Source organism: Somniosus microcephalus, chromosome 22, assembly GCF_052327205.1.
Source record: "Somniosus microcephalus isolate GS21.2 chromosome 22, FLI_Smic_1.0, whole genome shotgun sequence".
Lineage (NCBI taxonomy): Eukaryota > Metazoa > Chordata > Chondrichthyes > Squaliformes > Somniosidae > Somniosus > Somniosus microcephalus.
In genome coordinates this window covers 58335733-58579525 of record NC_141008.1, presented here as the reverse complement: position 1 = coordinate 58579525, position 243793 = coordinate 58335733, and the positions used below count along the sequence as shown (strand labels likewise).

The 243793-nt window shown below is 46.8% G+C and overlaps 2 protein-coding genes across 4 annotated transcripts in view; one reads left to right on the top strand and one right to left on the bottom strand.

Annotated features, from left to right (window-relative positions):
• Nucleotides 1-17984: 17984 nt before the first annotated feature.
• On the top strand, nt 17985-168217 carry mnta (MAX network transcriptional repressor a). The gene is made up of 6 exons (XM_085964843.1): nt 17985-19222; nt 37154-37664; nt 44139-44180; nt 44294-44405; nt 157149-157341; nt 161424-168217. Exons 1-6 carry the CDS (start codon nt 19153-19155, stop codon nt 162143-162145), a joined length of 1650 nt encoding a protein of 549 aa, XP_085820969.1. The 5' UTR covers nt 17985-19152; the 3' UTR covers nt 162146-168217.
• Nucleotides 168218-212460: 44243 nt separating this feature from the next.
• Nucleotides 212461-243793, bottom strand: part of sgsm2 (small G protein signaling modulator 2) — a 290127-nt gene continuing 258794 nt past the window's right edge. For all 3 annotated transcript variants that reach the window (XM_085964840.1, XM_085964841.1, XM_085964842.1), the window contains 12 exons: nt 242614-242767; nt 239947-240011; nt 239442-239587; nt 238158-238286; nt 236641-236823; nt 234588-235022; nt 231395-231519; nt 231194-231276; nt 229889-229998; nt 226145-226241; nt 223880-224047; nt 212461-220442 (listed from right to left, as the gene is read on the bottom strand). In XM_085964840.1, the coding sequence (XP_085820966.1) occupies nt 220354-220442; nt 223880-224047; nt 226145-226241; nt 229889-229998; nt 231194-231276; nt 231395-231519; nt 234588-235022; nt 236641-236823; nt 238158-238286; nt 239442-239587; nt 239947-240011; nt 242614-242767 (1784 nt within the window). In that variant the 3' untranslated portion in view covers nt 212461-220353. The remainder of the gene's footprint in view (nt 220443-223879; nt 224048-226144; nt 226242-229888; nt 229999-231193; nt 231277-231394; nt 231520-234587; nt 235023-236640; nt 236824-238157; nt 238287-239441; nt 239588-239946; nt 240012-242613; nt 242768-243793) is intronic.

Genomic DNA, 243793 nt, shown 5'->3' with positions numbered 1-243793 from the left:
TTTTCCCACAACTCCCTGTTTGAATCGTACCCATTCGTAACCTAAAGTCACAAATGACATCCTCTGTGACTGTGTGGAAATATAAAATATCCTGTATAGTTTTGTGTCAATTTCGTAAAGCATGATGGACTAGTTGACATGGGTTAAAAGTTCAAGTATTGAAATAGCTGATGCAAGACTGTTGGAACACAGCCAGAACAGAATGTGTTAAGTACAAAAGCCGCTCCCAAGGTACAGCCTGTAGATAAAAGGAACTGAAGAATGTAAGAAGAACAGGAGTAAGTCTGTGGTGACAGATGTCTTTGTGTATGTAGCAATGATTAACTATGTGTACGTACAGGAATGTGATAAGATGTTCTATTCATTGTTCTTGTGCATGAAACGGTTTGATGTATGATAATGATGTGTCAATCAAGAGTTGTTTGTTACACTGTATAAATATAGAGTCCGAAAGAGTGCTCGTTGAAGCTGTTGCCTCAGCCATTGACTGAGACACGCTTTCCTTGTGCAAGTAAAACATTAAAGTGTTACTTTTCTGACGGAACCCGGTGTCTAGAGTCTTACTCGGAGTCGAGATTTCGACAACTGTGACCATGGTACATTATCTTTCCTTGCCCTCCTCAACCCCACTGCAGCCTTTGTCCTGGTCAACCACATCAACCCCTTCCAATGCTTCTCCTCCATTCCAGCTCGATGGGACTGTCCTTGCTTGGGTCCACTTTTACCTTTCCATTCATATCCAGAGCATGGCTCCTCTTCCACCCCCAGCATAATCATGTTGATCCACTCCTCTTCATCCACATGTTGCCCCTTGCCAAGATCATACGCAGACATGGGTCAGCTTCCACGTGTGCACTCATGACACCCATCTGTGCCTCGACACTATCTCTCTCAACACCTCTGTGCTGTCAGACTTTTTGTCCAATGTCCAGTTCTGAATGGGCTGCAATTTCCTCCAGCTAAACTATGGGAAAACTGAAACTATTGGCCCAGATTTTGCCGTCAGCAGCAAAAGAACCTCACTGACAGCTGCCCACAGAGTTTTCATGAACCTTTGAGCAGAGACTTAGGGGTAGAGTTTCCCGAACCTGTCGGGAAGAAGGCGGGACTTCCCCTTTTGGGTTTTAGACCCGCCTACTTCGACGTCCGGCCAATCCGCGCGATTTTCCCTTGATTGACCTTGTTGAGCCCGCCCAGCGGGCTCAGCAGGCCAATTAAGGGCCACCCGGCAACAGGTGACATCACAGACTGCAATTTCATCTGTCAAGAGTTCTTGACAGATGAAATATCAGTGTCTCACAGCTGTTTGAAGCTGTGAAACACTGACACTCTGAGTTCTAACATGAGTCCTTCTGCACAGACTCAGTTAGAACTCTCACCAGCACTCAAAGCTGAAGGCTGTCACTTTTGACAGATCGCAGCCATTCAGCTTCCAGTTCCGGCTGAGTGAAGCGCTCCCGACGGCTACAGGAAGAAAGGCTGTTAAGGTAAGTACAGGTAAGTAAAACTTCTTTACACACTTTAGACACACCAAACACACTTACCTTTACACTCATGCACCCATCACTCACCTGAGCACCGACATCGCGACCCCTCCAACTCCTTCAACCCGACGGCCCGCCTGCTCTAACCTGGCGTAGTTTGGAGCCGTCAGGAAACCCACACGAAACCCCTCAAAATAGGGATTAGGCTAAAAACTGCCTGTTAACTACCTGTTAACAGGCAGTTAATTGGCACTAATCCCTTCCCACCTGGTTTCAGCGGGTCCCAGTGTGGGGCGGGTACCCGCCGCCCCTGAAACTTACATGGGGCGGGGTTTTGGGCGGGATGGTGTCGGGACCCCCAAATTCGGGATTTCCCCCCCCCCACACGCCTGAAAGCCCGCCTGTCGGCTCCACGAAAATCTAGCCCTTACTGTCGTAAGGCGTCAGTTTCAGCGTGGTGCCCTCTACAGGGAATCTGTGGCATATGTAAGCAGGGAAAGAAACAGTGAGCCTCTTCAGCCAATCAGATTGAAGAATCCTCATTGAGACTCGCAGAGTCGAAACCAGGAAGTATAAAGCAGGAAATATAAATTAGATTTAAATGATATACAGAAGGCAAAATAAAGATCGGGAAATACAGCTGGGATTAAGGGAGAGAGATAAAAGAGACACAGAAAAAGTAAAAAATAAATTATTTCACTTTTTTTTCACATCTCCAACATTAATTTTCTTCTGAGGGAATGAGACTCCACACTTGTAAAATTAAATTTTCAGGGCCAGAGAGGTTGTTCAGCAGTAATTATCATTTATCACACGTTAAAAACTGACTTACTCCTGAATGCACCAGCCCTATAACTTTTCCAGCCGTTTTTATCATAGAATCATAGAATAGTACAGCACAGAAGGATGCCATTCGGCCCATCGAGTCTGCACAAAAGTAGTGGGCAAGTACCCCAAGTTCATGCCATTGCTTTCGTTTCAGTGCTGAGCCTATCGGCGAGGACTACAACAACGCACCCTGTGAAGGAGCAGGGTATCTCTGACAGCAACTTCCGGATTTGCACGTTTAACTGTGCATGTGCGGATGCCAGAAGTTGCTGTCCGATTTACCCCGTTATAATAGTGAGCACTATTAGCCTCACCATTATTCTAATCGCAAAATAGGGCCCATTGTCTTCAGCCCCTGCCACTAACTCCAGCCCCCTCCCTGACCACTGTCTCGGGTTGAACCAGACTCTTTTCACAAACTTCACCTCAACCTAAACTCTACTGCCTCAATCCTTGCCTATTACTCCTGTTCTGGCTGATCTATATTGGCCCTCGGGTTCCCCCAAAGTTTAATATTCATTCTTGCGTTTAAATTCCTCCATGGCCTTGCCCTTCCCTATCTCTGTAAACTCTTCCAGCATTACAGCCCCCATCCCTGAACTTTCCATTCCTCTGACTCTGGTTTCTTGTGCATTCCTTTGTTTCACCCTTGGCGTTGTGTCTTTACCTGCCTAATCCCTGCACCACTCTGTCTCTCCACCGCCCTCTCTTTTTTTAAGATCCTCCTTAAAACCCACCTCTGACCTAGCTTCTTTAGCTGGTCATCCATTTTTTTTTATTACGCCTCTGTGAAGCACCTTGGGATGTTTTTCTACATTAAAGACGCTACATAAATACAAGTTGTTGGACGTGTATACATTGCACCAATGAAACATGAGTGTAAGGTTTTGAAAGAAAGACTTGCATTTATATAGTGCCTTTCATGACCACCGGATGTCTCAAAGCGCTTTACAGCCAATGAAGTACTTTTGGAATGTGAGAAACCTAACAGCCAATTTGCACACAGCAAGCTCCCACAAACCGCAAGGTGATAATGGCCAGATAATCTGTTTTTGTTATGTTGATTGAGGGATAAACATTGGCCAGGACACCGGGTATAACTCCCCTGCTCTTCTTCGAAATAGTGCCGTGGGATCTTTTACATCCACCCAAGAGAGGAGACGGGGCCTCGGTTTAACATCTCATCCGAAAGACGGCACCTCCGACAGTGCAGCTCTCCCTCAGCACTGCACTGGAGCATCAGCCTGGATTCATGTGCTCAAGTCCCTGGAGTGGGACTTGAACCCACAACCTTCTGACTCAGAGGTGAGAGCGCTACCAACTGAGCCACGACTGACACTGTGAAATGCAAGTGTACAACAGTATAGCAATAGAATGAAATATTAGGCAGAACAAGCAATGGAACTGAAGTATATGAAGGTGCAGCAGTGGAATGGATGTATAAGATGGTACAACACTGCAATGTAAGTGTTCGACAGTGCAGCAATGTAAAGTGAGTGTAAGACAATAGAGGAAATATAGAACAATGCACCAATGGAGTGGAAGTGTTTGGTAGTACAGCAAAGGGGTAGAGTAATGGGACAGTGCAGCAATGTAAAGTGAGTGTAAGACAATAGAGGAAATATAGAACAATGCACCAATGGAGTGGAAGTGTTTGGTAGTACAGCAAAGGGGTAGAGTAATGGGACAGTGCAGCAATGGAATGGAAGTGCAGGATAGTGAAGCTTTGAAATGCAAGTGTAAGACCGGACAGCATTGGAATGGAATATAGGGCAGGGGAACAGCAGCATTAAAGTATACAAAGATGCACGGTGGAATGTGAGTGTAAGACAATGCAGCAATGTGATGGAAGTGTTAAACAGTATGGCTATGAAATGAAAGTGTGATATGTTGAAATCACAGTGTAATACAGTACAGCAACAGAATGGAAGTGTAGCACAGAGAGGAATGAGGTGAAACTGTTGGGCAATGCAGAAATTGAATGAAAGCATTGGACAGAGCAGCAGTGGTGTGTGGGTGTAGGGATCATAGAATCATAGAAAGTTACAGCACGGAAGGAGGCCATGTCGGCCCATCTTGTCCGTGCCGGCCCACAAAGAGCTCTCCAGCCTAATCCCACTTCCCAGCTCTTGGTCCGTAGCCTTATAGGTTACAACACTTCAAGTGCATATCCAAGCACTTTTTAAATGTGGTGAGGGTTTCTGCCTCTACCACCCTTTCAGGCAGTGAGTTCCAGACCCCCACCACCCCCAGGGTGAAGAAATTTCCCCTCAAATCCCCTCTAAACCTCCTACCAATTACTTTAAATCTATGCCCCCTGGTTGTTGTCCCCTCTGCTAAGGGAAATAGGTCCTTCCTGTCCACTCTATCTAGGCCCCTCATAATTTTATATACTTCAGTAAGGTCTCCCCTCCGCCTCCTCTGTTCCAAAGAAAACAACCCCAGCCGATCCAATCTTTCCTCGTAGCTAAAATTCTCCAGTCCAGGCAAGTGTAGTAATGGAAAAGAAGTGTAAGGCAGTGCAGTAATAGAACACAAGTGTATAGTGCAATAAAGGAACAGAATTATAGGACAGTGCTGTAATGGAACTGAAATGTAGGACAATTCAGTAATGGAACAGAAGTGTAGGACAATACACTTATTGGCCGCCAAGCCAAGTAGGCCAACTGCTTGGTACTGACCAGCCAGAGTTGTTGTTAACATTCCCGATGGCTTGGTGGTAAATGTGTCTCCTAGTGTAATTACCTATCTAGTTGTAGCCAGAGAATCTCCTGCAATGGCTTCTCTTCCCGCCCCCACACCATTAGCTGTGCAGTCCAAGGATTTTTACTTGGCCTCCTCCTATTTCTCATATACACGCTGCTCTTCGCTGAAATTATCGGAAACACATCAGGTTCCACATGTACGCTGCCGACACCCAGCTCTACCTCACCAGGTTCCACATGTACGCTGCCGACACCCAGCTCTACCTCACCACCACCTCTCTCAGGACACTGTGTGACGTAAGAAAACTACTAGGCACTTGGTCTAAGCGTTAAACAAAGCTTTAATCAACTGTTTTACAACATGGAGGTCTAGTTGTGTCCTTCACTAGTTCCTGTTAAGAATGTCCTACACAAGCTGGGCCCGTGCCTGAGTATTTATACTCTCCCTGGACAGCGCCACCCGCAGGCTGCTCAGTATTATTTCATAAGTCTTTCTTTCATGAATGACTGATTCCTGTCACTGTGTTTTCAAACTGCTTGTCCGACATCCAGTCCTGGCGGAGCCACAATTTCCTCCAATTAAACATTGTCTTCGGCACCTGCCACAAAATCTGTTCCCTAGCTACCGATTCCATCGCCTTCCAGACTGTTCGCAACCTTGGTGTCCTAAACGACCTTGAGCTAAGCTTCCGACCCCAGCTCCTCTCCATCACCAAGACCACCTACACCCACCTCCGTAATCTCGCCACTGCCTCAGCCCATCTGGTGCTGGAACCTCATCCATGCTTTTGTTACCTCCAGACTCAACTATTTCAATGCCCTTCTGGCCAGCCTCTCATCTTCCACCCTCCATAAACTTAAATTCATCCAAAACTCTGCTGCCCATATCCTAACTTGCACCAAGTCCCGTTCATCCATCACTCCTGTGCTCACTAATCTACATTGGCTCCTGAGTCCCGAATGCCTCCATTTTAACATTCTCATCCTGGTGTTCAAATCCCTCCATGGCCTGATCCCTCCCTATCTCTGTAACCTCCTCCAGCTCTACAACCTTACAAGAACTCTGCGTTCCTCAAACTCTGGCCTCATGTTCATTCCCCACTTCCTTCACCTGACAATTGATGGCCGTGCCTTCAGCTGGCTAGGCCCTACGCTCTGGAATTCCTCCCTAAACCACTTTACCTCTCCACCTCTCAGACCCTCCTTTAAGACCCTCCTTAAAACCTACCTCTTTGACGAAGTTTTTTGTCGCCTGTCCTAATGGCTCCTTCTTTGGCTTGATGTCAATTTTTGTCTGATTACGCTCCTGGGAAGCGCCTTGGGACGTTTTGTTTAAGGCGCTATATAAATGCAAGTTGTTGTTGTTGGTGTGGTACTGAACCATGCAGACAAGGAAGATCCTGGTTTGATCCCTGATCTGTGATGGGGCCAGTTGACCTCGCTCAGGGTGGTAGTTGAGATGGTGCGATTGTCCTCAAAGTCCCGAGGCTAGGGTGAAGTCAAAATCTGTACATTAGCTATCCTGTGAATCCTGCTGGCAAATGGTTTTGTGTCAATGTTGAAGAACAGAATCAAGCTGAGCTGTAATACCTTTCATATGGTCTGCCGACACTGACTGTCTAGACTCACACAGGTAGAATGGCCACTTAGGCAATGTATTGGAGGATGACCTGTGCCCATGGAACTGAACCCCAGCAAGTGAGTGCTTTCAGGAGCAGAGTGGACGTAACTGAAAACTAAAGTCGATATAGTCATCTCTTATATAGGTAGGTAGTATCTACATCTTAAAATGTGTTAGACATCAGTCGATGAACATTATGCAGGAACAAGTGGGTGTAACATACGTTCCACTTGTGAAACCGACACACTTCCCATAAAAGTCTATGTGCATCAAAGAATCTCATGCAATCAGCACAATGCATTTTGACCCCATTACATTACTCAACCGTAAGTTGATTTACACAGAGCACATCCAGAGAGAACATAGATTTAACCTGCCTGTTCTTCCCTCAGTGACATGGCACTTTATACGGGTACAGGTAAAACCAGTTAAGGTCATTCTAACCCAGTTACAGCTATATTTTTAAAAATCTTACAAAGACCATAGTATTGCAAAATATCCATCACCCGTTATTCTGTGGTAGCAGCGTTGTTTGAAGAGCTGGGGGTCATAAAAGCTGCTTAAGACCAATATAATTGGGTTTACTTTTGAGCAGCTTTATCAACCATAATGTTGTTTCTTTAAATATATATGTTATTGTGATGCAATGCCAAATGCATGAGGTATAGTTTAGTTGGAGTTTTGATGCTAAAATGTCAGTCTTACTGATATAAGGGAAATTTTCCTTTAAAAAATTTATTATTTTTACTTTTTTTTTCCTCTATGGAGCAATTTTTCTGAGCAATTTTTACTTTTTCTGTAATTTTTCTCCCCTATTGTTCTTTGTTCATCTCGCCTGACACCTTACAGCCAAAAGAGTGGGCACATAGTCCACTGGTCCCAATGCCCCTCTAACCAGGGGCTGCCAGGTGAGACTCCTCTTTAACCTTCTGGCCCACCCTGCTGAGAGACACGGCTCAGATTGCCAATCTTGCTGAGTTCCCATTATCAACTGTGGCACCATGAACATCTCCCAGGCTGGTGAGTGCCTCCAAACAGGAAGGGAAATCAAGAGGGGAGCTGTTTATGACGCATTCCCTTTGGTGTATTTTTCAAAAGTGCCATTCTGCTCTCTCAACTCAGGGTGATGTGTGGCCTGGGGAGAATAATTAGAGGGTAATCACCCAAAAAGACAGATGTGTTAGTATACTGACTTAACCAATGCTGTCCTTCAGCCAGCTATGCGTGAGAGCAACCTGAGTTTTGTCTATCAGTTCCTTCCTGCCTCCCTGGCTGTGGTCAGCCTTGGCTCAGTGGGTAGCACTCTTGCCTCAGGAGGTTGTGGGTTCAAGTCCCACTCCAGAGACTTGAGCACAGAATCTAGGCTGACACTTTTGGTGCAGTGCTGAGGGAGTGCTGCACTGTCGGAGGTGCCGTCTTTCGGATGAGACGTTAAACAGAGGGCCCGTCTGCTCTCTCAGGTGGACGTAAAAGATCCCACGGCACTATTTCGAAGAAGAGCAGGGCAGTTATCCCCAGTGTCCTGGGCCAATATTTCTCCCTCACTTGACATCACTAAAAACAGATTGTCTGGTCATTATCGCATTGTTGTTTGTGGGACCTTGCTATGTGCAAATTGGCTGCTGCATTTCCTACTTTACAACAGTGACTTCAAACACTTCAGAAGTACTTCATTGGTTGTATTGCACTGATGTTATGAAAGGCGTTAAATAAATGCAAGTCATCTTTCTTTTCTGTGATTGGAAACTCATTTGAACGACTAAGGCTCCAGTTGCATGCAGCCCTTCTGCTGTTTTCATCTGCAGACACCCAAATGTGCTCACATGGCATTTCAGACATGAACTTTCTTTTTCCCCTCACCTATTTCTTCCCCTCCCGTCCTCTCCTGAAATCACTGACACGTTGCTCTGCTATAGTTTCACAGCAGCAAGTTGCCCCCCACCCCACCAAGGTAACTTCGCCCAACTAAACTTTAAAAAAAAAATCATGTTTGAGCCTAAACAGTATCAGCGGGCTATTCTATTGCAGTAGTCATCACAATGGAGTCTGATCCTGTCCCCTCATTCGGCATGCAAACACACACACACACACACACACAATCAGGAGTGGGAACCTTGGTTGATTTTCCCTTCCAAAACCCTGGGGCTCTGGGGCAAATTGTAGTGATTGGAGCCTCAGGCTGAGATCAGCTGTCACAAATTGTTAAATTTGTGCTGTTTTTATTTGACAAACGGTCTTCTTCCTAAGCAAGGGTGAAATACATGACAGTGTTTTTCGCTGCTTCAAAAGGAGGTTACTTGACTTTGTTTTGGGAAACAAGCGTTGCTAATTACGTTAATGTGCGACGTGTAAGTGCTAGCTCCTGGGTTTTTGCAAGTGTTAACAGGATGTGATTCTGCCAATTAGTCCCTGGCATTAAAATAAAAAGGAAACACTGCGAATATTGGAAATCTGAACTAAATTAATCGGTGCTGGAAATAACAAAGCAGGCCCATCAGTACCTATGAAAAGATAGGTTATGACATTTTAGGTGTCCTGCTGAAAAAAAACACAACTGTCTTTTCACTTTACAGTTACTACCTGATCTCCTGTGCATTTTTTAAATTTTTATTCCTGGCATTAAATCCAGAATTATTTACAGGAAATTCGCCATAAGAGACATAAATGTGTTATTGTTTTGTGAGATAATTGGTAGTTATGTGCGAAAGCAGCCAGATGAGATGTTCCAAATCAACCTAATGTGTCATTGGTATTAAGGGTGTAACGTTGTACTTTTAAGATGAAAAAGATTCAGAACAGAAAGAATGCTGCACTGTTGTATTTGAACTAACTCGTTGTTAGTTTAGTACAAGCTTTCTTTAGCTCAGCAATCATTAGATACAATCATTAGAGTATAGCTTCATGGATATTTTAAGATTCATTGAAATCCAACATCAAATGGAATTGGAGTATAGGTCTGATCCTTGCGCCCCCCGACCCACCCTTCTACAGATTCTTTAGTTCCTGGTGAATTCTGAAGGATGTTCAGATTAAAGTGCTCGGTGAACATTAGGCGTACATATTCCATGACCAACTGTCTACGGCTTGAGACAATGTTCTGTAAGCAAGGGGTACGAGAACAGTAGCCAGTTAAGTCATCAAGGCATTACTAAGGACTTTGTCTATTTTATTCCAAAAGACTGTTTTAACTGGTGGAGAAGGACTTGAGAGAGCTTGGATGAACTTTGTTTGAAATCCTAACATAAGATACAGGAGCAGGAGTCGGCCATTCAGCCCCTCGAGCCTGCTCCCCCATTCAATAAGATCATGGCTGATCCAATCTTGGCCTCAACACCACTTTCCCGCTCTCTCCCCACACCCCTTGACTCTCCTGTAGTTCAAATGTCTGTCAATCTCCGCCTTGAATATATTCAATGACTCCGCCTCCACAGCTCTCTGGGGTAGAGAATTCCAAAGATTCACGACCCTCAGAGAAGAAATTCCTCCTCATCTCCGTTTTAAATGGGCGACCCCTTATTCTGAGACTATGCCCCCTAGTTCTAGATTCCCCCATGAGGGGAAACATCCTCTCAGCATCTACCCTGTCAAGCCCCTTCAGAATCTTATATGTTTCAATAAGATCCCCTCTCATTCTTCTAAACTCCAATGAGTATAGGCCCAACCTGCTCAACCTTTCATCATACATCAACCCCTTCATCTCCGGAATCAACCTAGTGAACCTTCTCTGAACTCCCTCCAATGCAAGTATATCCTTCCTTAAATATGGAGACCAAAACTGTACACAGTACTCCAGGTGTGGTCTCACCAGCGCCCTGTGAAGTTGCATCAAAACTTCCCTACTTTTATTCTCCATACCCCTTGCAATAAAGGCCAACATTCCATTAGCCTTCCTAATTACTTGCTGTACCTGCATGCTAACTTACTGTGTTTCATGTACTCGGAGCCCCCGATCCCTTTGTACCACAGCATTTTGTAGTCTCACTCCATTTAAATAATAATTTGCTTTTTCATTCTTCCTTCCAAAGTGGATAACCTCACATTTTCCCACATTATACTCCATCTGCCAAATTTTTGCCCACTCAACCTATCTATATCCCTTTGCAGACTCTGTGTCCTCCTCACAACTTGCTTTCCCACCTATCTTTGTATCATCAGCAAATTTGGCTATGGTACACTCGGTCCCTTCATCCAAGTCATTAATATCGATTGTAAATAGTTGAGGCCCCAGCACTGATCCCTGTGGCACCCCACTAGTTACTGATTGCCAACCGGAAAATGACCCGTTTATCCCGACTCTCTGTTTTCTGTTAGTTAGCCAATCCCCTATCCATGCCAATATATTACCCCAACCCCGTGCGCTGTTATCTTGTGCAGTAACCTTTTATGTGGCACCTTATCGAATGCCTTCTGGAAATCCAAATATACTACATCTACTGGTTCCCCTTTATCCACCCTGTTTGTTACATCCTCAAAGAACTCTAGCAAATTTGTCAAACACGATTTCCCTTTCATAAAACCATGTTGACTCTGCGTGATTGTATTATGATTTTCTAAATGTCCTGCTATTACCTCCTTAATAATGGATTCCCGCATTTTCCCAATGACAGATGTTAGGCTAACTGGCCTATAGTTTCCTGCTTTCTTTCTCCCTCCTTTCTTGAGTAGTGGCGTTACATTTGCGGTTTTCCAATCTGCTGGGACCTCTCCAGAATCCAGGGAATTTTGGTAGATTAAAACCAACGCATCCACTATCTCTGCAGCCACTTCTTTTAAGACCCTAGGATGCAGGCCATCAGATCTTGTCGGCCTTTAGCCCCATTAGTTTGTCTAGTACTTTTTCTCTAGTGATAGAGATTGTTTTAAATTCCTCCATCCCTATAGCCCCTTGATTATCTATTATTATTAGTAGTCCAATTCTCTGCATTTTACAACTCCATCTAATATTGTAAATAAATGTGTTTAGTTATTTTAACCTGTTAAATCACTATTCTGTGCGTAATATTTGCACCTATCTGAAGTGACAATCAGAGCGTCACACAAAACTACATTAAATCCAGTAGCAGTACCACAATAATCCTCAGGTCCATACACTCCGTGGCAACAGAAAGCAAAAAGATGCAGATTTCAGATCATAAAGGACAGCTCACTTAAGGAAACTGTTACATAGAATTACAGCACAGAAACAGGCCATTCAACCCAACTGGTCTATGCCAGTGTTTATGCTCCACACGAGCCTCCTTCCACCTTATTTCATCTAACCCTATCTACATATCTTGTATTCCTTTCTCCCTCATGCACTTATCTAGCTTCCCTTTAGATGTATCTATGCTATTTGCCTCAACTATTCCCTGTGGTAGTGAGTTCCACATTCTAACCATTCTCTGCGTAAAAAATGAATTCTTTATTGGATTTATTAGTGACTATCTTATATTTATGTACCTTAGTTTTGGACTACCCCAACAAGTGGAAACATTTTCTCTTTGTCTACCCTATCATAAGAAATAGGAGCAGGAGCCGGCCACACGGCCCCTCGAGCCTGCTCCGCCATTCAATAAGATCATGGCTGATCATCGACCTCAACTCCACTTTCCTGCCCGATCCCCATATCCCTTGATTCCCCTAGAGTCCAAAAATCTATCTATCTCAGCCTTGAATATACTCAAAGACTCAGCATTCGCAGCCCTCTGGGGCAGAGAATTCCAAAGATTCACAACCCTCTGAGTGAAGAAATTCCTCCTCATCTCGCTCTTAAATGGCCGACCCCTTATCCTGAGACTATGCCTCCTAGTTCTAGACACTCCAGCCAGGGGGGAACCAACCTTTCAGCATCTACCCTGTCAATCCCCCTCAGAATCTTGTACATTTCAATGAGATCACCTCTCATGCTTCTAAACTCCAGAGAGTATCGGCCCATTCTACACAATCTCTCCTCATAGGACAGCCCTTTCATCCCAGGAATCAATCTAGTGAACCTTTGTTGCACCGCCTCCAAAGCAAGTATATCCTTCCTTAGATAAGGAGACCAAAACTGTGCACAGTACTCCAGGTGTGGCCTCACCAAGGCCCTGTACAATTGTAGCAAGACTTCCTTACTCTTATACGCCAACCCCCTTGCAATAAAGGCTAACATGCCATTTACCTTCCTTATTGCTTGCTGTACCTGCATGCTAGCTTTCTGAGTTTCTTGCCCCTTCATAATTTTAAAGACCTCTATTGGGTCACACCTCAGCCTTCTCTTTTCTAGAGAAAAGAGCCCCAGCCTGTTCAATCTTTCCTGATAATTATAACCTCTCAGTTCTGGTATCATCCTTGTAAATATTTTTTGCTCCTTCTCCAGTGCCTCTATATCCTTTTTGTAATATGGAGAACAGAACTGTACACAATACTCTAAGTGTGGTCTAACCAAGGTTCGGTACAAGTTTAACATAACTTCTCTGCTTTTCAATTCTATTCCTCTAGAAATGAACCCGAGTGTTTTGTTTGCATTTTTATGTCCTTATTAACCTGCGTTGCAACTTTTAATGACTGGTGAATGTGTACCACTAGATCGCTTTGCTCCTGTATCGCATTTAGGCTCCACTTTGTACCCCATTATCTACACCTGATCTAATATTAACCAATCCTTTTGTATTCATTTTATTTATAACTTTATCCAAGTGTAAACATTAATTATTTCGGCAATGACAAGATTTTTCTTCCTAGATAATCAAAGCCAAAATTGAGCATCAAAATTGCTTAAAAGTTTAGTGATTCCAAACGGATAGAAACCGGCTTCTTTAAAATACTGCAGTACAGAGAATGGAATGGGGAAAAAAAAAGCAAATAGATGCCAAGCAAAGATTGAGTAGATTGGGCCTATACTCTGAACATAAGAACATAAGAACATAAGAAATAGGAGCATGAGTAGGCCAATCGGCCCCTCGAGCCTGCTCCGCCATTCAATAAGATCATGGCTGATCTGATCCTAACCGCCAATCTACTATCACAGAACCATCTCCTGAATCTAACAGAATTAGACACATGAAATAGGAGCAGGATCAGGCTACACGGCCCCTGGGCCCGCTCCGCTACCCACAGGGCCATGACCGATCCGAACCTAGACTCATGTCCAAATTCCTGCCCGCTCCCCATAACCCTTTATTCCCTTTACTTCTAGGAAACTGTCTATTTCTGTTTTAAATTTATGTAATGATGTAGCTTCTACAGCTTTTTGGGGCAGCATATTCCATGGACCTACCACCCTCTGAGTGAAGTAGTTCCTCCTCATCTCAGTTTTGAAAGAGCAGCCCCTTATTCTAAGACTATGCCCCCTAGTTCTAGTTTCACCCATCATCGGGAACATCCTCCCCGCATCCACCCGATCCAACCCCTTCACAATCTTATATGTTTCAATAAGATCGCCTCTCATTCTTCTGAACTCCAATGAGTAGAGTCCCAATCTACTCAACCTCTCCTCATATGTCCATCCCCTCATCCCCGGGATTAACCGAGTGAACCTTCTTTGTACTGACTCGAGAGCAAGTATGTCTTTTCTTAAGTGCGGACACCAAAATTGTATGCAGTATTCCAGGTGCGGTCTCACCAATACCTTGTACAACTGAAGCAATACCTCCCTATTTTTATATTCTATCCCCCTAGCAATGAAAGCCAACATTCCATTGGCCTTCTTAATCACTTGCTGCACCTGCATACTAACTTTTGAGTTTTGTGCACCAGGACCCCCAGATCCCTTTGTACTTCAGTACTTTCCAGTTTCTTGCCATTAAGATAATAACTTGCTCTACGATTTTTCCTGCCAAAGTGCATAACCTCACACTTTCCAGTATTGTATTCCATCTGCCAAATCTCTGCCCACTTACTTAGCCTGTCTATGTCCCCTTGCAGGTTTTTGATGTCCTCCTCACTCACTACTTTCCCTCCCATCTTAGTATCATCTGCAAACTTTGATATGTTACACTCGGTCCCCTCCTCCAAATCGTTAATATAGATTGTAAAGAGTTGGGGACGCAGCACTGACCCCTGTGGAACACCACTAGTTACTGATTGCCAGTCCGAGAATGAACCATTTATCCCAACTCTCTGCCTTCTGTTAGACAGCCAATCCTCTATCCATGCCAGAATATTACCCCCAATCCCGTGATTTTTTATCTTAAGCAATAATCTTTTGTGTGGCACCTTGTCAAATGCCTTTTGGAAGTCTAAATACACTACGTCCAGTGGTTCCCCTTTATCCACCCTATGTGTTACTTCCTCAAAGAACTCCAGCAAATTTGTCAAACATGACTTCCCCTTCATAAAATATACCTTGAATATACTCAACGATTCAGCATCCACAGCCCTCTGGGGTAGAGAATTCCAAAGATTCACAACTCTCTGAGTGAAGAAATTCCCCCTCATCTCAGTCTTAAGTGGCCGACCCCTTATCCTGAGACTGTGCCCCCTAGTTCTAGACTCTCCAGCCAGGGGAAACAACCTCTCAGCATCTACCCTGTCAATCCCCCTCAGAATCCCTTCTGGAGTTTAGAAGCATGAGAGGTGATCTCATTGAAACATACAAGATTCTGAGGGGGATTGACAGGGTAGATGCTGAGAGGTTGTTTCCCCTGGTTGGAGAGTCTAGAACTAGGGGGCATAGTCTCAGGATAAGGGGTCGGCCATTTAAGACTGAGATGAGGAGGAATTTCTTCACTCAGAGAGTTGTGAATCTTTGGAATTCTCTACCCCAGAGGGCTGTGGATGCTGAATCGTTGAGTATATTCAAGGTATATTTTTGGACTCTAGGGGAATCCAGGGATATGGAGATTGGGTAGGAAAGTGAAGTTGATGTAGAAGATCAGCCATGATCTTATTGAATGGTGGAGCAGGCTCGAGGGGCCGTACGGCCTACTCTTATTTCTTATGTAAAACCACTGCCAATTAGAGGGGTAAAACTAAAATGGGGGGGAGGGGAGTAGTAAGACAGAAGATAACGGCAAGCACCCAGAAGAGGATCAGATTTTGATCCATCTCAAGATAAACAAATTGTGATTTTGCTACTGCTGTTCAAGGAGCGCTAATAGGGTGCAAGTATTTAATAAGAAAATATGAAACAGATAAGTGAGTGGAGGAAGAGAGAGAAATCAGCAGCCGAACAAAGAAACAGATGGACCATGCCAAGGCTTCTTCGGCAGCACCTCCCAAACCTGCGACCTCTTCCACCTAGAAGGACAAGGGCAGCAGGCGCAGGGGAACACCACCACCTCCAAGTGCCCCTCCAAGTCAGACACCATCCTGACTTGGATGTATATCGCTGTTCCTTCATCGTCGCTGGATCAAAATCCTGGAACTCCCTACCTAACAGCACTGTGGAAGTACCTTCACCACATGGACTGCAGCGGTTCAAGAAGGCGGCTCACCACCACCTTCTCAAGGGCAATTAGGGATGGGCAATAAATGCTGGCCTTGCCAGTGATGCCCATATCCCATAAAGGAATTTTAAAAAAGTGAATACTTATCCCAGTGCGAGAGGCCAACAGATAAAAGCGGGAGCACTGGCGACAGAGAGTCAGTGAGAGCGGAGAGAGCGCGCCTGAGGGGAAACAGTTATCAGGCATTGAACAAGAAAATGATGCAGAACTGTAATATCAGATTCTGATCTGGAGCCTAAAGCTTTCAAGCATTTTCCAATCTGCACAGTTCCCTCACCAAATAACAATTAAACTCGGATTCTCCTGAAGCTCTGTTTACTTAACAACAATTAGACTTTGTGGCCTTAAACATAGCTCCACCTTAGCAGAATAATACATTGTACATTACACTCCCGTCCTTATAAAACTGCATCCAGTAGTGCGATGGACAACAACTTGTATTTATATAGCGCCTTTAATGTAGTAAAACGTTCCAAGGCGCTTCACAGAAGCGTTATCATGATTGAGTTACTGGGGCTATATTTGACCTTATTACCCCAGTTAGGAAGGGAGAAAAGAGCCAGGCTCCCTGCTCCTGATCACTGCTGGAACATATATTTCCCACATTACAACAGTGACTCCACTTCAAAAGTACTTCATTGGCTGTAAAGCGCTTTGAGACGTCTGGTGGTCGTGAAAGGTGCTATAGAAATGCAAGTCTTTCTTTCTATATCAACAACTTGTATTTATATAGCGCCTTTAACATAGTAAAATGTCCCAAGGTGCTTCACAGGAGCGTCATCAAACAGAATTTGACACCGAGCCACACGAGATAGGACTGGTGACCAAAAGCTCAAAGAGGTAGGTTTGAAGGAGCATCTTAAAAGGTGAGGGAGGTGGAGAGGTTTAGGGAGAGAATTCCAGAACTTGGGGCCAAGGCTTGGCTGCCAATGGTGCAGCAATTAAAAATCAGGGATGCGCAATAGGCCAGAATTGGAGGAGTGCAGAGCATATCATGGAATCATACAACACAGGAAGTAATTCGGCCCACTGTGCCTGTGCCGGCTCTTTGAAAGAGCGACCCAATTAATCCCATTCCCCTGCTCTTTCCCCATTGCCCTGCAGACATATTAAGGTTGACTGTTTGAGTCATCTGCTGGCTATGCAATCCTACCCTAAGCATGACCCCACACCTTCAGAATAAGCTTTTGGGGGGGGGGGGGGGAAAGAGACATGTTTGACAAATAATTAACAGAACCAGGGAGTAGCAGTAAATCATGAGGCCCAGATGAAGTTTCAGCCGCATGATTTGATTTAAATGGAAAAGGGGGAACTGTTATTTTGAACGACTATAGTTGAGTCACTGGATAAAATTACTACTGGAAGCATTTAATTCTGCGGGGGCTCACTTCCAGCTTTGGGAATTCGGGATTTTTTCCAAAAGCAGCCAGAATATTCCCGAACGTTTATTCCGGTCTTTCTGAATATTCGCCATGTGAAATCTGTGATTTTTGTCCAAAACTGCAATTTAATTCGCCAAGAACGGGTAATGGAGGCTATAATCTATTACTGCTTATTTACTTCTTAAAACATAACTTTCGTGCAGTCCTCCCCACGCCTTTCAGCATTGAGATTTGTTTCTGTTACTCCTCTGTCTCAATCTCCTTCAGCACCTAAAGCGTTAAGGATAAGGCGAAGTTTGTGACGTCTAGTTGTCGAGGTTAAAACCAAACCCCTCCTCTCGTGCTCCCTCGCCTGTTGCAATAATGCATTTACTGACAATGCTAACTCATCAATGCACCGTGATCGCTGTCCACCGGCCCACAGATCGGTCGGAGCCGTGCGGCGCGGCGCAATCTGAGCGTTCATTCCGCAAGTCGACCTGTAATTGACCATGGCTAGACTCCAGTACCCGGATCCCGCCCCTTTAAATATCACGCGTCCCACGAGTTTGAGCCAAGCTCCGCCTTCACCACGTTGTTCTTTTTTGCTGTTTTGTCAAACACGATTTTACACTCTTCCGCATCCTTCTGCCTCCCCGACACCACACCCTCCCCAGTCCGAGCCGCCACCATTTTGTACTTTTCTGAACAAATATGCATGATCACGGTGCGATCTTATGCACAAATAATAGCCCGCGGACCTCCTCGCGAACCCACACACAAACCTGTGGCGCGGAAGCGGGCACGCTGCGATTACCAGTCAAGTAACGTGTCCGTGTGTCTATGTTACAGACACACGTATTAATTCAAAAAGACACTAACGATCATGGCTCTTCTACAACAAGCGCCCTACAGATACGTAAAGCAGCAACTAAATCAATAGGATCGCCTGGGGCGCAACAACAGGGCTGGGGGGGGGGGGAGTTATTTTCAATAATCGTCGCTTTTATTTTTAAAAAAATAAAAAAAACCTCCCGACAGATTAACGCAGATGGGCGTCCATGTGAAAATACTACTGTGGGGCATTCTGCAGCGCGATTGGTGTGAGTGTCGGGGCGGATCAAGTGAGATGTAAATGAGCAGCACGATCAGCGCCGTGCTGGTTGTTTGGAAACACTGGTGAATTTCCACCCAACTGATACTGACTCAATTGGATACATTGCAGCCTTTGGATTGTTACTTAACGTTCGGCAGTGGGCTACTTAACCTTCGATTCTGGAACGCGGCGCTTCCGCAATGAGTTGGAACCCGATTGGAAAAACAAAACAAATAAGAGCCGCCAGGAATTCAAGACTTTTTTTCAGAAAAAACCCCAAAATTATTTTCAAACGTCTCCCGTTTCGGTGTTAAGATCTAGGACGTGGTTTGCACCGGACTGCTAGTGGGCAGTATTACCGCTTGTTGTGATTACTGGATTTTGGGGCTGTATACTGCGCCATCTTGAGACTTCTTTTTTTTTCCCCCCCCCCACCACCCCCCCTCTTCTCCCTCCCTCCCTCCTCCCTCCCTCCCTCATCTGGAAGATTCCAGGGGTTTAAAGGATATTTCGTCCTCTCTTTTGATCTGGTCTACTGGGCCTGTATAAGGCAACCAAATTAAAACTTTAACCCCCTTCCTCCCCCACCCCCCCCCTCCAAAAAAAGAAAAATCGCCCAGTTTTTTTTAAAGTGATTGATAGGATCGAGCATGAGTATCGAAACACTGCTGGAAGCTGCGAGGTTTTTGGAATGGCAGGCGCAACAACAGAAAACACGTGGTAAGAGAACGCATGGATGTAACATTTCTCTCTCTCTGACCAATGCGGATGCTTGTCTGTCTTGTTGCACTGGCTCGGGTTCCAGAAAATCCGTGTAGCCTTTCATTTATTACATGATCCTCTTTTAGAGTGTTGCACTTTCTGGGTGTTACATTTTTATTGTTACATATGATGCTGATGGTACCACAAATTGAAATAATGTTCCCTTTTCTTGCCATAAACATGATTATTTTAATGGAGTTTTTTTTTCAGTCCTCTTGTATGAAAGGTAGCTTTTTTCAGTAAAACAACGTAAACTAATTGGGATAAATTACCAGTCGGCGTCATTCTCGGAATCGGATGTAACTGACAGAGGAATGTATTTTTTCTGTGGGAAACCAGACATTAGGAATAAAATTGACACGTGGAAATGTTCGGGTGTTGGATAACGCCGTCAGATCGCAGCATTACTGTACACCAAAAGCAGCCGATTGCACTTTTTGTGTGTGTGTGCTTGAGGATTTTTTTTTTCAGGAGGCAGGGCGGAGGCAGACGTGCAAAAATACTGTAGTCTGTTTGCATAATGACGCGTCGTGGCACGGGAAGGGAAGGGGGGGGTGGTTGTCATATGATACTCTGGTTCCTTTTTTGTTGTTGCAATGTTCAACAGTCACGATTTTAGTAAATGGGATAGTCTCTGATTTGTTGAGTGTAATACACGACGGGAGGAGGGAGATACATTGTACTGAAGGATGTCGCAGAGCCGGGCTGCTGGCATCTCCCGAGCCCCATCTCCACGAGCTTTTGTTAATAATAGTATATCAGTGTATTTTGTTCAGGGTGACGTGTCTGACTCCTCCCCGCTACCACGTGCGTCGGGGGCAAGCCTGCCTCTTGTAAATTTCAGACCCACTTGTTACCTGTTTATAACCCGGCTAATAGTGTTTCGTATTATATCTGTAAATATCACGGCGCGATTTGTTTCAAGTCTTCCGTTGACGATTGATTGAGCATTCAAATCCACCTTATGATTTTTCCTTTAAATTCCAGCCTGCTGTCATACAATCACATTTCCTTCTGGACGCGCGAGCAGTGATGAGATTGGACGTCTGATTAAATCCCATTCCACCTATAATACGCCGCGTGTAGCCTGGCTTTGTAACTAGCACGCCACCCTATAAAAGCATTTTTGGTTAAATCAAATCAAATCAAATTAAACGTAGAGTGCTTTTTTTAAATGAAGGCTGAAAAATCATTGATGCTTTTTCTGAGGGGAGATGGGTTGAGACATTAAAGGGGAGAAATGAACGACCTCCATAGTTTTGTTTAACAATCGTGGGCTAAGATTTTCTCTCTGCCCCAGGTGTAGTAAAATATGAAGCCAGTTTTTCTGAATAGGTTTCTGATCTTGCAACACCCTAGGGCATAGAGGATTTCCCCTTCTTGAGACACCAAATACTTTTTATGCTTAATGGTCCTTCATTTTTTTGACACTAGTTTATGTTGTTGTTAATTCTCTTTTAAAATAGTGTGTGCTGGTGACGTAGCCGGCGGAATTGGCCAGGAGGGATTATTGAGGCCAATGTGAAGGAGTTGAATTAATCTCGGTAGATACACCGTCATTAACCAGTGACACTTTTAGACTATAGGAGATCAGCCAGAGCTGCAGATCTCCGAACATCAGCTGCACTCGTGGGTGCAAATGAGCCCGGCTCGGGGAGCATTGTAGGACAACATTGTAGGCCCATCAAAACCTGGCCAACAGATGTGTTTCTGGGGGCGAAGGCTGCCGGTGAGCTAAATATAAGGAGCCGGTCCTTTGGGTTTGCACTCCGGATTCTCTCAGGAATCTCTCTCCTAAACACATTTTTCGAGCAAGTGTAAAAACACTGAATACATACACTCTCCCCATTCTTTCCCGGCACCTCTGCACATTGCCTATTATTTTGTCTGCTGAATGCGACTGGCCACCATCAGTTTGCTGGCGCCGGAGCCTTATGTAGGGCGGTTCATTGATATTTAGGAGCAGACAGAGGGAGAACTGTGTGTGTCATGTTTGACTGCACTGCTCTGCTGCAGAAACACCTTGTGCTAATTCAGCTATTTCACCTTTTCGGGCTCTGTTCCTGCAAGGTATCCTCACCCCAATAATGCCATTGACACTTGCAGGTTGAAAATAAGTATTCAACCAAAAAAGGTGTTTTTTAACGACTTGATGGGCGACTACGCCTTACAGCGAGGTCTACAGGGCAGCAGTGATACCCGCCCTGCTGTATGCCTCAGAGACATGGACCATGTACAGCAGGCACCTCAAAGCGCTGGAGAGGTACCACCAATGCTGCCTCTGCAAGATCCTGCAAATCCATTGGCAGGATGGGCGCACCAACGTCGGTGTTCTTGCTCAGGCCAACATCCCCAGCATCGAAGCTTTGACCACGCTCAGTCAGCTCCGATGGACGGGTCACATTGTCCGCATGCCCGATACGAGACTCCCAAAACAAGCGCTCTACTTGGAGCTCCGGCACGGCAAGAGAGCCCCAGGTGGGCAGAGGAAACGCTTCAAGGACACCCTCAAAGCCTCCATGAAAAAGTGTAACATCCCCACCGACACCTGGGAATCCCTGGCCCAAGACCGCACAAAGTGGAGGAGAAGCATCCGGGAAGGTGCCGAACACCTCGAGTCTCTTCGCCGGGAGCAAGCGGAAGCCAAGTGCAAGGAGCGCACGTCAACCCAAGCACCCCACCCACCCGCCCCTTCAACCACCGTCTGCCCCACCTGTGACAGAGACTGTAGGTCCCGCATTGGACTCATCAGTCACCTTCAAACTCATTTTTAATGTGGAAGCAAGTCATCCTCGGTTCCAAGGGACTGCCTAAGAAGAGAAGCTGAGTACAGCGAGGTACTGAGCTAAGCAGATGAGGGTGCCCCCTGAGTTTAACCCAGCACTATATGACCTCAACTGAGTGGCCACAACTGGCTTTCATCTTTCTGGGATAGGGAGAGAAAGAAAGTCTTGCATTTCTATAGCGCCTTTCACGACCACCGGACGTCTCAAAGCGCTTTACAGCCAATGAAGTACTTTTTGAAGTGTAGTCACTGTTGTAATGTAGGAAACGCGGCAGCCAATTTGTGCACAGCAAGCTCCCACAAACAGCAATGTGAAAATGACCAGATAATCTGTTTTTGTTATGAACGAGAAATATTGGCCAGGACACCGGGGATAACGCCCCTACTCTTCTTCGAAATAATGCCATGGGATCTTTTACGTCCACCTGAGAGGGCAGATGGGACCTCGGTTTAACGTCTCATCCAAAAGGCGGCACCTCCGACGGTGCAGCACTCCCTCAGCACTGCACTGGAGTGTCAGCCTAGATTTATGTGCTCAAGTCCTTGGAGTGGGACTTGAGCACACGACCTTCGGTCTCCGAGGCGAGAGTGCTACCCACTGGGCCACAGCTGACACTGAGAGGGGAAGAACCCGGATGGGTTTCCACTCCTGATTGTCCAGTCACCTCTGCTGGAACGTTAGTTGGGAATAGGATGTGGTTTTGGTCTGATTCCCCCACAACCTTGATGAAATAGCCAGCAGAACTTGCTGTCTAGGCTTGTGTGATAGCTACTCGGGCACAATGTCTAAGGGTTTCTTTGGCATTCACTGAACCGTAAGCCAGTCTGACTCGTTACCTTAAGGAGAGAAGGAGTAAAGGAAGAACATTTATGGGAGGGGGGATAGAAAGCATTTTTTTAAAAAGCTCCTCAAGCATTTCAGGCAGTAAATACTTCATCTGGCTGTGCTACACCTGACCTGAAGGATAAATGGAAAACCGCTTGAAGTTGCAATGGAGAGGCACCCTTATACATGGGGTAGTATTAGCAGAATAAATAACATTCTCTGGCACTGGACGTAGTTACAACAGCATGGATATAAAGCACAGAATCCTTAAATACTACCCTGGCCTCCTGTTGAGTGGATGATGCCTTTGCCAGAAACAAAGTTGCTCATTCACTTGCACAAAATGTTGCCAAACAAACTTATTAATTAGTTCTGTAAGAGTTCCAACTTAACAGTATTACCAACTAATTCTGCTGTGCTCTTAGTTACTGAGATACAGAGCACAGTGCAACCCTTGTGCAGCAATCGCTTGTGTGCTTGGGTCCATAAAGCTCAAATACTGAAACAGAAACTGCTGGAAACACTCAGCAGGTCAGGCAGCATCTGTGGCAAGAGAAACCGAGATAACGTTTCGGGTCGATGATCTTGCGTCAGAGCAGCACCTTGCTCAAATACTGATCAGTTTGACCGAGATCAGGATCCTAAAGTTGCCTATGCATGTGCTCTCATTGAGGGAAAAAACAGTGTGTGTCTGAGGTGCAGGTGTTCAGCATGCTGTGTTTACAGAGTAGTACAACGCAGGTTTGTGTAGCATGTTGTCTGATGGAGGGAAGAAGTGGAGGCGAGTGTGAAGGAGGAAAACAGGGAATGGGGAAATACCTCGCCTCTTTGCCCCCACTCCACACCCAAAGGCATTATTGCCCACCTCTTTGTGCCTGGTTACAAAGCAGCATTTGCAAGGCCTGTAGGCAGATCCCTTACCTGAATGTGCTTTGCACTGGGGAATCATGGAGGAAGACTGGAGAAAATATCTTCTCTGACCTGCAAGAATACAGTTTAAATGAAGCATATTGCTTTAGCTATGATCACTGCTGATTTGTAGATAGTTGAAAGGAAAAAATACAGGCTTGAGCCATTGATGTTTGTATGCCAAAATTGTGTTTTAAAAAAAAAAAAAGCTGTGATATATTATTTTTAATGTTAGACAGAGGAATTGTACTCTATGCATATAATATACATGACGTGATTTTAAAATGTTCCTGCATGGCATAATGTTCTGTAAATCAGAACATCAGCCCAGAGCCTGCTCTCCATTCTAAAATGCTACACAGTACAGCAGTCTATTAATCTTTTACTTTTGAATGCAGGGCTATTGTTGACAATACCCATGAAGAATAGGCTGGAAATGGCAGTGTGGCTGGTTGTAATGCTGTTGGTCTTTCTGCCTTCCAGTGTGTTGTGACAAAAAATTGTACAGGGAGATTCCCTAAAGGGAGAAAGGATTTTTCTTCCTGTATTTTTCCTTAGATAAAAGATGTCCGAGATCCCTTCAGTTACTGTTTTTTTTTGTAAGGTGTAAAGTCTCTCTTTTCCCCTTTTCTCCCTGTTCAGGATATACATTACTTGGAGTAAGAGCGCGGCTGGGTAGAGACCTGGTTCTCATCACTTTGGGTGATGTGCAGCAGTGGTTTGGGAGTGACTCAGTCTCTCTCTTTTTTTACCACCATCCTGTGAGAGGAGGAGCTGCCTGGCCTCCACACAGCAACACAACCGAGAATGGGAGCTGGGCTGATTTGAATCTACATCCCCATTCACTCTATACTGGTACACTTCTGGTGGCAGGGGAAAAGAATGAGGTTTTAACATCACATTCTGTACCACTTTGCTATCCCCTTATTGAATGACTTTATACGTTTCAAAGACAGCTTGCAGTATATAGCATCTTGGACAAAGAAAAAAGACTTGCATTTCCACAGCACCTTTCACGACCACGGGACGTCCCAAAGCTCTTTACAGCCAATTAAGTACTTTTTTTTTGGAAGTGTAGTCACTGTTGTAATGTAGGAAATGCGGCAGCCTATTTGCGCACAGCAAGCTCCCACAAACAATGTGATAATGACCAGATAACCTGCGTTTTTAGTGATGTTGGTTGAGGGATAAGTATTGGCCAGGACACTGGGGAGAACTCCCCTGCTCTTCTTCGAAATAGTGCCGTGGGATCTTTTACGCCCATTGAGAGGGCAGACAGGGCCTCGGTTTAACGTCTCATCTGACAGTGCAGCACTCCCTCAGCACTGCACTGGGAGTGTCAGCCTAGATTTTAGTGCTCAAGTCTCTGGAGTGGGACTTGAACCCACAACCTTCTGACTAAAGGCAAGGGTGCCACCCACTGAGCCCCAGCTAACACATAGATGGAAAGAGTCACTTCGCACTGGGGCTTCTGTTTTTGCAGAATCACAGAGATTTCTGCAGCGAAAAGGGGCACTGACCCACCCTGCCTGCGCCAGGCTTTGTTCAAGCACAATTGTTTCGAAGTAGCCACCAGTTGAACCCACAACCTCCTGACTCTCAGGCGAGGGTGCTACCAACTGAGTCACGACTGACGCATATGATGTAGAAACATATGCTTCACAGAGGCTTGAGGAAAGTGGATGCTGAACCCAAGGTGATATCGGGAGGAATAACCAAAAACTTAAGTCAAAGAGTTGGGTTTTTGTTAAGTCTGTGTGTTATAGTGAGAATTACTACACAGACCACAAGAGTAAATTCAACAGGTCTTTACTGGTTGGAGGTCGGACTAAAACTGAATACAATATTATTACACTGTGCTTATATACCGGTGTGGTCACCACCGGTATTACGTATACAGCAGCCAAAGAAAGTAGTACCTTTCTTAAGGTGGACCAGGCTTAAGTTCTCTTAAGGTGGAACAGGTTACATACACCACAGTTTTAAGAAGAAAGAGGGGGAGGTGGTGGGACGGAGGGGATTCCAAGGTGTGGGACCTAAGTGGCTGATAGCACGGCCGCCGATGGTGGGGTGAAGGGACGGGGGCTTCTCGAGAGGCTGGAGACAGAGCAACAGAAAGTTCAGTAAGGGGGAGGGGGGAGATTGTAGGGCTGGAGGAGATTATTGAGATACAAAAGCAAAATACTGCGGATGCTGGAAATCTGAAATAAAAAAACCAGAAAATGCTGGAAATACTCAGCAGGTCAGGCAGCATCTGTGGAGAGAGAGAAACAGAGTTAACGTTTCAGGTCAATGACCCTTCGTCAGGGTCATCGGAAGGTCATCGGACTGGAAACGTTGGGCTCGATTTTGCCAGGCCTGAGGAGGTGGGATTGGAGGCGTGTGAGGTGGTAAAATTGCAAAAAATGGCGGGTGGGCCCGATCCCGCCTCCATCCCGCCTCCGAGCAATTTTCCCAAATGCGCGTTTTCTGACCCCGTTTCCATCCCGCCTCCAAGAGGCAGGATAGGCTCTTAAGGCCCTTAACAACCAGTTAAGTGCCTCTATAATCCCATTTTGAGAGGTCTTTCTGATTTTACCACTTTTCCCATGTCCTGCACGTCTCCTCTGGAACACGCCAGTGAATCCTGGCGGCCTCACAAGTGGACTGCTTACTAACAGCTGCAGCTCCACCATTAAAAAGGAGTTTTCAGCAATCATCATTTGCTGGTGGCAGAACTTTGTTGTCTCAGGTCTGGGGGAACTTTTAGCAAGCATACTCATTGTTGTGGAAGTTTGGAGCCTGACACCCATCTCCAGTGTGACCTCCTGGGAAACCCCTCTCGCCACCTTGACTGAGCGCTTCCTCAACTGAAGCATATACCAGAATCACAGGAACCATTTATTTCCTTTCCTCCTGGACATCAGATTCAGACGAAGACCAGCTGTGGCAACAGCAGAACCATGAACAACAGCAGCAGCAACAACAGGAGCGCCAAGCTGCTGCTCACCCACCTGAAGCTGCACAGGCCAGAAGGCGCCAGCGCGCGACCACATTGCTGCCCGGGATGCAAGGGACGCACTCATCTCTTCAGATTTGCTTAGCCTGCACAATCAAACAATTTTGACTCGCACCTTCTTATCAGACCATCGACAATAGCCAAGAACCTACGGATTCCTATCAATCTGACCACCATACTGACAATTGCAAGTCACCCTAAGCCCTCAATGTGGAAGTCCCATTAGCGAAATGACACATGCCACAACTGCAACAGTTTGCCATCAGAATTTTTTATGACAAGCATCTGATGGCTTTTCAAAATTAAACACAATATTACACCCAAGTGACTATGGTAGCCAGCCTTACCACGGAGGTAGCCAGCCTTACCACGGAGGTAGCCAGCCTTACCATGGAGGTAGCCATCCTCTCCTCTACGGTAGCCATCCTTTCCAAGGAGGTTGCCATCCTTTCCGTGGCGATGCGTTCATGCGCCAACGCCTCCACAAAGGCTCTGTTCATGTTAGCGATGGACTCCTCCATTCGCTCCACACTCGCAGCGACCCTGGAGACAAAACCTGCCGGAGACTCCTGCACCTGTTCCTGGAGTTCCAGCACCGCTCCCCTTCTGGATGGACCCGGAGGCACAGGGTCGACATGCAGCTGAGCCGATCTGGGAGTGTCCTCTCCACTGCGACGAGGACTCTCCACTGCTGTCCCTGTCTCCACAATCTGCTGACCAGGTGACAACTCTACTCTATGTCCCGAAGGTCCCACCGAAGTGTGAGTGTCTGCGCTGGTGCAGGGTGTGCTTAATTCTGCTGACGGAGCGCCCTCAGAGGTTGCAGCTTCCTCTGAGGAGTCTGGAAGCTCAGGCTCTTCCTCCTGGACAGTGGGGACGGGGGCTGTCGATGGTCCTGTGGGGGAGTAAAGGAAAGAGTTAGAGATGTGAGGTCAAGGTTACATGCACATTGAATTGTGCAGATGATCATAAGTCAATCTGTTAGAGCATCAGAATCATTATTAGTCACTCATGCAATGTCAATGACAGAGATGCCAAACTATTCTGTCACCAGCTTCCTGTGATGCGCCTGCCTGTCCGTGCCCCACTTGGGAATCGTCCTCGATCCCGGCAATTTCCAGGGCCGCCGCCTCCGAGGTGGTGAGCTGTGCTACTGAGGGTGGCCCTCCCCCTGTCCTCGCTCTTTCCCTCTTATTGTGGGCTCTCTTTTCCTGCAATGAGGGAGACAAGTGGAGTTTGAGTGAGAATGAAGGAGTGAGTGTAGAGATTCCATAACATAGATGCTTAGAAGGAGACAAAGGGCCCTCCCTGTGTGTTGTAAGTTGTTGTCATTGCGTCAGTGATGGGGAGTGTGAGGGCTGCATGGTCGAATAGTTAAGTGAATGTGACCATAGAGAGAGAGGGAATGGGTAAGGGTGCAGGAATGTCAGTGTCAAGTGGGATGTGGAGGAAGAGGTTGGCAAAGCAGAGTGCTGGGGATGAGATTGAGGGTGATGAGAAAGTCATACTCACTTTTGCTGTGCGGAGAAGGTCATGAAACCACTTCCTGCACTGCAGCCAGGTTCTGCGGCACATAGAGATTGAGTTGACCTCCTGGGCCACTTGCAGCCACACAGCTTTAGTCTGTTGTGGTGGCTTTTTTCTCCCTGAGGAAGGGAAGAGCACCTCCTTATTAGATCTTGCTCCCTGCACCAGAGCTTGGAAGGAGGGCTCATCAAATCGAGGTGCACACTTTTGCTTGCTGGTGGACATGGTCGGTAAATGAAGTCCTTCATACAATGTCCAAAGCGTTTGCAGTCTCCAGAAGAAGCAAGGCTGCTTGCAGGCCTTAAATCCAGCAGCACTGATGACGTCATCGGAGGCGACTTTCAGGATGGAAAGACTAATTGGGCCAGGGGTTCCCACACGCTGGAAATCAAGGGCCCAATTAGGGGAAAATCGTACTTTTTTCCCATTTCACATCGGAGTCGGGGTCCTGACACGAAAACCACCTGACATGCCCCAGCCCGACCCCAATGGCAAAATCAAGCCCGTTAACTCTGTTTCTCTCTCCACAGATGCTGCCTGACCTGTTGAGTATTTCCAGCATTTTTTGAGATTATAGAGATGCTGGTGTTGTGGCTATACAGAGATTTAAAGAGGGATGGAGGGAATCAAAATTCATATTTTCTATCAACAACTAGAAAAAAATAGAAGTTTTTTCCCCAAATTTCTGATGACTGATGTTATGAAGTAGAGTTAGAAATGTTTGCAAGAAAGAAAAGATTTGTTCTTAAAGGAAGTTTAACTAGGAGCACGTTAACTGGTAGAATGTGTCGACCACCTCATATTCCTCATTTGGTCAGTTTCTTAATTGTCTTTATAACTGTTGAACAAAGCTAAGTGGAAGTGCAGCTTTGTGGAGTCTGGAAGACGGACACTTGATCACTGTGCTTACAACTGGGTTTGTAGAATGCAGTTGTTATCTATCATTACTTGCCATATAATTGGTTTGCTTACAGACTAATGGGAAACATATTTTTTTTGTATCTTGGTCTGTGAGTAACCTTTAGCCAAGCATTGCTCAACAAAGATAAGCCCATTTAAAAGGATGATAATGCTCCACTTTATAGCCCAGTTGGGATGGTTTTATGGCAAGTTTTTTTTGTTCTGCGAAAGAACCAAGACAGGACTCGAACCTGCAATCGTCTGCTATCACCACAATTAGCATTGAAGTCAGATGCGTTATCCGTTAGACCACGTGGCCAGCATGGCCCAATTGGGAAATGCAATGTACGTCATGGAACTCCATCATCTGGACCAAGAACGCTCCAGGTTTGAATCTTGCTCTTTGCTGTGTTAGTTGGTTGCTGTAAAATTAGCTTAGTGCCAGGGATCCTGCTTCTGATTACTATCTAGTGATGGAAAGAGTATGTGTGTGTGGTAAGGAGAGAATTTGGGCTCGGCTGTGATGCCCTCCACTGTTGACTGTCTTGCTCACTGTCTGTAAAGGCCACTCGGGTGAGGCATTGGAGCGTGCCTCGTGTGCAGGGAAACATATTTGATCACAGGTCAGTGGAGGGGATGAATAATAAAAATTGATGACTTGGTGAATGAAAGCATCGCCTAGTGTTGTACTGAGCCATACAGGCAAAGAAGGGTCCCAGCTCTTTAATCCATTGCCTGTGCTGAGTTAGCTGGTCACAGTCAGGGTTAATAGGGGTGCTGCAATTAGTCTTCACTTCACGGAAAGAAAAAGAAAGACTTGCATTTATTTAGGGCCTTTCATGACCACCGGACGTTCCAAAGCGCTTTACAGCCAATGAAGTGTTTTTGAAGTGCAGTCACTTTTAATGTAGGAAATACGGCAGCCAATTTGTGCACAGCAAGCCCCCATAAACAGCAATGTGATAATGACCAGATAATCTGTTTTAGTGATGTTGATTGAGGAATAAATATTAGCCAGGACACCGGAGATTACTCCCCTGCTCTTCTTCAAAATAGTGCCACGAGATCTTTAACATCCACTTGAGAGCAGATGAGGCCTCGGTTTATAATGTCTCATCAGAAAGATGGCACCTCTGACAGTGCAGCACTCCCTCAGCACTGTACTGGGAGTGTCAGCCGAGATTTTTGTGCTCAGGTCCCTGGAGTGGGACTTGAACCCGCAACCTTCTGACTCGGGTGAGAGTGCTACCCACTGAGCCCCGGCTGACACTGGGCTAAGAAAGGAATGATTAATTCTTCTTGCTATCCACTTAGCCCTGCTTGGAACAACAACTGTGTGTGAACAACAGGACCAGGTTCATCTGTGATGTGGACTTTGGCCGACTAACCTGCTGATACAAATGTAAAGAATGGCTACTGGGATGGGTATTGGAGGGCTGCGGGCACGTGTGGAATGGTCCCACACTATGAGTCAGCGCCCTCCTAACATAATACATTGTCTCACTCCAGGGTCAGCGATAATACAGGTTCCACATATTTTTAATTGTACCACAATAAATATATACAATTTAAAAATGCAGGCAATTGTCTTTGGAACCACTGTGATCCATAGTCATGTGATAGTTAAAGTAAACCATTGCATCTGTAACTCTGTGTGCGGTTATAATTGGGTAATAAAACAATTAAGACTAATCCAGGTGAGGGATGGGGACAGTGGGTTGAGACACTGTACTTTACTATTCTTGTTCAACTAAGACTATTGGGAGTAAAAAGAAAAATGCTGTAAATCTGAAATAAAAATAGAAAATATTGAAAATGCACAGCAGGTCAATGTGCATTTGCAGAAAGAATGACTCTAAAACGTTAACCTCCCTTTTCTCTTTATTGCTGCTGACTGAACAGCTGTGTGTGTTTCTAGCATTGTTTGTTTCCGTGGGATGAGGTTGGGGGGGCTGTAAGAGTTTAGATGCTCTCAACCGGTAGCCATGGATACACAACAGAAAATTGTGCCCTGTTTGGCAATCTCTTGCCTCACTCCGGAGAAATGCTGGAAATATGGATGAACGACTGGAGTGAGAATTGGAACGCTTCATTCCAGTGAAAGGGATGGTCTTGTGGGACTGGAATTGAGGCCCATGCTTGGTGCAGTGTAGAGGGAATTTTACACGGCGTTTACCCTGTGAACAGGAAGGGGCTGGTGCCAATACTGCACAACAGAAGTGTGAAAGGGCTTCCTCTCCTCAGTAGAGTCACCCCTATGGGCAAGAATATAAATAGAATAATCCTATCACCAACATTTGGATGGATACTAGAGACTGGAGACTGTGATGTTCTTGTTTCACCTGTCTGAATCGACATCAAATGTCAAAAATGTGACTGAAGCGTGTAACTTATGTAAGTTGTTTGAGTGAGTTTCTGATTATTTCCCCTTTCAGCAGCCTGTTGCTATATATTCTGTTTTATGCGACAAATGTTCTGTGAATGTTGGCAGCTCTGCCACGTGAAAAAACAGAACCTTTCCAGTTAGCTTTGTGTGGATATTTTCTTCAGAGGTAGAATGGGACTGATGGCATTGAGCGTCGTGCTGGGTCTGTCTGAAATACACGTTTGTATTACTGTATGTAGGTCTTACATCTAGTGCACAACCGCCGCATTTCAGAGACATTTGAAAGTGTTAAATGTGCAGAAAAAGAAAGGCATTCATTTCATGTTGGTTTCTTCTGACGTGGATCTGGGAATTTACAAGCACCTGCCAAACTACAAACGTTCCTCACGGACAGCAGTTAACCTCTAAATAACCTTGGGTTGTGCTACTTACAGTAATTAAACTTTTATGCCCTTAAAGAGACAGGCCATATTTAAACACAGCTTTACCATAATACGTTTACATATATTGACACCACTATTCCCGACCAGAATGGAGAGGATTGGGTAATTCCCCCGTCAAACACACCTGGAGACCGCACTGCTGTAAGTTACTGGGATTGATTTTACGCACATAATTTGTATTATGTAACTATCGTCTATTCACTGCAATTTGCAGGAGAAATCACCCTGCTTTTTATGGGGAGACTTTGCGGCAGTTTCAGTCATGAGTTCTGTTTGCTGTTGTTCGTAGAGACTCTTTAAATAGACTCTGTAGACTGTTTGCTGTAGTGCGCTGTTTAAATAAACTCTGTTTGCTGAGTAAATAGGCTTTGTTTGCTATAAAATAGACAGGTTACTGTGAGTCCTGCCGTAAGTCCTGCTCCGCCTCCAACTCATTGGCTGACACAGTGGTGTCAATAGACACTCTGCAATAATACGTTGTGCATTCCATGGCATAATGCTCCTGTCATTATAAAGCATTGTGTCCTCTGACTTGATATGAGCAGTACCACGGGAGATCAGCCAGTATTATTGGATTTGTCGTCTTTATTCAGCAGCTGGGATCAACTGAGTTTTGGGGCTAAATCAATGCGATCATTATATAAAATCCTATAGTTCCAACTTGGCTCCTCCTCGCCCCTCAATGCCATCATCTCCATACAGCCTCTTTCAGCTGGCAGGGCAGTAACTGAACTGGTACAACAGTTATTCTACATCTTGGCTGCCACCATGGTGGTGACCATGCAGGTAGTTTGAATTTGGCAGCTTAATGTTGGGATTTTTTTGTGCTGTATTTACATCAGCAGTAAATATCCAAACCCAAATATAACAAGAATACTACAGTCATTCTTGCTGGTCAAAAGATGCAGTTCCTTCAGAGTGCCATAATTGATCCTACCTAACCTTCAAAAAAGGATGTTCCTGTCACCGTGAAGCGCACCACCTGTTAGCGTTGACCAAGAACTGAAGAAACTCTTCCTCTTGCGGGGGGGGGGGGGGTCTGGCAGATTGGAACAACCTACTGCACTAGCTCTTTCATTAAGACATTCGAGAGACCGCTGCGAAGGGCTAAGACCCAGAGCACCGGGATCTCCAAAGGTTGACGGGCAGGAGAGAACATGAAGCAAATTCTAGTCATAATCCTGTGACGCCAACCATGGGCTTTTTTTTTTTAAAAGGAAGGGAAGACTGAGAGCAGTAAACTAAATAAGAGTGAAAATAAGAAAATATCCCTACATTACAACCATGACTACACTTCAAAAGTACTTAATGCATGGAAAAGTGCTTTGGGATGTCCTGAAGTCATGAGAGGCGCTATATAACTGCAACTTTCCTTTATCTTCAGGAGAGTGAGCTCATAGTTTGCTACTGTTGGAAATTTGGGGACAAAATGAAACTAATTTAGTGCAGTGTGTAGATTGAATAGAAAAAGGAGAAGTTCTTGCTGTCGGGAAAGTGTCAGCACAACAGCCCAGCAGTCACATGAAGCCACACAAACAACACAGCCGCCAGATCTGAACCACATTGCCTTTCAGTTTCAGTCACTTTGCCTTCTTTATTAAGGTTGAAAAACACATCCCAACCCATGAGTTTTGATAACGTATTTTGTACCCAGCCATTTGATTCCAGTGTCCTGAACTGAGAAGCCCTGTTTTATCAGCAATTGAGGGGGGGGGGGGGGGGGGTGGGGGGGAGATGTAAAAGAGCTATTTTCTTGGCAACAAATGCCTCAACCATGGCTTCCGTGTTGCTCAGGGCTCGGTTTTTTTTAAATTTGAGAAACTCAGTGAAGAGCCAAGGCTCATTGCGCAGCCCGCCATCAAAGTTACAAAGATGAGTTAAATGAAGAAACCGTGATTATGTGACACTGAACTTGGGTTTTAAGAACCTGCAGGTTGTAGGACAGAAATTGCACTTGTATAGCACACCACGTCCTCTGGACATGGTAAAGGACTTCACATTCTATGAATTGTTTTTGAAGTTTGTTTACTCTTGTTATATAGGCAAACACGGCAGCCAATTTGCACATAGAAGGTTGCACAAACTGCTCAGGACACAAATCCGAATTAGCCTGTTTTTTTTTTGGTGGTGTGATTGAGGGAAGAATGTTGGCCAGGATACTGGGAGAACTGGAAATGAAACGGATGAAAAAGCAAGTTTGGGGGCTGGGAAATGGGGGAGGGGATGAAAGAACAAGAGGGAAGGTCTGTGAGAGGTGAAGAGACATTAAGAGATATTCAAGGCGAGACGAGATGGTAATAGGACAGGTAAAGGAACAAAGGATGGCTCTAGATGAAGTGTGAAATGCGCTGGCAGAGTGAGAGACAGCTGCCATGTGGGAGAAAGGTAAAGGAAAAGGCACAAACCAAAAGCTTGCTTTTTCATCCGTTTCATTTCCTGCTTTTTTTTCTCAGTTCTGACGAAGGGTCTTCGTCCTGAAACGTTAACTCTGTTTCTCTCTCCACCGATGCTGCCTGGCCAGCTGAGTTTTTCCAGCGTTTTCTGTTGTTATTTCGGATTTCCAGCATCCACAGTATTTTGCTATCCTACTGGGAGAACTCCCTGCTCTTCTTCAAATAGTACCATGGGATTTTTAACATAAGAAATAGGAGCAGGAGTAGGCCAGTCGGCCCCTCGAGCCTGCTCCGCCATTCAACCTGAACAGGCTGATGTGGGCCTTGGTTTAACGCTGATGATGCGGCACCTCTTCAGTACTGCAATGAAGTGTCAGCCTAGATAATGTGCTGAAGTCCAGCAGGGAGGGTTGAACCCACAACCATCTGACTTGGAGGTTCAGTTGCTACCAACTGAGCCAAGGATGGGGGGGGGTGGGATAGGAAATAAGAAGCAGTTCCAGCATTTTGAGATCCAGGGAAAGAATGAGTTACAGTAGGAGACAATTCGATGAGTCTTGATTTCAAGGCGTTTGAATGCCTTTGTGATCTCAACTCTTATTACCAAATATTCAATCTTCTTTTGAAAGCTGATGGCAGACGGATAACTCCAGTTACAAACTGAGCTCAGCTGAAGATACATTGATGTCAGAGTATTTGTCTAATACCCAGGCCAATCCACTTAAGAACATACCTACTTACAGCAGGGGGAGGGAGGGTGGTGGGTGATAAATCAGCCAAAGTTCATGTTCTTAATCACTATCCAGCCACTATAGAATAAAATAGTAAGGAGTTAATGTTGAATTTATTCCAGATCTTACAGGAAACTCTCTTTTATCCGGCACCGACGGGACCGACGTGGTGCCGGTTGATCAAAAAGTCCGGATTAAAGAGAGGTATACTTACTAAGGTACGAGAGCCCCATACATGGCCACAGCTCCAGGCGTCCCTGTTGCATGGCAACAGGTACAGGAACCCCGGTTACACGGCCACTAATATGAAGTAAAACTTACCTGAACCTACTCCTGAATTTTGCCGGTTAAGAGAGATTTCGGTTATTTAGGTGCCGGTAAAAAGAGTTTCCTGTAGTTGGGCTTCAGCTGAAGCTTTGTGCACCGTCTCAAATGTTCCTCGGTGCCTCCCCCAACGTTGCAGCACTGATTACGAAACTACAGGGGCGGACTTGTGGTACAGTGAGTTTGCCTACCTGTGCTTAAACTGAACTTGGTAGCACAGTGACTATGTTACTGGACTAGTAATCCAAGAGGCCTGGACCAATGATCCGGAGACATGGGTTCAAATCCCACCATGGCAGCTGGGGAATTTAAATTCAGTCAAATAAATCTGTGATAAAAAGCTAGTGTCAGTAATGGCGACCATGTAATGAGCGGATTGTCGTAAAAACCCGTCTGATTCATTAATGTCCTTTTTAGGGAAGGTAATCTTACCCGGTCTGGCTTGATATGTGACTCTAGACCCACTGCAATGCGGTTGACTTTTAACTGCCATCCAGTTGTCAAGAAGGTGGTTCACTACCATCTTCTCGAGGGAAATTAGGGATGGGCCAGCGATGCCCATATCCCGCAAAGGAATAAAAAAAAGACTGCACTCGATTCTGCTGTAAAATCCATACACACCCACACGACACCTCAACAGTGGAAACTGTCGCTGATTTTCCCCCTCCTCCTGGCTGCTGAGGGCAATTTTAGTCACCACTTACACCTTGGTTGAGGCCAGTCAACATATCACAAACTAAGATTCAAAACCTGCACCTTCCTGCACTGTATGGCTCATTTATATGCTGCACGGTGGCATAGTGGTCAGCACTGTTGCCTCACAGCGCCAGGGACCCGGGTTCGAATCCGGCCTCGGGCAACTGTCTGTGTGGAGTTTGCACATTCTCCCCGTGTTTGCGTGGGTTTACTCCGGGTGCTCCGGTTTCCTCCCACAGTCCAAAGATGTGCAGGTTAGGTTGATTGGTATGATAAATTGACCCTTAGTGTTAGGGGGATTAAATACGTGGGGTTACGGGGATAGGGTGGGATATGTGTTGGTGTAGGGGTTACGGGGATCGGGTGGGATATGTGTCGGTGCAGGCTCGATGGGCCGAAATGGCCTCTATCTGCACTGTGGGGTTTCTGTGATTCTGTGATTTACCAACTGAGCCATCAGGAGAGCACGAAGACAGGATGCAGCCTGGCTGTGAGCCCCTGTAGTTGAATAGCTTGCCAGTACGCTGTCTACGTGAAGAGTGGCCACTTGGCTACACTCCTGGAGAGCATCTGACATCAATGGAACTGTACCCCACCAAGAGTCTGCGCATGGGGGGGGGTGGGGAGGAAAGGGGAGGTGAGGGGAGGACGGGGGAAGGAAGGGTGGGGGGGCAGAGGGTGGGGGAAGGGAGGGTCAAATTGGAGTATTTTACAGCAATAATTCTTACCCAACTGAATAGGCAAGTGCCCCAGTAGCTGAAATAACCTATAAAAGTGTTCTTCAGGAATTTGGGCTTGAAATTATGCCGTGGATAATTACTTTGCTAAAATGATGTACAGAGCAACTATGCACTTTTATATTTTATTTCTGGTGATCAGGTAGACTATAAATATATAAAGGGGGAGAGCAATCATTGTAAGTATCATATTCAACAGGTCTTCTAATTTCTCTGTGTGCTTTTAACTTGCAGAAGAACTTGAGAAAAGCGACAAGCTCCTTTTGGAAAGAGAACCAGAGCGAAGAAAAGCAGACTTGGAAAGAGTCAACAATGTGCTCCACATAGAAGAGGTTAAACCTGAACTCCAGGCGGTTCCTGCGCTCCTGGCCCCGAAACCTTTGCCTCCTCCCGCCGCTGCTACCACAGTCGTCGTGTCTCACGTGGTCAGTCCTTCCCTGGCTCCGTCCCCGCTTCCTCCCCAGATCGTACAGCATCACCAGCAGGTCCGGAGTCCCACCAACAGCAGCAGGGAGGTTTCCAGGTCTCCGCCGGTGCTCCACCGATCTCCGATCTCTACGCACGCCGACCCACAGCCTGGTCCGCCGTTGGTGAGCAGCCCGCCCCAGCAGTTTACAAGTTCAGTGTTGGCAATCCCGCCACCTCATGTCATCCAGCAGTCGCCCCTGCCGCAGCAGCCCAGTGGCCTTAAGCCAAGCTCCATGGACGATGGGAAGCCCCAGGATCAAAAGAGAAGGCCAGGAGGGTGTGTGTCAACTAATTACTATTCCTCTAATTGTCTGTGGTAGTCCCGTCAGTTTTGAAATAATTATTTGCATTTCTAACTGATCTTTACATTTAACCTTCACGGAACTTTAAATAATCATTTGGCTTGCAAGCCATGAAATCTAAAAGTTTAAATGTGGGGAGGAGCAGAGAGTAATGAAAAATAGCAGCGGCAGTGAGAGTCTGTACAATTACCAAGCTTTTGAGCAGTTGGAGGAATTAAATCAGATTGTCCTTTTTCAAGAATAGATTCAATTTGTGGCACTGTGTAGTGGCGAGCCAGCAGAACCTCTGTTTTAATTATCTATAATTAATATATAGTTTCAGCTATCAGATACTTGGAGGCAGTAACTACTGAATGTGTTTTCCTCTTTGTTTTCCTGTATTTGCTCTGGTGAAGGTAAGTCCACGGATCGGTTTGAGTCAATTCTACAGAAGCACTTTTTGAAATGAAAATGATGTAAATGGTGGCTTTGTCACTATTTATTGAAATGGGTGTGTGGAATTTTTAAACTGAGGGTTACTTTTCAAGTACGTGCTAGCGACGGGGCACCTCAGCCGCCACCACTGATGCCGGGAAAAGGTGGGCGGTGCTCGTGACTTTCCGATGCGCGCAAGTGGCGGGTAGATTCCTTGTTGCGGCGCCTGCTCAGGAACTCTAGGCTTTAGTGTTTGCTTGAACTGTGGAAAGACAATTCTAGATTTCATCCCTCCAAACTTGGGTTGTGTCTGGAGGTAGAGAGGATTCTGAGCTGTAGAAAGAAAGACTTGCGTTTATATAGTGCCTTTCACGACTTCAGGACGTCCCAAAGCACTTTACAGCCAATGAAGTACTTTTTGAAGTGTAGTCACTGTTGTATTGTAGGAAACGAGGCAGCCAATTTGTGCACAGCAAGCTCCCACAAACGGCAATGTGATAATGACCAGATAATCTGTTTTTAGTGATGTTGATTGAGGGAGAACTTCCCTGCTCCTCTTCAAAATAGTGCTGTGGGATCTTTTACGTCCACCTGAGAGGGCAGACGGGGCCTCAGTTTAACGTCTCATCCAAAAGACGGCCCCTCCGACAGTGCAGCACTCCCTCAGTACTGCAAGGGAGTGTCAGCCTGGATTTTGTGCTCGAGTCTCTGGAGTGGGCCTTGCACCCACAACCTTCTGACTCAGAGGCGAGGGTGCTGCCCACTGAGCCACAGCTGACACTGGGGTGAAATGCTGGAGGTTACAGTGATAGCGGTAGGAACAATTAAGATGCACGGGATGTGTATTGGCACAGCATTAAAGTGTATTATACACATGTCACTTTTGTTTCCTACACTGTTTTTGGTACCAAATGCGCTTAGTGACCACACTGAAAGAGGACTTTTGGTAGGAGGAATGCAAAGAAATCTTGGAAGTGTCGATAACTAATCCTCTTCAAATTAAACGCTCTACATGTTAAATGTACTCCAGTTTTTTCTTTGTTGTAAAGCTGACACAATCTGGCTTACCTGCTTTGAATGATGTATCCTGTCAGCTACCGGCAGTGGATTTGGAGAGGTTTACCGCTTAAAATGTTGTCTGGCCCTGCCCAACTGTGCTGGGTTTAGATACTGTGATAAAGTATGGACGATTCATTCATTGGAGTGTCAATCCTGCGTTACTCCACAATTTTCTTTCATTAGGAAGGAAAGCCCAAGATAGCCATTTATATTAAAGTCGGACAGTTATATAAGGATGGTGAGGATTAAAGACTTGCTTTGTGGTCTCGGTTCCAAGCACATCTTTGATTGACAGCTTTAAAGATAAATAGCGCTTTAATACAGCATCTTAATAAATTAAAATGAGAAGGTTTTAGAAAGCATTTAGAGGTGAGCCAATGCCCTCTCGATTGCCACATAATAATGTTGTAATACTGTGTCGCACAGATGTATTTATCAGTCCACTTTTAATACAGGAACTCTGGTTGTGTCGTAGTTCAGTGTCCCCATGTTCTTTGACAAGAAAGTTCCCAAGGCTTCCAAATTGGCTTCTGTATGAGAATTAAAGGCTAGGCTATATATCCAAAATGTGTGGAGAATTCTATGTTTGGATAAAGCTTGCAAAGCACTCTTAACGCCCATTCAAAATTTAAGCCTCTTGGTTGACTTTCGGAGAGTCCAACAGTGAAGGCATTCAGTGATTTCATTATATTTGACTATGCCATAACAAAATGTTTTAAATATCCAGGAAAAAGAAACAAGGAAGGAATTAAGCTCTTGAACCATTCAGACCTACAGCCACACATGAAGAACTGCTCATCTTTCTGAATCCATTTTTATACCTCTGGCAGAAGGAGCACCACAGAAATACTTTGGCACTTTTTGGGGCGATTTCTTGAAACCAGACTCTTTCAGTCTGCTGAACGGGATGAAGACCCTCCAAAATGTTAAAGTATACACTGGCATTATTCAGTTGGGGTGATCCATGCACTCTCTATATGAGGTGCTGAAATGCATTGATAAAACCCTAAGGAAGGTACAAAAAGCAATTCAACGATTTGACGTTCTGGCTACAGTCAGTGGCCGATTTCCACATCAGTGAGGTGAACATTTCTGTTCCCACAAAAAGCCTCCAGGAATCCCTCAAATAAAATGTAGACAGCTTACGAATTTTTGTCCGTTGGGCATTTGGCTGCTGCTGTTCCGAGATCCTCGTTCTTGTGGAATACCCAAAGACTGTGTAGCACCAAAGGCCAACACTTGGTCATTCCTTAAAGGTTCATTACTGATCTGATATGTTCTTCAGCAGTAGGATGCCCAAAGCTGCATGTTGTCCATCGGTTAGAGATGCCCACCACTCTTTTAAAAAAAAACTGTTAACCTTAATCGCAAGGCTCAAAGCACTGCCGCAAATCTGAAATAGATTTCCTTTGATTGGATCACCAACTACTACTTTTCCTTGTTTTTATAAAGTCTTGACGGAATGATTCCAAGAGCTTTCTACTTCAGACAGCAGATGCCTTTACATAATGCAGCATTATGTCAAGCAACAGCTAGTCTATTGAGAATATGGATCCCAATTCTCAGCAGCGACCTTCTTGCAAGATATGGCTACAGCTGCATAGCCGACAATTGGACTCCATGGCGGAACTTAAGTTTCAACGGGTTTGCTCACAGTCACCCATTCTTCACAAAACCAGAATCACTCCATTCATCCTTCAGAGGGATAACGTTCTCGTTTCACCCAGTCTTCACTTTGTTGTTACAGCATATAATGTTCTGATAAACTAGATGCCAAGCTGTAGGAACATCAGAGTCCTGTAAGTACTCTTTCCCTCATTGGCTACCAGCATGTTGTGATTATGTGGCTCTAATTACTATTGGAACATTTTCTATTATAAAGTTTATAGATTCTCCCCTTTTTTTAGATGATCTGCCTATGTCATGCACCAGCATGGTGCAGACAGCTTGCTGGCCAGGCTTTTGTCGGTGCCACTATGAAAGCCTAGATGCTTGATCCATGAGAGCTCTCCTAGTAGCTCTCTCTCTGTGGGGAAGCACTTGGCTCTGATTGGTGTATCACTATGGTGGCACAGTGAGATTGTGTGAACCCATGTTTCACTATTTAGAGACGCATTGTGTCCAGTTTGCTGCAATGCAGCAGGGACAGTTAGTTGTCAAAGCCAATACACTGGATAGTTTATGTAGTCTTCAGAAAATACCTTTTTGTTTCCACGTGCCCAAGTAGCAGTGCATCATGTTTCCATATCTCTTCGATTCTTAATAAGTTACCTTTCTCACTTGGCTAGGTTGTTGCACTACTTGAAGAAAGATTTGTTGATGACTGTAAGCTGTAAACTCCAACCAAGATTGCACACTGCACGCTGCTGGTAATGGCTAAACCCTTCCAACAATGTGGCCCCGAAGGTTTGAATCGGGACTGGAAGCTTTCCTTGAATTCTGGCAGCTCGTCGGCAAGAGATACTAAATGACGTCTTTTTGTTGGAACGGTTTCTGCAGTGCGATCTTGCATGTCTACTCAAGCCATGCTGAAAACAAGGCGACAATTCTGCTAACCACTGAGGTGAACTGAATCCTGTAAATATCTAACCTCTCCTTCTACAGACGGAGACACCGAAACCTCCAATTGTTCCAGTGTGAAAAGAAGCCCCATCACTTCATTGACATCAATTAAAATCACCAAATCAATTCAGGCTCAGTTTTAGTCTTTGACCTCTGAATTTCTACTATGGGAATTCATCTCTGGTTACACTTCTGGAGGAATTAAATAACTGAAACATTGGTTGACTCGGCTACAGTTTACTGGCTGGCTGATGCGCTGGACTGTTCTTGGAGCGTTATCAAGTTTGTGCCTCAGCTAGGAAGCCCCTCTTGTGAAACCCATCTGTTTCCCTAAGTTCTTGTTCTGACGGTCAGGCAGTGTTGAGCAGTTAATGGAAATTCTGTGAAGTAAGATGATAACAACAGGTGACACTGATGCCTTCGCCCAATCATGTTCCTTTCTGTGTGACTTTTCTTTCCCTCTTTCTGTTTTTCTTTCTACTTCCTTTGCTTGTTCCTCTCTCTCTCCTCTGACTCTTTTTTTCTGTCTTCTTAACTCTACCCCCTTCCTAAATAAAAATTGGGAGGAAAATTCTTTGTGATCACAATAAAGAATGTGTTTATGATTTTGCTGTGAATTGCAAATAGATTTTTTTTAAATTTCACCTCGCCCCCCTCCCCCCCAGATATCAAAATTGACTTTTCCGCCTGTTTTGTTTTTGATGACTATAAGCTCTTCCTTCCCTCGACTTAGAGAATTTAATGGATTCTCCCTATTTTCCTTTTTACCTCCAGCCTAAAAATTCACGAGGAGCTCTTGACACCGTACTGCCCTCACTGATGGTTTACTTCAACACACCACTACCTGCTAAACCACGGTAGCTTTTGACATCTACTCCTAACACCAGTAGCCTGTTGTTCCCATCATTGGGATGGCATGGGTGAAGAAGAGTTGCGATTATATCAACTGCAGAGATTGTCGTTGCTGAGGTCTTCTCTTGTTGCACATCTTGCGTGGTTACCTGCCTTTTATAGTGTTCAGGGTTATGTAGGAATTCAGATATGGGAACAAAAGGAAAAATTTACAGGGCTATGGGGAAAAAGAGCAGGCGAGCGGGACTAATTGGATCGCTCTTTCAAAGAGCCGGCACAGGCACGATGGGCAGAATGGCCTCCTTCTGTACTGTATGATTCGAACAAGTCCCTGCTAGGTTATGGGGGGTGGGGAAGCTGCTTTAATGGCTGAGTGGGAAAATGGACTGCCTATTTTGGTAGTGAGCTGTACAGGTTTGATCCCTCGTCTGTGCTGAGTTAGAAAATCTCAACTAGAGGTTGTGGTTAGGTGAGCTAAAATTAGCCTCATTAGGTCTGGAGAAGGAAAATACCGGCCAGGGTTCCTGTGCCTCTTGGCTATTCAGGATCAGACATTGGAGGGGGGGGTGGGGAGTTGCTGCTGGTCCCAATGGAACTGGACCCCAGCATAAGTCATTTCGGAAGGAAGGGTAAGATTGTGGGGAGAAACACTGAGGTCATTCGGCTTTGAGAGCAATAGTCTTAAAACTCCTTGTTTGAGAGGAGCAATGTTAATATTAATATGTAAATTCATCGCGCCAAGGTATTCTGAATGAAATGGCGGTTACAGGGAATTAGGTAGGGGCACCAACAAATCTACAGTCCCGAGCAAACCGTGCAGAGTGCAGGAAGGGATCAAGAAATTGTAAAGAGTAAAAGATATTGGCGTAGAGGCCAATGAACAGCCAGCGAGATACTTGCTATGTTACCTCACTGGGATTCGCACCCTGCCTGCCTGCAGGAGCGGACTCCTGTATGTGGGCTGGTGCAGGTACAGGGGACCGCTCCTGCACAATAACTTTTGAATGTGCAGGTGTGGGGGGTGGGGAGAGGACTGTTGTCTCGAAATGTCACTCAAAGTGCATGTCTTTGGCTCGGTATTCATTTTTGTCTGATTTACATGGTGTGAAGTGTCATGGGACGTTTTTTTCTACATTCTACACTGTATAAATGCAAGTTGTTGTAGTATAAGGTACCCAGGATGCCTGACGCACCACACTGGAATTATACCCCACGCAGTGTCCTGCCCAAGTTGCCGTGAGACAGCCTTCCTGAGGGGGTCTCCCACCGCTGTGTTCCAAAGCTACCTGGGGATCTGACTCGTGGATTATGGTGCCACTCTTGTATTGATGGGCACTTGAAACTGCTGTGAACGAGTGTGGAAGTGGCACAGTTGCTTCACCCTTTGATTCATTAGATTATTTCTTGCGCCAGCTTTGTGAATTTTGGTTGGTTGACTTTTGGCATGTTGTCCTTCTCTCAAGAAGTTCCATTTTTGTGGCATTACTACGCATTCTATCTCCGAAGATGCACAATCAACCTGTAAAAACAACTTTACAATTTTTTTTTTTTTTTAATTTCAGGGCGGGGACGCGGGAAGTGCACAATAAACTGGAGAAGAACAGGTGTGTACTCACTGATACCAATTCTTCATCTGGGTGGAGGGTGGGGAAGGATTCCTTTTCTAAATTACTGGAGTTTAACAGCCTTTTTTTCTTTTACGTTTATTGGTTTGCAGGCGCGCTCATTTAAAGGAATGTTTTGAAACATTGAAAAAGAACATCCCCAATCTGGATGACAAGAAAACATCGAACCTAAGTGTTTTGCGGAGTGCCTTGCGATACATTCAGGTATGAGTAATATGGAAGGCTTCTAGCACCTTGTACTGCACGATTTAAGGAGCTGAATGGTCAGAGTACCATGTTGTCTTTCTCTTAGGAAGTTGCATTTTTCTGGCATTACTATGCATTCTATCTCAGAAGAGGCACAATCAAGTTTGTGGGTGTGGCTTTTCTCTTTGGAGGGGTTTGTTAAGAATGTTGAGTTTTGTTCTTTCATGGAGGTTGTGCTGGGAAGGTTTTGTTTTTTTATAGAACCGAGACCTTGTTGGAAAGTACATCAATCCTTTCTTGCTCCCACTCATCCCTTCACATTTGTGATCAATCTTCTGTGATTATGGAATTTTCCAAGAAGCCATTCAATGACATCCACGCAAGATTTAAAAATTTTTTAGAAAATTCTTCTAGTGCTCAACATGACCACATAGAAAGTGTGATCGGGAAAGTGTTAACCACAAGATTATTGTTTTTTGAGCGGAAGTAATACGAGGGGCGGGGGAATGGATGGGGGGGGGGGGGATAATTCACAGCACTAAATCACTCACTTGATGAGCTTAAAAAAAAGTTGTGTTTTTTTTTAAAGAGCCTAATGGTATTATGGCTTCAAACAGGAAGGCCAATTTGGCCAGCCTCTACCCAACTTGTTTATGCAGAAGTTCTAGAGTGCATAGCTTGGGACTGAAGGGCCCATTGCCTCAAGTTAAACATAAGAAAGAAAGAAATTACATTTATATAGCGCCTTTCATGACCTCGGGACATGGCAAAGCGCTTTACAGCCAATGAAGTACTTTTGAAGTGGAGTCGCTGTTGTAATGTAGGAAACGTAATGGCCCAGCTATTCCAATCGCAGGGCTGCGATCTGGAAAAAATCTGCGCCAAGACTGGAGGGGCTCCCGGGAGGCGCAGAGTTCCGATGCTGGGCCTCTCCAAACTGCCGGTGCGCAGGGCCCACGTATCCCAGAGGTGCAGGCGGTTCGCAGTGTCCCTGGGATCACGTGGGCCATGGGGAGCCATTCAGAGAAGGGAATCTCCAGTCATACATTTGACCAGAAGACCTGTCAAATATATGAATAGAGATCACCCCCAAAACATAGTAAAACTTTAAATAAATTTTTTAAAAATTAACATTTTTAAAATGATTTAAAATTACAATAAATTAAGTATTTTAAACAAAAATGTTATTTTTTGTAAAAAATAATTAAAGTTTTTAATGGGGCTAAAAATAAACTTACCTTTCTTTAAAGTATTTTTAAATGATAAATCAGTGGAAATTAAAAAAAAAAAAAAAAAACTTTTTCAACTCTTATCCTGGTAAAAGCAGGCGCAAGAATTGTAAGTGTTTTCTGCGGGCGGAGGGTCTCCAAAAAGCGGAACTCTCCCACCGCAGAGGCCCTTCTCCCGGGCAGCCGGAGGATCTGTCAAGTGCATGCCTGATACCGGCATTTCCGATGTCTCTATGGGTGTGTACACAGCGAGTACACACCTGTAGGGATCGGAATTTTTGCACCAATGTAATGTATTAAGTAGATCAGCGCCACACTGGATCTTGCTGTGTTGGAAGTGGTTGTGCTTTCCTCACGGAGAAGACTTCTTTTATTTGAGGGCATTTTTTTTTTTTACCCCGATTATGGCCAGTTTCAGATTGATTTCAAAATAATTTCAGTCTTAAGGGGTGAAAGCGAGCTGTGTGATATTTTCTAACTAACGTCTTAGTATGAAATTTCTCTGTCGGCTATTTTAACAACGGTATGAACCTATTTAAACAGATATAACCCTCATTAAAATAGTGCAGACAGGAATTTTAGCGGGGTTCAGTGGTAGCACTGTCGTCTCAGTCAGAAGGTTGTGTGTTTGAGTCCCACTCTAGGACTTGAGCATAAAATCTAGTCTATGACACTTCAGTGATGGAGTGCTGCATTGTTGAAGGTGCCGTCTCTCGAATGGCATGTAACACTAAGGCCCTCGCTGCCTGTTCAGTTGACCATAAAAGATCCCACGCCACTATTTGCAGAAGAGTTCTCCCAGCATCTTGGCCATCGTGGCTCCTTCAACCAAATGCCAAAAAACTGACTAACCGCTCATTTATCTAATTTGCTGTTGCGGGGCCTTGCTCTGTGCAAATTAGTTACTTGGAAATGTCAAAATGTGCGGCATAAGTGCAAGTTCGTTCGTTCTTTCATGCACATACTTCTGTTACTCGTATAATGCGCAATGTAATTTCAGGACATTATTGTCCTATATCTGATCTGCAAACTTCAGGTTTCTGACATGTGGTCAGTGAGATGCGTGTCAGTTACAGTAAGGATTGCAAATGGGTGGAGGTGCGTGACTATTTCCACACACTGCTCTGAGGGTTAAAAAGCTGTGATCACATTGATTCTGGCGTACTAACCGGGAGATTGCCAGGAGTGTTTTAGCCTCAGCTTGAGCCAGATGTTAATAAGTGGTGGTGTGGCTTTTTTGTGTACGAACCATCTTGGATAGGACATGGAGCATGTCGTCAGACAAAATTGAGTTTTGGACTGAATGACCTTCTCTTTGGGTCTTTACCCAGGAAAAATGCAACCAGATGAATAAAGTTTGATGACACAATGTGTGTATAGCATCAGATAAAAGTCAATTTACACCAACCTGGTATCTGGTTACATATTGTTTCATACTGTCTGTGGGTTGTTTTGGAGGACAGAAACTTGTATCAATCAACCTCAAAAAGCTTCAAACAAAATTCTGCCTTCTCGAGGTTTGAAAGGAATCAAATGTTTCTCTTCCCGCAAAAGACAAATAAGCAAAACTCTGACCCTGCTGTAAGTACTGAACATATAGTAGGACTTTGTCTCTTATCCAGGGCCTATTGGAACGAGAGGACCTATCAGAATTCAGGTCCAAGACAGCACAGCTATTGCATAAGGAACTGGCATCTTTCTAATTGTATTACTGCTTACTCTTGGATTTTTGCTGCCTGTCTTTTCAGTGGGGCCTGGCACCGTTTCCTAGTAGCCACATGTAAGCAGTTGGAAGTAGAACCTTTTTTCAATCATGTAATGAATCAATTTTTCTTTTTTCTTGCTCCCCCCCCCCCCCCCCCAGTCAAAAATAGGGTTTTGGACAATTCAAGAAATGCACAGGTGTGGCCTTAAATGCTTTAAATGAATTCAATTCACTCAAATCACAAAAGTTTATATGTAGAGAAATTGCACAGAATCCAGAGGATTTTAAAAGAAAAGTTTCTGCAGTTGGGGCATCTTCAGGGTGCTTAGATAACTAACAAATCACACAGGTTTTTTCTCAGTTTATGTTACCATGTGTAAACCTCTGTTGTAGGTCACTGCCACCCTCCTTCCAGGATCCAAAACTGATCATCCCTAAGAGACCATTACTCTTTTTAAAAAATCTTCCCCGTGTTACTCTCTCCTCTACTCCCAGATACAACCTTGGAGTATGAATTTCTCTGGTTGCTAGTTATAGTGACAATGGCCCGGATTTTCCATTGCGAATAACGGTGAAGCTAACAGCGCTCACTATTATTATTGACTAAATTGGGCAGCAACTTCTGGAGTACGCACCTGCGCAGTTAAACGTGGAAATCGGAGGTTGCGGTCCGAGTTGCCCTGCTCCTCCACAGGCTGTGCTATAACAGTACCTCGCCGATAGACTCGGCATTTAAATCGATGCAAGTGTTTGAAGTTGTGGTAGTCACCCACTAGTTAGTCATTTAAACATGGCAGAAAAAGTTAGGGCTGGTGCATTCATATGTAAGTGACTATTTAACAGCATGATCAGTTATAATTACTGCCAAACCACCTCTCTAGCCCTGAAAATTAAATTTTACAAGTGTGAAGTCTCATGCCTTCAGAATTTAATGAGTATTGGAGATTTTTTTTTAATTAATTTTTTTTAACTTTTTCTGTCCCTCTCTTATCTCTCTCTCAATCCTATCTTTCTTTCCCAATCTTTATTTTGCTTTCTGTACATGATTTAAATCTAATTTATAATTCCTGGTTTATACTTCCTGGTTTAGTTTCTGCGTGCCTGTGAGAATTCTTCAATCTGATTGGTTGAATAGCCTAGCTGTTTTTGGCCTGCTCTCTCATGCCACAGATCCCCTGTGGAGGGTGCACTGCTGGATCAGATGGCCAATGACAGCAAGCCTCGGCTCAAAAGCCTGCAAAAACTCTCTGGGAAGCTGTCAGCCTAGTGAATGGCAAGCGCCGTTCCTTCATTGCTGACCGCAAAATCCAGGCTATTGCAGATACCTTTTGGGAAGATTTCCCATTTGGTACTTTAGCAAAATTGTGCGCTTGTCCTGTTAGAACTTTGTTGGAAATACTGAAAGACAGGAAATATTCACAAACCTGTTGCGATGTTGTTTCACATAATGAGCAGAGGAATTGATATCACCTCTTCACTTCTCAAATTCCGTCAGCACTACAGTCCACTCCTGCTAATTCAAACTTAATGTTTTTTGTGCTAACAAAACCTGAGTTATGCAATAATTGAATTATTAAATGATTTGAATTGAGCAACTGTGAATGAAGAGGAGTAGATTGTATCTCCATTTTCTCCATCCAGTTCATTTGTACGAAGGTGACTTATGAATGAAGCGAATTTGAGCTTTGTTCAGTTTTAGCAGAACTCTGCATATATGTGGCAGGCAGTGACTAGTGGGATACCGCAAGGATCGGTCCTAGGACCCCAGCTGTTCACAATATATATTAATGATCTGGACGAGGGAATTGGATGTAATATCTCCAAATTTGCAGACGACACAAAGCTGGGTGGGAGGGTAAGCTGTGAGGAGGATGTCGTGAAACTCCAGTATGATTTGGACAGGTTGGGTGATTGGGCAGAAACATGGCAAATGCACTATAATGTGGATAAATATGAGGTTATCCACTTTGGTGGCAAAAACAGGAAGGCAGATTATTATTTGAATGGCAATAGATTGGGAGAAGGGGAAGTGCAAAGAGACCTGGGTGTTCTTGTGCACCAGTCGCTGAAGGTAAGCATGCAGGTGCAGCAGGCGGTTAAGAAGGCAAATGGTATGTTGGCCTTCGTAGCAAGAGGGTTCGAGTACAGGAACAAGGATGTCTTGCTACAGTTGTACAGGGCCTTGGTGAGACCGCACCTTGAGTATTGTGTGCAGTTTTGGTCACCTTACCTGAGGAAGGACGTTCTTGCCATGGAGGGAGTGCAGCGAATATTCACCAGGCTGATACCTGGGATGGCAGGAATGATGTATGAGGAGAGATTGTGTCGATTGGGCTTATACTCACTGGAGTTTAGAAGATTGAGAGGGGATCTCATCGAAACCTATAAAATTATGTCAGGTCTGGACAGACTAGATGCAGGAAGGATGTTTCGGATGGCCGGGGAGTCCAGAACCAGGGGTCATAGTCTAAGGATAAGGGGTAAGCCATTTAGGACTGAAATGAGGAGGAACTTCTTCACCCAGAGAGTGGTGAACCTGTGGAATTCTCTGCCACAGAAGGCGGTGGAGGCCAGTTCATTAAATATATTCAAGAAAGAGTTGGATATATTTCTTGAGGCTAAAGGGATCAAGGGATATGGGGAGAAGGCAGGGACAGGGTACTGAATTTGGATGATCAGCCATGATCTCATTGAATGGCGGAGCAGGCTCGAAGGGCCGAATGGCCTACTCCTGCTCCTATCTTCTATGTTTCTATGTTTATGAAAAGAATGGTAATTGTTTTGAGAGAAAATAGCTGTGCCTAATTTTTGTTCCCAGCAAGTGACCCAGTGATATTTTTTGACACAATTGGTATTGTCATTTTGTAATATGGTGTGCAGGGGATGGTTTTCTAGATGAAGAGAGTGGGCTCTTTGAAATGCTAAAGGAGAAAGTATCTTTTTTGGACACGGGGAACCACTGGTAGCACAATGCTTAACACCTTCACATAAGATCCTTTTTGTGAATTTATTTTAAACAAGTTAACAAGTGCCTTCAAGTAGTGCAGAAAGGAATGTTACGCAAGTGGTAAGCAGTGCCGTACCGGAGGAGACAAAGCTCATTGTGTGAGACTCCGATGACCAGCCTGAGAAATGGACATCACCTCTGTGCATGTTTCAACAATCTTAATAAATGACTGTGCCGTCTTGTCTAAATCGTATTTCCTCTGAAGGTTCATGTTTTTTTCTATGTGTGTAGATGCCACTATACAGTTAATGCTGCAGTGCTAACCACTGCATTAACATTCACGAATGGAGATCAGGGTGACTTTTTGGTGCAGAATTGAGATATTTTGTTCAGTGTAGAAAAGCAGCAGAGAGAACTGGGATTCAATAAAGTTCAATAAAGACTTGTATACATCTGAGTGCGGATTGTAAGCTGTGGCATTCTAGTTAATGAGAAAAGAAAAATAGCCTCAAAGACCTTCAATATAGATTAATGGATTCTGGAGATAGACTGTTGAAATCTCGGCTTATCCCAGTAAAAGGATTAGTTAGCATCTTTTTGAAAAATTCGTTTCTGAGGTATGGGATTATTCATGTAAAACTATAATAACACACTAGCTGATATCCTGGGGCATGGATCGCTGATAGTCTGAGGCACAGATGTGACTCTTAGCTGATAAAATGGAGTTGTTTTGCTCAGACTGGTCCTTTTTAAGACCACTCCCTGCCGAGAAATGGTCTAAATGGCCAAATCCTCAGCCTAATTGTTGTAGGAAGGTTTGGTAGATTTGGTGTCACTTGTAAAATCCCCTGGCTTTTGCCCTTTGGGGAGGAGCCAGTTATCAAGATCAGAAAAACCAGCAGGAAATGACTGGCTTTCTCTTTTTTTTGTTTCTAATATCTAACTTTTTGCACTTTTGAAATGTGAAATCTGAAAGATGACGGATGCACGCTAAAGGCAAGACTTTTATATAGAAAGGACTTGCATTTGTACACCATCTTTCGTGACCCCAGGGTGTCCCAAAGTGCTTTTTGAAGTGTAGTCACGGTTGTAGTTTAGGGAAACACAGCAGACAATTTGTGCACAGCCATGTCGCACAAACAGTAACGGGATACATGCTCAGATAATCTGTTTTGGTGATGTTGGTTGAGGGCTGACTGCTGGCCAGGACACCAGGAATGGTGCCATGGGATCTTTTTGTATCCACCGGAGAGGGAAGACAGGGCCATCAGTTTAACGTCTCATCCGAAAGACGGTACTTCCCTCCGACATTGAAGCATTCCCTCCGAATTGCGCTCAAGTCTCAGCCTGGATTTTGTGCTCAAGTCTCTGGAGTGGAGCTTGACCCTTCTGACTCCAAGGTGAGAGTGCTACCACCGAGCCAAGGCTCATATATAAAGTCAATAAAGAGAAGTGCAATAGCTCTGTAGTGTGTTATTTCCCAGAAAGACCAGTTGACCCCCTTATAACCCTCTCCCACCACATCACAATGTGGAGTCACACACTAAAAGCAAGAAGTTATTTGGTGGCAATACAATAGACACTCTGAAAAATTAAACACAATTAAGCGGTATATTTTTCCTATAAGATATGTTCCAGATCATGTTCAAGGCTGCTACAGACCCTTGGGGGTTTCGATGTAAATTGCGTGAGAGCTAGGTTAGTGTTGAGCTTGATAACAACTTAGCCCATTGAGTATTACATAGTATTAAATAGTATTTACAGCACAGAAACAGGCCATGTTCTGCCTTTAACATGCTCGTTAACATTGTTTAATTTCTTTCTAAAATAGGCTTAGGTACAAAGTAGTTTGGGACCAGATTTGGGCCACATAGCTCTCCCTAACTATACAATTGACAAAAGAACCAGCGGTGACATGAGGATACTTGTTTCACACCGAAATTTGTTATGATCTGGAATGCACTGCCTGATAGTGTGGTGGAACAAGATTCAATAGTAACTTTGAAAAGGGAATTGGTTAAGTATTCAAGAGGAATTATTTGCAAAGCTGTGGGTCAAAGGCAGCTCAGTGGGCCTAATTTGATAGCTCTTTCAAAGAGCTGGCACAGGCATGATGGGCGGAATTGCTTCCTTCTGTGCTGTATCATTCTATGATTCTACAACAATGAAGCTTTATTCCCTTTTATTTTATAGATTCTTATTTTTTTTCTGCTCCATATAATTAATCTCTAAGTCTTTTTCTATATATTATTTACTTAAATAGTTTTTGTCTCCCCATGGCCTCACCCCTCCCTATTTCTGTAACTTTCCCCTGCCCTATAACCACCTCCCCTCCATCTCTCTGACTCTGGCCTATTGTACATCAGCACCCCCCCCCCCACCCCACCTTTGCCCCACTATTGGCGGCTGTGCCTTCAGCTGCCTAGGTCCCACTCTCTGGAATTCCCTTGCTAACCTCTTCGCTTCTTCACCTCCCTCTCCTTTTGTCAAAACCCACCGCTTTCACCCCTTCTAATGTCTCCTCCTTTGACTCGGTCAATGTCCGTTTGCCCCATAACTGCGCAGCGTCTAAGGACGTATTTCTGAGTTAAGGAAGCTGTACGAATGCCAGTTGTTGTTGTTGTAATTCAGAGTGAAAATGAAAGCTTCTCCCGGCTTTTAGGTAGGAGAGTATCTACTAACAGAGCTCTGAATTCAGTAGTACAAATTGCAGGCTTGCCCGCTAGCATACTGAGTCAGTGACTTGTAGAACAGTGCTAACGGCACTTGTGAGGCATTAACTTTTGAACAAGATTAACTTCAGCCTCTGTGACACTGATCTATAATTCAGAACACTCTTCAGAAGATGTTTCTGCTCCCTTGGGTTAGGGTTCCATAGGTGCCTTTTGCCCTCGAGTACAGGCCCGAGTGGCTATTATTTATGCGCGAGCCTTGACTGTGAGTGATTGCAGGCTGTAGTCGACGTTGCAGCTGGGCCTAATCCAGGCCTCGCCTGACATCCGCGCTTTCGGACAGCAACTTGGAGCAGGATCCCTGGCCAACCCTAACATAGGAGCACTGAAGCCAACTGTGATCAGTCTACTGTCACCCCAGTTGAAATGAGCTAATTCAGCACTGACCTGGGACCTTCCTGGTCTATACGGCTGCTGCATAAACTCGCTGAGTAATTTATATAATTACGTTATAGAAATTAGTAATTGTTGGAAAATTATCTCTTATCTGCTAGTTAGGATGTCACTGCATTTTGCAGTTGTCAGCACCAGTGACCGGCATTGCATTGCAGTAAATGAATTTACACCCACACTGTCTGATGGAAGCATGTGCAAAAATACGGTCGCCGTCTAAAATAACATGTTCATTTTCCTATTGAATTAGACAAATATTTTTTTTCGTGGCTCTGCTAAATGAATGAGTAATTTCTGGTAGGCAGCACACCATGTCAGAATGCACTTTAACTTTCTAAAAAGAAACCAGCAAACAATCGGTTAGAAATAAAATTAAAATTAAACGTTGCTCACTGATGGATGTAAACTGTTCACCACAAACACTATGAGCGAGACAACACAGTTCCTCTCAGAAGATTTCCCATCTCCTCATCTGTGATGGTCCTTGTTCCCACACGACAGAAACACAGTGTGAGATCTCTTGGAACCAACAGTATTTTATCCTCTGCTGAAGGTTCTGACTGCTTGTTGGATATAGTTTCATGGTTACCAGCAGACCTCCAGCACCTCACCTAAGTGACCATTTTTCAAGTGTGAAGCTAGACAATGAGTGTCGGCGGGCAGCTCCATTATAGAGGTCATCGCTGCCTCATCCTGTCCTCACCTGAGGTCCACAGATGCCCTTTCCAGCAAGTGTCACTGGATAATGTGCAGAACCCTGGCCAATGTTTCCCCTCCTTTAACGCAATGACACTGAAGCCTATTGTCGTGCTCTTTACCACTGCCCCGGCTGAGGTCAGTTAGACCAGGAATCAAAGTTGGCACCTTTCGTGGCTCAGTGTTGTTTACACCAATTAAGCCATCAGAAAGCCTATTGAAGAATTTTTGAAACTCCGGATTCCAGTCCGGAACACATGTGGCCTTGGTATAACTTGAGTTACAGCCAGTAAAATAACAAATGTCTTTTTAAAAAAAAAAAACCTGGTGCATGAGTCATACCTCAATGCAGAAGCTGCAGACTCAGAACTTCAGCATTGCTGCATGCAAGCAATCTTTTACTTGTCCGCCACAAGAGTCATGGACAGTATGCAACTTTGTCATTGGTGTGACATATGATCTTACACAAAAATCTGATAAGTATAGATGTAATGCAGGAAATCAACTTTTTATCTGCAGTGTGCAGACTACCAGACTGCCTGTTTCATAAGCTGAAGTACAGCAACATTCATTAAGACGAGTGGTCCATTATGTCTTGCTGGATTTAGGGCCAACTTTGAAAGTAGGACAGAGTGGGGGATGGGCATGTGGCTGCAGACACAAGTTGCAGAGCACAGTGAAAGTACATTATTGATTGTTGGTTGTTGGTGCAGCCTTAGGGACTGCCTTTTGTTTCATAATGCTTTCAGCCCTGAATGTGCTTTAATTGTGTCAAACAGATTGATGGAGAGGGATTCTTCCAATAGTACCAAAGCTTGCAATTTAATAGCTTGAAGTCAAACATAAAGATTTTCACATTAACTCAAGCAAGACAAAGGAGGCAGGATGTTGGCCAGATGCAATACCACAAATGTATCTTTTTTTGATTAAAATGTTTTAACCTAAATCATGTTTCTATAATATATTAAAAGTCTTGCATATAGTGTGCGCTTCCTTTAATTCTCACACTTGCCTCCCATCACATTGTGTTGAGACCAGCACTATTGTTATGAAACCCTCTGACTCACCATAAACCATTCTGTGGAAAATCTGCTGCTACATTAATTATATAAAAGTTAATAAGACCTAATCCATTGAAGCAGGAACGTTGAATGATTCCCCCCCCCCCCCCACACATCCCCACTCCGCCCCCACTCTTTCTCACCCTCTCTCGAAGACACATGTGTATACACACACACACACACACACACACACACACACACACACAATCCACCAACACTGGAAATCTGTCTTCTGTTTTTACTGATTAACCAGCCTCTCTGAAAAGCACCTTTTCATCGCCCACACATTTGGAAAATGTTGGCCCTTTCCCCATTTCTGAAGCGGGCCCAATTGTTACATATTTAATGATATTTTATTTACATTATTTTTGCTGAACTTTCGTGAGGAAAGTTTCCCAAACCAGTTTTTTTTGTTTGGAGAGGGAGAAGAGCCGTTAATCATGTTTGTCACAATGCTCGTAAGTGACTGTTGTGCATTTCATTGCAATTTGTTATCGCATTGTGTGTCCATTATCAAATCAAGAAACACTTGGCAGACACTATTTCATGATTATGGTGCCCCTTTATAATTTGGAGCTGACTTTTCAAAAAAAAACTCTGCACCTGTCAGCGCCTTGGTGCCAAATACTCAGAAGATGTATGTCTGGAAACAAATTGGCTTTGACTGGTTTAAATCTGAACTATGTAAGTGTCAGACTGGCTCAGTTGGTAGTGCTATCACATCTGAGTCAAAAGAGTGGGCTAGAAATCAGTCTCGTGCGTGGTGCAAAACGGGCGGTATCGGATTGGCTGCCCGTTATACACAGCGTCTGATATTCAGTTACATTGACTGACTACAACGGAACTGAATATTTGGGCGTGTTTGGGCGGCTGGTCCGATACCTCCCGTTTTGTGCCACTGCCCAAGACGAATTTCTAGCCCTGTGGGTTCAAGCCCCACTCCATAGATTTGAGCACATAATCTAGGCTGACGCTTCAGTGCAGTACTGAGGGAGTGTCATATAGGCGGAGGTGCCATCTTTAGGATGAGATGTTAAACTGTTTATAAAAGATACCGCTGTGCTATTTGAATAAGTCTCGGCGAGTATTTACAATGTGCTGGCCTACATTTATCCCTCAACAAACACCACATTGGCCGACATTATAACAGTAAGTACACTTCAAAAGTAATTCACTGGCTTTAAAGTGTTCTGAGGATGAGAAAGGTGATCTATAAATCCAGGTCCTTTTTTTTTCTTTGCACCACCTGACAGCTTTCAGGCCAGCCATTTTCCTGTAGGTGGTACAGCCAAGTATTTCTAATGATCACAGAGCATGTGCTTCCTGTTCGAAATTGAAGATGATGTGTACGTTTTGAAATCCATATTATTATACATTGTGCAAATAATGGTCACTCATGGATGGTCATTTTGGCAGTTCGAGTATGGTTGCAGGTTTTTTTTTGTGTTGGAAGTTTTAAACGCCTGTACTGGATTTTGAAAGCCGGTTGCCAGTGATTCTGAGGGTTGCCGTAATAACCAGCAGCAAAAAAAAATGAATTAGTCATTCCCAGTAATGTGAAATCTGGCTCAATTGGCCGTGTCACTGTATGAATACAAAATGTACTTGGAATGGGTTGTACTTGATGGCTAATTATCCCGAGAGTTGCCAAATTCCGCAATTAAATTGCAGTGAACTGAAATAAAAGCAGCCCAGCATTCTCCCCATAGAGATGATGCTCACTGAAATCACTGTTTATATATTCTGCTTAAAAGGTTATTTTTGTTTGCAGTGAACTGCTTAATGTTATACACTTACAGCAGAGCGCTGTTAACTCTCACTTACCAGCGGGGACTGTTACTGTTTCTATCAAGTGCCCCAGTACAGCACCATTTAAATGGATTTGCAGATCTATTCTCTCAAAAAAACTGAGCCAATTCCAGTCTTGTGACCTTGGCAGTGTTCAGAATAGAAAATTGTTAGTCGGGCTGCCACATCCAAACATATAAAAAATTCATCGATTTGGGTTATTTTCCGTGAGGACGGCAGGCCAGGCAAAAAATAACCCAGAGATCTGACACGTTTATACCATTAACTGCTTTTATACGCCAGCCCTGTGTGACAGAAATCGAGCTCAATATTAAAATATAATTTCACTGGAAAGGAAAGATGCTTTTGTTTGTGACTTTGGCAATTGTCAGCAGGACAATCTGAATAACCTAATAAATGTAATGTATTTATGAAAGCAGTTGGTCTCCAAAGTGCACGCACTTTGGAAATCCTGATGGGGAAATAGTTAAAAAAAAATAAAGGTGGGGGGTGGGGGGGAAATTCACTGTTCCTCGATTCTTTGTCTGCATCAACGCGTCAGTTTAAAAAGAACCCAGAAATGACCTAATTGCACCTTTTACATTGCAACTGTTCTTTGTCACCGAGGAATAAAAAAAAATGCGTTTATTAACCTACGTGATCGCCTCGGTGACAGGAGAGCGATTTAAAATCGGGCCAGTCGGAGGATGCCATTTTTTTCACCCGCCCCCGCCATATCAATTTTTGCTTTTAAAAAGTCTGCCGAGCCCGGGTTTGCTTCCCAGTAAAGTGTTAACGCAGGAGATCCGCGGACGGCCATTTTGTTCCTGGAATGCTCGGGGAGTGTTGTTATTAATAAATGCATTCTTTTTCCAAAAGCGGGCTAAAAATGCGGCGGAAGGAGCGTCCACACTTGATGCTTTTTTGTCTTTACTGTCGCGCGAGGGAGGGGGGAGGTCTCATTTCCTTCTCCCGAATTAATCTACAATGCAGCATTTAAAAAAAAAATGCATTTTATTTTATATATTGTCGGTGCATGATTTTTTTTTTTTGCGTGTTTGTGTCTCTCTCTGCATTGGAAAGCAAAGCCACAAAGTGATGTGGCGGGCTAGCCGCAAGCCCCCTGCTGTAGCGCGGTGTGTGGATTTGATACAGCAGCCCATGTGCGGCGCGAGCCCCCAGCTGGCTGGCGCCGCCGCCACGTGAGCACCGAGCACATGGCTACTCCGGCCCGGCCTGACGTCACTCGCCCCGCCCCCCCAGCCGCACGTGACCCGCGCCGCACCAGCTGTCTCCGCTGACACCTTCCCCGCCTCTGTGACACACACACAGAGCAATGGGCGGAGGGAGAGTCCTGTCTCCAGGCTGCACAGGCATTGTGCTGCTTTATTTCCCCCCACCACCCACCCACTCTGCACTAAGTATTTATCCCCATTTTTTTTATTTATTTGCTAACGTGGAGCAGACGATTTACCAGAGCTCTCAAACATGCTGAGATTCCCATACCCTGGGGTATCACCTTGAACCAAAAGCAATGCTGTTGTCTTTCTTTGTGAGAAGTCACACAACACCAGGTTATAGTCCAACAGCTTTATTTGAAATCACAAGCTTTCGGAGCGCTGCTCCTTCGTCAGGCAAAGGAGCAGTGCTCCAAAAGCTTGTGATTTCAAATAAAGCTGTTGGACTATAACCTGGTGTTGTGTGACTTCTCAGATTTGTCCACCAGTCGAACACCGGCATCTCCATGTCTTTCTTTATATTTGCCTTCCAGTTTACCAATACATAAAAGAAAGATGCATTTAGGAAGACATGCATATATAAATGTAAGTCTTTCTTTATACAGCGCCTTTCACGACCACCAGACGTCCCAAAGCGCTTTACGGCCAATGAAGTACTTTTTGAAGTGAAGTCACTGTTGTAATGTAGGAAACGCGGCAGTCAACCTGCACACAGCAAGCTCCCACAAACTGCAATGTGGTAACGACCAGATATTCTGGCTGGTTTTTTTAAGTGATGTTGATTGAGGGATAAATTTCAGCCAGGACACCGGGGATAACTCCCCTGCTCTTGTTCAAAATTTACATCCACCTAAGAGAGCTGACGGGGCCTCGGTTTAACGTCTCATCCGAAAGGCGGCACCTCTGACAGTGCAGCGCTCCCTCGGTACTGCACCGGGAGTGTCAGCCTAGATTTCTGTGCTCAAGTCTCTGGAGTGGGACTTGAACCACACAACCTTCTGACTCAGGCGAGGGTGCTGCCCACTGAGCCATAGCTGACACTATACATTATGGATAAATTAATACAATTTAAAACTCTTTACTGATAGATCTTCAATGGCACTGCTCAGCGTGAATCAGAAGAGTTATTCTCTGCTCATGTGCTGTTTTGCATGTTGCTGCTTCTATCTTTATCTCCTCTTTAGCTGCTCTCTGTCTCCATTTCTGGTTCTCTGTCTTATTCTTCTGTTCCACTTTTCACTCTGGCCTTGTGCTTCTGCTGGACTCTCTCTGTTTCTCCTATATATGCTGTTTCTCTCTTTCTTTGGCTCTTTACTCCTCCTCCTCATCTCTCGCTTGCTCTCCCCTCTCTACCTCTAGATTTGTTTAATTGAGCCAGGACATCCTGGGTGGATAGTAGTCATGGGTTGGGGGATCTGGCCAGGGTCCCAGATCAGTGGGATGTGGTAGGTTGCTGGTGGGGAAGAAGCAGGTTCCAGCCAGAGCCACAAGCAAGGTTCATGGAGACATGGTACACCATGTGGTGTTGTAGAAAGGTAAGTACAATGGCAAGTATGGCTCTACAGTCGAAAATGCAACTTAAAATTACCCAAGCACAACCCCCAGGAAATAGTGTGACTGCCAAATCATGCCACAGGAAATAAGCGTGACGCAAACAGGAAGTCTCAACTTTAATATTATTGTAAATTGCCTGTGGTGTTGCCCACAGTCAGTTGATGAATCTAATTTTTTATATATATACACAAGATTGTAATGGCGTTGGGGAAAAAGTCTTCAGAAACTTGTTCCATCGCTCCACGTGTGATCAAAGCATGCACCTCTATTGTTACAGGCAACTGTTTACATAAGATTTCCATTCTAAATGTTTACATGGACAGTATCAATTTTCTCTAATATAGAAGTATTACATTAAATGAAATAGTTCATTGTTCCTATTCTGGAGCCTGGTTTTTATACTTCCAGATCAAACTGCATGTGTTTCCTCTTTTGCCAAGCCAAACAATCTGTTCCTTCTTTATCTTGTGGTGTTCCACACCAGTGGAGGGATTTTACAATAATTTGTGGATTCAATTAAAACATTGCATTACCAGCTATTAGGTATGAGTGCTCTTCTGACATCAGTCTTTTTTATAAAATATTAGTTCATCGGATGTGGGCGTCGCTGGCAAGGCCAGCATTTATTACCCATCCCTAATTGCCCTCGAGAAGGTGGTGGTGAGCCGCCTTCTTGAACCGCTGCAGTCCGTGTGGTGAAGGTACTCCCACAGTGCTGTTAGGGAGGGAGTTCCAGGATCTTGACCCAGCGACGATGAAGGAACGGCCAATATACTCCCAAGTCAGGATGGTGTGTGACTTGGAGGGGAACTTGGAGGTGGCGGTGTTCCTCTGCGCCTGCTGCCCTTGTCCTTTTAGGTGGAAGAGGTCGTGGGTTTGGGAGGTGCTGCCAAAGAAGCCTTGGCAAGTTGCTGCAGTGCATCTTGTAGATGGTACACACTGCAGCCACGGTGCGCCGGTGATGGAGGGAATTAATATTTAAGGTGGTGGATGGGGTGCCAATCAAGCAGGCTGCTTTGTCCTGGATGATGTTGAGCTTCTTGAGTGTTGTTGGAGCTGCACTCATCCAGCAAGTGGAGAGTATTCCATCACACTCCTGACTTGTGCCTTGTAGGTGGTGGAAAGTCTTTGGGGAGTCAGGAGGTGAGACACTTGCCACAGAATACCCAGCCTCTGACCTGCTCTTGTAGCCACAGTATTTATGTGGCTGGTTCAGTTGAGTTTCTGGTCAATGGTGACCCCCAGGATGTTGATGGTGGGGGATGTTGCGATGGTAATACCGTTGAATGTCAAGGGGCAGTCGTCAGACTCTCGCTTGTTGGAGATAGTTATTGCCTGGCACTTGTGTGGCGTGAATGTTAGCTGCCACTTATCAGCCCAAGCCTGAATGTCGTACAGGTCTTGCTGCATGAACATCCCCACTTCTGACCTTCTGATAAAGGGAAGGTCATTGTTGAAGCAGCTGAAGATTGTTAGGCCTAGGACACTGCCCTGAGAAACCCCTGCAGCAATGTCCTGGGGCTGTGATGATTGACCTTCAACCACCACAACCATCTTCCTTTGTGCTAGGTCTGACTCCAGCCAGTGGAGAGTTTCCCCCCGACTCCCATGACTTCAGTTTTACTAGGGCTTCTTGATGCCACACTCGGTCAAATGCTGCCTTGGTGTCAAGGGCAGTCACTCTCACCTCACCGCTGGAATTCAGCTCTTTTGTCCATGTTTGGACCAAGGCTGTAATGAGGTCTGGAGCCGAGTGGTCCTGGCGGAACCCGAACTGGGCATCTGTGAGCAGGTTATTGATGAGGAAGTGCTGCTTGATAGCACTGTCGACAACACCATCTATCACTTTGCTGCTGATTGTTAGAAGACCAATGGTGCGGTAATTGGCCGGATGAGATTTGTCCTGTTTTTTGTGGACAGGATATACCTGGGCAGTTTTCCACATTGTCGGATAGATGCCAGTGCTGTAGCTGTACTGGAACAGTTTGGCTAGAGGCGTGGCTAGTTCTGGAGCATAAGTCTTCAGCACGACAGCAGCGATGTTGTCGGGGCCCACAGCCTTTGCTGTGTCGAGTGCGCTTAGACGTTTCTTGATAGCGGGGCAATGTAGAGGGAGTATTGCTCTGCAGCAGACTGATTTATGAGTGCTTGATGCAAACACTGGAAACCCAGTGCTATTAAATGTATCCTTGATAACTCATGTATTGTGTGGATACGGTAGCATAGTGGTTATGTTACTGGGCTAGTAATCCAGAGGCCTGGATTAATGATCCGGAGATGTGAGTTCAAATCCCACTATAGGCAGCTGGGGAATTTAAATTCAATAAGTTAAATAAATTTGGAATTTAAAAACTAGTATCAGTAAGGGTGATTGTCGTAAAAACCCATCTGGCCCTTTAAGGAAGGAAATCTACTGTCCTTACCTGGCCTATGTGTGACTCTCATGGTTGATTCTTAACTGCCCTCTGCGGTTCAAGAAGGCGGCTCACCACCACTTTCTGAAGGGCAATTAGGGACGGCAATAAATGGCGGCCACATCCCATGAACGAATAGAAAGCTAGAATTAATTTGTTCAGTTGGCAGTACTCTGCAGTCTGCGTCAGAAGCATAAAAGGAATCATGACTACATAGGATATACGGCACAGAAACAGGCCATTCGGCCCAACCAGTCCATGCTGGCGTTTATTCTCCACGCGAGCCTCCTCCTGTCTTTCCTCTTCTAACTTTATCAGCGTAACCCTCTATTCCCTTCTCCTTCATATGCTTATCCTACCTTCCCTTAAATGCATCTATACTATTCGCTTCAACCACTCCCTGTGGTAGCGAGTTCCACATTCTCACCACTCTCTGGGTAAAGAAGTTTCTTCTGAATTCCCTATTGGATTTCTTGGTGACTATCTTATATTGATGGCCTCTAGTTTTGCTCTTCCCCACAAGTGGAAACACTCCCTCTGTATCCACTCTATCAAAACCTTTCATAATTTTAAAGACCTCTATTAGGTCACCCCTCAGCCTTCTCTTTGCAAGAGAAAAGAGATCCAGCCTGTTCATCCTTTCCTGATAGGTATACCCTCGCATTTCTGGTATCATCCTTGTAAATCTTCTCTGCACCCTCTCCAGTCCCTCTATATCCTTTTTATAATATGGCTACCAGAATTGTACGCAGTACTCCAAGTGTGATCTAACCAATGTTCAATACAAGTGTAGCATAACTTCACTACTTTTCAATTCTATCCCTCTAGAAATAAACCCTAGTGCTTGGTTTGCTTTTTTTTATGGCCTTGTTAACCTGTGTCGCAACTTTTAGTGATTTGTGTATTTGTATTCCGAGATCCCTTTGTTCCTCTACCCCACCCAGACTCGCACCCTCCAAGTAATAAGTGATCTCCCTATTCTTCCTACCAAAATGTAATACCTCACATTTATCTGTGATGAAATTAATTTTCCAATATGCCCATTCTGCAAGTTTATTAATGTTTTCCTGTAATTTGTTGCAGTCCTCCTCAGTATTGACTATCCCCCCCCAATTTGGTGTCATCCGCAAATTTAGAAATTGTGCTTTTGATTCCAAAGTCTTTATCGTTAATATAAATTGTGAACAGCAGTGGTCCCAGCACTGATCCTTGTGGAACACCACGACCCACCTTCTGCCGCCCTGCTTTCCCTATTCTTGTGTGGGGGACCTCAGGCTAGTATTGACGACACACCCTCGGTTTTCCCCTGCGATGCAAAGGAAAACAGTTCTATCACTCCAGAAATTATTCACAAAAATTCACAACCCAACCCCCCCTCCACCACCCCAACAGGGAAGGTAGAGTAGCGATTAGTCTCAGCTCAGCAGACATAAAAGATCCCCCCCCCCCCCACACACTTTACATTGTGGCCAGGACACCGGGGAGAACACCCCTGCTCTTCTTCGAAAAAGTGCCATGGGATCTTCCACGTCCATCCGAGAGAACAGACGGGGCTTCGATTTAACATCTCATTCGAAAGACAACACCTCCGACAGTACTGCACTGAGGTGTCAGCCTTGATTACGTGCTCAAGTCGCCGGAGTGGGACTTGAAGCCACAACCTTTTGACTCGGAGGCGAGAGTCTACCACTGAACCAAAGCTGACACCGAAGATGTGTAGCATTGCATATCATGCTCGAAAACACTGCATGCCCCCTCACTGCCTCTGTATTTTATAGGAAGCTTATCACACCTGTTGCTGTGTCGTTTGTTGGCTGGGAAATGGGGTGAGAGTGCAGGTGCACAACTGAAGTCTGCTCTTGCCACCCACAGGCAAAATGGCGTGTGTTACAACAGCAACAACTTGTATTTATATAGCGCCTTTAACGTAGTAAAACATCCCAAGGCGCTGCACAGGAGTATTCTAAGACAAAAAATTTGACACCCTGCCACATAAGGATAAATTAGGGCAGGTGACCAAAAGCTTGGTCAAAGAGGTAGGTTTTAAGGAGCGTCTTAAAGGAGGAAAGAGAGATAGAGCGGTTTAGGCAGGAAATTCCAGAGCTTAGGGCCTAGGCAACAGAAGGCACGGCCACCAGTGGTTGAGCGATCATAATCAGGGATGCTCAAGAGGGCAGAATTAGAGGAGCGCAGATATCTGTGGGCGGGGGTGGGGGGGGTGCAGCGGGGAGGGAGGGTTTATGGGGCTGATGGAGATTGCAGAGATAGGGAGGGGCGAGGCCATGGAGGGATTTGTAAACAAGGATGAGAATTTTGAAATCGAGACGTTGCTTAACCGGGAGTCAATGTAGGTCAGCGAGCACAGGGGTGATGGGTGAACGGGACTTGTCGCGAGTTAGGATACGGGCAGCCGAGTTTTGAATGATCTCCAGTTTACGTAGGGTGGAATGTGGGAGGCCAGCCAGGAGTGCGTTGGAATAGTCAAGTCTAGAGTTAACAAAGGCATGGATGAGGGTTTCAGCAGCGGATGAGCTGAGGCAAGGGCGGAGATGGGCGATGTTACGGAGGTGGAAATAGTTGGTCTTAGCTGTGCCACGGATGTGTGGTCAGAAGCTCATTTCAGGGTCAAATATGACGCCAAGGTTGCGAACAGTGTGGTTCAGCCTCAGACAGATGTTAGGGAGAGAGAGTACAGAAAGCTATGAATGATTACCCAGCAGTAATCTCTTGGAGGGGTCCAAATGATGTCAGAAACCACTCATGTGAGTCAGCTATTGAATGTTGAGGCGTAATTACTGTCTGGAAATCGCTCCCAAGCAACTTAATTTGTATCTAAAAAAGTTAATTATTACTGTCGAGTTGGGGAGAGCGGCTTTATTTAGTGTGGGGCAAGCTGGGGTGATGCCCTTAACCTCCCACCCCCTTCGGCTGCTGCATAAGGTTGACTGTTACTCTGAAGGAATATTGTGCAGTGACTGACACAATTAGTGCCCTGCTGTGTCTGTACCTTGATCTGACTCTGGCGCAACCTGCAGTCTGCTAGGATTGGCCATTTGAGAATACCATGTGCTAAGTAATTTTCTCTTTTTAACATCAATACCCGTGGGTCCCAAAGTTACCAACTACAAGCAAAGCAAAATACTGCGGATGCTGGAAATCTGAAATAAAAACAGAAGGTGCTAGAAACACTCAGCAGGTCAGGCAGCGTCCATGGAAAGAGCGAAACAGAGTCAATGTTTCAGCTCAATGAATGACCTTTCATCAGAACTGAAGACCTGGAGTTTAAAAAATAAATAAAATAATTATCAGCCTATTGAGGCTGAAACTGGGGTTCCTGGACACAAGAGAGGTCTGTTCGGTCATCAGGTTTTAGTCAGCTGTCATTGGATTTCTGTATTATTCTGCATATGTTCCAGCGGGTAGGTAGGTGTGTGTATATGCATTTCGTAGAATAGAATGATACAGCACAGAAGGAGGCCATTCGGCCCATCGTGCCTATGCTGGCTCTTTGGTAGAGCTATCCAATTAGTCCCACTCCCCCCTGCTCTTTCCCCATAGCCCTGCAAATCTTTCCTCCAAGTATTTATCCAATTCCCTTTTGAAAGTTATAATTTAATCTGCTTCCACCAGCCTTTCAGGCAGTGCGTTCCAGATCATAACTTGCTGCTTAAAAAAAAATTCCCTTCATCTCACCCCATGTTCTTTTTTTACTTTGTACTATTCTTTACTTAACATTGGCAGCGTGTGAAATTTATTTGAATGAATTTAAAGTGCATGAAATACTCGCTCCATCACCCAAAGTGTGTGTTGGTGGGTGTACAGGAAACTCTCGTTTAAACGGCACCTAAATATGTGGAATTCTCTATTAACCGGCAAAATTCACACTCCGAAAACAACACCTCAATAACCGGAAATGTTGCCGAGTTCGAGTCTCCCACGGTGGCCGAGTTAGTCAGTGGGGGTAGTTCTCCAAACTGCCACTACTCGGCTTCTTGGCGCTGTCGGAAGTCCGAACACCTCGATAACAGAAGTCTGACTCTCCCGCGCTGCCAGTAGTCTCTTCCGATCCGCCATTTTTGTTTGTTAAAAATAGCCTCGGTAGATAACCCTCTCCGTCATCCGGAATTTTTAACCAACCGGCACCATCCCGGTCCCGTCGGTGTCGGATACCAAAGAGTTTCCTGTACAGTATATGTAAAAATGATTTCTGGAGTGATGGGACTGTTTTCCTTTGCATCGCAGGGGAAACCCCAAGGGTGTGTCAACACTAGCCTGAGGTCCTTGTACACAGAAAACTTTGGTCATAAGTGAAATGAGGAAAGCCAGTCATGATTCCTTTTATGCTTTACTCAGCTATTTAGTAAATAGGCGATATTGGCTGTTGCAGTTTTATTTTTGCTCCAAATGTTTTGTCTTTAGTTGTTCGATAACTCGTGTATCGTGTAGTTTCCATGGAGACTCCGTACTCTTATTAGTCAGTGGAGCTGGGATTAACTTGCTGGGTTGGTAGTGCTCTGCAGTCTGGGTCAGAAGGTTGTGGGTTCAAGCCCCACGCCATGGAGGGAGTGCAGCGAAGATTCACCAGGCTGATACCTGGGATGGCAGGAATGACGTATGAGGAGAGATTGTGTCGATTGGGCTTATACTCACTGGAGTTTAGAAGATTGAGAGGGGATCTCATCGAAACCTATAAAATTCTGTCAGGTCTGGACAGACTAGATACAGGAAGGATGTTCCCGATGGCGGGGGAGTCCAGAACCAGGGGTCATAGTCTAAGGATAAGGGGTAAGCCATTTAGGACTGAAATGAGGAGGAATTTCTTCACCCAGAGAGTGGTGAACCTGTGGAATTCTCTGCCACAGAGCGCGGTGGAGGCTAGTTCATTAAATATATTCAAGAAAGAGTTGGATATATTTCTTGGGCTAAAGGGATCAAGGGATATGGGGAAAAGGCAGGGACAGGGTACTGAATTTGGATGATCAGCCATGATCACATTGAATGGCGGAGCAGGCTCGAAGGGCCGAATGGCCTACTCCTGCTCCTATCTTCTATGTTTCTATGCTCATAGTCTATGTTGATACTCCAGTATGGTGCTGATGGACTGCAGCGCTGATGGACTGCAGCATTGTCTGCGGTGCCGTGTTGCAGCTGAAATGGTAAGGTGAGGCCTTGTCTGCTAAGACGGTTCAGGCGCACATTCAAAGAAGAGTGGAGAGTTTTCCTGATGTTCTTTATAACCTATAACACCAAGAAACATCCATCTTGCTGGACTTTGTGGAATGTTGCTGTTGCAAAATGGTCGCCACATCTGCCTACATAACAGCAGTCACTGGACTTGTGTGAATCACTTAAGATGTTTGAAATGACAAGGTACCACATAAATACAATTACTATGATGTGTTAAAAGGCCCCGTTCTTCCAAGAAACCGCTTAAAAAAAAAACTACGTTTTTAAACTTTATTTTTTCCTCCAACCTCGAAGAGTTGATTACCTCGTTGTGTTATGGTTATCTGGGCAGCGATCGGCATCTGGCAAGCTACCCAAGCAAGATTTACTGGTCTGAGCTTTGACATTGAGCCAGCAGATTGTCTGACGGCAGTGGACACCACAGCTGAGCTTGGTCTAGTTCTCACCCAGAGGTTCACAAACTTTGAGTAGAGGTCACTATATAGCGATCAGAAGCAAGAACCCTGGTTGTGTTCCTCCCCCCTCACCGGGGATGCTGCCCTATTTCAGAACAGACTGCACATCCAACTTGGGTCATTCTTGGTTTTTGGAGCTATTGGGATGACTTGTGAGAGAACTCGTACCTGGTCTGTGTATCGCTACATTCTTGACAAGAAATTTTAAATGGCTCCTGAAGTCATTTTTTTTATGATTGATTACGAGACTTCAAGCTGCTTATAACAGTCGGCAATATGATGTAGGTTTAATCAGCTCTCTGTCCCCCTAATCAAGCATAAAACCGGCTTGAACATTAATTATAACCCTGTCAACAGATGGATACTGTTGAGATTGTTTTCACCCTAATTCAATCATCGTATTTAAAATAAGGTCAACAAGATTGACCTAGATCACGAGATTTTAAGGCATTTTTCCTGTTGAGTTTGTCGCTTTTGATTCAGAAACTTCCCCAACGTCTTGGATTGCAGTTTAGAGCGTAAAGGATACATACCCGTGCTTGTTGCTTTGGCACAGTGTGGGCTGGAGCTGATGTCTAGAAAGTTGAAAGGGCCTAGTGGCCTCAAAGATCCTGTGCGTTTTCTGTTCCTGTGCTCCAAAGCTTGAAAGCTTTCAACACCTGTGTATGTGAGCAGAAGGAGATGCCTAGACCACAACATATATATGGATGAGGAAGGTCATTCAGCCATCTTACCTCACCTATTAAGATCCCACATTTCCCACCTGTAACAGCGTCCAATTGTCTCTTCACTACTCTGGTTGGAAATCCACGCCATCTGTTAATTACTCATTGCAAGAAGAAGAATTTCCTGGCATCAGTACAACATTTTCCTTTCACCTGTTGAGCCTGTGAGTCCTGCTGTGAAAGTTCAGCTTGAAGCTCCATGAGATCACACACACTCTTAAAGCAAAGCAACTAAGAGAAAGCTCATGATATTCATTTTGTTTTTAGTCCTACCCAAGCCTTTTCTCCAGTGCTCTGAAATTGTTGACTTGAGGGCTACAACTTTTAAAATGCATGGGGTGGCTGTCTGTGAAATACTAGCGTCAAATGTGCAACACAGATGTGATTTTAGTGCAGGTGTTATCACACAGAGGGACTTAGTCCGAGCACGTTAACTATCTGTTTAGGAGCAATGCACAGTTGGAAAATATATCTTCCCTCTGCTCCGCCCACCGTGCTTTGCATACCCTCTATGCATAGAGCTTTGTTTTTCTTGTGATTATAAGCACCCGGTCACACTGCAGTTGTGAGCTGGTCACCTCACTAAACGCAAGTTATGAAAATATTAAAATGGGACAGTGCAGTGGCACAGAGGGACAGCGCGCTTGACATTTTGTGCTTTGGAAAGGGGGTGGGTTCCAGCTGCCACCCTTCGAGACTTGGGACTATACCTACCCATGCAGAGTGGCACGTGAGGAAACCCTCACTCATGCTAGAGTTTCTACTTCATTCAGTTCCTAATCTGACCAACGTTGAATGAGAAAGCACCAAACAGAAGCTGCAGCATCTCCCAGTGGGTGGGGAGCTTGGAACCTCCTTGTGCCTGGTTCGAGATGGTGTGGAGTACTGTATGGTACGCGCAGGTTGCGTGAAGAGTTTTAGAAAGAATTACGGGCCCCGTATAAATGAATGACGCGTACAGTCAGTGTTCACTTCCACTACGGTTATTGCACGTGTGCAGTTGATGTGTGTTGAAGTTATGAGATAAAGTTTGTTCCTGAGCAGTGTTTGATTACTCTGGCAGTACTAATGCACAGCAGTTGGCAACAAGGATGTCAAAAAACAATCAGACCAGTAATGAAGGGGACATTGTGTCTGTCGAATTGGGCAAGCGCCCATGTTTTGATATGATGGGGTCACCCCACAGGGCCAATGATGGACACAGTGAATTAGAGTGTTCAAGTAATATTTAATTGCCCGAGGCGTCGCCAACCATGAGCAGAAGACTCTACTTCTGCATTGTGCAGGTTTGAAAGCCCAAGCATTCAACTTCACCTGCTGTACGCTATGAGGACACCCTTGCTATCTTGCTTAGTAATTTTTGCACCTATGGTGAATCTACCATTTAAAAGGCACGTCTTGTACCAATATCCTCGGGAAGAGAGGGTAACTATAAAGCAGTTTGTGTGTCAGATGAGTCTCTGGTCACTTAACTGGGATTGTAATCCCAGTGTTGAGGGGCCAGATCGGGGATTCGGCCATTCACAAGTGCTAGTCCTCTGCGCTCACCCTTGTGGAGCGAGGGAATCGCATTGAGCCTGGCTGAATTGCTAGGAATAGCCAGGGCTCAGGAGCAAGTGGCATGAGAAACGGAGCCAGAAGTGAAGGCGGTTGACGGGGGCCAAGGAAAATGGGGCTGAGGCTGGAGAAGGAGGAGACTTGTTTTGTGTAAGACCTGAATTGTCCAGGGAGCAGAAAGAAGTTCGGAAATCGTGCCAATGTTGGTCACCTTGCTGCATGACTGTAAAGCCAACAGTAGCGATGCTTGTACAACTACTTGTATTTATCTAGCACCTTTAACGTAGTAGAATGTCCCAAGGCGCTGAGGATACGATAAGGAAAGTGCCCCCTTTTAAAGGGGCACAACTAATAGAAAACAAAATCATAAAACAGAGGCGACATAACTGAAAATAACTTAAATAATATTATTGTTCATGCTCACCAAACACTCCAGTCCCTGCGGTTCCTACCGGTCACGGAAGGCCTTAAGCGTACCGGCGAACACCGCGTGCTCCGTCTCTAGGGCCACCCGGGCGCGTGAGTGCACTATGGAAAGGGGTGTCACCTAGTTGAGGGGGTTACTCCGGCAATACCAGTACACTACAGATGGCATTGGGGAGGTGTGGGGGGGGGGGGGGTGGTCAGGCTGTGTAGCCACTGTCTTGGTTCCAGCCATTGGACAAGGAAGACAAAGAATAGGGGATGAAGATATGGGGCTGGATTTTCATTGAGGAGTCGGGTAGGAGGCGGGACTACAACTTTAGGGGTTATAGTCCCGCCTCCATCGAGTTCTAGCCAATCCACGCGATTTAGACTTGATTGACCTTGTTGAGCCCGCCCAGCGGGCTCAGCAGGCCAATTAAGGGCCACCCGGCAACAGGTGACGTCACAGATTGATATTTCATCTGTCAAGAGCTTTTGACATTAATTGGCATTAATCCCCTTCCTGCCTCGGGGAGGCGGGTCCCAGTGCGGGTCGGGTACCCGCCTCCTTTGAAACTGGCATGGAGGCGGGTTGGGTGTAGGATGGGTTCGGGTCCCACGATTTCGGGATTTTAACCCCCCACACGCCTCCAATCCCGCTTCCACGGCCCAATGAAAATCCTGCCCATAAAGTGGGAACTTGCCTGAATATCTTCGTTAAAAAAAAAAATCTACAAAAAAAAGCCTCCTGTTTGAGATGAGCGTAGAATCGATTTTCCCCTTTTTTTGTTTGAAGCCACTAAACGGTGAGGCATGATGACATATTTAGAGAAAGAGTGACGAAGCTGGGATAGTCAACCTAACCTCTGTTGCGAGTGTCTCCCAGTCAAACGATTGACATTGTTACATTTTGGAAGTGAAAACTGAAGAAGGCAGGTGGGAGTATTGGAGTGGAGAACTGCTGCACTAAAAATAAACCTGTTTTACTCGCAGTAAAAGCTAAAACGCATTTACAGACTTTATGCCACATTGGCGGACATCTGGCGAGCTTTATTTTAATCAAACGAGTGTCTTAGCAATCAGCTGTGATATTTGTGAGTGCACAAAAACACCTTTGTACAATTGATACTTTTTCAAACCAAAACTGTAGCAAACACGTAGCCTGAAATGTTCTTTGATAATGAAGAACAGAAAATGGTAAGATTAAGCCCAGTGAGGCCAGAAATTAAATCTGAAATTCCAAGCATGTGGTACAGCATATGTTTTCAAAAGAATAAAAGCATCAGCAGCCAGTCTTGCTAATTAAATGTGCATCAAACCCCTTTGCATGTAAATAAATACTTCTTTTTCACTGACCGATTTTTAAAATATTTTAGAAACTCTCATTTTGGAAAATAATTTGCAAAATCATGCCTGGCCTGGCCTGGCCTGGCCTGAGAGAATGTTTTCTAGTCCCAATAACTAGTTCTAGACTCCTCATGCAATTAAAATGTTGTTCGGATGCAAAGAACATTTCACAGACGGGCTTCCCCCTTCTCCCTCCCCTCACAATGTTGCTTCTTTCCCTACGCTAGGCAAAATCTGCTCTCTTTGTCACTGAAGGGGTAGAGTTTGGTAAAGTGGGTATGCAAAAGCGTGAGTGCATTTATCCTCCAGAACTCCGCCCCTGTTCAACTTGCAGAGCTAGAATGCTTGTCGCAAGGATTTAAATAAAGTGTACTAGAAACATAGAAACATAGAAGATAGGAGCAGGAGTAGGCCATTCGGCCCCTCGAGCCTGTTCCGCCATTCAATGTGATCATGGCTGATCATCCAAATTCAGTACCCTGTCCCTGCCTTCTCCCCATATCCCTTGATCCCTTTAGCCTTAATAGAAACATACTAGTGGCAGTGTGCAAAGTTCATACTATGCACACTTTTTTTAAAAGAAGCAACAACCTTGCATTTATATAGTGCCTTTCAGATCCTCGGGACATCCCAAATTGCTTCACGGAGAATTCATTATTTTTCAAGTGTAGTAACTGTTGTTAGGTAGGCAAATGTGGCAGCCAATTTGCACACAGCAAATGGTCAGTTAACTCGCTTTGGTGGTGTTGCTTCGGGAATAAATGTTGGCAGAAAACCAGAGAACTGCCCAGCTCCTCTTCAAATGGTGCCATGGAATCTTTTGCGCACACCTGAGCAGGCAGACAGGACCTTGGTTTATTGCATAATTTGGAAAGATGACGCCTCTGACAACGCAGCACTCCCTCAGTACTGCACTGAGCCTAGATTGAGCTCAGGACCTTGCTCTCGGGTTGTGGGCAATGCTGGCAGGGCTGCATTCATTGCCAATTCCTAGTTGGGTGGTAATGGGCTGACTTCTTGCACCACTGCACGTGCTTGCCGTAGCGATCCCACAATGGTGTTAGGTAAGCAATGGTGATATATGTCCAAGCCAGGATGACGTATGATTTGAATGAAAACTAGGAGGTGGTGATGTTCCCATGACACTGCTCTTGTCCTGGACCTGGGAGGTCAAACTGTGGAACAAGGGCAAGAAGTACAATTTACACATTTTGTCCTTCCAAGCGTGGGCTGTGTCTGGAGCATTTTGAGTTGTATAACACTAAGGAGAAGTATTGATAGTTACAGGCTTACACTGATTTTGGCAGCAATTTAAAGTGGTGAATTAAGCGGTTGATTTTTTTTTGGACAACACGTTGACGGGAAGGATGGTTGAGGATACGACGCTCGTTTAAGAAACATGGGCCTAGAAATTGGCCTGAGGCGCCCAAGCGGCGCAAAGTTCGCCTGGGCACTGGAATTTGCGCCGCAATCGCCACATTAGCGATCGCCGCAAATTCAGTTGAAGTGCCCCTAGAGGGAGACGGGGCGCGGCTCGAGGCGCTCCGCGTCCCTCTTAGGGTGCTGAAAGTGAATTTCGCAGCGCTACGTGCCGCAGCGCCACACGCTGCGGCACGGCACGCTGTGGTACTGCAGGCCTTCCTCCCACTGTTAAGGGGGAGGGGCCTGCAGCAGCGCGAGCCCCGATCGCGAGTGCCGGCAAACGAGCCCGGCACCAAGGAGAAGTGCCGGGCTCTTGGGAAACAGCCGGCAATGCCGCTGGGGGGGGGGGCACCAGGAGGCCGGGGACGGAGGTGCTGGCAAAAAAGCGGCCGCCCCGCACCTCCACCTTAACTTGCGCCTCTGCCGGCGCAGCAAGGCCCCGTGAACTGGGCGCGGGTAGTGAACGGCGCTACAGCGGCGTTCGCTACCAAATATCGTGATCGGGGCGCGAATGGGGCGCTGCGCACACCGATGACATCATCGGTGGCGGCGCAGCGCAAAAGGCTAACGCCACCATTAGCGCCCCTGCTGAATATCGCAGGAGGCGCAGCCAGTGGCGCTACAGCCACTGACTGCCTCTTTAGGCGCTAACAGGTGGCGCTACTCACCCAATTTCTCCCCCATGGTGTATTGGGGAAAAAGATAAGCTGAGCATTAAGGAAGGATGAGATCAAGTGGGCTAAAGGTTTGGATGAAAGAGGGCCAATCTTGTAAATAATAGTACAGGTAATTTTGATTTATGTAGCACTTTATCACATTGAAACATCTCAAGATATAGAAGAGGATGGCCATTCAATCCATAAGGTTCCCCGATCACAGCATCCAGCTTTTTCTTATATGATGCCAAGGTATTTGTCTCTGTTATCCTGTGCAGTAGGCCACCCCCCACCATCAACATCCTGGGGGGTCACCATTGACCAGGAACTGAACTGGACCAGCCACATAAATACTGTGGCAACAAGAGCAGGTAAGAGACTAGGTATTCTGCGGCAAGTGTCTCACCTCCTGACTCCCCAAAGCCTTTCCACCATCTACAAGGCACAAGTAAGGAGTGTGATGGAATACTCTCCACTTGCCTGGATGAGTGCAGCTGCAACAACACTCAAGAAACTCGACACCATCCAGGACAAAGCAGCCCGTTTGATTGGCACCCCATCCACCATCTTAAACATTCACTCCCTCCACCACCGGCATACCGTGGCTGCAGTGTGTACCATCTACAAGATGCACTGCAGCAACTCGTCAAGGCTTCTTCGGCAGCACCTCCCAAACCTGCGACTTCTTCCACCTAGAAGGACAAGGGCAGCAGGCGCACGGGAACACCACCACCTCTAAGTTCCCCTCCAAGTCACACACCACCCTGACTTAGAAGTATATCGCCGATCCTTCATCATCGCTGGGTCAAAATCTGGAACTCCCTACCTAACTGCACTGTGGGAGTACCTTCACCACACGGACTGCAGCGGTTCAAGAAGGCGGCTCACCACCACCTTCTCAAGGGCAACTAGGGATGGGCAATAAATGCTGGCCTTGCCAGCGACGCCCAGATCCCATAAGCGAATAAAACAATAGTCCCATGTGTTGCTTTGTGTAAAGAACAACTTCCTGACATCATTCCTAAATTTGTCTTTTACTTGTTTGAACCATATCTCCTTGTCCTATCTTAGTTGGAAGAAGGTTGTAGCGGTACTTTTTCTGTGCCATTTACTAGCTATAAGTTCATAGAGGTCATTTCTCGGTTGCCTCCCTGTTCTCCAGTCTTTCCAGTCCTCTGGCTCTTGACTGAACTGCCTCCAGGATTTGAATATCTTGACCAGCAGTGGACACAGTGCTCAAGATATGTTCTGGGAGCACTACACAATTTTAAGCATGATTTCCTCTGACTTATACTCTACAGTCTTGACTATCTGGTTCAAACATGAACTATTTTTCTTCTTATGTGCAGTACTTAACAATTGCCGGCATCAAATTTTACCTGCCATGGTACCGTTCACTTGCCGAATTTGTCTGACTCACTTTTAAGCTGCCGCCTTAGATTTAATTGTCCCTCCTGCTATTGTCTGCAAATTTGACCAAATTGTAATGAGCGTTTGAATTGTTGTTCATGTAAATTGGGAACAGTAGCTATTCAAACATTGATCCCTGGGTCACCCCACTCAGCACTTCCAAACCACTTGACGTAAATTCCTCCCAAAACTACGCGCTGCTTCCTGACGAGTCAGTTTCTTATCTTTTTTACCCTAAATCCCTATCGCTTTATGCTTAGTTAGCAGACTTGTGTGAAACTTTGCAAGCACCTCACACACTGTAATACTTTTGGAGTGCAGTAACTGTTATGTAGGGAAAAAGTCACCAACGTCCCACAGGTTTTTTTTGGTTGAGATAGGCATGCTGGCCCAGACTCCGGAAGAGCACACTGGTGTGTTCTTCAAATGGGGCCATGAGATCTTTGACATCCAACCGAACCACTGAAAGGGGGAGACAGGATCTCAGTTTAACATCGCACCCGAAGAATAGTATCTCTCCATACTGCTGGAGCTTCCGCCTAGAAAATATGAGATCAAGCCCTGTTATGGACCACGAGCCCCCAACTTCTGACCTTGAAGAGTGAGAAGTGCTACCAACTGAGCCTGGCTGGCACAAGTGTTGCACAGTGCTAAAGCACACTGGCTTAAGTTGGCTTTTTCCTTGAGCATATTGGTAGTCGTGTGCTGAAAAGGCCACTTTGCGATGTATCACATGTACCCTATTGACAATTCAGTTGTTGTGTAGGTTAAGGAAACCTGTCTTGGTAGCAGTTTTGTGCTTTAAAAAACTGTGAAAAGGTAGGCGGCGGCAGTGGGGGGGGGGCGGGGGTGGGGGAAGAATAGTGGTTTTTCTGTTCATTCACATTGTTCAGTGCTGGCAACTTGCCACATTAACTCCCTCCAGTGGGCAGAAAATCCTCAGCCATGTGAGTCACGTGCTGGTCACTGCCAGTTTGAATTGTTTACTCAGTCGCCTGGCCCATTGATTTCTTCCCTGTTAAATAACCTGGATTTCACAATGTAGAACGAGAGCATTCCAAAGAAACCGTCTGCAACAGTGTGACATATTCCCGCAGTCCAAACCCGTGCATTAAATCAAGACTTTGGAGGAGGAGGGGATGAATATAGATTTTAAACCAACATCTTGTTCTATGTTCGATTGAGTTTTTTTTTAAATGTTGCTGCAGCCGGAAGTGAGATCCCTGCCAAGTGTAGTTTGGTCATATTGTCATTTATAACAATTTAGTCTTAAAAGTAAATAAACTCTTTTGTGCCCCAAAATGGCTTTGTTTGTTTTGCAGCCAATTTTTCCCTTTCTTCCCTGAAGGAGCTGACTCATAACTGAGGTAAGAACCTAAGAATTAGGAGCAGGAGTTGGCCATACGGCTCCTTGAGCCTGCTCCGCCATTCAATAAGATTATGGCTGATCATCGACCTCAACTCCACTATCCCCATATCCCTGGATTCCCCTAGAGTCCAAAAATCTATCGATCTCGGCCTTGAATATACTCCACGACTAAGTATCCATTGAGCTTCAGAAGGTCTCCAGGACCTTGCCCAAGTGGCCATTCTTCAAGCGTGAGCCCAAACAGGAAACGTCAGCAGCCTGTTTGAATGTGGGCTGGAAACCGTCGCAGTCCAGCCCAATCCTCACCCATGTGTGTTACTGGACTCCCAAAACAAGCGCTCTACTCGGAGCTCCGGCACGGCAAGAGAGCCCCAGGTGGGCTGGGGAAACGCTTCAAGGACACCCTCAAAGCCTCCTTGGAAAAAGTGTAACATCCCCACCGACACCTGGGAATCCCTGGCCCAAGACCGCACAAAGTGGAGGAGAAGCATCCGGGAAGGAGCCAAACACCTCGAGTCTCTTCGCCGGGAGCAAGCGGAAGCCAAGCGCAAGGAGCGCACGTCAACCCAAGCACCCCACCCACCCGCCCCTTCAACCACCGTCTGCCCCACCTGTGAAAGAGACTGTAGGTCCCACATTGGACTCATCAGTCACTTGAGAACTCATTTTTAATGTGGAAGCAAGTCATCCTCGGTTCCGAGGGACTGCCTAAGAAGAAGTGTTACTGGATAGCAGTCAGTAGCCAGAAACCTGACTGATTCTTTATTTCACCTCCTCAGCCGAGGGAATGTAGGCCAATTGTAGCCACAGCCAAGATCAGCTAACTCAGCATAGAGGGGGAATTAAAGCTGGGCCTCCTCCACTGTGTATGGTTTATCATTGTGACAGGTTGGTTATTTCACTCACCTAGGCCATCAAAGGATTTACAAAGACCTGTTGTATGTAGCTTTTACCTTTTTATTTTTTTCCTCACACCAGGCTATGGCTATCTTGCAGTAAAGCAAGTGGACAGCTGATCTGCTCCTAGGTTTCTGTCAACGCTTCTCTGCACCATTCTCAGAAGGTACACGGCAGTAACCAGGGGGTGACATTCACTCTTTATCACCCCTCCACCCCCACTTCCGCCCTTAACATTGCAGCTAAGATTGAAAATTCAACAGTACGTGGGATTGAATTTATGTCTGGAATGGTACTGTGTGTTGGAACATGCAGCTCCAGTATCGGATGTATTTTTTCTTCTGTCTCTTTCTCTCTCTCTCTCTCTCTCTCCTCTCTTCCTATTTCACTTTCCAGGTCTCCTATGATTTTTTTTTATTCATTCATGGGATGTGGGCATCGCGGGCAAAACCAGCATTTATTGCCCATCCCTAATTGCCCTCGAGAAGGTGGTGGTGAGCCGCCACCTTGACAACTGAGTGGCTTGCTCGGCCATTTCAGAGGGGCCGTTAAGAATTAACCACATTGCAGTGGGTCTGGGAGTCACATATAGGCCAGACCGGGTAAGGACGGCAGATTTCCTTCCCTAAGGGACATTAGTGAACCAGGTGGGTTTTTACGACAATCCGGTAGTTGCATGGTCACCATTACTGAGACTAGCTTTTTATTCCAGATTTATTTACATCATTAACCTTAGCTGCACGGACAAGCCCGGGCACACCACTCGCTGCCAGGCCTTTTCTTCTCTGTAATTGGCCGCGGAGTACCTGGTGACTGTTTACTACCAAACAGCATTACAATTGTGGTCTCGTACCTTCAAGGCCGCGAGCTCCGCCACCCCAGAGAGGGCCTCTTGCTCTACTGTAGTTTTCCCACCCCTCAGAGGAAAAAAAAAATGTTCAATGGCCTGGAACTTTCCAGGACAGCGTGGAGTCTTCAGTGCTGACTCTGTTTGAATAGTGTGCATACCCCAGTTACAAGTATAATTGTTAATAGGATTTGGCCAAGTCCTAAACCCAGCCTTTCTTAACCAGCTTTGTCGTAAATTAAGGCCAGCCCAATCGTAACTGCGCTTGTATTTTTTCCGTCAATTTTTTTTTGTTCTGATTTTTTTTTTTAAACAGTGGTTTAAAATGGGATATTCAAGTGTGTCTGCATTTCTCCAATTCCCTACTTTCTAGAGCTTTTATAAATTCTCAACATAAATATAAAGAAATCAGTTCTGCAATTAAAATTTTGGGCGATGTGTTAAGTTACTTTCATTTGAGTGGTGTTATTGTGTTTGTTTTCGACAGAACCGAATCTTGCTGCTTGCCTTTTTGTAATACTGTGCTGAAAAAAGAGAGAGAGAGAGAGATTCCTCCTGCAATTTCACAGGCAATTGATTTTTCACATTCTGTGAATGCAAAGTAGCAGAATCTCACTTGAACTGGATTGCAGTGAGAGGTAGAATTATCCAGCTCCGCTACTGTCAGATTCCATCAGTGACGCCCTAGTGTGTGGTTCCGTTACTGTAGAAACATCATAGCATCATCTTACTGTTGCCATGGTGCCAGGTGGAAATGTATGTGTGTACTTAAAGGAGAAGGAAAGTGCCGGAAACAAGTACTTTCTCGCTTAAATGTGTCCTTTTTGTTGGTGTCTGGTGGCAAAAAGAAACAGGAGTGGATACACTGAGCTGCAATTTAATTTGATGATGTCATGGCGAAGATGTCTATGTGTGAAGGCTTCCAACTCCCCCCCCACCCCCCTCCCATCCCCATCCAGGATGCCTAGACCTGAACCTTCAAGGTTCCATTCCTGGGTTGTGCCAAGTTGTCAGCCATGGCTCAGAAGTAACACTGTCGATTCTGAGTCAGAAGGTTGAGGGATCAAGTCCCAGCCCAGTACAAAAATCTAGGCTGTCACTTCACTGAGGGAGCGCTGCACTGTCGGAGGTGTCGTCTTTCGGATGAGACGTTAAACCAAGCCCCACTTCTGCCTTCTCTGGTGGAGGTAAAAGATCCCATGGCGCTATTTCGAAGAAGAGCAGGGGAGTGCTCCCTGGTGTCCTGGCCAATATTTATCCCTCAATTAACATCACGAAAAAAAAGCCATTATCACATTGCTGATTGTGAGACCTTGTTGCACGCAAAATTGGCTGCCGTGTTTCCTACATTACAACAGTGACTACTTGTCAAAAGTACTTCATTGACTGTAAAGCGCTTCTAAGGATGTCATGGAAGGCACTATTTTTCTTACGTTAGCTGATCTTAACCAGGTTGGCATTAAGGGCTCTACAATTGGCTTCCAAGCCCCTGGACTAGAAAAGGAAGGATCAATTGGGTGCACACTCTGTTCACTATCCAGTTGACCTGTGCTGGAAAGCGCCCATTAGTGGACACCTGAGCGAAGAGAGGATTGAGCTCAGCTGGAATGAGTCGCCACAGTTGAATAACCTGCCAGCTCGAGATGGTTAAGTTTACAGATGAAGAATGGCCACTTGTGTAAGGTACCCAAGGGCGCCTGGTGCCTGTGGAGTTGTGCACTGCATTAGAAGTCAATGCGTTCAGAAGAGGAGGGGAGAAAACTGAAGAACATTGGCAGGAAGAAAGTGTGTGAAGTTTTCTTATCTTGACCATCAGTTGGTTCTGCTTTATAAAATTGACATTGTTTCCTGGACTGTTTAACTTTAAGCCAACACATTAAAAAAAATCTTTCCTTGGACCTTTTAGTAAAAAAAACCTCAGTATCACTTAGCATTTTAATACTAATTTTTTATTAAATAAATTGAACAGAACAATATCAAGAAATATGTAACAAAAGAGCATATGCCAACAGAGCAAGTAGCCATTGTTCACCTCCAGTCTCTCATCCAATCCAATAGTCTCCTATACATCCTCAACACGAATCAAAGTTATTGACTGATTGATTATTTCTTACCCGAGCTCTCAATTAAATCCGCTAAGAAAGAAAGGGAAAACTTTTATTTATAAAGTGCCTTTCATGACCTCAGGATATTCAAAAGTGCTTCATAGCCATTAAGTTTTCTTTTAAAGTGTAGTCACTGTTGTAATGTAGGGAAACGCACATCACAGTCCCACAAGCAGCAATAAGATTAATGACCAGATAATCTATTTTAGAGGGATAAATAATGGCCAGGACACCAGGAGATCTCATTTGCTCTTCTTTGAATAGTACCATGCGATCTTTTACATCCCTCTGAGAGGCTAGACGGGGCCTCGGTTTAATGTCTCATCCAACCAGACGACCCCTCCAATAGTCCAGTCAGGGTGGTGAGGCTGGATTGTTGGACATGCAGTCTGTCCTGGTGATATCTCAGGACTGAACCTGAAAGCCCTAGTAACAAATTCTCTGAGATTAATATTGCTGTGAATCAAATAAATCAGACATTGTACTCCTGCTTTTTGCCAAATGAATTAAGAAACAGGAAACCAGCCACCACAGTAAAAAGTTTGCCTGTAGCATTGCCAATGATTCCTTGGTGAATATTGGTATTTTTTATATGCAAGATGGTGGCAGAGTTGGAATAAAGGTTTCAGAAATTCACTCCGCTGCCCCAACTAGTGGCTAGAACCTACCTGTGACGGCCGACATAACAAAACTGAATAGGAAATGTTGACATAGCAATTCACAGTGGTAAACGTCGACACAAAAGTTTGACCAAAAATCATGATGACAGGAAGTGTGTGCCTGACACAAAATATTAGGTTGCTTGGTATAATCTTTAGAAAGTATAATCTTCAGTGATTAGAAGTTCGTGTACATCTCACCAGTTCCATTTGGCTTGCAAGAAAAATAAGCTGTATTCTGATGCCCTTCTCTCCCTTTTCTCCTAGTCTCCCCTAGCCACACCCATCCTATCATCTATGAAGTCGTCGTCGTACGTGTCTTCATACTGTTCCCTTTGGGGAACTGTATGAAGTGGTGGAAGGATTTCTGGCCGCGATTAACGCTCCTTCCGTGACCGTAACCATCTTCGTACCAGCCATTAGGGTGGTTAGTTCTATGGCGGGAGGGTTTTACGGGCTCCCACAACCCATGCGAGGGGGGGGGCCACCCACACCCACACCCACGGACGCAAGTATCCCGCTGGATGTCAACCCAGAATTTAGAGCCGGAGCTCCGACTCCACTTGCCGGGACTGTCTGGAGCGGGGTTCGAAACCCTACGCCTTCTGGCCCAGCAGCGGGGATGCTACTGCTACGCCAAAGGCCCACTCCATCTATGAAGTAAGGAACAAGCTTGTTTCCAGGAAGGCAGTTGTCTGTGAGGTGTGCAGGAGTGGGCTATGGATAACACTGCCTCTCATTCTGCAAACATTTCTCCTCCCTGCCTCGAATCCTGAACTTTGCTTGGTGTCAACCCCCCAGTTGGGACCTTTTTTAAGAATTTTGTTTTGATATAATCTGGTTCATAAAATCCTCGAGTCAACTGCAGCGAGAGGCGTCAACATGGGTTCAACTCATAGCCAGATGTATACTTCCACGATGCCATGGAAGTTCTGCTTACAGTCTGTCTCTAACCAGTAGAACATGACAGCAAGAGAAAGTCTGTGAGTCACTGCTAAATATGCTGATGGGTGCATCTCCCTTTTGTAGCATTTGGAGTTCTGGGTCTTTAATTTAGTTTATTTTCTTCCTGCCACCTCTTCCAATTTTTCCCTCCCCATCTCTCCTGAAAGTGTTGACTAATCGCTGGGCAGGTATAATTCCACAGGCTTTAGTTGTTCTTCAGTTACACGCTCATGTATGAACCTTGATGGTGAGTGTCGGGTTATTTGACTTTTTAATTCATTTATGGGATGTGGGCATCGCTGGCAAGGCCGGCATTTATTGGCCATCCCTAATTGCCCTTGAGAAGGTGGTGGTGAGCCACCTTCTTGAACCGCTGCAGTCCGTGTGGTGAAGGTACTCCCACAGTGTTGTTAGGTAGGGAGTTCCAGGATTTTGACCCAGCGACGATGAAGGATTGAAGGATCGGCGATATACTTCTAAGTCAGGATGGTGTGTGACTTGGAGAGGAACTTGGAGGTGATGGTGTTCCCATGCGCCTGCTGCCCTTGTCCCTCTAGGTGGAAGCGGAGGCAGCGGACCTGAGAGGGAGCGAGAGCGGAGCCTGAGGGTATAAAGAGCGCGGCAGAGCGAGGCCCGAGAGCAGAGGCAGCGGATCCGAGAGGGAGCGAGAGCGGAGCCTGAGGATATAAAGAGCGTGGCAGAGCGAGGCCCGAGAGCAGAGGCAGCGGACCTGACAACAAAAACAAGGAGTGACGTCACAGGAAAGCAGGGAAGTGATTGGATGGTCAGTATTTCTCTCTTTATCTTGGGCATTGGTTTAAATTAAGAGCCGGGATTAAAAACTAAACGTTCAAAAAAGAGGGAGCTGATTGGTGAGTATCTGGTAAGTGTTTTTACTTGGCTTTCTTAAAGTTTTAAGTTTATTCCAGCTAGGTTAGTAAATAGTCTGTTAATTAGAGGTATGACAGGGCAGCTCACACCCGTGGAATGCACATCCTGTGCCATGTGGGAAGTCCTGGACACCTCCCATGGTCTACACGACCACATGTGCGGGAAGTGTCGCCGGCTACAGCAGCTTGAGCACCGGGTTACGGAGCTTGAACGGCGGCTGCAGTCACTGCTGTGGGGGGGTGGGGGAGATGGGGTAGGAGGGAGGGCTTTTGATTCCTGAGGAATTGGAACCGTTTCTGGGGGAGATGAGACCTCTACAAGCCAGACGGGTTGCACCGCAACAGGAACGGGACCAATATCCTCGCAGGAGAGTTTGCTAGTGCTCTTGCGGAGGGTTTAAACTAGCTTGGTAGGGGGATGGGAACCTTTGTATAGAGTCAATAGGGAGGGAAGAAAAACTGGAATTGGAAAACAAAAACGTCGAAAGTAAATTGGAAGGGCAGAGGAATCAAGGGCTAGATAGTAGTCAACAAGGAGGTTTGCCTGTACTAAATGATATATACTTCAGTGCAAGGAGTATAGCGAACAAGGCAGATGAGTTGAGGGCACAGGTAGAGGTAAGCATGCAGGTGCAGCAGGCGGTTAAGAAGGCAAATGGTATGTTGGCCTTCGTAGCAAGAGGGTTCGAGTACAGGAACAAGGATGTCTTGCTACAGTTGTACAGGTCCTTGGTGAGACCGCACCTTGAGTATTGTGTGCAGTTTTGGTCGCCTTATCTGAGGAAGGACGTTCTTGCCATGGAAGGAGTGCAGCGAAGATTCACCAGGCTGATACTTGGGATGGCAGGAATGACGTATGAGGAGAGATTGTGTCGATTGGGCTTATACTCACTGGAGTTTAGAAGATTGAGAGGGGATCTCATCGAAACCTATAACATTCTGTCAGGCCTGGACAGACTAGATGCTGGAAGGATGTTCCCGATGGTCGGGGAGTCCAGAACCAGGGGTCATAGTCTAAGGATAAGGGGTAGGACATTTAGGACTGAAATGAGGAGGAATTTCTTCACCCAGAGAGTGGTGAACCTGTGGAATTCTCTGCCACATAGGGCGGTGGAGGCCAGTTCATTAAATATATTCAAGAAAGAGTTGGATATATTTCTTAAGGCTAAAGGGATCAAGGGATATGGGGAGAAGGCAGGGACAGGGTACTGAATTTGAATGATCAGCCATGATCTCATTGAATGGCGGAGCAGGCTCGAAGGGCCAAATGGCCTACTCCTGCTCCTATCTTCTATGTTTCTATACTTGGGACTATGATATTATAGCTATTACAGAGACGTGGCTGAAAGAGGGGCAGGTATGGCAGCTCAACATTCCTGGTTACAGGATTTTCAGACAGGATAGAGAGGGAGGCAAAAAGGGAGAGGGGGGTCGCGGTATTGATTAAAGAAACTATTCCAGCTGTGAGGAGGGATGATATGTTGGAGGGATCATCAAACGAAGCCATATGGGTCGAATTGAAAAACAAAAAAGGGGCAATCACACTGCTGGGAGTGTATTACAGGCCCGCAAACAGTGAGAGGGAGATAGAAGAACAAATATGTAGACAAATTTCTGAGGAGTGCAAAAACTAAAGGGCAGTACAGGTAGACTATCCTTTATCCGAACTTCCGAAAACCGAAAACCTCTAAAAACCGAAAGTTTTTTCGTTCAGCGTAAATCGTGCACACGACATGACCAGAGTGGCGCACGACTTACGCTGAGTAGGGCAGAGGGTCACAGAGTTCCCTCCTGGGTAGGAGATTGCAGGCCGAGCCGGGCAGTGTGAAGGAGGTACCAGGAGAGTGAACCCAACAATACAACGGCCCGTCCGATATTCTTTTCTCCCCCCCCCCCCCCCCCCCCCACCTGACCCGACCCCCGACCTGATTTGCGGGCCAGCTTAGTAGGAGTCAGCCGATATCCGGCTTTCCAGAGAAGCAGGAAGGGGAATGAGACACGGAACAGTCGCAAGAGGTAGCCTGAACTTTTAAAATTTATATTAAATGCAAATTTCCCAGTCTTATAATAATACCTTCTGAAATCCGAAAAATTCCAAAAACCGAAACTCAGCTGGTCCCAAGGCTTTCGGATAAGGGATAGTGTACCTGTAATAGTAGGGGATTTCAACTGCCCCAATATTAACTGGGATAAAATTAGTGTGAAGGGTATAGAGGGTGCGGAATTCCTAAAATGCATCCAGGAGAACTTTTTTAGCCAGTATGTAGCAAGCCCAACAAGGGAGGGGGCGGTTCTGGACTTAGTTTTAGGGAATGAAGCTGGGCAGGTAGAAGGTGTATCAGTGGGGGTGGGGGGAGGGGGCATTTTGGTGCTAGTGATCATAATTTTGTTAGATTTAAGGTAGTTATGGGAAAGGACACGGATAGACCAGGAATTAAAATTCTAAATTGGGGAAAAGCAAATTTTATTAAGCTCAGAGGGGATTTAGCCATAGTGGACTAGAAACAGCTACTTGAAGGTAAATCAGTGTCAGAGCAGTGGGAGGCATTCAAGGAGGAGATCTGGAGGGTTCAGACCAAATATGTGCCCTTAAGGAAAAAAGGTAGGACTAACAAATCTAGAGCCCCCTGGATGTCTAGGGACATACAGGGTAGGATAAAGAAAAAAAGGGAGGCGTATGACAGATACCGAGGGCTAAATACTCCAGAATCTTTAGAGGAATACAGAAAGTGGAATTAAAAAGGATATTAGGAAAGCAAAGAGAGCGCATGAAAAATTCTTGGCAAGTAAAATCAAGGAAAACCCAAAGATGTTTTATAAATATATTAAGAGTAAGAGGATATCTAAAGAAAGGGTAGGGCCTATTAGAGATCATGAGAGTAATCTGTGTGTGGAGGCGGGAGACGTCGGTAGGGTTCTTAATGAATACTTTGCATCTGTTTTCACAAAGGAGACCTTATTGAGGTGTATAAAATTATGAGGGGCATAGATAAAGTGGATAGAAAGGACCTATTTCCCTTAGCAGAGGGGTCAAAAACCAGGGGGCACAGATTTAAAGTAATTGGTGGAAGTAATTAGAGGGGATTTGAGGGGAAATTTCTTCACCCAGAGGGTTGTGGGGGTCTGGAACTCACTGCCTGAAAGGGTGGGAGAGGCAGGAACCCTAACCACATTTAAAAAGTACTTGGATGTGCACTTGGGATGCTGTAACCTGCAGGGCTACGGACCAAGAGCTGGGAAGTGGGATTAGGCTGGATAGCTCTTTGTTGGCTGGCGCGGACACGATGGGCTGAAATGGCCTCCTTCCGTGCTGTAACTTTCTATGATTCTATGAGGTCGCGGGTTTGGGAGGTGCTGCCGAAGAAGCCCTTGGCAAGTTGCTGCAGTGCATCATGTGGATGATACACACTGCAGCCACGGTACGCCGGTGGTGGAGGGAGTGAATGTTTAAGGTGGTGGACGGGGTGCCGATCAAGCGGAAGGAGCCTTACAGGGGGATCCTGTGCTCCCCGCCCATCCGTATTTACACTTCCTGCGAAGGGTTGCTGGATGGTAATGAAGAGTTGGGAACCGTGGCAGGTTTTCCAAGGGTCCCGAAGCCAATTGTAATGCCGCCGCTGCTCCAGTTGTGATCAGCAACTCGCCACAGACTGGCGATCGAATGTGGAACTTTTCTGACCTCAGCTGCTGGGACACTGGGGGAGGTTTGAGTCATGCCGGTAGAATGCACTTCCTGTTTTTCAAAGGATTTGCATTACTTTCTGTTTCCTAACACCAGGCAGGATGTACTCTGGATGTTTTGGTTTTTGCTGTTCATCACCCAAATTTTATTTTCCCACAAACTGCTTGATGGTATTCTGTGCTGTAATATATTTTTTTAAAAACCTCTAACCCTGCCAGTGGATTGAATTTCTTTCTAAGTGATTGGCTGTGAACTGGCCAGTTAGACCTCAAATGGTGTGTTTTTTTTTCAAATGTTATCTTATTGTATCTTTGGACAGAACTTTGTGGGTTAAAAATTCTCCCCGTTTTACACTTCATGACTGATTATGGGGCAATGCTTTAATTTCGTCCTGCTGACACCTGCTTGGAGTTCCTTGTGCCAAGTTCAGTATTAATCAGCATCTGCTGCAGGAGTCCGAAAACTAGGGGTCAGGTCCAAAACTGGGGGCCATAAATATAAGATAGTCACCAATAAATCCAATGGGGAATTCAGGAGGAACTTCTTCACCCAGAGAGCGTGGTGAGAATGTGGAACTCGCTACCACAGGGAGTGGTTGAGGTGATTAGCAAAGGTGCATTTAAGGGAACGCCAGATAAACACATGAGGGAGAAAGGTATAGAAGGATACATCGAGAGTTAGATGAGATGGGGTGCCTGAGCACAGAAGATGCTCGTGTGGAGCATAAACACCGGCATGGACTAGTTGGGCCGAATGGCCTGTTTTAGTGTTGTAAATTCTATGTGTGTTTCTTATTCGTGGAAATGTTGCTGTCCTTTGCTTACCGCCACTCTTCCCTTCCCATTCACCTGCTCCACAACCCAAAATATTTTTCAATCCTACACAAAAGATAATACCAAGCTTAGAGGCATCTTTTGCAGAGCTGTGCAATTGTTAATGTGATCCTTTTTTTTTGATCGGGAGGATTTTAGTACATGATCATGGTGGGTGTGTGAAATTGTCATACCGTGTCCACTTCGACTGTGGAAAATCGCCCAGCAACACAATTGTACATTTTGTCCTTCTACACTGATGTTGTGTCTGGAGAGAATATTTTGAGCTGTGCAAGTGTCGACTTGGCTCACTGGTAACACTGTTGCCTCGGAGTCAGAAGGTTGTGTGTTTGAGCCACGCTCCAGGATTTGAGCACAAGATCTAGGCTGACAATCCAGTGCAGTGCTGAGGGAGTGCTGCACTGTCGGAGGTGCCGTCTTTCAGATGCAACGTTAAACTGAGGCTCCATCTGCCTGTTCAGGTGGCCGTAAAAGATCTCGTGGCACTGTTTTGAAGAACAACGAGGAAGTTCTTCTGGTGTCTTGGCTAACATTCACCCCTGAATCAGTATCGGCAAAACAGATTAACTGGGTATTTATCACCGTGCTTGTGGGACGTTGCTGTGTGCACATTGGCTGCCTACATAACAATAGTGAGTGCCCTTTGAAAGTAGTTAATTGGCTGTGAAGTGCTTTGAGACATCCTGAGGATGTGAAAGGCGCCTATATAAATGTAACTTCTTCTTTCTATAAAGGTAGGGTGATTCCAGTCTGTCATTGGTGGTGGTGATAAAGTAGGTGACTGCCTTGGCACAACATTAAAACTTAGTGGCTTAAGTGCGTTTTTTCTCCGCGTATTCTTCACTAAAGAAGCTAGTGACATTTTTTTTTCCCCTGTACTTTCCTAGACAGAAATTATGAGCCAGAGACTTGCTCCTGGGCCTCTCTCAGTCCTACTCTACAGCTAGCCTAAAACACTCACGATTCACTCGCGAGCCCCATGGTTTACAGATTTTTTTCTACATGAGATTCTTGTGGGAAAATTTAAACACGTAGGAAGTTTACGTTTCAATTTCTGGTGAAAAAAATCGCAAGATGACAAGCGATTATGGATGAGGGAGGCCGTGGGGTCCAGCTTTGCTCATCGACCCACAAAGAACCGATGGTGCCTCTGTCACAGCATACATGGAATCATAGAAATTCACGGCACTGAATGAGGCCATTCGGCCCATCTTGTCCGCGCCGGCCGGCAAAGAGCTATCCAGCCTAATCCCACTTTCCAGCACTTGGTCCGTAGCCTTGTAGGTTACAGCACTTCAAGTGCATATCCAAGTACTCCTCAAATCCCCTCTAAACCTCCTACCAATTACTTTAAATCTGTGCCCCCTGGTTATCGACCCCTCTGCTAGGGGAAATAGGTTCTTCCTATCCACTCTATCTAGGCCCCTCACAATTTTATACACCTCAATTAGATCTCCCCTCAGCCTCCTCTGTTTCAAAGAAAAGAACCCCAGCCTATCCAATCTTTCTTCATAGCTAAAATTCCCCAGCCCAGGCAACAACCTCGTAAATCTCCTCTGCACCCTCTCTAATGCAATCACATCCTTCCTAATGTGGTGACCAGAACTGTACGCAGTATCCTAGCCGCGGCCTAACTAGTGTTTTATACAGTTCAAGCATAACCTCCCTGCTCTTATATTCTATGCCTCGACTAATAAAGGCAAGTATCCCATATGCCTTCTTAACCACCTTATCTACCTGTCCTGCTACCTTCAGGGTTATGTGGACATGCACTCCAAGGTCCCTCTGATCCTCTGCACCTTTCAGTGTCCTACCATTTATTGTGTGTTCCCTTGCCTTGTTAGCCCTCCCCAAATGCATTACCTCACACTTCTCTGGATTGAATTCCATTTGCCACTGTTTTGCCCACCTGACCAGTCTATTGATATCTTCCTGCAGTCTACAGCTTTTTTCTTCATTATCAACCAGATAGACTTAAATCTGTTTGTGATTGCAGAGTTTTTAACTTCTGATTGCAGTCTAGTGAATCCCTGCTGGGAAGTGATTGCCTGTGTGTGGATAGGTCAGGCACGGTGGTAATGCCTTCTGAAGGTTGAATAGCCTGCCAGTGCTCGCTGCCTAGGTTAACACTTGAAGAATGGCCAATTGGCTGGGGTAGTGGGATGGCTGCTGCCCTTGGGTCTATCCCAGCATGAGTCAGAATTTGATGGGGAACGGGGGAATGGGGACTGTGATTGGGTGAGAGAAAATATCTGCTCAAATGGAAAAAATTCAATGACTGACAATGTTGGGAAAACATTGACGTGAATCAACTGAGCGGCCTGCGGGCGGCGCTGTCCAGGGAGAGTATAAATATTCGGGCACGGGCCCAGCTTGCGCAGGACATTCTTAACAGGAACTAGTGAAGGATACAACTAGACCTCCATGTTGTAAAACAGTTGATTAAAGCTTTGTTTAATGCTTAGACCAAGTGCCTAGTAGTTTTCTTATGTCAAACATCATGGGGTAAAAATAAGCTTTGGGGTGCTACCTTTGCCGGGGCGCTAATTTTAGTGCCCCGAAAAAGTTAGCGCCCCCGCGGCCGATTCTCCCAGGCAGTGCCCCGAGAGGGAGGAGGGGCGCTACTGGAAGCGCCCCGCGCCCCTCTTGGGGCGCTGCGAGACAATATCGCGTCACGCCACGGTACTGCAGGCCTTCTTCCCCTTATTAAAGGGGAGGGGCCTAGCGCAGCATGTCCCAGCGCCCAGCTGGGCCACCAGGGATCTGGAGTGGTGGCAAACGAGCCCGGCACACGGAAAGCAGCCGGCACCCCGCGGGCTTCACGGGGGCCGGGGACAGCAACGGGGGCAGGTGCTGGCAGGCGGCCAGCAACAAAAATGGCTGCCCACCACCTCCCCTTTAACTAGTGCCGCCCCAGCTGCAGGTAGGCCCCCCTGACCCCGGTGGACATAGCTTCCGGCGGTAAGTTGGGGGGTGCCACCCAATATTACAGTCAGGGCGCTGCGCATGGCGATGATGTCGTCGCTGGCGGTGCAGCGCCACGCCGCGCTAACGTTTAGTGCTGCCACTAACCTCCCGCTGAATTTCACGGGAGGCGTTAGTGGCGCCGCGCCCAGGCGCTAGTTGATTTGCGCCCCGTTAGCGCACTAACGCGAGACACAAATCAACCGAATTTAGCCCCCCATGGGTCTAATCATTCTAAGTTGCACATCCAGGCTCCAGGTCCTAAACTATTAGCAGGAAGCTAGGGCTTTGTGTTGGCAGTTGTTCAACAAGCTATAGTTGCATGCACCAATATCGTCAGAGCACAAGGCACAATTGGCTGTGAACTTACATTTAAACATTTTAACTTCAACCGTTTACAAGAAGCCCCAGTCTTTGTTTCTGTTACAATGCAACATCTGGCTTGCATCTCTCGGTTTAAAATAGTTAACGTGCAAACATATTGGGTTTGCCTTAAGGGCATGTTGTGCTTCTTTCCATTTTAGAAATGTGAGTGGGAAGTTTCTCACCTCAATGGCTCAGTGGGTAAATCCACTTCATGTGTGGCGCTGACTCACACAGCGCAGAAGACCTCAGGTTTGGCTGCTGCTCTGTTCTGAGCTAAGAAATATCAACAGGGTGCCTGTTTCGGCTTTTGACCTTGAGAAGCAACATGCCAAAGAAGGGAATGTATCATCACTAATATTTGACGCGAATGTCTGAAACTCTTGTTTCAACAAAATGATTTTGCAGCTTCTTGATATTTGTGAACAGTTGTTTCTGAATTCGGATTAATCTAAAAGAAACTTTCATGACCTTGGGTGTCCCAAAGTGCTTTCGATTGCTTTTCAACTGTAGTCACTATTGTAATGTAAGGAAACATGGCAGCCAATTTGCACACCGCAAGGTCCCGCAAACAACAATGAGATAATGACCAGCTAATCTGTTGTAGCGATGTTAGTTGAGGGATAAATATTGGCCAGCACAGCTCCCCTACTCCTGGAATATTATAGGATCATTACATCCACCTGAGAATGCGGATGGGTTCTCAGTTTAACACCTCATTCGAAAGTCGGTACCTCTGACAATGCAGCACTCCTTCTGCATTGCACTGAAATGTCAGCCAAGATTATATGCTCAAATCTCTGGTACGGGGCTTGAACCCACGACCTTCTGACTCCGAGGCGATAGTGCTACCACTGAGTAAGCCTGATGCCTAAAAAGCTCTGAAAATCAAACCACCAGCAGTTACAGCAGTACCCTTTGTGTTAACCAAGACCCTATCAAAACACTTCCCCACAGCAAGTCGCCAGGTGCAACAGTGTCTGTAAATATGGTCTATGGGATCTTGCCGGGTGCAGCCAATCAGGTTTCGTTGGTTAATGATAACCTGGCATGTCCTCTTTCAAGCAGTACCACGTAAAGCATGACGTGCTGTGATTGGGGTGCTTCTCCATCATGCTGTTCAAAGAAAGAAAGGAAGAATATGCATTTATATATTGCATTTCATGTTCTCAGGATTTCCCAAAATGGTTTCCAGCCAATGAAGTACATTTGAAGTGTAGTCACTGTATTACTATAGGGAGAAAGCAGCAGCAAGGTCCCACGAACGGCAATGTTTGTCTGGCCTTCACATGATCTGTTGCCATTGTGCCTGCTGTCATCAACTACCTTGAGAGTCGAAGCCTCCATGTGTACTAGTATCTGCCAGTGCAAGATCTGGTCAATTCTGTCTGTGGGTGTGTAGGTGGGCACAGGGTATCTCTTCTGCATCCTGACCCATCTGGCATTCCTTCCGTTGTCATCCTTCCCTTCCCAGCACCTCTCATCTGGGGATTTCCATTGGGAAACCCTCTGGTATCTGTAATGATGCTGCAGCAAAAATACAACATAAAAATCTGGGCACAAAGGCTAACAAACCTGAAGATCAGCCAGGAGAAAAATACCAGAATAAAGTGAAATAGGTCAAAATGGCCTCGAAATTCTGAGGCAGGGCAGAAATATAAATAGAGTAGGAGGTTCTCTCATTAGCAGGAGCAGCAGAACAGGCTCGGCTAAGAATGCAGATGTTGCTTTGTTTTGGCTTAAGTGCAAGAATCCTGCAAATGAAAGTTTGCATTATGACTGCATCATGATGATGGGACAGACGCCAATGGCGACTTTATGGAGTTACATGATAGTCAATAGGATAGAGAAAGTAAACCCAGAACATTATTTCAGATACACCAAGGCAACAGGACTACAGGCACAGGTTCAGGGTTGTGAAGCACAGGTTCAGGGCAGACATCAAGAAGTATTTCTTTTTACAAAGGTTGATTAATAACCATAAAGGGTTGCTAACAGGGATGTTTTAAGAGCAGGACACTGGAAGGAGTTCTGGGTTATACTTTAGATGGCTGGTTTTGGAGTGTGGAGTCAGCACTGAGTTTTGTACCACTCTGGACTCAAATTAAATATTCGGTTAGGCTTTAGAGGGTAAATTTACCAATCCCGTGCTTCCCGCAGGAGCCATGTACGTAGGTAGAGCCAGGTTGTCTGTCAGGCTACAAGACTATTCTCTGACCCTGGACGCCCTTGGATTGTGGTATTTCCCCACTGGGAGTGCAGGATTGTTGAATCTGCCTTTGTATCTTTCTGGTTTTTAATGAGCGCACACTTTATATTTAAAAAAAACTATTCTCTGAATAAGATCCTTTTTTGTTTTATTTTATTGGTAAGAAATACACACGTACTGGATGTAATTCCATGAAATTAATTTGTGGATTACATATTTTATTAAAACACGGTTGTTATATTTTTGAGTTTTTAGTCTAGATATTTGTCTTGGGTTCAGTAGGTGAGCCGGGGAGATCCCTCCCTTACTTGCCTGGAATCTATGTAATTTGTAGTGAGCCTAAGGATCGAACAGAAAACCCTGGTTACTATACTTTGGCTATTAGTTATGTTTTGCCCTTACTTGATCTTCCGCTACTTCAGAAAGTTGTAAAAGAAACACATCACTAAACTGTGGCTTTGGCTAAAAACTACCGAACAGATTTATGAAGCAGTGATTGAGTAAGTGAACAGAAGCTACGACACACTGTAGATTTACAGGAGATACAGGCTCCTCCATCTCTCGTCGTGGGATAGAAAATAACAGTCGAGTTGATTATGCTAAACTGCAATGTAAACTGGACAGGGTTCCTGAACATTAATAGCTATATATGATTTGCTGCTGATCATGTATGAATTTTCTCTTTGGGTGAAGGGGTCTCTTGAATTCTCTAATAACTTCAGATGGACTGCGCGATTTTTATCCGACCAGATGAGAAATTCTTTTTCAAAAATTTCAAACAGCGTTTGTTCTCTCTGCACCGGTGACTAAGTGGAACAGGATGGGCTGTTTGTCTGAAATGACAGAACCCATCAAACTTTTCAAGATTTATTCAATGAAACCCAAGCCAGTACCTGCCACTTGACTCATAAATCTTTGTACAGGTTAACACTTGCTTAACAAATCCAAGCTCAAACCAGGGAACATTTGGACATCTTGAAAATTGTTATCCTTGCACTCCTCACAAGAGAGGAGTACTGTATGTTGTTTATTAATTCAGTACAAGTTTGATCTCAAAACTAAAATGAAAGGGAGGGAGGAGGAGGAGAGAAGAGAAAGATTATTTGCCACCAGAAAAGCAGCTAACTGGAAGTTATGAAGTTGTAATTGAGTTGTGGGTATCTGATGACATCCAAAACCTACCCAAAGCTCAGGCATTTTGAATTTCACCTGAAACCAGAGAATGTGTTGTACTAACACTCCAGACTTTAATGATTTTCTGTTTTACTTGCTGATTGGTTTATACAATACAGAACCAGCTCTTCAAATAGCAGCACTCCCACAAGCACACTTATAGAATCACAGAAAGACACAGCACAGAAACAGTCCATTCAGCCCAAGAAGTTTTTGCAAGTGTTATACGCCATCGGAGCCAACTAGTCTAATCGCACTGTCCTGCTCACTTTCCCCATGCTCTTTGTTTAATGTTCCTTTCTTTCAAGCAACTATTTAGTTCCCTTTTGAAAATAATTCAATAAAGTTTGTACAGAGAATTCTACTGTCTAGCCATCCACTATGTAGAGATTTTATTGAACCTTCCCTTTAATTCTTATGATTATTTTAACCCTCATATTGCCATTTCGCTAATCAGTGAGGAAAAAAATCAGTCGCTATTTACTTTATCATAACCCTTCCTAATCTTGGAACCTCTATCCGGTCACCGTTTAACCATCTCAGCTCTAGTATGTCACAAAAGTGGAGCCAAATTGTAAATGGGTGATTCTCCTGTTAGCAACTGCACTTGTAAATGTTAGGAAATGTTGATGTACAGAGGAACCTGGGTGTCCTTGTACACCAGTCACTGAAGGTGAACATGCAGGTGCAGTAAGCAGTTAGGAAGGCGAATGGTATGCTGGCCTTCATTGCAAGAGGATTTGAGTACAGGAGCAAGGATGTCTTACTACAATTATACAGCACCTTGGTGAGACCACACCTGGAGTACTGTGTGCAGTTTCGGTCTCCTTACCTAAGAAAAGGATATACTTGCCATAGAGGGAGTGCAGCGAAGGTTCACCAGACTGATTCCTGGGATGGCAGGACTGTCGTATGAGGAGAGATTGGGTCGACTAGGCCTGTATTCACTAGAGTTTAGAAGAATGAGAGGGGATCTCATTGAAACGTATAAAATTCTGACAGGGCTAGACAGACTGGATGCAGGGAGGATGTTTCCTCTGGCTGGGGGGGGGGGGTCTAGAACGAGAGGTCACAGTCTCAGGATACGGGGTAGGACATTTAGGACTGAGATGAGAAATTTCTTCACTCAGAGAGGGTGGTGAACCTGTGGAATTCTCTACCACAGAAGGCTGTGGAGGCCAAGTCACTGAATATATTTAAGAAGGAGATAGATAGATTTCTAGACACAAAAGGCATCAAGGGGTATGGGGAGAGAGCGGGAATATGGTATTGAGATAGAGGATCAGCCATGATCATATTGAATGGCGGAGCAGGCTCGAAGGGCCGAATGGCCTGCTCCTGCTCCTATTTTACTATGTTTCTAAATGACCCGACCTAGCTAGTTTTCCAGCCAATTTTAGATGGGCCTCTGAATCCGTCGTCTGAACAGTGACCTTGTCCTCTGACAATGGTAAGCACGTTGAACTGTTGTTTCAGTGTGCTTGCGTTGTTGGCACACTGACACACGGAGCAACACAGTGGCGGTTTCCAGAATTCTGTTCTATTTTCCAAATCGGCTTCAAACAGATCTACAGAAGACGAAGAACGATATAAAATAGAAGAGCAGGCAGACAACGCTCGGTTTCGAGTTGCTGTCCCACAGCCAGGAATTAACACAAGATTACGATGCATGCATCGGGTCCCATTGCTCTGGAATCTTTTATTTATTTATTCATTCATGGGATGTGGGCATCGCTGGCAAGGCCAGCATTTATTGCCCATCCCTAATTGCCCTTGAGAAGGTGGTGGTGAGCCGCCTTCTTGAACCGCTGCAGTGCGTGTGGTGAAGGTACTCCCACAGTGCTGTTGGGGAGGGAGTTCCAGGATTTTGACCCAGCGACGATGAAGGAACGATGATATACTTCCAAGTCAGGATGGTGTGTGACTTGCAGGGGAACTTGGAGGTGGTGGTGTTCCCATGCACCTGCTGCCCTTGTCCTTCTAGGTGGTAGAGGTTGCAGGTTTTGGAGGTGCTGTTGAAGCCTTGGCGAGTTGCTGCAGTGCATCTTGTCGATCCCTTTATATTGCAGGGCAGACTTTCATTTTCTGCCTGTGAACCTTCCTCGGTGGTAAGAAAGGAAGACTTACATTTCTGGAGCGTCTTTCATGACCTCAGGACATCCCAAAGCGCTTTACAACCAATGAAGTACTTTTGAAGTGTAATCACTTTTGTAATGTAGGAAATGCGGCAGCCAATTTGCACACAGCAAGCTCCCACAAACAGCACTGTGATAATGACCAGAGGATCTGTTTTTGTGATGTTGATTGAGAGATAAATATTGGCCAGATCACTGGGGAATAACTCCCCTGCTCTTCTTTGAAATTGTGCCATGGGATCTTTTACGTCCACCTGAGAGAGCAGACGGGGGCCTCGGTTTTACACCTCATCCAAAAGATGGCACCTCCGACAGCGCATCACTCCCTCAGCACTGCACTAGGAGTATCAGCCTGGACTTTTGTGCTCAAGTCTCTAGAGTGGGACTTGAACCCAAAACCTCTGACTCGGAGGCGAGGGTGATACCCACCGAGCCACAGCTGACACCTTGGTGGTGGGAAGATTTGCATAGGCTAGCACCACAAAAGCTGCACTGCGGTCCTGCACAGGGAAGCTGAGCCCCTACCTTACTCGCAACCACAAAATGTTGGTCTTCTGCCGTGTGTGCCAGCATCACGGTGCCTCTGAAAGAAACTACATCTTGAGGTGCAGCTCCATGCTGCTGGGGGCGCTCATGCCATCTCATTGCTTCTTGTCAGTCTTGTCGCCTCCCTTCCCCTCATGAAGACGTTGACTCCTTGTTGGATGTGGTTCCATAGGCACTGAGTGTCCTCTGGTGCCTCGCACAAATGGCCTTGATTAATGCGTGACCCTCAACAATATGTGTGTTGACAGGTCATTCAACCACGTGGGGCATCACAACAGATCACAGTCCCGTCTATGCCTGGTGTTCAAAGGCACTTTCAACATGGATTGCTGCTTAGCGAACATGAGAGGAAGCCCTCGCAAATCTTGTCACTCAATAACTCTGGCCGAGGCCAGTAGTAGCACCCTTGCCTCCCTGCTCCCCACCCCTTCTGAGATCAGCTCATTCAGCACTGTAATATAAAAGCATTAAGCGCAGACCTTTTTATATACTGGGTACCAGGGTGACACAGCTCCAGCGTCGTGGTGAAAGCAAAAACAATGTTTTGAGTCACAGTGACGGTTTTTTTTTTTTGAAAGCTGTCATGAAGATGGCACTGCCTTGTACCTCATTGTACAGGAAACCTCGGACTGCTGCAAACTAGCGTCTTAACACTTCAGGCTGTCGCGCATCAAGGCTCTTGGTATTAAAATCCTAAGATTCTGACATTTTATGGATTCTGAGATGTCCCAGCAACTGAGGCACAGCAATCTTCCTCTTGCGCTCTTTCCAAAATGTGGTTTGCAAGAAAATCTCCCACAGAAATTATTTCTCTCTCCTATCTAAACTGTAAGCTTCCTCGATTTCAGAGATGCAAAATGTTGCTGTGCTGTTTTGCCAGCTGATAAAATGGGAGTCAGCGTAAGATCGTGGTATCGCCGATAACAATGATTTGAGACATTGTTTGCCTTTACTACCCGTTGCTGTTTGCAATCAGCGGCTGTGGGGTTGTTGCTGGCATAACTGAAAACGACCGTGTGTAATTTGCTGTGACCTGCGTTTGTAGTTTAAAGTTGTATTACAAGGTCGGGTGCTGTAAATGGGAGACCTTGTAAATCTGAGTCTAACTACAGTATGTGACAATCGGATGTATCAGTTCCTGGAAAACTGATGTGATCTGATGCCAGACGTAAGGAAATTATTACAAATAGACCTTAATTGCTTTAAGATATTAGCTTTTACTTTGTGTGATACAAGAATAAGTTGGACAACTTGCTCCTTCTACCCAGATTTTTTTGTTGATCTGAAGTGCTTTTGCAGATCTTTTTACCCCTTTTTTAAAAAAAAAACAAACACTCACAATTTGGTCAAGATTGTTAAAGGATTCATAGAAATGACTGAATGTTGCTGAAAGACCTCTTTTTGAAAATGGCAGCGGTCACTGGGATGAGAGTTTCTAAGTCACAACTTTGTTAAATTTAAAATTAGTAGTTATTATTCAGGTGCCGTGCCATGGCAGGAAAAGAACTCTACAAAAAACACCAGATTGAAAGCTTGGAGTTTCAATTTCGCTGCCAGAATTGTGGGCTTCAGTGGTAATATTGATACCTCTCTGCAGTGTCTGTGCACCGGTTATAGAATACTGTAGCAGTGAAAGTCGGTAACTCGTCGCTTACTAGCTGAATAGTCTGGATGCTCATTTTTATCCAAGGTGCGAGTTAAGGGGGCTGATGCCAGCCTGTTGAAGTTTTCAAAATTATGAAGAGGGTTCACGAACTTGATTCGGGCAAATTGCTATCTTTTGGTGAAGGGTTTAAATACAGGTCAAAAAATTAGGAACTTGCATATCATTGGCCCTTCCTGTCACTTGATAGAATGAATGCATGAGATCTTTCAATCCATCTGTTGGTGTATCTTCCTCGTTATGTCTTACAATAATACCAATATCATCATCTTAACAATCACCATGGTGGACTCTATGGACTTTACAGCACCACTGCCATTGGTAAGCCCCACAATAACCTTTCCCGATCAGTCACCTTGTGTTTGGGATGGATTCAGGTTGCAGCAGTAAGATAACTGCCAGATTTCTTTTAAACAAAAAGCAAAAAAAAACCTGAAGATTCTGAAAAGCTGAAAGAAAATCTGCGAATGCTGGAAACGCTCAGTGTGTTCAGTGGAGAATGTGGAGAATGGAGAGCACATCGACTCCTCTGTTCTCGCCACAGATGCTGCCTGTCCTGCTGAGTGTTCCAGTACTTTTTCCTTTTGCTCCACATTTCTAAGACAATTGAATCCAAACTCCCTGGGGGAAAAATTCGTTAGCGACCATTTTGGGTCGCTAACATCGCCTGGGCGCTAAATTTAGCGCCCGGCGGAAAATAGCGCTGGCGATCGCTGACTTCAGTTTTAGCACCCCAAGAGGGAGGTGGGGCGCTAATTCAAGCTCTCCACTTCCTTCTTAGAGCGCTAACCCCGAATATCGGGGCGGTGCGTTTTGCAGCGCTACGCACTGGGCCACGTAGCGCTGCCGCATGGAAGGGCTCTGCCCCCTCATTAAAGGGGAGGGCCCAAGCCCACAACTCTGCGGGGCCCTACCTGGACCACCGGGCAGCGGGGTGCCGTGCCCGCAGCCCGGCACTCGAGAGGAGTGTGGGGCTGCCAGATCGGGGCATGGACCCCGTGTTCAAAGAAGCAACGGGCCGCGACAAGTAAGTCGACCAATTTGTTTTTTTCCCCTGCCCGTCACCGCCCCTTTACTTAGCGCCCCGCTATGGCCATTGGGCGCAGATTATGGGGGCGCGGGCCAATTTTGCAGGCGGGGTGAAAATGGGGCACTGAGCATGGTGATGACATTACCGCCACCGCTAAACTCCCGCTGAATTTAGCGGGGGTCATTAGCGGTGCTGCGCCCAGGCGAAAAGTCGTTTACACTTCTCATTAGCGCCCCCGGGGGGACGCTAACTAGTGGCACAAATGCACCGAATTTCTAGCCCCCTTTGTAGAGTCCAAATTTTATTATAATTCAGGCAAAAGGATTGGCGATTTGCAAGTTGGGAATTATATTAGGTGTCTCAGGGTGCAGAAGAAAATTGTGTCTACAAAAATGTGCATAGTACTCCCCCATAACTTTAAAGGGTAAATGCTAGATAGTAATGAGCAAGAAGGCCCCCAATTTCATCCTTGGGTCTGTGTTAAGTTAGCTGAGCTGAGCGGAAGTAGTGGTAGAAGTGATATAACTGGTGTTAGTGACCCTGTGCTGGGGGGAATCCCCCGATCACTGTCCCGTCACCCCCTGATGAAAGGTGAGTGTGTGCAGCTGTTGGGGGAGCACCGGATCTAGCTCGCTGTGGTGCCCCTTGACAGGCTATAGCCTGCCAACACTTGGCATTTGGACTCTCACACACACACAAAGAGTGGTCACTTATATGAGGTATCCAAAGGTGGCTGACACCCGAGGAATCCTATCCCAGCCAGAGTCTGCACAGAAGGGGGACTGCAGATTTGGATATCCTTGCTCCTCTTAGGTTTGCTTGTGCTTTAATTCCCTCCCCCCCGCACCCCCCCCCCCCCCCACCAATAACCCCTCAACCCGCCCTTAAACAAGGAAGGGAGTTGAATCCTACCTTAATACAGCGATGAAATCACGTTCCTACATTATAAAAGTGACGACACTTCACAAAAAAAACTAATTGGCTATAAAGCGCTTTGAGATGTCCAGTGGTCGTGAAAGGCGCTATATAAATGCAAGTTTCCTTTCCTTTTGTTTCCTTTCTTGGAAATTTAGAATTATCATGATTTTATAGTGACTTTTTGATGTTGAGCTGTTCACACTTTGTAAACTGTAAAGGAAATGCAGTATTGAAGGGCTAATTCTTGTGTCAGCTGTGACTCAGTGGGTAGCACCCTTGCCTCTGAGTCAGAAGGTTGTGGGTTCAAGTCCCACTCCAGAGACTTGAGCACAAAAATCTAGGCTGATACTCCAGTGCAGTGCTGAGGGAGTGCTGCACTGTCGGAGGTGCCGTCTTTCGGATGAGACGTTAAACCGAGGCCCCGTCTGCTCTCTCAGGTGGACGTAAAAGATCCCATGGCAGTATTTCGCAGAAGAGCAGGGGAGTTATCCCGGGTGTCTAATATTTATCCCTCAACCAACATCACCAAACCAGATTATCTGGTTGTTAACACATTGCTGTTTGTAGGAGCTTGCTGTGCTCAAATTGGCTGCCGCGTTTCCCACATTACAACAGTGACTCCACTTCAAAATTACTTCATTGGCTGTAAAGCGCTTTGAGATGTCCGGTGCAAGTCTTATTATTATTTTTATTATAATTCTAGTTGTGTGTCACAGAGCCCCTGTAAACTGGGCACCACAGTATGCTGCTGTGCTTCTCTGCTGCTGCTCTTACAGGCGAAGAGGTTACTGTTTCGTGTGGTAAAGCAGCAGATGTGCTCATCTCGTACATCACCCTTCTGTGGTTCAAACTTCTTCGCCTCCAGCCTTTGTGTCGTGGAATGGAGTTGGGTAGCTTTTCAAGGGACCCTTTTGTTTTAAGTATGGTTGTCGCAAATCAGATGAGAACTTTGGCAAAGTAGCACAGGAACTCTCGCCTATGAAATTCTCTCTCGGCGAGTGTCATTGTCAGGCACTCTACACCTGGCTCCCAAAAAGTCAAGACAAGGGTCAACCACCACCGTGACTTGGTACAGTGTGACAAACATGATAAATCCTGTTCATTTCTACACTTAGCATATTATTAGCAACATCGCATAAAAGGTGTCAGATGCAGTCAAAATACCAGTATCTAGTGCCGGTGACAAGATGCCACTTGCCCTAAGCTTTACTGTCTGAACCAGGAGTGTGCATTAGTCAGGTAGGAAATCTGCTATTTCCTGGTGCCACACTATGATTTCTGTAATATAGCATATTCATATTGAGAACCACTTCAGAAAGAAATTTTTTATTGACATCTGTGGTTGGACTGAGCTACTCGGCTCACCTGTGGCCGCCCCGCCCTGCCCCCCCTCCCAAAATGGTGGCTTCCACCTCCATTGGCATTGCTTATATTTACTGCCAGGGGTGATGCTGCTTCTGGAGGTCGCTGCAAAAAAATAAATTGTGTCTTAACAGGGGTCTCTGACCCTTTTGGCGGCCGCAGGGTTGCTTAATTTACTTTACCGAGTTGCCTATGAACTTTGGCCCTTGGCCACTCGCCGAGGGGAGATGAAGAGGAATTACTGGGTGGAAACTAAAAAATTGTAGAGCATGGTGTAAATATTGGAGTATGGCTTGAGTTGCTGTGCAATTTTGATGGCTGGTAATTGCGAAATCCAGTCTGAGTGCAAACCTTCGAAAATGAGTTTGACACAGATGATTCACATTAGGAATGTAATTAACAGTAATTCGACAGGGGTGCTCTTAAAATCGAAAATAGGTTAGCAGAGCTCCTAAAGTATACTGTGCAATAAATGTGATGCTTCATTCTAGATTCAGTGTTTAAAGTTTGGGAACTTTTCTCTCAATTGTTGGGACAGTTAATGAAGGGTAATGAGGCCTATTTGACAATGTTTGACAATGCATATCATAGACTCTAATTTACAAGCCCCAGCTTGGTGCAATAAATCATTAGCATAGATTTTCAAACCGGGATCCCTGAACCCTAGGAAGTGTTGCAAGATCATCACTTGTTGACTGATTGGCACATTTCTGTTGCTGTATAATAATAATAATAATAATGTTTTCTAAAATGATGGTGCTGTTTTCTTTTGGGTAGCTGATACCGTTTTCAGAAATTATGCAGTTGGTCCCCAGGTGTATGCCAGTATTTGCCGGGGCCCTTGGGAATATGCCAATATTTGCAGGGGGTCCTCAGGAGTGTTCCAGTATTTGCAGGGGGTCCCCAGGAATGTTCCAGCATTTGCAGGGGGTCCCCAGGAATACGCCAGTATTTGCAGGGGGTCCCCAGGAATACGCCAGTATTTGCAGGGGGTCTCCAGGAATGCTCCAGTATTTGCAGGGGGTCCCAAGAAATGTGCCAGTATTTTCAGGGGTCCCCAGGAATACACCAGTATTTGCAGGGGGTCTCCAGGAATGCTCCAGTATTTGCAGGGGGTCCCAAGAAATGTGCCAGTATTTTCAGGGGTCCCCAGGAATACACCAGTATTTGCAGGGGGTCTCCAGGAATGCTCCAGTATTTGCAGGGGTTCCCCAGGAATGCTCCAGTATTTGCAGGGGGTCCCCAGGAATGCTCCAGTATTTGCAGGGGGTCCCCAGGAGTGTACTAGTATTTGCAGGGGGTCCCCAGGAGTGTACTAGTATTTGCAGGGGGTCCCCCGGAGTGTACTAGTATTTGCTGTAGGCTACTGTGGAGAAAGTTGGGTTTTCTTCTGCCTATTTTCTCTCTTGCATTAATCTCCAAAGGTAGCCTAAGGTGAGATCAGCTACCTACACAGTCTGTGGATTGAATCTGTACACCTCCGCTACTCACTGTTGGTGAAATTGGTCTTCGGTGAAAGCGCAAAATAGACGGTAGAGAATTGGCAGCCAATTTTTCCTTACCATTGATTTCGGGTGTGCTGTAAAACTGGCTGCCAATTCGCTTTCGTAGAAGACCAATTTCACCCCCACTGAAGCCATCGGGGAATTCCTGAAAAGCGTTTTTATTGCAACGGTCTTCAATTCTGCTTTAAGTTGTACCTCTATATTTGAAGGACATAGAAAGGTGTGCTTGAAGATGCAGCCACTTGTACCCTGGTTACACTGCGCCGTGGGGAAATGGAGTGGCTCTGAAGGGCCGTACTTTGCACGCAGCCTAACCACAGCACACTTGTGTCAAACTGGTTAAAGCTAGTACTGGGGAAACCAAACACCGTGTGCTGGTTCCTTTTTGATTTGCCTTTGAATCCAGCTACACTGCAGCTCCAAACCGGTTTTGGTTACAGAGTGCGTCAGGCTAACATGTGATTTGATGTTCCTAAATTTATAATAGGATTTGGAATAGTTGTGCATTTGGGCGTACAATGAAATTTGACACTGAAAAATGTCAAGTATTGCACATTGGTCAAAAGAATGTGCATCACAAGTACATAATGAATGGCATGGAACTGGTAGAGGGAGGCTTAAAAAGGGACCAGAGACTTCCAGTAGGGGACTGAAACCAATTTGGCAATGCAATTGAAAAAGCAAATTGAATGCGGCACACAAGCCTCCAGAGGTTATGCCGGGGGTTTTACAATGAACTGGCCAGAGCATGCTTGGAGTAATGTGTTCAGTTCTGATCAGCATGGCACGCAAGTATATCCAAGCTCTGGCGATAGTACAAGGAAGAGCAACAAGACTGATCCCAAATGTAAAAGGCATGAGCTATGTGGAAAGAATAGCAAAGCTCAGGTTCTACAAGATCGTTAAAGCGGAGCCTCATCACGTCAATCTCCTGTGGTATTCAAGACCAAGTGGGAACAGATAGGGTAGATAGAGAGAAACTATTTCCGCTGGTTGGGGATTCTAGGACTGGGGGCATAGTCTAAAAATTAGAGCCAGACCTTTCAGGAGTGAAATTAGGAAACACTTCTACACACAAAGGGTGGTAGAAGTTTGGAACTCTCTTCCGCAAACGGCAATTGATGCTGGATCAATTGTTAATTTTAAATCTGAGATTGATAGCTTTTTGTTAACCAAAGGTTTCAAGGGATATGGGCCAAAGGCAGGTATATGGAGTTAGGTCGCAGATCAGCCATGATCTCGTTGAATGGCGGAACTGGCGCGAGGGGAAGCTAGATACACACATGAGAAAGGAATAGAAGGATATGCTAATAGGGTTAGCTGAAAAGGGTGGGAGGAGGCTCGTGTGGCATGGAGAAGTTGGGCCGAATGGCCTGTTTCTGTGCCGTACATTCTGTGTAACTGTGTAACTTGAGGGTGATCCAACATTTTGAATGGTTTTGGTCAGCTGTCTGCCTGACATGTGGAAACTCATCACCAAGCTTACCAGTCTCCAAACCCCATCAATGTGAAAGCTACATACGCAGGGTTTCCATTCGATGTGTTGTGTGCACTCTCTGCCATAGAAACGCATTCCACTGAAGTAAACCTAGAGAATTTAGTTGTGTTTGGCAAGAGCCATGGCTCGGGAATTCCAAAGTGTACACAGAACACGAATAACCTTTCACCCAGTTGGGACCACCTAGCTATTAGGAGTTGCAGGATTATCTAGCGCTGAGTGGGAAGACTCCTGGCCTGCAAAGACAGCTTTCCTATTCCAGGTCCAGTTAGTAAGTTAAGCTGCTAATAAATCACTAGGATTGCCTTGGAATACTGTGGAGTTGCATTGTTCAGGTATCCAATTACCGAGTGTGCCACAGAGACATGACTCGATCCCAGACTTCAGTCACCAGGCTTATAATCTTGAACCAAACTTGACCACAGAGAGATCCACATACCCTCCCCCCCGCCCCCCCCCCCCACACTCGAGGGGTGAGTTTTGAGGAGCCAAATGTTCTGTTTTGTCCTTAAATTTTGCTGTCGTCTTGGGAGGTTTTACTATGTTAAAGGCGCAGTGTAAATGCAAGTTGTTGCTGTTATCTTGTGTCATCACACCATCGTGAGATAGTGATCGTGGGGTGGTGCAACGATAGGGGCCATACAACTGGCCTTGGCGTCCCCGGGTTAGGGAGCGGAAAATCAACCAGGGTTCCCGCTCCTGGTCGCTATCCATTGAGCCTGCTTGGAACTGTTTGTGTGTAGAGGTCAGGTGAGAAGTGGATCAGGATGTGAGGTCCCTCGTGGTCACATAGCCTGCCTTTCTCCGATTGTCAAGGCTCGGGCTCACACATGAATGAATAATGGTCACTTGTGCAAGGTACCTGAGGGTACCCATGCAGGTTCTCCCCAGTAAGGTGCCCGTGGGTGCTGATGAAATATTCCCAAATAAGGGTATCTGCGGGTATCCATGCAGTTGTTCACTAAGAATTGGTGGGATTTTTTTTTTAATTGACCTAAATCATGATGGGGGGGCATATGCAACTAGAATGAATGAATGAATGCCATTCCTAATGAGTGAGACTGGGCAGATCATCATATTGTACATTTCAGTGATGGATTGGCGAATGAATGTTACATTTTGTTCAAAACTACCAAAAAAAAAGCCAAGACCAGATATTTGCTGGCACTTCGAGACAAAACCTAAGGAAGGTTTACGCTGGTAATTCCCACCCACCCACCTCTTAACGTTGTGCCATTGACCGAGACTTGGTAGGAGGTCCCCTGTCTGCCATCTTTACTGGGGAATGATACATGGGAGACCTCGAGGAGGTGACGAGAAAAAAATACTAACGGTGAGGAGTACCAAAACAAGAACTGCATTTGTGAATGTATTTCAGATTGCACAATGCATGGATATTTGCATGCCCCTGTAATAAGAATTCCCTATTTTGATAAAAGCCCATATCTGAGGGTTTTTTTTTCTCCTGCAAGTTGAGTTCTGTGCCCACAGCACGGCAAAGTGATCAGACTTTCTATTGCACTATAATTAGCCTTCGAACTGGGGAGATCAGATAAGCTCAGACAGACGCATTCTCTGTTTTTGAAAGGATGACTCAGAATTCTGTCTTTATGTGCAGCCTGGCTAAGAATGCACTTCAAAAGAATCTGTTTACTGAGCAGCAGCGGCAACACGCTCTGCAACTGAACCCAGTGTTCAGGAATGCAAGATTAAAACAGAACTGAAAATGCACGGAGGGGTCGATCTCCAAAGAGAAAAATGGCTTTAAGGATTGATCCGTTGCCTTTCCTATATCTGGAATGAAAACCAGACTATCTGAAAGTGCTCCGTTGCAGTGAACATCTGGTAATGCATTGCGCTGGAAGTATCCCTTTGGGAACTGGGTTCTTTTCTATGCTCGACACACAAGGTGGAATAAATTTGGGAGGCAATTCTCCCATCCTGGAATATGAATCTAGCTATCTTGTCTCATTGAAAGTGCACTTCTTATTGTGTCAATTTATGTTTCCCTTTTGTGCTCTGGCACTGATCTGAAATGTGTAGGATTCACTCTACTAGGAGGTCATGAGACCAGCCATCCATTGTTGTTTGTAAATGGGCACAAAAAAAAGCAGCTGTCAGTCTTGCACAAGAGCAGCATCTACGCAGTGCAGATGCTTGAGTCATGCCAATGTGCAAATTATGACTGGAGGTCAGAATTGCCAACATTACAAAGTCCACTTGAGTGGAAACTCCCAGACAAGTGCTGGGCGGTGGAAGGAAGCCCACAGTGGCCTAGAAGTTTGGGTATCTCCTGTGTTCTGTTTGCTAGCTCAGGGGAATAAGAGTAAAAAAACACAACCGAGCAAATCGTTGGGTGCTTGCTTTTGCCTCGTTCTTTATGCAAGCTGCTGAAGAGATATAGGCGTGGCAGCTCCTCAGCTGTGAGTCATAGAATTGCCATGCTGTTGAACTGAAACAAAAGCTCGTCACCTTAAATGACTGGGAGTGCGCAAAGTGCAAATAATTACACAAGTTGGGCAGCTGCAAAGAGCTTATTCGGCTGTTGAACGTGGCTTGAAATTCTTGTTTAGCCGGTGGGAGGGGCTTTCACTTCCTGTTTTTTGGATTGGCTCTTTTATATTGCTTTGGTGTGATGTGCCTCAATTATTCCGAGACTCGAAGTTAGCAGAACAAAAGTAAGGCTTTTATTAACTCAGAACATAACACGTAAAATAGAGAGATGTCTACCTCCAGGAGGCTGATGCCGGACTGAAGTTAGATTACAAAGGAGCCAGGTATGGGCGGAGCCCTGCACACAACCAGTTCCAGCACATTCCAATACATAATACATGAGGACTGGGGGAAGGGAAAAGACACAGAAAGCAGGCAGTTACAAGACACAGAAAACAGGCAGTGATGAATGGAATATATTTCATCACATTCACCCCTTCTATAGATTTAGTCTGTTCGGGGGTTTGATAGTCCTCTGCGACCGACGTGGCTGTTGTGGTGCTGCGGGTGTCGGCTGGGTGTCCCCGGTAGCCTCCTGGGTCTCTGCCGGGGGTGCCGCCGGGGTTGTTGAAGGGGTAGTTGGTGGGGGTGCCGTTGGTCGATGTTCTTCCGGGGGTGGTGAAAGAATAGTGGGTGGGTAAGGGTTGCTGTGATCGTCGTCGCTGCTATTGCCGTGGTTGTTGTCGATGCCGGCTGGGGCGACGTCTTTTATGGACACGGTGTCCTCCCTTCCGTCGGCGTGCCGGACATATGCGTATTGGGGGTTGGCGTGGAGTAGGTGTACTGGCTCCACGAGAGGGTCCGTCTTGTGGCCCCTCACATGCCTTCGCACGAGTACCGGACCTGGGGTGGAGAGCCATGACGGCATGGATACGCCTGAGGTGGATTTCCGAGGAAAGACAAACATTCGTTCATGAGGCGTGGCATTAGTGGCCGTACACAATAGCGACCGTATCGAATGGAGCACATCCGAGAGGACTTCCTGCCAGCGGGAGATAGGGAGGCCCTTGGTCCTTAGAGCTAGAGTGACTGCTTTCCACACTGTCCCGTTCTCTCGCTCCACCTGGCCGTTACCCCGGGGGTTGTAGCTGGTGGTACGGCTCGTGGCGATCCCCTTGGACAGCATGTACTGGCGTAGCTCTTCACTCATGAAGGACGCCCCCCTATCCGTGTGGATATAGCTCGGCATACCGAACAGGCAGAACAGGCTGTTGAGGCATTTAATGACCGTGGCGCTGGTCATGTCTGGGCAGGGGAAGGCGAATGGGAAACGGGAGTATTCGTCCACAATGTTCAGGAAGTAAACATTGCGGTCGACGGACGGGAGGGGGCCCTTGAAATCTAAGCTGAGCCGCTCGAAGGGCCGTGTAGCTTTGATTAAGTGGGCTCTATCTGGGCGGTAGAACCGAGGCTTGCACTCAGCGCAAGTGCGGCAGTTCCTGGTCAGAGACCGAACTTCCTCAATCGAGTAGGGTAAGTTACGGGACTTTATGAAGTGGAACAGCCGCGTGACCCCTGGGTGGCAGAGGTCGTTGTGGAGGGTCTGTAGCCGATCCTCGGTGGCGCTGGCACACATCCCTCGTGAGAGGGCGTCAGGGGATTCGTTAAGGGCCCCTGGCCGGTAAATGATGTCGTACTCGAAAGTGGAGAGCTCGATCCGCCACCTAAGAATCTTATCATTTTTAATCTTCCCCCTCTGTTTATTGTTGAACATAAACGCTACCGATCGCTGGTCGGTAAGTAGGGTGAAGCGTTTGCCGGCTAGGTAGTGGCGCCAGTGGCGCACTGCCTCCACGATGGCTTGGGCCTCCTTTTCCACGGAGGAGTGTCTGATCTCGGGGCCTTGGAGGGTCCTCGAGAAGAAAGCTACGGGCCGCCCCGCCTGGTTGAGGGTGGCCGCCAAGGCGAAGTCGGACGCATCACTTTCCACTTGAAATGGAGTGTTCTCGTCCACTGCCTGTAGCGTGGCCCGCTCAATATCCTGCTTAATGCTTTTGAAGGCGGCGTGGGCCTCAGCAGAGAGCGGAAAAGAGGATGCTTTCAAGAGGGGGCGGGCTTTGTCGGAGTAGTTGGGGACCCATTGGGAATAGTAAGAAAATAACCCCAGGCACCTTTTCAGGGCTTTGGGAGTGTTGGGCAGGGGCAGCTCCCGTAGGGGGCGCAATCGGTCGGGGTCTGGTCCGATTTCCCCATTCTCCACCACGCTGCCCAGTATGCAGAGGCGCGTGGTGTTGAAAACGCACTTGTCCTCGTTATAGGTGAGGTTGAGTTTTTGTGCGGTTTTCAGGAACCTCTCGAGGTTCGAGTCGTGATCCTGCTGGTTGTGACCGCAGATGGTGACGTTGTCGAGGTAGGGGAAGGTTGCCTGCAAGTGGTGGTCATCGACCATGCGATCCATCTCCCTCTGAAAGACCGAGACCCCGTTCGTCACCCCAAAGGGGACTCTGAGGAATTGGTAGAGGCGTCCGTTCGCCTCGAAGGCGGTGTACGGGCGGTCCTCTGGTCTGATAGGGAGCTGGTGGTACGCTGACTTGAGGTCGATGGTGGAGAACACCCGGTATTGGGCGATTTGGTTCACCATTTCTGATATGCGGGGTAGCGGGTAGGCGTCTAGTAGGGTGTACCTGTTGATCGTTTGACTATAGTTGATCACCATCCGTTTCTTCTCGCTACCCCTTACCACTACCACTTGGGCGCGCCACGGGCTGTTGCTGTGTTCAATAATGCGCTCTTTCAGGAGCCTGTCTACCTCGGTCGCGATAAACCGCCTGTCCTCCCAGCTGTACCTCCTGCTTTTGGTCGCTATTGGCCGGCAGTTAGGGGTAAGGTTCGCGAATAGCGAAGGCGGCTTTACCTTCAGGGTAGCCAGACCGCACACTGTGAGGGGCGGCTGGGACCCACCGTACTTGAGCGTGATGCTTTGGTGGTTGCACTGGAAATCCAAACCCAAGATCACGCTCGCACATAGATTCTTCATGATTAATACTTTAAAATTATCATACACAGTTCCGTTAACGCACAATTGTACCGTGCAGTAACCCAGAATGGTCGATGTCTGGGTTTTATCGGCCATAGAGATGGTACCCTGAGCAGGGACCACCTTTAGGGAGAGTTGTTGTGCCAGTTCAGGGTGGATAAAACTCTCCGTGCTTCCACTGTCAATTAAGCATTTAACCCGGCACCCGTTTACCTCGATGTCCACCATTGATTTGGATAGCGGATGCGGCCTGGTCTGGTCCACTGTGACCGATGCCACTGTAGGGCCCTGATCGAGACAAGATGGCGTCCACACTGTCTGCTCATAAGATGGTGGACCCCACGAGGTCGGGCAAGATGGCGTCCAAGATGGCCTCCCACGGCGCACACGCGGCGGTGGCGGGTTTTCCGTCGGTTGGTTTTCCGGCGGGGTTCCCTCTGCACACCTTCCCGAAGTGCCCCTTCTTACCGCACTTAAAGCAGGTGGTGCCTTTCGCCGGGCACAGGTTTCTGGTGTGCTTTGGCTGCCCGCAGAAGTAGCAGTTGGGTCCTTGACGCGTCGCGGCTGTCGTAGGGCTTCTGGGGGGAGAGCTGGGCCCCGCCGGTGTCGGGCTGCCGGGCGGGGAAGATGCCTTCCAAGATGGCGGCGCACACGTGGCGGCGTGGGCGGCGCGGGCTGAAGAGTAGGCGTCCGAGTTTCTCTGGGCCATCTCCAGGGACCGCGCAGTGTCCGCAGCCTGTTTCAGGTCCAACCCCGTTTTTTCCAGCAGTCTTTGCCGGATGTGAGTGGAGCTGAGGCCTGTGATAAAGGCATCGCGAACAAGCTCGTCGGTGTACACTGCGGCTTTTACATCTTGGCACTTACAGTCCTTGCCAAGCTTTTTCAGGATGCTTAGGAACTCCTCCACCGATTCCCCAGGTCGCTGTGCGCGAGTAGCGAGTAGATGCCTAGCATACACCTCATTCGTAGGCTGCTGGTAATGCGCCTTTAAGGTGTTGCAGGCGGCCAGGTACGTATCGGCGTCTTGGATGAGGGGGTAAACCCGGTGGCTTACCCAATTCCGTAGCATTCCGAGTCTCATCTTCGCAGTGTCCGTAGCGTCTTTGACGGCTGCGGAATTGTCCAGGAAGAATTCCATACAGTCAAACCAGTGTCCGAAGCGTGCTGATGCGTCCGGAGCATGTTGATCCAAATCCAAACGTTCGGGTTTCAGGAGTTGATCCATAGTGTTGAAAATTGAGTTAATAAAATTGATGTGCCTCAATTATTCCGAGACTCGAAGTTAGCAGAACAAAAGTAAGGCTTTTATTAACTCAGAACATAACACGTAAAATAGAGAGATGTCTACCTCCAGGAGGCTGATGCCGGACTGAAGTTAGATTACAAAGGAGCCAGGTATGGGCGGAGCCCTGCACACAACCAGTTCCAGCACATTCCAATACATAATACATGAGGACTGGGGGAAGGGAAAAGACACAGAAAGCAGGCAGTTACAAGACACAGAAAACAGGCAGTGATGAATGGAATATATTTCATCACATGGTGCAGATGGACTTCTGACACGTGGACCTCCCAGTCAGATGCCCCCTTCCCCAATCACCTGACCTACTTTGTTCTGGGAATAGTGGCGTTAATCTGCCTGCATAAGACTGGTGCAGGCTTCAAACGTGGAAACAGGAGTGGGATGAAGGATGTTTTTTTCCCTCTCTTTGCTCCTCTATGACCTGGATTGCACTGAGCAGCAACGTAGAGCTAGCTGTCTGTGGTTATCATCAGGCTGTATTGAGGAATATGCTTTGTTACTGCAGCAGATTACTGTTTGCTGGTGTTTATATTGAGACATCAACAACAGAGATAAATGCCCATTAGCAGAAACTTGAAAGGGACAAGTCTCTGCAAAGGCATTTAATTAGCAGACTTGTCTAGCTGAGAGGGCAATTTTCACAGAGACATTGTACGACATGCAGATGTCCCATTTCTCTCTCCTTGTAGACTGCTTGCAACCACATGTCATCCTTCAGCCAGAGGAGGGACTTCCCATTAGACAGGACGCCCCTATTTTCCTGCATGTTGCATGCTACACCTGGGCAAGCAATGGGTTTATTAACCGACAACAGCGCCCTTGGATGCTTCTGTGACAGGAGGCACTCTGCGATGCCAAACCTCAAATAACTGAAGACTTTTTATCCCTCTCCTCTAAATTGGGATGGAATTGGAAGGCCAACCAGTCCAATCAGAAGCCAAGTAAATGAATGAATTGTGTGTGGCTAATGGATTGGAGTGTTGGACATCTTCTGACCACAAGGAATTTGAAGGTCACTTCTTCCCTGCTACTCTAACCCTCTGTACAAAATCGTTTTTTTGCCCCAACCTCTTTCAAATCATTGAAAGTGCACTGACCGAGATGGTCCAAGTTATTTGCTTCCCCGCCCTCAAATTTCCCTATTTTCATTGCATTGTCCCAAAGATGATGACTTATTACACTTGGTACAGTTTTAGGGAGAACCCTCCAGTACTTCATCCAAGTGCTGCGCGGTGAGCATCGCACAAGATGCTAAGATAAATTATGAATGTGGATGGCCATTCAACCCATCTTAATTCATCCATCGAGGAAGATCCTAATATACCATGAGCCACTGCTCCATCTGGATGTCTATTCCACAGATTGATCACTCTTTGTGTGAAACTTATAAAATTCTGACAGGACTGGACAGACTAGATGCAGGAAGGATGTTCCCGATGGCGGGGGTGTCCAGAACCAGGGGTCACAGTCTAAGGATAAGGGGTAGGCCATTTAGGACAGAAATGAGGAGGAATTTCTTCACCCAGAGAGTGGTGAACCTGTGGAATTCTCTACCACAGAAGGCAGTAGAGGCCAATTCATTAAATATATTCAAGAAGGAGTTGGATATATTTCTTAAGGCTAAAGGGATCAAGGGGTATGGGGAGAAAGCAGGGACCGGGTACTGAATTTGGATGATCAGCCATGATCGCATTGAATGGCGGAGCAGGCTTGAGGGGCCGAATGGCCTACTCCTGCTCCTATCTTCTATGTTTCTATGAAGAGGAATTTCCTCATATCAGCCCTAAATTTCCCTCTTACTAGCTTGAAGCTGTGTCTCCATGTCCTAGTTCCCACACATACACATTTTAAAAATATTTGTTCTTGGGATGTGGGTGTCTTTGGTAAGGCCCCCTTTTTTTTAGGCCTTATTGAGTAGCAAGTGTTTGTACAATTGAGCGGTTAAGAGTCAACCACATTTAGGCCAGACCAGGTAGGGGTGGCAGGTTCCCTGAAGGACATTAGTGAACTAGTTGGGTTTATATGACAAAGCTTTTGTTATTTTTTCAATTACTAGATTTATTGAGTTCAGTTTCTCAACATGCCATGGTGGGATTTGAACTCTCTCACTACTCCACCCAAACTAAGTAGATTCCAGCAGGAGTCACTGGGCAGCAAGAACATACATAAGAACATAAGACGTAGGAGCAGGGATAGGTCATTCGGCCCCTCAAGCCTGCTCCGCCATTCAATAAGATCATGGCTGATCTGATCTTGGCCTCAACTCCACTTCCCTGCCCGCTCCCCATAACCCTTGACCTCCCTTATCGTTCAAAAATCTGTCTATCTCCACCTTAAATATATTCAATGACCCAGCCTCCACAGCTCTCTGGGGAACAGAATTCCAAAGATTCACGACCCTCTGAGAGAAGAAATTCCTCCTCATTTCCGATTGAAAAGGGTTTCCCCTTATTCTGAAATTATGCCCCCTAGTTCTAGATTCCCTCACGAGGGGAAGCATCCTCTCTGCATCTACCCTGTCAAGCCCCTTCAGAATCTTATATGTTTCAATAAGATGCCCTCTCATTCTCTAAACTCCAGTGAGTATAGGCCCAACCTGCTCAACCTTTCCTCATAAGACAACCCCTTCATCTCTGGAATCAACCTCGTGAACCTTCTCTGAACTGCCTCCAATGCAAGTATATCCCTCCTTAAATAAGGAGACCAAAACTGTACGCAGTACTCCAGGTATGGTCTCACCAAGGCCCTGTATAGTTGTAACAGGACTTCCCTGCTTTTAGGGCAATCAGGAAGGAGAACTCTGACTTACTCTTTTTCCTCTTTATTCCCCCTCCCCAGAGACTAAATGAAGATAATCTTCAAGATGACTCCATTGTGCTATGATAACTTTAAAAAAAAATGTTTTATGACATTTTAGGCAGGGCATGTTTTAAAATAAACTGTTGTGTGACTCGTGTTAGAATTTTTAAATTTTGGAAAGAAGCTGAACTTGGCACCCAGAGTCCTTCAGCTGGACGACATGAGCCAGGACGGGGAGAAATAATTCTTTGCGAGGAATTTCATTTTATATACACGAGTGCTTTTAGGGACCAGCTTGAGCAGAAGCTTAAATGTTTCTCCCCCCTCGAGTACGGTTGCGAGATGTATTGCTGAACCTTTGGCTCCCCTTTAACTTTGGAGTCCCAGTTTATTGCCTTCTGGTGAGCGAATGAGAAAACCTGGCACGTCCGCAAAGTGCGACCTGCAGTTCGAAGCACCTGTACGGTACAGCGCTTCTAGCCAGTGTAATCATCCTTTCCCAGAAGAGGTTGAAAAACTTTTTTAGCATTTGGCGTTGGACGTTGGTTTTGTGATTGAGGGTCATATGGTAGCCGAGAATGGGAGGGAAGTGGGTCAGTTGTGTCACTGGAAGCTACAAAGTCAAAGAGTACTCGCGTGTTTATTGATTAACACCATGGCAACGTTTTTGTTTCCCCAAGCCCAGCTCTTGATCTTGAAAACAAATGAACGAGATGGGTAGGTGGAATGAACCCTTTTAAAGCAGGCAGCTGTTTGCAGCTCAGTAAATGACACCTTTTCCTGCTTGGCTTTGGGGGGGGAAAAAATTGATGTAAAAGCTATATCCCATCAGCTTGTGAGCAGAGGCCAACGAGAGATTCGCTATTACGATAGCAAAATACTGCAGCTGCTAGAAATCCGAAATAACAACAGAAAATGCTGGAAAAACTCAGCAGGCCAGGCAACATCCGTGGAGAGAGAAATAGAATCAACGTTTCGGGTCGAAACCCTTCTACAGAACTGAGAGAAAAGGCAGGAAATGAAACAAAAGGCAGTTTGGGGGCTGGGAAATGGGGGAGGGGATGAAAGAAGAGACATTAAGAGATATTCAAGGAGAGACGAGATGTTAATAGGACAGGTAAAGAAACAAACAATGGCTCGAGATGAAGTGTGAAATGCGCTGGCAGAGTGAGAGACAGCTGCCATGTGGGAGAGAGAAAAAAAGGAAAAGGCACAAACCAAAAGTGTGGATAAAAAATATATTTCACAGCGCATTTCACACTTCATCTAGAGCCATTGTCTGTTTCTTTACCTGTCCTATTACTGTGGTAAACCACTGTTTGTATTCCACTGTGTACATGCCTGGACATGCCTCGGCTGACTCCTCCCACAAGTCCTAGTATAAAGGTGACTGCTCCCCAGCCCCCTTTGTGTTCTGGACCGGTCGACCACTCGAGGCAGACCTTCATTCTTTTGTTAATAAAAGCCTTTAGTTACTCTCTTAACTCTCAGTCTTTTATGAGTAATTGATAGCGCATCAATTTTATTAACAAATTTTTATAATGGAGAAGATCCTCACACCAGCATGCCTGGACTTAGATCATCGGGAGGCGGACTCATCCACCAAGTTTACTCACTGGCTTAAGTGTTTCGAAAAATTCCTGACCGCCTCCGCAGCAATCAAATCGGACGAGGACAAACTGGATGTCCTGACCTCCAAAGTGAACCACCGAGTGTACTCGGTCATCCAAGACGCGACCTCGTACGCGGACGCTATCAAGCTCCTCAAGAACCAGTACACGCGCCCAGTGAACGAAGTGTACGCCAGGCACCTTCTGGGGAGTCGTAAACAACAACCTGGGGAATCGACCGTGGAATACCTTCAGGCACTGTCTGTGCTTGGCCGGGCCTGTGGTTGTAAGGATGTAAAGGCCGTCGTGTACACAGAGGAACTTATCCGGGACGCTTTTGTAGCGGGCCACAGATCCAATTACACCCGACAGCGACTGTTGGAGCAGAGTGACCTCGACCTCAACAAGGCCTCTGAACTCGCACTATCACTGGATGCAGCCTACCGGGGCATGGATGCCTACTCCTCTGCACCGTGGACACCGCGGGGAATGACAGCCTGGGACACGGTAGGACCGCCTCATAGCGCCGTGCCACCCCAGCCACACCCCAGCAACGGCCCAACTACCGCAGCAGTGTCCCAAGGCCAGACAGCAGTGCCCCAAGGCCAGAAATGCTACTTCTGTGGCCAGGCAAAACACCCCAGAGCGCGCTGCCCGGCGAAAAACGCGATGTGCTCGGGCTGCGGGAAGAAGGGACACTACGCTAACGTCTGCAGGGCCAAAGCCACCCCGAACCCCAGCAGCGCCGCGTGTGGGCCATGCGGGCCGCCATCTTGGGCCTCCCCGGCCATGTGCGAACCACCGGTACAGCAGCCATTTTGGACGCCTCCAGCCACATGGGGATCATGGACGCCGCCATCTTGGACGACAGCCGGAACGCAGCAGGCCCCCAACACCGCCTCATCTGATACCCGCAGCGACACACCGACCCCTACGCTGGCATCCGTTACACTGGACCAAGCGAGACCGCACCAGCTGGCCAGCTCCACAATGGACATTAAGGTAAATGGCCACGATACAATCTGCCTTTTTGACTCTGGGAGCACGGAGAGCTTCATCCACCCCGACACGGTGCGGCGTTGCTCTCTCCCAGTCCTGCCTGCGCACCACGGATTTCTATGGCCTCCGAGTCCCAGTCGTCGGACATTGGCGGCTACTGCGTAGTGACACTCGTAGTAGACGGGACCGTGTACGATCATTTTAAACTTCTGGTCCTGCCCGACCTCTGCGCTGCCGTCCTGCTGGGGTTAGATTTTCAGTGCCACCTTAAAAGTGTTACGATGGCGTACGGTGGACCCCTACCCCCACTCACAGTCCGCAGCCAGCAGCTTCCAAATTGCCCGCCGCGCACCAGGTGCAACCTCTCCACACTCAGAGTCACCCCCCCCGCACTGTTTGCTAACCTCACCCCCGACTGTAAGCCCATCGCCACAAAGAGCAGGCGATACAGTGCCGGGGACAGGGTTTTCATTAAAACCGAAGTGGAGCGGCTCCTGAAGGAAGGGATTATTGAGGGCAGCACCAGCCCCTGGCGAGCCCAGGTTGTGGTCGTTAAGACCGGCGAGAAGCAGCGCCTGGTCATCGACTACAGCCAGACAATAAATCGCTACACCCTGCTGGACGCCTACCCACTCCCCCGCATAGCTGATATGGTCAACCAGATCGCGCAGTACCGCGTCTTCTCGACCATTGACCTGAAATCAGCGTACCACCAGCTCCCTATCCGCCCTGAGGACCGCCAGTATACTGCCTTTGAGGCAAACGGCCGCCTCTATCACTTCCTTAGGGTTCCCTTTGGCGTCACCAAAGGGAGATGGACCGGATGGTAGATCAAAATGCGTTGCAGGCCACTTTCCCATATCTGGACAATGTGACCATCTGCGGCCGTGACTTGCAGGACCATGACGCAAACCTCGAAAAATTCCTCCGCACCGCCCAACTCCTGAACCTGACATATAACAAGGAGAAGTGCATATTCCGCACAAACCGCCTCGCCATCCTTGGCTGTGTTGTGGAACACGGAGTCATCGGCCCCGACCCCGACCGGATGCGTCCCCTTATGGAACTCCCACTGCCCCACTGCCTCAAGGCCCTGAAGAGGTGCCTAGGGCTTTTCTCCTATTATGCCCAGTGGGTCCCCTACTATGCGGACAAGGCCCATCCGCTGATCAAGTCCACCTCTTTTCCCTTGACGGCAGAGGCCCGCTTAGCCTTCCACCGTATCAAGGAAGACATTGCCAAAGCCACCATGCACGCAGTGGACGAATCCATCCCCTTCCAGGTGGAAAGCGACGCGTCCGACTTTGCCCTGGCCGCTACCCTCAATCAGGCGGGGAGACCCGTGGCCTTCTTTTCACGAACCCGCCAAGGCCCGGAGACCAGACACTCCGCTGTTGAGAAGGAGGCCCAGGCGATTGTGGAGGCTGTGCGTCATTGGAGGCACTACCTGGCCGGAAAACGATTTACCCTGCTCACTGACCAACGTTCAGTTGCTTTCATGTTTAACAACAAGCAGAGGGGCAAAATCAAAAATGACAAGATCTTGAGGTGGAGAATCGAACTTTCCACCTACAATTACGAGATCTTGTACCGGCCCGGGAAGCTCAATGAACCCCCGGATGCGCTATCGCGTGGCACCTGCGCCAGCGCGCAGATCGATAGACTGCGGGCCCTCCACAATGACCTCTGCCACCCGGGGGTCACCAGGTTGTTCCACTTCATCAAGGCCCGCAACCTGCCTTACTCTATTGAGGAGGTCAGGACCATGACCAGGAACTGCCAAGTCTGCGCTGAGTGCAAACCGCACTTTTATAGACCAGACAGGGCCCACCTGATAAAAGCCACTCGCCCCTTCGAGCGCCTGAGCGTTGATTTTAAAGGGCCTCTCCCCTCCTCCGACCGCAATGTGTACTTCCTCAATATTATTGATGAGTACTCCCGTTTCCCGTTCGCCATCCCCTGCCCGGACATGACCAGTGCCACGGTCATTAAATGTCTGAACGACCTCTTCACCCTGTTCGGTTTCCCCAGCTATATCCATAGCGACCGGGGCTCATCGTTTATGAGCGACGAACTCCGTCAGTACCTGCTAACTAGGGGTATTGCCACAAGCAGGACCACCAGTTACAACCCCCGGGGGAACGGACAGGTGGAAAGAGAAAATGCGACAGTTTGGAAGGCCGCCCTGCTAGCCTTAAAGTCTAGGGGCCTTCCAACCTCCCGCTGGCAGGATGTGCTCCCCGATGCGCTCCACTCTATTTGGTCACTGCTCTGCACTGCCACTAACGCCACCCCTCATGAGAAAATGTTTGTCTTCCCAAGGAAGTCCACATCGGGGACATCGCTACCGCCATGGCTGACGTCCCCAGGGCCAGTCCTACTGAGAAGGCACGTGAGGACCCATAAAACGGACCCCCTGGTCGAGAGGGTCGACCTCCTCCACGCCAACCCCCAGTATGCTTACATTGCATACCCGGACGGGTGGGAGGACACAGTCTCCATAAGAGACCTTGCACCCTCGGGGGCCGCAGTAACCCACTACTCACTACCACCCCCCCCCCCCCACGATCCGATATCCAGCCCCAGCAGACGGCAGGCCTGGGCCCAGCGACCCGCTCGACACCTACGAGGACGACACGCCTGTGCCACAGCCTACGCGGGACTCGACGCCGGAAGCTCCACTACCCCTGCCGTCGCCACGCCGATCACAGCGGCAGACAAGACCTCCGGAGAGACTCCAATACACTAACTTTTAATACACTTCACCGCGCCGGACTCAATTTTAAACAAGGGGTGAATGTGGTAAACCACTGTTTGTATTCCACTGTGTACATGCCTGGACATGCCTCGGCTGACTCCTCCCACAAGTCCTAGTATAAAGGTGACTGCTCCCCAGCCCCCTTTGTATTCTGGACCGGTCGACCACTCGAGGCAGACCTTCATTCTTTTGTTAATAAAAGCCTTTAGTTACTCTCTTAACTCTCAGTCTTTTATGAGTAATTGATAGCGCATCAATTACCATCTCGTCTCACCTTGAATATCTCTTAATGTCTCTTCTTTCATCCCCTCCCCCATTTCCCAGCCCCCAAACTGCCTTTTGTTTCATTTCCTGCCTTTTCTCTCAGTTCTGTAGAAGGGTTTCGACCTGAAACGTTGACTCTATTTCTCTCTCCACGGATGTTGCCTGGCCTGCTGAGTTTTTCCAGTGTTTTCTGTTGTTATTTTAGAGATTTGCTATTGTTGGGGGAGGTGGCTGACGAGATAACGCAACCTTTTCCCCAAGAGGGGTGTCATTATTGGGGGGGGGTGGGGGGGTGTGGCTGTGTTGGTGTTTGTAGCAGGGGCAAAGCTAGAGGACACGGATATACAGTAAAGGCAGAAAGAGAGGTGAATTATTGAGGCGATAGCAAAATACTGCAGATGTTGGAAATCCGAAATAACAACAGAAAATGCTGGAAAAACTCAGCATTATGGAGGTTGGCTTTTATATTTGAAAAGCCTTGTGGTGATGGGCAGGTTTGCGTTCTCAAGCATCCACACACCGAGTTCTCCCAGCTGTGTGCAGAGGCCGGTCGCTTCCTCGTGTAAAGGAAGGAAGAAGCGCCCTAGGGCGGACTCCCAGCAGCCAGTTTCATTGCAGTGTGGGAGAGGCTCTGGAGGCTTAGGCCAACGTCCCCAGCATCGAAGCTTTGACCACGCTCGATCAGCTCCGATGGACGGGCCACATCGTCCGCATGCCCGATACGAGACTCCCAAAACAAGCGCTCTACTCGGAGCTCCGACACGGCAAGAGAGCCCCAGTTGGGCAGAGGAAACACTTCAAGGACACCCTCAAAGCCTCCTTGGAAAAAGTGCAACATCCCCACCGACACCTGGGAATCCCTGGCCCAAGACCGCACAAAGTGGAGGAGAAGCATCCAGGAAGGCGGCGAACACCTCGAGTCTCTTCGCCGGGAGCAAGCGGAAGCCAAGCGCAAACAGCGCACGTCAACCCAAGCACCCCACCCACCCGCCCCTTCAACCAACATCTGCCCCACCTGTGACAGAGGCTATAGGTCCCGCATTGGACTCATCAGTCACCTGAGAACTCATTTTTAATGTGGAAGCAAGTCATCCTCGGTTCCGAGGGATTGCCTAAGAAGAAGGAGAAGCGTGGGAGAGGCCAGGAGTAAATATTCATCCGCCTGCCCCTGTTGGGGAAGGTGTGTGGCAGTTGGAGGGGAAGGCCCATGAAAATTGGAAGGAAGAAAGTACCAATTGAAAAATTCTGTTCCTTCCATCTATCCGATCTCTTGCCCACCTCCCTTCACAGAGCACAGCACAGGAGTCCAGCTCAAAAGCCACTACCAATGATAGCCTATAATTAGCCATAAGGAGGCATACAAATGTTTCCTGGGTAACTGTGTCCCAGAATAACTTTCTTTGTTGCTGCTGTCCTCCCTGTGATCATATGTCTGGCTGAGGGTGGTCTGAGCTCGTGGTGACTACCCAGTTATCTTCGTACAGTATCTAAAACCTGACTGCAAAAAGGCCAGTATTTAATCCCTGCATTAAAACTCAATTGCTGCCTGCAAGGAGGAACATACCTATCTAGGGCTCACTCAAAGCCCTGTGCTCTATCTGGTCTCGGACTGGGCGAAAGACAGGAACCCTAAGCTCCACTTGGTGCCACCTCACAACAGCACAGCTGAGATCACTGACTCACCACATGGGGAACTGCTGATACAAACCCGGTTCTCAGCACTTTACCACATGTCCAATATGATGCCCCATTGTGCTGCCCGTTTGGAGTGATAGCTTTGTCTTTCCATACTTAGTTTCTTATTGATCTTCTGCATACTGTTTAACAACAGTCTAATGGTTACTCCGAGGGTCTTGCCTGGTACATTGTATTTGCGCAACATAACACTGTATTGTAATAAGGATAATATTTTCAGCAACAGCAAATTAATGCTCTTCACAAATCTGCCGCAACATTTTACTGAGCATCACGTTTTATTTTGAAGCAACGTGTAACTACTGCACCACCTGAGGTGCAAACATTTTAGGTGGGGGAAAAAAAGCAGCTAAATGACAAGAAACTACTTAGTTTTATCGCAGTTCACAAATTATTTATTTTTGGAAGGCTTAGGATAAGGTGGCTATGTTACTGGACGAGCAACCTAGAGGTCAAGAGTTAAAATCCCACCATTGCAAATTGTGAAATTGAATTCAATCACTCTGGTAATCAGAAAAATGACTGTGAAAGTTACTAGTTTGTTGATAAAATCCAACTGGCTTGCTAATGTCATTCAGGGAGGGTCCTGCCATCCCTGCCCAGTCAAGCCTACTTATGACTTCAATCTCACACTATATAGTTTGACTCTTAATGCCCTTATGATAACTTGGGATGCATTTATGATAACTTGGGATACATTGTTAGTGACACCTACATCCTAAGAATAAAAAAATACATTTTATAGATTTTCTACTCCACTTGTGCCTTAATCTAATGAGAACCTACACCAAAAGGCAAATGTCTTGAAGGTAAGCTAATAGGTTCTGATTTTAAAATGAAGAGGAGAAATATATTGAAGGGAAAGATGTCTTTTAATGGACACTGGGCACACTGCATTACCTCACCTAGGCAGTCACTCGCGTGAGCCTTGGTTTTTAAATCTTGACAGTCGTGAGAGGGATGACAGTTGAGGGAGGACAGGTGAGGTGAGAGTGATTGCCCTTGACATCACGGCAGCATTTGACCGAGTGTGGCATCAAGGAGCCCCAGTAAAATTGAAGTCAATGGGGGGGGGGGGGGGAAACACTCCACTGCTGGAGTCATACCTAGCACAATGGAAGATGGTTGTGGTTGTTGCAGGTCAATCACCTCAGCCCCAGGACATCGCTGCAGGAGTTCCTCAGGGCAGTGTCCTAGGCCCAACCATCTTCAGCTGCTTCATCAATAACCTTCCCTCCATCATAAGGTCAGAAGTGTTCAGTTCCATTCGCAACTCCTCAGATAATGAAGCGGTCCAGGCCCGAATGCAGCAAGACCTGGATGACATTCAGGCTTGGGCTGATAAGTGGCAGGTAACATTTGCGCCACACAAGTGCCAGGCAATGACTATCTCCAACAAGCGAGAGTCTAACCACTGCCCCTTAACATTAAACATAGAAACATAGAAGATAGGAGCAGGAGTAGGCCATTCGGTCCCTCAAGCCTGTTCCGCCATTTAATGAGATCATGGCTGATCATCCAAATTCAGTACAGGAAACTTTTGATTTACAGGCACCTAAATAACCGGAAATCTCGGTTAACCGGCAAAATTCAGGAGTAGGTTCCGGTAAGTTTTACTTCATATTGTACTTGCCTTCCTCGATCTGTTGCTGTGCAAGGGTGTGGCTGCAGCTGTTGCTAAGCTACAGAGACGCTTGGAACTTGTGGCCATTGTTCTGAACCTGTTGCTAAGCAACAGGGTTTGTTGCTTTATACGGAGCTAACAGCTCTCCGTATCTTTTCCTACAGCGTTCGGTTATCCGGAATTTTTGATGAACTGGCACCACGTTGGTCCCGTCGGTGCCGGATTAAAAAAAAGTTTCCTGTACCCTGTCCCTTCTTTCTCCCCATATCCCTTGATCCCTTTAGCCTTAAGAAATATATCTAACTCCTTCTTGAATATATTTAATGAATTGGCCTCAACTGCCTTGTGTGGCAGAGAATTCCACAGGTTCACCACTCTCTGGGTGAAGAAATTCCTCCTCATCTCAGTCATAAATGGCTTATCCCTTATCTTTAGACTGTGACCCCTGGTTCTGGACTCCCCCGCCATTGGGAACATCCTTCCTGCATCTAGTCTGTCTAGTCCTGCTAGAATTTTATAAGTTTCAATGAGATCCCCTCTCATTCTTCTAAACTCCAGCGAGTATAAGCCCAACCGACCCAATCTCTCCTCATACGTCATTCCTGCCATCCCAGGTATCAGTCTGGTGAATCTTCGCTGCACTCCCTCCATGTCAAGAACATCCTTCCTCAAAGAAGGCGACCAAAACTGCACACAATTCTCAAGGTGTGGTCTCACCAAGGCCCTGTACAACTGCAGCAAGACATCCTTGTTCCTGTACTCCAATCCTCTCGCTATGAAGGCCAACATACCATTTGCGTTCTTAACCGCCTGCTGCACCTGCATGCTTACCTTCAGCGACTGGTGCACAAGGACACCCAGGTCTCGTTGCACTTCCCCTTTTCCCAATCTATTGCCGTTCAGATAATAATCTGTCTTCCTGTTTTTGCCACCAAAGTGGATAACCTCGCATTACCATCGCCAAATCCCCCACCATCAACATCCTGGGGGTCACCATTGATCAAAAACATAACTGGACCAGCCACATAAATACTGTGGCAACAAGAGCAGGTCAGAGGCTGGGTATTCTGCGGCGAGTGTCTCATCTCCTGACTCCCCAAAGCCTTTCCACCATCTACAAGGCACAAGTAAGGAGTGTGATGGAATACTCTCCACTTGCCTGGATGAGTGCAGCTCCAACAACACTCAAGAAGCTCGACACCATCCAGGACAAAGCATCCTGCTTGATTTGCACCCCATCCATCACCTTAACATTCACTGCCTCCACCATCGGCGTACCGTGGCTGCAGTGTGTACCATCTACAAGATGCACTGCAGCAACTCGCCAAGGCTTCTTCGGCAGCACCTCCCAAACCCGCGACCTCTTCCACCTAGAAGGACAAGGGCAGCAGGTGCATGGGAACACCGCCACCTCCACCTCCCCCTCCAAGTCACACACCATCCTGACTTGGAAATATATCGCCGATCCTTCATCGTCGCTGGGTCAAAATCCTGGAACTCCCTCCCTAACAGCATTGTGGGAGTACCTTCACCACACGGACTGCAGCGGTTCAAGAAGGTGGTTCACCACCACCTTCTCGAGGGCAATAGGGATGGGCAATAAATGCCGGCCTTGCCAGCGACGCCCACATCCCATAAAATAATTTTTTCAAATGCAGCGATAGATCACTGCAACTTTTGATTAAGAAAGAAATGAATGAGCTCTGTTTCCACTCCCCCAGTGACCTAGTTAATAATTGCACTGCCAGTTGCGGCCAATACTGGGAAATGTATGTGCGGGGATGGGGTTGGGATTAACTGCTGCCCCTGATGGTTGAATTTAGGGGTACAGTAGCACAGTGGTTATGTTACTGGACTAGTAATCCAAGGTCTGGACTAATGACCCGGAGTTCATGATCCCACCACGACAGCTGGGGAATTTAAATGAAAAGCTAGTATCAGTAACGGTGACCATGTACCTACTGGATGGTCGTAAAAACCCATCTGGTTCACTAATGTCCTTTAGGGAAGGAAACCTGTCGTCCTTACCCGGGGGGCGGTCTGGCCTATATGTGACTCCAGACCCACAGCAATGTGGTTGACTCTTAACGGCCCCTCTGAAATGGCCTAGCAAGCCACTCAGTTGGGGATGGGCAATAAATGCTGGCCTAGGTGGAAGAGGGCGCGGGTTTGGGAGGTGCTGCCGAAGAAGCCTTGGCGAGTTGCTGCAGTGCATCTTGTAGATGGTACACACTGCAGCCATGGTACGCTGGTGGTGGAGGGAGTGTCAATCAAGCAGGCTGCTTTGTCCTGGATGGCGTTGAGCTTCTTGAGTGTTGTTGGAGCTGCACTCATCCAGGCAAGTGGAGAGTAGCGAAGTCCACATCCCGTGAATGAATAAATGAATTCCAATTGTACTCTTCAGGCTCTCTTGTGAGTACCAGAGGGTGGCCCAGGGAATCCTAGCCCAGCACAAGGTCTCAATATCAAGTCCTCGTTTAAATTAAAACCTGATTGTTATCTGCTTTCAAGGAGCTTTATTTGATCTTTTCTGTTCCTTCGCAGCTGAATCACTAATACTACAGTACAGTTCTGCAACAAAAAAAATGCTTATCACTGGCGTATATAAAGTTTAATGGATTTAAAGTGAAGTATTCTGCCTATGCTGCCCCATGAGCACCATAGGTTTCAAGGTGGAGCTGGTCTAGCAGAGATGTTTCGTAACCACTGTCGGCCTGACCCTGCCTCCCAGCACGGCCTGATTTTATTTTCAGGGGATGTAAGGGAAGGAATTGTGAGATCAACAGGTGGTATTGGAGAGAAAGTGCATGAAAAAAATGATCTGGACTCCAAATGGAGCAAATCTGATGTGCCAAAAGGCCTTTTCTCACTCTGGATTTTATAATGTAACGATGGCCTAAAATCATCCCCCTAAAGTGATGGAGCAGTGGGGAGATGCCTTAAATTCTTATTTGCACCTAAGTTCCCCACACGGGCAAAAGAGTTGTGTGTTTGGGGGGTGGGGTGGGGTGGGGGCTGGAGACCTGTGTTATCACACACTTCTCGACGTAAGAAAACTACTAGGCACTTGGTCTGAGTATTAAGGCTTTAATCAACTGTTTTTCAACATGGAGATCTAGTTGTGTCCTTCACTAGTTCCTGTTAAAGAATGTCCTGCACAAGCTGGGCCCGTGCCCGAGTATTTATACTCTCCCTGGACAGCTCCACCAGCAGGCCGCCCAGTATTATTGCATAAGTCATTTTCACATGAATGACAAGATTCATGTGAATGGTGCAATAAGAAATCACATCAACATTGGTGAAACTAGCTGTTCTCTCAGCCACAGGTGGTGCACGACACATGGGGGTCAGTGATACACTACCGTGAGACAAAAGAAAGCAAACTACCTTCACCCCACTGGAATTCCACCATCCGCACATTGGCCACAGAGCAGCCCTAATCTGGCAGTCCATAGCAAAGAGCTATCGTAAATGGCCAATGAAATGGATACGAAGTTGTGTCCAAAGCTTATCGAACAAAGCTCCCCTGATGGTTTAGTGGGTAAAGGCACAGCCATGGTATAGTATTAAGCCATTCAGACCAGAAGGTGCCAAGTTCAGTTCCTGGTCTGTGCCATGTGATCTGATTTCAGCTGTGGTTTTATAATGGTCTGCAACATCCCTGGGTCAGAGAATGTAGAATTAGACCGATCTGCAGAGGCTTCAATTTTCCTTTATTACGGAGCAGATCTTTGCGTTTCCTGTGTCAATGAAATACAGGCTGTCAGCTGGCTTTTCAGTCGCAAGAATTTGGATGATCAGCCATGATCTCATTAAATAGCGGAGCAGGCTGGAGGGGCCAAATGGCCCACTCCTGCTCCTATCTTCTATGTTTCTATGTTTTTTTAAGACCACCCGCTGGTGCGAGCCAAGTCCGCTCCTGCAGCCTCACATCCTCTAGAAACTCCTCTACCTTGGTCACATCACTGTGCTTGCTCCAGTTCTTCTTCTTCTTCTTGAGCCGCCTGATGTAAAAAGACTACTGAGCACTTGGTTTGAGTATAAAACAAGGCTTTAATCAACTGTTTCACAACCATAAGATTCTAGTTACATCACTAGTTCCTGGTTACAGAAACATCCTGAGCAAGCTGGGACCACACCCGAGTATTTATACTCCTTGGATGGCGCCACCAGCTGGCTGCCCAGTGTTACTTCATGAGTCATTTCTTCATTGTATTTATATAGTGCCTTTAACATAATGAAACGTCCCAAAGGCACATCACAGGAGTATTGTAAAACAAAATTTGACACCGAGCCGCATCAGGAGAAATTAGGGCATATGACCAAAAGCTTGGTCAAAGAGGTAGGTTTTAAGGAGTGTCTTAAAGAAGGAAAGAGAGGTGGAGAGATTTAGGGAGGGAATTCCAGAGCTTAGGGCCTAGGCAGCTGAAGGCACGGCCACCAATGGTTGAGTGATTGATTAAATTCAGGGACGCTCAAGAGGGCAGAATTAGAGGAGCGCAGATATCTCGGGGGGGGGGGGGGCTGTGGGGCTGAAGGAGGTAACAGAGATAGGGAGGGGCAAGGCCATGGAGTGATTTGAAAACAAGGAGCCTATCCTATAGAATCACCCTATTTTCTTCCCTCTTCCTCTCCCAGTCCCCTTGTACGTTGCAGACGGTGAATTTGCTGATATTTGGTTCTATCACTGCGCAGCGGTTTGAGACAGAGGGGGTAGAAGTCAGCCGTGATTGCTGCTCTCGTTTGCTATGTGTCCAGTGACTCATAGAGTCATAGAGTAATACAGCACGGATAGAGGCCCTTCGGCCCATCGTGTCTGCGCCGGCCATCAAGCCCTGTCTAATCTAATCCCATATTCCAGCATTTGGTCCGTAGCCTTGTATGCTATGGCATTTCAAGTGCTCATCCAAATGCTTCTTAAATGTTGTGAGGGTTTCTGCCTCCACAACCCTTTCAGGCAGTGAGTTCCAGACTCCAACCACCCTCTGGGTGAAAAAGTTCTTTCTCAAATCCCCTCTAAACCTCCCGCCCTTTACCTTGAATCTATGCCCCCTAGTTATTGACCCCTCTACTAAGGGAAAAAGCTCCTCAGCATCCATCCTATCTATGCCCCTCATAATTTTGTACACCTCAATCATGTCCCCCCTCGGCCTCCTCTGCTCCAAGGAAAACAAACCCAATCTGCCCAGTCTCTCTTCATAGCTGAAGCGCTCCAGCCCTGGTAACATCCTAGTGAACCTCCTCTGCACCCTCTCTAACGCGATCACATCCTTCCTGTAGTGTGGCGACCAGAACTGCACACAGTATTCCAGCTGTGGCCTAACCAGTGTTTTATACAGCTCCATCATAACCTCCTTGCTCTTATATTCAATGCCTCGGCTAATGAAGGCAAGTATCCCATATGCCTTTTTTACCACCTTATCCACCTGTTCCGCCGCCTTCAGGGATCTGTGTACTTGCACACCCAGATCCCTCTGACCCTCCGTCTTGCCTAGGGTCTTTCCATTCATTGTGTATTCCCTTGCCTTGTTAGTCCCCCCAAAGTGCATCACCTCGCACTTTTCCGGGTTAAATTCCATTTGCCACTGTTCCGCCCATCTGACCAACCCATCTATATCGTCCTGCAGACTGAGGCTATCCTCCTCGCTATTTACCACCCTACCAATTTTTGTATCATCCGCGAACTTACTGATCATACCTTTTACATTCATATCCAAGTCATTAATGTAGACCACAAACAGCAAGGGACCCAGCACCGATCCCTGTGGTACCCCACTGGCCACAGGCTTCCAGTCACAAAAACAACCTTCGACCATCACCCTCTGCCTTCTGCCACTAAGCCAGTTTTGTATCCAATGTGCCAAGGCACCCTGGATTCCATGGGCTCTTACCTTCTTGACCAGTCTCCTGTGCGGGACTTTATCGAAGGCCTTACTGAAATCCATGTATACCACATCCACTGCGTTACCCTCATCCACACACCTAGTCACCCCCTCAAAAAATTCAATCAAATTAGTCAGACATGATCTTCCCTTGACAAAGCCATGTTGACTATCCCTGATTAATCCTTGCCTCTCCAAGTGGAGACAAATTTTGTCCCTCAGAATTTTTTCCAATAATTTTCCTACCACTGATGTTAGGCTCACTGGCCTGTAGTTCCCCGGTTTTTCCCTACTACCCTTCTTGAATAATGGTACTACATTAGCGGTTCTCCAGTCCTCTGGCACATCCCCTGTGGCCAGAGAGGTCCTGAATATATGTGTTAGAGCCCCCGCAATCTCTTCCTTTGCCTCACACAGCAGCCTGGGATACATTTCATCCGGGCCTGGGGATTTATCCATTTTTAGGCCAGCTAAAACCGCCAATACCTCCTCCCTCTCGATGTTAATATGTTCGAGCATATCACAGTCCCCCCGCCCTATTTCTATGTCTACATCGTCCTTCTCCATAGTGAAAACAGATGCAAAAAATTCATTTAGAACCCCTCCTACATCTTCCGGCTCCACACACAGATTGCCACTTTTGTCCCTAATGGGCCCTATTTTTTCCCTAGTTATCCTCTTACCCTTAATATACTTATAAAACATCTTAGGATTTTCCTTTATTTTGCTCGCCAGTGTTATTTCATGGCCCCTCCTTGATCTCCTAATTTCTTTTTTAAGTATCCCCCTGCACTTTTTGTACTCCTCTAGGGCTTCCTCCGTCTTTAGCCTTTTGTATCTACCAAAAGCCCTCCTTTTTTTCCTAATCCATTCTCGTATATCCCCTGACATCCAAGGTTCCCTGTGGTTTTTGGAACCACTCTTGACCTTTACGGGAACATGTTGCCATTGTATGATCTCAATCTCCCTTCTGAAAGCCTCCCATTGCTCCGATGCGGATTTTCCTACAAGTAGCTGATCCCAGTCCATTTTGGCCAGATCCTGCCTTATCCTATTAAAATCGGCCTTCCCCCAATTTAGAACCTTTATTTCCGGCCCATCCCTGTCCTTTTCCATGACCACCTTAAATTTTACCATATTATGGTCACTATCACCAAAGTGCTCACCTACTAGCACTTTTTCCACTTGGCCGGCCACATTCCCTAGAATTAGGTCCAGTACCGCCCCCTCTCTTGTAGGACTTTCTACATGCTGGCTCAAAAAGCTCTCCTGGATGCACTTTAAGAATTCTACACCCTCTGAGCCTTTCACACTCTGACTATCCCAGTGATGCGCTATCAATTACTCATAAAAGACTGAGAGTTAAGAGAGTAACTAAAGGCTTTTATTAACAAAAGAATGAAGGTCTGCCTCGAGTGGTCGACCGGTCCAGAAATACAAAGGGCTGGGGAGCAGTCACCTTTATACTAGGACTTGTGGGAGGAGTCAGCCGAGGCATGTCCAGGCATGTACACAGTGGAATACAAACAGTGGTTTACCACATTCACCCCTTGTTTAAAATTGAGTCCGGCGGGGTGAGGTGTATTAAAAGTTAGTGTATTGGAGTCTCTCCGGAGGTCTTGTCTGCCGCTGTGATCGGCGTGGCGACGGCAGGGGTAGTGGAGCTTCCGGCGTCGAGTCCTGCGTAGGCTGTGGCACAGGCGTGTCGTCCTCGTAGATGTCGGGCGGGTCGCGGGGCCCAGGCCTGCCGTCTGCTGGGGCTGGATATCGGGTCGTGGGGGGCGGTGATAGTGAGTAGTGGGTTACTGCGGCCCCCGAGGGTGCAAGGTCTCTTATGGAGACTGTGTCCTCCCGCCCGTCCGGGTATGCAATGTAAGCATACTGGGGGTTGGCGTGGAGGAGGTCGACCCTCTCGACCAGGGGGTCCGTTTTATGGGTCCTCACGTGTCTTCTCAGTAGGACCGGCCCTGGGGACGTCAGCCATGGCGGTAGCGATGTCCCCGATGCGGACTTCCTTAGGAAGACAAACATTTTCTCATGAGGGGTGGCGTTAGTGGCAGTGCAGAGCAGTGACCGAATAGAGTGGAGCGCATCGGGGAGCACATCCTGCCAGCGGGAGGTTGGAAGGCCCCTAGACTTTAAGGCTAGCAGGGCGGCCTTCCAAACTGTCGCATTTTCTCTTTCCACCTGTCCGTTCCCCCGGGGGTTGTAACTGGTGGTCCTGCTTGTGGCAATACCCCTAGTTAGCAGGTACTGACGGAGTTCGTCGCTCATAAACGATGAGCCCCGGTCGCTATGGATATAGCTGGGGAAACCGAACAGGGTGAAGAGGTCGTTCAGACATTTAATGACCGTGGCACTGGTCATGTCCGGGCAAGGGATGGCGAACGGGAAACGGGAGTACTCATCAATAATACTGAGGAAGTACACATTGCGGTCGGAGGAGGGGAGAGGCCCTTTAAAATCAACGCTCAGGCGCTCGAAGGGGCGAGTGGCTTTTATCAGGTGGGCCCTGTCTGGTCTATAAAAGTGCGGTTTGCACTCAGCGCAGACTTGGCAGTTCCTGGTCATGGTCCTGACCTCCTCAATAGAGTAAGGCAGGTTGCGGGCCTTGATGAAGTGGAAGAACCTGGTGACCCCCGGGTGGCAGAGGTCATTGTGGAGGGCCCGCAGTCTATCGATCTGCGCGCTGGCGCAGGTGCCACGCGATAGCGCATCCGGGGGTTCATTGAGCTTCCCGGGCCGGTACAAGATCTCGTAATTGTAGGTGAAAAGTTCGATTCTCCACCTCAAGATCTTGTCATTTTTGATTTTGCCCCTCTGCTTGTTGTTAAACATGAAAGCAACTGAACGCTGGTCAGTGAGCAGGGTAAATCGTCTTCCGGCCAGGTAGTGCCTCCAATGACGCACAGCCTCCACAATCGCCTGGGCCTCCTTCTCAACAGCGGAGTGTATGGTCTCCGGGCCTTGGAGGGTTCGTGAAAAGAAGGCCACGGGTCTCCCCGCCTGATTGAGGGTAGCGGCCAGGGCAAAGTCGGACGCGTCGCTTTCCACCTGGAAGGGGATGGATTCGTCCACTGCGTGCATGGTGGCTTTGGCAATGTCCTCCTTGATACGGTGGAAGGCTAAGCGGGCCTCTGCCGTCAAGGGAAAAGAGGTGGACTTGATCAGCGGACGGGCCTTGTCCGCATAGTAGGGGACCCACTGGGCGTAATAGGAGAAAAACCCTAGGCACCTCTTCAGGGCCTTGAGGCAGTGGGGCAGTGGGAGTTCCATAAGGGGACGCATCCGGTCGGGGTCGGGGCCGATGACTCCGTGTTCCACAACACAGCCAAGGATGGCGAGGCGGTTTGTGCGGAATATGCACTTCTCCTTGTTATATGTCAGGTTCAGGAGTTGGGCGGTGCGGAGGAATTTTTCGAGGTTTGCGTCATGGTCCTGCAAGTCACGGCCGCAGATGGTCACATTGTCCAGATATGGGAAAGTGGCCTGCAACGCATTTTGATCTACCATCCGGTCCATCTCCCTTTGGAAGACGGAGACCCCGTTGGTGACGCCAAAGGGAACCCTAAGGAAGTGATAGAGGCGGCCGTTTGCCTCAAAGGCAGTATACTGGCGGTCCTCAGGGCGGATAGGGAGCTGGTGGTACGCTGATTTCAGGTCAATGGTCGAGAAGACACGGTACTGCGCGATCTGGTTGACCATATCAGCTATGCGGGGGAGTGGGTAGGCGTCCAGCAGGGTGTAGCGATTTATTGTCTGGCTGTAGTCGATGACCAGGCGCTGCTTCTCGCCGGTCTTAACGACCACAACCTGGGCTCGCCAGGGGCTGGTGCTGCCCTCAATAATCCCTTCCTTCAGGAGCCGCTCCACTTCGGTTTTAATGAAAACCCTGTCCCCGGCACTGTATCGCCTGCTCTTTGTGGCGATGGGCTTACAGTCGGGGGTGAGGTTAGCAAACAGTGCGGGGGGGGTGACTCTGAGTGTGGAGAGGTTGCACCTGGTGCGCGGCGGGCAATTTGGGAGCTGCTGGCTGCGGACTGTGAGTGGGGGTAGGGGTCCACCGTACGCCATCGTAACACTTTTAAGGTGGCACTGAAAATCTAACCCCAGCAGGACGGCAGCGCAGAGGTCGGGCAGGACCAGAAGTTTAAAATGATCGTACACAGTCCCGTCTACTACGAGTGTCACCACGCAGTAGCCGCCGATGTCCACCGACTGGGACTCGGAGGCCATAGAAATCCGCTGGTGCGCAGGCAGGACTGGGAGAGAGCAACGCCGCACCGTGTCGGGATGGATGAAGCTCTCCGTGCTCCCAGAGTCAAAAAGGCAGATTGTATCGTGGCCATTTACCTTAATGTCCATTGTGGAACTGGCCAGCTGGTGCGGTCTCGCTTGGTCCAGTGTAACGGATGCCAGCGTAGGGGTCGGTGTGTCGCTGCGGGTATCAGATGAGGCGGTGTTGGGGGCCTGCTGCGTTCCGGCTGTCGTCCAAGATGGCGGCGTCCATGATCCCCATGTGGCTGGAGGCGTCCAAAATGGCTGCTGTACCGGTGGTTCGCACATGGCCGGGGAGGCCCAAGATGGCGGCCCGCATGGCCCACACGCGGCGCTGCTGGGGTTCGGGGTGGCTTTGGCCCTGCAGACGTTAGCGTAGTGTCCCTTCTTCCTGCAGCCCGAGCAGATCGCGTTTTTCGCCGGGCAGCGCGCTCTGGGGTGTTTTGCCTGGCCACAGAAGTAGCATTTCTGGCCTTGGGGCACTGCTGTCTGGCCTTGGGACACTGCTGCAGTAGTTGGGCCGTTGCTGGGGTGTGGCGCGGGTGGCACGGCGCTATGAGGCGGTCCTACCGTGTCCCAGGCTGTCATTCCCCGCGGCGTCCACGGTGCAGAGGAGTAGGCATCCATGCCCCGGTAGGCTGCATCTAATGATAGTGCGAGTTCAGAGGCCTTATTGAGGTCGAGGTCACTCTGCTCCAACAGTCGCTGTCGGGTGTAATTGGATCTGTGGCCCGCTACAAAAGCGTCCCGGATAAGTTCCTCTGTGTACACGGCGGCCTTTACATCCTTACAACCACAGGCCCGGCCAAGCACAGACAGTGCCTGAAGGTATTCCACGGTCGATTCCCCAGGTTGTTGTTTACGACTCCCCAGGAGGTGCCTGGCGTACACTTCGTTCACTGGGCGCGTGTACTGGTCCTTGAGGAGCTTGATAGCGTCCGCGTACGAGGTCGCGTCTTGGATGACCGAGTACACTCGGTGGTTCACTTTGGAGGTCAGGACATCCAGTTTGTCCTCGTCCGATTTGATTGCTGCGGAGGCGGTCAGGAATTTTTCGAAACACTTAAGCCAGTGAGTAAACTTGGTGGATGAGCCCGCCTCCCGATGATCTAAGTCCAGGCATGCTGGTGTGAGGATCTTCTCCATTATAAAATTTTGTTAATAAAATTGATGCGCTATCAATTACTCATAAAAGACTGAGAGTTAAGAGAGTAACTAAAGGCTTTTATTAACAAAAGAATGAAGGTCTGCCTCGAGTGGTCGACCGGTCCAGAAATACAAAGGGCTGGGGAGCAGTCACCTTTATACTAGGACTTGTGGGAGGAGTCAGCCGAGGCATGTCCAGGCATGTACACAGTGGAATACAAACAGTGGTTTACCACACCCAGTTAATATTGGGGAAGTTGAAATCCCCCATTATTATTACCTTATTATTTGCACATTTCTCTGAGATTGGCCTACATATCTGTTCCTCTATCTCCCCCTGACTGTTTGGAGGCCTATAGTACACTCCCAGCAAAGTGCTTGCCCCCTTTTTGTTTTTAAGCTCCACCCATATGGCCTCATTAGAGGAACCTGCTAATATATCATCCCTCCTTACTGCAGTAATTGACTCCTTAATTAATATTGCGACACCCCCTCTTATACCTCCCCCTCTGTCTCGCCTGAAGATTCTGTACCCCGGAATATTGAGCTGCCAGTCTTGCCCCTCCCTCAACCATGTCTCCGTGATAGCAACAATATCATACTCCCATGTGTTTATCAACACCTTCAGTTCATCCACCTTATTTGCAAGACTCCTTGCATTAAAATAGATGCCATCCAGCCTTGCCCTTATATATTTGCCCTGTCTACCAAGCTGACTTGTTTTTTTCCTCTCTAATTGGCAGCACATCACCCCCTATTTCAGCTCCCCTCTGTATCCCATCCCCCTGCCAAGTTAGTTTAAACCCCCCCCAACAGTGCTAGCAAACCTCCCCGCAAGGATATTTGTCCCGCTCTGGTTCAGGTGCAACCCGTCCGACTTGTACAAGTCCCACCTTTCCCAGAAGCAGGCCCAGTGATCCAGGAAAGTAAAACCCTCCCCCCTACACCAACTCTTTAGCCACGCATTCATCTGCTCTATCCTCCCATTCCTATACTTACTAGCACGTGGCACTGGGAGTAATCCAGAGATTACAACCTTCGAGGTCCTGCTCTTTAATCTGTTACCTAGCTCCCTAAATTCTTGATGCAGGACCTCATCCCCCTTCCTTCCTATGTCGTTGGTCCCAATGTGGACCACGACCTCTGCCTGCTCATCCTCCCCCTTAAGAATGCCCTGTAGCCGCTCAGTGACATCCCAGACCCTGGCCCCAGGGAGGCAACAAACCATCCTGGAGTCACGTTTGCAGCCACAAAAACGCCTATCTGTTCCCCTTACGATAGAATCCCCTACCACTATTGCTCTCCCACTCTTTTTCCTCCCTTTCTGAGCAGCAGAAGCGTCCCTGGTGCCAGGAAGCTGGCTGCTGCTGCCTTCCCCTGGTGAGTCATCCCCCTCAACAGTATCCAACTTGGTATACTTGTTTGAAAGGGGGATGTCCGCAGGGGTTCCCTGCTCTTCCTGCCTGCCTCTGTTGCTCCGCCTGATGGTCACCCCCTGTGCAGCCCTACCCTGAGGCGTGAACAACTCGCTAAACGTGCTATCCACGACCCTCCTGCCGTGATTGCGTGGAGGCCGGGTTGTGGTTGCGATTCCCCTTTGTGGCCACTTGGATGAGGTGCTGGGAGGGCAACAGCAGGGTCGGCAACTCTGATTGGACATATTCCTGGAGGTTGCGTCACATGACCTCTCACTTCCAACTGCGTCACACACCCACCATTGGTCGCCCAACACATCCATCCTCATGGTGCACGGCCTTCCCACACCAATTGGAAAGCGAACAGACTCTTCGTTACCCAATTGACTGTCGGTCAAACAAACTATTATCCCATCTCCAGTATTTTGATAACTAATAAATTTAAGTGTTGAAAGAAAATGCAAAGAAAAGTCACACCATTTTCTTAATGCCCCAATGATTTTTCTCCTGGGGTTGCTTGCAGCAGTGTCCTGGAGAAATATCTTTAATTCCTGGACACTGGAGGGTTGGCACCTGTGAAACCATAAACTCCATAGCTTCAGGGCAGCCAAGGGGAGAAGATTTCCACCCCCCCCCCCCCCCCCAACCGAAAAAAGAACTTATGAAAAAATAGTCCAAACACTAAAAGGGAAGGAGACGGTGTTGCTTTTTTTTAAAAAAAATTACAGTTGGCAAAACCATTCGGCTTGCATACTGCACATATGTTTTTTTTTCTTTTCTGCTTCGAGTATGTGCCAGAGCAGTGGAAGATGTTTGAATAATGTGCTCGGAGTGGTTGGGAGAGTGTGGAGTCATTGTGCGCTGGCACTGGGCCAAGTGGCTTCCTGTAAGAGGAGGTTGAACTGCCGACACGTGTGATGTGTACTACAGCAGACCAAGGGAGGGAGGGGAGGGACTCCAATAATTACTGTATTTGTCAAACTGAAAGTACAAGGGATTCCTGCTGTCACGTGAGCCAGGGCGAGGAGCCGGAGCTACTTAAAAAGGAAATGCAGCCTTTAGAAAAAGGCCTGCTGTTCTTGTGTGATTTCTCTGACTGCTAAATTTTCTTTGCCTTTCCAAACAGACAAGGCCAGCAACAACAACAGCAACCACTTGTATTTATACAGCGCCTTTAACATAATGAAACGTCCCAAGGCACATCACAGGAGTGTTGTAAAACAAAATTTGACACCGAGCCACATCAGGAGAAATTAGGGCCGATGACCAAAAGCTTGGTTAAAGAGGTAGGTTTTAAGGAGCGTCTTAAAGAAGGAAAGAGAGGTGGAGAGATTTAGGGAGGGAATTCCAGAGCTTAGGGCCTAGGCAGCTGAAGGCGTGGCCACCAATGGTTGAGCGATTAAATTCAGGGACGCTCAAGAGGGCAGAATTAGAGGAGCGCAGATATCTCGGGGGGGCTGTGGGGTTGAAGGAGGTAACAGAGATAGGGAGGGGCAAGGCCATGGAATGATTTGAAAACAAGGAGCCTTTCCTATAGCATCACCCTATTTTCTCCCCTCTTCCTCTCCCAGTCCCCTTGTACGTTGCAGACGGTGAATTTGCTGATATTTGGTTCTACCACTGCCGGCAGCTGTTTGGTGCCTCACTCAAGTAGCTGTTACGCGAGGTCTGGGCAGTGAGACCTTGTCGGTGAGCTGGCCATGACCCTACGCTCGCCTGATGTCAACACATAGATTTTACATCAGGTAACTGCTGCCTGGTGGCCCCTTCTCTATCTTGGAAGCCAAGTACAAAATCCCAGCCAGTACCGGGTGAGCTCAATTAACTCAGAGCTTGACTCACTGGTCTGAATGGCTCAGCACGATGGCCACTTAACGTCCTATGTGCCAGCAAGTGTCCTTTGCTCTTCCAACTAGGGCCTTCTTTGGATCTCCTTCTCCTCTTCCTTAAGTAGCGCCAGCATCTTCTCCTTGGCTCACATGACAGCGGGAATCCCTAGTGTTTCAGTTTGCTATTCAAGAGATTGTGTTTTAAATAGAAATAAACCAATTTACACAGCCCAAGCGGAATTGTTATCGGGTCCAAATCTTAAGTCTGTGCAGGTGGTTTTTGGGATTTTCTCTTGTCACAGATAACTCTAAGGCCTAGAAATTGGGTTGGGGTGCCAAAGTGGCGCAAAAGTCGCCTGAGCGCAGGATTTAGCGCAGCGATCGGAGTGATACCGATCGCCAGAAATTCAGTTTCAGTGCCCCTCGAGGGACACGGGGCGAGGCTCGAGGCGCTCCGCGTCCCTCTTAGGGCGCTGAAACTGATTATTGCAGCGCAACGTGCCGCAGCGCCACATGCTACGGCACGCTGCGGTACTGCAGGCCTTCCTCCCACTGTTAAGGGGGAGGTGCCTGCAACAGCACGATCCCCGCTCGCGAGTGCCGGCAAATGAGCCTGGCACCAAGGAGAAGTGCCGGGCTCTCGGGAAACAGCCGGCAATGCCACGGGGGGGCGGTTAGGAGGCCGGGGACGGAGGTGCTGGCAGGCGGCCGGCGAAAAAGCGGCCGCCCCGCACCTCCACCTTAACTTGCGCCACTGCCGGCACAGTAAGGCCCCGTGAACCAGGCGCGGGTAGCGAGCGGCGCAACTGCGGCGTTCGCTACCAAATATCGCGAATGGGGCGCTGCGCACACCGATGACGTCATCGGTGGCGGCGCAGCGCAAATGGCTAACGCCACCATTAGCGCCCCTACTGAATATCGCGGGAGACGCAGCCAGTGGCGCTACAGCCACTGACTGCCTCTTTAGGCACTAACAGGTGGCGCTACTCACCCAATTTCTCCCCCTAGAAGTCTAGGTGATTCAGATATAGTTTTAACAGGGCTCTGATTTCCAGCATCTGCAGTATTTTAACTTTTTTTTTCTAACAATGGCCTGTTCAGTTTTAAGTATCTTTTATTGAGCACCCCAAATTGTGTAATGCATAGATAATGGCATAGCGCCGTGTGGTATTGAGCAAGGCTCAGTCCCATGTCTGTATTAGGCCACTTTCAGCTGGGCTGGGTAGTGGAAACTCTGCCAGGGTTCCTGCCTTAGATTGCTGTCTGTTACCACCTGCTTTGGACCTCTATTGAGAACAGGATGAGGCAGACTTTGCATCGATGACCCTGCGGATGAATGGCCTATGTGTGAGGAATGGTCAGTTAGGTCAAATACTTAAGGCATGTCGATGCTTGTGAAACCATATCCCTTCAGGAGTGGAGGAATAAGAAAGAACTTGCCTATACACAGTGCCTTTCATGTCCTCAGGATGCTCCAAAGCATTTTACAGCCAATACATTACTTTTGAATTATGGTCACTATGTTATAGGTAATCGTGATGGCACAGCAAGCTCCCACAAACAGCAAGCAAGCGATTGGCCAGTTAATCTGTTTTTGATGGTGTTGTTTGAGGGGGGATTGTTGGCCAGGGCACCAAGAAAACTCCCCTGCCTTTCTTTGAAGAGTGCTATGGGATCTTTTACATCTGAGCAGGCAGACAGTGCCTCAGCTTCACATCTCATCCGAAAGACCGTACCTCCGGCAATGCTGCTCTCCCCTCGGTATGCTTCACGATGACATGCAAGCCGTGATCCTGACCAACCGTTCCACCACAGACCCAATTCACGTACGAACCGGGGTCAAACAAGGCTGTGTCGTCGCACCAACGCTCTTCTCGATCTTCCTTGCTGCAATGCTCCATCTCACCCTCAGTAAGCTCCCCACTGGAGTGGAGCTAATTTACAGAACAAACGGGAAACTGTTCAACCTCCGTTGCCTCCAGTCCAGATCCAAGGTCGTCCCATCCTCTGTCGTCGAATTACAGTATGCAGACGACGCTTGCGTCTGCGCTCACTCGGAGGTCGAACTCCAAACCATCGTCAACACCTTCACCGAAGCGTACGAGAGCATGGGCCTTACAGTAAACATCCGTAAGACAAAGGTCCTCTACCAACCTGCCCCCGCCACACAGTACTGCCCCCCGATTATCAAAATCCACGACAAGGCCTTGGACAACGTGGACCACTTTCCATACCTCGGGAGCCTACTGTCAACAAGGGCAGACGTCAACGACGAAGTCCAACACCACCGTCAGTGTGCCAGTGCAGCCTTCGGTCGCCTGAGGAAGAGAGTGTTTGAAGACCAGGAACTCAAACCCGGCAGTAAGCTCATGGTCTACAGAGCAGCAGTGATACCCGCCCTGCTGTATGCCTCAGAGACATGGACCATGTACAGCAGGCACCTCAAAGCACTGGAGAGGTACCACCAACGCTGCCTCCACAAGATCCTGCAAATCCATTGGCAGGATAGGCGCAGCAATGTCAGTGTTCTTGCTCAGGCCAACATCCCCAGCATCAAAGCTTTGACCACGCTCAATCAGCTCCGATGGACGGCTCACATTGTCCGCATGCCCGATACGAGGCTCCGAAAACAAGCGCTCTACTCGGAGCTCCGGCACGGCAAGAGAGCCCCAGGTAGGCAGAGGAAACGCTTCAAGGACACCCTCAAAGCCTCCTTGAAAAAGTGTAACATCCCCACCGACACCTGGGAATCCCTGGCCCAAGACCGCACAAAGTGGAGGAGAAGCATCCGGGAAGGCGCTGAACACCTTGAGTCTCTTCGCCGGGAGCAAGCGGAAGCCAAGCGCAAGGCGTGCACGTCAACCCAAGCACCCCACCCACCCGCCCCTTCAACCACCGTCTGCCCCACCTGTGACAGAGACTGTAGGTCCCGCATTGGACTCATCAGTCACCTGCAAACTCATTTTTAATGTGGAAGCAAGTCATCCTCGGTTCAGAGGGACTGCCTAAGAAGAAGAAGACGATGTCACTGAAATGTCAGCCTAGATTATGTGTGCAAATTCTGGAGAAGGGCTTGAATCCATGACCTTCTGACTCTGAGGCAAGATTGCTACCACTCGGCCAAAGCTGACAAAGGTATATGTTTTGAAGATCAGGTCCGGTGTTCAAACAAGTGGCTTTGACATCCTCTTAAGGACCAAAGGATTCAAAGAAAATGATCAAGAGGATTCCAGGCCTCAGGAGATTAAGTTGTAAAAAAAAATGTTGAAGCAACTGAACATGTTGGAGAAGAGACCGAGGGGGTGACAATAAAGGTCTTCAAAATAATGAAGAATATTTGAGGGGGAGGTAAACAGTGTGTTTATTTTGGACAATGCACATAGGACAAAATGACACCAAATTCACAAGCCTTGAGCAAGGCTAAAGTTTGGATCTCCCCCACCCCCAACCTTTGCAGGATAGTGGAGATGTGGAACAGTGTCCCAAAATAGGGTAGTTTAAACTGGCTCAAGCAACACCTTTTAAAAGGGAGAATTGATATCTGTTGAAAATGGGATTGAAATAATTCCCGAAATATTTGATTCGATAAACAAAACCGTTTGATTTTTTTTTCAGGGAAGGTCAGGCAAGGAAAATAGTTTTCCTTAAAGTAGGATATCAACATTTGATCGGTGAAGTCCATGATGGAATGACCAGACATGGTCTCTGGATGGACAGGGCTTGAGGGGCTGAATGGATTTTCTTATGTTCTTAAAGCCTGAATGAGGGATAAATAGTGCTGAGTACTGTTTTTAAGAACTTGTAACTGGACAAATACTTCCATTATTCTTCTGAAATTATCCCATTTACGCTGATCAAAATTGGTGAGAGAGTGGGGAGAACTCCTAGAAGTTTATTTCCGTGTAGTTCTAACAGGCTCTGAACTTCAGTTAATTATGTCTGGGAGATGGATCAGGAACGTATCAACCGGTTAGGTTCACACTGGAAGACCTACTTTAATAATGTTGTTTGAAACCCTGTCAGACTTTGGACATCTTCTGGACATGTAGGAGATAGTTTCCATTGTTGCTGTTAATGTGTATGATGAAGAAAGCCAGTGAAGAGAGAATAAAGACACATGGTGCGATAACAAGACTGTATCATAATCCCAAGGAGTTTTGATGAGGCCAAGAATTGGGAGATGAAAGCTTCGGCAGTTAGCAAGCTCATATCAACCCAGCCCCCGCTTTCCTAAGATAAGATCACAGCCTTGAAATTGCCCTGTAGTATCTTGTTTTTGAGATGTATACTGTTTTAATTTGACGGGGGATTTTATTTGGTTTCAGTGCTTGCAGCAGCTGCTGCTGCATCCAGTGTTCTTGATGTGTGCTGACACCCACTCGGGATTGTGGCATCATGGCAGCAGGTTTATTTATAAATGATATGAAGCTGATCCCCAGGAAAGTTTACATGTCAAGTTTGTATTCTGAATCCTTTATTGTTGAAATGTTGAATTTGAGGAATTGGGCATTAGCTTTACTCTGATGTTTGTAATAAGCAACCTTTAGAATCCTAGAATGATACAGCACAGAAGGAGGCCATTCAGCCCATCGTGCTTGTGCCAGCTCTTTGGTAGAGCTGTCCAATTAGTCCCCACTCCCCTGCTCTTTCCCCGTAGCCCTGGCAAATCTTTCCATTTCAAGTATTTATCCAATTCCCTTTTGAAAGTTATTATTAAATCTGCTTCCATCACTCTTTCAGGCAGTGCATTCCAGATCATAATAACTCGCTGCGTAAAAAATGTTTTCCTCGTGTCGCTCCCGGTTGTTTTGCCAATTACCTTAAATCTGTGTCCTCTGGTTACTGACCCTTCTGCCACTGGAAACAGTTTCAAATATGCCATGTGGACCCGAGCTGTTTGCTCTCTTTCCCCCTCCCACTGTCCAATATTCTCCCCATCTTTCCTGAAGGCACTGATTCACGCTGGCGATCGGTACCCTCACCTTACATGTAACCCTAGACAGTACAGTATAACGTGGATAAATGTGAAGTTATTCACTTGGGTAGGAAAAACAGAAAGGCAGAGTATTATTTAAATGGTGATAGATTGGGAAATGTTGATGTACAGAGGGACCTGGGTGTCCTTGTACACCAGTCACTGAAAGCAAACATGCAGGTGCAGCAGGCAGTTAGGAAGGCAAATGGTATGTTGGCCTTCATTGCGAGAGGATTTGAGTACAGGAGCAAGGATGTCTTACTACAGTTATACAGGGCCTTGGTGAGACCACACCTGGAGTACTGTGTGCAGTTTTAGCCTCCATACCTAAGAAAGGATATACTTGCTATAGGAGTGCAGCGAAGGTTCACCAGACTGATTCCTGGGATGGCAGGACTGTAGTATGAGGAGAGATTGGGTCGACTCGACCTGTATTCACTAGAGTTTAGAAGAATGAGAGGGGATCTCATTGAAACGTATAAAATTCTGACCGGGCTAGACAGACTGGGTGCAGGGAGGATGTTTCCCCTGGCTGGGGGGTCTAGAGCGAGGGGTCACAGTCTGAGGATACGGGGTAGGATATTTAGGACTGAGATGAGGAGAAATTTCTTCACTCAGAGGGTGGTGAGCCTGTGGAATTCTCTACCACAGAAGGCTGTGGAGGCCAAGTCACTGAAGATACTTAAGAAGGAGTTAGATAGATTTCTAGACACAAAAGACATCAAGGGGTATGGGGAGAGGGAGCAGGAATATGGTATTGAGATAGAGGATCAGCCACGATCATATTGAATGGCGGAGCAGGCTCAAAGGGCTGAATGGCCGACTCCTGCTCCTATTTTTCTATGTTTCTATGTGAGCTTCAGTAGGCTGTTTGACTGTGGAGGTTACTGAAGTTGAGCCTGATCCTGCCCTTGCCAGAGATCGACGCACATACATCAGGGCAGCATCAGAATTGGGAATCCCAGCTAGTGTGTGCTTGTTTTAGTCTGCAAGGGGAAAAAAAAAATCACAGCTCTATGAGTGAAAGTTCTGTCACGTTTTGGGATTTTTATGCTACATATTTTCAGCATTTTCAGTCACCCCGATAAGTGGACTTTGCGTCCCTTACGGTCCAGAGCGCAACTTTTTCTCTTGCCGCAGAGCTGTCTGCCAAACAAGATTATAGCCAATCAGTGAGCATTTTCCCTTGTCAAAGGCCTCAGACACAGCTGCCAGTCAAACCCTCTAACCCAGGGTGGGGCCTGATCCTTCGTTCTATGGCAGTGTGTCATGGGATCACCTGTGCAGATATACGGAAACAGAAGGCAAAGCCAGGATGGGGTGCGGCCATTTTTAAAAGAAAGCTGCTTAGCCAGATAAAGTACAATATACGTTGTCCATTCTTGTTACGGTGAAAGAACACTTTTCCAGGAGTTTTTATCCATCAATCAGCCATCTCAATCCTGCTCTCTGCTACCCATCCAGCCTTCTCGTCTCCTTACCTTTTAAAAGTCTACTGCTGCCCATTGTCTGCTTTTCTGTGAAGCACCTTGGGACGCTCACTCTGTTAAAGGTGCTATATAAATGCAATTTGTTGTTTTAGGCCTAGAAGAATATTTAGGCGTTATCAGTGTGCTGTCTCATAACCACTTCCATTGTATACTAGTCGTGTATTCCAGGCGGCAGGCTGCCTTCACTTGTAATCCTGCGAAAAGAGATGTCGATTTCTTTTCAGTCCACACAGTGAAACTATAACATGTTCTGTGACTAAGGGCAGGATTTTCATTGGGCCGTGGAGGCGGGATTGGAGGCATGTGGGGGGTTAAAATCTCAAAATCGGGGGGCACGAACCCATCCCGCCCCCAACCCGCCTCCATGCCAGTTTCAAAGGAGGCGGATACCCGACCTGTGCTGGGACCCACCTCCCCGAGGCGGGAAGGGGATTAGTGCCAATTAACTGCCTATTAACGGGTAGTTAACAGGCAGTTTTTAGCCTAATCCCTATTTTTATTGTTGAAGTGTGGGATTCCCGACGGCTCCAAACCACGCCAAATTGGCGAGGTGGACCGTCGGGCTGAAGGGCTTGGAGGGTTTGAGATGTCCGGTGTTCAGGTGAGTGATGGGTGCATGAGTGCAGAGGTAAGTGTGTTTGGTGTGTGTAAAGTGTTTAAAGAAGTTTTACTTACCTTTACAGCCTTCCTTCCTTCAGGTCTCGGGAGTCCCTCATCTCAGCGGCACAGAAAGCAGAATGGCCGCGAGCTGTCAAAAGTTGCAACATTCAGCTTTCTGTTCCGGGGAGATCTCTAAATCATCCTGAGAGGAAGGAATTAACTTGGAGTACAGATAATCAGTGTTTGACAGCTTCAAACAGCTGCCAAATGCTGATATTTCATCTGTCAAAAGCTTTTGACAGATGAAATATCAATCTGTGACGTCACCTGTTGCCGGGTGGCCCTTAATTGGCCTGCTGAGCCCGCTGGGCAGGCTCAACAAGGTCAATCAAATGAAAATCGCGTGGGTTGGCCACAACTCGATGGAGGCGGGACTACAACCCCGAAAGTTGCAGTCCCGCCTCCTACACGCCTCCTCAATGAAAATCCAGCCCTAAATGTCTGACAGTGTTTGGTATAAAGCTCTGGCTGATGAGAAGCTTTTCCCCCTTTTCCCTATTTTCTCATCCTCTCTCCTAGCTAGTGCTGCGTTCTGATTCTACCACTACCCCTCTGCTACCTTTCCCAAGTTGTCATTTTTTGTGTGAGCATCGGCTGCAGCTACACCTAACCAGCCGCAAGCTTCAAATAGCAACTGTGCGCTGTTAGGTAAGTACATGGTCACCGTGCTGCACGGCGGGGATCAAACGTCAGGTTTTGGTCATGAAGATTACTGGCCAATCAACCCAAAAAACTGGCCTGCCCAGTGCAAAAACCGGGTGGGCAGATATCTGTGCGCATGTGTATCTGGGACAACCTAGCTTTGTGTAATGCCGGGGCTCGAACCTGTGACTTCAGTGACATGGACTTTGAGGGTCAGGCAATAATTAGCTTTTTGAAAATTGTAATTAGACTAAGACAGCAGGAGTAAACGTACAACGTGAAGCCATCAAACAGCCCATCTGTTAAGGCAACAGATGGAGGCTTCTTGATTTCTAATTTTACCAATCGGCTCCATCTTTCCTTAAATTAACAGTCAGCCATGCAGTGGCTGTGTTTTAAAAAAAAAAAAAAAACTAGTTTAGCAGCACCCGTAACATTTAACAGCTTCGATCATTGACTCCTCTACTGCGAACTGTAATCTCTCGAGTCCATAAACGAGAGGTGGAACCAGGCTGTTTTATGAAACTCGACTGGATATAATGGAAGTTTGGGAACCCTTCCAAAATTCAGGAAAGTCGATGAGCATTTCTGCAGCTTGTTATCTGTGACTCCTTGAATTTCCTAAGTTTCAGGATTAATTCAAGCTTTGTCTCAATCCTTGACAATATTGAGTACTGTCCCCATTCACTGCTTACCAAGACCTGACGCTGAGAGAGCTCCGTTTAGATGATCTGGTTTCAATCATTCATTGTCTGCATCATTGTGTCTGTGATTGAACATGAAGCTTTATGTCTGTGTTGACTTTGAAAGGCCTTTCTTAAAAAGTCTTGCCTAGTGCCTTATTTTGTGTATTGTGCAAGCTGTAGAAAGTTAAACCCTAGCAGGCTTCGCCCAGTGACTCAGTAAATTATGCCAAACAAACTCGGAAGGCCCTAGGCCCGATCCCTGGGCATCAGAAAAGGTGACCGTGGGGGACACTATCGTGGTTTAAGGAGGGGAAAATTGGCCAAGATCCCTGTTCCAATTGTTCTCTAGTGATTCCTACAGGAATGTGTACGTGTTTGGATGCTGGGTGAGAACACGATTGTGCTCATCGGTGATAATCTCCCCCTGACCGGTTGAATATCCCCCTCTCTGTCTATGCTTCCATATAAAGGAGGACAACTTGGGCGTGGTGCAGAGAGCAGCCAGTGCCTTTCCGGTGCCACCCTTCGAATGAGACGATAAACCAAGGCCTCTTCTGCCTGCTCAGGTAGATGTACCCGATCCCAGGGCGCTGTTCAAGGAAGAGCAGAGGGTTCCCCTGGAGTCCCAGCCAACCTTCCTCACTCAACCAAAGCCACCAGGAACAGATTATCTGGATATTCATTCGTTTGTGGGATTTTGCTGTGGTGTTTTCCCAAGTGACAGCAGTGATTGCACTTCAGAAGGTAATTTGCTGGTTGTAAAATGCCTTGGGATGCCCTACGGTGCTGTATCAACACTAGTTCTTTCTTCTTTACAAACGCTTCAAGAGAGGCATTGTGTTTTTATTTCAAATATATATTTTTCTGTTTCAGATTTAAACCCACGATCTAACTGTGGTTCCAGGTGAAGCAACGTCTCAATTTAAAAATTCTCATCCTTGTTTTCAAATCCCTCCATGGCCTTGCCCCTCCCTATCTCTGTAATCTCCTCCAGCCCCACAACCCCCCGAGATATCTGCGCTCCTCTAATTCTGCCTTCTTGAGCATCCCTGATTATAATCGCTCAACCATTGGCGGCCGTGCCTTCTGTTGCCTGGGCCCTAAGCTCTGGAATTCCCTGCCTAAACCTCTCCGCTCTGCTACCTCTCTTTCCTCCTTTAAGACGCTCCTTAAAACCTACCTCTTTAACCAAGCTTTTGGTCACCTGCACTAATTTCTCGGTGTCAAATTTTTTTGCCTTATAAATACTCCTGTGACGCGCCTTGGGATGTTTTACTCCGTTAAAGGCGCTATATAAATACAAGTTGTTGTTGTTACTTGTATGACACTAGGGGATTAGGCCCGTTGATGGAACGTTTAACTTTCACCGGGAGCTGTGATTTGTTTTTTCTTGCAAATAAAACAAAGTGCATTTTATTTGTTTTAAATTGATTTTTGGTTAGTGTTGGTGGAATTTCTGAGTCAGTCTAATTACCCATTTACTTCTGGCTTTTTGCTGTTCTACATCTAGGACATGAAGATAAGAGAGCTTTGTTTATTGTTGATGGTTGCATAATGCAGTAATTCTCTCTGCATTTAAGTTGAGGTCAAACCTGTACAAGTATTTTGTTTTTGTCCCTGGAATACCCTTGGGATTTTCCCAATTATTAATACAAGGGACAGCGTTTAATGTTCATTTAGCTCTACCCATAAACCATCTAGGACAAGGCAGCCCGCTTGATTGGCTCCCCATTCACCACCTTAAACATTCACTCCCTCCACCACCAGCATACCGTGGCTGCAGTGTGTACCATCTACAAGATGCACTGCAGCAACTCGCCAAGGCTTCTTCGGCAGCACCTCCCAAACCCACGACCTCTTCCAACTGGAAGGACAAGGGCAGCAGGCGCATGGGAACACCACCACCTCCAAGGTCCCCTCCAAGTCACACACCATCATGACTTGGAAAAATATTGGCCATTCCTTCGTCGTCGCTGGGTCAAAATCCTGGAACTCCCTCCCTAACAGCACTGTGGGAGTACCTTCACCACACGGACTGCAGCGGTTCAAGAAGGAGGCTCACCACCACCTTCCCAAGGGAATTAGGGGTGGGTAATAAATGCCAAGAACTAATTAAAAAAAGTTCATCCAGTGAGTGGTGGTAGGGGTGTTATAGTAGGCCTCAATGCCCTGGGATAGGGAGGAAGAAATCAGCCAGGATTCCCACTACTGACCTCTATCCAACGGTCCCTGCTGGAAGAGTGTATGTGTGGACGTTAAGTGGAGAAAAGATCAGATTTAGTTGTGTTAGTTCCCAGCAATAGGGCACCTTGCTGATATTCGCTGCCCAGACTTGCCCGTCAGTAATGGGCACATGGGTGAGGTACTGGAGGGCGATTGGTGCCTGTGGAAAAGTACTGACGTAATAAAACTCACTACACACTTGGTTTGAGTATAAAGCAAGGCTTTAATCAACTTGTTTCAGAACATGGAGGTCTAGTTGTACTTCACTAGTTCCTGTCTTACAAAATGTCCCTGGAAAGCTGGGCCCATGCCTGAGTGTTTATACTCCTCGGACGGCGCCACCAGCTGGCCGTCCTGCGTTATTTCGTGAGTAGTTTCTTTACGATGATGAGATTTATAACATTCTTCCTGCCTAAAAGATTTGGAAGTCCAGGTCAAGACGGTCGGGTCTGAGTAGTTTGTCCATGATGGATTGATTTCTACGCCGGAGTTCCCTTCTGCAGTTGAAGTCGTAGCTGGCTGTTCCTGAAATCACTCAGAGCGTGGAGTCGATATCAAGTTGATTAAATTGACATAATAAAACTCACTACGCACTTGGTTTGAGTATAAAGCAAGGCTTTAATCAACTTGTTTCAGAACATGGAGGTCTAGTTGTACTTCACTAGTTCCTGTCTTACAAAATGTCCCTGGAAAGCTGGGCCCACGCCCGAGTATTTATACTCCTTGGACAGCGCCACCAGCTGGCCGTCCAGCGTTATTTTATGAGTAGTTTCTTTACGATGATGAGATTTATAACAAGTACCGTGCCAAATAGTCGACACCATCATGATAGGAGGTACTATATATAACATCAATTAAAAAAACACATCATTCTACAAAGAGAGAAATGGTACATTTCCAGTGGTTTAAATGTTCACTTTTGGTCCTACACTGAAGTAAGTAAGTAAGTGTGTGTGTGTGTGTGTGTGTGTGTGTGTGTGTGTGTGTGTGTGTGTGTGTGTGTGTGTGTGTGTGTGTGTGTGTGCACTTGGGATTCCAGCGCCCTCTCGGAACTTGTCGGTTATATTGTATTCATACATGTTTTTTATAATTAGGATTTCTTTCTAATTGGACAATTACGTTGAAATGACTATCAATTGTTGTTTATGTAAGTTTTTATAACAAATAATTGGAGCTTTAACTTACTGTTTCTCAGTTTAGTTATGTTTTCTTCATTGAGATTCAATACAGTGTCTCAAATTACTATTAATGAATTTTCTTGCCTGCTTCCATCCCTGCCTCGTCTTTCCTGAAGGTGTTGACTCCTTGCTATGGTCTCTGTTGCTTTAGCTGGGCTCAGCTGGGACGGAGCTACGATTTTTGAATGTCAGCTGTGGTTTGGTAGGTAACACCCTCGCCTTGGAGTCAGAAGGTTGTGGGTTCAAGTCCCACTTCAGAGACATGAACACAGAAATCTAGGCTGACACTCCCAGTGCAGTGCTGAGGGAGTGCCGCACTGTCGGAGGTGCCGTCTTTCAGATGAGATGTTAAACCGAGGCCCCGTCTGCTCTCTCAGGTGGGTGTAAAAGATCCCGCGGCACTATTTCAAAGAAAAGCAGTGGAGTCCTGGCCAATATTTATCCCTTAACCAAACATTGCTATAACAGATGATCTGGTCATTACCCCATTGCTGTTTGTGGGAGCTTGCTGTGCAGAAATTAGCTGCCGCGTTTCCTACATTACAACAGTGACGACACTTCAAAAAGTACTTCATTGGCTGTAAAGTGATTTGGGATGTCCTGAGGTTGTGAAAGGCGCTATAGAAATGCAAGTCTTGCTTGCTTTCTTTCTAGCTTTCTTTCTTTCTCTTCCTATCTTTCTTTTTCTTTTTTATCTTTCTTTCTATCTTTTGTTCTGTCTATCTGTCTATCTGTCTATCTGTCTGTCTGTCTGTCTTCCTACCCACCTAGAGTTGCTGGTCACCCTCCAGTACCCTGCCCCAGTGGCCATTATCCACAATCCCAGCAGCGCTAACCAAAATCCCCGCAGGACCCATAAGCCATCACTGGCCGACAGGTTGAGCAGGTGACCTAGTACTGACCACTGGGAGGTCCACGAGTGGCGGTTCTTCCTCTCTTTATAAGGAAGCCATCTGGTTTACACTCCCATTGCCTCCAGTTACCGGCATGGCTGAGACTGGTAACCCATCCTGTGGGGAGTGATCCAGTGGCCTTGTGATTGGAGTATGCTGCCACTGTGCTGCCCCTGAAAAAGGTGCTCATCATCGCTATGGCTGCGCTGTACTTTGATGGGGCGGGGCGGGGGGGGCATTGGCTCTTTATAGGGGACTTGTGTGAGGAGCAGTCAGCACAAGAACACTGCGAATGAAAAATGAGACAGCTTGAAGAACGGGTAATAAAAGTGGTGGATATGTGTTTAGATGCAGTGTGATTTTAAAAAAAGTCACAGTTCCTTTACGATAGTGTAAACTACCATCACACAGAGCAAGCACACACAGATGGCGCAGAAGTTGCCAATCAATAATAGTATCAAAAATAATGCTGGAAGTCACTGTTCCCATTAAGCTGCGAGGAGTGGTCTGGAGGTCCCACGCTGGCCATTCGCCGACTTTTAAACGGAAAAAAACGCACACGCGTGATAATTTGAATGGGCCGCGCAGCCCATTAAAGGGGCCATGCACTCAAAAAAATATTGGCGGAAACATAGCTGGGAACACTCAGCTGGTCAGGCAGCATCTGTGGAGAGAGAAACCGAGCTAACATTTCAGGTCAATGACCTTTCGTCACAACTGGAAAAAGTTAGAGTTGAAACCGGTTTTAAGCAAGTGCAGGGGCAAGGAAAGGGGGGAGGGGAGCAAAGAACAAAACAAGAACAACAACTTGTCTTTATATAGCGCCTTTACCGTAGTAAAACGTCCCAAGGCGCTGCACAGGAGTATTTTAAGACAACAAATTTGACACCGAGCCACATAAGGATAAATTAGGGCAGGTGACCAAAAGCTTGGTCAAAGAGGTAGATTTTAAGGAACGTCTTAAAGGAGGAAAGAGAGGTGTAGAGAGGTGGACAGGTTGAGGCAGGGAATTCCAGAGCTTAGGGCCCAGGCAGCTGAAGGCACGGCCACCAAAGGTTGAGCGATTATAATCAGGGTTGCACAAGAGGGCAAAATTAGAGGAGCGCAGATACCTCGGGGTTGTGGGGCTGAAGGAGATTACAGAGATAGGGAGGGGCGAGGCCAGGGAGGGAATTGAAGACAAGGATGAGAGTATTGAAATCGAGGCGCTGATTAACCGGGAGCCAATGTAGGTCAGCGAACACAGGGGTGATGGGCGAATGGGACTTGGTGTGAATTCGGACACGGGCAGCCAAGTTTTGGATGACGTCAAGTTTACGTAGGGTGGAATGTGGGAGGCCAGCCAGGAATGCGTTGGAATAGTCAAGTCTAGAGGTAAAAAAGGCATGCATGAGGGTTGTAGCAGCGGATGAGCTGAGGCAAGGGCGGAGACGGGCGATGTTACGGAGGTGGAAGTAGGTGGTCTTAGTTATGCTGCGGATATGTGGTCAGAAGCTCATTTCAGGGTCAACTACGATACCAAGGTTGCGAACAGTGTGGTTCAGCCTCAGACAGATGTTAGGGAGAGGGATGGAGTCAGTGGCTAGGGAACGGAGTTTGTGGCGGAGACCGAAAACAATGGCTTCGGTCTTCCCAATATTTAATTGGAGAACATTTTTTGCTCATCCGGAACTGTATGTCGGACAAGCAGTCTGTGATAGGGTGGACGGCAGGAGAGATTAAATGACAAAAGGGGGTGAGGATGCCTCCTCCTATAACTAAGCTGCTCATCTTTGATTAAAGCTGAAGTGGGCAGTGTTGCGATTGGCGACATTTGCGGCTTGATTTGATGGATGATATCCGGAGACGTTGAAAGAAACGTGTTCGGTGTCAGCTAGTCGCGCGTTTCAGTGCGCTGGAGGCAACGAGGCGTGGCATTTCACACTGGTTCGCAGACCCCCCCGGGGGGAATCCCTGGGGCAATCGCAATTATTTATGGCCCTTGTCCTCAAGTGCAAACTCTAAAGAATTCCATATTCTGTGTTTTTTTTTATATCCCTTATTGATTGACTCACTAGCGTCTTCTACCTGTTGACCTTATATACTAATAAACGAAAACACTTCTCAGCGATAGTGCTCCTTTCCTTTGGGTAGCTGGCGGTGCCTCTAGCAGAGTGCCATTGTTTGCAAAGGCTCCCCTACAGACAAGGCCTGAAAACCAGTGCAATACAGAAAGGGGGGGGGGGGGTAGGAAGATGAAGGTTTTTTTTCAAGAAATACATGGAGTGAATTCAATTTTGAATGAATACAGTGAAATTGAATAATAACAAGAGGCTGCGGGCTGTATTGTGCCGCAGAAAGGGGGATTGCAACCCAGAGGGTGGAGGCCCCCATTTGTACTTATAGAGACATAATGGCGCAGAAGGAGGCCATACGGCCCATCGAGTCCGTGCCGGCTCTCTGTAGAGCAATCCAGTCAGTCCCATTCCCCCGCTTTATCCCCGTAGCCCTGCAAGTTTATTTCCCTCAAATGCCTATCCAGTCTCTCCATGAAAACATTGAGTGTCTCCGCTTCCACCACTTCCATCGGCAGCGAATTCCAGTTCATCACCACTCGCTGCGTAAAAAAGGTTTTCCTCACGTCTCCCCTGTATCTCTTGCCCAAAACTTTAAATCTGTATCCACCAGTCCTTGTACCATTAACCAATGGGAACAGCCTTTCCCTGTCTAGCCTATCCAAACCCGTCATCATCTTGTACACCTCTATCAAATCACCCCTCAACCTCCTTTGCTCTAATGAAAACAAATCCAGCTTCTCCAACCTGTCCTTGTAGCTCAGATCCCCCATCCCCAGAACCATTCTGGTAAATCTCCTCTGCACCCTCTCAAGTGCCTTCACATCCTTCCTAAAGTGTGGTGACCAGAACTGGACGCAATACCCCAGTTGTGGCCTAACCAGCACTTTATAAAGGTTCAGCATAACTTCTCTACTTTTGTACTCAATACCTCTATTTATGAAACCCAAGATTATATGCTTTGTTAACCACTCTCTCAATATGTCCTGCCACCTTCAGGGACCTATGCACATTAACTCCCAGGTCCCTCTGTCCCTGCACACTCTTTACAACTGTGCCATTAAGTGTATATCGCCTCTCCCTGTTCCTTCTGACAAAATGCATCACCTCACACTTCTCTGTATTAAATTCCATCTGCCACTTGTCTGCCCATTCTGCTAGCCTTTCTATGTCCTGTTGCAGTCGATTGGTATCTTCATCACTGTTTGCTACACCCCCAAGTTTGGTGTCGTCAGCAAATTTAGAAATTCTACTTTGTATTCCAATATCCAGGTCATTTATATATCAAAAAAAGCAGTGGCCCCAGCCCTGACCCTTGGGGATCACCACTGTCTACCATCCTCCAGTCTGAAAAACAGCCATTTACCACAACTCGCTATTTTCTGTCCTTAAGCCAATTCCTTATCCAAGCTGTCACTGACCCACCTATTCCATGAGCCTCAATTTTGTTAACCAGCCTTCTATGTGGTACTTTGTCAAACGCCTTCTGAAAATCCATGTAGACAACATCCATTGCATTCCCTTCATCAATCCTCTCTGTTACTTCATCAAAAAATTTAATTAGATTAGTCAAACACGATTTGCCTTTTACAAATCCGTGTTGGCTCTCCTTAATTAGCTTAAACTTCTCCAAGTGCCCGTTAATTTTTTCCTTGATTATTGTTTCTAAAACTTTACCCACCACTGATGTTAAACTGTAGTTACTAGGATTGTCTTACACCCTTTCTTGAACAACCTTTTCTGCTAAAATTAACGACAGGAAGAATTCCTTCTGCTCGTTCATTTTTTTCTCTTTCTCACACACATTCTCTCTCTCACACATTCTCTCTCTCACACACATTTTCTTTCTCTCTCACACACACGGGAAGGATACGACCTTGTAAATTGGCCTGATTGTCTTCAGTTCACTGGTACAGCTGTCACTTTTGACTTGTACCCAGTAGACTGGCCCAGGTTCAGATTAGCTCCTGGAGGAACCTTCTCTCATTCTCTGTTAAAGATATCATGATTTGATTAAAGGATGTATTTTTTGATGGGGTGGGTGGGGGGTGGGTTTGACTAGTCCATGCAGAAGCTTGCTGACCTGTTGGGTTAATAAGAACCTGCTGCTGCTGACCATATTGAGGAGTACTTTAAGTGCCTGGGAACGTCTGGCTGGTGGCTAGACAGCTTCTATAGATAACTAGTCCTAGGATGTACATTACAAAGTGTGACCTCTTTGTGCCCCAGCACCCTCATCTCTGAGTCAGAAGGTTATTGGTAAAAGTCCCACTCCAGAGTCTTGCGCATAAAGTCTAGGCTGACACTCCCGGTGCAGTGCTGAGGGAGCGCTGCACTGTCGGAGGTGCCGTCTTTCGGATGAGAAGTTAAACTGAGGGCCCGTCTGCTCTCTCCAGTAGATGTAAAAGATCCCATGGCACTATTTTGAAGAAGAGCAGGGTGTCATAAATCGCAACTTCTACAAGGAAGTACTACTGAACGGCCAGCTGAGGGCGCCGCCCGAGGAGTATAAATACTAAGGCGTGGGCCCAGCTTGGCCAGAGACAGTCTGGAAACAGGAAGCTAGTGACTACTAACTAGACCTCCATGTTTTGTTACAAGTCGATTAAAGCCTTGCTTTATGTACAACCAAGTGCGTAGTGAGTCTTTATTACGTCACGAGGAGTTATCCCCGGTGTCCTGGCCAATATATATCCCTCAGTCAACATCACGGAAACAGATTATCTGGTCATTATCACATTGCTGTTTGTGTGAGCGTGCTGTGTGCAAATTGGCTGCCGTGTTTCCTACATTACATCAGTGACTACACTTCACAAGTACTTCATTGGCTGTAAAGCGCTTTGGGACGTCCTGAGGTCGTAAGAAGCGCTATCTATAGAAATGCAAGTCTTTCTTTCTATCTAATGATTTTAACTTTTAAAAAGAACTTGAGTCTGCCTGCAAATAGTCAGTGTAACACATTTTGCAAAAAGAAAGGAGCTATATTGGTAAGCAAGGGAAGGGATTGTATTGTAATCTTGATGTTATTGGATCTATTTGTACACTGGCATTAACAGCTGTTCAACATTGTGTTGCAAACAGTTGGCCCTTCACGACACCAGTCCATGCCGGTGTTTATTCTCCACTCGAGACTCCTCCCAATCTTCCACATCTAACTCTATCAGCATAACCCTCTATTCCCTTCTCCCTCATATGCTTATCTCGCCGCCCCTTAAATGGCTCTATACTATTCGCTTCAACCACTCCCTGTGGTAGCGAGTTCCACATTCTCACCACTCTCTGGGTGAAGAAGTTCCTAAGTGAGAGGCGGCGTGAAAGTGAGTCACTCTGGCATGTGCTTATTTTTCCTTTTTCTCACCCGCCCGGTTCCTGGGCAGTGACACCAAATGTTGCTGAACAAGACCGTGGCTAAAGGGCAGATGAGAGCAGATAGAAGTGACCCTTCCTCCAAAGCTTATCACCAGACTGATACCTGGGATGGCAGGAATGACGTATGAGGAGAGATTGGGTCGATTGGGCTTATACTCGCTGGAGTTTAGAAGAATGAGAGGGGATCTCATTGAAACTTATAAAATTCTAACAGGACTAGACAGACTAGATACAGGAAGGATGTTCGCGATGGCAGGGGAGTCCAAAACCAGGGGTCACAGTCTAAGGATAAGGGGTAAGCCATTTAGGACAGAGATGAGGAGGAATTTCTTCACCCAGAGAGTGGTGAACCTGTGGAATTCTCTACCACAGAAGGCAGTTGAGGCCAATTCATTAAATATATTCAAGAAGGAGTTAGATATATTTCTTAAGGCTAAAGGGATCAAGGGATATGGGGAGAAGGCGGGGACAGGGTACTGAGTTTGGATGATCAGCCATGATCTCATTGAATGGCGGAACAGGCTCGAGGGGCCGAATGGCCTACTCCTGCTCCTATCTTCTATGTTTCTTTCCTCCTTGGATGGGAGGGAGCTTCTGTCTGTCCCCACCCGCTTGCAACGCCATGAAGATGGAAAAACTCACTCTGTGAGGAATTGAGGGCTGCGCCCTGCTCTGTGGGGCACTGCCACGCCATCACACTGTGTTCCCATGCTGCCTCCTTTGTAAATGCAAGTTCCTGTTTCTTGATTCAGTTGGTAGCTCTGTCACCTCTGGTTCAGATGTAATCTAGGCTGCCAGGCCAGTGCAGTACTGAAGGAAGGCCACCTGGCCACCAGTACCATCTTTCAGATGAGACACTAAACACAGGTCCTATCCACCTGTTCAGGGAAACTCAAAAAGCTGGAGGGATGAGATCAAATGGGATCGAAGGGCCTTCTTCGTCTGATCCTATCTTACGATTTGTTGCTTTGTTCCTTACGATCTTTCTCATCCATTTGTTTCCAGACTTTGAAAAGGAAAGAGAAAGAATATGAGCATGAGATGGAGCGCCTTGCAAGAGAGAAAATTGCCACCCAGCAACGATTAGCAGATCTGAAGAATGAACTGAGCCAATGGATGGATATTCTTGAAGTGGATCGCATCCTCCGCCAAACCGTGCAACCGGAGGACGACCAGGCTTCTACCTCAACCGCATCCGGTAAGACTTAGAATCATAGAACAGCGCAGCACAGAAGGAGGCCGTTCGGCCCATCGAGTTTGCGCAGGGCTTGCAAAGCAGTTAACAGAAACTTTGTTTCCTGTCTAAGTCGCTCCACCGAGCAATTTGATTATAACCAGTTCGTTACCAGACCGGCTATTGAGGAACCTGATACAACATGCCTGCAATTTCTAGTGCTTGAAATTTGGTGAGGAGAGTTTCCTCGTGGTGTGTTATACAGCAGTGCTACTAAATTCTTCTGGCAAGGGCTGGTGATTTGATGAATAGCCACTCTCAGAAATGCTGCAACCTGTTTCACTATGGAGTGACAGTATATGGTTTGCATCTGCCGTTCCCTACAATGTCAGTTCCTGGTGGTAAATTCCATGCTCCCAGATGGAAAGTCGTTCTTTGAGGGAGTGCAGGTTGGAGACGGGGCTGTAACATTGTAGGCCCAATTCTCCAAATGTTCTTCCTACTGGAGTGCAGGAACAAGGAATTTACCTTCTAACTTTAGCCATGATGCTCCCTCCTATCTCTGTAATCTCCTCCAGCCCCCACCCCCAAGATATCTGCGCTCCTCTAATTCTGGCCTCTTGAGCATCCCTGATTATAATTGTTCAACCATTGGTGGCCGTGCCTTCAGCTGCCTGGGCCCGAAGCTCTCGAATTCTCTCCCTAAACCTCTCTACCTCTCTTTCCTCCTTTAAGACATTCCTTAAAACCTACCTCGTTGATCTGCCCTAACTTCTCCTTATGTGGCTCGGTGTCAAACTTTTTGTCTTATAACACTCATTGGGGAGCACCTTGGGTCATTTACTACTTTAAAGGCGCTATATAAATACAAGTTGCTGTTGTTGTGGGCAGAAGCTAAAAACTTCCTCGCAGCAAGAGGAAAAATAACCTACCAGTCCCATTTAAATAAAGCCCTTTCACTTATTGTATGGAATCTGGGACAGTCTTTACATAGAACAGCACAGAGCGGGCCATTCGGTTCAACTGGCCTATGCAGATTTTTATACTTCGCACGAGCCTCCTCCCACCCTACTTCATCTAACCCTATCTGCATATCCTTCTAGCCTTGGTTTCCAATAACATTCCCTTCCCTTTTCCTGACGAGTGTTAACACTGAATTGCAGCTCAAGCAATATCCCACAGTCGAACAGGCCACAAAGGGAAGCCAAGTGGCGAATGGAGCAGCAGGTCCACTGAGGGCCACGGTCAAAGGGGAGGCAGGTGACCGGTGGCTCCTGCACACTGCTCGGAGACAGAGACTGTTTTGGCTCTTGCAGCCATTTCCCAAAAAACTGAATATTATGAATCTGGTTTTCCAACACGGCATTGAAACGTATAAAAATTCTGGGCGGGGTAGATGCTGAGAGGCCGTTGACCCCAGCTGGCGAGTCTAGAACCAGGGGTCATAGTCGCAGGATAAGGGGTCGGCCATTTAGGACTGAGATGAGGAGAAGTTTCTTCACTGAGGGTTGTGAATCTTTGGAATTCTCTACTTGAGGCGGGTGGATGCATGCTCAGTCGATGAGTATATTCAAGACTGAGATCAATAGATTTTTGGACGCTAAGGGAATCGAGGGATATGGGGATAGTGCGGGAAGGTGGAGTTGAGGTAGAAGATCAGCCATGATCTTATAAGAACATAAGAAATAGGAGCAGGAGTCGGCCAATCGGCCCCTCGAGCCTGCTCCACCATTCAATAAGATCATGGCTGATCTGATCCTAACCTCAAATCTACTATCACTCTACATCCCACCCGAACCCTGGGAGAGGCGAAAAACCAGATAAAAAACCCAATGGCCAATTTGGGAGAAAAAATCTGGGAAATTCCTCTCCGACCCATCTAGGCGATCGAAACTCGTCCAGGAGATCACTCTGTCCCTATATTTTCTACAGTACTTACCTTCTGTAAAAGGTGATCTCCATCCCAGCCAGGAACAGGAATAGAACCATCTCCTGAAATCTAACACAGAATTAGAGCACAAGAAGTAGGAGCAAAACCAGGCTTCACGGCCCCTGGGCCCGCTCCGCTACCCACAGGGCCATGACCGTTCCGAACCTAGACTCATGTCCAATTTCCTGCCCGCTCCCCGTAACCCCTAATTCCCTTTACTTCTAAGAAACTGTCTATTTCTGTTTTAAATTTATTTAATGATGTAGCTTCCACCGCTTTCTGGGGCAGCAAATTCCACAGACCTACTACCCTCTGAGTGAAGAAGTTTCTCCTCATCTCAGTTTTGAAAGAGCAGCCCCTTATTCTAAGATTATGCCCCCTAGTTCTAGTTTCACCCATCATTGGGAACATCCTCACCGCATCCACCCGATCAAGCCCCTTCACAATCTTGTATGTTTCAATAAGATCGCCTCTCATTCTTCTGAACTCCAATGAGTAGAGTCCCAATCTACTCAACCTCTCCTCATATGTCCAGCCCCTCATCCCCGGGATTAACCGAGTGAACCTTCTTTGTACTGACTCGAGAGCAAGTATGTCTTTTAAGTATGGACACCAAAACTGTATGCAGTATTCCAGGTGCGGTCTCACCAATACCTTGTACAACTGCAACAATACCTCCCTATTGAATGGCGGAGCAGGCTTGAGGGGCCGAATGGCCTAGTCCTGCTCCTGTTTCTTATGTTCTTATCTTATGACCCAATACATGGATTAGATTTGGGCCCTCTTGGTGAGGATCAAAGATCACTTCATTTAAAAAATAAAAAAAAATCCCACAGGTGGACCTTGAGAGACGGTGGGGAGGGGGCAGAAGAGTAGAAATCATGAGATGGCAGGGAGAGCGGAACTGCCCTGATTCTGTAAATATAGCACAGCTGGATTTCTCCGTTTTAATGGCATGTTGTGCCTTTTGTGGAGATCGTCATGACAACCAGCTTGGATGACTAGAAAACAGTGGAAGATTTGTAAATGAGTTTTCTGAAAGGTTATTAGTATATTGTGGTGCAATTGTGCAACTCTTGTTTGCTAACAGGGTAGAGAAATATTTGCAGCTCCGTTTAAAATGGAAAGCATGGCTCTGAGATTTATTTATGGATTGCCTATATATTACATAAAATAATTGTGCTCCATCTGTCTGTTTTCATTATCAAATCTTGGAAGTAAATTATTATTCCTCAAGTTTGATTTCATACTTAATAATCAGTAATTGTGTAGTGGATATTTTTTTACATTTCTCTCCCCCCCCCCCCCCCCCCCCCCCCGCACTCTCCCTGAAGGTTCTAACTCACGACGATCGGGTCCAGTGTCCGCAGGGCGATTTGGTGGGTGAGATAACACAGCCGCTTCCGCTCCTGGGCCGTGGCTGATGTCCGTCCACACTGGCATACTTTCTAGAGGTGGAACACTGCCCTCTTTCCCTAACCCCCCCCCCAGCCCACCCCACTTCCCCTCCCCACTCTGCGCCGAGTTACCTCTTCTCAGTTGCCGAGCCTCGGATTAGGGAGGTAGAAACCGCTGCTGTTCCTGATCGTTACCCGGTGACCCGCTGCTTAAAAAGTGCATGCCAGGCGAGGACAACATCAACATAATAAAACGTCCCAAGGCGCTTCACAGGAGCGTTATCGAACAAAAAAATTGACGCAGAGGCATATAAGGAAATGTTAGGGCAGATGAACAGAAACTTGGTCGAAGAGGTAGATTTTAAGGAGCGTCTTAAAGGAGGAAAGAGAGGTGGAGAGGCGCGAGATTTAGGGAGGGAATTCCGGAGCTTAGGACCCAGGCAGCGGAAGGCACGGCCGCCAGTGGTGGAGTGATTAAAAATCGGGGATGCTCAAAAGGGCAGAATAGGTGAAGCGTAGAGGTCCAGGGGGAATTAAAGGGTGGCGTGCCACAGTGTGGCATAGTCTCATGACACTTATGTATCTACAGCCTCTCGCCTGAAGAATGATCACTTGGCCGAGGTACCAGCCAGCAACTGGTGCACTCCAGCAATAGTCAATGCCTTCAGGGGAGGAGGGTTGAAAGTTGGGGTGGGGATTAGTGGGGAAACGAGCTTTTCCTCTTGACGAAAATGTGCCGCTTTAACCATTTGTCTCTTTTTTTTATCTATCCATTTCAGAGGGTGAAGACAATATCGACGATGATATTGATGATATGAGGCCTATTAACTCTCTACCAAAAACCCCTCACCGCTCGCACCGTGAGTTGCTCAAGGCCGTTTCTTCTCCTGCTATTACTCACCAGTCATCGATGCTGCCTCAGCGTCTGTCTGTCCAGCAGAAGCAGCCTCTAAACCAAGCACAAGTGCAAATCCAGCCCCAGGCTTTAGTTCAGTCTCCGACGATAGTGCCGGCACAGACTCACATCGTGACCGCGTCGACGTTGCAGCCAACGGTTATTGCCCACGCTGCCCCTGCTTCGCACGCGTCGGTGATTCACACAGCTGTCAATCACGTGATTCAGGCTTCTCAAGCAAAACACATTGCCCATATTGCACCTGCGACCTCCAGCTCTGTCCAGCTGACCGCTGCTGCTCAGCCTATCGGCCACATCACTGTGCACCCAGCCACCTTAAGCCATATGGCTCACCTTGGTCAGCAGCTGCCCACTATCTACCCACAGCCAATGACAGTGAACCAGCCGGTCGTGAGCCACCTCACCCACACCATCACCCACCAGCAAGTGAACGGCACCACACCCGTCGGCCAACAAGCCGTTGTGACAAAGCAGGCTGTGGGCCCTCAAGTCGTGCACCAGCAGATAGTGGGCCAGACGGTCCTGAACCCTGTCACCATGGTGACCATGCCATCGTTTCCCGTGAGCACTTTGAAGCTAGCCTGAACTTGAGGAGCGCAGAGGCCCCCCTGAGAAAGCAGTAATTTAAACAACCATTTTCCTTGGTTCTCCAATACATTCCTGACAACAAGTTACAGGCAAGAAGACATCGAACGGAAAGGGTTGGCACAGTAAAAAAAAACATCCAACACGTCGCCAAGCTGGCAGTGGGAAAGGAGTACGCACTGCGCAAAACAAACTGCTTATCAGAGCAACCTGAATGACAGATGTCCTTAGTGACCTTTGTGTGTGTGTGTGTGTGTGTGTGTGTGTGTGTGTGTGTGTTTGTAATTGGTGAATTTAAAAAGGTGTTAGCAAAACTTTTATTTTATTTTTCCTCCCTTCCCCGCCCCTTCATGTGCTGCTTCTCTCCAGGAAATAATTGCTGGACAGATGTCACCGTGATCAGACAAGAGGGTTTAAGAAAAGAGAGAGAGAGAGTGAGAGAAATTATGCAAACGAAGGCCTTGGTGGAGTTGAACTTCACCGGATAGTGTTGATATACCAAGTTAAATTAATGGAGACAAGATGATAATCATGCCCTTGAGTTTGCGTGTGTGTATGTGAATCGAAACACAGTGGTCTGCTGGACCAGGCCTGGAGGTATTGCAGGAGGCCCAAGACACAACCAAAGGTGTCTGTCCCCAGCTTTTTGAATTTTTTTTTTGTTTAAAAATTTACTTTGTGAGGACCAATACAAACAAAAAATCAAACTTAATTGTTGTGGTCTATAATTTAAATGCACCTTTTGGAAAGGTCATTGATTGGCTGCAACAATGACAACAAAAATCAAACCCCACACATGCTGTAACCGACGATAAGAGGTCGTGGGGAAGGTGAATAGACATTGGCTGGGGGAGGGGAGGGGAGGAGAGGAGGCATTAATGATGTGCTGCAGTCCTGTTTGTAGCTGTGTCTGTTGGACTGAGTGGCTTTCTGAGCTTAAAGTGAGTTTAAGTGTATGAATTGTCTAAGGCTGACATCACGTGTATTATAAAGGCAGTGTCTGTCATATGGGGACCTTTTTAAAAAAAAAAAAAAATAATAATAATAATTTTTTGCAATAAAGTTTTCTGCTTTCTTTGATTTAGGCTCAGAATGGGTCTGATTGATAAACCATTATAAATGGATCTGATTCATGAACCATGAGGCTCAGGCTGAGGTAGCCCCCCCCTCGCCAGAAGATCCTGCCTTGACGAGGTCTCCATGCATAAGTACCACGGGGTATATTTTGACTCTGCACGTATTGTTTAAGAAAAATTCCGTAACCAAACTGGAGAGGTTTCAAACAAGGCTTCGATTTACTTTGCCCCTACAGCAAAGTATACCCCCTTAATTTTGTTTATCAAATGTAAATAGATGTCTCAGGTATTTTCAGTGTGGTTCCAATCATGAGTTTCTCAGACAATTATTTTGTTCCTTTTTAAAAACAAAATCATGGTGAAACTAGTGCCGTACACTAACCTAGTCTAAGAATGCAGTGTAAAAGTTTAAAACCAGAGTCGGTTTCCCTCAAAATGAATCTTCTCCGAGCAACCCAAATCGTGAGCCCATAATATTCTATTAATTCCGACGTTGGCTGATTTCAGTTGTTAACTCTGGCAAATGGGATCGTAATAGTGTTGAGGGAAGTTCCAAGTGGTAGGATTAGTGCTGCGACAGCCTCGATACCGTGATCAGCTTTTCTGATGCTAACTCCGGCCCAGCTACTGGTGTTTAGTTCCTTTTTCTGTAAGCAGAATGTCGTGTAGCAGATGCTTCATTTTACTTTTAAGTGCAGCATTTGCTCCAGTCCGTCACTGAATTGTTAGGAATATTAAAAGCCAGAATGGGATTCTATACTTGCGGTGCAGGTTATTAATGCATTAGTAGACCAAAACCATTACATTGCCTCAGAACCCCACCGTTTGCTTGTATAAAATGGTGATTTTTAATATATATATACATTATTTTATATATATATATACTCATTTATATATGTATATACATACACATATAATGTATGTGTGTATATAATATATGTAATATACATTTTGTGTACCTTTTTTAATTCCAGGGCATCTCTATTCACATTAACACCACAGGTTTGTATAGAAATGGTTTTCAGAATTATTTTTTTCCCAACGCCTTTATATTATACACAGGATAACCACTTACTGGTGTGTTACAAGGTAGTGATGCAGCAAGGGGTTCAAATGAAATAATGAGTCCGAGAGTGAACCAGCATGGCTTATTTCTGTTCTCTGCACCCCTTGCTGTGGCAGTGCATTGTAATATATAAAAGACGCGTTGTTTTTCCGGCCTCATCCAGTCAGATTAAAGTACATATTTCTGCTTGGGCATGTGGCACAGCACTTTGGATCACGTGATGTGCTCCTGAGTGTTTTCTGCCCAGCGACAGCGTTCAGTTCTGACATCGCCATTTGTTTTTTTTTACTCTGTGTGTTTTCCTCCCTTTCTGTTCTCCTTCTAGCCCCCTACCCCAGGATGCACATGGTTCCTGTGGTTGGCTGTTCCAACTGCGGGAGAATCACAGCCCAGCCCAATTCTTCCCTCACCTTAACGACCACACGCTATTGAGAGTCACCGGCTAACAATCAGGAGAGGGAATCCTGGCTGATTTTGGTTTTGTTTTGCCTCCCTAATCGAGGGGACTGGGGCACAATGTGGGGATCAAACCTGGGACCTTCAAACATGGTCTGCTGGCTCTTTACCACACCAGAGATTGCACTTAACCCACTAAACCTTTGGTGGAGCAAGCCATCACTTTTTTCTTAATCAGCATTTGAGTGTTGCAGTTTTTGCGCATACCCAAATCTCTGCATGCATTGGCGAGCCTTTCTTATCTATAATGCTATTGCTCTTGAATTACAACCCCACTGAAATAATACACATACTATATTGTAGTAAGAAACAGAAACATAGAAGATAGGAGCAGGAGTAGGCCATTCGGCCCCTCGAGCCTGTTCCGCCATTCAATGAGATCATGGCTGATCATCCAAACTCAGTACCCTGTCCATGCCTTCTCCCCATATCCCTTGATCCCTTTAGCCTTAAGAAATATATCTAACTCCTTCTTGAATATATTTAATGAATTGGCCTCAACTGTCTTCTGTGGTAGAGAATTCCACAGGTTCACCACTCTCTGGGTGAAGAAATTCCTCCTCATCTCTGTCCTAAATGGCTTACCCCTTATCTTTAGACTGTGACCCCTGGTTCTGGACTCCCCCGCCATCGGGAACATCCTTCCTGCATCTAGTCTGTCTAGTCCTGTTAGAATTTTATAAGTTTCAATGAGATCCCCTCTCATTCTTCTAAACTCCAGCGAATATAAGCCCAATCGACCCAATCTCTCCTCATACGTCATTTCTGCCATCCCAGGTATCAGTCTGGTGAATCTTCGCTGCACTCCCTCCATGGCAAGAACATCCTGATTCGCTGAATTTTTGACCCTGATTCCTGGGAATGGACTTGGTGCTGGGGTACACTGCAGTGCTCACCTGCTGTTATCAGTGTTTAATGGCCAGCAACTGGGCTACTGTTTTCTAAACAGCTGGCGTCATCCGTGGCTCAGTGGGCGGCACCCTCGCCTCCGAGTCAGAAGGTTGTGGGTTCAAGTCCCACTCCAGAGACTTGAGCACATAAATCTAGGCTGACAGTCCAGTGCAGTTCTGAGGGAGTGCTGCACTGTCGGAGGTGCCATCTTTCGGATGAGACGTTAAACCGGCCCCGCCCGCTCGCTCAGGTAAATGGAAAAGATCCCGTTATCGCTGGTGTCCTGGCCAATATTTATCCCTCAATCAACATCACTGAAAACAGATTATCTGGTCATTATCACGTTGCTGTTTGTGGGAGCTTGCTGTGCACAAATTGTTTCCCACATTACAACAGCGACTACACCTCAAAAAGTACTTAATTGGCTGTAAAGCACTTTGGGACATCCGGTAGTCATGAAAGGCGCCATATAAATGCAAGTTTTTCTTTAAATATTTTTATAATAAAATGTGGAGATATTCTGAACTGAAGAAACCATTTGCAAACTTGCCGGTTATTTTTTTCTTAATTGACACAGACCGAGTACCCTCGAGATTGTACCTGTGGCTGGCTGTTCAACTGTGAGGAGAGCAGTCTGATAAAACACAGCTCAAATAAAAGTAATGAAACTTTTCTTTGACTGTTTAATACAAGGCTATATGGATACAAGATGCCTTGTGTGTGTGTGTTATATAAATTTATTGTATGTCCGTGTTGTTAATGTTGAAAGGCACTTGTGTGGTTAGCTTTCTGTAAATCTCCAGGGCATTAAAAATGAACCCTTCAGGGACTAAAGACTGTCATTATTTTCAGGGAGATTAATAATCCCCCCCTCCCCACCCCCCACTCCTACAATTGAAATTTAAAATAATAATTAACTTCTGTCCTGGGTTAGCAGATCCCAGCCACAGGCAACATTGGGGGAGGGGGAAAATGAGCCTGGGTTCCCAGCCCTGATCGCCATCCAGCACCTCGTACTCTAGAGTGTGGTTTGTGCATGTGTCTGTGAGGATAGGATCCAGTTCAGCTGTGATGTCTCCATGGTCTGATAGTCTGCTGGTGCTTGCTGTCTAGACTCTCTCACATGAGGAAGGGCTCCTTGGCCGGGGTACTGAAGGGCACCCAACATGCCCCTCCCCCCCACCCCCGAACAATACCCAACAAGAGGCGGCACCCTTGAGAGAGGAGACTGAAATCAGAGAGGGTGGAAGAATTGAGTTTTATCAAACCCAGTGAGTGGGTGGGGAAATAAAAATTCCACTGGTCCCTTATGCAGCAATATTGTAATGGGCTGGTGAAGATTTCCTCAGTCTGGCAGTTAGTGAAATTATAAATACTTGCTTCACAAATGCATTTATGATCTCAGTACACTTTTTTTTAAACCTCAAACAAAAAGTAAATAGATCATACGGGCATGACCGTTCTCCCTATTGCCTGAGGGGGCAGATGAAACATTTGAATCTGTAGTTTGTACTGTCCTGATTGCAATGGGGAAAAAAATCCAATGAAATGTTCTTCTCTTGTAGAGACACTTAAAACAAAAGATTAATTGTGTTAATCCATTAAAGGAGGGTAGCGAGGAGACTGTTTAATAACAGCTATATCCCAAAAAGTTGTGTAAACTGGGCTGTAGCTACAAAAACTTACCGTTCAGTGTAAAAGGAGCTCCGTTTCTATTCATTTTTTAAAACTTTTTTTTACCTAAATGGGACACCTTGGTGCTGTCCCGATTCATGTGTCCTGTGCCTGTATTTGGGTAAGTGGTGTTAACGCCCCTTATAGAGAAAGAGCACGCACTTACCATCGGGCAAACAGAAACACCAGCTGCTTCTGTTTTTTTGCACTAAGAACCGTGTTTGGAGGCATCTTCTCCTGAAGTGCTGGTCTCGCGCAGCCTGGCTGCAGCCCGCAAATTATAAATGCGCCAGAATTTACTAAGGGGACCGTCGGCCGGGGAAGACCTGTTGATTTTTTTTTTGAACCGGTGTTGTAGCCGGTTGCGATTCGGGAGCCGTCGCAGCAAGGGCAGGGGGCAGGTCTCGCACTGTATAAAAAAACAGCTTCTACCAGTGGGGGGGTTGCTCAGTAACTTGATTCGGAGATTGTTGAGCATGGTGATTGGGGGAGGTTACATGCACATCAGACACCAGGCTAACCAAAAAAAAACCCAACTTGACTGGGTCTCTATCTGAAATAAAAGAAAGCAGAATAATTTCCCCCATTAGAGAGACATTACTTTTCTATTATTAATGTTTATGGTGAATGCCTTCACTGTGCATCAGCTTTTGTTTAAAATATTGAGGGGAAAAATTGTTTAAAAAAAAATCTTTTCTGTGAAGATTTTTGAAGTGTTTGAATGGACCAGGTGTGTGAAAAATATTAGTGGATTTTTGTATATAATGTATTTTTACTATTTAGCTGTAATATAATGGCTTTCATTCAAAAAAAATCTCAGTATCAATGTGTATAATATCCTCATATCCATCTATCAAGCAAGATGCACTTGCCGAAGATACTATAAAATAAAGATACACCTGCACTGACCTTCCATCTGCTTTTTTTGCTTCATTTCTGTTATGTGTGGATGTACATTGGAATTTTTGTTCGAGGTTGGGCTTCTGTGATTTTTCCTCCACCTCCCCCAGTTCTGTTCAGTTTTCTCTCACCCTGAAGGCACTGGGTCCTTGCTGGTGCCCTCACTTGTATGGTATGGTGTGGCGGGGGTGGAGCGGAGAATTGCTCTGGTCACTAAATCTAGTGACATTGTAAGCGAGTGCCTGGAGATGAGTGTGTTTAGGATTCCGCTATAGAGATACCGACCGGAGGAAATCTTCACCAATGCATTTACAACACCAACAACAGCGGCTTGCTTTTACACGGCGCCTTTAACGTAGTAAAACATCCCAGGGCGCTTCACGGGAGCGTTACCGAACAGAATTTGACACCGATCCACATAAGGTAGGGCAGATCTTGGTCAAAGAGGTAGATTCTAAGGAGCGTCTTTAAAGGAGGAAATAGAGGTAGCGAGACAGAGAGGTTCAGGCAGGGAATTCCAGAGCTAGACCTGCACTGTTGCTAGACCCCGGGCAGATTTTATGATGTAGTGCATTCGGCGGCAAGCTTTGTAAGCCAGGAGCGCCAATTGGCATATTGTGTGCCAGCTTCACACTGCCTGATTTGCCTACCCATTGGGCAGGATTTTCATTGGGCCATGGAGGCGGGTTAAAATCCCAAAATCGGGTTGCACGAACCCATCCCGCCCCCAAACCGCCTCCATGCCAGTTTCAAAGGAGGCGGGTACCCGACCCGCGCTGGGAGCTGCCTCCCCGAGGCGGGAAGGGGATTAGTGCCAAATAACTGCATGTTAACAGGTAATTAACAGACAGTTTTTAGCCTAATCCCTATTTTCATTCTTGAAGTGTGGGATTCCCAACGGCTCCAAACCATGCCAAGTTAGCGAGGCGGGCTGAAGGGCTTGGAGGGGTCGAGATGTCCGGTGTTCAGGTGAGTGATGTGTGCATGAGTGCAGAGGTAAGTGTGTTTGGTGTGTGTAAAGTGTTTAAAAGAAGTTTTACTTACCTTTACAGCCTTCCTTCAGGTCTCGGGAGTCCCTCATCTCACCGGCACAGAAAGCAGAATGTCCGCGAGCTGTCAAAAATTGCAGCATTCAGCTTTCTGTTCCGGGGAGATCTCTAAATCATCCTGAAAGGAAGGAATTAACTTAGAGTACAGATTGTCAGTGTTTGACAGCTTCAAAAGGACTTGACAGATGAAATATCAATCTGTGACGTCACCTGTTGCCGGGTGGCCCTTAATTGGCCTGCTGCGCCCGCTGGGCGGGCTCAACAAGGTCAATCAAGTCAAAATCACATGGGTTGGCTACAACTCGATGGAGGCGGGACTACAACCCCGAAAGTTGTAGTCCCGCCTCCTACCCGCTTCCTCAATGAAAATCCAGCCCATTGACTTTGGGTGCAAAATCGAGCGGGCTGCTAAACTGCCGCTCTCACCTCGGGATAGCCCCTATAGTGCTTCCGGTGTTTACGGTTTTCTGCACTGTAATATCTGTGGCTGGTAGCTCTGGCTTTTGGATGTAAGCCGATGTAAATTTATATTCATGCCAACATTGGGGGTTAGACCAGTTTCCCTCTTTTTACACCTGGTGTCCGTGTCGACCACTGCCAGCTCGGATATACCGTGTTTTAGATATGGAGTAAAGTTCCTTCTACCCTGCCCCAACAACATGCCTCGATCTAGTTGCTCAGAAAATCGTTCCCCCCCCCCCCCACTGTAGCAGTGTGACATGCCCATTTCCCACATCAGCTCTCAATTGAATTGACAATTTAAGCTAAATTATAAGGAAATTGTTATTGTGGGATCCACACTGGGTTTAGACATTCCAAAATCGCTTCAGTTTAAGACCCTTACGGTTGGACGAGACAAGATCCTTTCATCTTAGGGTGGATTTTAATCTGGGTATTCGAAGTGAAACAATATGCTGACCACCTGTAGAAATGTAGGAGTGCTTTTTAATTATACATTGTAACCCAATTGTTGGTAGCAGAATCATCATAATGATTCCACCACCTTTGTCTCTATCAATTGTTTATCTTTTTCTTTTGGTGAACAAGTCTCTGCAGCCAGTTCGTGAATCCTTTTCACAAGTGGAATTGTGCCGAACAGCAATACTCCTTATGACGGGTGTCTGAATCTCTGCCATCTGAAGGTACAGGTAAGTCTGTGTCCCCCTCCACCTGCCTTTATTATGGAATTCCTTCTGAACTAAAGCAAATGTACAATGTTCCCCCAAATACAGGAAACTCTCGTTTAAACGACACCTAAATATCCGGAATTCTCTATTAACCGTCAAAATTCATACTCCGAAAACACCTCAATAACCGGAAATGTTGCCGAGTCCGAGACCGAGTCTCCTGCGGTGGCCGAGTTAGTCAGTGGGGGTAGTTCTCCAAACTGCCACTACTCGGCTTCTTGGCGCGGTCAGAAGTCCGAACACCTCAATAACAGGAGTCTGACTCTTTGTTTGTTAAAAATAGCCTCGGTAGATAACCCTCTCCATCATCCGGAATTTCTAATCAACCGGCACCATCCCGGTCCCGTTGGTGTCGGATACCAGAGAGTTTCCTGTAGCTCAGTCGTAAAACACACTGTGCCTAGTGTGGAACTGCCATAGAGCCCAGGAAGGTCCCTGGTCCGATACTTGGTCTATGTTGCGTTAGCTGATCTCACTTGAGGTTATACCTGACCTCAGTGCCCAGGCTAAAGAAGAAGGTGAGGGGGGAAATATCAGCCAGGGTTCCCACTCCTGGTTGCTGCCCAGTGCTTCCAGATGGCAAGTGTATGCTGTGGAATTATAGCAAGAAAGGATGAATGACTTTGCATTTATATAGTGCCTTTCACGTCCTCCGGGCATCCCAAAATACATTGCAGCAAATGAAGTACTTTTCCAAGTATAGCCGCTGTTATATAGGCAAAGGTAGCAGTCTATTGTGCACAGCAACATAATAAGTGACCAGATAATCTGTTTTTGGTGATGTTGGTTGCGGGATACATGTTGGCCAGGACACCAAGAGAATTCACCTGCACTTCTTCAAATAGTGCCATGGGATTTCTTTTTTTATTCATTCATGGGATGTGGGCGTCACTGGCAAGGCCAGCATTTATTGCCCATCTCTAGTTGCCCTTGAGAAGGTGGTGGTGAGCCGCCTTCTTGAACTGCTGCAGTCCATGTGGTGAAGGTGCTACCACAGTGCTGTTAGGGAGTTCCAGGATTTTGACCCAGCGACAATGAAGGATCGGCGATATACTTCTAAGTCAGGATGGTGTGTGACTTGGAGGGAAACTTGGATTTGGTGGTGTTCCCATGCGCCTGCTGCCCTTGTCCATCTAGGTGGAAGAGCTCGCGGGTTTGGGAGGTGCTGCCGAAGAAGCCTTGGCGAGTTGCTGCAGTGCATCTTGTAGATGGTACACACGGCAGTCACGGTACACCGGTGGTGGAGGGAGTGAATGTTTAAGGTGGTGGATGGGGTGCCAATCAAGCAGGCTGCTTTGTCCTGGATGGTGTCGAGCTTCTTGAGTGTTGTTGGAGCTGCACTCATCCAGGCAAGTGGAGAGTATTCCATCACACTCCTGACTTGTGCCTTGAAGATGGTGGAAAGGCTTTGGGGAGTCGGGAGGTGAGACACTCGCTGCAGAATACCTAGCCTCTGACCTGCTCTTGTTGCCACAGTATTTATGTGGCTGGTCCAGTTAAGTTTATGGTCATTGGTGACCACCAGGGTGTTGATGGTGGGGGATTCGGCAATGGTAATGCCGTTGAATGTCAAGGGGCGGTGGTTAGACTCATGTCCAACCAAACAGACAGACATGACCTCGGTTTAATGCTTCATTCAAAAGGCAGCAGCTCCGATAATACAGCACTGCTTCACTGAAGCATCAGACTAGATTAGGCACTCAAGTCCTGGAGTGGGGCTTGAGCCACACTAACAGGTCAAGCTTGACCGTGATTGCCCCCCCCCCCCCCCCCCCGCCTCACCCCAGTTGCAGGTGAAGAATGGCCACTTGGGTGATGTATCCAGCCCCACGAATAAATGACTTCGGCGGGGCAGAGGATTAATAAGGCAGCGAGGACCGTTTTGTCATCAACTGTTGATGTAGTGAGTCATTGCGATCAGTTGAGCAGCACTTTTGTCATCCATTTCTGTCGAATGCAGAGAGTTTATGATGTGATCATTGTTGTTACTGAGTACCTATTGACAGAATGCAGTAGTGACTGGAATAGCACTTGCTGCTGTTGGTTTCCCAAAGGCCAGCCATTATAGAAATCATTTGACTATTGGGTTTGAATGTCACTAACAATCTTTTGACAAAATACAAGAAAGGCGAGGAAAAATTTGGAAAACCATTTTATTTCAAGTGTAACATTTTAAATTGAATTCCTTCAGACACCCTGTAGTGTTGTAGTGCTTGTTCTGTTAGTAAAGTGGCATTTCTGTGTGAGTGTGTCATTGAATTTTAAAATGATTCATTGTATGTGAAGTGCTTTGAGATGGTTCAAAAGCCATGAAAAGACGCTGTACAAATGCAGGGCTTTCTTTCATTTTATAACTATTCTTACTGAATTAAATTGATGTGAAATGTTATCCTGGAAGATGCATCTGTCCAGAATCACATGGGAGGGGACAGGGGACTGGTTTACTGACTGGTAAAAATCCTGGGATATGTAAAAAAAAAACAGAATTTAGCCTAGTGTTATGGAGATCACAGTCCCTGATTTCATCATTTTAGGAAAAAAACATAAGAAATAGGAGCAGGAGTAGGCCATTCGGCCCCTCGAGCCTGCTCCGCTATTCAGTAAGATCATGGCTGACCTTCTACCTCATCTCCACTTTCCTGCACTATCCCCATATCCCTTGGTTCCCTTAGTATCCAAAAATCTATCTATCTGAGTCTTGAATATACTCAACGACAGAGCATCTACAGCCCTCTGGGGTAGAGAATTCCAAAGGTTCACAACCCTCTGAGTGAAGAAATTTCTCCTCATCTCCATGCTAAATAGCCGACCACTTATTCTGAGACTGTGACCCCTGGTTCTAGACTCCCCAGCCAGGGGAAACATCCTCCCAGCATCTACCCTGTCAACCCCCTTAAGAATGTTATCATTTTCAATGAGATCACCTCTCATTCTTCTAAACTCTAGGGCATATAGGTCTAGACTACTCAATTTTTCCTCATAGGACAATCCCCCCCGCCATCCCAAAACTCAGTGACCTCGTCCATAATGTTACAAAGAGGCTGCTGTTCCCTGCACTGGCTCAGTGGTAACACCTACTACTGAGACATAAGGTTGTGGGTTCAAGCCCCACTCCAGAGACTTGCGCACATAACCTAGGCTGGCATTTCTGTGCCAGTACTGAGGGAGTGCGGCACTGTCAGAGGTGCCGTCTTTCGGTTGCGATGTAAACCAATGCCTTTTTTTTGCTTTCTTAGGCGGATGCAAAAGATCCCATGGCGCTACTCAAAGAGCAGCGGAGTGCTCCTGGTGTGCTGGCCAACATTATCCGTCAACCAACACAATTAAAACAGATCATCTGTTTGTAGGACCTTGCTGTATACAAATTGTCTGTCACGTTTCCCTACATTACAACAGTGACCATACTTCAAAAACACTTCATTGACTATAAAGTGCTTTTGGACTTCCTGAGATCATGAAAGATGCTAAATACAGTTCTATCTTTCCCCCAAGTGGCCACTGACAATGAGTGGCTTATTTGGTCATGGGGGCAGCACAGCCCAGGCCTGGTTCTCTCCACACCAGATCTCCACATGTACACACTTCCATCAGGGGTCATTGAACAGCAGTTGGGAGCAGGGATCCTGGCTGACTTCCCCCTGCCGAAGCCAGTTATAGCCCATGGTCCCACTCTCGTTGAGATCAGCTACCTCAGAACAAGCTAGAGATCTGATCTCGGCATTACTTTAGCCAGTGTCTTTTTATTTTTATTTTCATCCTCCTCCTCTTAAAGGGGCTGTCTCTTGGGGTAGGGATCCAGAGGTGCTGACAGCCCTGAGCGTCGGCAGTGTAGTAAACGTGCAGGGCATCACAGCCTAGCTGGACAATTGGCCTCATTTAAGAAAGACTTGCATTTCTATAGCGCCTTTCACGACCTCAGGATGTTCCAAAGCGCTTCACAGCCAATGAAGTACTTTTTGAAGTGTGGTCACTGTTGTAATGTAGGAAACGCAGCAGCCAATTTGCGCACAGCAAGCTCCCACAAACAGCAATGTGGTAATGACCAGATAATCTGTTTTAGTGATGTTGGTTGAGAAATACATTTTGGCCGGGACACCGGGGATAACTCCCCTGCTCTTCTTCGAAATAGTGCCGTGGGATCTTTTACGTCCACCCGAGAGAGCAGACGGGGCCTCGGTTTAACGTCTCATCCAAAAGACAGCACCTCCGACAGTGCAGCGCTCCCTCAGTACTGCACTGGGAGTGTCGGTCTAGATTTTTTGTGCTCGAGTTTCTGGAGTGGGATTTGAACCCACAACCTTCTGACTCAGAGGCGAGGAGTACTGCCCACTGAGCCCCAGCTGACAATTTAATGCCTGCACGTGAACCTTCACAAGTGGAATTACTGCGCAGCGATCAGTAGCAGAAACCTTGGCCCATATCTTCTCCCCTTTGTGGTCTTGGGGAAAATGCATATCCTTTTCCCAATGGTTATCGATCTGATTTCTCCAATCTGAGGGCAATACATGAATACTGCCTAGTACAAATATCATATCGGCACCATCATTATAACTGAGATGTTAAAGCAGGGGGTGGACAAGCGTTATGTCTTCAGGGGGCCACCAATAAAGTTTACGTCTATGTTCCCATTAACTTGCATATATCTCATGTTCCAAACCTACAACAACAACAACAACTTGTATTTATATAGCACCTTTAACATAGCAAAACGTCCCAAGGCGCTTCACAGGAGCATTATCAAGCAAAATTTGACACCGAGTCACATAAGGAGAAATTAGGGCAAATGACCAAAAGCTTGGTCAAAGAGGTAGGTTTTAAGGAGCGTCTTAAAGGAGGAAAGAGACGGTGGGATTTAGGGAGGGAATTCCAGAGCGTTGGGCCCTGGCAGCTGAAGGCACGGCCACCGATGGTTGAGCGATTAAAATCAGGGATGCTCAAGAGGCCAGAATTAGAGGAGCGCAGAGATCTCGGGGGTGGGGGCTGGAGGAGATTACAGAGATAGGAGGGAGCATCATGGCTAAAGTTAGAAGGTAAATTCCTTGTTCCTGCCCTCCAGTAGGAAGAGGGTAGGGGGAGGGGGAGGGAGGAAGGGGTGGGGGAGGGAGGAGGGGGCTGGTGGGGAGGGAGGGAGGAGGGGGCTAGGGGGGAGGGGGCTGGTGGGGAGGGAGGGAGGAGGGGGTGGTGGAGGGGGAGGGAGGGAGGAGGGGGTGGTGGAGGGGGAGGGAGGGAGGAGGGGGAGGGAGGGAGGAGGGGGTGGTGGAGAGGAAGGGGGGAGACGGAGGGAGGAGGGGGAGGGAGGAGGGGGTGGTGGGAGGGAGGGAGGAGGGGGCTGGTGGGGAGGGAGGAGGGGGCTGGTGGGGTGGGGGGGTGGTGGGGCTGGAGGAGATGACAGAGATAGGAAGGGGCGAGGCCATGGGGGGATTTGTATACAGAATTCAAACTGACATAAGAAGTATAAGTGCCAATAGGACTGAGTTGCCTGCCTTGCCAGGTCGCAGTTTCCATGCCCCTCCTTTAAAGTAACACCACTTTATGCCCGGTCGTTTGTTTGTAAGAATATCCCTCTGATTGGAATAGCCAGGCTGGAGTTGCTGCATAATTATAGGATCTAAATTTGTCGTGACTGATATAAACCAAGATTACCTGTGTGCTGAGCACCAAGCATATTGGCATTGGGTGTATTTGGCCTCACCTTGTGTATCTGTGTAGGAACAGGCTGCATCTTTTTATCAACACCGAAGGCTCTTGCTATGCTAATTTGTTTTGTCTGTTTTATTTAGCTATCCAAGAGCAAAGTATTGGAGCATGACAACATTGAAAATTTTAATTAGAAAAGCACGGGTTGACCCGCGAAGTCCCTGCCTGCAGGAAATCCATTAGCATTTCCTCACACAAAACAGTCTGTGAAAAACACCCCTTTCCTGTGGCAACAGAAGTAAAAGCTTTGAACTGTAGCCATGAGATCTGCCCATACTGTACAAAAACAGGAAACAATCCTTTTTAAGCTTACGCAGTACAGTTTAAAGCAGATTTCAGTGTAACTCATGGTGCCAACTGGCTTGTGATAAGAACGTCATATTTCAGGTACTTTGACTCACAGTTTATTTATTTTTTTAGACGTCTTATTTCTTTTCAGTGATATTGGCCATAAATTATTTCCACTTGTGGAGGCAGTCCAAAACTTAAGGGCCATAAAGATAAGACAGTCACTAATAAATCCAATAGGGAATTCAGGAGAAACTTCTTTACCCAGAGAGTCGTCTTCTTAGGCAATCCCTCGGAACCGAGGATGACTTGCTTCCACATTAAAAATGAGCTCGCAGGTGACTGATTAGTCCAATGCGGGACCTAAAGTCTCTGTCACAGGTGGGGCAGACGGTGGTTGAAGGGGCGGGTGGGTGGGGTGCTTGGGTTGACGTGCACTCCTGGCGCTGCCTGCGCTTGTCTTCCGCTTGCTCCCGGCAAAGAGACTCGAGGTGTTCGGCGCCTTCCCGGATGCTTCTCCTCCACTTTGTGCGGTCTTGGGCCAGGGATTCCCAGGTGTCAGTGGGGATGTTACACAAACTCACTACCACAAGGAGTAGTTGAGACGTTGTTGCCTTTAAGGAGAAGCTAGATAAACACGAGGGAGAAAGTAACAGAGGAATATGCTGATAGGGCTAGATGAAGAGGTGTGGGAGGAGTCTCGTGTGGAGCATAAATGCTGGCATGGACCAGTTGGGCCGAATGGCCTGTTTCTGTACTGTAAATTATATGTAATTCAATGTAAAACTATTAGATGAAGAAAATCATTACCAATATTTTTTGTTCTCTGCTGAAAGCAGTGATTGCTGATTGGAGAGGGTTCCATGGGTGCCAATCGCCCTCAGGTAATTCACCAATTGATGTTCCGAGGCTTAATAAATGAGTGCTGACATGCTACTCAAGCTACATCAAGCCGCTTCTGTCCTCATTCAACGCTCAAAAACTTGCACCTCCAGGCAAGGGATCACTAGATCATGTTCTGGAGCATAACCCTGATCTTTTTCTGTCTCTAAAAGAAAGACTTGTATTTATATAGCGCCTTTCATAAGAACATAAGAAATAGGAGCAGGAGTCGGCCATTTGGCCCTTCGAGCCTGCTCCGCCATTCAATAAGATCATGGCTGATCTTCTACCTCATCTCCACTTTCCTGCACTATCCCCATATCCCTTGATTCCCTTAATATCCAAAAATCTATCGATCTCTGTCTTGAATATACTCAACGACTGAGCCTCCACAGCCCTCTGGGGTAGAGAATTCCAAAGATTCACCACCCTCTGAGTGAAGAAATTTCTCCTCATCTCAGTCCTAAATGGCCGATCCCTTACTCTGAGACTGTGACCCCTGGTTCTAGACTCCTCAGCCAGAGGAATCAACCTCCCTGCATCTACCCTATAAGAATTTTGTATGTTTCAATGAGATCACCTCTCATTCTTCTAAACTCTAGAGAATATAGGCCTAGTCTACTCAATCTCTCCTCATAGGACAATCCCCCCATCCCAGGAACCAGTCTGGTGAACCTTAGTTGCACTCCCTCTATGGCAAGTATATCCTTCCTTAGGTAAGGAGACCAAAACTGTACACAATACTCCAGGTGTGGTCTCACCATGGCTCTATATAATTGCAGTAAGACGTCTTTACTCTTATACTCAAATCCTTTTTTAATAAAGGCCAACATACCATTTGTTTTCCTAATTGCTTGCTGTACCTGCATGTTAACTTTCAGTGATTCGTGTACAAGGACACCCAGGTCCCTCTGAACACCAACATTTCCCAATCTCTCAGCATTTAAAAAATACTCTGCTTTTCTATTTTTCCTACCAAAGTGGATAACTTCACATTTCTCTACATTATATTCCATTTGCCATGTTCTTGCCCACTCACTTAGCCTGTCTATATCCCCTTGAAGCCTCCTTGCATCCTCCTCACAACTTACATTCCCACCCAGCTTGGTATCATCAGCAAACTTGGATATATTACATTTGGTCCCCTCATCCAGATCATTGATGTAGATTGTGAATAGCGGAGGCCCAAGCACTGATCCTTGCGGTACCCCGCTAGTTATAGCCTGCCAACCCGAAAATGACCCGTTTATTCCTACTTTCTGTTTTCTGTCCGTTAACCAATCCTCAATCCATGCTAGTATATTAACCCCAATCCCATGAGCACTAATTTTGTTTAATAACCTCTTGTATGGCACCTTATCGAATGCCTTCTGAAAATCCAAATACACCACATCCACTGGTTCCCCCTTATCTATTCTGCTAGTTACAACCTCATTCTCACAACCACCGGATGTCCCAAAGCTCTTTACAACCAATGAAGTACTTTTCGAAGTCACTGTTGTCATGTAGGAAATGCGGCAACAAATTTGTGCACAGCAAGCTCCCACAAACAGCAATGTGATAATGACCAGATAATCTGTTTTCATGATGTTGGTTGAGGGATAAATATTGGCCAGGACACCAGGGATAACTCCCCTGCTCTTCTTTAAAATAGTGCCGTGGGATCTTTTACGCCCACCTCAGAGAGCAGACGGGGCCTCGGTTTAACGTCTCATCCGAAAGACGGCACCTCCAGCAGTGCAGCACTCCCTCAGTGTCGGAGCCCCGAGTAGAGCGCTTGTTTTGGGAGTCTCGTATTGGGCATGCGGACATTGTGGCCCGTCCATCAGAGCTGATCGAGCGTGGTTAAAGCTTCGATGCTGGGGATGTTGGCCTGAGCGAGAACACTGACTTTGGTGCGCCTATCCCGCCAATGGATTTGCAGGATCTTGCGGAGGCAGCATTGGTGGTACCTCTCCAGTGCTTTGAGGTGCCTGCTGTACGTGGCGCCGAACACCTTGAGTCTCTTCGCCGGGAGCAAGCGGAAGCCAAGCGCAAACAACGGAAGGAGCTCACGTCAACCCAACCACCCCGCCCACCCACCCGCCTCTTCAACCACCGTCTGCCCCACCTGTGACAGAGACTGTAGGTCTCGTCAGTCACCTGAGAACTCATTTTTAGTGTGGAAGCAAGTCATCCTCAGTTCCGAGGGACTGCCTAAGAGAAGAAGAGAGACTCCCTCAGTACTGCACTGGGAGTGTCTACCTAGATTATGTGCTCAAGTCTCTGGAGTGGGACTTGAACCCACGACCTTCTGACTCACGAGGCGAGGGTGCTGCCCACTGAGCCACCGCTGACACTCTTAAGACCCCAGCTCTGTGCCAGCTGAGCCCAGCTAAAGCAGCAGAGATCAAGCATCAAACCTCAGACCTTGCTAGTTTACTAGAATCAACTACCCAGCGGATAAACCCGCTGCTCAACTTCCTGTCCTCGAAACACAGTCTGACACTAGTTTCATGGGCCCCATGAGCACTGGTGCACAAATGTCCATTCTTTACCTGTGAGCGATAGCAAGCTGTTCTACCGTGGTGACACACGAGGCCAGTTTGTTCTCACCTGACAGGCACAGGTGAAATTTTCAATTGGTAGTGGTCAGGTGTGCGTGATTTTTCTCTCCTTGGCCTAATGAGTGCCGAGGCCAATTTGTCAACTGAGATCAGTTAGCTCAACACAAATCAAGGGTCAAACCTTTAGGAAAGGAACGCAAAATAATTGTGGCAGGGAGAACAATTTGTCATTTAATATATGTTCAATTCAATGTGTAAGATTATAGGGGATGTGTATTAATTCAATGAGAGGAGCCTACTTTCCCTTTTGCTCTGATTCAGTTTGTTCAAGGTAGTTTTATATTTAATACGTGGTCCCTGAAAACCAACACTTAAAGACCTAGCACCTCCTCTGTTTTTATTTGTTGGGTAAGAGGTGAGTGGAGACCGATAGCAACTCATTGGTCCTCTGGTAATGTGGATCTCCAGTGCAGATAGATGTCCAGAGATTGCCGATTCTAAATTTATAAGGACTAACAATTTTCTTAGCTCAGTGGTAAAATCACTATCTCTGAGCCGTCAGACCAGGATTATCCCAGTCTGTCCTTGGTTGGTTGATCGATGTCAGTCGGAGGAAGGGCACCACAATTGGTCTCAGTGCTTCTCGTTCACAGAAGGGAAATCGGCTGGAGTTCCCACTCCAGGCTTGACTGCGGTCCTCTGCAGATTGGTTTTCCTACTGTCAAAGGCACCCAAGACTGTCCACTAGCCATGGAACTGTACCACGCCTTCAGAAGAGGAGAAAATTGGGGAAAAAAACAAGTGTGAGGGCCTTAAATTAATTTTTTTAATATAATTTGTTCTCGGGGTGTGGGCAACCTGGCCAGGCTGCATTTTGACCTTACATTTTTATGTCCACCTGAGAGGGCAGACGGGGCCTCAGCTTAACGTCTCATCTGAAAGACCGCACCTCCGACAGTGCAGCACTCCCTCCGTGCTGCATTGGAGTTCCGGCCTAGATTATGTGCTCAAGTCCCACGGTTTAACATCTCATCCAAAAGACAGCTCTTCAGTACTACCACTGAAGTATAACCCAAATTATGGGCTCAAAAGTCCTGCAGTGGAACTTGAACCTACAACCGTCTCAACATTACCACTGAGCCAAGGCTGATACTTCAGGTGAAGAAGGGTGGACGAGGGGGAGAAAGATTAATGCTGAATACGTTAGATTATATTAAGCGCAGAAATTGCACATGGACACTTTTTTTATTTGTTCGTGGGATGTCGGCGTCACTAGCAAGGCCAGCATTTATTGCCCATCCCTAATTGCCCTCGAGAAGGTGGTGGTGAGCTGCCTTCTTGAACCGCTGCAGTCCGTGTGGTGAAGGTACTCCCACAGTGCTGTTAGGGAGGGAGTTCCAGGATTTTGACCCAGCGACGATGAAGAAACGGCGATATACTTCCAAGTCAGGATGGTGTGTGACTTGGAGGGGAACTTGGAGGTGGTGGTGTTCCCATGCGCCTGCTGCCCTTGTCCTTCTAGATGGTAGAGGTCATGGGTTTGGGAGGTGCTGCCGAAGAAGCCTTGGCGAGTTGCTGCAGTGCATCTTGTAGATGATACACATTGCAGCCACGGTACGCCGGTGGTGCAGGGAGTGAATGTTTAAGGTGGCGGATGGGGTGCCAATCAAGCGGGCTGCTTTGTCCTGGATGGTGTCGAGCTTCTTGAGTGTTGTTGGAGCTTCACTCATCCAGGCAAGTGGAGAGTATTCCATCACACTCCTGACTTGTGCCTTGTAGATGGTGGAAAGATAGGAGCATGGGCTGGAGATGTGGCTAAAACAGTGTGTCCCCGATACTGTGAGGTGCTGCACAAGCCGCGAAGATGCTCAATTTCTGTCCTGTAGCATCTTGTAGAGCATTAACCTATCGCACCACAGAGCGTGGGCCACCCTGACCATTCTTGTCCATCTTCCTGAGGTACTAAAAATGGTTCTCCTAACTTTCTTGTTGTTCTGGGAGTGATGTGTGATAAGAGAAGGAAAGAAAAAAACACCCATAAGAATAGGAGGGGAAAAACTAAACACTTTAAAAAAAAAAATTAGGATCAGAACAATTTTCTGGATCAAGTCTGTACATAACACTCATTGTCTGAAAAAGCAGAACATAATCATTCTTAATTAATAAATGTTCTTACCATCTAAGTGTTGAGAGTTCTTCTGAAGCAACTATTCTTGAAAGCAGTTGTCATTCGGTCTGGCTGGTGGTCAGCTGGAATCTCGGAGCTAAGTTCGAGGATTGTGGGTTCAAGTCCCACTCCAGAGACTGGAGCACATAACCTAGACTGACACTTCAGCACTGAGGGAGTGCTGCACTGTCGGAGGTGCCGTCTTTCGGATGAGGCGTTGAACCGAGCCTCCGTCTTCCCTCTCGGGTGGACGTAAAATATATCCCATTTTTAGAGACGTACAGGGGGAGCTTTCCCCAGCGTCCTGGCCAACATTTATCCCTCAACCAACATCACTAAAAGCAGACTATTTGGCCATGTCTCTTGTTTGCTGTTTGTGGGATCTTGCTGTGCACAATTTGGCTGCCGCCTTTTCCTACAGTGCAACAGTGAATGCACTTCAAAAAAGTTCTTCGTCGGCTGTAAAGCGCTTTGTGACATCCTGGGGTCACGAAAGGCGAGTCCTTTCTTTTCTTTAGAAAGATCTTTACTACGGTAAAGTGTCTAAAGGATATAAAATGCAGCTTATGAAGACATAAAGAGGGTAGTGTCCCTTTAAAAAGTTAAACCTATGTACACAGCAACACATGATCTACCAGCCACTGTGAATGTAGATCATCTGACATCAAGCTTCCAATCAGCGGCTGCACCCTTCCACACAAAACACAGCCCAGCAGAAATACGGTTCAGCCAGCATGTTCTCAGGGGAGGCGAGGGGGGTGCAAATAAACCCACTGCTGGAGCATGCTGTCCTAGTTACGCAGTGCAGTGAATAAGGTGAACTGTCAGGGGCTGTGCTGTCACAGAAGTGAGAAGCTGGCTTTAATCCCAGCCACCTCAGTAACTGCTGGCATCGAGCGCACCATCGACAATGTAATATTGTGCTTGAGCGAAGGGGGAGCACGCTAGCTCCATATGGTGGCAGCTGGTGCGCGGTGATACTCTTAACTTTTCGCCCGTGTCTCCTTTGGCGATATTTCGTTCTTTGCCCCCCCCCTGTAATTTCAGACAGGCTATTGTCTCTGTCTGTCTGTGTTTATCGCAAAGCAGTCAAAGTCGCCAGCTTTTTCTTTTGACTAAACCTGGAGCAACGTGAGAGCAGGGCCAGGGATATAGCAAAGAGGGCGGTCTTCCGGAAATCAAAATTGCTGCAGGAAAGAAAGCAAAAATCTTATATATATTTCCCTCCACAATTTTCAATCCTGCTGTTGTGAAGGTGCCGGTTGGTGCTGGGGTAACGTTCCATAGCTGGTGCAACCTTACACATTGCAGCCATTTCACATCTGTGAGTCTAGACTGTGAGTATTGACAGGCTGTGAGGGCATTGTAACTGAACCCGATCCCTGCCGTTGACTCATGCTCACGCACATTCACCTTCCAGCAGGTGCTACCAGATAGAAATCAGGAGCAGGAAGCCTGGCTGATTTCCCACCCCCACTAGCCAGAAGCGATTTGCAACATCTTTGGGGCTGTCCTCGCTCAGTTCGGCTAACTTGGCACGGACCGGGGCCCGGAGTTTCGGCAACTTGCCCCAAATCGGCCAGACCCGCGCCAAAGATGGAGGAATTTCAGGCGTAAATTACGTCCAGCGCAAATTGAGTTTCTGCGATCTTTTGAGCTAGTTTAAAAAAAAAAAATCGCGCTGGAAGCCGGCCACGCCCGCACAACTGGCCAGTCCCGCAGATCGAATTAATCACCATGGCGAGTTTCCGCTAATTGTGCCCGTTTGCCAGCCTTCAAAGAGGCCCTTAAAATTAAGCTTTTTTTTTAATAGGCGCAACGGCATAATAGATACCTTTTTAAATATAATATTTTTTTAATTGACTGAGAAACTGACTACCGTACGCCAATGTTACTAGTAAATGGTTCTGTATAGTGTTTTGAAGTCCTTTTCAGTTATTTAAAACCGGGTCACTAAAACGCTGCCCGACTGCATTGGTTCCGGGAAGATTTTACCTTCGGCGATATGCCAATTTGCATAAAGTTGAGCAAAAAAAAAAATCACCTTGCAAAAACTAGCGCATTCTTGAGTGCAGTTTGTGCCCTGATCGCCGATTGTGCCCAAAGCAGAAACTCTTGGCCTGGGGATCAAACGTGAGACCTTCCTGGCTCAGTTCCATCACCTGTGGTTGGTCGACCCACCGACACTTTGGAGGAGCTGACCATTTCTACAATATAGCAAAACTCTCGCCTACAGTTTGCACTTCCTGTTAGTGTCACACTTCCTGTCACGCTCCCCCCCCCCCCCCCTTGTTGATAACACCCCCTAACCATTACTCAAGAGCCTAACCTCTGCCTCATCTTGAACGTCGCCACGGGAGATCTCCCAGTTATATTTTAAATGTTATCCAGAAGCGAAATATTCTTAATATATTTAAATCCTCAAACTAAAAGAAAGAAGGGCTTGCATTTCTATAGCGCCTTTCACGACCACCGGACATCCCAAAGCGCTTCACAACTTTTTTTTTGAAGTGTAGTCACTGTTGTAATGTGGGAAACGCAGCAGCCAATTTGCGCACAGCAAGCTCCCACAAACAGCAATGCGATAATGAGCAGATCATCTAAGAACTGCCTGGTTGTTCTTTCCGACTTGTAATGCAGCTGCTTGTTCATGTATCATGGTGCTGTATTTGCGCAATGTTTGTCCTCTTAAAAGTAGTAATAATTTAGAGTAGTGTTTGTGGCCCACGAGCAGTGCTCCTGATATCCCCTTTCATTTGCTTTTCTTTCTTTCTGCTCCGACTCACGCTGAATGACGCAAAATGTTGATCTTGCAGACAGGAACTAGGTGGAAGGTTATGCCACGTTTGTAATCCATTTCTAGTCTAATTCCTGTATTACATAGATGTGGCAATGGGGAATTTCTTGGCCATGTCAGTACATTATGGTGAATGGATTTTCCATGTCTTCCCCTATTTCAGTACCTAGTAATGCGCAGTGTCTTACTACAGCACCCTCTACAGGGAGGGCAGTGAGATAAGCATCCTCCTTTTTGAATGAAGAAACAGGTCAGTCGAAGTGTTTGCTCAGTGGATATAATGAGGCTATTACCTAGAAGGTTGTGATGAAATAACTCTGTGTTCTGGTATTTGTATTGTCTGTTGTTGTACTTGCTAATGTCTGGAATGTTCTGCAGATGTAACCGCTAATGCTCCTCCCTAGCCCCGCCCCTCTGGATCCTCCGGATTGGTGTGAGTCTTACTCATAAGGGCTGGGTCAGTGATGAATGATGGCTGCCTTGTGTTAACTCGATGCCATGTTCTTTTACTTAATAAAAGCCTTTAGTTTTAAGCTTTAACCTCTTGGATTCAGGCAGTTATTTGGCACATCAATTTTATTAAGTAACAACTTTTGGAAGATGGATCGATTTTTGAAACCAGAGCGTCTGGATATCGATCCCCATTCGGCAGATGCGTCGAAGAAATTTACGCATTGGCTTCGATGTTTTGAACACTTCATCGCATCGATCGATCCGATGGTTAACAAGTTGGGTCTTCTAACCAACTTGGTAAGTCATCAAACTTACTCTATAATTGAAGATTGAAGATATTACTACATATGAAGAGGCCCTCGCAGCTCTTAAGGCCCAGTACCTTAAGTCGGTTAATGAAGTATACGCCAGGTATCTTTTGTCTACTCGCAGGCAATTACCCGAGGAATCCCTGGACGATTTCCTGCAGGACCTTAAGGCTTTGGCTAAGGATTGCAACTACAAGGCTGTCTCTGCCATAGTGTATCAGGAAGAAGCCATCCGCGATTCTTTCATATCTGGCCTCCGATCTAATTATATTAGACAGAGACTCCTCGAGAATGACTCGTTAGTTTTAAAAACGGTCGTCGCTACTGCTTGATCGTTAGATGTAGCCCAGAAGAATTTAGAAGTGTATGCATCAGCCCATGCGTCTCTCTCAGCCTCGTGTGTTCCAAGTATGGAGGCATCCATAACACCAATGGAGCCTCCACTTAATCCTATTGTTGCGGCTGTACCCCATGGGTCTAAGTGTTATTTTTGTGGCCAATCTAAACACCCCAGGCAAAGATGCCCAGCCAGAGAGGTTACCTGTTTTAAATGTAAGAAACGGGGACATTTTAGTAAAGTGTGTAAGGGTAATCCTGTACCCGATGTCTTCTCTGCTGCCGCCTATTGTTTTACTCTAGCCTCGGCTACGGTTGACCAGACCATACCGTGTTCCTTGTCGAAATCTATGATGGACATCAAGATTAATGGTCGTCCTACTGGGTGTTTGATAGACTGTGGCAGTACTGAAAGTTTTATACACCCCAACCTTGTTAACTCCTGTTCATTGAAGGTGTATCCTACTCGAAGTGAAATTGTGATGGCGTCCAAGTCCCTTACTTCGGAGGTAACTGGATATTGTAAAGTCACATTGACCGTTAAGGATACGGAGTATAAGGACTTTAAACTCCTCATATTACCTCAGTTGTGTGTGAACTTAATTTTAGGCTTGGACTTCCAGTGTCAGCATGACAGCGTTACCCTTAAGTATGGTGGATCTCAGCCTCCACTCACAGTCTGCGGCCTTTCTACTTTAAAAGTAAGTCCGCCTTCTTTGTTCGTGAACCTTGCTCCTAATTGTAGACCTATAGTGACTAAGAGTCGACGGTATAGTTCAGAAGATAAAACATTTATAAAAGAGGAAGTGGAAAGGCTTCAACGGGAGGGAATCATCGAACAAAGTAATAGCCCGTGGCGTGCCCAGGTGGTGGTGGTTAAAACTAATGAAAAGAAAAGACTTGTGGTCGATTATAGCCAGACTATAAACTTGTATACCCAATTAGACGCCTATCCTTTGCCTCGTATTTCTGAGATGGTGAACCAGATAGCTCAGTACCGTGTGTTCTCCACCATTGATTTAAAGTCTGCCTACCATCAACTCCCCATCAAAATAGAAGACCGACCTTATACGGCCTTCGAAGCTAATGGGCGCCTGTACCAATTCCTTCGGGTGCCCTTTGGAGTGACGAATGGAGTATCCGTCTTCCAACGGGAGATGGATCGTATGGTGGATGAATACACGTTGGAAGCAACATTCCCGTACCTGGACAATGTTACCATCTGTGGGCGTGACCAACGGGAGCATGATCAAAATCTCGCGAAATTCCTAGAGACTGCAAAGAGGTTAAACCTGACCTACAACGAAAACAAGTGTACCTTCAATACTACACGTTTGTGTATTCTTGGTTGCATTGTGGAGAATGGGGTAATCGGGCCAGATCCTGAAAGATTACGCCCACTTAAGGAATTACCTTTACCTCACACTGTAAAAGCTTTAAGAAGGTGTCTGGGATTCTTCTCGTACTATGCCCAGTGGGTGGCTAGCTACTCAGATAAAGTCCGACCTCTTATTAAGTCGACGTCTTTTCCGCTATCGGCGGAAGCTCAGGAGGCTTTCTTTAATATCAAACGGGACATTGAGAAGGCAGTGGTATGTGCCGTGTTTGAGAAGATCCCTTTTCAAGTGGAAAGTGATGCATCTGATTTTGCGTTGGCAGCAACTCTTAACCAAGCTGGTAGACCAGTAGCTTTCTTCTCTCGTACATTGCAAGGACCAGAAGTTCGACATTCTTCAGTGGAAAAGGAGGCACAGGCGATTATCGAAGCAGTCGGGTATTGGAGACATTATCTCGTTGGTCAACGTTTTACGCTTATTACGGACCAGCGATCTGTGGCCTTTATGTTCAATACTAAGCAGAGAGGCAAGATCAAAAATGATAAGATTTTAAGATGGCGAATAGAACTGTCAACATATGACTATGATATTCAGTACAGGCCTGGAGTATTCAATGAGCCATCGGATGCTTTGTCACGAGGAGTATGTGCTAGTCTAGGTATAGATAAGCTTCAAAATCTCCACGATGCACTCTGCCACCCTGGGGTTACCAGAATGAACCACTTCATTAAGTCCCACGATCTACCCTACTCTATTGAGGAGGTCCGGACAATGACCAGAACCTGTCGTGTTTGTGCTGAATGCAAACCCCGCTTCTATAAGCCGTCCGAGCCAGCTCATCTTATTAAAGCAACTCGACCATTTGAGCGTTTGAGTCTCGATTTTAAAGGTCCCCTTCCATCGAGCGACCGTAATGTCTATTTTCTTAATATTATAGACGAGTACTCTCGGTTCCCTTTTGTTATCCCCTGTCCGGATGTGACCAGTGCTGTTGTAATTAAATGCCTCTGCCAACTGTTTTCCTTGTTTGGCATGCCTAACTATATACATAGTGATAGGGTTTCTTCCTTTATGAGCGAAGAATTGTGACAGTTTTTGCTATCGAAAGGGATTACAACGAATAGAACTACCAGCTATAACCCTCGTGGTAATGGGCAGGTCGAGAAAGAAAATATGACAGTGTGGAAGGCTATCGTACTGTCTCTGAAGTCGCGAGGCCTGCCGACCTCTCGCTGGCAGGATGTCCTGCCAGACGTGCTGCATTCCATAAGGTCTCTTTTGCGTACAGCGACGAATGCCACCCCTCATGAAAGGATGTTTAGCTTTCCAAGAAAAGCTACTAATGGAGTATCGTTACCCACATGGTTGACAACCACGGGCCCTGTGCTGTTGCGCAGACATGTGAGAGGCCACAAGACTGATCCACTGGTGGAGGAAGTACAACTCCTCCATGCTAATCCCCAGTATGCGTACATTCAATATCCGGATGGGCGAGAGGATACGGTCTCTATTAAAGATCTTGCACCTGCTGGAGCTCGAAAAGAGTTCGACTCTGAGAGTAGAGTTTTCAATCGTGGTATTGGACCTTCAGAGACACAAATCCTCAGTATGGAAAACACTGATGATTCTAGGAATTCGAATGAACCGGAGTTAGTACTCCGGGAGGAGCCTCAGCAAGAGTTACGTCATTCCCAGAGGACTATCAGACCTCCTGACAGACTGAATCTATAGCAGGGGGTGAATGTGATGAAATAACTCTGTGTTCTGGCATTTGTATTGTCTGTTGTTGTTGTACTTGCTAATGTCTGGAATGTTCTACAGATGTAACCACTAATGCTCCTCCCTAGCCCCGCCCCTTTGGATCCTCCGGATTGGTGCGAGCCTTACTCATAAGGGCTGGGTCGGTGATGAATGATGGCTGCCTTGTGTTAACTCGATGCCATGTTCTTACTTAATAAAAGCCTTTAGTTTTAAGCTTTAACCTCTTGGATTCAGGCAGTTATTTGGCACATCAAAGGTTCACTAGGTTGATCCCTGGGATGAGAGGGCTGTCCTATGATGAGAGATTGAGTAGATTGGGCCTATACTCTCTGGAGTTTAGAAGAATGAGCGGTGATTTCATTGAAACATACAAGATTCTGAGGGGGATTGACAGGGTAGATGCCGAGAGGTTGTTTCCCCTGGCTGGAGAGTCTAGAACTAGGGGGCATAGTCTCAGGATAAAGGGTCGGCCATTTAAGACTGAGATGAGGAGGAATTTCTTCACTGAGGGTTGTGAATCTTTGGAATTCCCTGCCCCAGAGGGCTGTGGATGCTGAATCATTGAGTATATTCAAGGCTGAGATCGATAGACTTTTGAACTCCAGGGGAATCAAGGGATATGGAGATCGGGCGGGAAAGTGGAGTTGAGGTCGAAGATCAGCCATGATTTTATCGAATGGCGGAGCAGGCTCGAGGGGCCGTGTGGCCTACTCCTGCTCCTAATTCTTACGTTCTTATGTACCTACCTTATTAATCTTTTCCTGGGTTATATCTCTGCACACGCTCTCCGCCCCTCACCTCTGAGTCGGAAGGTTGTGGGTTCAACCCCCCCTCTAGCGACATGAGCGCATAATGCAGGTGGACACTTGTCCAGGTGACGTAAAAGATCCTACGGCACGATGTAAAAAAAGAGCAGGGGAGTTCTCCAATGTTCTGTCCAACATTCATCCCTCAACCAACATCACCAAAGCATTTCCCCCCGCACCCCTGTGTTCCAAAGCCAGGGATGCTGAGGCCAGCTCTAGCACCATCCAATTGCCACGGCTGAAAATAGTGGCTTAGTGTTTTAAATTGAACTGACGGGTGTGGTAAACCACTTTTATCGTTCACTATCGTTACACTATAGTTATCACTGTTATATCGTTACTCTATGGTTATCACTGTTCACACTGTTGTATCACTATACGAGGTCGCCTCTTGTCACGCTGCTATACCTGGGCTGACCACTGCTGACTCCGCCCATGACTCCACCTACCTGCCCAGGTATAAAGGTAGTCGACTGGCTGGCATTCCTCCTTGTTGTATCCGATCACCCACGAGGGTGGGCTCTGTTATTTAGCCAATAAAAACCTATAGTTACTTTCTTAACTCGTCGCTTTTCATTGGATGAATTGGTAGGTATATCAATTTTATTGGCTAAATTTTAAAATGTCGACAACTGAGCAGTCAAACGACCAGCCAAGCGACCAGCCAGACGCCCAGCTACAACAGCCACAGCAGCCGGCCTGGCTGCGAGCCCTCAGACCACCGTACCTGGATCTAAACCCACAGGCAGCAAACTCGGCCCTCGGCTTCGAACACTGGCTGAGCTGCTTCGAAGCCTACCTGGGAGAATCCGGCGTGCCTCAGAAATCCATGCTAAGAGTTCTGAACGCCCAAGTGAGCCCTAAAGTATTCGCACTCATCCGGGACCTTAAAACATACGAGGACGCCATCAACCGGCTGAAAAGACAGTACCAAACCCCGGTAAATTCCATGTATGCCAGACACCTCCTAAGATCCCGCCTGCAACAGCCAGGAGAGCCCGTGGAGGAATTTTTACGGGTGCTACAAGCACTCGGCAGAGACTGTAACTTTAAAGCGGTAACGGCGGCAGAAAATACTGAAGACAATGTCCGCGATGCCTTCGTGAAAGGCCTGCGGTCCGACTACTCACTGCAAAGACTACTGGAAGCAAGGGACCTCGACCTGGACAAAGCTGCAGCCCTCGCTCTCTCTCTAGAGGTGGCCCATCGGGACCTCGAGGCATACTCAAGGTACTGTAACTCGCGACCCTGGGACTTGGGACCGACCCCGACCGCGATACCCCCCGCAGCAACCCCCCTGGGACCTACCTCAGCGTCGGCGTCCCGGACCCAATCGAGACCGCCACCCCCGGTACCGGCTCCGACATCGGACCCCCGCGATCGGGCTGCCGGCTGCTTCTTCTGCGGCCAGGCGAAACACCCGAGGTCGCGCTGCCCAGCCAGGAACTCTACCTGCTCAAACTGCAGGAAGAAAGGCCACTTCGCTAAGGCCTGCAGAGGTGGATCATCAGAGGCCAGCAGTGCCTCATGCGAGCTGTGGGGGCGGCCATCTTCCTTCAAGGCAACAGAGGCCAGCATCCCCACATGTGAGTCATGGGGGTGGCCATCTTTGATACAGGCAACCGACACCAGCAGTGCCTCATGTGAGTTATGGGGGCAGCCATCTTCTCCGCCATTTTGTCCAACCCCGTGGGAGACGCCATTTTACCCACCACGCCCGACCGCCACCGTGCCTCTAGACCCGACTACCGCCTCAACCGCAGACTACAACAACTCGCTCAGCTATACACTAGCCTCCGTCACACTGGACCAGGCCCGCCCGCATCACCTGTCCAAGTCGATGATGGACATCAAAGTAAACGGCCAAGCCACGACCTGCCTGTTCGACAGCGGAAGCACGGAGAGCTTCATCCACCCAGACACGGTGAGCCACTACTCCCTCCCTGTCCTGCCAACGCGCAACCGGATCTCGATGGCATCGAGGTCACACGCCACAGACATCAGCGGCTACTGTGTTGTGACCCTGTCGGTTAAGGGTACGGAGTATAAAAATTTTAAACTCCTCGTCCTGCCCCAGCTATGCGCTGCCGTCCTACTAGGCCTAGACTTCCAATCCCACCTCCAAAGCGTCACGCTAGCATACGGCGGACCCCTCCCCCCACTCACAGTCGACAACCAGCAGATTTTAAACCGCCCACCGCGTAACACCTGCGGCCTATCCACCCTCAAGGTCCCGCCACCTTCCCTGTTCGCTAACCTCACCCCCGACTGCAAACCCGTCGCTACCAAGAGCAGACGGTACAGCGCCGGGGACAGAGCTTTCATTAGCTCTGAGGTGCAGCGTCTCCTGAAGGAGGGCATCATCGAGGGGAGCACCAGCCCCTGGCGTGCCCAGGTTGTGGTCGTTAAGACCGGCATTAAAAACCGCCTGGTCATCGACTACAGCCAGACCATAAACAGGTACACCCAGCTGGACGCATACCCCCTTCCCCGCATATCTGATATGGTCAATCAGATTGCGCAGTACCGGGTATTCTCCACCATCGACCTTAAGTCGGCCTATCACCAACTCCCTATCCGCCCTGAGGACCGCCAGTATACAGCCTTCGAGGCGAACGGCCGCCTCTACCACTTCCTTAGGGTTCCCTTCGGCGTCACCAACGGGGTTCCGGTCTTCCAAAGGGAGATGGACCGGATGGTTGACCAGAACGAGCTGCACGCCACGTTCCCCTATCTAGATAACGTCACCATCTGCGGCCGCGACCGGCAGGACCACGATGTTAATCTGGAGAGATTCCTCCGTACGGCCCAACGGCTGAACCTCACCTACAATAAGGATAAATGTGTGTTTAACACCTCGCGCCTTGCCATCCTCGGCTGTGTAGTAGAGAACGGAGTCATCGGCCCCGACCCCGAAAGAATGCGCCCCCTCATGGAGCTACCCCTCCCCCACTGTCCAAAGGCACTGAAGAGAACCCTGGGGCTCTTCGCCTACTATGCCCAATGGGTGCCCAATTATGCGGACAAAGCCAGACCCCTCATGAAGTCCACATCCTTCCCCCTTACGGAGGAAGCGTGCGCAGCCTTCTCCCTCATTAAGGGAGACATTGCCAAGGCCACTATGCACGCAGTGGATGAGTCCATCCCCTTCCAAGTCGAGAGCGATGCATCCGACTTCGCCCTAGCCGCCACCCTTAACCAGGAGGGGAGACCGGTGGCCTTCTTCTCAAGGACCCTACAGGGCCCTGAGATCCGACACTCGTCGGTCGAGAAGGAGGCCCAGGCGATTGTGGAGGCGGTACGACGCTGGAGGCACTACCTGGCAGGCAAACGATTTACCCTCCTTACCGACCAACGTTCGGTCGCTTTTATGTTTAATAACAAGCTGAGGGGCAAAATCAAGAATGACAAGATCTTGAGGTGGAGAATCGAGCTCTCCACCTACGATTATGATATCTTGTACCGGCCAGGTAAGCTGAACGAACCCCCCGATGCTCTGTCACGAATTACATGCGCCAGCGCGCAAAGTGATAGACTTCAGACCCTCCACAACGACCTCTGCCACCCCGGGGTCACCAGACTTTACCACTTCATTAAGGCCCGCAACCTGCCCTACTCCATCGAGGAGGTCAGGACCATGACCAGGAACTGCCAGACCTGTGCCGAGTGCAAACCGCACTTCTTTAGGCCGGACAGAGCAAGCCTGATCAAGGCCACTCGCCCCTTCGAGCGCCTGAGCATCGACTTTAAGGGGCCCCTCCTGTCCTCTGACCGTAATGTGTACTTCCTCAACATTGTTGATGAGTACTCCCGTTTCCCCTTTGCCTTCCCCTGCCCAGACATGACCAGTACCACGGTCATTAAATGCCTGAACGACCTCTTCGCCTTGTTCGGGTTCCCAAACTATATACATAGTGACCGGGGCTCCTCCTTCATGAGCGAGGAACTCAGTCAGTTCCTACTAGCGAGAGGTATTGCTGCAAGCAGGACCACCAGCTACAACCCCCGAGGGAACGGCCAGGTAGAAAGAGAAAACGCGACGGTATGGAAGGCCGTCCTCTTAGCCTTAAAGTCTAAGGGCCTCCCAACCTCCCGCTGGCAGGAAGTCCTCCCGGCAGCGCTGCATTCCACCCGGTCACTACTTTGCACTGCCATCAACGCCACCCCCCATGAACGAATGTTTGCTTTCCCCAGGAAGTCGACTACGGGAACCACGCTACCAACCTGGCTGACCTCTCCGGGGCCCGTCTTGCTGCGAAAGCACGTAAGGGCCCATAAAACGGACCCCCTGGTCGAGAGGGTGGACCTCCTGCACGCCAACCCCCAGTACGCCTATGTGGCATACCCAGACGGGCGGGAGGACACAGTTTCCTTACGAGACCTCGCACCCTCGGGCACTCCGGAGACACCACCTTCACCCCCCCCACCACCCCCCCAATTCCAGACCAGGTAGACGGCATGCCGGAACCCCACGAGCCTTCGCCGACCACGCAGACACCAGCATTAACACCGGATAATGCAACACCGCCGCTGCGACGATCAGAAAGGCTTACGAGGCCTCCGGACAGACTGACATACCAGAACTGGTAGTACACTTCACCCCGCCGGACTCAAATCTAAACAAGGGGTGAATGTGGTAAACCACTTTTATCGTTCACTATCGTTACACTATAGTTATCACTGTTATATCGTTACTCTATGGTTATCACTGTTCACACTGTTGTATCACTATACGAGGTCGCCTCTTGTCACGCTGCTATACCTGGGCTGACCACTGCTGACTCCGCCCATGACTCCACCTACCTGCCCAGGTATAAAGGTAGTCGACTGGCTGGCATTCCTCCTTGTTGTATCCGATCACCCACGAGGGTGGGCTCTGTTATTTAGCCAATAAAAACCTATAGTTACTTTCTTAACTCGTCGCTTTTCATTGGATGAATTGATAGGTATATCAACGGGATAGCTCATTATTCCTCTTTCTATTAGAAGGTGCTTTGTCTTATTTTTGTGTTTTTCATTGGCCTTGAAGGTTTATATTTCATCTCCAGTTGTACTTTCATTGATGTCGGACCTCATGGGATATCAATTCATTTACATAGGACCTAAAATGTTAATTGATTTCTTCTGATAGTGAATCACAAGAATCTCACATTGGGTTTTTTTCAGTCATGAGATGTGGGCGTCGCTGGCAAGGCCAGCATTTATTGCCCATCCCTACTTGCCCTCGAAGGTGGTGGTGAGCCGCCTTCTTGAACCGCTGAAGTCCGTGTGGTGAAGGTACTCCCAGAGGGAGGAAGTTCCAGGATTTTGACCCAGCGACAATGAAGGAACGGCCGATATATTTTCAAGTCAGGATGATGTGTGACTTGGAGGGGAACTTGCAGGCGGGGGTGTTCCCCTGCACCTGCTGCCCTTGTCCTTCTCGGCAGTAGAGGTCGTGGGTTTGGGAGGTGGATTGTTGATGAATGGTGCGATGGGAATCTATAGATTATTCCAGACGGAGGAGCTAAGGTGAGTCTTCCTCACCCGTATTTATCTAGCGGTCTAGGCATGGTGCCATTCAGATGCAGCATGGATCCTACATAGTTTTCTATGTTTGGATATAAAATTCTAACAGGACTAGACAGACTAGATGCAGGAAGGATGTTCCCGATGGCGGGGGAGTGCAGAACCAGGGGTCACAGTCTAAGGATAAGGGGTAAGCCATTTAGGACAGAGATGAGGAGGAATTTCTTCACCCAGAGAGTGGTGAACCTGTGGAATTCTCTGCCACACAAGGCAGTTGAGGCCAATTCATTAAATATATTCAAGAAGGAGTTAGATATATTTCTTAAGGCTAAAGGGATCAAGTGATATGGGGAGAAAGCAGGGACAGGGCACTGAATTTGGATGATCAGCCAAGATCTCATTAAATGGCAAAGCAGGCTCGAGGGGCCGAATGGCCTACTCCTGCTCCTATCTTCTATGTTTCTATGATAACTCTATGTTAAAATAAAATCCCGATGCTGACATAACTAGACTATAAAGCTAGTGTTACTGCCTGGATCAGCATTTGTCTAGGATGTGAGTAAATGGACTTGGAGCTGTGTGACTGATCTACGGTTATGTAGCCCTGGTGTGGGAGAAACCGGCACCTGGTCCTGTTTCGGTCTAAAATTCAAATCATAATATGAAAAAATTATCTTGAAATCACAGCAAACATTGTCTGCATTTCAGATATCCTGAGCCTAGGATATAAAGTTTCTAACTACTCCTGTTCCTAATGCTTTCTTCTGAAGGAAACTTTGACCAGGCACATTAAGCTGTCCAAACCTCTACATCCATTGCACACTGACCTGCTTTCCCTCCTTGATCTAAGTCTCCTGTCAAAGGATGATCATTGACCTGTGTACTCCAGGCACTGAGCTACTCAAATATGCTGAGCAAGTGGGCGTGCAAGAACGATACAACCAGTGGAGTATCATCATGACCCAAGAAAGCACGTGGACTTTGTGCAAGCCAATAAAAATATTTAACAAGGAGAATAAAGCAAGACAGCCAATTGAAAATGGAGGAATTTGCACACTGAGTCACTGCCAAAGGAGCTAGCTGGTAAAGTGAGCCTTCTTTTCCATAGTACCTCAGAGTGGATGAACATTGGTATTTTTTTCCTTATCACTTGGTTTTGTAAATTAGGATGTAGCAAGACAGCCGATCATAAATGAGAATATTTGCACTTGGAGTCACCACCACTTAAAGGAGCTAGCTGGTAAGTGAACCATCGTTTTTTCCTTAAGTAGTATCATTACTAGCACAATTAGCACCAAAGTATTCCAATAGGAAGGCCTAAGCATGTGGTATTTCAAAGTCCCCAAAGTTCATTCCCTTTTTATTCTGTTTAACCATGCATTTCCCTCCTCCTTTTAGGTCCTTATGCCATACAGCAGCACATAGTTGGGCAACTGACCCATTTCTAAACCTGTGCAGATGCTGTATATTAGCCAGTAATGAGGGACTACAAGAATGAACAAAAAAGTCAACCTGCACTTTTCCTTCTCTACCTTTTGTCTCCGGGCTTTAGGGAATCTCGTGCGATGCCGTATCTGACTGCTCTGTGGTGCAATCGATTAGAGTAGAATCATAGAATGGTTACAGCACAGAAGGAGGCCATTCGGCCCGTCAAGCCCGTGCCGGCTCTCTGCAAGAGCACTTCAGCTAGTCCCACTCCCCCGCCCTTTCCCCGTAGCCCTGCAAATTCTTTTCCTTCAGGTACTTATCCAATTCCCTTTTGAAAGCCACGATTGAGTCTGCCTCCACCACCCTTTCAGGCAGTGAATTCCAGATCCCAACTACTCGCTGCGTAAAAAGTTTTTCCTCACATCGCCTTTGTTTCTTCTGCCAATCACCTTAAATCTGTGTCCTCTGGTTCTCAACCCTTCTGCCAATGGGGGAACAGTTTCTCTCTATCTACTCTGTCCAGACCCCTCATGATTTTGAACACCTCTATCAAATCTCCTCTCAACCTTCTCTGCTCTAAGGAGAACAACCCCAGCTCCTCCAGTCTATCCAAGTAACTGAAGTTCCTCATCCCTGGAATCATTCTCGTCAATCTTTTCTGCACCCTCTCTAAGGCCTTCACATCCTTCCTAAAGTGCGGTGCCCAGTATTGTGCCACCATGTAGTCATCTCGTGTTAATTTACCACAGCTTCTCAAGGATATTTTTATTATCTTCCCAAACACGGAAAGTAGTCTTAACCTTTAAGATTGAAATTGTGGAGTTTCAAATTGATTCTCTTGGTGATCACAAAGTATCTGTGCTTTGATTAGTTGAAGATAAAAGCGGAGGGAGAGGAGTCAGGTACTCCAGAAAATGGCATTGCTCCATGTGACCCTTACACGTTCAGAATGTTCTGCTTTATTTACTGCCCAATAAATATTGGTCCTGAAGAACAGACTGTCTCAAGTGGTTTGGCTTCAAGCAAGTTTGATGTATTGATGTCACGTCACCAAGCTGGAATTCCCTGTTGCCTGGAAACACATGGCCTGCATCAAAGGCAGATTCAGACTCGTTCCCCTGCTTTGTATACTTGCTGCCAACTTTGTTGTTTCTTTCAAATTCAAACCTTTTCGTTTTGATTTCCTCATTGGTCACATTCTCTGCTGGAAAGCAGCAAGCAGGGTTGGGGCAAACAGTACACAATAACTGCCAGTGATGCCACTCCATGAGGCGACCATTTCTTCCACTATCCCCTATGGCTTACCATTGTGACCCAAATGAAGGCTTTGAAAAAGAAAATCATCTCTGTAACATGATCTCGTAACAATGCCGGCAACGTACTCGGTAACGAAGCTGACGAGGTACCCGGTAACGATGCCGGTGAGGTACTCAGCAACGATACGGACAAGGTACTCGGTAACGACGCTGGCGAGGTACTCTGTAACGATGCCGGTGAGGTATTTGGTAACGGTGCCAGCGAGGTACTCGGTAACGATGCTGGTGAGGTACTCGGCAATGATACGAACAAGGTACTCGGTAACGACGCCGGCGAGGTACTCGGTAACGATGCCGGTGAGGTACTTGGCAACGGTGCTGGCGAGGTACTCGGTAATGATGCCGGTGAGGTATTCGGCAACGATACGGACAAGGTACTCGGTAACGATGCCGGCGAGGTACTCGGTAACTATGCCGGTGAGGTACTTGGTAAAGGTGCCGGTGAGGTACTCGGTAACGATACGGACAAGGTACTCGGTAACGACACCGACAAGGTACTCGGTAACGACACCGGCGAGGTACTCGGTAACGATGCGGACGAGGTACTCGGTAATGATGCCGGCGAGGTACTCAGTAACGGTGCCAGGGAGGTACTCGGTAAAGATGCTGGCGAGGTATTTGGTAACGGTGCCAGTGAAATACTCGGTAATGGTGCCGGCGAGGTACTCGGTAACGGTGCCGGCGAAGTACTCGGTAACGATACGGACGAGGTACTCAGTAAAGATGCCGGCGAGGTACTCGGCAATGGTGCCGGTGAAGTACTCGGTAGCGATACGGACGAGGTACTCGGTAACGATGCCGGCAAGGTACTCGGTAACAGTGCCGGCGAGGTACTCGTTAAAGATGCCGGCGAGGGTATTTGGTAACGGTGCCGGCGAAGTACTCAGTAACGATACGGACGAGGTACTCGGTAAAGATGCCGGCGAGGTACTCGGCAACGGTGCCGGTGAAGTACTCGGTAGCGATACGGAGGAGGTACTCGGTAAAGATTACGGCGAGGTATTTGGTAACGGTGCCGGCGAAGTACTCGGTAACGATACAGACGAGGTACTCAGTAAAGATGCCGGTGAGGTACTCAGTAGCGGTGCCGGCGAAGTGCTCGGTAAAGATGCCGGTGAGGTACTCGGTAATGGTGCCGGCGAGGTACTTGGTAACAATACGGACGAGGTACTCGGTAACGACATCGGTGAGGTACTCGGTGCCGGCGAGGTACTCGGTAACAATACAGATGAGGTACTCGGTAACGATGCCGGCAAGGTACTCGGTAACGACGCCAGCGAGGTACTCTGTAACGACGCCGGCGAGGTACTCGGTAACAATATGGACGAGGTACACAGTAACGATGCCGTCGCCGTACTCGGTAACGATGCCGGCGAGGTACTCTGTAGCAACGCTGGCGAGATATTCGGTAACGACGCCGGCGAGGTACTCGATAACAATACGGATGAGGTACGCGGTAACGATGCCGCCGATGTACTTGGTAACGATGCCAGCGAGGTACTTGGTAACGACGCCGGCGAGGTATTCGGTAACGACGCCGGTGAGGTACTCAATAACAATACGGATGAGGTACTTGGTAACGATGCCAGCGAGGTACTCGGTAACGATGCCGTCGAGGTACTCTGTAACGACGCCGGCGAGGTATTCGGTAATGACGCTGGCGAGGTACTCGATAACAATACGGACGAGGTACTCGGTAACGACGCCGGTGAGGTACTCGGTAACGATGCCGGCGAGGTACTCAATAACAATACGGACGAGGTACTCGGTAACGATGCTGGCGAGGTATTTGGTAACGATGCCGGCGAGGTACTCGATAACAATACGGATGAGGTACTCGGTAACGATGCCGGCGAGGTACTCAGTAACGATCCCGGCGAAGTACTCGTTAACGATGCCGGCGAGGCACTCGGTAACGACGCCGGCGAGGTAGTCTGTAACGATGCCGGCGAGGTACTCAGTAACGACGCTGGCGAGGTATTCGGCAACGACGCCGGTGAGGTACTCGATAACAATACGGACGAGGTACTCGGTAACGACGCCGGTGAGGTACTCGGTAACGATGCCGGCGAGGTACTCAATAACAATACGGACGAGGTACTCGGTAACGATGCCGGCGAGGTATTTGGTAACGACGCCGGCGAGGTACTCGATAACAATACGGATGAGGTACTCGGTAACGATGCCGGCGAGGTACTCGGTAAAGATCCCGGCGAAGTACTCGGTAACGACGCCGGCGAGGTACTCTGTAACGATGCCGGCGAGGTACTCGGTAACGACGCTGGCGAGGTATTCGGTAACGACGCCGGCGAGGTACTCGATAACAATACGGACGAGGTACTCGGTAACGACGCCAGTGGGGTACTCGGTAACGACGCCGGTGAGGTATTCGGTAACGATACCGGCGAGGTACTCGATAACAGTACGGACGAGGTACTCGGTAACGACGCCGGCGAGGTACTCGATAACAATATGGATGAGGTACTCGGTAACGATGCCGGCGAGGTACTCGGTAACGACGCCGGTGAGGTACTCGATAACAATACGGACGAGGTACTCAGTAACGATGCCAGCGAGGTACTTGGTAACAGTGCCGGCGAGTGACTCGGTAACAGCATCGGTGAGGTACTCGGTAACGGCGCCGGCGAGGTACTCGGTAACGATGCCGGCGAGGTACTCGGTAACGCTGTGGATAAGATACTCAGTAACGATGCCGGCAAGGTACTCGGTAATGACACGGATGACGTACTCGGTAATGACGCCGGCGAGATACTCGGTAACGACGCCGGTGAGGTACTCGGTAACGATGCCGGCGAGGTATTCGGTAATGACGACGGCGAGGTACTCGATAACAATACGGACGACGTACTCAGTAACGATGCCGGTGAGGTACTCGGTAACGACGCCGGCGAGGTACTCGGTAATGATGCCAGCGAGGTACTCGGTAACAACACAGACGACGTACTTGGTAACGACGCCGGCGGGGTACTCGGTAATGACGCCAGCGAGGTACTCGGTAACGACGTCGGCGAGGTACTCGGTAACGGTGCCGGCGACGCACTGATTACCAATGCTAGTGCTGTGCTCAGTGACACATTCATTGTCTCTACTTCTTAGAATCACTTTAGTCCTTTTTTATATTCACATATTGCCCACAAGCCTGACTGGGGATAAAGGTAAGAACATAAAATGTGTCATTCCTCACAACAGTAATACAAGAATAGTGTAATTCATTCCAGTAATAGCTTAGCAGAGTGATGTACTCAGTAATAACAGCCGTTCATTATAGTAATACTAGTTAACTGGAGCATTGTTTACAATAAACATAAATTTCATAACCAGTAATATTACTTATTTCATCCAGAATGCTTAGGAAGGGATGGTATAGGTTATTCTTTAGTCATTATATTATTGGTACACACCTACATGTAATGTCACCATTACATTTAAATTTTATGGCTCTTTGTCAATGTTTAAATTATTTTTCTGTTCCATAAGCTTTAAAGGTTGCCATGCCTGCCCAGGATTGTTGCTACCTTCTGTTAACCTCCCGTGCAGTCCAGATCAACTATGAAAAGTCACCATTGATGCATGACACAAACTCCTGGAGAGATGCTGATGACTTTTGAGATTTGCTCATTCATCAGCATAATACGTGATTTGGTTTCTTTCCCAACCCCAGTGCTGTTGCTGTGTGAAGGCACCGCAGAAACTTCGATCCTCTGTCAGATCTTTCATCTTCAGCCTTCATGTGCATCAGACATATATCGAAACAGTCGTAGAGTGGGGGCTCCTTCTAAGGCTCAATAGATGCTGTACCACTTGGGGTGGTTGTCCTACAGACCGTGGCACTTGCTGAGTTAGCTGCGCTCCTCCAATTCTGGCCTCTTGAGCACCCCTGATTTTCATCGCTCCACCATTGGCGGCCAAGGCCCTAAGCTCTGGAATTCCCTCCCTAAACCTCTCCGCCTCTCAACCTTTCTTTCCTCCTTTAAGATGCTCCTTAAAACCTACCTCCATCTGCCCTATTACCTCCTTATGTGGCTCGGTGTCAAATTTTGTTTGATAATTGCTCCTGTGTCGTGCCTTGGGGACATTTTAATACGTTAAAGGTGCTATATAAATGTACCCAGTCTCAGCCAATGTGGTGGGAGGGGGGGTGGGGTTAATATTTGATCTCAATGCCCCTGGGTTAAGGATGGGAAAAATTGATCCAGGGTCCCTCCCCCTGATCGAGTGAGGATAGTATGACATTCAGCTTTGATAGGAGCAGGCTTAGGGTCTTTCAGCCCGTCGAGCCTGTTCCACCATCCAGTTAGATCATGGCTGATCTGTATCTCAACTCCGTCAGGTTCCGTAACCCTTGCCAAACAAAAATCTATTCATCTCAGTTTTGAAATTTTCAATTGATCACCGGTCTCAACAGTGTTTTGGGGGCAAGAGTTCCAGATTTCCACTACCCTGTGTGTGAAGAAGTGCTTCCTGACATCACCCCTGAACGGCCTGGCTCTAATTTAAATGTTATGCCCCCTTGTTCTGGACTCCCCCCCCCCCCCCCCCCCCCCCCCCCTCCCCCCCCACCAGATCTCTATCTACCCGATTTCCTCTAGAACGATGAGGGACTTCAGTTATGTGCAGAGACTGGAGAAGATGGGATTGTTCTCCTTCGAGCAGAGAAGGTTAAGGGGTGATTTAACAGAGGCGTTCAAAATTATGAGGGGTTTTGATAGAGTAAATAAGGAGAAACTGTTTCTACTGGCTGAAGGGTCGGTAACCAGAGGACACAGATTTAAGATAATTGGCAAAAGAACCAGCAAGGAGATGAGGAGAATTTTGTTTTATGCAGCGAGTTGTTGTGATCTGGAATGCGCTACCTGAAAGGGCGGTGGAAGCAGATTCAATATTAACTTTCAAAATGGAAATGGATATGTACTCAAAGTAAAATTTTGCAGGGCTATAGGCAAAGGGCAGGGGAGTGGGACTAATTGGGCAGCTCCTTCAAAGAGCCGACGCAGGCACAGTGGGCTGATTGGTGGCTGATTCGGTGAGGCTTTTGCAAAGAGATTGAGTTTTGCTCTATTCTCAGAGATGCTCGTTTGAGTTCTCTGTTGCCACTGCTGGGGAGGTAGTGTGACAGGAGGTTTATCATTTTTCTTTTTATATAATCCCTATATTTTTCTCTTCTGAAGCCTCCTGGGCAGAACTGTGGGGACTCCAGCCGGGAACAGGAGAGTGGATATCTCCCTGCTTTCTGCCAATACTCAGGGTGTGAGGGGGGAAGGGAAGCTTGCATGCGACACATGGTAGAACGGCTGCCAATTTCCCCCCCAGCTCCCATTGGTTGGCCAGCAGGCCTCAGCTCAGTTCTGTGTTTATTAACCCTTTGACTAACACTGCCAGCTCAGCATCTGGAGAAAGGCTGTGTGTGAACGGCAGCCAAGGCCGGAGATTCTCCACGGTACAGTGCATGAATATGTTTGTCACTGGCTGAGAATGTGATTAAATAATCGCAGGGGTTCGGGTGATGTTGGCAAATGAACAAATGCCACATGGATAAGGTGTTAGTAGACAGCGTGCTTATGGTCACACTATCCTGCATGAGCACCCGCTCTTGGAAGCTAAGCTGGAGCCAGGCCTGGGTTAGTACTCAGATGGGAGGCCACCTGGGGCTATACTGGGGTTGCCATCTCTGGTTGGACCTGTGCCTGGAGGTGTCATCGCACGACCTCTTGCCTCCACCCACCGCTGCCCCTACACTCCTGCTGCCTTTCACCATGTACAGCAGGCACCTCAAAGCACTGGAGAGGTACCACCAATGCTGCCTCCGCAAGATCCTGCAAATCCATTGGCAGGATAGGCGCACCAATGTCTGTGTTCTCGCTCAGGCCAACATCCCCAGCATCGAAGCTCTGACCACGCTCGACTAGCTCCGATGGACGGGTCACATCGTCCGCGTGCCCGATACGAGACTCCCAAAACAAGCGCTCTACTCGGAGTTCCGACACGGCAAGAGAGCCCCAGGTGGGCAGAGGAAACGCTTCAAGGACACCCTCAAAGCCTCCTTGGAAAAAGTGCAACATCCCCACCAACACCTGGGAATCCCTGGCCCAAGACCGCACAAAGTGGAGGAGAAGCATCCGGGAAGGCGCCGAACACCTCGAGTCTCTTCGCCGGGAACAAGCGGAAGCCAAGCGCAGGCAGCGCACGTCAACCCAAGCACCCCACCCACCCGTCCCTTCAACCACCGTCTGCCCCACCTGTGACGGAGACTGTCGGTCCCGCATTGGACTCATCAGTCACCTGAGAACTCATTTTTAATGTGGAAGCAAGTCATCCTCGGTTCCGAGGGACTGCCTAAGAAGTTGCCTTTCAGATGTGATGTGGTACCATGTGAAGAAAAGCCGCGGGAGTTGTCCTGGCCAATATTCATCCCTCAACCAACAGCTGATCGTTTATCGCATTGCTGTTGGTGGGATGTTTCTGTGTGCAAATTGGCTGCCGTGTTTCCCTACATTGAAACAGCGACTCAGCTGCAAAAGTACTTTAATGGCAATGAAACGCTTTGGTATGTCCCGAGGTTGTGAAAGGTGCCCTGTAAATGTACCTTCTTTCTTATCATTCGTACCTCAGTAAGGGCCAAAAGATTTGCAAGAAACGGTGAATTGAGCACAAAATATTTTCTTCTCTCCCCACAATGAAGGTATTGACTCGGGTTGGAATATAGTCGCACAGCACCAATTGCCGTCCTGTAGCCCAGACAATGAATGTTGGCCATCTCACCCATCCTGAGGGGAAAGGCAACAGCAAACTGCAACTGACTTATCACTGCAGCAACTCGCCAAGGCTTCTTCGGCAGCACCTCCCAAACCCGCGACCTCTACCACCTAGAGTGACAAGGGCAGCAGACGCACGGGAACACCACCACCTCCAAGTTCCCCTCCAAGTCACACACCATCCTGACTTAGAAGTATATCGCCAATCCTTCATCGTCGCTGGGTCAAAATCCTGGCACTCCCTCCCTAACAGCACTGTGGGAGCACCTTCACCACAAGGACTGCAGCGGTTCAAGAAGGCGGCTCACCACCACCTTCTCGAGGGCAATTAGGGATGGGCAAGAAATGCTGCCTTGCCAGCGATGCCCACATCCCATAAACGAATAAAAATTTTTTTAAGCCCCTTGAACACTGCTGCGATACTGATTGTCTTCCATAGTCTATATAATCCAGAGTGGCTGTACAGTTATTATATTCATAGATTGGCAGTACGTACTAATATGCTATCTTCTGGTAAACTGCAGTATATATAATACAGTATGTGGTCGCCATCTACTGGATACTTCAAGAAGTGTTATTACTCTTCAAATTGAATGTCTGAAACAGAGTTCTCGTTCCAAAAAAGCACAATACGAATGACCTTTCAACCTCTTCTGCACAAATATCAAGGGATAAAAGGATACGGAGTAAAGGCGGGTAAATAGAGTTTGAGGTACAGATCTATTTGAACAGGCTGGAGGGGCTGAATGGCCGACTGCTGTTCCTATGTTTCCAGTAGGCTTTCCAAATGTTCCATGCTTAATGTTATTCGGCATCAGCAAAATGATTTCATGTAAATTTCTAGCGCTGTCATTTCTTTATGTTTGCACACCTGGTTTTGTTTTGCTAATTGTTGTACAGCAGACCAGACTGATTTCTGAAAGTGTCTCACCACCTGAGCTCCTGTTTTGTGAAGTATTTTTATATCGTCCATTGCGACCATTTGCCAAGATCGAAACCAGAGACTTTTGGGTTGGCGATGGGGAGGAGAGAGGAAAAAGGAGGTTTAGGGTCACTCTTTAGTTCTTATTTTTGCTTGTCTGATAAATTTATTGAAAACTTTAATAGCTAACCTCCCACATCATGAGGCAAAGCAGTAAATGGAAATAGAATAAATTTTTAAACAAAAAAAATAGAGTTTTGGTGCTTAGGAACTTCTGGACTCACAACTAGTCTAGTGCAGTCCTCATTCGCCATAGCCATCTTCAGGTTATTTGATCCTCCCCTAATCAGTGGCCCGCCAGTTCCCAGCCTCTGTAAACTTGCAGTTTGGAGAAGTGGCTGGATAGGTTTGAGGTGATTTACCACCATCATGATTTTTTTTCTCTCCAGGTAGCACTCTCGCCTGAGTCAGAAGGTTGTGGGTTCAAGTCCCACTCCAGAGACTTGAGCACAAAGTCTGGGCTGACACTCCCGTGCAGTGCTGAGGGAGCCCTGCACTGTCGGAGGTGTCGTCTTTCGGAGAAGACGTTAAACCGAGGCCCCGTCTGCTCTCTCGGGTGGACGTAAAAGATCCCACGGCACTATTCCGAAGAAGAGCAGGGGAGTTATCCCCGGTGTCCTGGCCAATATTTATCCCTCAATTAACATCAGGAAAAAAAAGCCATCATCACATTGCTGATTGTGAGACCTTGTTGCACACAAAATTGGCTGCCGTGTTTCCTACATTACAGCAGTGACTACACTTCAAAAATGTACTTCTTTGGCTGTAAAAGCGCTTTGGGATGTCCGGTGGTCGTGAAAGGCGCTATAGAAATGCAAGTCTTTCTATTTAGTTCGGAATGTGGGAGAGCAGCAACTTCCCTCAGTTACACTGTAAAAAAAAAGCCCAACAGGCCCCCATTACCCTGGCAACAAGCTGGTAAACCTGTGAAAGTGTGGGAGTGCGATCCTGCTGGACGGGGTAAAAGAGCCACGGTGGAGTCCCTTCCCCCGCGCTGTGTCTGTTTGATAATTAGGCCAATGGATTTGTCACCATCCCGGGCTGCTCAGGTACTGGCCCTGCCACCACTGCTGGGACATTATTGCAGTACTTGGGCAGCGGATCGTGGTACAGGCGATCAGAGTAGAAATTCGGTGGGATTCGTTACGGGATATCTCAACGAGCCAGTTGCCTGCCCCACTGATGGCCCAGCTGACTGCCAGATGGCTACTTAAAACCTTCCTTTCTACGACTCTGTCGTATCTTAATACAGCCATGATCTTATTGAATGGCGGAGCAGGCTGGAGGGGCCATTTGACCCACACCTGCTCCTATTTCTTGTGTTCTAATACACCCAGCTCCTGAATCAAAGGAGGAACATCGGAGCAGGAGTAGGCCAGCCTGTTCTGCCATTCAATGAGATCCGGGCTGATCTGTATCTTCACTCCACCCACCTACCTTGGTTCCATCACCCTTAATACCCTTGCCTAACAAAAATCCACCCATCTCGGTTTTGAAATTTTCAATTGACCCCCTTCCCAGCCTCAACAGCTTTCAGGGGGAAAGAATTCCAGAAATCCCACTACCCTTTGTGGAATTTTATTTGGCAGAGATGTCAGTCATGTGTGTTTTAAGCCATCATTGTGTGTGTGCGTGTGTGGAATCCTGCATTGTGGTACTGACATACCATGAACTCTGTAGGTATGAAATATTGGGCAACTACTTGGCAAATACCTCGTCTAGTATTTGTTTCCTTACAAGTTTTCTCCCCTCTTCTCCTGGAGGTGCTGCTTTCTTTGCTGAGGGGCAGCTCTACGCTTACCATTCCCCTTCCGTTGCCTCACCCAAGTGGCCACTTTTCATGCGTAGAGTGAGTGTTGGAGGGCATCGCAGGCAAAACTCTGTCCTGTCCTTATTGGCTCAGTGGTAACACTCTTGCCACTAAACCAGAAGGTGGTGGGTTCAAGTCCCACCCCAGAAATCTGAGCAAATAATCTCGGCTGATAATCCAGTACAGTAGAGAGAGCGCTAACACTGTCGGAGATGACAAACTGAGGTTCCGCATGTGCCTAGTCAGGTGGATATAAAAGGCCCCATTGGCACTATTTAAAGAGGAGCCATGAATAAAACTCACTGCTCAACCAATAGCAAATGGGATAAAGGACCGGATAATCCTCCATTTAAAAAAAAACCCCCCAGATCTTCGCATTGCTGTTTGTGGGAGCTTGCTGTGTACATTAGCCTACATAACAACAGCGGCTGCAGTTCAAAAGTAATTAATTGGCTACGAGATGCTGCTGGATATGAAGGGTTGCTGGACAATGACAAGCTAACGGCCCTGAATTTGCAGTCGGTATGACGGCGATCTGTTAAAGTTCACTGTCATACCCGCCTTTGAAACTGACCCCACCAGAGTGCCGGCAATCCGTGTAATCAGCCAAATCAGGGAAACTGACGAAAACCTCGGCTCTTCCGCAGTAATTACGTTGTTAAATTCCCCACCAAACGTTAGACCCAAAGGGATTTGGTGTAACTGGGGTTTTGACAGCGTATCGACTGCTAAACAAAGGTTAAGGGCCCTGAGAAACGAATTTTCATTTTGTGCAGAGCGACATTTGTCCATTTTAATAAAAAAATAAATTTTTGTAAAAACTTTTTTTAAAGTTTTTTTTAAGTCTTTATTTTAGGTTTGCCTTTTCCCCACGTGAGAACCCCAATCTTTCTTTTGCTCTCTTTAACTATTTTAAAAAAGTTAGAATTTTAAGAGCTTACTCACTTCCTTGTTTGCTGTGAGAATTCTGCCTTTTGATTGGCTGTTTAGCCAGCCTTTTGACGTCACAGCAGTTCGAACAAGGGGATTCCCATTAACAACAACAACAACTTGTATTTATATAGCGCCTTTAACGTAGTAAAACATCCCAAGGCGCTGCACAGGAGTGTTATAAGAAAACAAATTTGACACCGAGCCACGTAAGGAGAAATTAGGGCAGGTGACCAAAAGCTTGGTCAAAGAGGTTGGTTTTAAGAAGCATCTTAAAGGAGGAAAGAGAGGTAGCGAGGCGGAGAGGTTTAGGCAGGAAATTCCAGAGCTTAGGGCCCAGGCAACAGAAGGCACGGTCACCAATGGCGGAACGATTATAATCAGGGATGCACAAGAGGGCAGAATTAGAGGAGCGCAGGTATCTCGGGGGGTTGTGGGGCTGAAGGAGATTACAGAGGTAGGGAGGGGTGAGACCATGGAGGGATTTGAAAACAAGGATGAGAATTTTGAAATCGAGGCGCTGCTTAACCGAGAGCCAATGTAGGTCAGCGAGCACAGGGGAGATGGGCGAACGGGACTTGGTGCGAGTTAGGACACGGGCAGCCGAGTTTTGGATGACCTCAAGTTTACATAGGGTGGAATGTGGGAGGCCAGCCAGGAGTGCGTTGAATTAAGTTTCGTTGAATTGAATTCAAGGTCGGAGAACCCGACGTTCTCGACACAGAGATCGTGAGAACCTTGTGTGAAACGTGTTTCGGGGCCGGCAGCTAACGCTTTCGCTTCGCCGCTGACCGCAAATTCCGGGCAAACGTGTTCTTCCTTAAGATTCGGATTTTCTCTGGCCAGATCCGACTGTGCAATAGACAACAAAATAATGCAGAGACGATATTTTATTGATACAACATTACATTCAAGGTACATCCTTTAAAACAGAGAGAAAAGAAAATCCCAAAGTAAATAATTCATCACACGAGGTTTAAGGTGCAGTCTCACATGTACAACGTCACACAGGTATCAAGTAAACAAGAGTTGCACACATCGATTAACTGTGTTGAGAGTTTATCGTCCCAACCACGTTCCAAAGGCAGTGCAAGCTTCAGATTTCATTTGTACCATTCACGTTCTGGTCAAGTTTTGGGGAAAGAAATGATCACTCAGAAATTGCACTGTGCGTATATCAGCTTGCAAACCCATCTTCGTAATGAGCCTGTGGAATTCCCTGCCACAGAGGGCTGTGAAGGCTAATTCAATAAATATTTTCAAGAGAGAATTGGATATATTTCTGAAGGCTAAGGGGATTAAGGGTTACGGAGAAAAGGCGGGGACAGGGTACTGAACTGGTAAGATCAGCTATGATCTCAGACGAGGATCAGCCATGATCTCATTGAATGGCGGAGCAGGCTCGAAGGGCCGAATGGCCTACTCCTGTTCCTATCTCTATGTAATGTCAGGGTTCACCTGCCTAATGCCTCCATCAAAATAGCAGACAAAGTAATTTCATAGTTCTGACACAAGGTCATCGACCCAAAACGTTAACTCTGGTTTTTCTCTCTCCACAGATGCTGCCTGGCCTGCTGAGTGTTTCCAGCATTTTCTGTTTTTATTTCAGATTTCCAGCATCCGCAGTATTTGGCTTTTGTGAAGTAATGTCACGCTATTGTATATCGGGTTCAAACAGCAATATTATACAATGTCATTCCCAGGCTCATTGAACGAACTTAGAATCTACAGGAAACTTTGGTTTATCCGGAGGTTAACTGTCCGGAATGCTCAATCCACCGGCAAAAATCAGGAGCCATTTCGTTAGGTTTTTTTTCTTTTCGTTGCTTTTTTTTCACCAGTCAGGCTCTGCAAGGTCTCGCTGAAGCTGTTGCTAAGCTACAGAGACGCTTGCAAGGTACGGCCGACTGTTTAGAAGCTGTTGCTACAGGGTTTGTTGCCAGATACGGAGTCCGTATGTTTCAACATTAGCGCTGGTTTGTCCGGCAGTTTTGATGGGATGGCAACAGCTCGGTCCCGTCGGTGCCGGATATCACAAAGTTTCCTGTATTTCAGGTAGAAATTTGGGACAATTAATGCCCTTTGGAAAATGACTGGTGCTGCGAATTATAACCACTAAAGTAGTTTTTGTTCTTTCCTTCCCTCCCACCCACTCCCGCAGTGCAGAATATTTTCTATTTTCAACTGACTCCTAAGCAATATAATTAAGCTGCTATATATAGTGGGGTGGTTACGATATAGTCTAAAGGAAAAAAAATACTGGTAATAAAAAAATTCCAATCCAGTTCCACACTCACTGCTCTCATTCATAGGGGCATCTTATTTGGGGACTTTGCTGAAAATGTAATTTAAAAAAAATATTGTGTCCTTAGTAGTGCCCAGTTTGATTGTGCACACAGCTGAAGGTTCTGTAAAATATACACATCACTTTTATAATGTTAATGAAATAGTAATTGGACAAAATCACTGCAGCTTTTCTGTAGCACAGCTGTACAGAAACAGGAGCAGGAGTGGGCCATTTGGCCCCTCGAGCCTGCTCAGCCATTCAATAAGACCATGGCTCATCTCCACTTTCCTGCACTATCCCCATATCCCTTGATTTCCTTATTAGTCAAAAAATGCGTCAGTGTATAGTCCTGGAGTAAACCGTGTCAGACACTTTAGTCCTGGACCTGTTAGAATAATTTGCTCTATGATAACTCCCCCACCCCCACTCCAATTGCTGAAAGTTTAGTATCTCCCGGAGGGGGAATAGCTGGGACTGACCACAAATTCACTAGTTGAGATTTTCTTGTTCACATCCCCTTCCTCCAATTTTTTTCCTCTCATGCCGACTCACGCTGGGGGTTACCATTCCACAACGGCAAAACTGCCTGCCACTACTCTGGCCATGTGTGAGCCTTAACCATGAATAGCAGCTGGCTCTTTGACCTCGGATGCCATCATGGCCAAGCCCAATCCTATCCTTAGCTGATGCCATGTGTACACTCCAGCAGGTGTTACTGGATAATAGCCAGGAGTGGGAACCTTGGCTGATTAATTTTTCCACTCTTTAGCCTGTGGGTGATGAGGCTAATTGTGGGAGTTTCCACTCTTTAGCCTGTGGGTGATGAGGCTAATTGTGGGAGTATCAGTGCTAAATACTGTGGGACACTACCAGTGACAAGTGACTAAATGCTATTCATGATTTGAAGGAGCATTACAATTCATGAGTCTATTCCATTCCAGTGGTGATTCTTTGTATAGTTTTAAACACACAGGGCTGGATTTTGTCAATGGGGGCGTGATGGAGGCAGGACTCCCACTTTTTGGGGTTGTAGTCCCGCCTCCATCGATTTGTGGCCAACCCACGTGATTTTCCCTTGATTGACCTTGTTAAGCCCGCCCAGCGGGCTCAGCAGGCCAATTAAGGGACACCCGGTTACAGATGACGTCAGGGATTGACATTTCATCTGTCAAGAGCTTTTGACAGATGAAATATCAGCATTTGACAGCTCTGTGAAGCTGTCAAACACTGACAATCTGACTTTTAACTTGAGTCCTTCTCCACAGACTCAGTTAGAGAACTCTCCAGAACAGAAAGCAGAATGCTGCAACTTTTGACAACTCGTGGCCATTCTGCTTTCTGTGCCGGTGAGATGAGGGACTCCTGAGACCTGAAGGAAGGAAGGCTGTAAAGGTAAGTAAAACGTATTTAAACACTTTACACACACCAAACACACTTACCTCTGCACTCATGCACCCATCACTCACCTGAACATCGGACATCTCAAACCCTCCAAGCCCTTCAGCCCGACGGTCCGTCGGGCAGCCCACACTTCAGGGCTAAAAATAGGGATTAGGCCAAAAACTGCCTGTTAACTACCTGTTAACAGGCAGTTAATTGGCACTAATCCCCTTCCCGCCTCGGGGAGGCGGCTCCCAGCACAGGTCGGGTACCTGCCTCCTGGGAAACGGGCATGGAGGCGGGTTGGGGGCGGGAAGGGTTCGTGCCCCCCGATTCTGCAATTTTCCCCCCACTCCTGCCTCCACGGGGCTTGGACATTCGAGCCCACAGTGTATGCACTAATGTACTGCAGTGAAACCACCATTCAGCTCATAGAGTAAACAGGCAAAATTACACCCATACCAAGTACTGGTTTATATTCAGAGCACTAACAGACTATGTTATAATTCAGGGCAAGTGGGGAAGGAAGAATGGGGCACAAGTTCAATCCTGCTCTGCTGCCCGTCTCCGAACTCGCACCAAATTCCGTTCACCCATTAACCCGTGTTCGCTGACCGACATCGGCTCCCGGTCCAGCAGCACCTCGATTTAAAAATTTTCATCCTTGTTTTCTAATCCCTCCATAGCCTCGCCCCTCCCTATCTCTGTAACCTCCTCCAGCCCTATGACCCTGCGAGGTCTCTGCGCTCCTTTAGTTCTGGCCTCTTGCGCATCACCGATTTTCATCGCTCCACCATTGGCGGCCGTGCCTTCTGTTGCTTAGGCCCCAAGCTCTGGAATTCCCTTACCCTGCCTCTCTGCCTCCTTTAAGATGCTTTTTAAAACCTGCTTCTTTGACCAAGCTTTTGGTCATCTGCCCTAATATCTCATGCGGCTCGGTGTCAAATGTTGTTTGCCGAAGCGCCTTGGGATATTTTACTACATTAAAGGCGCTATATAAATGAGTTATTTTTGTTGTTGCCCGAGTTCCCAATCCCAAATGCTTTCCCATGGGCGAGGAGGTTACGTTGGAGGGAGACTCAGCCCTGGACTGTTGGATTTGTGGCTCCTCACAGCTGGCCCAAAGGCAAGGATGGCAGCGGCCTGGGGGCAGGTCACCCAGCTGTCGTCTCGCTGCAGGAGGCTGATAATCAGACAAGGCCCCAAACAGAAGGAAACAAAGGGTGGAGATGGAATCAAGTGTTGGGGCAGAGGGGGGAAATTAAAAATAAGAGTGAAATAACTCTCAAACAAGTTCATTCATCTAACCGAGAGATCAGCTGTAATGCAAGCTCATTGTTGGGGTACAAGTTTGCAGTCCTTGCTTTTGGTTGTAAACCACTTGCTGCACCAGTATCTGGTGGTGAACAGCTGAGGAGGTCAGGGCTAACGAAAGGAGCAAGAACAGGAAAAATACAGGGATACTGGGATTAACTGGTGTGCTTAACCTGCGCGATGAGTGCACAATCAACTGTGGCACGAGACAGTCAGGTTGAATGCTCCTTTTGTAAGTTACAGACATGCTGGTTAGTGCAAGTGTATCTTTTAGCTCTTGGTGTGTCCGTGGGTGACAGGCAGATCTATTTCAAAGTTTTGAAGCACGGTTGGTCCACATTCATAGTGTTACAACGTGGATGGTTTCCCTATGCACTGAGTTGCCCCCACCTCACAAGCATTGGAGAGGATGTCATGCTCTTCACCTGCAATTACCCTGGGGTCACCCATGTGAGCATCTCAAGAACAACATCGGCAGTACTCTACGAACACTTCCCCTTCCCCTGCTCCCGGCCCAGCCCAGGATGCAACACGTTGAGTAACAGCCTACAAGGTGTAAACAAAGCATCATTGCACCGAACCCCATACTGCCCGCCACCAGGTGATTATTCAACACTTCACTGCTGGTATTGAGAGTACCACAGAAGTTTAAAGTACACAAGGAGGCCATTCGGCCCATTGTGGCTTGCCAGCTCCTTGCTTAGAGCAATCAAAAACCAATCCCACTCTCCATAGTCCTGGATCTTCCTCCGCGTCAAATGTCTATCCATTTTTCTCTTTAAAGATGCAATGGTCTCTGCCTCAGTTACTCCCTGTGGCAAATCATTCCCTACACCAACAACCCTCTGGTGTAAAGACATTTCTCCTTACTCTCTTGTTAGTAATTTTAAATTGATGACCCTCCTGAACCAGATGAAATAGTCTTTCCCTATCAAGACTCTTGATAATCACTGGCCAAAAAAGAGGCAATTGCACTTGGAAAAATACTTCACCCCACCCTCTTTGCACAGGACCCTGCAGAGTGGAGTTCATTGTCTGAATGGATTACCCAATGTAATACAATTTGTAGAACTTTGAAACAGTTTCTCCGTGTGGAATGCAATAAATCTTTGGTTCTGACCTCTTTGTAGTCACACAGGACGATACTGCGGAAATATGCACGACAGTATACTTGTCAAATTGAAATGGAAAGGCTGTGGGGGGGGGGGTGTGTCGGGGGGTGGGGGAGGGAAATTTAACCCAGACTAGTTGACGACCACGTGTTGAAAGAAACGTTTGATAAATCTGGAACAAAGTCAGCTGTCTGCAGCAGAACACAAACTGAATGCAATAAATAGGGCAGATTAACACTGACAATTTACAAGTTAAATATGTACAATACTTACAGCAGAATATTACACAAAGTCTAATTACATAACAAAATCATTTCCTCAATGAAGTTTACAGCAGAAGCCAAGCATTTATACATTTCATAAGCAGTGAAAGTTTGGGGGGATAGGGTGACATTTCTCAATGGTAAGCAAGAGGACTCTTGTGTTTTCTTCTCCCATGAAGTGCCTTGGGGACTTTCCTTCCTACATGAAAGGCGCTGTATAAATCCAACTTGTTGTGCTAAGCGACCCGCTAAAAAAAAACATGGTCAGAAATCGCCTGCTTCCAAGCGTCAGAATCTTACAATTTCATTTCCGGATCGTTGATAATGGAGAAAACAGGCGCTTCCCCCAATATTCATTTCAAGACAAATTTTAACCTCACCGGGCGGTGTATTTTGAGAGAAAATATTTTCCAATTTATTATTTTAAGTTAGTACAGTTAGCATCCAAATGTAAATCTGCTTTTTAAAGGTGTGTTACATTATATTAGCAGCAGGAGGTGGCCATTCAGCCCCTCCAGTCTGCTCCGCCATTCAATTAGATCATGGCTGATCTGCACCGCAACTGCATTTACCCGCCTTTGCTCCTCGATACCCTTAGCCTAACAAAAATCTGTCTATATTGTCAGATATCACCAGAGCAATGTATTACAGCTTTCAGATATTACAATTATCCAAAGCTATGGGGAAATCTTTTGAGCTGTTTAGTCATTTTTAACATTTCTTTCTGTGTCACTTGGAATGTATTAAATTATAAAGCATGAAAGTACAGGGGAAAAAGAACCGAGGACTATGCAGTTATCAACACACTGCCTCCTAGCCTAACTCAATCTTTCATAGGCTTTAAAACTCCCTGCCTCCTTCAGTTCCTCCATTCGATCTATAAAACCCAGCTCTACATCACCAAGGCCTTTCCAGCATCTACAAGGCACAAGTAAGGAGTGTGATGGAATACTCTCCACTTGCCTGGATGAGTGCAGCTCCAACAACACTCAAGAAGCCTTGACACCATCCAGCACAAAGCAGCCCATTTGATTGGCACCCCGTCCACCACCTTAAACATTCACTCCCTCCACCCCCGGCGCACCGTGGCTGCAGTGTGTACCATCTACAAGATGCACTGCAGCAACTCACCAAGGCTTCTTCGGCAGCACCTCCCAAACCCGCGACCTCTTCCACCTAGAAGGACAAGGGCAGCCGGTGCATGGGAACACCACCACCTCCAAGTTCCCCTCCAAGTCACACACCATCCTGACTTAGAAGTATATCGCCGTTCCTTCATCGTCGCTGGGTCAAAATCCTGAACTCCCTCCCTAACAGCACTGTGGGAGCACCTTCACCACATGGACTGCAGCGGTTCAAGGCGGCGGCTCACCACCACCTTCTCAAGGGCAACTAGGGATGGGCAATAAATGCTGGCCTTGCCAGCAACGCCCACATCCCATAAATGAATAAGAAAAAACCCATCATTTATAGAACCTCGTCTTCTCCTGTATGCTGTTTACTCTTGATGCTTTGGCGCCTTCATCTAGGTTTCTCAATAGAACAATCAGCACCAGTGGGATGAAGATGTGTCGAAAACACTTTTCAAAAACTGCAGTGCCTTTTAGTTCTGGTTATGTTGCCTCTATTTCTTTGCCCAAGGATCAGTTGGATCCTCCTCCTCCTCAGTAAAAGTTGAACAAAAAGACAACTTTGCACCCTTCTACTCTCTCCTCATCCCAAAAGTATGAGAGGAATTATGAAAATCAGTCCCTTTATCCAGATCCTAACTTTGAGTGAACCCTGTAAGAAGTGTGGGGAATTATCCCGATCCCCAACACAATTTCTTTGCAATAACTGTTCCCACTCACAGGGTGCAAATGAACTGCTGTGTGCTGTCCTGCAATGTGCTATAGAGTACTAGACAATGGGTGTACTGTACTGTTGTTTTAATTAATCAAATGACTTAACTTCAGCAGAATATTGTCAGAAAACCTGGAGAAACGGCCTTTTGCGCCCTTTTACTGAGGCTAACGTTCTACCAAACTTACAGCGGGAGATCGATGAGCTTCTTTAGTAAGAGTGAGGAAACCAAGCGGGGGGGAAATCCCACACTTCAGAGACCACATAAAAATGCAATTAAGACAGGAGTGTGTTGGAGATTGTGTTTCTAATTTCAAATACAGCCAAGCCTGGCCAAGAAAGGGAATATTTAAACAAGTTTTTAAAAAAATGAAAGGCTACAGATAAGTGTGTGAATGCTGACTGCTTGGGATAAGTGCTTTATTTACAGTAAGGAATTAATCACACTCACATCTCATTGAATATTGAGGTAGATTTTAGACAGTGTGGGTCAGAGGCTAAACTCGAGCTGAAAATACACCATGTGACTGCGGTAAAAAGTTTATATTTGACATTTAGTTTGGCTAAAATACAATATATTTGGGGGGGGGGGAAGTAAATAGAATCTCGCTATATAAAAGTCCTGTGCCTATCATGTATTCATCACACAGAAACTCCTTGGCAAATTTGAGCCAATCAAAAAACACAAACTTCATTGTCTCTGGAGAGACTCTCAAACTTCCTTCCAAATACTTTCAGTGGTCATGTTACTTCCATCTCGCCCCCCCGCAAGGACCTAACCTCAAACTCATCGCTGGCAATGCCGTGGGTGATTGTAAAAAAAGAATTTCTGTTTGCTAAAAACGGAGTACATGACACATATTGGCAGTGAAATCGAAAGGCCCAACACTTGGGTTAAGGGGAACTGTAACTTACTGAAACAGGTTATCTATATACCAGCTCCGAGCCTTTCCCCCTTCAATGCGATCAGTAACACTGAACATAGAAAAACAACATTATGTAGAACGCTCAATGTGCAGAGGAACTCATTTACATCATGCACATTAATATTTATTTTTTGAAATGTTTAGACTCGAGGGGTGAGTTTCTGAGTGTCACTATTGGCACAGAACCTTGCCAGGAGTGGGCACTGCGGAAATGTGGGTATGCTCCCCACGGTTCTCTGCACATTCAAAATAACATGTCTAGCATGAGCGCTAAGAGAAGAAAAGCAAAGAAATTAGAGAAGTAACACTGCGCTCACCGCCCATTCTCTCTCTAGATGGCCTCCCACTGTAAGCTTTGCACCAAGGCTGCGGTTATATTGTAGATGCAGCCTCATTTAAACTGGTGCCAACTATACCCATATGGCCACAAATCCCACTTGATGTGTGATTTTCTTTTGGTAAGTGCACATTTTGCCAAGATTCTGCTGCAATCTACTTACACTTTGGCTTAATGTTTTATGATTACACCAGATGGTAGTTGACACCTGCACAGCAATTGCTGACAGTTCTACTTAGCTGCTTGGTCCCAGTTCTATAACCTGTCAGCAAACTAGCCATCAAGAGAGAGATCTGGACACTTGGCTGCATGAATCCCCCAGTTTCCAGTTGTAAGTTAGGGAGGGATAAATAGCAGAAAGTGTTCTTCTTCACATTCAGTACAAGAGGTTCCAAATTGTGTGCAGAGAGACTGTCAGTGCAATCAATTGCTCGGCCTTATTAGGTAGTGGATGCAGTCTCCACCTCAGCGAGTTCACCTCGTGAGTGGCTCGGCTATACAGATCAGGAAAGCCCCATTCTATTCCCAATCTATGCTCAGTGAGCTGCTCTCAGCCAGTGCAGGGGTAGGGGTGCAACAACTGGCCTCCACACCCCCTGGATTAGGAAAGGGGGAGGCGGGGGGCGGTAAAATTGGCCATTCTGATCACTATCTAGCAAAAACCTTCTGCTACAAGATGAGGACAAGATTGGGCTTGGCTGTGATGGTGTCCACCCACCCCATGGTTGAATGACCTGGTGGCTTTGTTGGGTCTCACGTGTGAATAATGGACACAGGCGTGGTACTCGGCAAAGTACCTCGCATCTTTGGACCTGTACCTCAGCAAGGAGCCAATGACTTCAGGAATGAGGTGAAAGGGAGAAAAATTGTTACGGGAAAAAACAAACTGGTGCAAAAATCAAAATATACAACACAACATCTCTGATGCATAAAAGTTCATTCAGGATCCATCTATTCTTGCACTCTGGCATTGTAGATGGCCGAACATGTTGATTTTTTGATGATAAATCAGAAAGCCATTAAGTTTGGGTCTCTCGGGGCCTCCTGCCTCTTCAATTGGTTGGGCCACTGGAAGGAGTTTCATGCAGAGATGAGGCATTTCAGCTTGAGTGGGGGGGGGGGGGGCGGATGTGGAGAAGGAGCAGAAGACAAATTAAAATCAAAGTCTTCCCCCTACCCCAAACTCTTGCTCGAATTGTGCTTCCCAGTGACTGATCCCAAAGAACAGCATTGATGCTGGGGAAGTCGACAACTCAGATTCCCAATGGTGATCTGCACCATTGTGGAGAACTACAGGGGCGCAAATAATGAGGGGGGAGGAGGTGGCCGGGGGGGGGGGGGCGGTGAACCGGTACCACAACACAGCCCAATACTGGCTTTGTTGGATCTGAATCAGCTTGGTTACCTGTACACACCAATACTGATTCCACTCAATCCAGATTTACTGATAGACATACTAAGATTAAACCATCGAATGCCCTTTTTTTTGAGATAGCAAACACTGTATGATATGTGGAAATGAATATTTTGGAAATATTCAATACTAGAAAGTAGAATTACAGAAACACACAGAAACCATAGAACATCTAGTCATTGGCAACATTCTTCAATAAAGTTAAAATATCAGTAACTCTTATTTTAATGTAAACATGCTAAAATAGTCTGTAAGATTGGATTGATCCGCATTGAAAAGTACACACTGGTCCATCCAAATCCGATCAGTCTGGAGAAGTTAAAAAACACTATGAATTCACAAATGCAAAATTGGGGTGGGGGGGGTTGGAAATCCCCATTTATTTCTAGCTTAGTATTTAAGATATACCCGTCTGTCAGTCTGAGGGTACAGGATTATAATGTGGATGGTGAAAGTTTTTTTTTGCCACACATTTAATATTTAGGCACTCACTGATTTAAAAAAAATAAATAAATAAAACGCACAACCACAAATAAAAATTCACAACAAAAGCGGGCAGAGACGGGGCAGGAATTTAAAGGAAAATGTGTTTTTATAAACTACGTTAAAGCATCACTAAAATGTGACTGACGATTGGTGAGCCTTGTTGGGGAAAAAAATTAGCGCAACTCTTTTTGACTAATTTCCTGGCCTCCCACAAAAAGCCTTGCATTTTCCGTTCAGTACATGACATCCCTTGAAGTATGGAAGATGTGACCAACTCGTTCTCCTGAACCGTCATTCTTCAAGTGCGGGGGAACAGGAGCCGGTGCCGGGAGAGAGAGGGGGGGGGGGGTGGGGGAGGTCCCCACTCAAGCTTGCTAGGAGGAAGCTGAGTATCCGCATGCCTTCCTTTCTCCCTCAGTTCCATCACTTGTTTTCGATCAGTGTCTGAACCTTGTAGACCAGCTCGCGTGCAATCCGCAGGATCTGCTGGGCATCGTGACGCTCCGCCATTTCTGAAGTAAAAATTCAACATTGAAATTATTTCTCCTTCAAGTATTTATCCAATTCCCTTTTGAAAACTGCTAACCACGCGTTGCGTAAAAAAGTTTTCCCTCATATCGCCTCTGGTTCTTTTGCCAATCACTTTAGAGTCATAGAGTCACACACAGAAACCCCACAGTGCAGATAGAGGCCATTTTGGCCCATCGAGCCTGCACCGACACATATCCCACCCGATCCCCGTAACCCCTACACCAACACATATCCCACTCTATCCCCGTAACCCCACGTATTTAATCCCCCTAACACTAAGGGTCAATTTATCATAGCCAATCAACCTAACCCGCACATCTTTGGACTGTGGGAGGAAACCGGAGCACCCGGAGAAAACCCACGCAAACACGGGGAGAATGTGCAAACTCCACACAGACAGTCACCCGAGGCCAGATTCGAACCCGGGTCCCTGGCGCTGTGAGGCAACAGTGCTAACCACTATGCCACAGAAAGAGGCCCTTCGGCCCATCGCGTCCGCGCCGGCCATCAAGCCCTGTCTAATCTAATCCCATTTTCCAGCATTTGGTCCGTAGCCTTGTATGCTATGGCATTTCAAGTGCTCATCCAAATGCTTCTTGAGTGTTGTGAGGGTTCCTGCCTCTACCACCCTTTCAGGCAGTGAGTTCCAGATTCCAACCACCCTCTGGGTGAAAAAGTTCTTCCTCAAATCCCCTCTAAACCTCCTGCCCCTTACCTTGAAACTATGCCCCCTTGTTATTGACCCCTCTACTAAGGGAAAACGTTCCTTTCTATCTACCCTATCTATGCCCCTCATAATTTTGTACACCTCAATCAGGTCCCCTCTCAGCCTTCTCTGCTCCAAGGAAAACAACCCCAGCCTGTCCAGTCTTTCTTCATAGCTGAAGCGCTCCAGCCCAGGTAACATCCTGGTGAATCTCCTCTGCACCCTCTCCAATGCAATCACATCCTTCCTATAGCGTGGCGACCAGAACTGCACACAGTATTCCAGCTGTGGCCTAACCAGCGTTTTGTACAGCTCCATCATAACCTTGTAGGAACGGAGGTTCCTAACGAAAAGACCGAGTTCGACTCAGGCAATTAAACAACGAACTTTAATGGAACAAAACAGGTTTAAACTGGAAACTGCTGGGATACATCGAATACAGGTCTGTTCTCTCTGAAGGCTCCACGAGGACTGCTGGGCTGGTCCGATGGCTGACGTCATGACGTCATCACGTTCTTCCCGCCATTGGGGGATCACGTGACGAATGGCATGACGTCATCACGTTAAAACCGCGCTGTAAAGGTAACTAGGCAGAGTACAGTTAAACAGTGTAATTAAAGGTACAGACACAGGCTATAACTACATTGCTGTTAACAGAATTATGTACAACTGCTTTGAGTCCTTTGGTGGCTCCGCCACAACCTCCCTGCTCTTATATTCTATGCCTCGGCTAATGAAGGCAAGTATCCCATATGCCTTTTTAACCACCTTATCCACCTGTTCTGCTGCCTTCAGAGATCTATGTACATGCACACCAAGGTCCCTCTGATCCTCTGTCTTTCCTAGGGTCTTACCAGTCATTGTGTATTCCCTTGCCTTGTTAGTCCCTCCAAAATGCATCACCTCACACTTTTCAGGGTTAAATTCCATTTGCCACTGTTCCGCCCATCTGACCAACTCATCTATATCGTCCTGCAGACTGAGGCTACCCTCCTCACTATTTACCACCCCACCAATTTTCGTGTCATCTGCGAACTTACTGATCATACCATTTACATTCACATCTAAATCATTAATGTAGACCACAAACAGCAAGGGACCCAGCACCGATCCCTGCGGTACCCCACCGGACACAGGCTTCCAGTCACAAAAACAACCTTCGACCATCACCCTCTGCCTTCTGCCACTAAGCCAGTTTTGGATCCAATGTGCCAAGGCACCCTGGATCCCATGGGCTCTTACCTTCTTGACCAGTCTCCTGTGCAGGACTTTGTCAAAAGCCTTACTGAAATCCATGTATACCACATCCACTGCACTACCTTCATCCACACACCTAGTCACCCCCTCAAAAAATTCAAATTGGTCAGACATGATCTTCCCTTGACAAAGCCATGCTGACTATCCCTGATTAATCCTTGCCTCTCCAAGTGGAGACTAATTCTGTCCCTCAGAATTTTTTCCAATAATTTCCCTACCACTGATGTTAGGCTCACTGGCCTGTAATTCCCTGGTTTATCCCTACTACCCTTCTTGAATAATGGTACTACGTTAGCTGTTCTCCAGTCCTCTGGCACATCCCCTGTGGCCAGAGAGGTTTTGAAAATTTGTGTCAGAGCCCCTGCAATCTCCTCCTTTGCCTCACACAGCAGCCTGGGATACATCTCGTCCGGGCCTGGGGATTTATCCACTTTTAAGCCTGCTAAAACTGCTAGTACCTCCTCCCTCTCGATGCTAATATGTTCAAGTATATCACAGTCCCCCTGCCCGATTTCTATGTCTACATCGTCCTTCTCCATAGTGAACACAGATGCAAAAAATTCATTTAAAACTTTAAATCTGATTATCGACCCTTCAGCCATTGGAGTCAGTTTCTCCTTATTTACTCTCTCTTAAACCCTTCATGATTTTAAACACCTCTATCAAATCTCCTCTTAGCCTTCTCTGCTCTAAGGAGGACAACCCCAGTTTCTTCAGTCTATCTACGTAACCGTAATCCCTCATCCCTGGAACCATTCTATATTCATAATAATGAATGATATCTAACTGATCAGAGAACAATGGCATGCCCTCTCCCAAACTGATGAACAGGGGCAGTAAATACACAACAGGTGCGGTACTGAACCATACCAAATAGGATGGTTCCAAATGTGATCCTGGGTCTGTCTTGAATTAGCTGATCTTAGCCAGTAGGGGCACTATAATTGGCCTCATCACCCCCACCTAGTGTTGCCAAAAGAAGACTCTGTCTGGCTTCCTATTCTTGATTTCTATTGAGTGGTCCCGACTGAAAAGTGAAAGGCGAGGACAGGCTGTGATGACCCCCTCCCGCCCTTCGTGGTCTGCTGACACTGTCTAGGCTGGCACGAGATTGGTCACTTGGGGCGAGGTGGCACCTGTGCTACTTTCGCCCAACAAGTCAAGGGGACAGCTTGCTTTTGGAATTTAATTTGCTTTCTTTCCTCCGTAAGTCTTCCTGTACTGCACGCCATTCCTTGCCCGAGCAAGTGGGAACATGACATGCCACCAGACTTCATCCAATTCAATTTTTCAAGCTGGTCAGTGAGAGTGTCAATCGAGCGCCCTGGGATGACCAGCTGGACATGCAAGATTTGTACAGATGAAGGACAGGAAAGAGAAAGCAGCGTACATAGGGAGAAAAATACACAGGGAAATCTAAAAACACTTCTGAGGGATGTCAGAGGCTGAACTCACCATTGAAAAACTTGATAATGTCCGTGAAATCCATGTTGTTATCACGAATGATCTCGCGGTAAACCTCCACCAGAGCTAAGGCAATGAAAAGGACAAAGTGTTCTGAAGAGATGTACTTTGCTGCCCAGATAACCTCCCACACTGCGAAGACATCCTCGTACAAGAGCTCTGGGCCAAGAGATAATTAGTCATTTTAAGTGATATGTTTCATGACACAGCTCTTTTGAAGGTAACATTAACTAGATACACAAGCACTAATCCTAAATGATGTACATAGGTCAACCAATGGACTCACTGAAAAATAACGGAACTCTTTGGGGGGGGGAAACAATTCTGTTCTTATTTACCCAAGTATGAGCCGAGATACTGCACGTAAGCAGGCACCATAGCCAAGCCCCATCTTGCCTTCACTCAATCTTCACACATGAGCATTTTCCAGCAAGGGCCACTGGATTGCAATCAGAAGTGGCGCCCTGGCTGATTTTTTTCCCCCCTCCTTAACCCAGGGTCGCAAAGTCCAATTGTAGCACCCCCACCTCCCCACAGCCATCCTGGCTATGATCAGCTATCTCAATGACTACGGTGTCAACAGTGGCTCTGAGTCAGAAGGTTGTGGGTTCACATCCCACTCCAGAGACTTACATAGAACTACGTAGAATATATAGCACAGAACAGGCCATTTGGCCCAACTAGTCTGTGCTCGTTAGTCTCCTTCCACTCCATCTAACTTACCTCAGCCTTTCAGCATATCTTTCTATTCGCTTTTCTCTCATGTACTCGTCTAGTTCTCTTTTGAAAGCATCTAAGCTATTCACCTCAACCACTTCCTGACGTAGTAAGTTCCACATTCTAACCATTCTTGAGTAAAGAAATTTCTCCCCATTTCCCTATTGGATTTATGAGTGACTGTTTTGTATTTATGGCCCCTAGTTTTGCATTCTCCCACAAGTGGAAACAGTCTCTCCACATCTACCCTGTCCAACTCAGTCATAATTTTAAAGACCTCGATCAGGTCTCCTCAAAGTCTTTCCTTTCCTTTTCTTCTATGTTTCTAGGAGGAATTTCTTCACCCAGAGAGTGGTGAACCTGTGGAATTCTCTGCCACACAAGGCAGTTGAGGCCAATTCATTAAATATATTCAAGCAGGAGTTAGATATATTTCTTAAGGCTAAAGGGATCAAGGGATATGGGGAGAAGGCAGGGACAGGGTACTGAGTTTGGATGATCAGCCATGATCTCATTAAATGGCGGAGCAGGCTCGAGGGGCCGAATGGCCTACTCCTGCTCCTATCTTCTATGTTTCTATGTTTCTAAAGAAAAAAGCCCCAACCTGAGGGAGTACTGCAATGTTGGAGGTGCCGGCTTTTGGATGAGGCATTAAACCGAGGCCCCATCTGCCCTCTTGGGTGAACGTAAAAGATCCCCATGACACTGTTTCGAAGAAGAGCAGGGGAGTTCTCCCAGTGTCCTGGCCAAGATTTATCCCTCAGCCAATATCACCCTCATGGAAGAGATCATGGGTCTGATAAGTGTGCCTCGTTAGTCAGTTGTGAAAGTGGTACTAACAGAAGGACAAAATGCAGCATCATGGCAATGCCATCATAAGAACATAAGACGTAGGAGCAGGAGTAGGTCATTCGGCCCCTCAAGCCTGCTCCGCCATTCAATAAGATCATGGCTGATCTGATCTTGGCCTCAACTCCACTTCCCTGCCCGCTCCTCATAACCCTCGACTCGCTTACCATTCAAAAATCTGTCTATCTCCACCTTAAATATATTCAATGACCCGGCCTCCACAGCTCTCTGGGGAACAGAACTCCAAAGATTCACGACCCTCTGAGAGAAGAAATTCCTCCTCATTTCCGATTTAAAAGGGTGCCCCCTTATTCTGAAATTATGCCTCCAAGTTTCCCTCCAAGTCACATACCACCTTGACTTGGATAAATCCATTGTCATTGGGTCAAAAACCCAGAATTCCCTACCTAACACCATCACAAGGTATGCTGAGCTTCCAGAAGGTGGTCCACCATCATCTTCACCGGGCAACCACGGATGGGCAATGAATACAACCTTACCGGCATCACCCAAATCCAGAGAGCAACTTTTTAAATAAAGATGGAGCGGAGAGGTCTGCAGCCTAAAGTAGCTCGATCTGGCTGGCGGAGGTGCACAGCATGAAGCGCTGCTAGTGGAAAGTAGAAGAGGGCAAAAACAGGTCGGAGAAACAATGCAATTTTAAACCATCCCTGGAACTCACGGGCTTACCTCTTTTGAAATCCAGCAGGAACCAACGGTAGCAGAAGTAGAAGTGGGTGTAATCCCCGTTCTGATGCATTAGCTCAAAGAGCTCAGAGTCCAAAATCTGAAAGAGAATTGAAGAAAATATCACGTTGCTCAGGAGGGTGAAGAGAATGATCTTTGTATCACACGTGACAAATCAATGGCACTGGCCACAAAATCAAGAGGTGAAAACTCTCTGTCGCTTTATGCTACAGCACTACCATAGATGTCAGCAGCGTTCGAAGGTGCAGGGAGTGGCACTGCTGCCTCCGGAGGTCTGGAGGACCGGCTGAAGAGGGGCTTCTCTGGCAACAGCAATGTTGAAAGTGAAAATCCCACCGGCGCAGGTGCCAGCTGCGATCTCTTCTGGCTGTGGGCCGTGCTGAGCTTCAGCAATGTTCGCACTGCTGTCCTGTACAGAACCTCCCTGACACACCCAGACAACCAAAGTCACAATCGGGATTTTTAAACAACTAAATGTGCACTGGTGTGTTTCTCCATTGCTGCAGGGCAATTGATGGAGGGCAATTGATGGAGGGCAATTGATGGAGGGCAATTAATGCAGGGCATATGATGCAGGGCAACTGATGCAGGACAAATGATGCAGGGCAATTGATGCAGGGCAACTGATGCAGGGCAATTGATGCAGGGCAATTGATGCAGGACAATTGATGCAGGGCAAATGATGCAGGGCAAATGATGCAGTGCAATTGATGCAGGGCAATTAATGCAGGGCATATGATGCAGGGCAACTGATGCAGGGCAAATGATGCAGGGCAATTGATGCAGGGCAACTGATGCAGGGCAAATGATGCAGGGCAATTGATGCAGGGCAATTGATGCAGGGCAACTGATGCAGGGCAATTGATGCAGGGCATATGATGCAGGACAATTGATGCAGGGCAAATGATGCAGGACAAATGATGCAGGGCAAATGATGCAGGGCAAATGATGCAGGACAAATGATGCAGTGCAATTGATGCAGGGCAATTGATGCAGGGCAATTGATGCAGGGCAATTGATGGAGGGCAATTGATGGAGGGCAATTAATGCAGGGCATATGATGCAGGGCAACTGATGCAGGGCATATGATGCAGGACAAATGATGCAGGGCAAATGATGCAGGGCAAATGATGCAGGACAAATGATGCAGGGCAATTGATGCAGGGCAATTGATGCAGGGCAATTGATGCAGGGCAAATGATGCAGCACAATTGATGCAGGGCAAATGATGCAGGGCAATTGATGCAGGGCAATTGATGCAGAGCAAATGATGCAGAGCAATTGATGCAGAGCAAATGATGCAGGACAATTAATGCAGGGCATAGCGAGCTGAGCACTTTACAAGTAGAAGCCGGACTGAAATACAAAGAGAGGGGAGTGTCAGATTGCTGGGTGCACTGTAGCTTAAACAACTTTTAAAAGCAGAACAACTTGCATGCAATGAGAATTGAGAGCAATAGGAGTGGATAGAGTTCACGACTCCAGACTGGGGAGGTCTCGACTGCTTCACAGACCTGGTATTTCCAGTTATTGAAACCTTATTCATTTAAGATTGCTTTTCTCCCATGCCAATTTTTGCCCCATCTCTCCTCTGCTGAAGGTATTGGCTCGTTGCTGGGGTGCAGCTGGCTGGCGTGCTCTAGTACCTCACCCAAGTGGGCATTATTTGTGCGTGAGCCTTGACTTTTAAAAGTTTATTCTCGGGATGTGGGCGACGCTGACAAGGCCGCATTTATAGTTGCCCCAAGAAGGTGGTGGTGGGCCTCCTCCTTGAGGTGGTGGTGCTCCCACAATGGCGTTAGGTAGGGAACTCCAGGATAATGATCTAGCTAAATGAACAGTGACATAAGAACATAAGAAATAGGAGCAGGAGTCGGCCATTCGGCCCCTCATGCCTGCTCCGTCATTCAATAAGATCATGGCTGATCTTCTACCTCATCTCCACTTTCCTGCCCGATCTCCATATCCCTTGATTCCCTTAATATTCAAAAATCTATCGATCTCTGTCCTGAATACACTCAATGACTGAGCCCCTACAGCCCTCTGGGGTAGAGAAATCCAAAGATTCACCACCCACTTGAGTGAAGAAATTTCTCCTCATCTCAGTCCTAAATGGCCGACCCCTTATTCTGAGACTGTGACCCCTGGTTCTAGACTCCCCAGCCAGGGGAAACATCCTCCCTGCATCTACCCTGTCAAGCCCTGTCAGAATTTTGTATGTTTCAATGCATCCATGTTAGGCTGCTGTGTGACTCGGAGGGGAACCTGAGAGGTGCTGGCGTTCCCACAACGTCGCTGCTCAGAGACGGGAAATGCTGTTGAAGTAAACTTGGCGAATTGCTGCAGTGGCCCCTGTAGATTGTACATACTGCAGCCGCAGTGTACTTCTGGTGAATATAGAATATTGGGAAGCTATTCAACCACAGCCGCGACAACAGCTGAGCCCAATCCTGTCCTGAGCCAACATGTCCTAACTCGCGCCCTTTAACGGGCCGTGCAGCCCATTCAAAATTCCGCGCCGGCGCGGTTTTTCTTGTTAAAAGCCGGCTCACCGGCTGCGTGGGACCTTCAGACAGCGGCACGGCTGGGCAGAGTAAAGGGAACATTGCTCTCTACCTCGCTTTCCTCCTTTAAGACGCTCCTTAAAACCTACCACTTTGGCCAAGCTTTTGATCATCTGTCCTAATATCTCCTTATGTGGCTCGGTGTCAAAATTTTGTTTGATAAGCGCTCTTGCGAAGCACCTCGGGACGTTTTACTACGTTAAAGGCGCTGTGTAAATGCAAGTTGTTGTTGTTGTCCATACATATTACCAGCCAGCAGGGGTCGTTAGATAGAAATGAGTTGCAGGCTGGCTTTCTAACCCAGAGCTCCTGAGGTAATGTGAAATCCCTAACATCGACTAACACAGACCAGCAGTTCGAACCTGGGACCATCCACTAAGCTGCTCGCTGGGTAAACCATCAGGGAAGCTGATATCTCATTTATGGGGCTGGATTTTGTCAATGGAGGCGACTTGGAGGCGGGACTGCTGCTTGTCGTGTCAATGTCCCGCCTCCATCCTCGCCTGACCATTCAGAGGGATTTTCCCCTGATTGAGCTCGTTAAGCCCGCCCGGCAGGCTCAGCAGGCCAATTAGGGAAGAAGTCACTGACAGATCACGTCAACGTCAGACGTGCTATCTGTCAAGACTTCTCGAAAGAAGAAATGACGGCGTTTGACAGCTCTGTGAAGCTGTCAAACACTGACATTCTCTTTAGTTTGATTTGTTTTTGTGGTGAGGACTGAAAAAACATTGTAAAAAAGTAAATTTCAGATGTCTGATGGATCGGAGGGCCACAGTGCCGTTATACTTCTTCATAGCAGTTTGGTACAACTGAATGGTTTGCTCAGCCAGTTAAGAGTCAACCACTGTGGGTTGGGAGTCACGTATAGGCCAGACCGGGTAAGGATGGCAGATTTCCTTCCCCAAAGGACATTAGTGAACCATTTTACAACAATCCGGTCGTTTCATCATCACCATTACTGGCACTGGCTTCTTATTCTAGATTTATTAAATTAAATTAATTTAAATTCCCCAGCCACCATGGTGGGATTTGAACCCATTTTTCCAGATCATTAATCCAGGCCTCTGGAGAACATGTAACATAACCACTATGCTACCGTACCCATGCTAATCTGTTCACTCAAATACCCTGACTGAATCCTCTTCTCGTGTCCCGTTACCTGTATTAAGGATCGCATGTTGGCAAAGTGAGTATCCATGGCACCGCCATTTGGGAAGTTCTGATTCATTCTCTTCATTAGCTGAGTAAAGCAGCTGTAGGCCAGGGGCTCTAAACAGGAAACAGGACATAAAAACACTGCTGTTTAATAAAAAACAGATACTCTGCTGTGCCACAACTAATTCTGTTGGGGCCATGGTTGTCCCAGCTCTTTGACCTACATGGGCCACATAGGTGTGTGTACCATGGAACCTCGGGGGTGCATGCAATGTTTAAATTTCAGTTCCCATTCATTTGCTTCAAGTTGCTGAAACGCAAAACAGCTTGGTGTCCGATTTGAAATTTACCCACCAGTACAGTCCCACAGAGTTCAATCAGGACAAAACAATAAATGTGAACTCGGAGCAGAACTGGGGCTGTGTTTCCTGGGCTTCGAGGGCCGGATCTGCAGGGAGCAGGGGCACACGTGAGCCATGGGTCGGTCGCATGTGAGCCATGGCTCACAGTTTGGATACCTCTGTATGGGTTAAAGAAAGAAAGAACTGGCATTTATAGAACCCCTTTCACAACCTCAGGACGTCCCAAAGCACTTTACAGCCAATGAAGTGCTTTTGAAGTGTAGCCACTGTTGTAATGTGGGAAACACGGCAGCTAATTTGCGCACAGCAAGCTCCCACAAACAGCAATGAGAAACATGACCAGGCAATTTGTTTTAGTGATGTTGGTTTAAGGATAAATATTGCCCACTGCACCAGGAGAACTCCCCTGCTCTTCTTTGAATAGTGCCGTGGGATCTTTTACGTCCACCCGAGAGAGCAGACGGGGCCTCGGTTTGACATTTCATCCGAAAGACGACACCTCTGACAGTGCAGCACTCCCTTAGTACTGCACAGAAATATCCGCCTCGATTATGCGCTCAAATTTGGTATAAATGTTTCCCTAAGGTAATCGAACATAACTCCAGATTATCTGTACACCCCACAGCCACATTATCAACTCCAGATTGGTTGTCCTTTACACGTGTAGTGCCGTGATAGAAATTACTGGCACTTTATCACAACCAACATTGCAATGACCCTCCGAGAGCTCAGGAATCATAATATTTTGTGACGTTTCATTATCGCAGTCTATACTTATCCTTGGAACCTTCAATTCTGTACCCAACAAGATGTACAAGAACTTAAATCTACCACTTTAAAGTAGGTCTTTGGACCACTGTGCCACGTACAATGAAGTTTTAAGATTTGGGTGAATAATTGAGGCTCTTATTCAAGCCCTGTTGCTATCTATTAAGTGGATTCCTTACCACAGTCCAGGATAACCATTAGTGGTGCCAAGAGGTCACACATTCCCTGAACATAGCCCACTTCCAAGTGTTCCCACACATAGCTGCAAGGCAAAGAGAGAGCAAAAAAGCCGAATGAGTGTACATTTGCTGAGATCAAACAACCAGAGCACATTAGGTATGTATCCAACAGATAGTGGAGAAATAGATTCGGATCCATACCTGCACATTACAGTCTTTAGTCTTTCAAGGTTGATTGTGGTAAAATACCAGTAATTTCTATCACAACGCTGTACGTCCTTATCAATCCGGTGCCAGTTTAACGATACAGCATCCATCAGTTCTGTCTATGGGATAAGGAATATTCAAATTGTGTTCAATAATTATAGACAAGAGTCAGTAATAAATGCATACTCAATTCAAACAGAGAATTCCAATACACCATTCTCAGCTGTCTTGTTATACCAAGTCCTAATCCCAGCACACCATGCACTGATCAGTTTGTTACACATTTCTTTGGATTCAGTGACAGTACCTCAGTCGTGTTGGCCTGTTTGTGCTGACGTTACGGTGGGTAGAGTAGCGAGTACTGGACCAGTAACCCAGAGGTCGTGAGTTCAAGTCATGAAAAGCGCTAATGGCACCAGGATAATAATGACCAGAAAAGCTACCAGATTGTCATAAAAACCCAACTGGCTCATTACTGGCCTTCAGGGAGTCTGGCACCCCTACCTGATCTGGCTTACACGCGACTCCAGCCTCACACTATGTGGTTTGCTCTTAATGTCCTCGGAAGTGGGCCTTGCAAACCATTCTGTTGCACAAACTCAGGGTCAACCAGAGATACAGGAAACTCTCTTTTAACCGGCACCCAAATATCCAGAAATCTCTCTTAACCGGCAAAATTCAGGAGTAGGTTCAGGTAAGTTTTACATAGAAACATAGACGATAGGAGCAGGAGTAGGCCATTCGGCCCCTCGAGCCTGCTCCGCCATTCAATAAGATCATGGCTGATCATCCAAATTCAGTACCCTGACCCTGCCTTTTCCCCATATCCCGTAATCCTTTTAGCCTTAAGAAATATATCCAACTCCTTCTTGAATATATTTAATGAATTGGCCTCAATTGCCTTCTGTGGCAGAGAATTCCACAGGTTCACCACTCTCTGGGTGAAGAAATTCCTCCTCATTTCAGTCCTAAATGGCTTACCCCTTATCCTTAGACTATGACCCCTGGTTCTGGACTCCCCGGCCATCGGAAACATCCTTCCTGCATCTAGTCTGTCCAGGCCTGACAGAATTTTATAGGTTTCGATGAGATCCCCTCTCAATCTTCTAAACTCCAGCGAGTACAAGCCCAGTCGACACAATCTCTCCTCATACGTCATTCCTGCCATCCCAGGTGTCAGCCTGGTGAATCTTCGCTGCACTCCTTCCATGGCAAGAACGTCCTTCCTCAGATAAGGTGACGAAGGACGTTCTTGCCATGGAAGGAGTGCAGCGAAGATTCACCAGGCTGATACCTGGGATGGTATATTAGTGGCCGTGTAACCGGGGTTCCTGGATCTGTGGCCGTGTAACCGGGGTTCCTGGATCTGTGGCCGTGTAACCAGGGTTCTTGGATCTGTGGCCGTGTAACCGGGGTTCCTGGATCTGTGGCCGTGTAACCGGGGTTCCTGGATCTGTGGCCGTGTAACCGGGGTTCCTGGATCTGTGGCCGTGTAACCGGGGTTCCTGAATCTGTGGCCGTGTAACCAGGGTTCTTGGATCTGTGGCCGTGTAACCGGGGTTCCTGGATCTGTGGCCGGGTAACCGGGGCTCCTGCACCTGTGGCTGTGTACGGGGCTCTCGTACCTTGGTAAGTATACCTCTCTGTAATCCAGACTTTTTGATCAACTGGCACCACGCCGGTCCCGGATAAAAAAAGAGTTTCCTGTAAATGCAGCCCTTGCTCTCATTCCAGAACAAATACAAAAAAAACCCCATAATGAATAATTAATTGGTAGAACTGTAGCGAATTGGCTGTAGTTATTTCAAATCGTAATCCAAGAGACTGAATCGCTTCTTCTTGCAAGAACAGAACCTCTGTTCCTCGAATGTTCTCACTTTGCTGGACAACTAGGAAAGTCAATTTACCAGGAGTAAGAGGAAAGAATCAAGATATCAAGAGAGCTCTAGAGCCTTGAAGAGATAGGGACAAATTGCACATCAATGTTAAAATAAAGATCAAATCTCCGACTCTGTGATAAGCCTTGAATAGGAAAGTGAAACGTGGCCTACACCACATTTACCGCATTTAAGATGAGGTGCCAAACATCATGAAGATGATAAGAGGAAAACATGGTAAAGTCAGGGATAAATGGTGATGGCGTAAGACCATGAATGTAATGGTTCAGTTAAGCATGGGAAAAGGATAATCTCCAATGAAGCCATGAATAAAACAGCCAAGTCCTGACAAGTAGAAATAACAACAGAAAATGCTGGAAAAACTCAGCAGGCCAGGCAACATCCATGGAGAGAGAAACAGAGTCAACGTTTCGGGTCGAAACCCTTCGTCAGAACTGAGAAAAAAGGCAGGAAATGAAACAAAAGGCAGTTTGGGGGCTGGGAAATGGGGGAGGGGATGAAAGAAGAGACATTAAGAGATATTCAAGGTGAGACGAGATGGTAATAGGACAGGTAAAGAGACAGACAATGGCTCTAGATGAAGTGTGAAATGCGCTGGCAGAGTGAGAGACAGTTGCCATGTGGGAGAGAGGAAAAAAAGGAAAAGGCACAAACCGAAAGTGTGGATAAAAAATATAAAAATATAATAGGGGCCGAGGTTATGATCTGAAATTGTTGAACTCGATATTGAGTCCTGACAAGTAGAAAATGGGAGAACAAAATGAAAGAGTAGCTGAAATGACTGAACATGAAGGAGGCAAGACTAAGAGCAGCAGTTTGGAAGATGGGTGTGTGTGGGTGGGCGGGGAACCATGCAGTCACCTCATGAACCAACACAATATAAACTTGATGATGAGAACAGGCATGGATAGATAAGTTCAGAGGAAAAGAAAATATACCCAGATAATAACACTGGCAATGGAAATGTCAGAAAGATACTCAATCCCATTGCCCACTCTGAAAGCTCGAATTGATAGGAAGTGAGTAGGGAGAAAGTAAATGCACTTTAATGATTATATGTTCAGCCCACTAAAATCACCCGGAACGTTTGAGGATGCTATCAGCTCATGTCCACTGAAATGTAAACTAAAACTGCCCAAACTCATTTCAGTGATGAACAAAAAGGAAAAACCTCATTCCCTTTTTGTTGGATGAAATTCCACAGGAAAAAGAATGATGCAGAATGTGCCATCCAGTCCCCTCCTTATGTTATTTACTGTCTCTTCAAAATAGAATTGAAGCCCACTGACCGTGTATATTGTAGATGGTAAAGACGAGTTGCTTTTCTCGGACATTATCAAATCTAACTGAGTACACAGCTGTTCTTCTGACAGCGAGTCCTGATCTCCAGCCTTTTGCAGAACACTTTTCCTTCCAGAGCCAGACTCACTAACATCAGGGGTCTGCTCCGCAACCCTGTCCAGTTCAGTGTTGTCTTCTTCCTCCAGTACACCTTCTTCCATGCACAAGCTTTGATCATCGGTGCTTGAAAGGATCCGCGAGTGTCCTGATGTGACAGAATAATTCCTTGAAGAAGGCAGCCCAGAATCGGGAGAGTCAAACTCTATCGATGGTCTCTCTTCAACGGCTGCAGTTGGGGTGTCCATGTTTGCTATCGTTGTTGCGTCATCCACCATTTTAAAGACTTTGTCTCCCTGGTCCGCTTCATCAACAGAAATGAAGACCTAAACAGGATATTAAAGGGAGTGGCACTGTAAAACTAGCCAAGAGCTTTCATGTGAACAATGCAGAGAAGTCATTTTTGTGGAAACTCCTTTAGGAGCCAATACCATGAAAGACTTTTTAAAAATGTGTATAAAACTTCCCACTGCTTATATTGCTTATCTAGCTAGGACCACTTTATCTATTAGGAAATTACTTTGCAGGAGTATCTGCAGTCTGGTGAGGGACCTATATCCGAAAGGTTAATCTGTCTTTGTTTTTCAGGTGACGATGGACTTGTGTATTTCCAACATTTTCTGTTTATATTTCAGATTTCCAACATTGGTAGTTTTTTTCCTTTTTATTAGAGTTACCTGGAATCAAGGGGGAAGAATCCTTGCCCCCAGTCACAGATCTAGTCCTCCTGTTACCAACAATGTGACAGGCTGGCTACTCAGTCATCAACAGTGACCGCACGCCCCACCCCCGGAGTACTGCAAGTTCGCTTGGCTCAGGCATTCGATTAACGAGTCTGTCATAGAGGAGCAGCTCAGTTCCAATTTCTTGGGAAACAAGCATTAGAATAAGGAGAGTTGTGAAGTAGAGAATCAAGGAGGACCGTCGGATGCATAGTCGGGGTGAGCCATAAGGCGGAGTGTCGGGGTGGGCCATGAGTGGAGAATGAAGGAACGCTGTGAAGTGGAGACTGAGGAAGGGCCATGGAGTGGAGAGGCAGGAAGGGATTCCTAGTGGGGAGTCGAAAAGGACTGCGGAGTGGAGAGGGAACACATGTTCCATTCTGCTCACCAGCATTGTTTAAGATTAGATTTTAAGTTGAAGTGTTAGTCAGTGGAAGATAATGTTGACTAAGACCAGCTAGTTCATGCACCAATTCAGAAATTCTTCCATGCTCAAGCAGCTTGGGGAAGTCATGGCAGCAACACTTTAAACAGGCTCCTGTACAAAACTGTAGTGGCAGTGGCGAAGAGAAATATAGCTGGAGATTTTAGCATCTAATACAACATGTAAAAAAAAATTCATTTATATACAGTGCCTTTCACAACCTCAGGACGTGCTTCACAGCCAATGAAATACTTTTGAAGTGTTGACCAGTGTGCAATGCTCAAATATCCTTTTTTTAAAAAGGGGTTATTGTTAAAATTAAATGGTTTTACACTTCTTTTTTCCAACATGCGTGGTTTTTATATCCGAATACAGTAATGCAAAGGTTATGAGGTCGTGCATTCAAATCCGACCATGCTAAGTTGTGAAATTAAATAAAATAGTAATTTGTGGGCTGGCACCAGCCGAGAACCCAGAGCTGCCGAATTATCACAAAGCCCAGCTGGTTCCCTAATGCCCTTCTGCGGAGGGAACCTGCCAACCATACCATGTCTGGCCAGCATGTGGGGCCAGTGATTGATTCTTAATGCCCTCTGAAGCTATGCAGTTGTAAAAACCAGTCACTCCGAGGGAGGGCAATCACCGCATTCTCAGGGCAACTACGGGTGGCCAATAAATGGGGCTTTGCCAGTGTCACCCACACCCCCAAGAAGAACGACAAAGGCATCCGAGATCTGAATAGTTCACGGATGCTAATTAACGATGCAATCAAGAAATGCGACACGCAAGATACTTTACATCGTTGCTGATGGTGGAATCGCGATGAATCAGACGTTGCACATGGCTGTCTATGCTGCTACCCGATGAAAATTTTGCCAGGATTGCGGAGTGTGTTTCCCTGTCTCTCTGCTTGACGACCAACTCGCAGGCCTTCCACTCCGCCATTACATATCTGTACTTGGCAGCGATATCTTCATCCACCTGCGGGGCCAAACACAGGGATCAATGCAGTTTATTGATCAATGCAGAGGCTAGGTTTATTGTTTTCGCAGACGTTCTGATATTAGTGATCCTGTATTGAGTAGAAGGGGCTTATATTGTCTGGAGTTTAGAAGAATGAGAGGCTATCTAATTGAAACGTATAAAATTCTTAGAGGGCTTGACAGGGTAGATACTGAGAGGCCGTTTACCCTAGCTGGAGTGTCTAGAACACGGGGTCACAGTCTCAGGATAAGGGGTCGGTCTTTTAGGACTGAGATGAGGAGAAATTTCTTCACTCAGCGGGTTGTGAATCTTTGGAATTCTCTACCCCAGGGGGCTGTGGTTGCTCAGTCATTGAGTGTATTCAAGACTGAGAGCGATAGATTTTTGAGCTCTAAGGGAATCAAAGGATATGGGGATCGTGTGGAAAAGTGGAGTTGATGTAGAAGTTCAGCCATGATCTTATTGAATGGCGGAGCAGGATCGAGGGGCCGTATGGCCGACTCCTGCTCCTATTTCTCATATTCTTATGTAACTACAGACTGGTGTTAACCGTAGATGCACAGTTCTGCCACCATCACAATAAAAATGGCCCAACCTCCAGAGATCAGAGGTTCTATCAGGTCGCCAGTTGAAACTACAAGCACAGAGCTAGGTTCCCTGCCTTCTGGCAAAAGGGATTATGGGTCTCCAACCTTGACTAGGAGCTGCAGCATGGGGTAAAACAAATATTGCAGAGTGGTTCACTGTGGTCTGGGGTCTACCATGCAGCACTCTCCAGGGACCACGCGTCATGACCTGCAAGTGCCGCAAACCCTGAAACTTTTAGCTACTGCTCTCTGTGTAGGCAAAGTAACTATTTCAGGAAACAGATTAACGTTGCCTGATCAGCCATTTGTGCTCCTCACTCGGGCAAGTGATTTGTTATCACTGAGATCCTTGCATTTCCACTGCCTCCAGGAATTTTATGCTGAATTATGATACTTGGGCAGCAGATAGCAGTGCAAATTCACAGGAAATATCAACAGGACATCAACAAAGCAGCAACTCATCAGGTGAGGAATTCTAATGCTGGCCATGGAGCTCTTGTCCACTTTAGCCACCCACTGTCACCAAACATTCCTACTGCAGGTACATCATAGGTTAGACACAGTGCAAAGTTCCTTTTATACAGTCTCCACGATGTGTCTTAATTCCCAACTATGAGAAGAGTGCCCCCCCCCCTACAATGGGACATTGTAATTTCTCAGATCTGCCATTTTTTTGACCCATTTCAAGGCCAGTTGGCCCATATTGGGAGTAAAAGAGAACTCATGAAGGAGTCAGCCACATACCTGGTCCATGTCCTGTTTGCTCATGCCAAACTTGTAGTGTCCCAGGAGGAAGGGCCAGACATCTTTCCGTATCTCGTGCTGGACTCCTCCGTAGTAAACCAGTCTGAGCAGCTCTAACTTCTTGTAATTCTAAAAATCAAAAAAGGAATCAAACTGTGGCGATTCTATTTAAGTTATTAATGCTTAAAAAGTACCCGCAGTAGAATATTGGTGGAACTATACATGTCTAGTTTTCAAGTCAATTTTCAGATAAAGTCAGAAGGCTAAGTCACATTCTTTAAAGTGCCTTTTCTTTCTCTTCCTTTAGGTTACCCTGTGTTATGCACCATTCCTTAGGCATGTGATCAGGTGATCTTCTCAGCTTTCAAATTGCTATAATACTTGGGTTAACCAAGGCTAACTGCAACTAGGCTGGTTCTCTTGCAGGAACCATGTCTGAGTATGAAGAGCAATGTAAGCTCCTCCAGGGCTTAGTGGTCAATACACCATATGGTCTACAGATATAATGACTAGAAGGTCCCAGGTTAGATCTCCAAGTTGGGTGGTCTCAGGCAGGGGAGCAGTTAAGGTGCTACAATTGGCCTCAGTGTTCCTGAACTGGGGAAGAGAATAAACAATCAGGGTTCCTTACTCCTGATCCCAATCCAGTAACTCCTGCTGTAAAGTGGATGTATGTGGACATCAGGTGCGAACAGTATCAGGCTCTTCTGCAATGCCCCTTTCTCCATGGTTCAACAGCCTGCTGATATAAACCATCGAGGCCCACATATGAAGAATGGCCAATTGGTCAACATACCAAGCAGTAGGTGCTCAGCCGAGAGTCAATGTCTTCAGGAGAAGAGCGAAGACAATTGGGGAGAAAAAAAACTTTTCAAAAAATGAAACGCTTCTGTTCACACTTGCTGTTGTTCCAATCGTACGTAGAGTGCTGGTGATGGACCCTGAAGCATATCCCGCACCCCCTAATGGCCGACTGAACTGCAACATTGATGACAGCCTGGGAATCGGCTTCTCACCCACTTTTGTGGCTACGAGCACCCTAGTTTTGGGGGATACACAGGCACTAAGTGCCAGCAGGTTATTCAATCAACTCAGTTTGATCCTGCCATGCACATATATCAGTAGGGGCCACTGATTACTGATCAGGAGCAGGAATCCTAGTTGATTTTTTCTCTCCTCAGCCTAATGTCATGACCTCATTGCTTCCCTGGGTGAGATCTTCACTTTGTGGAAGGGCTCGATACACTCAACGCCAATGGCAACCGTCCCCGAGTTCTGTCCTACCTTCCGGTCTTTCTCATACTTATTCCAGACTTCAGCAGTCAGTCCACCCGAGGCTTCACATGGCTTGTCAGGTGGGACGATGGTGTGATTCACAAGAGCTGATAGATGTGTGCGGACCGTAGAGAGGTGGCGGCAGTACGCTAGCCCTGTGTGCAGAAACACAAAGTCTTTCAGAACAACTTTTAAATTCTTCGGAGCAAATGTAGATGCTCAGCACGAATAGCAGAAAAAACACAATTACATCGACTGGATGCCAAAGGGCTTCAACTAAAGCAAGTGATCGGAAGCAGTAGGGGATACAGGGATAGATTCATAAACCACTCAGGCTTCAATTGCAGCTTTTAATATTTGACCAATCATGTGATGACATTAACGAATGGCACACGATCATCTGTACGTACCAGATTCATCACAAAAATGTGGATTTGAAATAATTTCTAAATATCTTTCCCTGCCCTCCACAGAATCCATCACCCAGTCCCTGATATTTCTACAGTGTACTTACATCCATAAAATGCCCTTGAAACAATTTGCCTCTTCATATTCACACATAGCATCTTCAATGGAGTCCTATGACAGAAAGAAAAAGACTTGCATTTCTATAGCGCCTTTCACGACCACCAGACGTCTCAAAGTGCTTTACAGCCAATGAAGTATTTTTGAAGTGTAGTCACTGTTGTAATGTGGGAAACACGGCAGCCAATTTGCGCACAACAAGGTCCCACAAACAGCAATATGATAATGACCAGATAATCTGTTTTTCTTATGTTGATTGAGAGATAAATATTGGCCCAGGACACCGGGGATAACTCCCCTGCTCTTCTTCGAAATAGTGCCATGGGATCTTTTACATCGACCTGAGAGAGCAGACGGGGCCTCAGTTTAATATCTCATCCGAAAGACAGCACCTCCGACAGCTCAGCACTCCCTCAGCACTGCACTGGAGTGTCAGCCTAGCTTTATGTACTCAAGTCCCTGGAGTGGGACTTGAACCCACGGCCTTCTGACTCAGAGGCGAGGGTGCTGCCCACTGAGCCACAGCTGACACACACACAGAAAAACCAAAGAGAATTTCAAGAGCATCTACTCCCGTGGGATAATGTTCCTGTTTAGCTGCAACACGTCACGGTCTATGAATGTTTATTCTCCACATTCCAGGCACAAATTCTTTAGAAGAATTTTCCACCATACACCATGTGAATTTCTGTTGCCATGCGCTATATAGTCCCGTTCTCTCCTCACCTCCACTCCCAATATGGGCCATCTTTATTGGTTCAGGAGGGGAGGGAGCAGCACCCAGAAAAAAATAGTGCACTGTTAACTAGTAGGGCCCGCATGTGACCAGTACTTGACTATGTTGACAAAAGAACCTTGATAGTCAGATTCAACTTGAATTAGATTAAAATCACAATGTTAGTTTGTCATACCCTCATCTAAGGCAGTCAATCAAACAAACTTGTGTGTGAAACTCTAAAGCTGAATAAATGCAATCTCACCTTGTGACATGGAAAGGTTCAATGCTAAGAAAGAGATAGTCAAATTGTGATCCTGACCCCTGGGCACAACGGAATAGGAGAAGCCAATGACGATGGCACAAGAATCACTTTCTGATAAACCTCAGAGTTAATGACTGATATTAATTCACTTCCTTTACATTCATATCTGGGATCAATAGCCCTTCCCACCCAGTTTCCCCCAATATTGATAATCACTTTTTTTAAATTAAAAAAAAGTTAATACTGACTGACATGAATCAGTCATTCATGAAAGAAAGACTTAGGAAATAATACTGAGCGGTCTACGGGTGGCGCTGTCCAGGGAGAGTATAAATACTCGGGCACGGGCCCAGCATGCGCAGGACATTCTTAACAGGAACTAGTGAAGGACACAACTAGACCTCCATGTTGTAAAACAGTTGATTAAAGCTTTGTTTAACGCTTAGACCAAGTGCCTAGTAGTTTTCTTATGTCACTGACTGTGCCCCCTGTGCTGGAGCCAACTTAATCACCTGTGTCATCAGGGAGTCTAGTCAATATATTTATTTAATTGCTGATCTGTGTTGAGTGAGCTGATCTCAGAACAGCAATAAATGGTGCTACAATTTGCCTCAGCATCACTGGGGTAGGAAGAGGAAAACAAGCCAGGGCTGTTGATTAGTCAACAACTCCATTATCCTCAGATCATGCGACTACCAGGATGGTAGGTGGCGATCTAGATAGACCTTGGTCTTTTTTCGTACAGCAAATCTTATGTTTTTGCTCTCAATCACTATCCAGTGACTCTTGCTGAAAAGTGCATGTATATGAATGTTGAGTGAGCAATGGGTAGGGCTCCTCACTGTCGAATCGTCTGCTGACTGTCACCAACCAGTGTCAGGTGTGAAGCATGGACATGCGGCAGAGGTACCAAAGGCCTACTAATACCCTCGACCTGTCTCCCAATAGGAGTCAGAGCCTTCAGGAAAGAAGGGAGCAGCACTGGAATTATATCTCTCTCCCCCTTCCATTTCCTGAGCTCTCATCTCGATGTACCTGTTTTCAGGTGGGAGAATTGCAGGCCTCAGTACTTAGCCTGCAAAAGCCAATTCTAAAACTTCCACTGTCCCCTCCTAGAGATGAGATGCTCAAAGCAACCAGGGGTTAGGGAGTGGTCTTCATGTGTTGGCCTATAAGAGCTCAGGAACTCATCACCGATATGGATGGCAGATTCTACGATGAGGGAGCCCGAGAACTCAGAACAACAGATCAGGACGCTACCAGTTAACATACGTTACATTCAGTTGGATGTGAAGAGCACTATTCAAGGAGCAGCATGGAATTCCCCCAGTGGCCTGGCCAACATTCTCCCATCAACCAATAACACAGAAACAAAATCTTGTTTGGCAGACCTTGACCTGTATGAATTGGCTGCCGCATTTACCGACATAATGACAGTGACTGGTCTTCAAAAAGTAATTCATTGGTTGTAAAGTCCCTATGGATGTCCTGAGGACTGATATACTTGCTTATAAATACAAACTATTTCTTCCTTATGTGCTACTAAGTTAACCAGTCAACTACTATTGGAGTTAAAGGTAATTGCTTTTTTTTTTATTTTTGCAAAACCTGCACATGTAACTGATTCTTTTTTCACTCCGGTACGCTCTGATGAAATGTTGTCTTGTTCCCTTTACCTGTCATTTCCACAGCTACAGCAGTTAGAAATGTCATAGGGAGACCCATTGGTGGAGCAGGACAAACAGGAGGAGCCTTGGCTACACAGATCTCCCAGCTGCCAAGGAAACTGAGTCGAGCTGTATCCATGCATTTCCAACAACTCACTGGGATCTGGAAAAAAAAAAGGAAATTTGGCGTGCAATTTAGAGATATTTTCCCCCTGAAAATAATGCACCGTATTACTGGTTCTTTTGGATTAGGTGTTTCTGTGCTATTTTTAGGTGAAAGGTTAAGAGTTTCCAAAAATGTTTATTACTTCAAAGTTGTACTTTATTTTTTAAAAATCTAACGGGGATAAAATTCCATAATTTAACCAAGTAGCATTAATATTCAGCTGTATGATCTATCCAGTCTTTGATGGCTTTCATTTTAAATAAAAGCATCTTTCAATTTAAAAAAAAATCTAAAATATAAACGTTTTGCCTCTAGAATACTATTTTTGGAGAGTAAGGCAGGAATCAGGTTACAGTGAAAGGTGTGTCAGAGAGGGTATTTATGTGGTTTTGTTTTGTCAGACAGCCTTAAGCAATGGGTGTTGTACTAGAGTTTGCAATATAGCAGACAGTGTTACAGTGAAGGGCTACTCTAATTAGATTTTACTTTCTACACCCCACATGGTCATCTGGCCGTCAAATCGCTCTCTTCCCTGCGTCCTGCGTCAGACGAGGAGGGAGGTGGTTCAGCCGACTGATGTTCCAGTCACAATCACTACCTTAATCAGCTGGTGAGCTGCGGGGTTAATGCGGTGTAAGAGAATGGCGAGGGCCGGTTTTTAAGCCCAGCGGGAATTGAACCTCCAAGGTGCTCCGTGTGGAGACCTTTTGGTGGGCCAACAAGGAAATGGAAGGCAAGAGTGTCAAGACAACCTGGGGATACGTCTGGACCAGAAAGGGCCCGGGTTCATTTCCTGGTGTGTCAATTAGTTGATCTTCACCAGGACAGCAACTTTAGTGCTAAGCTCGATCTCAAGTGTCCCTGGACTGGATTGGAGGAGGCAGCAAAAATCAGTCAGCGCTTCTTCTGCCCCTGATCCCAATCCAGTGACCACTGCCATCTACCAACTGTATTGGGACATTTTGGATCTCGGCGGTGGTGCTTATGCTCCTCACCAGTTGTGCACCTCTGTTCATACTGAAG

What these genes read in the sequence shown, in the direction of transcription:
- mnta (XM_085964843.1), top strand. Translation starts at nt 19,153, where the DNA reads ATGAGTATCGAAACACTGCTGGAAGCTGCGAGGTTTTTGGAATGGCAG. An exon ending in GCAACAACAGAAAACACGTG is followed by an intron (nt 19,223 to 37,153) that starts GTAAGAGAACGC and finishes TTTAACTTGCAG; the next exon opens with AAGAACTTGAGAAAAGCGAC. An exon ending in GTGCCTTGCGATACATTCAG is followed by an intron (nt 44,406 to 157,148) that starts GTATGAGTAATA and finishes ATTTGTTTCCAG; the next exon opens with ACTTTGAAAAGGAAAGAGAA.